We start from the raw sequence: 284,159 nt of genomic DNA, 5'->3' as shown, positions 1-284,159 counted from the left end.
AGGAAGAAGAAGAGGAGGCAAGGTGTGTCAGCGCCACAGTCTGCATGCAGACTTCCACTGTCATCTCCACGAACTTGCACTTAAGTCGGATTAATCAGGGGGAGCGGACATCTCTGCGTTGATCTGGGATGGGAATTTGACGCAAGGGTTTAAAAAAACAAAAGTCCACACTTGTTTGCTTTAAAGCTATTTTTGCACCAAAGTGGTTGTGCATCACTTAGAAGGATTATTTCTTTAAATTTTTTTGGAAAGGCAGAGCACAAATTGCCAGCAGTTAGATGAAAACAATCAGCCTCTATAGAAAATACAATAAAAACTGCAGAGGGGAAAAAAAAGTTAAATAAAAAATAAAAACCATGTTATAAAACGGGCCTTCTGTAAAATATTTATCGTTACAAGGTTGTTGGACTGTATTTGGTGTTCTCTTGTTAACAATTACATAACTGCAAGCTTCGCATAAGAAGACGAAGGTTTACTTTTTAATTTTTTTGTGTTTTTTTGGAGCAGTTCTCAGAAAGAACCAGTGGAGGATGAGACTACACGGCACAAAAAACAATGATTTCAAAAGGTCAACACCTCATTATTAAACCAGGGAGTAATTAAATGAAGAAATGAGAAATTTATGAGCAGTGCAGACTCATCTTCTCCTCAAAATAAAACCGCCGTTTCATATTTTACTCACGTCCAGCGGTGTGTGAGCCACTCTCACTGCGTCTACTGTCAAACAGGTGTAGTATCTTTCTCTACCGAAGGGGTCGCTATTGTTTCTGCTAGCTTAAACAGACTTTCTGTTTATAGCCTAAAAAAACGAGGCTTGTCGATGTAGCAAGATGGCGCCGTCCACAAACAACTTGGTCAAAGTTGTATCTCTCCTTTGTCGCGCTGTCTGCTAAAGAAAAAGAACGATTTATTTCACTGAGAAAACACGCAAGGATGGACTGGCCGAATAGAGTTTGTGTTTTAGTCGTTAGCCTAGCACAGGCGTGCCCCGGTCTCTCACATGGCTTCCTCGCTCAACAATTACCCCGGCCTCCCTACGTCTGCGACAGCGGGGTGATAAAGCCCGGCTCCCCGCAACAAACACACACCCTGCAGCGTATCCAGCATCGTACTATATTGTCGTTGGATAGTTTCTACACTATACATAAACACCTGCAGCTCCGATACTTCTTCTTCATCTGTTGTTGGAGTTACGGTGGCAGACACCATATTGGCTCCATAGACCACCTGGTGGTACAAAGTGGCATTACATGAGGGGGCCAGCTAGCTGGTTAACATGAAAACTTCAGAAACACAGCAGTCTACATAGAAGTCTGACACATAACAACACAGATGTCACTCATTTAAAGTTTTATTAAATTAAATGTATTTAAAATCACACTTTCACATACATTTTCTGTGCAGATTGTATCATGAGGCTCCACGGATGACACTTACATAATTTTACAAATATGATTTATTTTTTAAAAAAATGGTATAAGACGACGGTTCACATTATTCCAAGAACATCAGCTGAACTAAATGCACTTTTTCATTTGCTTTCCACTTATTTTTCCACATACTTTGCAAAATAATACAGTTTTAAGTTAGGATAAAACAGGTGTTCACAGGTGGTGACGTTGCAGAACAACACGTAGGTCACACTCACTCTTGACGTAATCGCCAAGAATATACTTATATTTGTTTTAACACTCAAGCACTGTTTCAACCCCACTTTGGTTTCATAGTGATAAATAATGATGTCACTCCAGCCCTGCTTCCCTGCATGTGCTAAGTGATTTTTTGTTTTGTTTTGTTTTTTTTGCAGGATTTCTTAAGGTTCTCCCAAGAATAGAAGAAAATAATTACCTCCATTTATCATAACTGGCCTGAAAGACAAATGAGAGGGGTCCTCCTCTTTGTATTTTCGCTGTTATTGTTCTTTCAGATGACACACAGACATTTAGGTGCAGTGTACGTGAGCCTTCAGGAATTACCCGGTGTTCTGCCTCTGCATTACAGCACGTGCTGATCCTCATCAAAGTCTAAAAAAATGTAATCACTGGGCTATTACTGGCTATTATACCCCCCCCCCCCCAATAATCACTGGGCTGCACAAAAAAGTGGACTTCTCAGTCTGAAGCAGTACTGTAGCCCCAATTCATGATGTTCTCTCCATAGCGCTGCATGTTCTTTCTGAACACTTGAACCTTGGCTTTACTAGTCCATAAAACATTTTTCCAGCTGTGTTGTGGCATACCAAACACTTCCTCTCGGATGTTCTGCAAGAGAAGGTTTATGTGTTTCTCCGGTAAAGTTGCTTTTGAGTAATTTGAGCAAAGACACATTTCATTTCTTTTTCAGCAGCTCAGTTTCTGTTTCTGGATGTTCTCCTCAGGGTGCTAATGCCACTGCAGCCTCAGCCTGCCTCCTCTGCATTTGTTTGGCTGATTATTCAACCAACAGGTGACAAAATTTGTTTATGTTTTGAACCCATATCCAGATGTAAATTCTGCTGTTTGGAAATGTGTCCTACACTACATCAAATATGTGACATGAGGTTGAAAACTGACCTGAATGATGCACCAACATTCCATTCTATTAAATTATTCACAACTGTAAGCATAAAACTGAAGAGTTCACTACACATAGCTTTTTTTTGCACAAATTAATTTATTTAGCTGCACAGTAAGATGTAAAACAACTTCCAGCTGTGCATGCCTATTCATTCATGCTCAACGAGATGAGACTGGCCTTTGCCTTACAGCAGCTATCAATAGATGAGGCGACACGCAGACTGAACGGAGTGCAGTTCCTGGATGTCTCACACACACACAAACACACACACACACCATCCAGCACGGTGGGTTTAATGAAACAAAAAGGAGATATCTATGAATCCACTTTAAGGGTGTATCTTTAGAAACAGACCGTCACGCACACACTCAAACACACACACCCACATTCCGTGGTCGGCCATGTCATTATGTCAATCACTTCCTGCTTGAGTGGTACCATCTGCCCTCTCATAAAGCCACACACCATGTGGAGCACTGTGCAAAGCCTCTGCTTAGCCCTGTTACGTCGCACATTGCCCAGAGTTAAGACTCCCTGGTCAAAATGACATTTGTTTCTTTTTATACATGCCTCTCTCTTCCTGTTTGTCCTCACACCCTTAGCCTTTTTAGTCACAAGAAGGGACTGAAATAGAGATTTATATTCCATGCATGTGTGTGGCTATTGTTTTCGTGGCTATTTTTATGCCTGTATAATGATGACTTCCTCCACACATGTAATACAGAACAACCATAATTCACATCTCTCAGATTTCAATAGAGTCTTTTCCTCGATTCTCTCAGCTTGTTGAACCAACTAGATTGAAAAATTATACAGCTGTGCATTCAGCCCCTGAGCTGATGAGCTCATTCTATACAATTCATTTAGAAGGAGGTTCCCGCACTGCAGACGTGCATGTATTTTTTCAACGTAAATCATTTCAAGATAGATGCAGAAAATGATGGTAGATGTGTGTCTTGTGCTCTGTTAATGAATATAGTGTTTTTCTTTGTTTCTGCATGTTAATGGATCCATCTAATCAATAAATGCAAATAAAAACAAATGAGTTTCAGTCAATAAAAGCACTGTTTTTAATTTTAATCACATTTTGTAGCGTTAGTTGATAACAGTAAACAAATGATTATACTAGACTAGAACTTTTAGGACCATACAGGCTGACGAACCTGCTGAGAAACTGTTGTTATTAAAGAACCAGTCACTCATGGGTTTCTGGGGAGCGGTTTTGAGTCTCTGTGGGATGCTCAGACCAGCATCACAGTCTGCCTAAACTCCAAATACAGGCAAAGAGGTGGAGCATGAGTGGTGCTGATGTGTGTGGGCATAACTATGTGTAATTTTAAGCCCTAAAATCAGTGAATTTGAAAAGAAACCACCTTCATACAGTCACAAAAGCAGAACTTATCATCAGAGACCAAAACGGCTTTTGTACCAGGTGGTAAACATGTTTATTTCCACTGTAAAACTGGCCATTTTAACAAGAGAGTCTTTGGGAATTGACTCGCTTTTGGAGCCGGCCCCTAGAGGCTGCAGCTAGTTTACACTGGGACTTTTAAAAGTCTTCAAGTTTACTAATTATCAGTGATGATAAAACATTAGATTATTTATTTTGATTTATTTAAACATCCTGGGCACATTATTCATCAGCTAACTGTCATCAGCTTTTAGGGTAATCAATAACTTCAGATGTGACACTTGAACTCAACAATGGATGGATTAGAATGGAGGGGGTGATTAAGGGTCAAAGGTCACTGTGACCTTACATATGTTACATGTTCAAATGTTGAGACAAGAAAACTCTTCAATTTCTTAAGTCTTTACAACATAAGATAAACTTGTAATTTACAGTAAAGGTTTCATACTACTGTACATATTTGGGTCCACTGTGAACAAAATAAGTACTTTATACCTGAATATGTCACTGCTCCGAACCTCCAGAGAAACCACTTACAGTCGTGCTTCCCTGTGTTTTCTAATGCTTTGAACGTTGTATTGATTTTTTGTCATTTTCTCTCAGTTTATCTTTTGCCTTCCCAACCTCGTGAAGCACAACAACAACAACAACAACAACAACAACAACCCCAGAGAGGTTTAGATGACAATTTGCAGACTTTATAGGTTTAAACAGGAAACATCTGCCACTAAAGACCATTTTGTGTCTGTCAGTTTGAGATGTAAGATTCCCTTTCAGCTTGTAAATTCAAGTTTATTCGATTTTTTCCAGACTATACAGACTATATAATTTTGTCTTTTTTTCTTTTCTTTTTGTTTGCTTGAGGCAGATGTACGTCTCTCTTTCTCTATACTTCGGTTCTGTGTGCTTCTGTGTGTACAATTATATTACAAACTCAAGAGACTGAAGGAACAGATGGTCTGTTTAATGTATATCTGCTTTTTAACCAAAACATACTGCAGGGTGTGACCAGGAATAGCTCAAAGAGTGTGGTTCATGTGTCCCAGTGCTACACAGCAATCTGTCAATGAATAATAATAATAAAAAAAATAGCTAGTCCATTTTAAAATTGTGAACACAGGCTTATGAAATCATAGGAAATGATGAATATAAGGAAGTATTTTAGAAACAAAATGAGCCAAATTACAATAATTTCTTACATGTTGTGCTTCAGTTTCATGCAGAACACTTGAATCTGTGCTTTTGTTCATGTTTCCATGGTGAACATGTGGAAAAAAAGTGTATTATGCGTAGGTTGCTTTATGACAGAATAAAACCAAAACAAAACCATGAAATAAGCTCAGTTTGATAAGTGGTAAGAAATGTTCTTGATATGAAATGCAACCAAACAAACTAAAGTCCAGAATCAGTGGGGAAATTGGCAAAGCGCTGTGCTTCCGCTGCAGTAAACAAAGCTTTCACAGAGACCATTGTGCAGGGAAATAACTCTTTTTAAGAGTTCCATTTCTTAAAATGAAGTCATCCTAGAAGCCACCGTCCTCCCTGAAAATCACACTTTTTCCATGACAATGGAGCACCTGATTTAAGTGATCTTTCCCGTGTCATACAAGAAATACAATTTTAGTCAAACAGGTGAAGCAGGCAAGGGTGAAGGCTTTCTAAAGCCCTGTGCTTGATGCTCAGAAACTGCTGTCTTTGCTGCTTGTGTAGCAGTGCTGAGACGCTAGTAATGAAGTGGGCAGTGCAGGCAGAATGGTGATAAAAAAAATGAGAGGATCTGGATGTATGTGAGACAAGGACAGGGGTTTCCTACTGGCAGCGATGCAAAGAGTTCCCTTTGATGTGATCCACAATGTAAAATCAGTGCTGATCCCCACCACCCCCCACCCTCATAGCTGCCGGGTGGGTCTGTGAAAGATCAGTGGGCCAGAGTGAGGCAGGAACTCCGCCGGGAGATTTCATGCAAAATCTCTCACTTGAAAAGAAAACACCCACTCTTTGTTGGCAGTGAGATCGTCTCGTAACCAACAAATTGAGCACAGCTAAAAGGGTCAGCGCTGCCGAGCCAAAGACAGAGGGCCTGAAAAGAGCTGAGGGGCGAAGCCACACATGGAAATGTGCACTTTGTCAAGGTCATCGGGCAAAATCATTACAGTTTCCACTTTCTTTCTTGATTTTCAGCTCCATAACAGACTGTCGAGGACGATAACAGAAGCTTATGGTGGCAGCCCCATAATGCTTGTGGGTGGTATGCAAAGGCTTACAGCGTTTCTGAAGTGAAGTCTTTCATCCAAACCATGTCGCATTTTACTGTACTCCCCCTGACATCCACCCAAAACTCTAGAAATGTTTTTTTTTTCACATTTGCTGCCAGTATTATTATGTATAATTGTATCATATTTCTGCACAAAAAAGGGTGCACAGAGTGAGCACTCACTCTCCACATCTTTGCCTGTGTTTGGCTTACCCAGGAGTACTACCAATATGGTGACCACTGGAGCCTCCCAACCTGTCCAGGGTGTATCCCGCCTCTCACCCGAAGTTAGCTGGGATAGGCTCCAGCCCCACATCTCTCTGCACTCCAGGACGAAGCGGGTTAATAGATGATGGATGGAGCCTCCCATTGGGACTCAAATCATTCATCTATCTATTTTCTTAATGGCTTTGTCCTGTTCTACAGGGTCACAGGGTGGATGGAGCCTATCCCAGAGACGGGTGGGGCACACCCTTGGAAAGATCACCAATTTATCACAGCGCTAAGAGGGAGACGAAAAACCAGCCACACCACTCACACCTTTTACAGTCTTACAAGTTACAAGTCTACAAGCAAAGAGAAGCCACATATGAAACTAAGGAGACCAAGACAGGAAGTAAAACACACAGGAAGGAGTGTACAGGAAGAAGCCGACACCAGAAGCACAAGAAAAGACCTTTTCAAAATAAAACTGGAAAAACCTATGTATATTGTTCATTATGGCTGATCTCAACAAATGAGCTGTGAATGAGTCTCTAAACATGACTAAACTGTCAGTATAACAGCTGCAACATTACAATAAATCAGAAACATAACATGAGTCCTTGCATGGGACACACCCGAGCCAGGTATGAGGCCTGAGACCCAGGCAGCCATTTGCACATTAAAAAAAAAACATTTCCTCCACAACCTTCCAAAGAAACGTGTGAAGGAGCCTTTGTAGTGCTTATTAGCCTCCTTCAAAGCATTCCTCTACAAATTCAAAAGCAATAGTCTGAGCAAGAACTGTGAAATTTAAAAATCTCTGATGTAAATGCAGGAAGGAAAGCTTTTACTGCGCCCCCCCCCCCCTCCCTGATGATAAAGGTGCTTGTCTGGCTTCCTTCAAATCATCCTCAAGCACAACAAGCACAATATGGCCAGATACATTACTGTCCACACAACACTGTTTTGACCTATTAGAGGTTTACTACATAACTGCATCAGGGGTCGAAATTTTCTTTCCAAAATTCCAGCCGAGCACAATAATAGGCTCCATAGGAGTGGCAAACAATTTTAAAATTCATAATCTTTAAGTACGAGGATGAGCCCAGCGGTGCTATTGATCTCTGGAACTTTAAATTAGTTTTGTGAAAACGTCTTCCAAATAAGCATGAATTCTGTTTTGTGTCTCAAACAATTGATAGCAAACAAACATAATGGCTCCTGTACGTGTGTGAACATGTTGGGGAAACAACAACAACAACATTTGATTTATTTTTGAGCCAGTTATTATGTGAATGTCTGATATTATCATTACTTTCTGAATCCTATTTCTTTCTGGCATGACTTTTATATTCTTACAATATCCTGGTGCTTGAAGAAGGCTCTCAGCCATGGCCCCATATTTCTGTCTTAATGTAGACGATTATATTTAAAGGCTGCTTTTATGTGCCTCTGTGTATTTTAGCATGTGCTATTTCCCGATGTAGAAAGGTCAACGTTGTTATTAGCCATGAGGAAGATCTGTGTGTTGTAGAACCAAAGCCTTTTCCATTGTTTTCATGTGCCTCCTTTACCTACACACTATCTTTATTATTGATTTAGATCATCTTCTTCTTCCTTTCAGCTGTTCCCTTTAGGGGTCGCCACAGCGGATCACCCATTTCCGTTTAACTCCACCCTCTGCATCCACTAACTATCTTCATGTCCTCCACTATTGAATTAGATACAGTGCTTTATATGAGATTTCAAGAAAAGTGGTTTTTAAAGCCTGATCCTACGACTTTGTAGTCCTGCTGGTTTCCGCTCGAGCCGTCTCGGCGGGGACTCGTGTATACACAAGGTGAACAGAAGGTGAATCCAAATAACTGCAATTTACTGTAATTAACTGTAATTAAGTGTGTGGTAGGATAGAAAACCGGCATTAATCAGGGGGATTGGATCGGAGCCGCTGGTTTCCACTCTTTGAATTCCAGCAACAATGGCGCAGCTAATCCAAAACAAAGGAAAACACGTTCGAAATGCTGTCACAGGATTTTGTTGTACTGCTGTGCTAATCTGAGGACATGTCAATATTGTTGCCCCTTAATTTTTGCACACAGAGACAAAAGGTCCAAGCACAGAAAACAGAGATATAACCAGGAAGTGTTAGACTTTTATACACACTATCTACTTTACACTTCTTTATCCAATCAGAAATAAAAGCACAGATGAAAGCTTTGGGTTTAGAAATAATTTGCACCTGTTTCGCCATAAAAATCATTGGAGCCATCAGCCATCGGTGGTCTGGGAGCAAATGGTTGTTTAGTTGTTAATGTCAATATTAAGTTGGGAGTCCGCACAGACAGGGAGGTAGTTTCAGCTTTTTCTTTTATGTCCACTGATTTGCATTCCTCCTCTGAAGTCTGAAATTACTGATTGTATCCAACAGGGAGGCTCATGGGCCAAAACACACCTCCAGCTGGCACAGTTTGTAGTGGTGTGATTGCCACGTTCCTTTCAGGGTCCCTGTTTCTGACCGAGGTGAACTAGCTGTGATCCGTATGAAACCCGCAAACATTTGATTAAAGAGTTACTGGAGGGATTGAACTGATGACGATAAGGGTGAAGTTTTGGACTTTTTGCATGCTTTGATGGGCTTTTATTGTCCTTCATCTCCCAAACAGTGGTTTCAGGAGTCAATAGGAGTCCACCGCTTCTATCATTTAGAACTGCTAGCATGATGGAAAAGTACCTTTCCCCAAGCTGCTACAATAATATTTGTTGTAGAAAAACACACCTTTGGCTAAAGGTAATGTGAATATTTGTTAATAATTTGACACAGCAATTAAAGGCTCACTAAAATATATTTACTAAAGCAAAACACACATTCAAGTGAGACAAGTTGTCACACGATCGGATGCTACAGCTTAGCTGTGCTGAAAAACAGAAAAAGGTACATCTTTAACTTGCCTTTGCACATACGTTTGCATGTTGTTTTCAAGGTAGCGCCAAAGGCAAAAATTCCTGCATGTTGACACCTGGAAAAATTGGTTCAACCTGCCAGGAACAGGTTAAATAAGGGGCACAAAAAGAGCTGTAGCTAACTCCCCACCTTGTTTTTAATGCCTAACATTTAATTTAAAGGTAGGGTAGGAGATTTTAAAAACTCAGTGGGAGTCAGCCAGATTTGGAAAGTAAACACACGGCCCTTTCTCTCGGAGCTCACCCCGAAGCAACGCCTCCCAATCACATGGACGCGCATTACCTGAAGACGAGCTGCGGTCTGTGACTTCGGCCATCATGCACGTACCTCTCTGGTGCGCACAGAGCAGGAAGAGAGTGACAACCAGCCAATACTCCGTGCAGGGTCCACCCGGGGGATTGGCTGATGTTTTTAGCGTTTTATAGCTTCCACAGATGATTAATATTCTTCGTTTTAATGCGAAATTGCCGAACTAATCGGGTGCTATCGGATTGTAAAGAGAAGTTATACTAATTTAACAAAAAGTGCATTAGAATGAAATCTCCTACCCTACCTTTAAGCCAAATTAATTAGGGCCCGAGCACCGAATGGTGCAAGAGCCCTATTGAAACCCTTAGGATTATTAGGGCCCGAGCACCGAATGGTGCAAGAGCCCTATTGAAACCCTTAGGATTATTATTAGGGCCCGAGCACCGAATGGTGCAAGAGCCCTATTGAAACCCTTAGGATTATTATTTTTTTTTTTTTTCCCCCTCCGAGATCGCATTTTTGGAGGCCTTAACATGCCCAAAAACTCACCAAACTTGGTAGAAAAATTCATTCGCCCGAAAAATTTTGAAATTTGCTGACTTTTGAAATGCACATATAAAAATGGCTCTATAGCGCCCCCAACGCGTAGCCCCTCTGGCCGGTTTGACACAGGATTATGAAAATTGGCACACATATGTATCACCTCAAGACGCACAAAAAAGTCTCTTGGACCCCCCCTCCAAACCCAACAGGAAGTCCGCCATTTGAAGGTTTGTGGCCATTTTTGGCGATGTGTGACCCTGCTGCCAAACTTTTCACGCCTCGCATACTTAAACGGATTGAGCTGAAATTCGCCGTGTCCACTCAGGACACCATAGGGAATAGACGCATTCCAAAACTCTTACAAAAGTCTGACGGTGTGGCCGGGGCGTGGCCTCAAAGTTTGACCATTTCTGAGGACACAGAAAGTCTCTATAACTTCTTCGTTTTCTGTCCGATCTGTACGAAATGTCACATGTATGATCAGAGTCTGACCCTAAACACATCTATACAACAATATTGAGGCTTTGACAGAGCGCCACCTACTGGCTACACAAAATGTTGTGTTTTCATAGGTTTTTCTGCCTGCCCCCCTGGCCTGTTTTGAGTAGGATCATGAAAATTGGTACACATGTGTGTCACCCCAAGATGCACAAAAAAGTCTCTTGGACCCCCCCTCCAAACCCAACAGGAAGTCCGCAATTTTGAAATTTCTGTTAATTTTTGGCGATTTGTGACCCTCCTACAAAACTTTTCACGCCTCGCATACTTCATCCAAATGAGCTAAAACTCACTGTGTCCACTCAGGACACCATAGGGAATAGACGCATTCAAAAACTCTTACAAAAGTCTGACGGTGTGGCGGGGGCGTGGCCTCAAAGTTGACCATTCGCCATTACAAAGGAACTCACTGTATTTTTTGCCCTAATGCGTAGCCCCGCTGGCCAGTTTGACACAGGATCATGAGAATTAGCACACATGTGTATCACCCCAAGACGCACAAAAAAGTCTCTTGGACCCCCCCTCCAAACCCAACAGGAAGTCCGCCATTTTGACTTTTGTGGCAATTGTTTGCCTATTTTTGACCCTGCTTCAAAACTTTTCACGCCTCACATACTTCATGCGATTGAGCTGAAATTCACTGTGTCTACTCAGGACACCATAGGGAATAGATGCATTCCAAAACTCTTTCAAAAGTATTACCGTGTGGCGGGGGAGTGGCCTCAAAGTTGACCGTTCGCCATTACAAAGGAACTCGCTCTATTCTATGTAGTACTACCCATATACTTCATGCAATGTGGACAAAATCTTACAGTACTGCTATGGACCCGAGTCTGAACAAATATATATGCTAATGGGATGATACGGTCATAGCGCCACCTACTGGTAGCAGGAAAGTTTGGTTGTAAACATGTGTTTGTTGTATATCCGTGGAAATGAGAGGAGGAGAGCATAGGACAGGAGAGTATAAGAGACGAGAGCATAGGAGAGAAGACTGCGATGACCCCGCGGATCGCAAGGTGCGCGAGGGCCCGCAATGCTGCTTGCAGCTTTAATTAGGGCCCGAGCACCGAATGGTGCAAGAGCCCTATTGAAACCCTTAGGATTATTATTTTTTTTCCTTCCCCCCCTAAGATCGCATTTTTGGGGGCCTTAACATGCCCAAAAACTCACCAAACTTGGTAGAAAAATTCATTCGCCCGAAAAATTTTGAAATTTGCTGACTTTTGAAATGCACATATAAAAATGGCTCTATAGCGCCCCCAACGCGTAGCCCCTCTGGCCGGTTTGACACAGGATTATGAAAATTGGCACACATATGTATCACCTCAAGACGCACAAAAAAGTCTCTTGGACCCCCCCTCCAAACCCAACAGGAAGTCCGCCATTTGAAGGTTTGTGGCCATTTTTGGCGATGTGTGACCCTGCTGCCAAACTTTTCACGCCTCGCATACGTCATCGGATTGAGCTGAAAGTCGCCGTGTCCACTCAGGACACCATAGGGAATAGACGCATTCCAAAACTCTTACAAAAGTCTGACGGTGTGGCCGGGGCATGGCCTCAAAGTTTGACCATTTCAGAGGAAACAGGAAGTCGCTATAACTTCTTCGTTTTCTGTCCGATCTGTACGAAATGTCACATGTATGATCAGAGTCTGACCCTAAACACATCTATACAACAATATTGAGGCTTTGACAGAGCGCCACCTACTGGCTACACAAAATGTTGTGTTTTCATAGGTTTTTCTGCCTGCCCCTCTGGCCTGTTTTGAGTAGGGTCATGAAAATTGGCACACGTGTGTATCACCCCAAGATGCACAAAAAAGTCTCTTGGACCCCCCCTCCAAACCCAACAGGAAGTCCACCATTTTGAAATTTCTGTTAATTTTTGGCGATTTGTGACCCTGCTGCAAAACTTTTCACGCCTCGCATACTTCATCCAATCAAGCTGAAAATCACTGTGTCCACTCAGGACACCATAGGGAATAGACGCATTCCAAAACTCTTACAAAAGTCTGAAGGTGTGGTGGGGGCGTGGCCTCAAAGTTGACCATTCGCCATTACAAATGAACTCCCTGTATTCTTGCCCTAACGCATAGCCCCGCTTACCAGTTTGACACAGGATCATGAAAATTAGCACACATGTGTATCACCCCAAGACGCACAAAAAAGTCTCTTGGACCCCCGCTCCAAACCCAACAGGAAGTCCGCCATTTTGACTTTTGTGGCCATTTTTTGCCTATTTGTGACCCTGCTTCAAAACTTTTCACGCCTCACATACTTCATGCAATTGAGCTGAAATTCACTGTGTCCACTCAGGACACCACAGGGAATAGACGCATTCCAAAACTCTTTCAAAAGTATTACCATGTGGTGGGGGAGTGGCCTCAAAGTTGACCATTCGCCATTACAAAGGAACTCGTGTTTTATGCAGTACTACCCATGTACTTTATGCAATGTGGACAAAATCTTACAGTACTGCTATGGACCCGAGTCTGAACAAATATATATGCTACTAGGATGATACGGTCATAGCGCCACCTACTGGTAGCAGGAAAGTTTGGTTGTAAACATGTGTTTGTTGTATATCTGTGGAAATGAGAGGAGGAGAGCATAGGACAGGAGAGTATAGGAGACGAGAGCATAGGAGAGGAGACTGCGATGACCCCGCGGATCGCAAGGTGCGCGAGGGCCCGCAATGCTGCTTGCAGCTTTAATTTTTTTTTTTTTTTTTTTTTTTTTTTTTTTTTTCCCTCCGAGATCGCATTTTTGGAGGCCTTAACATGCCCAAAACTCACCAAACTTGGTAGAAAAATTCATTCGCTCGAAAAATTTTGAAATTTGCTGACTTTTGAAATGCACATATAAAAATGGCTCTATAGCGCCCCCAACGCGTAGCCCCTCTGGCCGGTTTGACACAGGATTATGAAAATTGGCACACATATGTATCACCTCAAGACGCACAAAAAAGTCTCTTGGACCCCCCCTCCAAACCCAACAGGAAGTCCGCCATTTGAAGGTTTGTGGCCATTTTTGGCGATGTGTGACCCTGCTGCCAAACTTTTCACGCCTCGCATACTTCAACGGATTGAGCTGAAATTCGCCGTGTCCACTCAGGACACCATAGGGAATAGACGCATTCCAAAACTCTTACAAAAGTCTTACGGTGTGGCCGGGGCGTGGCCTCAAAGTTTGACCATTTCTGAGGACACAGAAAGTCTCTATAACTTCTTCGTTTTCTGTCCGATCTGTACGAAATGTCACATGTATGATCAGAGTCTGACCCTAAACACATCTATACAACAATATTGAGGCTTTGACAGAGCGCCACCTACTGGCTACACAAAATGTTGTGTTTTCATAGGTTTTTCTGCCTGCCCCCCTGGCCTGTTTTGAGTAGGGTCATGAAAATTGGTACACATGTGTATCACCCCAAGATGCACAAAAAAGTCTCTTGGACCCCCCCTCCAAACCCAACAGGAAGTCCGCAATTTTGAAATTTCTGTTAATTTTTGGCGATTTGTGACCCTCCTACAAAACTTTTCACGCCTCGCATACTTCCTCCAAATGAGCTAAAACTCACTGTGTCCACTCAGGACACCATAGGGAATAGACGCATTCAAAAACTCTTACAAAAGTCTGACGGTGTGGCGGGGGCGTGGCCTCAAACTTGACCATTCGCCATTACAAAGGAACTCACTGTATTTATTGCCCTAATGCGTAGCCCCGCTGGCCAGTTTGACACAGGATCATGAGAATTAGCACACATGTGTATCACCCCAAGACGCACAAAAAACTCTCTTGGACCCCCCCTCCAAACCCAACAGGAAGTCCACCATTTTGACTTTTGTGGCCATTTTTTGCCTATTTGTGACCCTGCTTCAAAACTTTTCACGCCTCACATACTTCATGCAATTGAGCTGAAATTCACTGTGTCCACTCAGGACACCATAGGGAATAGACGCATTCCAAAACTCTTTCAAAAGTATTACCGTGTGGCGGGGAGTGGCCTCAAAGTTGACCATTCGCCATTACAAAGGAACTCGCTGTGTTTTATGCAGTACTACCCATATACTTTATGCAATGTGGACAAAATCTTACAGTACTGCCATGGAGCCGAGTCTAAACAGATATATATGCTAATAGAATGATACGGTCATAGCGCCACCTACTGGTAGCAGGAAAGTTTGGTTGTAAACATGTGTTTGTTGTATATCTGTGGAAATGAGAGGAGGAGAGCATAGCACAGGAGAGTATAGGAGACGAGAGCATAGGAGAGAAGACTGCGATGACCCCACGGATCGCAAGGTGCGCGAGGGCCCGCAATGCTGCTTGCAGCTTTAATTTTTTTTTTTTTTTTTTTTTAGGGCCCGAGCACCGAATGGTGCAAGAGCCCTATTGAAACCCTTAGGATTATTATTAGGGCCCGAGCACCGAATGGTGCAAGAGCCCTATTGAAACCCTTAGGATTATTATTTTTTTTTTTCCCCCCCTTTGATCGCCTTTTTGGGGGCCTTAACAAGCCCAAAAACTCACCAAACTTGGTAGAAAAATTCATTCGCCCGAAAAATTTTGAAATTTGCTGACTTTTGAAACGCACATAGAAAAATGGCTCTATAGCGCCCCCAACGCGTAGCCCCTCTGGCCGGTTTGACACAGGATTATGAAAATTGGCACACATGTGTATCACCTCAAGACGCACAAAAAAGTCTCTTGGACCCCCCCTCCAAACCCAACAGGAAGCCCGCCATTTTACCTTTTGTGGCCATTTTTGGCGATGTGTGACCCTACTGCAAAACTTTTCACGCCTCGCATACTTTATCGGATTGAGCTGAAAGTCGCTGTGTCCACTCAGGACACCATAGGGAATAGACGCATTCCAAAACTCTTACAAAACTCTGATGGTGTGGCCGGGGCGTGGCCTCAAAGTTTGACCATTTCAGAGGAAACAGGAAGTCTCTATAACTTCTTCGTTTTCTGTCCGATCTGTACGAAATGTCACATGTATGATCAGAGTCTGACCCTAAACACATCTATACAACAATATTGAGGCTTTGACAGAGCGCCACCTACTGGCTACACAAAATGTTGTGTTTTCATAGGTTTTTCTGCCTGCCCCTGTGGCCTGTTTTGAGTAGGGTCATGAAAATTGGCACACATGTGTATCACCCCAAGATGCACAAAAAAGTCTCTTGGACCCCCCCTCCAAACCCAACAGGAAGTCCGCCATTTTTAAATTTCTGTTAATTTTTGGCAATTTGTGACTCTGCTACAAAACTTTTCACGCCTCACATACTTCATCCAATCAAGCTGAAAATCACTGTGTCCACTCAGGACACCTTAGGGAATAGACGCATTCCAAAACTCTTGCAAAAGTCTGACGGTGTGGTGGGGGCGTGGCCTCAAAGTTGACCATTCGCCATTACAAAGGAACTCCCTGTATTTTTTGCCCTAACGCGTAGCCCTGCTGGCCAGTTTGACACAGGATCATGAAAATTAGCACACATGTGTATCACCCCAAGACGCACAAAAAAGTCTCTTGGACCCCCCCTCCAAACCCAACAGGAAGTCCGCCATTTTGACTTTTGTGGCCATTTTTTGCCTATTTGTGACCCTGCTTCAAAACTTTTCAATCCTCACATACTTCATGCAATTGAGCTGAAATTCACTGCGTCCACTCAGGACACCATAGGGAACAAACGCATTCCAAAACTCTTTCAAAAGTATTACCGTGTGGCGGGGGATTTGCCTCAAAGTTGACCATTCGCCATTACAAAGGAACTCGCTGTGTTTTATGCAGTACCACCCATATACTTTATGCAATGTGGCCAAAATCTTACACTACTGCTATGGACCCGAGTCTGAACAGTTATATATACTAATAGGATGATACAGTCATAGCGCCACCTACTGCTAACAGGAAAGATTGTTTGTAAATATGTGTTTGTTGTACACCTCTGCAAATGAGAGTAGAGGAGAGCATAGCACAGGAGAGTATGGGAGACAAGAGCATAGGAGAGAAGACAGCGATAGCCCTGCGGATCGCAAGGTGCACGAGGGCCCGCAATGCTGCTTGCAGCTTTAATTTTTTTTTTTTTTCCCCCTCCGAGATCGCATTTTTGGAGGCCTTAACATGCCCAAAAACTCACCAAACTTGGTAGAAAAATTCATTCGCCCGAAAAATTTTGAAATTTGCTGACTTTTGAAATGCACATATAAAAATGGCTCTATAGCGCCCCCAACGCGTAGCCCCTCTGGCCGGTTTGACACAGGATTATGAAAATTGGCACACATATGTATCACCTCAAGACGCACAAAAAAGTCTCTTGGACCCCCCCTCCAAACCCAACAGGAAGTCCGCCATTTGAAGGTTTGTGGCCATTTTTGGCGATGTGTGACCCTGCTGCCAAACTTTTCACGCCTCGCATACTTCAACGGATTGAGCTGAAATTCGCCGTGTCCACTCAGGACACCATAGGGAATAGACGCATTCCAAAACTCTTACAAAAGTCTTACGGTGTGGCCGGGGCGTGGCCTCAAAGTTTGACCATTTCTGAGGACACAGAAAGTCTCTATAACTTCTTCGTTTTCTGTCCGATCTGTACGAAATGTCACATGTATGATCAGAGTCTGACCCTAAACACATCTATACAACAATATTGAGGCTTTGACAGAGCGCCACCTACTGGCTACACAAAATGTTGTGTTTTCATAGGTTTTTCTGCCTGCCCCCCTGGCCTGTTTTGAGTAGGGTCATGAAAATTGGTACACATGTGTATCACCCCAAGATGCACAAAAAAGTCTCTTGGACCCCCCCTCCAAACCCAACAGGAAGTCCGCAATTTTGAAATTCCTGTTAATTTTTGGCGATTTGTGACCCTCCTACAAAACTTTTCACGCCTCGCATACTTCCTCCAAATGAGCTAAAACTCACTGTGTCCACTCAGGACACCATAGGGAATAGACGCATTCAAAAACTCTTACAAAAGTCTGACGGTGTGGCGGGGGCGTGGCCTCAAACTTGACCATTCGCCATTACAAAGGAACTCACTGTATTTATTGCCCTAATGCGTAGCCCCGCTGGCCAGTTTGACACAGGTTCATGAAAATTAGCACACATGTGTATCACCCCAAGACGCACAAAAAAGTCTCTTGGACCCCGCCTCCAAACCCAACAGGAAGTCCGCCATTTTGACTTTTGTGGCAATTTTTTGCCTATTTTTGACCCTGCTTCAAAACTTTTCACGCCTCACATACTTCATGCAATTGAGCTGAAATTCACTGTGTCTACTCAGGACACCATAGGGAATAGATGCATTCCAAAACTCTTTCAAAAGTATTACCGTGTGGCAGGGGAGTGGCCTCAAAGTTGACCGTTCGCCATTACAAAGGAACTCGCTGTGTTTTATGCAGTACTACCCATATACTTTATGCAATGTGGACAAAATCTTACAGTACTGCTATGGACCTGAGTCTGAACAGATATATATGCTAATAGGATGATACGGTCATAGCGCCACCTACTGGTAGCAGGAAAGTTTGGTTGTAAACATGTGTTCGTTGTATCTTTGTGGAAATAAGAGGAGAGCATAGGACAGGAGAGTATAGGAGACAAGAGCATAGGAGAGAAGACTGCGATGACCCCGCGGATCGCAAGGTGCGCGAGGGCCCGCAATGCTGCTTGCAGCTTTAATTTTTTTTTTTTTTTTTTTTTTTTTTTTTTCCCCCTCCGAGATCGCATTTTTGGAGGCCTTAACATGCCCAAAAACTCACCAAACTTGGTAGAAAAATTCATTCGCCCGAAAAATTTTGAAATTTGCTGACTTTTGAAATGCACATATAAAAATGGCTCTATAGCGCCCCCAACGCGTAGCCCCTCTGGCCGGTTTGACACAGGATTATGAAAATTGGCACACATATGTATTACCTCAAGACGCACAAAAAAGTCTCTTGGACCCCCCCTCCAAACCCAACAGGAAGTCCGCCATTTGAAGGTTTGTGGCCATTTTTGGCGATGTGTGACCCTGCTGCCAAACTTTTCACGCCTCGCATACTTCAACGGATTGAGCTGAAATTCGCCGTGTCCACTCAGGACACCATAGGGAATAGACGCATTCCAAAACTCTTACAAAAGTCTTACGGTGTGGCCGGGGCGTGGCCTCAAAGTTTGACCATTTCTGAGGACACAGAAAGTCTCTATAACTTCTTCGTTTTCTGTCCGATCTGTACGAAATGTCACATGTATGATCAGAGTCTGACCCTAAACACATCTATACAACAATATTGAGGCTTTGACAGAGCGCCACCTACTGGCTACACAAAATGTTGTGTTTTCATAGGTTTTTCTGCCTGCCCCCCTGGCCTGTTTTGAGTAGGGTCATGAAAATTGGTACACATGTGTATCACCCCAAGATGCACAAAAAAGTCTCTTGGACCCCCCCTCCAAACCCAACAGGAAGTCCGCAATTTTGAAATTTCTGTTAATTTTTGGCGATTTGTGACCCTCCTACAAAACTTTTCACGCCTCGCATACTTCCTCCAAATGAGCTAAAACTCACTGTGTCCACTCAGGACACCATAGGGAATAGACGCATTCAAAAACTCTTACAAAAGTCTGACGGTGTGGCGGGGGCGTGGCCTCAAACTTGACCATTCGCCATTACAAAGGAACTCACTGTATTTATTGCCCTAATGCGTAGCCCCGCTGGCCAGTTTGACACAGGTTCATGAAAATTAGCACACATGTGTATCACCCCAAGACGCACAAAAAAGTCTCTTGGACCCCGCCTCCAAACCCAACAGGAAGTCCGCCATTTTGACTTTTGTGGCAATTTTTTGCCTATTTTTGACCCTGCTTCAAAACTTTTCACGCCTCACATACTTCATGCAATTGAGCTGAAATTCACTGTGTCTACTCAGGACACCATAGGGAATAGATGCATTCCAAAACTCTTTCAAAAGTATTACCGTGTGGCAGGGGAGTGGCCTCAAAGTTGACCATTCGCCATTACAAAGGAACTCGCTGTGTTTTATGCAGTACTACCCATATACTTTATGCAATGTGGACAAAATCTTACAGTACTGCCAAGGAGCCGAGTCTAAACAGATATATATGCTAATAGGATGATACGGTCATAGCGCCACCTACTGGTAGCAGGAAAGTTTGGTTGTAAACATGTGTTTGTTGTATATCTGTGGAAATGAGAGAAGGACAGCATAGCACAGGAGAGTATAGGAGACGAGAGCATAGGAGAGAAGACTGCGATGACCCCGCGGATCGCAAGGTGCGCGAGGGCCCGCAATGCTGCTTGCAGCTTTATTAGGGCCCGAGCACCGAATGGTGCAAGAGCCCTATTGAAACCCTTAGGATTATTATTTTTTTTTTTTTTCCCCCTCCGAGATCGCATTTTTGGAGGCCTTAACATGCCCAAAAACTCACCAAACTTGGTAGAAAAATTCATTCGCCCGAAAAATTTTGAAATTTGCTGACTTTTGAAATGCACATATAAAAATGGCTCTATAGCGCCCCCAACGCGTAGCCCCTCTGGCCGGTTTGACACAGGATTATGAAAATTGGCACACATATGTATCACCTCAAGACGCACAAAAAAGTCTCTTGGACCCCCCCTCCAAACCCAACAGGAAGTCCGCCATTTGAAGGTTTGTGGCCATTTTTGGCGATGTGTGACCCTGCTGCCAAACTTTTCACGCCTCGCATACTTCAACGGATTGAGCTGAAATTCGCCGTGTCCACTCAGGACACCATAGGGAATAGACGTATTCCAAAACTCTTACAAAAGTCTGACGGTGTGGCCGGGGCGTGGCCTCAAAGTTTGACCATTTCTGAGGACACAGAAAGTCTCTATAACTTCTTCGTTTTCTGTCCGATCTGTACGAAATGTCACATGTATGATCAGAGTCTGACCCTAAACACATCTATACAACAATATTGAGGCTTTGACAGAGCGCCACCTACTGGCTACACAAAATGTTGTGTTTTCATAGGTTTTTCTGCCTGCCCCCCTGGCCTGTTTTGAGTAGGGTCATGAAAATTGGTACACATGTGTATCACCCCAAGATGCACAAAAAAGTCTCTTGGACCCCCCCTCCAAACCCAACAGGAAGTCCGCAATTTTGAAATTTCTGTTAATTTTTGGCGATTTGTGACCCTGCTGCAAAACTTTTCACGCCTCGCATACTTCATCCAAATGAGCTAAAACTCACTGTGTCCACTCAGGACACCATAGGGAATAGACGCATTCAAAAACTCTTACAAAAGTCTGAAGGTGTGGCGGGGGCGTGGCCTCAAAGTTGACCATTCGCCATTACAAAGGAACTCCCTGTATTTTTTGCCCTAACGCGTAGCCCCGCTGGCCAGTTTGACACAGGATCATGAGAATTAGCACACATGTGTATCACCCCAAGACGCACAAAAAAGTCTCTTGGACCCCCCCTCCAAACCCAACAGGAAGTCCACCATTTTTACTTTTTTTTTGTAATTTTTACCGTTTTCTGACCCTGCTATAAAACTTTTCATGCCTCGCATACTTCATGCAATTGAGCTGAAATTCACTGTGTCCACTCAGGACACCACAGGGAATAGACGCATTCCAAAACTCTTACAAAAGTCTTACGGTGTGGTGGGGGTGTGGCCTCAAAGTTGACCATTCGCCATTACAAAGGAACTCCCTGTATTTTTTGCCCTAATGTGTAGCCCCGCTGGCCAGTTTGACACAGGTTCATGAAAATTAGCACACATGTGTATCACCCCAAGACGCACAAAAAAGTCTCTTGGACCCCGCCTCCAAACCCAACAGGAAGTCCGCCAATTTGACTTTTGTGGCAATTGTTTGCCTATTTTTGACCCTGCTTCAAAACTTTTCACGCCTCACATACTTCATGCAATTGAGCTGAAATTCACTGTGTCTACTCAGGACACCATAGGGAATAGATGCATTCCAAAACTCTTTCAAAAGTATTACCGTGTGGCGGGGGAGTGGCCTCAAAGTTGACCGTTCGCCATTACAAAGGAACTCGCTGTGTTTTATGCAGTACTACCCATATACTTTATGCAATGTGGACAAAATCTTACAGTACTGCTATGGACCCGAGTCTGAACAGATATATATGCTAATAGGATGATACGGTCATAGCGCCACCTACTGGTAGCAGGAAAGTTTGGTTGTAAACATGTGTTCGTTGTATCTCTGTGGAAATAAGAGGAGAGCATAGGACAGGAGAGTATAGGAGACAAGAGCATAGGAGAGAAGACTGCGATGACCCCGCGGATCGCAAGGTGCGCGAGGGCCCGCAATGCTGCTTGCAGCTTTAATTATTTTTTTTTTTTTTTTTTTTTTTTTTTTTTTTTTTTTTTCCCCCTCCGAGATCGCATTTTTGGAGGCCTTAACATGCCCAAAAACTCACCAAACTTGGTAGAAAAATTCATTCGCCCGAAAAATTTTGAAATTTGCTGACTTTTGAAATGCGCATATAAAAATGGCTCTATAGCGCCCCCAACGCGTAGCCCCTCTGGCCGGTTTGACACAGGATTATGAAAATTGGCACACATATGTATCACCTCAAGACGCACAAAAAAGTCTCTTGGACCCCCCCTCCAAACCCAACAGGAAGTCCGCCATTTGAAGGTTTGTGGCCATTTTTGGCGATGTGTGACCCTGCTGCCAAACTTTTCACGCCTCGCATACTTCAACGGATTGAGCTGAAATTCGCCGTGTCCACTCAGGACACCATAGGGAATAGACGTATTCCAAAACTCTTACAAAAGTCTGACGGTGTGGCCGGGGCGTGGCCTCAAAGTTTGACCATTTCTGAGGACACAGAAAGTCTCTATAACTTCTTCGTTTTCTGTCCGATCTGTACGAAATGTCACATGTATGATCAGAGTCTGACCCTAAACACATCTATACAACAATATTGAGGCTTTGACAGAGCGCCACCTACTGGCTACACAAAATGTTGTGTTTTCATAGGTTTTTCTGCCTGCCCCCCTGGCCTGTTTTGAGTAGGGTCATGAAAATTGGTACACATGTGTATCACCCCAAGATGCACAAAAAAGTCTCTTGGACCCCCCCTCCAAACCCAACAGGAAGTCCGCAATTTTGAAATTTCTGTTAATTTTTGGCGATTTGTGACCCTGCTGCAAAACTTTTCACGCCTCGCATACTTCATCCAAATGAGCTAAAACTCACTGTGTCCACTCAGGACACCATAGGGAATAGACGCATTCAAAAACTCTTACAAAAGTCTGAAGGTGTGGCGGGGGCGTGGCCTCAAAGTTGACCATTCGCCATTACAAAGGAACTCCCTGTATTTTTTGCCCTAACGCGTAGCCCCGCTGGCCAGTTTGACACAGGATCATGAGAATTAGCACACATGTGTATCACCCCAAGACGCACAAAAAAGTCTCTTGGACCCCCCCTCCAAACCCAACAGGAAGTCCACCATTTTTACTTTTTTTTTGTAATTTTTACCGTTTTCTGACCCTGCTATAAAACTTTTCATGCCTCGCATACTTCATGCAATTGAGCTGAAATTCACTGTGTCCACTCAGGACACCACAGGGAATAGACGCATTCCAAAACTCTTACAAAAGTCTTACGGTGTGGTGGGGGTGTGGCCTCAAAGTTGACCATTCGCCATTACAAAGGAACTCCCTGTATTTTTTGCCCTAATGTGTAGCCCCGCTGGCCAGTTTGACACAGGTTCATGAAAATTAGCACACATGTGTATCACCCCAAGACGCACAAAAAAGTCTCTTGGACCCCGCCTCCAAACCCAACAGGAAGTCCGCCAATTTGACTTTTGTGGCAATTGTTTGCCTATTTTTGACCCTGCTTCAAAACTTTTCACGCCTCACATACTTCATGCAATTGAGCTGAAATTCACTGTGTCTACTCAGGACACCATAGGGAATAGATGCATTCCAAAACTCTTTCAAAAGTATTACCGTGTGGCGGGGGAGTGGCCTCAAAGTTGACCGTTCGCCATTACAAAGGAACTCGCTGTGTTTTATGCAGTACTACCCATATACTTTATGCAATGTGGACAAAATCTTACAGTACTGCTATGGACCCGAGTCTGAACAGATATATATGCTAATAGGATGATACGGTCATAGCGCCACCTACTGGTAGCAGGAAAGTTTGGTTGTAAACATGTGTTCGTTGTATCTCTGTGGAAATAAGAGGAGAGCATAGGACAGGAGAGTATAGGAGACAAGAGCATAGGAGAGAAGACTGCGATGACCCCGCGGATCGCAAGGTGCGCGAGGGCCCGCAATGCTGCTTGCAGCTTTAATTATTTTTTTTTTTTTTTTTTTTTTTTTTTTTTTTTTTTTTTTTCCCCCTCCGAGATCGCATTTTTGGAGGCCTTAACATGCCCAAAAACTCACCAAACTTGGTAGAAAAATTCATTCGCCCGAAAAATTTTGAAATTTGCTGACTTTTGAAATGCGCATATAAAAATGGCTCTATAGCGCCCCCAACGCGTAGCCCCTCTGGCCGGTTTGACACAGGATTATGAAAATTGGCACACATATGTATCACCTCAAGACGCACAAAAAAGTCTCTTGGACCCCCCCTCCAAACCCAACAGGAAGTCCGCCATTTGAAGGTTTGTGGCCATTTTTGGCGATGTGTGACCCTGCTGCCAAACTTTTCACGCCTCGCATACTTCAACGGATTGAGCTGAAATTCGCCGTGTCCACTCAGGACACCATAGGGAATAGACGCATTCCAAAACTCTTACAAAAGTCTTACGGTGTGGCCGGGGCGTGGCCTCAAAGTTTGACCATTTCTGAGGACACAGAAAGTCTCTATAACTTCTTCGTTTTCTGTCCGATCTGTACGAAATGTCACATGTATGATCAGAGTCTGACCCTAAACACATCTATACAACAATATTGAGGCTTTGACAGAGCGCCACCTACTGGCTACACAAAATGTTGTGTTTTCATAGGTTTTTCTGCCTGCCCCCCTGGCCTGTTTTGAGTAGGGTCATGAAAATTGGTACACATGTGTATCACCCCAAGATGCACAAAAAAGTCTCTTGGACCCCCCCTCCAAACCCAACAGGAAGTCCGCAATTTTGAAATTTCTGTTAATTTTTGGCGATTTGTGACCCTCCTACAAAACTTTTCACGCCTCGCATACTTCCTCCAAATGAGCTAAAACTCACTGTGTCCACTCAGGACACCATAGGTAATAGAAGCATTCAAAAATTCTTACAAAAGTCTGACGGTGTGGCGGGGGCGTGGCCTCAAACTTGACCATTCGCCATTACAAAGGAACTCACTGTATTTTTTGCCCTAACGCGTAGCCCCTCTGGCCAGTTTGACACAGGATCATGAAAATTGGCACACATGTGTATCATCCCAAGACGCACAAAAAAGTCTCTTGGACCCCCCCTCCAAACCCAACAGGAAGTCCGCCATTTTGACTTTTGTGGCCATTTTTTGCCTATTTTTGACCCTGCTTCAAAACTTTTCACGCCTCACACACTTCATGCAATTGAGCTGAAATTCACTGTGTCCACTCAGGACACCACAGGGAATAGAAGCATTCCAAAACTCTTACAAAAGTCTTACGGTGTGGTGGGGGCGTGGCCTCAAAGTTGACCATTCGCCATTACAAAGGAACTCCCTGTATTTTTTGCCCTAATGTGTAGCCCCGCTGGCCAGTTTGACACAGGTTCATGAAAATTAGCACACATGTGTATCACCCCAAGACGCACAAAAAAGTCTCTTGGACCCCGCCTCCAAACCCAACAGGAAGTCCGCCATTTTGACTTTTGTGGCAATTTTTTGCCTTTTTTTGACCCTGCTTCAAAACTTTTCACGCCTCACATACTTCATGCAATTGAGCTGAAATTCACTGTGTCTACTCAGGACACCATAGGGAATAGATGCATTCCAAAACTCTTTCAAAAGTATTACCGTGTGGCGGGGGAGTGGCCTCAAAGTTGACCGTTCGCCATTACAAAGGAACTTGCTCTATTCTATGTAGTACTACCCATATACTTCATGCAATGTGGACAAAATCTTACACTACTGCTATGGACCCGAGTCTGAACAGATATATATGCTAATAGGATGATACGGTCATAGCGCCACCTACTGGTAGCAGGAAAGTTTGGTTGTAAACATGTGTTTGTTGTACATCTCTGCAAATGGGAGGAAAACAGAGCATAGAACAGGAAAGTATAGGAGACAAGAGCATAGGAGAGAAGACAGCAATAGCCCCGTGGATCGCAAGGTCTGCGAGGGCCCGCAATGCTGCTTGCAGCTTTAATTTGTAATTTAAAACCAAAAGTTGACCCTAAGTGTAAATAAATCTTAATGAGTGAGTGAAAACAAAACAGCTTGTGGTGTCAGGGGGTCAGATGGCAGACTTTTAAAAACTTCAAGCATGTCTGTCACCTTTTTAGTGTCCCTGGAAACACTTGCTCTGTGTTCTGAATACATGAATCAAGCATGATAATTGCTTGTTTGTTTAACTGGTGACTGGAATGACGAGTTGACTCTCTGCCTCAAATGTCTGGGTCTTTTGTAAACATTTAATCTCATCTGATCCACAAACATTCCAAAGATATACACAAAAAGAAGGTTTTAACTTAAAAGAGTTTAATCAATGATTAATAAGTGCAAATATCAATGGATCAATGTGTGTGCGTGTGTGAGTTATCCTTCAAATTACTGCCACGAGCTATAATAAAACAGCATCCAATGAGTTCAGTTGGCCTTCCCTGGTCAATATCAAGAGAATAATAAATTAGCTTTCTAAATTTAATGTCAAGGCAACAGAAGCTGCATTAATAGCAACTTTAATGATGTCCTGGGGCATAATGTGAGTCATGCTGTTTACTTTTTTTTAAATATTATTCACACGTCAGTCTCGTCTCAAAAACAACAAAGTCCTGTGTCTGAGGTGAAGTCATCCCAGTGTGTCTCTTACAAACCTCACACAGACGGCACAAACGTATCACTTAAAGTTTTTATTGATATTTTTTTTGTTTATATCTCTTCTGGACAGTAGAACAAACCCAAATGTTGCACAAAAAACACAAACTTTATAACAAGGCCTGCAAATTTGTAATTCATTGACATTCAGTTGAACAGCAGAAACTAAATCATTTCTGGAAGGGTAGAAAACTTTTTTTATAAACTTTACTGTACAAATTATACAAATGAAGATCCATTACAAGCTTGGATGATAGATGCTCTTTTTTTAAAGTGAGGACATGAGCATCGTGTGTAGTTTGCTGATAATCATGACGGTGATGAGGTTGTAGATGCGATCTGTCGTCAGGGGGTCGGTGGAGGAGAAAGAAGCGTTGCAGTGTCGCAGCAAAGCATTTTAGACGCATAACAAAGGAGCAGGGGTGGAGAAGTGATGCGCTTTACAGAGGGATGAGCCCCGGACAAAAATAATTCAGCCAACAGTATGAGTTGAAAAGGATGAAAGCAGATTCAGAGCACATTTGAATCAGCGATATGAGCGGCTGTCATCAAAAAGGAGGTTAAACTGTAGATTCAGGCTAATCTGTTCATATTGGATCAGCTCTTCCCTTTTAGAAAAGCTGCTTGTATTTGACATCATCCTGTACATTCTCAAGTTTGTCTTTGATTCCATGACAAGGAGATACTTAGAGGGGTAAAAAAAAGGTTGATTTATTTAAACATTAGAAGCCCTTTCAGCCCCAACAGTCAAATGATTTCTCATCAGAATACATATATGAATTCATATCTTTGCTCCGGTGCATCCTGCAGCCTGTCACATGTGTTTGTTGTTTACATTTGTCATTAAAAAGCTGGTTTGCCACCAATGCCTTGTGAAGATATTCAGTTCAGAAAACACCTCATTTTGTTGTCTAATGCCACCTTTCTTCTGCCTGTTTTCTTTTTTTTGATGTCCTGCCACTGTGTTTGATCTCCACAGGGCTTTATTAGCCAAGTGCACGTAGGAAGGTTAAGAGGAACTGGCAGAGAAATATGTCTAATGTCCTCTGCCCACTCTGTGCGTACAGCTCCATTGTATAATAAAGAGGGCTGCCAGCAGGGCCTTGTTAGGACGATTTAGAAAATTTTGACCAGTGTGGTTCAATTTAAATGTATGTTGTGATGTAAAAGGGGGGGTTGAGTTAAAACAAGTGGCAGCGCAGTAGAAGGAGAGATGCAGGCAACGTGAGGGCACACTGAAACAAAGCTGCTCCACCTCTCACGTTACAGCCGTCATTTCATTCTGACGGTCGGCCGTTCTGTCACACTGAGAATAATTACATCTCCTGTGAAAACTCTGGTTTTAATTGAAGGGTGTTGCCACAGTATGAAACCATGTCAAAGGCTTAATCAGACTTCAGCTTTGCTCACATTATTTATAATAATAACAGTATTGTTGTGTTGGAACAAACAAATGCAAGGCAGCGACAAAGCCCAGCCTTTCTAACTCATTCTGTTCAAACACTGCCATGATAGCATGGGGTTAGTAATCAATTAAGGGCGATTTAAAGGTTTATGGCCTAGAAGCAGTCAAGTTCCGTCTCCTAAAGCCCTTGAAAACAACTTTTTGAGTCATTAGCCTGGTTTCCATCAAGGTCTGGGTGCAGAACTTTGATTTGGTTGCACTTTATTTTACAACGTATCAACAACCTGTGTATTCATATGTAATATCATGTGAGTGTTGTAATTACATAATGTATTTTTGTCTACCTACATACTGTTGTTACAGTGTAATATAAAGTGCAACAAAGAGGACAATGCTCCAGCCCTTAGGTCCCTTTAGACCCTTTTCACTCTGGGGAAGTCAATGGGGAAATCAATCCGGCTAGAGCAGGATTTGGGCCATATCTGGATAGTTTTTTTTCTGAGTCTAAACAATGCGAATCCGGATAAATCCGGATTGATTTCAATCCATCTCTCAGAGGTGGATCTAGCCAGATTGGCTTACATCTGGCTCAGGTTTGAACTCAAATGCGGTTAGCGATGTGATACTTCCGGTTCACAGGGACAGTGTCCGGGTCGCGTACAAAGGCCGCATGTAAACAACCGTTGAACTACGACAGCTTTGCCCCGAGTTTGTTTTCCATAGGGCTACAAAGGAATAAACTGCTTTTTGAACCGAAAAAATTCGGGCATGCGGTCCTACCACTGCCTGAACGGACTCTGTATATCATGAGGCGCCACCTAGCAGTTTGGAGGACAACAAACAAGCCAGATTAAGCTGGATTGAGCGCGTGTGGGATTGACTTTCTCCAGTGTGAATTTAGCGGTAATGACTGCCATCCAGGATTTTGGTTTTGAACTCATCCATCACCCACCAGGATCACATGATCAGAGTGGGTGTTAATGGACCAACCAAAGTGGTCTCCTCCTGTTTAAGGCCACAAACTTATCAATCACCCCAATGTACATTGATAGTGAGTTCCAGGCCTAAGGTGGATGTGGATTTGCAATGTTCAGGAGGGTCATTAAAAATTCACATCTTAATTAGCTTATCAGAGTAATTACATGTGTTTCCCCTTCAACAGTTTCCAGGATGTGGAGTGTGTCAACAAATCACATTAAACGTATGCAAAAGACCAAAAGACAGAGCAGGCTTGTAGGATTATCGTAAATGCAATCTGTCAAGGATGATTAATGTGTATTAAATCAGCACTTTAGTAAAATAGTTTCCTTCTTTAAATAACACTGAACTGTATATTGGTTGTCATTGCATAGCCTTTGTGTGTGTTTGTGTGCATTTCTTGGGGAAGCATATATATTTATATTATATAATCTCACAAACGTAGATATTATGTCCAATTTTTGTGCCTGTGTAATGTCCTCAAACTGCACTCACTAACTCCTCTGAGAGAAAGAGAAAACTCACATTCATTCTGCTGGATGCAAATAACAGCGGAGTCATTCTAACATTCGTCTGGTGGGTACAGAGTTTTTTTTTTTTTTTGGAATTCATTCCTTTCTTCTCCACTCACTTAGAGAAAATATTAATTTGTCACTCCAGACAAATGGATGTGCTGATTTCTAAGTCAGTAGACCATGTAATAGAATCAGTAAAACACAGATATTCTCAATGGAAGGTTTGATTCCCTCCACCAGCACTGGGACCCTCTGTTCTCACAACTTCCCCAGTTAAAAAAAAACCAACAACACAATGTTCAGTATGTAGAGAAATGCTGCTTTTTGTGCACCACATGTGTTTTAAGAGTCAAATGGGAACAATCTGTGTGTTTCTCATTGCTGCTGAGATGCCCTAAACCAAGGCACTAAACCTCCCGACTGCACACGTGCAGCTTCTTAGTGGCATTTGTGGATAAATGTCTGTGCAGCTGTGTAGCATTCACACAGCTGCACAATGTTCAAACAGTTCATGTCACGCATCACGTTAACCCGGCCTCTTAGAAATTACACTTATTTTCCCACAATGCTTTCTGTTTCTGAAAATAGCTAGCTAGCCCTGGCCTGTGTTACTGTAAGTAAAAGTAGCATCTAGAAGGTCAAAAATAATGTCGACAATTGAATCTAAGCAGGCTGAGTTTGTGTAGCCAGCAGGTTATAATTTGATGTTTTGTTTTTCCAAATTTTAAAATTAATAAATTGAAATGTTGAAATGTTGGGACACTAATTTTTCCTCATATATATGTAACTTTGTGTAATTTCTAAAGGCCAGGTTTGCATCTTCAGGTGTGGGACAGGTTTTGGTTATAAGCACAGTAGAAATAAAACCAAACCAAAGACCTTGGTTTAAAAAATGCAAACATGCCGTGGACAATATCAACAAAAACACACAGTTCAGCACATTGGTCGTGTTTCTTTTGCTGCTGCTTAGGCTAACAAACCTCCAAACAAAGGTAGATCATGTCAACCCTAAAAAAAATTAATTGTGCATGAATTGATTCAAAATTCACGTTATGGGATGACACTGTTTTGTCAGTGAACATGTAACATTTTCAAAAATTGGTCAAAATAACTAGAAAGAGATGTTGGAAGGATGAATTGTTGTGTCCCAGGGGCTAAGCTAATTATGCTAAGAATGGTACGGTGCACAAACATTAAAACGTGTTTGCAGCTGAAGATGAGTTGCAACATAGCATGAATGGTGTTGGTTTGTGTGCATGTTGAAATTCCTCAACAGAAACACGATGGTGGTGCTTGTTAGGGACGGGCTTCAGGCATAGAGCGGAGAAAGGCCTCTCTGTTTGAAAGTCTGCGGCGCGTTTGGTCACCCACTCTGGCAGAGTGGGCCAATACTGACCGCTAAAGGGTCCGATCAGGCATGAGGGGAAACATGTATGTGTCAGAGCTGCAGCGAGGAAGAGGAGGAGGAGCAGGAGTGGTGGTGGTGGTAGTGGTGGTAGTTGAGTTGCGGAAGCAGGGGTGGGGCAAGAGGTGGAGGGGTGGTGGGGAGGGTGGTGCGGGGTGGCAGGCGGGCGGGCAGGCGGTGGAGCAGATGTGAGCAGAGCTGAGGACGAGCTTCACGCAAAGACACAGTCCCATCGATGCCTCCGTTACAGCCTGGAGCAGGAAGGGGGAGGAAGGAAAACAGAAACAGCGTTAACACTGGAAGCTGGTTTAACACACAGTCCTGCAGGACTGTAAGCAGACACTCGTAACATAAACACACATATCCAGGTTTAACTTTTATGGTTTCATTTTCGCCGAAAAGAAGAGAAAAGCATAGAAATGAATGCATGAATATATAATTTCTGTCATTGTTTGGGCAGATATTGTTAATTTTGTTATTTCTGTATGTTTCTAGCACTGTTAGGGTTAGGGTTTGCACAGCGACTTCTTTTTACTGCCTTGGAAACTCAGTAGTGGTAAACAAGACAGGAAGGAGCTGTGGAGTCCAAACTATCCAAACATATGTTTAGAATCCGAGACCAAAACTGTTTTGTACCAAGCGTAAACATCTTCTCCAGGGCTGTAAAGTTGGACTTTTGTTATCATGGATGTCTACGAGGATCGACTCACTTCGGTGTCAGCATCAAGTGGCCACTTGAGGAACTGCAGTTTGTTACACTGGTTTAATTTTTTTAAGGATGTAAGCTGCCGCTTCATTGCAACTAATTATAAGACATTGACACGCCTCAGCTAAGTTAAGCTAACTGTTATGTATGTTATGTATCACTCTGCTGTATCTACACAGTCATACAAGAAACAAAGCCATGCAGGAATTATATTTTAAGCTGTGAACATTTATAGAATTTGTCACGAGCATCCCGACCCAAACTTTACATCCAGGGAAAACCACAATGGCTCCTACAGAGTATGAGTGGCACTGTGTCGTTGCACATTATCTGCCAGATGGGCCAGCATAGGGCCTGCTGGAGGGGAAGACAGGGTCACATCCTCCATCCTCTTGCATTATGTAAGATTTTATTTTTGGGATGTACAGTTCAAACTAGTGTGGGTTTGCCGAGTGGTTGTCAGACAGTCAGCCACTCTCAGGCTCTCCAGCACGATGTGAAATCACCCCACAGATATGAGCGCCAAAAACTTCCTCCCCATATCTGTCAGACAGAGCGCCTCTCTGGTTGTAATTATTCAGTCAAGTCAGTAAGACGTTTCCATCTGATTGGACGGGAAGAATGTTTCTGGCACAAGTGCTACATTTATTTGCTCGCTGAATGAGGCAACAGCTGCGTGGGATTTATTGTGATGTACATACAGGTGTTGCCAACATGTTTCTTAGCTCCGAGGCTTTAGAAGAGCATCCTAACTGGCACGACTTTGGGTTTGGTGAAGCCGAACCTTTAGGACATCCCTCTTTGTAAGCGCTTCTGCTCTCTCTCCCTCTCTCTCTCTCTCTGCCTTCCAAACCCTTGGTCTTAATGAAATACATCTCCAGCATAAAAACCCACGTGGGTGTCTTTAAATGAATAAAACGGATCCCACGGTCCTCGGAGAGAGCGTGGCAGAGCTGCTGATCTGTGCCTCGAAATTTGCTGTTTTCAAACGAGTGCACTGTTTTTTAATGTTTGTGAAGGTGAAGCACACGGATGATATAATTAGCCTCATTAATCCAATCAAATGTCAACAAGACAACGGAGAGACTCTGTTTTAGATCAGGTGTATTCACAGCCCCGTCCAGGAGTACTGACGCAACCAGTCCTTGTCTGTTTATATGTTTAGGCCCTGACATCATTTTTAGCTGGATTCATTATTGAAGTGGCACAATCCTAAAAATGTAAACACGCCTGAAACACCTGGTTTTCACACAGCTAAATCTACTGGTTATTGGTTTTTGATGAGTCAACCACCTGTCGATTCTTTTCCTCTGTCATTTTAAATGCTCTCCCCTCTTGATTGACATTTAAAGACCAGATTATGAGCTTTCTTTGTGCTCTAATTATCTTTCAAGAAACAGAACAGCCGATCAATAACAATTAGGCCGTTTCCAGCAGTTGCAGTCTGATCAGTGGGTCCTGGAAATCCCTGTCAAATCCGGTGATGTAGAGCGCTTTTATTATTGACATATCCTTGAAACATCTATCGATTGAAAAGTATTCACATCACATATCATCAATTCTGTTGTCGATTGATGATGTGTGAGGAAGTGTTGTCATCAGGAGGAGGTCGGGCCAAACTTACACACAGTAATTGATTCTCTGTGATGAAATAAAAACTGAACGTATGACTGCATTTAAACTGCACTGATGTTCTGCCAGGAATATATTTATACATTTATATCTCCTCTAATTGTGTTTACTCAATTCTACTTATTAGACGATCGGCATTTAGCAATTAAGTTTAATTCCCTCCAGCTTTGTCGCTCTTTGAAAGTTTATATTCCTTTTTTATGATAATGAATGTAGGCGACACATCATTTCCATAAAGTCAAACAACAAGAGAAATAAATAAAATGTGACAAATAAAAAAAAAATCAAACAGGTGTATACAAACATCAATTAATATCCAGGCGTTTCTTTTGATATTTCTGCAAATATTATTCACAACAAACAGTTAATTAGCTAATTCAGCTAACTTAACTTAATTTGCTGATTTTTTTTTTTAGGGAGTTGATTTTATTGTCCATTGGTTTAATGTCCATTGTAAACTCAGCAAAGTATGTAATTTAATTAATTGAATGACCCACTCACTGTGTGTGTGTGTACAAGTGCTGTAACAAGAAAATGCAGTGAAGCTTATCAGGTTTTAACACTTTTAAGAATGTCGACAGAAACCAAACATTCATGCTCTGATGGGCTTCAGCCTTCCTGAGATTGGGTGATGTGGATTTTTTACGCTTCAGTGGCCGAGGTTGGACTTTAGAAGTGGAGGTAGAGAAGAAGGTGGAGAGGGAGGAGGAGGAGGAGGAGGAGGGGTGAAGCTCTCATCTATCTATTTATCTATTGTTCCATTTTCCTGCTTCATGCCCTCACAAACTCCGTCTCTCATTTTTTCAACCAGTTACAGGTCTGACACACACACACACACACAGCATGCTATCATTTGTATGCCAGCTCTTTCTCAGCACAGTTGAAACAAATGAAAGGCAAACATCCTGAATCTCATGTTTGAGCAGCTTCACTGATGTTAATTCCAACCCACATTCAGTCATTTTAAACTGTCTTAAAAAGAAACTAGTTTAGTTTGTGTACTCACAGTAAATTTGTGCCAAACACACAATGTTGCAATAATCACACAATGCTGTGAAGACATTTGGAAGCAGCTTTGTTGCTTATTTCCACAAAAAAAACAAAAAAAAAAACAAAAACAAAACAGATGAACAGCTTGGAAAGTTCTCGTCTCTGTACAAGCTGCATTTTATGATATTGAAAACTACGGGGCATGTGACCTGGGATTATAGACAGTATGGCATTGTTAAAGGAGCAGTTTTACTACAGTTTTCTGTAGGCTTTAATGGCCTAGTAGTAAGGTTGTAGTCTGCAAGTGACAACGTCCAACACAAGAACAACACAGAAGTGTCAAAAGCTGCAGTACCTAAAATGGCCACTTGAAGCTGGCTGCCACATCACAGCTCTACTCTTCCTCAAACACTTCACCCGTATTTGGAGTAATCATGAGTTAAGTAGACAAAATTATGATTATAATTGTGTAATTCCAACTTGTACACAAACACACCGATTTAGTTTCAGTGTATCTGAGTTGGCACCTGAAAGCATTTATACCTGATGAGTCATTGTAGCCTGGCCAGTAATGCTAATACTATATTCTATATTATATTCTATACAAAGAATCAGTCTGGTCTCTGTGGATTCAAGGTGTATTTCCAGGGGCAGCACCAACAATTGCAGTATAAACTTTGTCCGGATGGATTTAAATAGACAAGAAACCAATCAGAGAAACGAAGCATGTGATGTAGGCAGAGAGAGAGAGACAGCTAGACCAGCATCAACAACAGATGTCCAAAACAACACACAAGGAGTAGGAACAGCGCTGACCTATTGTTGTCGGTTTTGCAATAAAAACCTGAAATTCTAAGGTGTTGTTAGTAATTCTTTAAATATTTTTAATAAGGCAAGCAGCAGGTCATCACATAAAGCCTGAAGTTAGATACATTGGTAAGTATAGGTATGGCAGGGTTTGTACAGAGTGGAGGACGGATTTCAGTCCCATTTCATGGAGACAATTTTCACCAAGTGAATGGGATACGGCTGGCCAGGCTGGTGTCATTGTATATTTTTATCTCTTTTTTTTTATCCAATTTTGCAGTCACACAACAGTCCTGACTTGTCAGACAACACGCATGAGTCGTTCCCATCGCCACCATCCATTGCAAGTTCTGACCTAGTGTCAGGTGTAACGGGGCAGTTAGAGGTCCTTCTCATCCAGAGAAACAAATGGCAGCGCAGTTTTTATAATACCATGAGGCTCCAAGTACAGGCAGTAGAGGCAGTTATATTCCCTGAATCTTTGTGATGTTGCTGCATGCCAGTTTGAAGCATTTCTAAACGATGAACCTCGTTAAGCTCGGTTCATGGATGTCATGGAAACGGGGTCGCTCTGAAAGGAGGAGCAGATATAAACCTGTAAACTTCAATAGACATCTTTAACCTCAACGTTAAAATAACCACTCAGGTTGTAGGGTTTGCCAAGGTTGTTTTTGTTTTAACATTTTCTTGTTTCTTGCTGTTTATTTTTAGCATAATTGTTTTGTGTTTGTTGCTGCAGGAGGACGTATATTGATACAGTCTATGCAAGGTTATTTCACAGAGTGGACAGCTGGGAATAATCTTCAGCTAACAGAGAGTACATTTATCTGTGGAGGCCACTGTTAGGTCACCGTTTGCAGAGACCTGCAGAGTGGCTGCTTGGGCTGACATTGGCTCTCTATAGAACAACCTATAAATAATAGAAAAGCTGCATGTTAGAAGCTACATTTCCTCTATGTGTTTTTTTTACTTTTTGTATTTTTCTGCCATGGAAACATCGCTTCTGCTTCTTCTCTGTGAAAAACAATCCTAGCGACATTAATAGAATTAATGACTTGTATGTGGATGGTATGTTTCAGTCATTTGAAGGAAAAGAAATGAAAATTTAATCTGGAGAAAACAGACTTTTGGAAGTATTTGCACCTGAGGAGCTGCATAGTGAGTTTGAAGGTTCCACCTGATAGTACGAATGAGTTGACCTGCTATTTCAAGGTGCCTGGACATGCATCCGTTTTTTTATAGAAACATGGCGGATAGCAGGTATGGTAACTGTCAATAAACAAATTCTTAATATTGTGGGAGAATGGTTAGATAGACCTTTGCCAGAATCTCCCTAGTTGTGTTTGCTTGGAGACAGGTCACTCTTACCAACACAGCTGTCGAAAGCAGAGTCTGCCCTGGCTTTTGCTGGGTTTATTCCTGCAGTGAGGATAATCCTTAGACATTGGAAAGTGAGACCTGGTTATATGGAATGGTTGAACTTGATGACAGATAAAGCCTCCTTTGAGGATCTCATTGCAAGATTGAATGATGGTAGAGGTACATTTTATAAGGTTCGGTCTCATTTCTTACATTACATTGAACTAACTATTTTTAAATAAAATAAAAGTAAAAACAAAGATTTTAAAGATCAATTTAAAATGATGAAACTGAAGTTTTTGTGTTGAGCTGATGCCAGGAACATACAGGAGTAACAAAAGCTGTGTGATGTTAAAATAAAACACCTGGTGGAGCATCTTACTGCTAATTAGGCTAATTGAGAGCAGCTGGTCACTGTGCAGAGTCTCTCAGAAGTAACAGTGGGGAGGGATTCAGCATTGTGTCAAAGGAAGAGAGTTAAACTACACACAACAAAAATATAAACGCAACACTTTTGTTTTTGCTCCCATGTTTCATGAGATGGACTTGAAGATCTAAACTTCATTCCAGATACACAATATTACCATTCCTCTCAAACATTGTTCACAAATCTGTCTAAATGTGTGATAGTGAGCACTTCTGCTTTGCTGAGATAATCCATCCCACCTCACAGGTGTGCCACATCAAGATGCTGATCTGACATCATGATTAGTGCACAGGTGTACCTTAAACTGCCCACAATAAAAGGCCACCCTGAAATGTGCATTTTGTTTCTGCTTTATTGGCGGTCTGGGGACTCAGAACCAGTCAGTATCTGGTGTGACCACCATTTGCCTCATGCAGTGCAACACATCTTCTTCGCATAGAGTTTATCAGATTGTCTATTGTGGCCTGTGGAATGTTGGTCCACTCCTCTTCAATGGCTGTGCGAAGTTGCTGGATATTAGTGGGAACTGGTGCACGCTGTCGTATACGCCGGTCAAGCACATCCCAAACATGTTCAATGGGTGACATGTCCGGTGAGTATGCTGGCCATGCAAGAACTGGGACATTTTCAGCTTCCAAGAATTGTGTACAGATCCTTGCAACATGGGGCCGTGCATTATCTTGCTGAAACATGAGGTGATGTTCATGGATGTATGGCACAACAATGGGCCTCAGGATCTCATCACGGTATCTCTGTGCATTCAAAATGCCATCAATAAAATGCACCTGTGTTCTTCGTCCATAACAGATGCCTGCCCATACCATGACCCCACCACCACCATGGGCCACTCGATCCACAACATTGACATCAGCAAAGCGCTCACCCACACGACGCCACACACGCTGTCTGCCATCTGCCCTGAACAATGTAAACCGAGATTCATCCGTGAAGAGAACACCTCTCCAACGTGCTAGACGCCATCGAATGTGAGCATTTGCCCACTCAAGTCTGTTACGGCGACGATCTGGAGTCAGGTTAAGACCCCGATGAGGATGACGAGCATGCAGTTGAGCTTCCCTGAGACGGTTTCTGACAGTTTGTGCAGAAATTGTTTGGTTATGCAAACCAATTGTTTCAGCAGCTGTCTGAGTGGCTGGTCTCAGACGATCTCGGAGGTGAACCTGCTGGATGTGGAGGTCCTGGGCTGGTGTGGTTACTCGTGGTCTGCAGTTGTGAGGCCGGTTGGATGTACTGCCATATTCTCTGAAACACCTTTGGAGATGGCTTATGGTGGAGAAATGAACATTCAATGCACGAGCAACAGATCTGGTTGACATTCCTGCTGTCAGCATGCCAATTGCACGCTCCCTCAATGCTTGTGGCATCTGTGGCATTTTGCTGTGAGACAAAACTGCACATTTCAGGGTGGCCTTTTATTGTGGGCAGTTTGAGGTACACCTGTGCACTAATCATGATGTCAGATCAGCATCTTGATGTGGCACACCTGTGAGGTGGGATGGATTATCTCAGCAAAGCAGAAGTGCTCACTATCACACATTTAGACAGATTTGTGAACAATGTTTGAGAGGAATGGCAATATTGTGTATCTGGAATGAAGTTTAGATCTTCAAGTCCATCTCATGAAACATGGGAGCAAAAACAAAAGTGTAGCGTTTATATTTTTGTTGAGTGTATGTTCTCTATGTGGTCACGCCAGACAAACGTCGTCATCCAATATGTATCAGGAGTTCCAATACACATCAGATTCCAGTACACTTCAAACCCAGCTCCACCCGGAGACATAAAGAACAGGTTCATCCCAAGGACGGAGCGCCCGGGGACAGACAGAGCGGTGTAATCTATGCAGCCCAGTGCAGCGAGGAATGCTCTGATCTTTATAGTGGTGAAACCAAACAACCACTACACAACAGGATGTCACAGCGCCTCAGGTCAGGACTCAGCTCATTCATTTACACCTTAAAGACAGCGGTCACTCCTTTGAGGACAAGAACGTCTGCATTCTAGACAGAGAGGACAGACAGAGGACAAGATGGGGATCAAAGAAACCATCTATGTGAAATTGGAAAAACCCTCTCTGACCAGACGAGGAGGGCTGAGACACCAGCTCTGATCTGTTTACAACTCGGTCCTTTCATCCCTGCCCAGCAGGTTTCACCCCCATTCAAGCCCTAATGATGGACCGTTAAGTAGTCCTGCACAGGGCCCGGACACATGTTCTGGCTGTTAACTGACCATTAACCAACAAGAAGGATCTTAGTCATGTGAGTCCTTGCCAGATCCACCCACAGAGCTCCTGAGCCCATAAACTTCAAAAACAATCCTTGAGTCCTCTTGGACATATGGCTCATAATATCATTAAAGTTGCATCCACAAAACAAATTAAAGTGCTACTAAAGTTAAAAACATAATTTCCTGCCACCTGTTCTGGACCTAAGGCTAATTTAGGATCTTGAAATCTGACCAATCAAAGCCGTAGCAGTTTTTTGGAAGTCATGGAGACTGCAGCATCAGTGCGGAGCAGTGTGGATTTTACATTTACACCCTGCGCCCGCTCGAGTTTTCTCCCACACATGCATGTTAGAAGTGTTTGTATCTGTGTGGCCTGACAGCACAGTGGCAGCCTGTCAAGTGTGTACCTAGCTGACAGCCCGGTTTACACTGTGCGATTTTGGGCTGTCGCAGACGAAAGACGAGCGTTGTAGGAGAATCGTGGCGATATCTTTGGTCATGGCTCTAAATCGGTGGTCTTACGTCGCACTGTGAGACAGGTTCCACGATGGCCATGGTCAGCGTCTTGTGACCAAAGACAAGCTGAGATTAAATTCTAGCGGTGTCAGAAATTTAGGATGACTGTCTCACAGTGTGACAGCTGCTACGACCTGTCACCCCGCATCCTCCTCCTCCTTGCATGTTGATGTACGTTGTAACCTGCGATCGCCTGCGATTCAGTAGCCTAAATGGTCATCGTACAATCTGCACGCATCAAACTGGACGTCGCACCGAAGTTTATTACATTCACGTCGCATAGTGTCATGCAATGGTCTTATAAGATCGCTAACAATCGCACAGTGTAGCCTATACCGGGCATTAGAGATCCAGCTTGTTATAAGTAGCATATAGTTCAAAAGCTAGCTTCTATAGCTTCTATAATTGTGTTGGGTTGTATTTGTTCACATCAATAATCAATAATCCCGACAATCCCTATTATTATAACAGTGGTGCCAACTGTTACTTCTTAAACAAAGCCATTAAAAAAATCCCAGTTTCAACACATTGTCATACATTATCTCTTTACTATTATGTCTTTGTACTGTTTTGATTAATTAATTTTTTTAATTTTACATTTTAGAGAAATTAAAATATTTTGACTACATAAGAGCTGCACTTTTTTTAAAATGATTAAAAAAAATGACATTACTTTAGGTAGTGAGTGGACCAAATAGGTTCTTAGAAGACATGCTGAACAGTTTACCAAAAATAAACATGGATAAAGGGTCGACTAAGATATAAAAGATGACATAAAGGAAACAGAAAACATCCAAAATGAAAACATCTTTTTATTGTCATACACTTTGTAAAGGATGAGTGCAAATAAAAGAGCTTGTGATCAAAAAAATCTACTCATCACTAAGCCATGGAACCATAAGGCATCATTAAATACAAGCTTTCTGGAGCTATCATCTACAATACAATAAGGACGGAATAAAAAAAAAAAAAAAAAAAAAACAACACAGCATCAATGCTAATGCAAGTAGAAGGAGGGGAAAAATGGAGGAACTTAAAGGAACAGAAAACAAAAGGCAACAAAAAAAACAACACAATTTTGTACATTCAAAAGAAAAAAAAAAGGTCAAAAAATCCACAGGGAATATTGATATTACGGCAAGTGACGATAAAACATAGTCTACAATCTGTTATGTACACTTGGCACTAATGTCGTATCTTTGATTGTTGTCCGGTCAGATTGTTGTCAGCTCTAACAATGTTCACAGGTCTTCTTATATATTTAAACGCTAGCCTAATCATTTAATTAATTTATTTATAATCTATAAATATTCATGAAACAATCATTCTCTCAAACAAAGCTGTTGAAAAATTTTGCAAAGCCCGGCGTAAAATCTGAGATCAAACCGCTTAAAACGGGACAACAGTTCATCAGAAAAATGCTCACATACTTTTTATATATATCTATATATATTATATATATAGTGTTGAAGGATAATTTTTTTTTCAAAACAAGAATCAATCTCTTGATAGTCCATCTCATGCACTTGAAAGTTGTAAACAGTACAAATATAAATGATCCACTTACAATATTTGAATCCCAGCAATTCCAAAATAGACAGACAGACTCAGAAACAGCAGCAGATTGTTTGTATGCATGTTCCATCACTGGCAGATGTGTTTGTAATGAGGTGGAGGATGGTTTGTTCAACATGATCGGAGTGTCTCTATCTATTCCACGTGGCTATAGAGAGAGTATCAAAAGCAGTATACAGCTCGGGTGATGCCGCAGCTTCCAGTTCATGATGATATGGTTCAGGTTCAAATCTCTAAAACACACATTTAAAATATATTTTCATTTACAAGTATGACGTAGTAAAAAATGGCCTGGGGTGTTCTCCTGATATGTCTTTTCTGATATGTTAAAGGGAAAAGTTCAACCGGATTTACTTTGAAAAAGATTTCACACACACTGGAGGTTTGTTTAAAGTAAATATTTTAGGATTAAAAGTTAAGATTATTTTTAAAAATGGCTGTCTTTATAGCAGTGTTGTAGTAACTCTGTAAAGAAAAGGCAGAAATCAGGTCAATTATCAGAGTGATATTAACCTGTGGAGGAGGGCTCATCATTATACACACTTCAGGGAGTGTGAAGTGTGAGTTACAGGGTGACACTAGTCCACATAAAGGTGCTTTTTAAAGGTGCTATTTGTAAGAAGAAATTTGAAAATTTAGTCACCGCAAACCAGCTCACACACCACGTCAGATACACGTGGTGCTGTTCCTCAAGTACTGAGGCTGACTGAGTAGAGAGACAGCTGGAGGGTCACCACAACATCCACATGTTCAGGAGCTCACTGAACTAAGGCTGCCGTTAGTGAATTCTGATTTTTTTTTTACACATCTAGATGGTGGACGTTCATCAGGATTTTTGTGTCCATACAGACCTGAAAAAAATCTTTTAGATTTTAGATACACCACCAGAAAACATAAGATTTGAGTCACTTCACCTTGGGAGTGTGAATGTGGCCTAAAACACTTACACTTAGCAGCTTTAAGTGTCTTAAAGTGAAACCAGTTATTAGCAATTTAACAAACCCTCTGTCAGGTTCAGCACTGTGTCGCTGCTGCAGTCTTACTTTCTGTAGTGTAAGTGTCACTGAGGATGGCTAAAGTTCTGACTTTTACACTACTGTTACTAATGCTCTGCATTTTAGCTGCATGCTAAAGCTAATAGCAGCAGCATCACGTAGTCTTACAATAAGTCTTACTTTAATTAGACCATCGGTTTGCTTCCTCTACCAATGTGTAAAAGTCGACTGCCCTGTACCAATTGATAAATTGCACCCATAATTAATTCTGGGTGCAATTTATCAATTGATCTGCGTTTTCCAAAATAATAATAAAAGGAAAAAATGAAAGTGACTACAACACTGCTAAAGTAATACTGTAAAAATTATTAGAGTTTTTTTATGCATCCATCACATTATCGGACTTTTAACAGCACAGTAAAAGGTTTATATTTTTATTTGCCTTCACCTTTTCAAACTTAAATAATATACATCTATTTGTGGGAAATGGGCTCAGTGGTAGCATATCTGAAAGGTAATTAGTTCCGCGGGTTACATTTCAAGTGTCAGCGATTTCACAGAACAGCGTCAGGTGACGGGGAGGGTGGTGGTGGTGGTGGTGGTGGAGGTTGAATCCTAGTCTGACCAGTGCCTTTTTTTTCTCCCCAAAGGCTGTTATTGTTCAAACATTTAGCTCATGTTCACAGGCAATATTCAAAGCACAGTCTGATCAGAGAACAGTCATCCCAACCGGGCCTAACACATCCCAGCGCAAAACACAGGGACGACCGGCTCCTTCACATTCAAATGGTACGGTGTAGAGGAGGAGAGGACATCCACACATGAGAGACCCATGACGTAACACTGACAGAATGATGGTCTACACAGCTGACAGACATAAGAAATGGCAGGACAATGTTATGAAAATATACAATATGTGATGTACAACATACATTACATCCATTCAAAACAAAAAGACATGAGAAAAAATATACATTTGTTCTCAAACATCTCAAACAAGTCCAGGATGATGTGATCTGTTACAAGCAAGATACATCCAAGAAATATAAATCATATATAATGAAGAAGAAGGTAAAGGAAAGATATCCAGTATGATTCAAATCAAAGCAAAGAAAACGTGAGTCCCAACTGCTCCGAGAAGCCGGACAGTCAACTTATCTGTACACACACATGCCAACATTCCAATGAAGATACACACAACACGGGCAGTTTTCATCACTGGGCTGGCTTTTGGATTCAGTGCATTCGTTAAGGAGGTGGGTTATTTATGTGGAGTTATGGCGGCTGCTTTGTTTTTTTGTTCTTTTTGTTGTTTTGTTTTTATAGTTTTTTTTTTATTTGACATACTCAGCTGACTTCCAGAAGTGCCCTGGGTGGGAAAGGCGACGGTTCCTTTTTGGCAACTTTTCCAGTAAGTCTACCAGCTTGGAGAAGCTGGGCCGCTCTTCCGGCTTGTACGCCCAGCAGAGGAGCAGGATGTCCTGGAGAAAAAAAAACAAAAAAAACACAGATACACGGAAAACGTTTCATTTCAGAGTCTTTTAAATGTAGCTGAGGGACTGAATGAAACCATGTCATGCAAATTATAGTCCCTGGAATTACTCAGCCGGGCAAAAAATAGACTTTTATCAAATATTTATTCAGGCTAAAACAAAGTTTTAAGACTCCACTGTGACGCACAGAGGTAGAAATGGAGGCGCAGGGGGGAGACATGAGGAGGAAACAAGTGTGGTAAAAGACTGTGTCATAGACTGTAAACAAAGATGGACGAAAGGGACACCTTGATTGCACCCTGGTGGCTGGTTGTAGTATAGCTTATAAACACCACCTCCCCAGTATCCGTGGATGGGACACAGAAATGCCAAGTGTCTAACCAAATGAGTGGACAGACCAGTATTGTACTTTCACCTCTTGACCTCTACTGTGCAGACTCTGCCATCTTTTTCTAAGGTGAGGTTGGAGGTGTTTCAGGAGGGGTGGGGATCGAGGTGAAGGCCATGCTGCAGGTCAACACCACCAGGGCAGAGTCGCAGCTGCCACCGTTTCCCCTCAGAGCAGACCCACGGTGTCAGACTTTGATTAGCACGACTTTAACTCAACAGCTGTGTAAAACCTAATTTAATCTAAAAAAAAACAAACAAATTCTCTCATGTTGCTCATCTTAAAATCTACTTCTAGGGAAATTGCTTATTGTCGTTATCATGTAACGTTTGTAGAACGTGTCAGAGCTAAATGAATCTTTCGAGTGTTTAAACATGAGAATTGTGCAGCAATTAATTATGAAAGACTTACTGTTATCTCCTTCCCCATGCCCGTCTGAGCGAGGTTGGGCTTCATCCCACTGCCGATCTGCCATATGATCACCTCTGCTGGCTGACTCTTGTAAGGCCACTCACGTGCGTGTAACTCGTACCAGATGGTGCTGTGAAGACAGAGGAGCAGCACGGGTCAGCGCTCTGGACTGACTGGACATTGGGACATCCACCTGTACAGAGGGTTCCTGTGCAGCAGTAACGCTTTTCTGGATGAATTCTTGAACATTTTCATTCAGAAGTTAAAAAAAAAACACTTAAAATTGCTACTTAAGCAAAATGAGCACACGCCACCTTCCCCATGCAAATATGCTGTTTTCATTCTGCTCCTGCACATCAAGTCTGGAGGAGACTATAAATAGCTCTCTTTGCCAGGAGTAAGGGAAAAAAACTGACGGCTGATTGTTGATGAATATGCAAAGCAGCCACAGGGGTCACCTCCAGGTAACACGGTGGCTAACAGAGCAGCTGGACACTGTGCACTCTCTCTTCTTCCTTTTAGAATAATATAGTGATAACACCTCGACATGGGGGGCCGTCTGAAAATGTGATTGTGTTCGGAGTCAACAGACCAGGGCCCACCCCCGCAAATGACGCAGTAATGACAGCAGAGGAAGAACAGGATCCGTGGTGACGTTTAATTCAATTTAAAGCTAGGCGTCAGAAGAGACGGAGGACATCTTGGTTTCAGAAACATGAAAGTCTCTGTATCTAATAACTGAGGGAATTATGGAGATGAATAGGTCACACACCTAATCTGGGTGCAACAATATATTAGCATCAAGAGTAACTGCATTGAAAGTTGAATCATAAATCAATACATTCATAGTTTTAGGTTAGTGACAGCACAAACAACAGCTGACAAACTGTGTTAATCACGATCACTTGGAAGAAGCTGTTTGGGAAGGAGGAACCTGTTCAGACCCTATGACTGTCAAAGCCACTGTCCATCCATCCATCCATCCATCCATCCAGCCAGCCAGCCATCCATCCATCCATCCATCCATCCATCCATCCATCCAGCCAGCCAGCCATCCATCCATCCATCCATCCATCCATCCATCCATCCATCCAACCATCCATCCAACCATCCATCCATCCATCCAACCAACCATCCATCCATCCATCCATCCATCCATCCATCCATCTTCAACCGCTTATCCAGGGCCGGGTCGTGGGGGCAGCAGTCTAAGGAGGGTCACCCAGACTTCCTTCTCACCGGACACTTCCTCCAGCACTTCCGGGGGAATCCCTAGGCCTTCCCAGGCCAGCCGAGACACATAGTCTCTCCATTGCGTCCTGGGTCTTCCCCAGGGTCTCCTCCTAGTGGGACATGCCCGGAACACCTCACCAGGGAGGCGTGATGCTGGCTCCTCATGATGTGGAGGAGCAACGGCTCTACTCTGAGCTCCTCTTGGGTGACCAAGCTCCTCACCCTATCTCGAAGGGAGCGCCCAGCCAACCTTCGAGGAAAGCTAATTTCAGATGCTTGTATTTACTGGCTTCATTCAGTGAAACCAAAAAGCCACTAAGGAAAAAACAACAAGCAGCACATAGCTGACATAACCTCCCCACAGAATGCTAAGACAAGCTTACACTCCGTACGGACAAAAGTATGTGGACAGCCAGCCACCATCTGTGTTCACTTGAGCTTTCTTGAGCCAACAAACACACAACGTTGTAAATGTAAATCATGTAAACTCTGATTTTATGCTCTAAACATCAATAAATGGATGTTTGTATGTCTTGGTTTGGAAACAACAACCCTCTGTAGGACATTTCTACTGGGTTTGTCCATGAAATGTCTAAAAATACATTTAAAATACATTGATTGTTTATTCATGGATTATGAATCAATAATGCAAACAAACATCAGCTGCAGATGTAATAGTCTACAGCACTGAGAGTTAAAAACAGACCAGCAGGATGCTGGAATTGCATGTGGCGTCCATTTACTTTTGGTCATACTGTGGAGCTTGAAGCCTGGCATCCACAGTTTGTGATCAGGGTTAAGGAGATTTTTGGATTGATATGGATCAATAGTTTTGTTCCAACCAGAAAAAACATGCATTTGCTGTCTTTCATCCAGTTCTCCTGCTTACACGCCTTCTCTCAAAGCCGCCATTAATTAGGACGTTCTTTACAGTTTCTGCACCAATCAGCTTCCACCTCTGTCTCCCTGTTGCCATTTCTTCTTGGTGCACTATTTATTATGCATAATAAGATCTGAAAACCTGTGAATGAGAGTTGTGAAGATGCTACAGCTTTATCTAAGTTATATTGTTGTTATAACTTGGTCCACAGTGTGATACAGGTCATCATCCAGGACAAACGAACCGGAAGGTAAGAGGACGCTCACCCAAAAGCGAAGACATCTGACTGTTTGGAGAAGGGAAGCTTGTCCTCCTCGGTGTCCGGGGAGAGCTGCTGGATGATTTCTGGGGCCAGGTGACACAGCCAGCCATTGGGGATCCTCAGTTTGTCTTCTCTTCGGCTGCAGACGGAGAAAACGTGCAGATGGAGGCTTGTCAGGGTGTATTGATCTGCTGTATGGTGTTGCCAGGCCATTACACTGATGCTTTTTCATTACAGTTCACTGTCTGTCACTGCAGTTAAGATGGGTCTGTGGTGCTTCTCGGTTTTTTGTTGTAACTTCCAACCAATTTCAGAATAACAATCCATTATATTTGAGGTTTTGACCAACAAAAGCCTGTTGAAGCATAGCACTACAATGGAAACAGCCAATAAAGATATGTCATCATCTCATCTATAAAGATGTTTGGTAGTTTTTGTCCCCATCAGATGTAGGCAGGCTATGATTATTTTTCTCATATTTATTTCTGCTACATGCTTAGCTACAGAGCTACAGATAAGGTTCTTATGATCTTGTGCTGCATGGCTGTGTGTTACCCGCCTTTATGCAAAGCTACAAGCTAAGCTAAAAGAGCTACGGAAAAGGTCCATATGCTACATGGTTGTTTTATTATCTTCTGTTTGGATGCAAGCAGTCTGGTGTCTTGCCTGCTTTTCAGCTAAGCTATAAGCTAAACAAAGCAGCTGCACATCAGGACACTGCAGGGTACACATTATTTATTAAAATACATAGACTCATAGAGTCGTAGGGAGTCGGTTGGTTGAATTGGTTGATGTGTTGTGAGACTGTAATTTCAGTGCTTAGATCCTTACAGATTAAAGTGTAGCATCAACCTTCTCCACAATTTGTTAAAATCTTGAACTGTTCCTTTAAAACAAGGGTCACACACACATCCTTTTACTACAGCCTAATAACATCTTAGTTTTAATTTTCGACAATTCAGTGTCGTAGTCTACGTGTGTGTGTGTGTGTGTATTCAGTGCTGCCGTCTCGTCTATTTCCAGAAGGCCTTCACTGCCTCCACAGTTTCTGGGAGCCTGATGAAAGCTGAGTCAATCTTGAGCGAACACACAGTGTGATAACTGGTGTGCTCAGCCATGACACGGCAAATTACAGCAAATGAACTCTATTTGTTAGCATACTGAGGGCTAATTTATAGCATTTTGATCATTACCTGTGACTCACGCTGTATTATTTGTACCACATTTGTGTCTGTACTGTCTGTAGCGACACATTTATCCAACCACCATTGAATTTCTCTGCTCATCCTTGACCCGATCACTCTTTTATCTCCTCTCTGTTTGCTCTTGGACACCTTCTGCTGTTTCCTGAGTGTGTGTGTGTGTATGAGCGGGGATTTCTTCCATGGCAACATTTAAGAGCAAAAAGAAGATGTTTTCAAATAATTTCTATCAATTTAGGCAGTTAAAGCTTAAACCCACAGCCCCTTCAAATGAATAAAAACCTCCACTTCAAGGTTTCGTTGACCCTGCGCCACCATCTGTCAATACTGCTATAATAACAGTCTGCCTGTCTCGCTGTGAAAAGCACTCCAGTCTCTGATGTGTACTGAACATAATTACCTGCCAGCCTGCAGAACCCCAGATATGGTGAAGAGTCCGAAGTCGGTGATGACGACTTTACCGTTGTCATAAAACACATTCTTGGACTTCATGTCTTTGTGTACGATCCCCTTGGCGTGGAGGTAGCCCATCCCCTGAGGACAGAGGGAGACACACAGGGATGTGACTGTGTCTGTGACATGACGTGCATCGCTGAAGTGTTCCGGGGAATCAGCGCTGAGCTGTTTTACCTTGACCATCTCTTGTGCGATCTGTCGGGTCTTGTTAACGTCTAGGACGACCTTGGCATCCCGCACCACGGAATAAAGGGTCCTGCCTTTACACAAGCTGGAAGACAGAAGGAGATGCTGTTCATTAAATCCAAGGCAAGACACGTTGAAAACACCGTGATGAACATGCTTCATTTCTCTAAGATGTGACATGTTTTCTGAACACATTCCTAAGGAAGGAAAGGAGCTCGCTGAACACAATAGGCCGGAGCTCGAAAGTGAAAATGAAGCAACCCTCTGCCATTAATCTCCTTCAAAAAATGTATTGAAGCTCAGTTTTAACGTTGCTCGTCAGTCATCCTGCTAATTAGCTCCACATATGAATAAAGGTACAGAAGATGAATGGAAGACTTGCTAAATTTAGCCACTTTTGTTGGGTTATTGCTTTGTCAACAAAAAAAGCAGACACCCGGGACTCACAGGTGACTTACTGCTGCTTTTCCAGTTGCTGAATCAAAGGTTTTAGAGGCTGGCGTGGTTATGAGTCACTCAGTATTATTCAAAAACCAAATATGCGCAAATATGTGAGAAATGTGCTGTACAACAGAAGCATTATCACTGCTGATGTTCAGCTTCACACCGATACAGTGTGGACAACTATAATTCTGTTTCAACAGAGACCGAGGCTGCAGCTGCATTCAGGCCACATCCGAACGGAGACGAAGGTGTTTTTGTTTCAAAAATGTTTTCCGTAAAGACGGCATGTGTGTGTGTCCACCAGAGATGGGGATTCCAGTCAGAGACTCGGACTCGAGTCGCACAAAGACTTGAGACTTGACTTGGACTGGGGTGACTCGTGAACAACATTCATTTCATGGAATTATTCAATATTTCATTCATTTCAGTTTTAACTGTTGTTACGTGCAATGTAATGCATGTGTGCTGCCACAGGTTTTAAATCCACACAGACCATGGCGACGGCAGATTCTTCTGTAGCTGTGCCATTTGATAACATTTAGATATGACGCCTTCGAACAGGCGGCTAACGAGTGAACGGCAACCTGCAGAGGATAGACAAGGCCAGCTCAACAACGTTCAACAAGGCACCTCAAAAAGCACAGGGACTGTCTATCACTTGGTTAGGTTAAAGGGAAACTTGGTCTGCATGGACAGATAACCGCTGACGAACGAATCAAAGCACAGCTGTAGGCTTTACAGGCTTTATTGTTCACTATCTGATGCTACAGTTTAATTTGATTGATTAGTAGTCAATTATGAGTCCCGCACTTGTCTCAGGTGGACAGGGTCTAGGTTTGCAAGAGAACAGGGCAGCTGGTGACTATCATGAAACTGAGCTGCTGTCCAGTACAGGAGGTGTTTTGGAGATCTCCTTCAAAATGCCACATATAAAAACCGACACATGTTCCATTTATACACCTTTTTTTCACTCTACACACATCACTCTGCTCTCACTTGTAAGCGAAACACAGGCTTAGGTTCACAGGTGTGAGCGTGTCAGCGAGGGAGCGCAGGTTAAGACGTCATTAGAGCATGAAATGTCATTATTCTGAACTGGAACTGGGTGAAGCCGTTACACTGCATTTCAATGAGGTGGTGTCATATTCCTAGAAGGGGTGCCATCACAACTGCATTTTAATAGACAGCTCTACAACCCACCCCCACCCTGCCTAACACTTGAAGCCCTCATCCCCCCCGACTGTGCCACACAGGTGACCAACAAAGAACCCGGAGCCAAAAGTTCATACATATTCATTCCCAGCAACACGCTGGCAGCAGCCAGCAGCCAGCTCTTTCTCTCTGTCCTCTTTTTTAACCACAGAAATGTAGCATTTAGGTTCAGTGTTAAAAACATCAGGTGTGATGACGATAGACAGTTGTATGCTAAGAAAGAAGAAAAGATATTAAAGATATTAAAACTCTACACCGAGAAAGACAACAACATGCCAAGTGTCACCTCTGTGCTTTGAAATAAGGTACTGATGGCCTTTACATGTTTAAAAGAGCCAGCTGTTCTGTACGCTCTGCAAAAATCAATCCACTGTCAGTCGTGACAAAGGAAACAGTTAAAGAAAAAAGAGGCAATAAATATTAATGCTTCCACTAATGCAACCTGAAGCCCCTCATCCTTTAAAGCTACAGTGTGCACCTCATTCTAATGTGTCATGCTGCACTTCAGGCAGCAAGACTGTGATCAAGACTGTGTTCTGTGTGCGTCAGGAGAAGCGGAGTATCTGTGCATAACAAAGGCACCTGTTGTGATGATATTTGCGATTATTTTCAGCAATCAGCAGGTACGCTTTCTGAGAAGCAGCCAGCTCATCTGTCAGCTTCCCTGCACTCACAAATCACACAATCAGACGATCAGACGACAGGACAGGACAGGAGTGGAGTCCTTTCTGTGCACGTAGCTTTGTTTCCTGGAGCATTTTTAACGCTATGAATCCACGTCTGTCTCAAAACAAGACAATAAAAAAGGTAATTCATTAGCGAGGCTTCCCTTTCTGTGCACAGCTTGTGCAGATAAAAGTGGGCAAATATCCAAACACTTTCCTTTTGAACATTATTAGCTCTGCTAATTAATTAAATGTGCATATTCCTTGTGATGTTCTCTAACAAGAACTCATCCCCATCGTCCCCAGAACACACTAAATGCTGCGAAAAAAAAACGAGGCCACTAATCCGTGAAAGAATTAAAGGTGTTCACTACGTGAGAGAATTCTCCCACCGCGCGGCGTATTATCTGCTGTCAGACTGTCAAGACAGAAATCCAGCATTGCTGTGAGGAGTGGGCGGTTCATCTATTCAGCAACAGCTGCAGCCTGTTCTAATCATAACCTCTGCCCGTTTCATTGTCAGCCACTCTAAACTCATTGTCCCACGGGGGTGCAGATCTGCCGCTGAGCTAAAATGAGTGCGCGGGGACGAGGGGCCGGCCGTGGAGGAGGCCGCACAGCTGCCCGATCCACTCAGAGGTTTGAGGATTTTCACAGCAGAGGTGTCAACCTTCAGCAGGATTAGCAGTCAGCAAGAAGCAAGTGATGAACATGTACCCATGATGCAATGCAACAACTTTCCCTTTCTTTTACAGTAATTAAATGAAACTTTTGCAGGTTTCATCCACACATACAGCACCATGTTTCCTTTCTTCTGGTTTATGAATTTCATTCAATTTATATAGGGTTATTTTAAGAATTATAAATTATACACAGATTTTTGAGATTACATCGCACGGACTATAGAGACACAATATAAACATACTAGGGCTGCAACGATTATTCCAGTCCTCGAGTAATATTCGAGGTCAAAATGCAGCGACAACTAATTCAGTATTCGATGACTCGTTAGTAACGTCATTGAGAATGATTCTCTGGCTCGTGGTGCAGCGGGATGATCAGTGTTTGAAACCCAGGTGAGCCATTTGTAGGACAGTGTGACTCACTCACACACTTTTGGCTCCGGTCATGGATTGAAGCAATGAGAAAGCAGCGGGTCAAAGTAGGCGCCCACCATTGACATAGCTATTAGCTGCGGCCGCATTTATGGGAGAATTAAGACATTCATGTGTGATCCGATTACCCGAATTAATCGCAAAAATAATCGGCAAGTATTCGAGTATCAAAATAGTCGTTTGTTGAAGCCCTAAAAGACATGCAAATAATAACATTTTTACAAATAAATCTATGCCCCATCATTAAGATGGATATTTTATAGAATATTTAGGGATGCATGATTATTATATTACACATATACAAAACATCACTTCCTGCAGATAGTGGCATTCAACGCTGAATATGGTGGAGATCTGAATCTTTTTTTTACATTTTTCACTGCCTACTTTCTCGTGTCCTAAACTCTCCATGAGGATTAGTAAAATATCCTGATTTTAAATAATGACATCATATAAAAGGGACGAGTACGTCTGCAGTAAATGTCAGAGATGCTGCTAGCACAGATGCTAGCTCAGTTTAATTGGTCAATTTAATACGTTCATTTCACAAAGGATATGTTTAATGCTTTATGTAATTAGGTGGTAAAACACCACTTAACATGTTGGTATCAGTATAAGCAGACCCATGACCTCTCTCTCTCTCTTCTTCTCTTCCTGTTTTGAAGGTAAAACCTCCTGACAGCGCTCTAGAGACAACAATAGCAACAAGCTGAAATTAATTAGCAGAGATGTAATTTATCTTTTGAGGAAACAAATGTTGTGGTGAATTGTCATCAAGAAGGAGGAATGAGTGCAGTCGAGCGAGCAGAAATATGTGGCACTTCCTGATGAAGAGCGGTTATTATTCAAACAATGACATCTGATGAGCGTTCGGATTTACATTCAACTTCTTTTTGATGTTGCTGCTGCATTAATTCTGTGATTTTAATATTTAAACATCCATTATTACAGGCTTCACTTCTGAGAAGGAAAAAAGCAATTAAGCATGATTAATCACAGTAAATTGTAATTAATTAGGTAATTTGTTTTTATCGATTGACAGCTCCAACATATCCTTCCTCCTAATGAATCCCTGCCGCATGGCTCCTCCTCTGTTCTAACTAGATCCTCCATGTGCTGAGATGTGGATATGCATAACTGCATCACAATAAACCACTTTTTATAATTGCAATGCAGTTTTTTCTTTTGTTTTGCACTCAGGTTTGTTGTTTTATTGCCTCCTCCTCTTATCATATTGGCAGAAAGCAGAAAAATGATGCGTACTTAAACAGGCTTCAGTCTCAGTGTGCTGTTGATAAACACCGTTGTAAGTGCAATTATTAAGAGACATGCAGCGGTGCGCTAAAAAACAGACCGCAGCAGAGGTAGTCTGTGAAACAATTCCTGACAGACACAGAGTCAAACAGCACCTGCTGCATATTCTGTGTTCCTGATTAGTCATAAAGGTCCAGATATGAGTCAATCACAGCATCTGAGTTTTGTTGAGGAGCAGATCGTTTTTATTTTATGCTGCGTTTTGTTACGGCCTCAGGCCTTTAGGTTATTTTGAGGGTATGTTTTAGTTTGTGTGGACCCTTCCCCCCTTACGTCGGCATCATGACGACGAGCGTCCCCTGTGCCCACTGACTGAATGAACAAGAGGGCGGGAGCTTTTGAAGATGACGCCGGCGTCCCTTCGAGGTGGCTGTATTGTCGCATGGTCTCTGCCTGAGTGCCTTCGTCCTGTGTGCGCCGACTGGGTGCTGTGTTTGTGTGCCTGCGAGGCCAGTCGGATTCGTTTGCATGTGGCTAGCGCGATGCTGAGGCTTCGTTCAGTTTCTGTTAGTTCCCATGCACCCTGTTGTTTTTGTTTCTGGCAATCGTTCACCTTGCTGAACCAACACCAAAACCATGGTTTATGTTACTTCCCCTTACTTTCCCTAGCCGAGCTGGGACGTAACAGTTTTCTTTACCTGGTGATGATGGCCAGATGTGGTGGACTCATGCAGGCCCCCATAAAGAGCACCACGTTCTCATGGCGAGTGTTCCGGTACGCCATCACCTCGCGCTTAAAGGCCTTTAGCTGGTCTTCATTGTCGCGCTCGATGTCGATCAAGCGGATGGCGACCTCGCCGTGCCATCGGCCGTGGAAAACCTTGCCGAAGCGACCCTTGCCGATCATCTCTCCGATCTCCAGCTGCTCAAAGGGGATGTCCCACTCCTGCAGGAAGATGCTGGTCTGGCTCGCCTTTCGAGGGAAGTTACGCGCCGACAGGAGCGACAGGTTCATCTCCTCGAACTCGTCACCAGAGTCCTCGTCATTCCCGTCCTCATTCTGTAATAAATAATGACGTACATTTACAGCTTCGCATGTTGAAACACTCTCATCCACAACAGGGATATGGTGCTAAAACATTCCACCAAGATGTCAAATGCATATATTTTGACAAATGCCATTCAGCAGCTGGATAATTACAATCTGCTAAAACCTCCTCCACATGACATTAAGAAGGAGTTTCAGAGAGGACAAAAGCTCTTTGTGTGGAGGAATATAGTGTGTTTTTAATAAATATTCTTTTTTTTTTTGCATCCAAAGGCGCCTTTCAGCAACACCACAGCAAAAAAACATAAGAAGTGCCTGGTATATGAACGATATATGTTCTGTATGTGAGAAGAACTCTTTAATCATACGTGCTCTGACATGAAAAATACACACTTCTTTAAATACATACAATTTGCCTGTGGCTGTGTGCACTCCAAACACTGACTGCTGTTTAAGCTGTTAGCCATGAGAGTTATTAGAAAGGGAAAACATCCAGAAGGAAAAACTGGCTGATTTGATTTTAAATATAAAGAGTGAAAACGACCTATTCGACGGCGCCTGCTGGAATATCAATTCAAAGCAATCTGCATGGCATTTTCTCTCTGAATATATAATTGTTATAGAAACGGCGATGAAGATGCGCCCAGCTTACCTGGAGGCTCCACAGAGAGCTAATACAAATGATGCTAAATGAGAGAACAACACAAATGACTGCGACACTGTGGAAACTGCATATTTTCTTCATTTCGGGGTGACAAGTAATCACAGCGGAAACGGTGTGTATGGAGCTTTTATCACAAAGGTCACATGCAGGGATCAGGAGAAGGACTCACGTCTGACGTAGGTTCGACTTCGATTTGAAGTAAAGGGTTTCCCTCATTCCTGAAAGCAAAACAAAACGGAGAGATTTATAATGTAAACACACAATAAAAAGTTGTTCTGGTAGAAGAGACTGTGAAAGAAAGATATTTCATAATTGAACGTTGGCTGGGATCACATGGTCGACACAGATCTATTCTTTAAAAAGGCCTGCAGGTCAGGTTTTAACTGCCTCCCAGGTTGGGGGCTGAATCCTGTCAAGGACTCGGACAGCACGGCCTTCGCGTCCTTCGTGGGGCCGCGAAGGTCACACATCAACAGTTGTTAAATGAAGCCGGAGGATCTCCTGTTCATCACAAATCCCAGCTCCTGTCGCCTAGCAACCTTGACAACTGCAGGTGATTTGAGGTTGTGTGTGGGAGGCTGTTTCCCAGCGTAGACCGACAGACAACAGGACTGTCCCGTTTCAGAAACATTTCCCTGGTGGATCCTTCATCATCACTTTCCTTGTGCTGGTTGTTTTTTAGGGTTGATATGTACACTCCCAGGAAAGTCAATATCAACTGCAGGTTGCTAGGCAACAGAGCCAGCAAGGTAATTATGAACAGGAGGTTAACAGACTAGAGGGCACCGTCTCCGGAGCACACACCTCTGCAGAACACGTCTTCTGAAGGACGCGTGCATTCAGTTGAGGGTCTCGAGCGCAGCTCATCAACTGAGACTGATGGAAGTTCTAACATCTGCCAACCTTAGCATGCTAACGAGCGTCACCCTCAGGGGCCTACGTTTGCTTGGCAACATCATCAGCTGCTTCATCTTGTTGTCTCTCTTTCTGGCAATTGTAAAAGTCCTGAAGGAAGGTGTTGGGAGTGGTTAGTTTGTTCAACAGACACTTCGTTAATGAGCGCCATGCTGTCGTTGCCACTATAGTAATACTGGTATTACTACAACTTTCCAATCATCAGAGTTTCAGTATGTTTAAAATCGCTCCTGCTCAACTGGCCTGTTTGCTCATTCATTGCCTGATTTATTTAAGCGATCTGAAACCCTGACTCCACCAGCAGCCTGGTTTTAAAGATGCCTTTATGCGCTTTGACTCAGCGTAATACGTGCTCCAAAGATGTTAGCTCTGTGTGTGTGTGCATCGCAGCTACCTGCCATCCTATTCTGTGAGCGAGTAACCTCTTTGGTCTGCTTTTACCAAGACACCAAAGACGAGACATCTAGTTGATGCCAAATCCTTTTTTCTTTCTTTTTTTTTACATGTGAGGTCCTTTATTGAGGCCATTTCAATGACTGAGATAATCATTTTCAGGGAATAGCTTTTTTTGTATTGCTTTTAGTTTAATCACACCAAGCCACTGTCCTTTCTACTGCTACAAAATGAAGACGGACAGTCATATTTCTCCTTATTTGATTATGTTTAAACCTTTTTGTGGCATCTTTTCCTTCTTTTTCATGTATTTTACTTTTTAAAAGTAATTATTTCATCACCTAGCAAGACCTTTTAAGTGCATTTGCACCCTGCGCCCCCATTAATTCTTGACTCCAACATGTACATTCTCACCGCCAGTGACGCCACATAAATGAACCCACTTCCCTTCATCAACCCGTCCACATATAACTGGCTGTGTATCATCACGCACCACCCCCTCTGTGGTATATTAACACCGGTTTGCAAAGCGACCCTGGACTCTGGGTGCAGACCACACACAGGTGAGGCGGCGGCGGCGGTGTATAAAATAATGTGATTCCTGTGGCGCAACGGACCCGACCGGCGGTTCGGTCTCTGCTCTAATGAGGGAATCCTGCGGGGTGTTGGGGTCTGACACAGGCCCTCATTAACCCTGGGATGAGGCCATTAAGGCCAGAGAAATCTGCACAGCTGCCACTGTGAGAGCATACAAAGATGTGAGTGAGGAGGGACAATGGCATTAATTAAATCAGAGGAATACGAGGTTTTATAACCGTGCTAATGTATTCACATTTAAAAAAAAACACAGAAGAAGAAAGGAAGAAGAAAACGTGAAGAAAAAGGAGAAACTGTCTACTGTGAAAGCGGTGATTTAATTACCTGCTTCAAAATCAAAATCTTAAATATATTGACTATAATTTTAAATCCTTTTATATACTCTTTTTTATTATATTGTATATTTTATAGGAGATTTATTTTATTTTATTATGTACATAGCTTTTCTTATCTTATCTTTTGCTTTCTGTATCTGCTGTATTTGTCCCACATTTCCCCAATGTGGGACAAATACAGGTTTTCTTAATCTTAAAGGTTCATTCTGATGCACTTTTTGTTAAATTAGTGTAACTTCTCTTTACAATCCGATAGCAACCAATTAGTTCGGCAGTTTTGCTTTAAAACAAAGAATATGAATCATCTGCGGAAGCTATAAAACGCTAAAAACATCAGCCAATCCTCCGGGTGGACCCTGCGCGGAGTATTGGCTGGTTGTCACTCTCTTCCTGCTCTGCGTGCACCAGAGAGGTACGTGCATGATGGCCGAAGTCACAGACCGCAGCTCGTCTTCAGGTAATGCACGTCCATGTGATTAGGAGGCGTGGCTTCATGGTGAGCTCCGAGAGAAAGGGGCGTGTGTTTACTTTCCAAATCTGGCTGACTCTCACTGAGTTTTCAAAATCTCCTACCCTACCTATTTGATTAATCCTTTGCTCACTGAGGTCAACGTGAGGTAAAATATTTAACAGGAATTTAGCCCTGAACCCCTGAAGTAATGAATCCAAATAATGTAATTAAACAATATTCAGAGTATCCCTGTATATCCTTGAATAAAGAATTTAAAAAGGTAGAGTCTGTCTGGGTCTGTCTCTCTCATTAAGGTCGTGGTTTGACACTGTTTAACCTCACATAGATGAAATGAAAAATGAAGACTGTCGTCTATTCACACACTCGGCATGGTGTGTGTGTGTGTTTTCTGTCTCGTGTGTGGACAAAATTTAAGAATTGAACATTCACCTCCCCTGCTGATAGGTCCCTGTATCATTCGTTCATTTGATATTTTAATTTAGAATTTAAAATCAAACAAATGAAAAAATGACCTATTAAAAAACAAACAGTCCATTGATCAACATGCTGCAGTTCATTTTCTGACAAATGTATTTACTGCCTCTCCACAGAGAGACATGTGCACACATGTGGCACCGAGGTCAGACAGGATCTAACAGGAGTGGGATCGTTGTTCAAAAAAATGCAGTATTTTGATTTACTTGACTTCATTTCACTAAAAAAAGAATCTCCCAAAATCAACACACAAAAGGGTCAATAAATAACTTGCAGGTCACACAAAGTGGACAGCGACCTGACCCCCTGCCTCCACACCTCCACACCTCCGCCCCACAGATCTCATGTGGTGCAGCCTGTCCTGCCTCGTCCTGACCATCTCTGCTTTAAAAGCAGCATGAATGTGTCACACCTCAGAATAATGCCTTTGTGTTGCATCATAATGATTATGGAAATGACTCCAAACCCCCTGCTGTGATGCATGCATCCCATTCTGCTTCAGTCCTATATTTTCTGCTGATTCTTATTATTTTCTTGCTTTGTTATCTCAAAGCCAGCAGCTGAACATTCAAGCATAAAATGCCACTTATTTATAAATATGTATAGCTCCATATCTGCATTAAAAAAACAGCCATATCATTTGCCTTTTACTCTGTCCGGGCCACCATGTTGATATTTCCAAAACTGGATTATCTCCATTATTTGCTATTGATTATTCCATTACAATCTATGGGCACGGACCATACTTCATCACAACTGACCATCCGTCTACAGACGGAGGTCCTCTTGCCCCGCTTCTTGTGATAGATTGAGATCCTAATCTAATTAACATCTGGGTCGAAAGGCATCTCATCACTAATCCTCCTCTTCCGGTTGTTTTGCCATGACCACTGGCTTCCTCAAAGAGCCAGTGAGAATCCACTTGGCATCCCAAGTGTACCGTGAACTAAAGGCCATGTTAACATTAGTCTCTGAGTAATCGTCATGTCGTCCCTCACATTGAAATTGTCACCCAAATATCTGTGCTCCAATAAGTTTGACTTGGCCTCTGACCAGAGAGAGAGAGAGAGAGAGAGAGAGGGAGAGAGAGAGAGCCACAGACAGGGAGGAAGAGCTGGATGAAGATCAGTTCTTACTTCCACTAACATGTAGTTGTATGTTTTTTTTTTAATCCCCTCTGTAGTAGATTACACTTACCCCGGTTCAGACAGGACAGGGTGCAGGATGACCTGTGGTGCTCTGCTAGGAGGAGCCTCTGGGGCCACATCTACACACAAACACACACACATTAGATCAAAATACTATCATATTCAATCATGTTTATACAGTTTGGATGTTTTTTAAATATATATATATATATATTAGAAAAATATTTTACCCAATTTCCCTATGAGGATTAATAAGGTAAAGTAATTCCTAATCTTAATCTTAATCTTAATCTTAAAAGACGCAGAAGTCAATGTGTTTTTTAAAAAAAGGAAAAAACACAGCAACACAGTCTCCATATCAAACCATCAGCTTGTCACTTATCTCTCTAACACAATGAAAAATTAATTAACACGCTGTTAAACACATTGTTTATTGTTGAGTGCTTTAATTGTGAACGGATCCCTTGCAGCCAGTATAAACCACAGTCTGTATGTATAAGATCATACAGGTTTCTGAGGTTGGCGCCATCTTTTTAGACTCCTCTGGGCAAAGAGGTAAAGTGAAGCCGAGTTGGGCGAGTGGTCTAAACCAGCACTGGCCTGTGAGTGGTCATGGTGTTTATTCTTTGCAATGTATTATAAATAAATTATTAGAAATAAAACAAGTGCCAAAAATCACTTCTAGCATCATAAACATGTCAATATTTTGTAATATTTGTATATATGTGTTACTTTTTAACATTGAGGTCTATGGAGAGTGTTTCACATTTGGATTCAGGCCCCCAAGAGGCAGAGGAGGGGAACTGCAGATTTTGAGACTTGGCTTTAAACAGGTACCACTGCCCTCATTATCAACTTCTGCCCTGAACATGAAATGATGGGACAAACTTTTCCACAATGTTCCTGCTACCATGGCAACGATACACAACCTGAATGGCACAGCTACAGCAGTTGACTCACAAATGTAAGCACTACTGTCTTTGTTTTTCCTGGTAAAGAGGGGCTGGAGTATCATGTAGATTAGAAACATCATGTTGAAATTCAACACCATCTTTTATATGTATGCTTCTATTCTCCTGGTGGGCATTAGACAACACTTGGCTGTGAGCTGTAAAAAGAAAAGCTCGTCACATTCTCACGGTGCATGTGTGTTCAAAGCCGAAAAAAGGACATTTCATTTGATTTTCATATACACATTTTTATTCTTTGGAAACGCTAATCTTCAACATGTAAGACGCAGTTAGGTCAGCTGTTGTGTTTTATCTACCTACAGGAGGATTAGCTGCCGTGCTTGTGTTGGCACGCTTTGACAATCTGTGCCACAAAGTGCGAGCCGCTGAGAACATTCCCCCTTTTTTTGTTGTTGCACGGTGCATTACAGGCTGGCAACCAGCACCTCGCAGCGAGAAGGACCTGCTTTTGTTTCCTGCATGGATGTTTTTTTTTCATGGATTTACACCAAAGACCTGTAAAGCCGGGAGGACTGGAAGCATAAGAAACACCCAGCGGTGTGAATCTGAGCCAGTCAAACTGAATGTAAAAGCGTGCGATCCATGTGACAGTTTGTGCAGACAGTGATGACCTTTGGAAGTGCTTTTAATCAAAGGAAGCGGCCATTTTAACATGGCATGATGACACCATTATGGGTTTAGAGTATCGGCTGGGTTTGACCATTTGTTAATGAGCTCATAAAGGTAGCACTGACATAATTTAACCACCACAACCATTAGAATATGCTGCTGCATGCATCTCCAAATGATGTCTCCCCACATCCCAGTTACACCTCGCTCTCTCTTTCCTCACACCACTCCAGGTTGTCTTGACTCTAATAACCTGCCAAATGAGCAAAGCCTGTGTGGGCAAAAAGCTGTAAAAAAGCTGTAGAGCCCGGGCATTGACAAATCATTAGGAGGCCCAAATGAGACAGGCATGAGTGGGTGTGGAGTGTCTGTGTGTGTGTGTGTGTCCTAAAGCAGGCCAAGGTGAGGGGATGAAAACCAACAACATCAAAAGAGCCCTACTCCTTACTCATGCCTGGCTGGTTGCAGCGTATTATAGATAGGGGAAATGATCAATTATGAGGCACTTACCCGGGAAGATGAACTGTTGTTTGTACTTGAAATAACTGGAGGCTGTGTAAGGAGACAAAAAAAGTTGCTGTAATTTGATCGATTACCTGCCGATTAATAATTTGAATTTAAGGCTTCATGTTTTTTTTTTTTACATGCTCAGCGTTACCTGTCAGGTTAAACTGTTTCTGTTGCCGTGCCGACTGTGGAGATGGGTGTAGTGGCGATGGGGGTGTGGCGCTGCTGGGCAAAGGAGGAGCCGGAGAAGAAGGGGTGGAGGAGGTGGTGGACGAGGGATTGCTGCTGGAGTCTGGTTGATATGGAACTGGGATGTGATCCTGAGAAGGCAGAAAGGGAATCAAAAGCTCAGCACTGTCTTGTTAATCGCTCTCACTCTGCTTCATCGTTGGCCTGAACCCACCACACAGTTTTTAGATTGATTTTCTCCCTCCCAGGCAGAACTTGGTTTTCATTAATTTCACTACAATATGAAAATCAACGCGCAGAGATTTGAAACTTGCCCGACAGAGGTAATCCATCACAAAGAGCAATATGCTGGCTTTTCCTTCTCTGGCTGAATTTATGCTATCAGTGTGTGTAAGGCCTGCACTGGTAAAAAGCAGCTTTATAAGTGGTGCATTCAAGGACGCTCCAACATCCCAATGCCAAGATAAAACTAACAAAATCAAATCAAGAAAAGTACTTTACATTCACACTCATTATATGTGTTCCATGTTTCTTTTAAACAGCAGTTTTATCTGGTTTTCATTTAAAATACTCAGAATTTATTAGAGCCAATCATCTGATCCTTGTCAGAATGTAAAGCTCTTTGATTTCAGGGTACGTTTGCCACCTCCTGCAACAGCCCCAGTCAAAGTCCAGTCCCGTTCTTCACTCATGCGACTCAACATTTACAAAACAGACAGTGACTTTCCTCCAATAGCTCAACATAATAATACCAAAATGTCGTAAGATCACTCGAAGTCGGCCAAGTTTTCAAAAATAATTGCTGTCTTTCTGACTTTAGTCAAAAAGTCAAACAATAAACTGATAAAAATTGATCTTCATCTTATCTTCTTCAAACAAGTTTTAAGTCTCTGCTGGTGGATCTCCCAAGCTCACTGAAATGAATCAATGGCTGCTTGGAAGAGGTGGGAAATCAATCCGGAGAGGTAGTGAATGGTTTGGAAAACAGCCTGTAATGATGTAAAGAGTATGCACTGTGTGATGAACTGACTGAAGCTGATGTCACCTTTTGATATTTTTATCCCAAAAACTTAAATATGGAGCTTGATCTTTATCATGTTATTATGAATTCACTGGCAAAAAACACTGCAAAATAATAAAAATTAGTATAAAAATATGTTAAACGTATCACCTTGACATTGACAAGTATGAATAAAGCCAAAGACTTATAACATATATTCTTGCCTCACTATCAAAACTACAACAATTTGAGAGAAACCTCAAACTCAGCACGGACCTGCAGCTACCAGCACGTCAAGCAGCGTTCATACATCCATTTCTTCTTTGCAAACATATTTCCATGATGATATGGTTTCACTTTACCAATGTTTTTAAAGGTCATGGATGCAGGAAGCTGATCACACATGATATATTTTTAACATGCACATTCGCTTCTTAAGACTTTCCCATCAGCTACCACCATAGGAATCTTAATAATAAAGAGCAGGACTTGTTAGATGTTCTTGTTGCAAAACATTCAGCATCTGAAAACAAATTCATCTGTGTAAGCATCAACGCCGCTAAAGATTTCTGTACGCTTTCCTGATCCCCTGAGGAAACACACAATGACTCATAAACCAGACCCCCCCACACCCTCCCCCCAAAAAAGTGAGGGATATGTAGGCCGGGTTATGCGCTCAGTGTAAGGCAGGGTGTATTTTTCATGCTTACCTTGTTGATTTTGTTGGTTTTGGGGAGCGTCTGACTGATGTGCAGGTCTGTGTACCTGAGCGGGTTATTGATGTCACATGGCACTGATTCAGTCCGTACCAGACGAGCTACTACAAAAAAAAAAAAACATGCAGAGAAGGAACAATGAAGCCCTGCAGGAGGCCGACATTAAGCAACACTAGCTTTAGGAAAATTAGCACACAGAAAAAAAACTCTTTATCAGGCTGTGCTTTTAATGTGAAAAATGAACACCATCCATTTATTATCAAAGACACTATATAAAAAAAGTCTCCTTAAGCAAAATATGTCATTAACAAGCTGTCACTTTCTCTAACTAAAGCTGAGTGTAATTAGTGCTCCTTACCTTGAGTCGTTCCTTGGTGATCTTATTGGGGGAGAAAGGGAGCGGGGGAGGCAGAGGAGGGATAAAAGAATCTTAATTCTCATAGCAGATAATGAAAATTTTGCCACCGCTGTATAAACAGTACGTGACGCAATCACACTTGTAAAACGTACGTGGCTTAATTAATCAGCAGATGACCTTCTACCTTCTACCCGCCGAAACCAGCAGAAGTTGTTCGACTTTTTCAAACAGGGACTCTCGTATTTAAATATATGACAGCAGCAGCATAGAAATGAACTGTAGCTCCAATTCACTGACTTAACATCCCCCTTTTTAACACCAAGCCCATTAAGTACAGCACAAGCTGAGCCAATAATGGCTCTCAGTAGGGATGCACTATAATGATTTTTTTTAAATCTATCTAATATGCCAATATTGTTCAACTCCATACAGAAATAGGCATCATTCAGCCTTTCCTGTAGTGCACTGAACTTATTAAAGTGGAAAAATTAAAGTTCTAGATTTAAAGAAATGCTAATGCAGAGCAACTGTGCTAGCAGCTATGCTTTGTTCTTATTGGCTAATATTTTAGTTTAAGGCCAATATCTATTGATAACAATGTCTTACAATAATAATCTTGCTCATTTCAGGATCATTTTACAAACTGTTATTTAACGTTTTACACAGTACACCAGTTGAAAAACTTTGGCTAGCTTCCTAACACAACACGTAACTCCATCAGTTGCTCAACAGCTTCAGACTCTGCGCCATATAACTCGGCGGTTAATCTTAGAAGCAGCAATTTAGAGGAAGAAGGCACGCGTTGGCGATGGCTCAGCACGCCCGTGGTGGCACAAAGGTAAAAAGACGCATGCATCCATGCAAGCTGGAACATTTACAGCTTGCATGCATGGAAAAATGTGCCCGGGGCTTAACAGTATGAGTCTTTATTATAGAGTGGCAAAAATGAGGACAAAGAAAAGCAACCAGATATAAATGACATCTTATCTGCAATCAACAACACATTGTGCAACTGCAAACAGGCACATCTGTGCAAAAGTGATTGTTGTTTTCTAACCTTCAGATAACTTCAGGTTCTTGGCTGTTATTTACTATTCAAACACCAGCACAGACTGTAAAATGACTCCAATAATGGCGTCAAATTACAACCGTCAACACTGGAAATAACAACACACACACACACAAATCATCCCAATACTATTCAAAACATTGAAATGTATCATTCACACATTTATTAACACACGGCAGGAGAATATTACTTTAAATGATCACCATGAGTGACGATGGAAAGCAAATGTACCTTTGAGGGATTCTCGTCCGCCTCGCTGTATGATCAGTAAATGGCAAGGTGGGGCTTCTTTGGTGCATTTGTTATGGCACTTCAGCCTGAGTGCAAACAAAAGCAGATTAAAGGTAGTCGATGAAATGAGACGAAACAAAAATGGGTCATATAAACAAGCTAGAGACAAAGAACCATCTCGTGGGATCAGACGTACTTGCAGTTTTTACATTTGAGTCCAAACAACATTCCCTTTCCACACACTATGCAGGTCTGGGACATCCAATACTTTGTGGAAAACCTGCAGGCAGAAGAAGAAGATGACAGAGTGAGATAAATAAGAGAGGGCTTTGCTTTCATCTTGTTGCACATCTATATGACACATCGGAGCTGCGGATTATCATGAGGAGAACACAGGTTCTGACCTTTTGCCTTTCACTACGTTCTCTCATTCTGACAGATGGCTTTTGCCAGACGCATCACATTCGCTGCGTAACCTTTCTGCGCGGATAACAGATGCCTGAAGAAGCTTCTCCTCCACAAGTGTTTACCTTCCTAATCTCCCTCACCTGCTGATTTAATTTGGGCCCATTTCATTTTTCACCGTGCAAATGAACATCTTGCCCAGTCGCTCAGCAGGCGAGAAGACGGAGGCCGCGACATGTGCATCAATACAACAATCAGGCTGAGTGATGGGGGTTCTGTAGACCTGCGCCACCCTTAAAGCAATACAGTGGTAACAACCATCGCCTGACTGAGCCGTCCGGCGCGGCTGCATATTTACTGATGCAACGCATGGATGCCTGTAGCACGGCTGCCTGGCTAATGACAGGTGACTAATGTACTTTGACAGGATCCAAATGTCTTTATCAGGCTCTGCCTCCACTGAGAGGCACGACCAACTTCTGTCTGATTTCTTAGTGGACTGTCAGTTATGGGAGATTCTGCATAAAGAAATGAGCAAAGAAGAAAGCCAAAGTGGTGCATTATGAGGCGGCTACACAATGCATTCATCTTAAGAGGCCAACAATGTGATCAAGGACACACGTTTTAAATTTTGCATCACGGAGATAATGTCCCGTCTTAAAACCAACCTTAATCTTCAAATAACGGCTCTATAAATGATATTTGTGCTTGCTTTGGCGGCATATGATGCTTCTCTGACACCCACGTTCTGCAGGTTGCTGCGATCCCACAACTAATCTGCACTGTTTTCACTTTTTAGATGAGGAGGATGAGAGAGAAAGACAAAGAGGAAAGTGGGAACTGAGATGAGTTATGCAAGAGGCCTGTTGATGAAGATTCTCAGTCATCCAGGTCATAATATGTGGAGAAGTTTGAAGCAAGGCGTATGGACTTGTAGAGTTTTCTCGAAGATGTTTCCAAGCAGCTTGGAAAGCAGCATCAGTTCTGATGATCAGAACTGATGAAGCCGGTTGGATGAGTGCTTGGATGCGTTCTATCACAGATGAATGCACAAAGGCAAACGAAATCCACACACTTTGCTTTCAGGCCTACCTGTGTTTTATTGAGTTTCCCAGATCTCTTCGGGGAATCTGTGGGGACCAGCGAGGCACTGAGAGAGTGTCTGGAGAGGAAGAAGAAGAAGGGGTGACATTGTTAGTCGTCATTTTTATCAGTTAAAATGGTAAAATGGCAGATTTTAAAGCCGACTGATGGCCGACTATGATGTCTCACATGTTCAAAACAAAGAAGTTCAACTTCCTTGAAACCTGAATCACTAGGCCTGTTTTTAAGGTCTGAGAACAGGAAGTAAGCTGTATTCCCTGGCAATGGTGCTCACATTTTCAGTGTCATCCTCATTGTGTTGCAGGTTTTGTCCAGGTGTGATGGACAGGTAGAAAAACAAAACACGTGTGACGGTTATGTTTCCATATCTGATGAGTTCTGAAGGTGGTTTCTGAACACAAACTGGTTAAAACTTGAACCTCAGCCGTGGCTGGCTGAGCCACCACAGCAGTGTGAGGAACAACAAAACATGTTTACACACGCACATGTGACTACAAGGTATTACTTGAGGTCATGCTGCTGAGGATGGAAGATACCACAATGGAGCCGTACTGCATGCGGGTTCTTCCATCTTTAATTGCAATCTATGGCTCAATCAGTGTTATCGACTGAGGATGTAGTTGTTTGCAGGCAGAGGAATGACAATAAAAACAAAGGCCGTTCTATATAATGCGCTCTCTCAGACTTCAAACTGTCACGGTCTTATTGAAACCATCTCAACTGAACTGCATGCTTAAATGCAGTATGAGTCTGTGATGAAGCGACATCATGCTATCTGTAGTCCATTGTGAAGATCAACAACAAAAACCTTTCTCTTAGTCCATTAGTGCCTGCGACGACTGAGCAGCCAGGTACATTTACGTGCCATCTCTTAATGCCAGGTGAGAATGGCAGCCTACACACTGCTCCCTGTGAAGGCGGCTGGATGTGGTGGATGTGCATCGAGATGATAGCGTGGTATAATGACGAGCCGGCTGCCAACGATCCAATGACAAAAGAGCTATGCTGAAAAATTCTGACAGAGTCAGAGGTCGCACAGGAAAGTGCATCGCGTACAATCATTTTTAGTGTTCTGTTTCACCCCAAAAAAAAAAGGCATATAACAGGGATGTTTTGAACAATTTAGACATTTTTACCATCAATATCCCCCAAAAAATGAAACAAAGAGATGTTTCATAATCATTTTAGACATATTCTGTGGTGGTTGTCATGGCTGTACAGTGCTTATCTTTTGTTCTGTTAGAGGCAAGACTGCATGGAAGCTGAAATTAAGAGGAAGCTTTGCCTTGAAAATACCAAACCCTGATCTTTGGAGAGAAACATCTGTGTGTATGGGCCCATCCTAACACATCCTCTGATGTTCTGCATCTACTTATCCGTCACAGCGACTCAGACAATAAACATGCAGCTTGGAACTGATCAAGTAAAATGAAGTATCAGAGAAGGAGATCTAAAAAAAAGATGGTTTTCTGATGACATCTATGCAAAGTTATTCATGAGTATTATTTCTTCGAACTGAAAATGGGTCTGTGGCCGAGTTGTGTAATGAGATGGATCTAAATATGAGAGGTTCAACTCATTTAGGCCCAAATGTGAAAATCATTTGGGTTGTTTTCAGACCTTTTTTTGCTCCTAAAAGATTCTTGAACATTTACCTATTATGTATTGCATTTTCTAAAGGTGACAGTATCCTCACTGTATATTGTATATAATATGTACATAATAATTTGCACCCGTATTAGAAATAATAGATAGAAACCTGTGCGATTCTAATTTTTCATCTGCTGAGAGGCTCGGGCAGTAATCAGCAGCTGCTGACAGCACTAATGTCGTGGTCCTGGAGCCATGCAGCATTTCCTGGGCTCTCCTCCTCCCCCAGTCTCTCTTGAGGCTTGGTGTCTTCTCCGTGCACTCCGATGCATCGCTCAATTACACTCAATCAACCTGATAACTCAATATAAAGGGGAACTGGCATCATCTGCTTCTTGTCGGCCTTGTTGGCGACTGGCAGATGACTGGACTTGTCAGCAGAGTGGTTCGAGCTGTTTGTCATCCTGTGTGTGTGTGTGTGTGTGTGTGTTGACGTCTGTGTCTGTCTTCAACAGCAATTCCTACCTCTCTTTCTCTCTCTCTCTCTCTCTCTCTCTCTCTCTCGCGGATAGTGTAAATCATCCCGACAGCGCACATGAAAAAAAGTGACAAATGACAGAATTTTGCATGTTTCATGTTGAATGTCTGCAGTTATATTCCATGATTTTTGTGAAATCGGCCGTTTTGAGGATGCTTCCTGTCACCCAAACACAGGATATTCCCAGAATGCAAAAACCAGGGCTGCAGCAGCCTCTTGGAGTTTCAGGCTCCTGGCTGTCATAAACTATATACACTATAGACCCGTTTTAGGTGTGAAAACTGGAAGGATGCTTCAGTTGTACTCCTAGGTCAGGTCAGGTATTTACTGTCTCTGCAATTACTGTTACCACAGGTCAGCTAAAATATCTCATGTCAGCATCATCTTACATTTGAGTCTCATCTTTGTTGCCTGTTACATTTTTCTTCCAGGTGTGATGGCAAAACAACGTTCCCATTATGATATCTGAAGAGGCATGAAGGCAAACTGAAAAAATATTACATTGTACACAAATTTAATGAGAAAATCAAAAGCTGGAGTCTCGGAGGTGCCGCCGGAGCAAAAAAACAAAAGAGAAGAGTGCTTTGGTTCACACGTACAGGTGACAACTTGTCACAAGGTGAAAACACCAAAACTTTAGGACATTCAAAAACAACATGCAAATACAAACTTGGGTTGTTTTGTCGACGTGCATCTATGCATGTGTGCGCCTGTGTGTGTGTGTGTGACAGATGAGCCTGCAGGAGCTGAGAAACCCCAAGGCGCCAGACAACAGTGTCCTCCTCCATCTTCTCTGATTGGCCTCAGCCTAATTAAGCCAAGGCCTTTCTCAACCCACCCCTCCTCCTCTACTGGCTCGGCACATGACATATATATCAGACCATAGGGCTGAAAATGTGTTTTTTGGGGGGTTAAACAGAGAAATGTTACTACATTACTACATTGTTTGCATCTGTGTGTAGGTTCAACAAAGAGGAGAGGTAGTGCGCACAGAGACTACTCAAGTTTATGAGCCTATTTACAACCAAATACTGTTTATTGGATGTTCAGCTCAGATGCCTCTTCATCTGATTGACTATACACCGCTATTCGCCACATGCGAAGAAGCATGTCACAATTAAGACGTGAAATCTTACGCTATCAGGATCATTAAGGTACTCCCGCTCAAGGGAAAGCATGCAGCACTTTGGCAGAGAAGATGCAAGACGCAATCAAGTATAATCAGGAGGTAATCAATAGCTTCCTGTCTTGTACTGCCTTTGCTTTTTGTGTCTTAACAAAATAATTGTATTGTATCCATACAGCGGACTGAGCAGAGCAGCAGAAAAAAAAAAAAAAAAAAAAAAAAAAGTCAACAGTGTGGGCGTCTGCTGCACGATGTGCTGCATTATTCTATGCGTGTGTTATATGAGCGATGTGTTACAGGCTGTCGCGCAGCATATTCTCATCCGTGTGTTTTAATGAGGCTTTTCCACGAGGAGAAAGAACACCACTGAACAAGTATTTGTTTGGAGTGGCAGCAAGAAACCAACTAAGAGAGGAGTGGAAATAGACAAGGTTTTTTTTTTTCTATCAGTGTGAGGAAAAAAAAAAAACAACAAGAGACAAAGCCAGGTTGCACAGTTGCTATGGCAACAGCTACACGCTGATCAGCCTTTTTTTGCAGACTATAGTGTTGTCACACACATTTACAAATAACACACGTGCAAAAAATCCCTATGATAAACTGACAATAGCAATCACAGCGCTGGAAAAATAGCAATTATCTTGGATGAAACAAGGATCTCCACGCGGCCTTATAGATATAGCAGCAGTCTTTTTAAAGACTGGCGGTTTGGAGTGTGCCAGTGAGACAGAGGGAGGATGGATGAGAGAACAGATGATGCCCGGAGGCCTCATGGCTCGGTAGAGACTTCCTCAGTTGGAGAACTCAAACAGCTCGGAGCGTTCAGACGTGTAAAAATGACCAACGGACAGACACCCAAAAAAAAAAAAAAAAAGGATTTCAGGTGACATAACGCACCCTGTGGCGGCCATGTTAAAAGGACAACACTGACGCCAGATCTCATTTTAAACTTACACAAAACCAAACTTCATGAGCTGACTGGACGTGGACCTCTAAAGTGATCAAAACCATGTCCATAGCAACGGGCTGTTACACATAGCAACAGGGTGTTCTTCAGGAATAACAGATTTTGCCATCAAGGGTCATAGTTCAAGGGTGCCATCGGGTTAAAGACCACATCTGAGTCAGACATTTGCATTCACGCGTGCAGCTGCACTGGTCTGGATCAGATATCAGATCACAGTGGCTTCTGACACCAAAGCCTACTCAGTCCAAATAAACACATTATATTTGATGAAAGGGACAAAAACTCATGGACAATGTCCAAATTACGCACACTTCCTGACCACAAACTGTGGATGAATCCAGCTGTGAATAGGCTGCTGAAGGCCTGTGTTCCTGCTTTCCATAAAGGGAGATCATAAAAGGCCAAGAGGACAGCCAGGGTCACCCTTGGGGAAGACATCAGGGAAGTGAAGTGCTGCATGCTCCATCACAATATCCACTCAACACACAAAGCGAGCTCGTTCCTCTCAGACAATGTGAATGTGACCCAGTGAGGACACAGCAAGGACCCCTAACAACCTGGTGCCAGGTGAGATCGGCTCTGAACCACCAGAAGTAGGAGACGAACCTTCAGAAGTTTAAAGTCCTTCATCCATCGCCTCATCAATATCAATGGCCAGAGGGTGGAGGCTGAGCAGAGCTACCTCTGTGTTTGCATTAGCCTCAGTGATGGCTCCAAAGGCTTCACTGCCAGAGGTTGCTGCCAAAAGCACAACTTCCTGAACAGCTGCTGTTGAACTTTTACAGGTCGGCCATTGATTCTGTCGCCACCTGCTGCACATGTCTGCACCTCAGAAAGTCTTTCCATAACAACATTTGAGAGGGTGACCAGCTCCGAGCTTTTCAAACTAGAGAACATGTACAGGTCACCCTGCCCCAGAGAGGCCTAGCAGCCATTATCAGAGACCCTTCACACCCTGGTTACAGCATGTTTACCTCACCGCCAAGCAAAGCAAGACATGCACGTACAAACAACAAGACTCAACGAGTTTTTACCACAGAGCAGAGGCACTACAGAACTCCTGATCTATTCCTTTCCACTGTATTGCATAGTTCCATAAGGGAACATTGTATCTGTGTATGTATCATGACATTGATCATCCTAATGAGTGAGGAATAACCTGCAAAACACTGGCACCATTTTGATCAGGACAGCAGCCAGGTGGTTGAAGTCATCTCTTTTTATACTCATTTCAGTTGCATTTTTAATGTTATAAATATTTATTTTTACTTTTTTACTAGTTTAACAAAGGGCCCGATTTAATAGATGTATATCTAAATTATAGATACGTAGATGTACTTTAATAATCCCTGAGGGAAATTGTTAATATTTATAAGAGGCTATGAGCCTGTGAGTTTCTGCTGTGGGGGACTAATAAAGGATCTTATCTTTTCTTATCTTATCTTATGAGAGTGATGAGATTACAATTTACAACAGAATAGAATATATAGAATAGACCCCTCTGCCTTGTAACTTGTCAGCAACTTGGACTTATTGGTTATTGACCGTCTTAAACCTTATTTTGACTCTCTGACTTAAGCTTAATTGCGGGACCCTATATTTCTTTGCTTGACCACCTGCCCCCTCCAGCAGGTGGCGCCCTAGGCGACTGCATATGTCGCCTACGCCAAGAGCCGGCTCTGATTCAGCCAGTGTGTTTAGTTTGGCGGAGCTGTCAGTCAGATCACTGTGAAAGCAGTGAAGCTTCTCTTTTAAGAGACCAACATAGCACCTATTGACCAGTCCGCCTCTTAATTGACTGGTGTTTATGACCTCGTCTGCAGGGTTTCATTAGTTGGAGTGGGTGCTTTAAAGGAAGAGCTCTGAGCTACACACAGAGTAAATTAAGGCCTGCTTGAAAAACCTTTAACTTTACCTGGAAACCACTATTTTTTATTGATGAGGCAAGAGAAGATAATTAAATACAATTTTCACTAATCCGGGTCCTAATCGGTATTCTGTTAAGGAAAAATAAAATAAAATAAAATAAGATATTGTATCCTTTATATCACTTTGTTTTCATCTGCAGCAAAATATTGACTCAGAGGATTTCTGAGTTTTGTAACTGAAGTCAAAACAGACAAAAGTCAAAAGGTGAGATTTTTTTTTTAGTCCTGTCTGCTAGACACAAATACAAAAACAAAGCTGAATGTCCTCTCCAAGCATGAGTCAACATGCCAACATCCATCTCCTCTCTCATACCTATGGAGTGAAGGCCGATCCTCAGAGCTGCACGTCCTCACTGAAGCTATCCTGCTCAGTTAGCCATTTCTCCTCAGCCTGTTTCAATGTAGCCGTTATTTAAAGCCATTATTTATTTTGACGATTCTCAAAGGGACCTGATTCTGGTACCACGACTGGTTGCTAGGAGACCTGTGACGCAACTGCAGAGCATCTACGTGAGGTTAGGGAGAGCGGGTGATGTCATTAGAAGTTGTGCACAAAGCGTATGAAGAACATTTAAGCCATTTATATCCACGACAAGCACACACTCTCAAACTCCCACACACACACACACACACACACACACACACACACACACACACACACGCACACACACACACACACACACACACACACACACACACACACACACACACACTCACTTCAGTTTTGCAGCAGGTGTCTGTGTTGGTTGACTGCCAAGGCTGGTACTGGATCTTTAAGTGGACACAAGGCAGCATAGCAAGCTGGGGTCTGCTGTCTGCTCCAACTTTCTGAGCTCAAACAGCCTGAAGGTGCTAGAGGTGAGCGGACTATTTAACATGTCCCTCTGTGACCACCGTAACTTTTCACACCAGACAAACAAGGACTTATAACACCCGAAGCAAGCGCCAAAACACAAAAAAACTGTAACAAAACAAACTATTTTTGCTTGCAAAAAGTTTTTTTTTCCTGCCTAAACTTTAAAAGCACTGTGGGTATACCATGTTTGAAGCTCACCAACCTCCATTTGTTGGCAAATGTTCATAGTCTGCGTGTCTTTGTCATGAGCTGTTGCTTTCGTTGTCGTCCAGGATGGACTGCCAAGTCTTACTGCACCAATGTATACACAAACAAAACTCAAGTAATCAGTGAATTCTTGTATATTGTTTACAACATGGAGATGAGCTAAACATTGTCCAGAGGATAAATCGAGGCAACTGGTCTCTAAAAAGGTGAAGCATGTCTGTCAGGCTTAAAGAACTAATGAAAGTCGACGGCTCTTGCCCTTGTGTATCTTTTATAAACTCTCTGTGAGACAGTTACTTGTTGTCCAGTTCTCCTGTAACATCCACCCTGTCAGAGCAGCCACTGCAGTGTGAAAATCTGCTCTCAGAGGAGAGCAGGCCTCATAAAAACCATGTGGAGATGCTGACTTCCTTACACTTGAACTGTGACTGATACATTGTGGCAACTTGCAAAAAGTTCTGTGGACAAAACAATGGATCTGAGGGGGTGCCCAGGACACACACACACTGCAGCTGGTGGGGGCTAATCGCCAAAAATATGCCTTCAATGATCAGCCTCATGATCACAGCCTCACCTGCAAACCTCACTATCTGTACCTTGTTCCAGCCCCTGGTCGCTGAACCTAAGAGAATTCCTTTAGACGTTTACTATTCTGAGCTGCAGCCTGAATTATTTTTGTAATCCATCATATCAACACCAGACTATAGCACATCTCTGGATGGAAAGCCAAACAAACTCCCAGGAAAGCACTGACGTCTCAGTGTTGACTGGCCACTGACTCATCCCCGGCAGACAGCATTTTGGTCTTGGTCACCTCAGCCCAGTCTTGTGGATCCTCCGCGTGTTTTTGATTCAGACGACTTGAGAGAAAATGCTGCCGGCCCCGAGGGGGCCCTGACGTATGAGATGGCAGTGATACCATAATCCCAAACATAGAACCCAGGAAGGATGTTTAGCCTGCCTGACCTGGCACACACACACACGCTCACGCAAGCGTTCAAACACACACACACACGTACGCAATCCTTAAAATAACTGAAGGCAGAAACATTTCCTTTTCTTCCTTTACTCGGTTATTTACAATGAAGCACAATGAACACTGTGTGGTTAGATATTTTGCTCTTTTCACCATCTGGTTAATGAGAAAATTGAAAGTAAATATATTTAAAAATAAGTTCATTTAATCAGCTCAAAATGGAGACACTTAATGTACAGCTTAAAAAGGCAAAGATAGAGGAAACCGTTACTTATCCTGCCGGGGTCATTTTCTGCTGTGGCAAATATAAACAGACACAAACAGATCAGTTACTCTGTAGGAATACTCCAATCTTACAAAAACACACAGCACATAAGCCCGAACATAAACACACATGGCTCGCATGTCGCCCTCAGCATTTACTGTAATCGACACCAGCACAGTCTTCAAAGCAGTCAAACCTGCGCTTAGGAAAACTGCAACGTGTGTGAAGAAGGAAGAAGGGTCCAAAGACTCCTCCCAGAGAGCCCTGAAGGAGTGACTGAAGCAACCTTCAGAGCTATTTTGGATTGTTGGAATACAGGCAGGTCTCCAAACCAAGCTGCGATACCCACCGTGTCTAATAATGATCTCTGGTACAATAGGATAAAAAAAGCAGAGTGCACTTCCTCCAACTCCCAAAAACGTTGACGTAGGAATTCATTCTAAGAGCTTGTCTACACTTTCACACCTGACAGTAAGAGTTTAGTCAAAGACGAAGCAGGTGATAGATGCATCAAAGCGTCAGGTTAAACGTGGCAGCGACTGTTACTGTATGTTAGGGCAGCTCCGTTGACTTTGAAAGAAATAATAGAACAAGATATTTCCTATTAAGAGTTCATAAAATGCCACCTTTTATAATGAAATAATACAATGAATATATAACTTAGCAATTTGCATATTAATTACAACTAAATTTCCCTTCAGGGATTAAAAAGTCTAAAATCTAATTTTGTCTTAACTTTAATAATAAAATAAAACATAAAAAATAAAATAAATAAATTACATTTAAAAAATAATCAATCATTTATGAATAAAAATAAAATAAAATAAAATAAAAATTCCTGTAACACACATCCATGTGAAACTATATCAGTACATAGACATTTGTGATCCTGTCATCCTGTTTTCTCTCTTTCTCGCTCCTCTCATGCATATAATGTGTAATTATTCCATGTCACGCCTCCAACAACAAATATGCACGGTTGTGCCCCACATTCCGTTTTAGTCGAGGTCCTCAGCTATTCCCAACACCAAGTGACGGCCGTTCATCACTCCATTCATTGACAAGACCTCCATTACTTTCTATTTCTCTGCCTTTCCCCATCTCCTCCTCAGTTTAATGGCTTCCGCTGCATGCCCATAATGTATCAGCCAATAAGGCTGCCAATGTGCAGCAACACACACAACCTCCGGTCATTATTGCACGGCCCGGTTCTTCACTTGTTGCATTTTCCACCAGCACTCTACTAAAAAAAATACAAAGAAGTGTGGTGGCAAGAACAATTACAGGCGTGAACGGTTCGTATTAACCTGACAAAAGGCCGAACGTGGAGGAAAACAAGAAAAACACTGCAATGCATCACAGGTCAGACTGAGTGAACTGAGTGAACTACACACTGTCACTTGACCTAAGAGAAGAATAACATTCAGAGAAATGAAACTAAGCAGATATGAAAAGGCTATATTAAAAAAAAAATCTCATTTCATAAAAGCCTTGGTGTGAGCTGATTAAAAAAAGATGAGTTCACTTACTTGCAGAGGGTGTTTCAGCGTGGACAGGAGGCGTGGAGGGGATGAACGAGGGGAAGAAGAAGGATCGCAGAGATCGTTCGGTGTGGAGGGGTGAGCGCTGCGTGGGCAGATTCTCACAGCTGCCCACACTGCTGTGGATCTTAAGGTTCAAGGGCTTGGTTTTCTTCTTGGCTCTGAGCAGAGAGAAAAACAAGAAAAAAACACAAAACCTATAAGGTTGATATACACAGCAAACATGTCCTCATACACAGAAAAGGTCAACATGGCACCAAAACGGCTCGGTTAGGTCGAGGAAAAGAACTGATCGGCACAAAGTAAACTTCTCCCATCTGCAGTTATATTTTTGGCTTATTATGGTGATGAGTCCTGCTTCAGACAGAGTTTACATGCATGTATTCACACAACTACAGTAGGGGAGATAGCTTCAAATGCACCTGTCATTTCACTGCCTATAAATGAACTTTAAAGCTGCTTTTTTTGCCCATATACATAGAATAAAATGGACTTCTGCTGCTGTTGAGACTGTTGTTTTTTTACATGCTGTATAAACTCATTCTCTGCTCCTACCATCATTATTTTCTCCACCTACACACACACACACTGCATACCCCACAGCTCAATACAACAGGTTCACACCAGCTCTTAGAGGGAAATGAAATTCAATCTGGTGGTGGATAAGGCAGAGAAAGTGAGAAAAGTCCATCAAGAAAAACAGATTAAAGTGGCATCATGGAAGCACCCAACAACACAGACTGATGATAAGTAGTTAATCTCATGATTATCTTTGTTTCTACTTGTCTGTCTAATAACTGTCCACTTTTGTGCAAAAAAAACCCAACATTTTCTGCACAGCCACACAATGAAAAGGTGTGAGAGCACCCTAAGCCGCAGTAAGTGTGGTGTACTGAACCAACATAATTATGGGATTAAGTTATCATGACACAGTGAGCGAGGCTGGGTGTCATGTTGGTAAGATGACTACAAAGCCGCTGGCATCGGGCCAGAGAGAGACAACAAGCCGCTGATGGGAAGCGTGCAGGAGGATGGAGGGATGGATGACTGACAGAAGCTCACACACAGATATATGCCCCCATGGCAAGTTGCAGTTCCACGCTCGTGTAATACGAATATGCAGAAAAACGTGCAACAAATATTATGACTTTATCATACATGGAAAGATCCGACGGGTGCCTGCCCACTCAAAGCCATTAATTCCATCAATAAGTCTCAAGCACCATCCTGGTGGGGCCTAAAAAATTACTTGAATCAAAAGAATGGCATGCAGTCCTCCAGGTAAAGAGGTGGAGAGTGAGCACCATATGGGCAGTGGCCTTGAAGTCAAACCAGGACCCAATGGAAGGACTACGTCTCCTGGCTAGTGTTGGAGCGTCGTGGGATCCACCTCGGAAAGAGCTGGAGGACTATGCTGACCCTGATGGACTAAGCACCTTGCCACCCCTTATGTTAGCATATATTGCCAAAGGCTTAACTGAGGGCATCAGCTTCAGAGCAGATGGATGATGGATGAGTGTGCAAAGTGAGACGGTTTATTTGTACTTTCTCATGCTCGTCTCATTAACATGTCTGGGGGGTTTTCCTTTATATGTTAGCATCATGCTAACGTCCTTGCACTATACACCTTTACACCAACTATGCTAGTGGTGTTTATGTTTATTAAAGGTAGGAGATTTCATTCTGATGCACTTTATGTTAAATTAGTGTAACTTCTCTTTACAGTCCGATAGCAGCCAATTAGTTTGGCAGTTTCGCATTAAAACAAAGAATATGAATCATCTGTGGAAGCTATAAAACACTAAAAACATCAGCCAATCCAGCCGACCCTGCGCGGAGTATTGGCTGGTTGTCACTCTCTTCCTGCTCTGCACGCACCAGAGAGGTACGTGCATGATGGCTGAAGTCACAGACCGCAGCTCGTCTTCAGGTGATGCACGTCCATGTGATCGGGACACGTGGCTTCGGGGTGAGCTCCGAGAGAAAGGGGATTCAAGTAGTAATGTTGCTTCACCCACACAGTCCTGCATCAGCACCACCTTTACTTATATGAAGAGAATAGATATAAATAAATGTTGATTATGAAACTCATTTTCATTCAATCATTTATTTAGTGACAGCATTGATACACTAAATGAATTTGCTCTTTATAGTGAGCCATGTGGAGGTGGCACTACACACACACACACACACACACCAGCTGTGTGGAGCTGTTTTTTTCCACAGAAGCGTGTAAATGATGGAGAAACAGCTTTTAAAATGAGTTTTTCGTGTCAAATCGCAAGTCACCAATAATTTCCCATAATCACTGGCTTCTGTTTGTCAGCTCGCTTCCTTTTAGGGGACCTGTCATTGCAGAATTGGATTGTGGATAATTAAAGTTGCGGTGCAATTTGTCTTTGTCAGCTTGTCACACGAGTTTGTTCCAGTAGAACTTTTGTGGGTTTTAGTCAGATAATACCTGTAAGTACTCAGGCCCTCATGCGACAGTGAGTGACACAATCTGCACACTGTGGGCTCATTGTAAGCAAAATATGCAATATGATGGAGACATATGTACAATGACACACAATGCAGACCATTCCAATTACTTAATTAGCATCTTTTTGGCTAAAAAAAAAAGTCACCGTATCCCTTTAATTCAGGGAGATATTACAGTATGTATCACATTCACTGTCCTGCAGCCAATCACGCAGTATTGATTGTGCACATTCTGGGAAATCAATGCAACGAGAACATAAACAGCAGCAACAGCATACAGTCAGGTGCGCCCTTCAGAGAATCCCCCCCCCCCTCCATTGACACGTGCACATATGTGAACAGCAGTCGGCTGTGGTTAAAAAAGAACTGCATCTCCATCACGACTGCTCAGGATGAGGTGACTTTGTGGGGATAATAGGGAATAAAACGGACACCCTTGGTTGTCCTTCATTAGAAAAATAATCCACATGCTGTTAATTAGCTCCCAGATAATTATAAATGCAAACGTTCTGTTAGATAGATCTTATCGTCTGACTTTCCTTCTCCTCTTTCTACTACTTTCTGTTTGTTTTCAGTATTTAACAAAATGCGTGTGCAGCTCTGAGTGTTTTAACTGTTTAACATCAAAAAGTGTTTTCAACAAAAAGTGACTCAGGAACTCTGTCTTCCCCTCCGCCATCAGACTCCTCAACAGCTGACAGGAGTCTGTAAAAATTGTTTACCTGTTTACCTCCTTCATTCTCTGCTCAATTCGCACAACAGCTGATGTAGCACACATGCACATTTATGCACATTTATATGTATATAGCTTCATTTACTTCCACAGTTTATATTTAGTGTACTTACTCTTCAAATTGCTCTTTTGCAAATTATTCTATTTTGACTTCTTAAACCTTTATGGCATTCAGTGTGAGCAGCAAAGTAAGAATGTCATTGTACAGGGAAACCAGTTTCTATACTTTGCATATGACAATAAACTTTGAATCTTGAAAAAGCAAAAAAAGTTAATACGTATAACCAGCTCATCTTCGTCACACTTAAGCCAAAAGAAAGAAGAAAATGTGACAAAACGCCTGTTATATCTGGCTCTATGTTTTATTTTTTTAAGAGGAGGTGAGGTAATTCTAACAATCAGTGTCTTCACTAATAATTACTACTGCAATTACCCACTCTTTTCCACTGTATTTAAAAGCTGCTGCACGACATTCATCTTTAAAGCAGATTTCCATTTAGATTTTCTTCCATTTAATTCAAGTGCAATATGCCAAAGTAGCAGCTAGCATTTCACATGGACAGACATAGAAAAGAATTAAATTCACTTTGTGTCACATCCTCTTCAGTTTTCCTACGACCCATGTGGAGGCAACCTTTGTCATTCTTTTCCTACAAAACATAATATAATAAATTATGGACCACGTCTGCTAAATTAACAACGGATTGGAGCGATGAGATCCCTAGTTATGTTAATCTTTTTCCAATGTTTAGTACACTTGGTAGATAAAACAGATGTAAACAGGCACAACTAACCGCTTCCTGCAAAGACACCAAAATAAACTTCATTGTATCCTGAGTGGAAATGACGTCTGTGTGACGACAGCCGTGATTGAGCTCTTAAGTTAAGCCTCAGTCGATGTCTGAGTGATCGCATCCTGTATAAAACAGGTGAGGCAGAAAGGAAGGAAACAGAAATCTTTAGAGACGATCCAGAAGCAACAAACAGACCAAAGGGATGAGAAGAGATTGTTCGTCTACAAGCAGACACAATCCTGAAAAGAGACAGGTGGAGGGAGCATGAAAGGGGACAGAAAGGGAGAGTTTATCTCTTTTTAAACTGACTTTAAAGTGACTGTGAATCCTGAGTTATCATGCAAAGTAACAGTCATTAAGAGTTAAATCCCACAGGAATGTTTCTTCCCATGTCAGTCTCCCACTCCCTACACTGAGTCATGCAATTAGACCTGTAAGCCAGCCCAGCACTTCACTCCCATCTCCTGCAATAAGGAAGCAGCCTGCAGGTTATCACTTCTCCGTCATAGAGCTTTTGTCAGCTATTCCGATTAGCCCACTTTATGCAATTTGAATCTAAATTAAACCATTCATCTCCCTGCATGCATGCCTTTATCCTCTCCCCCGAATGATTTGTAGATGTTCAGTGAGGGAAAAGTGAGAATGAATGCAGATAGAGAAGGGAGAGGATTCCCAATTTTGGTGTTGCTGTCAGTAAAGGCAGTCGGGCGGGCTGGTGGGCGGGCGGAGCGTCAGGGAGGAGGACTTTCAACCCTGCGGTTGTTAAAGCAGCTATTCAGATGTCTCTTTCTACTCATAGCATCTAAAAAGTTCAAGAAAACTTAAAGAATACATGAAACACAGAAGAAGAGGGCGGTGCCTGGCTCGTTAAGATGAATGAAAAACAGCGAAGGTGTGAAAAAGCTGGGATGGAGTTATGATGCAGGCTCCGTGCAGAGTGAGCCCTGTGAGCCCATATTTGCTCAATGGCAGCTGGGATAGGCTCCAAAGGAGGGAACAGGTCAACATACTGGGGCTCCAACAGTACTGCCTTCTATCACAGTCCTGTATAGTTCTATACAGTCTGTGGTAAACACAAGGAAGAAGCAGGAGACTGGAAGGAGCAGACTGGGGATTTAACGAACCGTCAATAAATCACCGTCAATCAGGAGCTCCAGTCAATCCAATTAATAAATCACCAGAGAATAATCACAAGCTTCTGAGCAGCTGTAGATGTACCTAATCCAAATACTATACAGTCATAGGCCACAAGCACATGGCTCAAAGTCTGGCAAGATGGTTTGTAGCTAAAAGCTACTTGGTTGGTTCTAGGGCTGCAACGATTACTCGAGGGCAAAATGCCTCGACAACTAATTTAGTACTCGATGACTCATTTAGTGACGTCATCGGGGACGATTCTGTCGTGGCGCAGCAGGATGATCAGCGTTTTGGGTGCAAGAGGTCCTGGGTTTGAGACGCGGGTGACACACACACACACACGCCGGGCATGGAGGTGGTCGCGCGCCGAAGCAATGACACTGCAGCAGGCCCAAAGCAGGCATCCACCAGCTGCTAGATGCAGCCGTATCTATGGGAAAACTATGACATTTACGCCTGATCCGAGTACTCGAGTAATCGCAAAAATAGTATCCGAGTATCAAAAATACTCGTTTGTTGCAGCCCTATGTGGTTCAATATTAAATTCAGGAGCGTGGTTCTAACATCCACTCCTAGCTTCTCTCTTGACCGGGCCAGCCACAGGAGGGCTACACAGTCATTTCAAACACCAACAAATCTAACCTCCAGAGTCATTTATATGTTCATGATGAACCGGAGGGGGAAAAGTAAAATCATCAAATAAATAACATGTCAGCACCAACCGTTCCAATTCTACGTGCCTTTACAAGCCCACAAGGTGGGTTCAAAGCTTGATTATTCATATTCTCCATGTTTACACTTTTCAAAGATGAGATTTGCACTTCACAATATTCAAGCAAGGAGCCTGACATTCATGCACACACACATTCATCCACCCACTCCCTCCACTTCCCTCCACTTGCAGAGACGCTAATTACAGAGACACCTTCAAGTAAAAGTTCCATTTGATCAAGGACAGAGGTGAGAGCAGGAGAGCGGTGATCCATCAAATGACACATTTCCTTCACATTCTGGCATATCAAGAGGATTTCAAAAAGGCAGGGTCATGAATATTACCGAGCTGTCTGACAAACCAGCTCGCAGGAGCTCACTATCCAAATGACACATCTTAACAATGATGCCGCGATGCTGCAATCCATCTGTCTAATTAACACTTGTGTCCATCTAAGCGAGCCAATTACAAGCACGATTCCATCGGCGTGCCTCTGCGCCTTACATCAGAAATATGCAGGAGAGCTCTGCTGAGGACCCGTACGTGGAGAAAGGCACCCTGTTGCTCTTTATGCAAATGGAACTGAGTAATATCTCTGGCAGCCGCTGCTCTTTGCCGCTTTAATAAAGTTGGAGGAAAATGAAATAAAGGTGGCTGGAATAATGATTACAACAGAGAATCACTGTGAGCCCTTTGAGCGGCGTCTTCCAAAGCAGGGTGTCTTTGCTTTCTGAAGTCAGAGGCTGTGTTTGAATAAAAGCTGGCGGTCTCGCAGGTAGGCTTTTTATGTTCCTTTCCTGAGGCGGTGCAGCAAAGCCAACGTCAAACTTCATCTAAAAGGAGTTATTTCATAATAAGTGTAACTATTCAGACAAACATTTGCCTTTTGTTACTCAGAAAACTTGCTGTGATTTTTATGTTGTGTATACAAAGGTTATTCAGATTTCTGAGGGCGCAAACCACCTCACATGGTTCACTGTATCTGTGCTTCAACCACTATAAACTGGGCACCAACATATTTATCTTTGCAACAATAGGCCTAAACTCTTCAACCAAACAACATCATGAATTGTGAGGCCATTTTACTGAGGCCAAATATTTTGTGAGTACATTAGAACCAGCCGAATACCAAATTGAATCATCGCTGTGCACGATACACCGAGCACCAAAGCTTTCCCCATCTCACACACACACTTAATGTCAACTTTATGTAGTTATTTTCACACATTCCTACTTGAATGTGTTTTGAGCCTTGAGGTTTTGATGTGCACAGGCAGAGGATGCATGGATGCACTGTGGTCTAAGTGGAGGTGAAGCAAAGGAGAATCCCAAGGCGTTCCCAGGCAAGCCGAGAAACATAGGGGTCTCCCCCAGGGTCCCCTCATGGTGGGACATGCCCAGAACTCCTCCCCAGGGAGGCGTCCAGGGGCCACCTCAGCTGGCTCATCTCGGTGTGGAGGAGTAGCGGCTTGTGACCATAAGTGAGAGCAGGGAACATAGATTGACCGGTAAATTGAGAGCTTTGCCTTTCACCTCAGCTCCCTCTTCACCACAACGGTCCGATCCATCGATCCTATTACTGCAGAAGCTGCAGCAATTCACCTATCAATCTCCCCTCACTCATGAACGAGACCCTGAGATCCTCCCTGAAGTCCTCCACGATGGGCAGGAGCTCTCCTCTAACCCAGACAACAAGCCATCGGTTTCTGGTCGAGAACCATTGGCCTCAGAGTGTGAGGTGCTGATTCTCATCCCCGCTGCTTCACACTCAAGAAAATAATTCAAGAATTCCTTCAGATTATTGTAAAAAAAAAAAAAAACTCCTGCATTTACCTACATTTTCTACTCTCTCTCTGCGTTTACAGTTTGTACGCCGTCAACCCCCCAGGGAAGGTGAACTTCACTTGTAAAACCACGGCTGTATGTGATATGATGATTACAGAAAAGCTGCAGACACATGAAAAGTTTTACTTTCCCCAGCAATCTGAAGCCTGTATGTGCAGCACTGATATAATATTCTGACAATATTTTGCATCTTCCTCTGGGACGAGGTGGCAGCATGTATTGCTGTCTCCCACAGTTTATTATTTCATATCACAGGAGTTCCCTGTGAGTGTAAGCTTCCCCCCTAATCCAACAACATCGCTAAAAATAAGTCAAACAGGGCAAAATGACAAGCTGTCAAACGATCAAAACGTGTGGTAAATAACATCCCCAGGTCAGCCAAACGTGTGTGGAAGAGTAAACAAAGGTGACATTTTTACAGCAGCTATACGCTGTGCAGCGCTGTGCTATACTCGTCATTCCTGCAACTAATCATTTCAGATGAACTTCGCCTTTGAATGAAGTTCTGCTTAAACTATTTTAAAGCCTTTAAGACTATTATTTTATATGCTATTAACTATAAAATAGACCCTGCAATTAACATTGTTTAGAGCATAAAAGATAAAGGTAGTGGATTTTATTTTAATTAAACAGTGCAGGGGAGGTGTGTGTCTGTCAGTGTGAGTGTGGGTGTAGGTGTTTGCCCCCACAGATCTGCTGATCACCTGTGGATGACAATGAAAAAGTGCCTGCTTCCCTCTCTTGTTATCTCCTCTTTAACTGTCAGCATCTCCTACTGGGACATGGGTGGGTGTCAGTGCGCTGTCAGAGGCCAGGGGAGGCACAGCGCTCTCAAGAGGGGAATTAAAATGAGCCATGGATAGAAAAGTGAACATGAAGCAGAGGAGACGGCAGGACACACAAGGCGAATGAGAGGGGTTGAAATAAATAAATAAACAAATAAATAAAAGAGCAAAGGTCGGTGTGAAGGAGAGAAAATGAGCAGGAGAGGGGAGAGGACTGATGACCAAATGTGAGACCAGTGGTTTTGGTTTGGGACTGGAGGAGCAGGAGCAGGAGCAGAGGAGTGAGCAGCTGACAGCAAGGTGGACTGTGATATGTTGGCTTTTCTGTATCTTCTCAGGGATGTGTGCTGCTGTAAACTGACAGAGCCTGTGTGGCTAAAATAAAGTTTACCTCTACATGTTGTTGTCATGGGTGCGATGGAAGGATTGTTATGTGCTGTAAACAAGTAAAAAAAATGATCGTCATGAATCGTCTATAACAGATAAAGAGTGCATTTTTAGGCTATGTTTGCTCATTGGTGTCACTGTAGGTTCACAGACTGTGAATAAATATGGACAAACCTTCACTAAGCAGCAACCTCTGAAGTTAAAAACTGCACTTCACCCTATGGCCTCTAGGGGCTGGCTCACAAAGCAAGTCAACCCCCATAGACTGTCATGTAAAAATGTAAAAAGTTGTCTGTATTCGGAGTTTAGGCGGACTGTGAGCCTGCCCAGTCCAGTCTGTATGGGAGGCTCAGAGCTCCGCCATGTTGGCAGCGTGTTAAGCAATTAATCCAAATACAGGCAAAGAACAGGAAGCTCTCAGTCTGAACACGACAATAACAAATGTCAATGTTGAGCATTTAAATATAGCGCCTGGAGTTTTAAATTCTGTGAGCTGAACAGTGTAAAATAAACTCTGCACAAAGCCTCCGGCTGCCAGGTGTATTCCATTGATGGTAGACTCAAGCTTTCAAGCCAATGACCAACAAAGCTGTCTATGTGCTTCAAAGTAAACTGTAAGTTTGCTTCTGACCCAACATATATTTGTGAGGACACTAAAGTACAGTATCTGATCTCCTGTGGACATACCATCTGTACTTCACTGGAGATTTTAGGCCTGTGGGTCCTGCAAGTGCCATTACATCTCAGTACCAACAGCAAAAAGGCACTTACTCTTACTGAACGCCCATTTTGCTCTTTGTCAAATGTAGGAACCAAAAGTGGAGGCATGTAAGAGTGGTGTTGTCATGGAGACAGAGGGCAGCATCCCTGACTTCAGATTGTGTTTGAGTTTTCATGTACTGTTTGTGAATCTATGGAATGAAATGTCTCAAAACACTTTTTGTGTTATGTAGCAGAGCAAAGGGAAATTCTTCCATGTAGCAGCGACTCTTTCTGTGCACCAGGCGTGTCCACCACCTGAGGAGGGCTCTCATTGGTTCCAAAAAAGCCTCTGATAGCACAGCTAAGGACAACAGAACAGCGATTAGTGCTTCCTCAGTACTGAAATTCCCTGAAAGCCTAAAGTCGCCATGGTCAGCAGATGAAATACACCTGGTTTTCTCACTAATGGACTCAAAATCCATCTTCATGCTGTTTCTGTATTCAGACTCTCTCCAAATGCACCTCGTTTGCCGCTAAATTGTTTGGAATGAATATGAATAAAGAACCATGCATCTCCAAGGCTTTAAAACACAAACAGGTGTTGTGAGATCCTTTTGGATTGGATGAACAACCACCCCCACTCCGCTAAAAGTAATCACAATTTTCTGGCACATTTTCTTCTTAAAATTTACATGAACTTTTATCAGTGTTGTTGTCTTGGCCTTGGATTCCACTGGAAAATTCGCTTGAGCTCTTTTAATTCTTTCTCAGAGGCCATGAAGGTCAGTCGAATAAAATATATCTCGGTTTATTGTACAGCTGTGGAAACTGGTAAAAACAATGTCATCATAACCACGTAGTGACGTTTTGCTTGTTGGAACCACAACCTATTCAGGAAACACAACCAGCATCTGGCGCCCCCCTGTGGTTGTGTATATATTATGTTGTCCGGACTCAACCTAGTGTTCGAAACTGATGGAAAGACGTTAAGCTCTCCCTCTCTGTTGGGATGACAATGTTTCAAAAACACTATTTTCACTGGTTATGTGTTTGGAAACCTTGTAATAGCTGTGGTGCTGTACAGCGGCTGCATCCTCTGAGGGATGATTGAGTCTTTGTGGAGCATCAAGGCCGTCCCATTCTGAAGGCTCGTACGTGGCTCCCTGCTATGAAGGATGCATCAGGTGGATCCTTCACGGGTCGCCAGTGGTTAATTAAACAATACAGTGGACAAGTTTGTAAACTTTGAAAGGGCAGCATCCACTGAAGGTTGCTAAGCCACAGAAACAGGAAGTCTCCTACACACAGAAACAGTAACATTCAACAATTTGGGGTATATGAAGGCTACGCAGTGTTTCCTCTTAGGGGGGCAGATCATAACACAAGATATTTAAGATATTTATTTATCGACTGATATTGTTTTTTCTACAACCAATGCCGATGTTTAGAAGTCAGGGTCAGCCGATGACCAATAAGTGCTGCCGATTTTTTGGCTGTTTTTTTAGTGCCGATATGTTTTCCCTTCATTTGCTGCTAAAATGTCACAGTAATAATAAGTGGATGCACCACACCTTTAAACTTAACACCATCATCTATTTATCATCAGAACCTAAACGTATGTTATTTGTCTTATTTCTGCCTCTGCATGGCCGCACGTTTACAGTTCACTGCTGCTGTCTGAACACAGCGCCTGATGCGCATATACACGTGCACACACACACCGAGACACATGCGCACACAAATATGTGTGCACAGACACAGGTGAGCACACTCCCCCTGCTAGTTACATAGACTGAACTCCAGCTAAGCTAAGCTAACGGCAGTGATGCAGGTTCTATGCTATTTGTTTTTTTCTTTCACTAAGTGAAGCAACTCTTTATAGTTTACTAGTAACATACAGTAAACATATGGCCATAGGACTTTGATACCTTTATCTCCCAGGACTGTTATTGAATGTTCCAAAACTTTTGGCTTTGGGTCCTTCACAGCAGATATTTGCTGATGCCGATATATTAAAAAATAGCAAATATCGGCCCGATAGATCACCCGACCGATAAATCTGATTGAGCTAAATTAATATCACTGCTTTCTGTGTGTGTTTGTACATATTGAGGACATTTTTGTAAAGAAAGGACATTCCGGCGAATTCTCATTTAAGACTTGGTTTAAGAGTAAAGAAGGTAAAAAAAAAATAGGTTGAGGGTCATGATTGTGTTGGTTCAGGTAAGAGGCATCGATAGCTGTATAAGGTTGAGTGTGTGTGTGTGTGTACTTCAAATCAAATCAGTTGTGTCAAAATTGAAACCATAGCTCAAACCTTAAACTCTGTAATACCAGTATTGAAGCAACAGCACTGGATAGGAGAACAGCTTTCTGCCCCACAGCTGGGGAGGTTAAGTGGTAGTTTCAAAGCACAGGCTGAGCAGTAAGTGACAGCGAGCCTTAAAAAAAAAAAAAAAAAAATCAAAAAAAGATCAGAGACAATATGGAACCTGGAGCAGATATTATCTGTCTGGACTTGAACATCAGAGAGGAGCACTGAGATGAAAGCCTTCACTTGATAGCTGGAATGATAAATGATGGTAATAACTCCCTTTATGGTTGTTGGGCAGTGAAAGAGTCGTACTCGGCAGCAGCTGTCAGTTCAATCTCCACTCGTGTGCTTGGCCTCTGACATCACACGTCCACAGCTACAGATTCAGCGTTTGATTTTTCCATAAGATGAATTGCAGTGAAAATTTAACGATCATGTCAGGAAACTTCATATAATAATTAAATCAGAAGCAAAACAAGATTTCCACTAAATTAACTAAATGCCTGGAGCACAGTGTAAATGCAATAAATCTTTCTTGTGTACAACTTCCTCACATCCGTTTTTTTTTTTTTTCCCCCTCAGAAAAGAACTTTGAAAAGATAACTTCTAATCACTAACTCAAATCCTGTCTTCCACCACAACAAGCTCCCACTCCTTCACAAATCACCATCAGACTAATAAATCCATCCTCCACCAGCAACACTGGCATTTGGGCTAACCTCCACTCCTAAACACTCATATAAATTCATAATCATGACTCCAATTTCTGGGCCGACGGGGGAGGCCGGGATGAGCGCTCATTATGGCCGATGGATGGGTGAATGGATGGAAGGGAAGGGCGACGGCATCTGGTGGTTAACGGCCTGGTGTTGACATCCCCTCTCACCTGAATTATCATTAATGACAAAGGGGGCCAAAGCTCTGATTAACATGGATGAGACACACTAACACACACACACACACATACATATACATATATTATTTCACAGCATGGCTTTGTGGAGCACACTCAGCTCCAGTAAACATATGGGATCAATAATCCTTCAGGGTCAGAGGTTGCCAGCTAAAGTGACAACGCGTGTGGTATCTCAGTGGACCGTCTGGTCAGCATCAGTTAGATGTCGGCTCACTTTATCAGATTTTTCCCGCAAGATAACCGATTGGCCCATGAAGCGAAGCTCAGCAGCTTCCTAAAGAGGAAGATCAGGGTTTCTGTGAGATGTTAACAACTGAATCCAAAAACTTTTACCACAGACGGCAGAGTCACACCACATCCCCGGCCAACCCTCACTGTCAGAAGTCTTTTCTAATCCCATATTGGACAGCTCAAGCAAAGTGCAGTCAACGGTGTAATCCCTAAGGTGTATTAAACTACAAGTAACCACAGAAACGGTGCTTCAATCTGTCCCCAGATGAGACTGGTTCCAGGCCTCTGGACTGTCACCCCACACACACACACATACCTCTGGCTCATTCATTCAGCAGCTCTGACCCCATGACCAAAGACCTGTTGGCCATTCCAGGCAGATGGCAAAGCAACAGGCTGACCACAAGTTAGCAAACAACCTTATCCAGAACGGATGAGGTTTCAGCCAGGAAGACATCGGATGCAGCTGGTTTATGTTTCTGGGGCCCTCTTGTGCAGTTTAGACTGAACCATAACTGTGAGTATTGATCAGCTGCACTGGTTTGTTCAGTTACAGTATAAATGTCAATAGATGTTAAGTGGACTGTTGGGTCTTGGTAGTCAACATGTGGGATGTTTGAGCCCTGCTTTAGCAGAGATAGACAGCAAGGTGGACTGGAGGAGGGCCCAAAGACCAGCGTGTCCACCTGGACTTCATGTTTACATCATGTGACTTGAAGGATCTGCTACGGGTAGCTCCTACCTGTAGGGACTTATCTCTGTAATGTTCAACACTCGATCCTCACAAATCCATCGCAGAATCCAGAGAAAATTAAATCCAATGAAAAAAATGTTCTTTCTGATTGAATTGGTAGACGTTATGGATGACTCTGAAGTAACACTTTGACGGGTCGTCAAAAGAGATGCATACTGAGAGGGGGTGAGGAGAGAAAGAAAAGGAAAGAGAGAGCGAAAGGGGAAGGAGAAATATATGATGTGTACACCAGCTCAGTGAAAGCAAACAGCTAAATTAGTCATGGAAGGGATGCAAATTTGCTTCCCCTGAGTGTTGCATGGTAGAATTACCCCGAGAGAAGCAGAGGGTGAATCATGCCAACCCCCGGCACCATGTGATTTATTAGCAAACATCCAATTCAATAAGAAAGCGCTTAACATTCAAAAAGCTGTGAAAGTCTCATAAGGTGGCATTATTAGCTATATGATATCACCGTTTCTACTGGCAAGACAAGAGGCGGCGGAAAAACAAACACGCCCACTTTCCAGAACCATCTTGGTGTGACGTTGCCAAGTGGGACTGTGACAGACGGAAAACTCACTTGGCCTTTTGCACGCACGCATGTTACTACTCATTAACATAGACAACGAGGTTCATTAATTGACACTCCAGCCCAAAGAGCCTCTCGCTTTGAAAAGGGCAACACAGACAGACAGGGATAGAGAGAGAGAGAGAGAGACGCTGAAATATAGAGAGCAACATAAGCAAAATGGAACTATTAAAGTTCAAGTGGAGCTGGGTGTCCGGCACACAAATGTTTTCTCACTTCCACACTGTTACTTGTGATGATTGTGCTCATAAACATCTGGCATTCAAGAAAAAAAAATGCTTCGCTTTTTGCCCAAAAAATCACAAAACCTTTCTGCAGCTGCAGTTCATTTTCTCAAGACTACCATTACTCCAAAAACCTTTTTCACTGCATCAATCAAAGCAGCTTCACACAATCTCAGTTCATTCTCTGGTTTTTCCTGCAGACGAGGAACTAAACAGCCCTAAAAGTCACTGACATCGCACAGTGGGCACTTTGTGTAGACATTTTTCCAACACTAATTGAAAAAGACATGAGTAAAAAAAAGGGAGTAATGTGAAGGAGCAGTGACCTGCACTCTGTTGCTCATATCAAGTCGGACAATCACTTTGTTTCACTTTTTTTTTTTAACTTACTGAGCAGAGCCGTTCGACAGAGAGCCACGTTCTCGAAATAATCACCTAAAATGGGCCCACATTTATTTTGTTTCCTTTTTCTAACAGCAGAAGGTAATCTATTCCACAACGCACTAGGATTATGCTAATGCGGGCTAATTGGTGAGTTCGGATTACAATTGCAAAAAGAGATCCTTACTCGATGGCCACCAGAGTCCTCAGATATGTGAAAAAAGGGTCAAAACATATTTACAAAAATATGATCAATAATATATGTGTGTGTATTTATATATATATATATAGAGCAGAAAAGTGCAATATAAGACCAATGCATTATTATTATTATATGAGGGGGGTATATATATATATATATATGTGTATATATATATATATATATAGCATATATATTATATGAGGGGGGTATATATATATATATATGTGTGTATATATATATATATATATAGCACCCCCCTCATATAATAATAATAATGCATTGGTCTTATATTGCGCTTTTCTGCTCTGTTGGGCAGGCACTCAAAGCGCTTACATTGAGATGCATTATTCTTTCACACCACATTCACACAGTGGCAGTGGTAAGCTACCAGTGGTAGCTACCAGTGGTAGCTTACCACCGACCACCGCCGATTCATTCGTACGCATTCATACACCAGTGAGTGCACTGGAGGCAATGTGGGTAAAGTGCCTTGCCCAAGGGCACACAACAATGACTAGGGAGGAGCTGGGGTCGAACCGCCGACCTTCCGGTTATTGGACAACCCTGCTCACCACTGAGCCACTGCTGCCCAAATATATATATATATAATATATAGGAATATATAGGAATCTCTAGATTGATTTACTTTTAAAGCCTCAAGTGGCCATTTGTAGAACTGCACCTCTCGGCTGGTTTATTTTTTGAGACCTGATCACATGAACCACATCTCTCCTATAGAAAAACACGTCATTTTCTTGGTTACCATGGTGACAAAGCCCATCCCAACCAGCATCCACATGACAGTAGGGAGGATAGGAACCATATGTAAACACAAAGTTTCCCACTACTGTCTTTTATTGGGCTTCTAATGTAACTGTTCTTGTAGGTTTCTGCAGATGGTTGCTTTTATCATGAAGGAAGTGCATTGTTGTAATTAACTCAGAGGCGTGAGGGTGGAGGATCAGCGGTGCTCTCTGCAGCAGCGACAGCGGGATCAGCGTTCAAAGACACATTAAAGAGTGATTAGCAAATCTCTTGAGTGTGTCAAAAAAGGGCACAGTGGGTTTTGATTGATTTACTGATTGTGTGAGGGATTCTGTTTGCAGGTGCTCAGTGGGGTGGGTAGAAATTGATTGACTGTAGAAAGCAGTTCTCACATTTCAAAGTGAAATTAGTAAATGAGGAGGGAAAGGATGGAGTCATTAAAGAAGCCTTCACCTTACTGATGGGTTAAAGACAGAAAACAAAACAATACGTGATCACAACAAAGCAGATCCAATTAAAGCTGATTCATACTGGACATAATCAATCATACCCACATAACAGTGATTTGATGGTATTTCCACAGAATCACTGGCTTCAGTCATCACCACAAAACAAACAGTAATGCTGGCTCCATCCCTCTCAGTGGCAAATCCCTTCTGGGGTGAGCAGCGTGCCAAGATATACTGTATGTTGACAGAAAGGATGCATCATCTGACAAATGACCAACAGCTGATCAGTCCTTTTTTAGCAGCAGCAGATTAATAACGCCATTCTTTTTAAATGAGTCGGGTTTATATCTGATGTATCAATACAGCACGTCAAATGATCCTTTCTGTCCTATAACGCTGCATGAATGTGAAGTAAAAATAACAATAATGCTTTCAACGTTAGAAGAGCGAAGTGTTGAGAAGAAAAATTAATTAATCAGATTAGATGCTTGGTAACGAAATAATGTACTTAACTCAACAGAAGTCAATAAAGTTGTGTTAGCAGTGATTTTTTTTGTGCCATTAAGTTGCCCCGAGTTGGTGAGAAGAGAGAGAAAATGTTCTTCCTGATTATTATTGTAATTATGTTGAGATTGTAGGAATGTTAGTGCCCACTTGCTGTTGGATGCAGCGTTACAAGCCTACCATAAGGCCCCATTCGCTTAATTAATAAACCTCCTAGCTGTCTGGGATGATGGAAGTAAAAGGGGGTTATGAGGGGGCTGCAGCACCCCCTACTGGAAGGAGGATGCAATTGCAAATTATTAATTGTATAGTAACGTTATGATTTATTAGCTAAACAACATGGTTGTTCATTAATTAGCAAAAATACAACATTATCACTGTTTATATAATGTTTTACAGTTTAAAATGCAGATGAAGTGATGGAAAATGTGTGCTTGATTTCTCTTATGTTACCAAAGTCAAAAAAACAACAACAACACACGAACACAGTGGGCTGTATGCTAACACGCACACAGTGTCTGACTTTGTTTAAATATGCATTAAAAGTGTTAGTGACACCTATGCATGCAATTAAACAAATGATTTGTACCAAAACTGTAAACGTGATTATCTGGTGAATATTTTAACATGGAGGTCAATGGAGAGTGGCTCACTGTTAGAGCTGCCCTCAAGTGGCCCCACATGGAACTGCAGCTTATTTATTTATTTATTGGAGCTTTGTGATTTTTGTATTTCTATATATTAGCAATGTACTGATCAGGTTCTTTTGCCCTCGAGTCCAAGTCCGAGTCCGAGTTATTTGATTTGGAGTACCTGTCGATACCGATCCGATCATATACTTTTAGAGTTTCTCTGCAAATGCAAATAGCAAGGTACTCGTGATCTTGGCACTGTCACGTGGCATATAAAAGTTATTGCAAGCAAAACTCTGTGTGTGTGTTCTGCTGCACAGAAGGAGTTAACTTTGACAGTCCTAATATATCCTCCAGTCCTGATCGGGAGGTAACGCCCGATTCCGATCGAGTCTGAAACCACTTAATCCGGCCCGATTTCCGATCGCGTGATCGGATCGGGACATCCCTACTATGTATGTATTTGAGGCATAATTCCAAATGAATGATGATAAACAAGCAAATGTGATCAGTGTCTCTTATTGTTTATGCATGTATTGTATTGTTAGTGTAGACTGTAGTGACTCAGCCGAATTTAAAGCTAATTACTTCTCTAAACTCAGCATATTTTTTTCTTTATGTTGGGATAGGCTCATTAATTATAGGACGGGGAATGTGTTCAGCTGCTTTGTAGTCATCACAAATTGATACAGGAAGGTACACACAGGTAAACAGGAGTAAGAACCTGCTCCTGATATGGACTAAAACTTTTTGTAAGTGGAGTTTTAACATAAAAAGAAGAAGAAGTAACAAAAAGTGTTTTGAAGCATCAGAAAAAGCTGAAATTTGTTTTAGGATATTAGATAGATAACACGTGTTCAATGGCTTCCCTGATAAGAAAATTTGTCACTTGCAAATAATTTCACATGCTACTAATTGGCAAGTTAATGCTACTTGTTAAAGTTATGCCAGAAGATCTATTTTTACATTACATCTATTAAACAGAGCCTGAGTCATTACCATAGGAACAAGACAAATCTGCTCAGTCCTGTATCTGCTAAGATCTACTGAAGCCGTGCGTGTAGTTACATCCAGTGAACACACAGATCTGTACTTTCTACTAAAGTCTAGTGAACAAAAAACAGATCGATATAAATACACAAAATATTGTATTTATTATGAGTAAAACTGCAGTGTAACTACATCTTTCTTGACCTCCTTTAATTTAATTTAATTTATTTTAATTTTTTTATATAAATAAAAAACATATTTTGATGTATTTTTTCTAATTTTGCATATAAAAGCTCAATAAACACAACTTTACTTACAGATTAAACTTATTTTCCCAGTTACGATATTGCAGTATTATTATTTGTGTAGTAAAATCCTCATACTGCAGATGCGTTAATAATCTGCTAATCTGATCATTTAAAAACTGACCGAACCCAGAAAAACAGCCCAGACCATCAGGAGAGAGCCGACTAAATCGCTTCTAAAACACACCTGAATATATTTGGACTGTCTTTTGACAGGTGGTGAGTAAGAACCCTCCCGCTTCCCATCACACAGGCGAAACTTTGCCCCCTCATCCGCTGGAGTGAGACTTTTCCTGGATTCATAGATAATACTGAACACATCGGCGAGAAGGTAATTTGCTGTTTATTTCTGCGGAGGGATGGGAACCGTTCTGTGGCTCGCTTCTAACTGAAAGGAAAACACATTATCACACAGACAAACACATTAAGCCAAGAAGCACAAAGCTATAAAGCAGAAGATGAGGGTTCGCAGTATTCGCCGAGTTTTTGCAATCAAAAAAAAGCAACCGGAATCAATTTTCAGACCATGATTGCAAAAACACCACTATCTGAGTCACATCTTGCGCAAAAAAACATTGAGATAGAAGCTATTATACTTTAAAAAGGACATTAAGATGCTCTGAAAGCCAACTTTTAAGAATTACAAATGATTTTAATCGGCTCAAACAAAACATGTTTATGCTTTGTTGTTTATCGTGGCAATTATTACACTGTTTTACAAAAACTTGCTGCTACTCTTCACAACAATGTGTGCTGGGCAGTCTTGCACATTCAGCTGTGCTTTATTATGCAGTGATAATGAGATATTAAGGCCATATCTCATTAAGATAAAGGGAGAAAAATGTCTCCTGAGGTCAGAGGGTAATCCCTGGTTATTGTGTCCTGGCCACAGTGCCAGGCAATTAAGCACAAGAAAATGAGGACCCAAGGAGCACTGCAAGCTTATTAAAATACCAAGTTTAGTAACTTAATAATAAGAGGGCGATATAGGTAGAGTGGAAGGAACGTTGTATTTTTCAAAAAAAGCAGCCGTTTATGTAAGAATGGGAGATTTGATGGAGACAATCTGAATTCATGGTTTAAAAGAAACTGACAGATTTTCCATGTTTAGGTATTTACCATTGCATCAAGAGGAAAACAGATGCCAATCCACTTGCTCTATAGACACACACACTCTCTCACACACACGCTGCTCATGCCAGAACTGAACAACCAACCTGATGCTCGCCAGCATCGTCCTCCAACCAATTATATGATGAATTATAAGGCCTGCTTCTATCAGAGAAGCCAGCAGATCTGCCCTGTCTCAATGAGTTGCAACATTTCCAGGCACACACACACACGCACACACAGGCCATTGATTAGAGCGGCTCAACTCACAGCCTGCAGTCTATCAGCGCTCAGGGACCGGTAATCAATTCTCTAATGCCGTTTGAGCCTATTCACTGCAGCTATGATCCACTCGTCACTGTGCAGACGCACACACACACACACTCAGGCGTGGTCGTGTGTGTGTGTGCAGCCCTGTCCGCAACCAGGCACACGCTCCGAATATAACCCAGATGGCCATCGTAAAAGCAGAGGACAACTCCCAAATATTAACTTACCAAGTTTAGCAGTGATAGGGCACTGTCATCTAATGGCATTATCAAAATGAGTGCAGCTCTCCTGAGGCGGACTCTGGTTCCTGATTACCTAGCAGTGCTGGACCCCAAATCTGATCAGCATAGCACCAGACGTATGGACGGCCAGTCAGGAACTCAGCCCGAAGGCTCCTTATCGCTACCGACAGGCTGTTTGGTTCTTTATGGGCAATGATGTCCTCCTAGGAATTAATCTGATTGGTGTCTGGTGGACTGTGTTCTGGTAAAACTGCTGAAAGGAAAGGTGGGGTCCGGACTTCCTTTCTGCGTAACTTGGGTCAGACTTTTGTACATGAGCAGGGCGGCCCGAAGTTCAGAATGTTTGCTTCAGGCAACCAAAAAACTGAAAGGAATGACCACTGCTAACTGGGTTTATTGTCCTGTGATGCAATAAGAACCAGACAGTTGTTAGGACAGGTTTCTAGCGAGTAGCAGTTAGCATAACTTTTTTTTTGTCTTTGAAAGGAGACTGCGACTCAGTAAAACAGCATGAAGGTGATCTATAGACTGTAAAGATGGCTCCGTCTCTGCTCAGGGAGGCCAAATGCCCAGCAGACACCCACCCACTTCCACACCACACCCCTCCCTCAGCCTTTTATGTAGCCTGGCGGCTCCACTGGCTGCTGAGAGCAACATTACGTCCAGCCTTAGAAAGCACTAACATTTTTTTTTTCATTAAAAATCCAGAGGAGTACAGCACTTACTTTGGTGTCTGCGTGTCATCCAAGCGGTTCCCCAGCTGGAACTCGTGGGATTTGCTGCGGTGCAGCGCCGTGAAGCCCGGCAGCAGATGGATGAGCTTGCGGCTTGGCGGAGGTGGCGTTCCCGGGGCCTTCACTTTGTTCCTACGACGCATTGGGGGGGTGCCAGGCGGGGTCATGGTGTTGACCACCAAGGGAGTCCGAGGAGGCGTGTGGCCAAAATGCCTCTGGCGGGGTGAAGGGGGCAGGGAGCGATGACCAGAGTCTAAAGGAGGGAAGAGCCCCGTGGCGGGGCTGTCGACTGTGAGCCGATCGGCGTACAAAGGGGGGGCCAGGGCCTGAGGGCTGTGGCACATGTGCTGGTTGTACTTGGACTGGACTTTGGGGCTTTGGGAAAGCTGGAACCGAATCCACTGACTGGCCTCGGGCTGACACACCGGAGTGTTCTCTTTGCCAGATTCAGAGGTGGGCCACTGGATGGACCAGTCCTGCTTCGCCTGGCTCCCTGTTGGAAGACAAACACCTGGTTGTGATACACTGCATAAAATCCACATTCAAACACTCTGCCCATGCAAAACACTTTGGTTCAACAGGTTTTCCCTCTACTTCCAATCATTCCTCAAAGATAAATGGAATATGTGTGGCTTTTTAAACATGGAAAACCTGAACAGCTGATACAAAGATCATTTCAGTGCTAATGGAGGATCCTTCTTTTCTAAAACTACCTGAATTTAAAACAGGCTACCACTGTCTGTGCATGTCAAGATACCACTTAGGTTAAGTGGGAAAAATGTGTTTTTCCCTTCAATAGTTGATGTATCAAGTTAAACTAAATCGGTTTTTATGCTGCATTAAATACGAAAGCATCCATTAGCACTGTTTCTTGATTGCAGTAATAAGAATAATCCTGACAGCAGGCGGACATTTACAACAAGCTAATGAAGAATTAAGTTTGCCGTTATCTGATGTGAACGTATTAGCAGTGCGGCGGTGTTCCAATGTGTTGATGTGGAGCAGATTAAGCATCGGCGAGCGATGGAGCACGAGGATGAGAGAAAAATGAAGAAGAGTGCAAAAAAAAAAGAAAGAAAAACTTTCTGTTTGAATGAGAAAGCATGAAAAGTGCAGCCAGAAATGAGCGTTTCTGAACTCGGACGATGATACTTTACCTCCGTTACTGTGCAATTTATCCTCCTCAAGTTGTTCTTCAGAAAGAAACAAAACAAAAAAAGAATGTGTTTATTATTGATCTGGAAGACAAACATCTGAAATAGTCTGCCTGTCTTTCCATCTGCAGTTATGCATAGCCGAAAGGCTGCTTAGCGAAACACAACATCATGTTGGTGGTGATTGATCCTGCTATAAGTGTGTGCTGTGTCTCATGCACGGCTGAGTGTGGGCAAATATTGACCTCACAGACTTCAAAAACTAGCTATTGACCGTCATAGCACCATTAATGCAAATTTCCTGTCAACAAGCCGATACGCTTTCTGTTGTTTTTTTTGTTTTTTTTTCCCCTCGCTGTGACACCGTCTCTGAGGAGCGATAGAAAGAAAAACTTCAAAAAGAAAATCAACACCACATGAATCACGACAAGACAAGTATCTGCGGTAAAAGAAAGAGGAAAAGGTCCCCGGGGGTGATTGGGAAAAAAAAAAACATTGCCAGCAGCCATTTCTATTCTGCAATGTTATGAAGAAGAAGAGGCCACAGAGAGGAGGAGACATCTGGAAGAGACACAAGGGACTGAATAGGCAGGACTTTCAAGGGTTTTATTTTTTTATTTTTAAGTACTTTTAGTCGTCTTGATGGTGGATTTTAAAGCTGCAGGTTTTTGTTTGCTAGAGGTCATGATTAATGCTTCAGAAACAAACAGTGCTTTTTATGTCCTGCAGAACAGAACATCAACGAGTGTCCACTTATGGTTTTAGAAAAGACACATTTATGTTTCATATAACAAAACAAATGAGGCTTCTAATGTCACGTTTTTAAATGCCGAGCGTCCTTGCGTCAGAAGATTCATTCCAGTTTGAGGCACTTTAGCTCCTCTACATGATTGATACAAAGGTCTGCAACTTAAGACGGCACATGCACGTATAGAAATGGAAACGTTTGCAGGGGACCCTAATAAATGACGGACCACTTGAGCTGCTTCTCATTTCAGGGGCTGCACCCTTCAACGACAGGGCTGTCCCGATTTCAAAGGTTGCTTCAAATCCACGTCCTTTATGTGGTGATGACGGATGCATCATCATATTCATGTGTATCATTCCCCACCCGACATATCCCAAGATTCATTGTGCGCCGGTGATATTTTAACTACTGGTTGCTAGGCGACAGGAGCAATGCTTCGTGATAAACAGGAAGTCTTCCACACAGCAGAGCGTCTCATTGGTGTAACGTTTGATATATATACACAGAACTAACACAACACAAACGTGAACTTTGACCCCCTCGCTCACATGATATATCCGAGCTGAGATATCCAAGATGTTCTTAATCTTAATCTTAATCTTAATCTTAATCTTAATCTTAATCTTAATCTTGTGTCATATGTATCCATCTGTCTTTCTGTAGCATCTTGTGGTCCTGAGGATTGTGGATCATGTGGGTCATACTATGAAATGCAGCTGAATCCAACAGATCATCATGGTACTTTTTTTGTTGTATGGACATTTGGAGGCAGGCTGTTTGAAGATTTTGAACATGTTCACTACCTGTCAGATGAAATTAATAGAAATTTATGATTTTTTTTTAATTTATTTTAACATTCCAGTTGCATCACTTAAAGGTAGGGTAGGAGATTTCCTTCTGATGCACTTTTTGCTAAATTAGTGTAACTTCTCTTTTTACAATCCGATAGCAACCGATTAGTTTCGGCAGTTTCGCATTAAAACGAAGAATATGAATCATCTGTGGAAGCTATAAAACGCTAAAAACATCAGCCAATGCACGGATTATTGGCTGGTTGTCACTCTCTTCCTGCTCTGCGCGCACCAGAGAGGTACGTGCATGATGGCCGAAGTCACAGACCGCAGCTCGTCTTCAGGTAATGCGCATCCATGTGATTGGGAGGCGTGGCTTCGGGGTGAGCTCCGAGAGAAAGGGGCGTGTGTTTACTTTCGAAATCTGGCTGACTCACTGAGTTTTCAAAATCTCCTACCCTACCTTTAATACCCATGAACCTATTATTAGCCTAAAGTAATCTCACATACATTATATTTTAGGATCTGCTTCTGTTTGGTTCTTTATGGGCAATGATGTCCTCCTAGGAATTAATCTGATTGGTGTCTGGTGGGAGACCAGACACCAGGTGGGGTCCGGACTTCCATTCTGAGTAACTTGGGTCAGACTTTGGTACAGAGCAGGGCGGCCCGAAGTTCAGAAGGTTTGCTTCAGGCAAGCCCAAAACTAAAACTAATGACCACCGCTAACTGGGTTAGTGATGCAATGAGAACTAGACCCTTGTTACGGTTTCTAGCAAGTAGCAGTTAGCATAACTTTTTGTGTTTGAAAGGAGAATGTGACTCAGTAAAACAGCATGAAGGTGATGTATAAGTTGGAAATAAATGTATTTTAACATCCCACTTAATAACCATAAACCTATTATTAGCCTAAAGTAATCTCACATACATTATATTTTAGGATCCACTTCCGTCACTTTGTGCGCGACTTGCAGTGCTTTTATGTGTTCGGTAGGCTAAATTAACATCCAACCTGTGAACACATACAGGTGCATTTAGCAGCTTTTAGCACTCCGTATTCGGAAACTGACAGGAGACTAAAACACCAAGGTGAATATTGGAATGAACAGCTGTTATGTCAAATCAGTGTCTCCTCACGCTTCATTAAATATATATAACCCAGCAGAGAGGAGCAAACGTGTCAAAGACTGTGAAAAATGTTAAACAAACATAAGAGTGAAGCAGGCAATGCCGCTGATTAGTTCCTGCTCTCCGGCTGACAATCCTAATCAGTGAACCTGGTGTTGTCTCGGTAGTCATGGAAACCTGTTGGTTTGCAGCACTGCCAGGCGCATGGTTTGCGAATCCTCTGCACAGAATATACAGTGTGTGAAAAATGTGAAAATGGAAAAAAACTTTTGAAGATGTGGAGGTTGCAGAAATCTGATATTTGACCACCCTGTAATTCACACCTCGTGCAAGGACCTCTCGAGTGAAGCTGTCACTACCGCTTTATACCCTTGATGTGACTCGCCGCAGCACCGCAGCACTTCCACTTGTGTCTGAACCCACATCTCACCCCTTTTTGCAGAAACCCTTCAGGAAGACTCGAGATGTAGAAAGGACGAGTGGGCACCGAAGAGCGCTCATGCACAAACGTAGGAAAAGATGCCTCCTTCATTAGCAGAAATATAACCACAACAGGCCACTCGGAAAAGTGAAAAGTTCAGATTAACCCCGACACGAACATTAATCAACGACCACTGAAGACTTCACAGCACTGAGGCTGGCACATCGCAGACGGACGGCAACACAGAGCCAAAAGCTTCTGGGAAGGTTGAAAGGTGTTTAATAGCCCAGCAGACACATCAGGTGCTAATTACCATCCATTTAGAAATGCACACCGATCACCTTTGATTCAAATGATAAACCTCCCTTTGCTAATTATTACACACTTGCATGAAAGCTGCCTCCTTTTTTTTTCCTGACAGCACTTATCAGGAGGATTCCCAGGTGACTTTCAGTCTGCGAGAGGAGCGATGAACTTGAATCGCAGTCATGAAACTGTTGCTTCAAGTAATGAGTCAATTCATGAAGCAGACTAGTATCTTAGCAACGGCTTCAGGAAAATAGTAACAGGACCTGACTTATGAATTTCCTGTTTCACAAACCCCCTCACCTAAAAAAGAGCCAGAGGCAAACGGCTCACATGCGAAATGAGACGCAGAACACAGACCGAGCACAAACCCTCTGAGAAATGGATTTTGACTTAATTGCTTTGCCTTATCGTGCTTGTTAACCAGGACGTTTCTTTTCTTTGGGAGTTCTACAATCCAAAAATGGAAAAGTATAAATCCAGGCTCTAAACTCATCCCAACTTCTCAACTCGATCTGTTCCTGCAAAAGAATATCCTCCTAGGAGCCTGAATCTATATTACTCACCCTTAATTGCACTTTATTGCTCATGTTCCATGCATTAAGGGACATTTAATCGCAGCAGAACATGACCCAAAATACATTCCACTCCACTTTTTTATTTTTCTAAAACGGGTGAGGGTGCTATGAGTAAGCCATCAATGTCCCATTCTCCAGCCAAGTTATGTGAAGGCATTAATGCAAATCTTGACAAGAGATTTCTGCTCTAATTAGCTGCATCAGAATTACATTTTATTTGAAGCAGCTGTGTAGTGAGATCTGAAGCTATCCTGGTTACAAATTAACATTAAAAATCTTTGATTCCTTTTTTTTGTTTTTTTTTTATTTTAGGTTGCCTCTGAGATTAGCAGAAGATGAGACAAAGTAGTGTTTTTTAGGATTTATTAGGTCATATTTGCCTTTAATATAGCACACAGTGGAGGCCATCGAACGTGCAGTAAGGATAATAGTCTCAGTTTATGAGGCAGGTGCTCAATCAAGTGAATTATTTGGGCTCCATAAATGTCAAAAAATGGCGGTTTTATGTATACAAAAATGCATCAAATTAAAACATGTTCTTAAATTGATTGTTTGGGTTTACTCCTCACACATCTTGTTGTAAACAAGCTGTAAACGTCAACAAAAAACACACAGGCTAAGCAGCAATTTTGGGAATATATGACATATTCTACATGAACATGTGGGTAATGTTGCTCTGTGACGGGTTGCTAAGCTGCTAGCTGCCCCCCCCCCCCCCCCCATCAGTGTTAATTTTGTTGATGAATCATTTTTGTCGTAGTTTTCGTTTACGACCTTTTTTTGCTGATAAAAATGAGACGATAACTAAATAAAAACTAACGCACGGTGCCAAAGACGAAGACGGAATGTATTGACACTTTCGTCAACGAATAAAAACGAGACAAAATTATTGGTGGAGACGAGATCCAATCAGAGCAAATTTTGTTTGTGGAAAGAAGGGACGAATCAGGAGACGGCGGCAGAGAGCCAATCAGAAGTGATCTCTCTGCGTAAGGACGTTACCCCGCGATGCTGGAAGAAGGCGTCCTCATGCATGGTAACACAACACAGGAGAAGAACAGACACACGGACACGTTTGATGTCAAGACAAACAAGACGGTTTGCAAACCGTGCGGAGCGACTATCAGCGGTAAAAACACAACAAACCTGAAGTGACATTTGTAGACGAGTCGTCTTAACTTCCGTTCAAAGATACACGTGACAAAATCTATAAATGAAGACACCGCTGCTGATGGTTTTACAGCGCACCGTTTCTAAGTTGTCACTGAAGTGTTTTGCTGTAGTTATGGAGGATTCATGAAGAAGGTCATGACTGAACAGTGTATTCAGGGAGAGCAGCTCACTGTTCACTGGTTCTTTTGTGAAAAGGTCATAGCAATTAAATAAAGAGGTGTTTGTTTCAAATAACACAAGTTAAAGCTGAGCCTGTTTTTATTGCACTTCAAACCTTAATTATTTCATGAAAAAATATAAATCATAGAATTTTAGTCGACTAAATCCACGGCAGATTTAGTCGACTAAAATTCTTCGATATTTAGTCGACTAAAACTAGACCAAAAGTTAAAAAATGTTGATGACTAAAATCAAATACATTTTAGTCACACAGACTAAAATAAAAACTAAATCAGAAATTGCTGCCAAATTATTGATGGAGACGAGATCCAATCAGAGCAAATTTTGTTTGTGGAAAGAAGGGACCCCCCCCTTTATGCTAACCTAACTAACGGAGCTCAGACAACATCAGCCTCAAGCCTTTAAACTAATGTCTGGTTTAAACCCTGAAAGTTGCGACACAAAACGACACAAAACTGGATGACAGTTTGCTTTTAGCCGCTTCTCCCTGATGTAAATTTTGGAGCCACGTCATCATCGTCACCATCAATCTTCCGTTCTCCCTCTCTCTCTCACCAGAATAACACCAGCATCTCCACATCAACTGTCGCACCGAACAATGCACCTGAAGCTTTTACAACTGCTTCTCCTCTGCAGTAATTAATGCAAACCCCAAACAACCCCTTAATGGGGCAATCTTAACATGCAGCGAGGCTTTGAGAAAGGCAGATAACAGCCTCATAATTGGACTAATTACCTCTAGAGGTGTTGCCTCTTTAGGCTAAATGGCAGGGAAATGCCACCGGGACAGTGGCTGGTCTATCTTGCTGCCACTGTAAACAGGATTTGACGAAAAGGGCAACGTCTGCGTTCAATAGATGCAGCGTAGCTTGTTTTTTTTTTTTTTTTACTCTTTTGAGGTGAGGTTTATTTTTGCAGTGTAAATCAGTGGGACTCAAAGTTAGACTCTGCTAATTAGTTAATAGCCAATAAGGACCACCCAGAGGCGTCCAGGAAGACGGGTGTTGGGGGGTTCGGTCAATGCTTCTTCTTCTTCTTCTGCTCTTTTTTCCCTCCTCCCTGTCACACCGGCTTTTTTCTTCTCAACATGAGGACGTTTCTTCTTTCACCTCCTGTTGTCATCACCTCGAATTTTCTCCCTCCCCTCCCTCCTTCCCTCCCTCCCCTTACATACCTCTTCACTTTTCTCCGTCCCCCCCCATTTTTTTTCTCGCCTCCCTCTCCTCTCTGCCTTTTTCTTGTATTCCTCTCCTTGCTGATGGCATTTGAAGCCAATTAGGTGTTTATATGCATGCAAAGCTGTCTAAAGGCAGGGCATGGGGACATTCCTTTCAGCTGTCAAATATTACAGAGGAACAGCACAGAGGAGACCTGTCACGCTCGACACTATTACCCTGATCAACAGTAGGACTCATACTGAAGACATTCTCTGTGTGAAAATGTTTGTATAAGTGTGTGTGTGTGTGTGTCTAGAGGGGCGGGCTGGATAATGTGTGTATATTGCGGCACAAAGGACCGACCGGCTGCCTCCGAATTGTATGACTCATACTCCTCATCGCAACTCGTGGACTGCAATCCCAAGAGCCTGTAGTGAAAAATTCTATTAACTTGCATTAGTTTCCTTCCTCCACCATTACACCGCCGAGCCACAAACATTCACTTATTATGTTATGTGATACATAAACTGCCAAGCTTGTTATATGAATGTCCACGTCTGCCAATTTCAACATAAATCCAGATGACTCATAAACTGGATCATGTTATTTTTCTTCAGAACAACATGTGCATAAATGTGCAAATCCTTCTTTCTGCTCTCATTCATGATGGATGAATATCCATATGCACTTTTTTTTTTTTTAAAAGAGAACATCCTCTGCTTCTTGCCTGTCACGGCCCGGGGTTTGTTTAAACCATCTTAAAATCATCCATCTTTCACTCTTGTAATGTAAACGTGCTGACACACAGGTACTTGTGTTGGTAAATGTGTCAGTGTTTGGAAGCTATGACACATCTCCCTCTCCATCTGGGTGAGAATATGAAGGACGCACACAGCTAAACCCTGTATTCCTCTCAGCTGAAAGTGCCTCTCACTGCTCTGTGTGGTGGTGCATTCACACGTCTGTAGCGAGCCCCCCCCCCCTGTTAGAGAGCCCATTAGTGGCTCTGCTGTGTGGCCAGACCCCATCTTTGGAGAGCCAGAGAGAGAGGAGGTGGAAGGTTGAAGGCATGAGCGACGAAGAAAGGCAGAGAATAAGTGTAATAATATACTATATAATAAAAAAAACAGAGAGAAATGCATGGTTGTAGTTCTTTGGGCTTATTATCCTTAGATAATAGACAGTTTGGTCATAAAGTGGCTAAAGGGAGTCGGCCTCCAGAGACGCTTCAAGCTCTGAACCCAGCTGGACTGAGGCAAAGCAGACTGGAACTGCCTGACAGGTTCTGTCTGGACAGCACAGCCTCTGCCCAAACCAACTGGAGAGAGTAAAAGAAGGGAAGCACGCGCAGGAAGGCGAGCAACTCCGGCACAAAGCCTGACATACGAGCATGAAGTATTTTCAAAAGGGACACCTGAGCACCAGGCGCCTCACAAAGAGCCGTTCTGCGCGGAAGAAACAAACAAAAAGTTAAACCTCTCCTGGTTAAAACCCTCTTTTAATAAAGTGCAGTTTGGTTGAGGGCACGCTGAAGAAAAACTACTCATCAAGTCAATTTGCTTAATTATTCAGCAGAGTCTTCCGTCTGAAAGGACATCTGCTAGAGAACAGAGTGTGTCTGCGTTTGCTGTTGGTCTGTGTGTGCGTGTGTGTGTGTGTGTGGGAGCAGAAGAGAAACAGATATGCTATCAAACAGGCTTACAAAAAGGTTGTTACCAAACCCACCAACACAGTTTTTGTGATGCTCTACTGCCCCCTTATGGTCCCGCAGCGTCATTGCAAAAGTTGCCTTTGTGACGCTAAAAATAAAACATGGTCTTTTAATGCCACCTTGTGGCCAAACATGGAACAACAAATGCACCAAGTGAGATGTGAAAAGGGGTCAAAAGTATGAGAAAAGATTCCTATTTTTTAATTTTAATAATTAGGAATGTTAAAAAATATTTGAAGTAGAGCAGCCACAGAGGTGCATGTTGTAATATTTGCCTGAGTAATGCTACAAAAAAGCAGCATATGAAACCTGTGCACTTGTAAAATGATCACAGCACACACAGTTAGTGAAACCTCCCACGATGCTACTGTGATGATTCACAGCAGTGTTGACTGTGCACTTTAAAAGAACCCAAACACGCACTGTCTGAAGCGGTTTTTACTCCTTTGTGTGGAGTTGTGCCATAAAATGATTCAGCGGGGAAACAGCACCACCTACAGAAGCTTCAACAGGTTTCACACACTGCTTAAAACATGAACAGTTGATTTCAGATGTAAAAACTCAAACAGGTTTCTGAACTATTTTATCAAAAATGAGCTTACAGCTTAACAGACTGTAAAATCTTGTCATAAAGCATAATTCTTGAGTTATGTCCACTGTGACCTTTGACCTCCAATTTCTACTCATTTCCCTTGATTTTTTTTAACCAGATATGAAAACATTTCAGAGTTGTTGCATTAATAAGTTGACTTATGGCCATAAATCTGACAGATATTTCTGAGTCCAAGTGACAGCTGAGACTTTATCTTCAGCAGAGCACTGGAAACAAGAAAAAAAAACTTATTTAAAGTGACAGAAACCAAAGCAGAGGTCCTGCAGTCAGCTCTCAAGCCACTTAAAACAGCCGCTGTTGACTGAATGCTGTAACTTTGGTGATTTGTTTTAAGCTCCAAAGTCTTTTAAAAGCCCCTTTTTTAAGGATGTGTGTGTGTGTGTGTGTGTGTTTGACCCCTCACCAAGCTGGTGGGCCTTTCTGAGGCAGGAGAGGGAGGCGTTGAGTCGGGCACACTCCTCTTCATTGGCACCAAACTTCTGCAGCAGCTCACACACCTGCTCCTCGCTCAACTCCAGCAGGCCCTCCAGGGTCACCTCACCCGGGCTCATCTCCTGCACGACACACACAGACACACACAGATGCATGGTCAATGCCAACGCACACTAGAAGATGAGATTTTAACATTTTTTTACTGACAGAGTCATGGTTATCTTCCGTGCATCTGATCCTGGTTTGGAGAAACATGGATATGCTAACTGAAGCTGTGCAAGGTGTCTGTGAAGACCCCCCCCCCCCTGAATTCCTGATCTGAGTGTTCAGCAGAAATGATGAAGAAACTTGGAAATGATCCAGGAAATGATCCAAACCAAGATAACCTGGACACTGATGTGTGTGTGTGAACACAGTCTCCATCCTCTCCCCTAAAATTTAGGGCTAGGTCTGGTAGATGCAATGGTATATTTGTAAGTCATGCATTCATGACAAACTTTACTAAAGCGAACTGAAATAAAAAAAATATGGCCTTTTATCTGCTTCTTCAGGGGCTTCAGCACTTCAGCAGTGACCCTTCTTCTGTTCTGTATTGAAACCAGGTGTTAATGTTTCTCTTTTTACAGACAGTGAATGTGCTTCTGCTCACATTAGTATTCATGCTGGTTGTATAAAATGATTATCTGTTAACAAAACATTTGGAATTTGGAATGCCTAAAAAAACACACTGTGTGTATGGTTGAGGGTTCAATATTCACCTGTGAATATCTATACAATTTACACTGTGTGGGGAGAAGCTAACACTGTGACAGTGGTGGTTCAGTATCTGTTCATGTTGAAGTGTTTTTAATGGCTCACCTCTGTGACTTCTTTCCTCAGGTTGACGATGCGGAACCAGTGCCCAAGGCGAGGGAAGTCCTCCAGCTCGGCACTGCGCTCCTCTAAGGCCACTTTGCACTTACAGGACAGCTGGCGGCTGAAGTACTTCACCAACTTCCCCTGTGAGGCACAAATATACATTCACACTTTGAATCCGCTACAAATGTAGACAGTGAATTACATTTTACTCCACTGGAGCCCCTCTACAGATACATGTGAGAGGGGTTAACAGTGTCAACATGTCAGCAGTCAGGACAGAAAAAGACACACACTGCACTTGTTGCTGTTATGAGGCAGACGCCTGATTTTATGTGGATTTGAATGAACCTCTAAGGTGTCATGAAGTGTTAATACTAAAAAAAACTAATCGATCACAGAGGAGAGAGCAGCGACCTACACGAGAAAAGACCGAGGAGGACAGGGACACTGAGACAATAGTTCACTGGAGGGTCACATCACACTGTTTAGTTCAGCGACATGAATGTACTGCAACTACACAAACTAATCTCAAGTTATGAAGCCTCTCTGTGCACATCACTGCAATATAGACCTACAATATATCTAATGTAGCAAAAAATACACTTATCCTCAGTTTGCATTTAACGATAAGACATGTAATATAATGTACAGTAAGTAATAAAAGCCATAATCAGTCCCTATATTTACATATTTTAATGATTTATCATTTATTTGTGTGCGATTGTAACCTAATATCTCCATAAAAATGATTCTATGTTTGCGTTTTATTAAATTATTGTGGTTTTATTTGAAGACCAGGAATAAACTGACCCCTAAATGAGGTGGCGAGGTTGTCTCATCTATCACATGTTGAGGAGGAGGGCAAATCTGGCACTCAGTTTAAAGCAAAGGACATACAGCTGCACAGACATGCAGGGAATTAAAAATAAGAACGTTAATGACATTACATTTTAATGCACAAACACCCAAAAAGTTTATCATGTAGTTTTAAAAATTAAAGACTTTATTAATGACGCAAAAATCACCCTTGCATCACTTAAAAGGAGACATTGGAACTACAAGACAAATACAGGATTTTAAGGTGCGCTCTCAGTGACAGCATCTTTGTAAGTAAGCAGATTTTCAGCTGAAACAGTTAGTCTAACAGAATAATAATAATAATAATAATATAAATAATAAAAAAGGCCCCCAGTGGGTGACGTGATGCCAGAAGGATGATGCATGTGTGGATGGCCCCGTTCCAAAACACACACCTACAAAATGACTGCTAGAGATTAGACAGCGTTGGCCTACATCAGTGCGCACCAAAGTAGAAACCAGTGGAGGAGGGACCAGCAAGTCACCTCTGAATGCAGAAAAACCCCACAGCTGCTGCCCACGGCTGCTAACACTCTGCCTGCCAGGGCGACTGCTCGGTCCACACCTCCAGAGAGAGACACGCACACATTCACTGCACCAATGTGTGGAGGTCCTGGTATATACTCACATTCTAAAGCTGTCCTGGTATCCAGCATCAAGATAGAGTCAGGTATTCTAGTAATTGTTAGGGAGTTATGCCCTGTTCACACTGGAGAAAGTCAAACCAGCTAGAGTAGGATTGAATCCAGATAGCCTTTAAGCTGGATACGTTCAGACCTATTTTCAAATCTGGCTATCACACATGTGTGTCCGCACTCAATCCGGCTTAATCCGGCTTGTTTGTTGTCCTCCAAACCACTAGGTGGGGCCTCGTAATATACAGAGTCCGTTCAGGCTGTGGTAGGACTGCGTGTGCGCATGCGTCGTGCGTTTTCACTGTCCCCATGGACCGGAAGTAGCACATCGCTAGCCGGATTCGCTAGCTGCATATGTGTTCAGACCTGAGCCACATTTAAGCCAATCCAGCAAGATCCAACTCCGAGAGGTGGATTGAAATCAAGCTGGATATAGCCGGATTCGTGGTGTTCACACAAAAAATCAGGATATATCCAGATACGGGCCAAATCCCGCTCTAGCCGGATTGATTTCCCCAGTGTGAACAGGGCTAAGTCAACAAATATGGATACGGACCTCAAGAAGCAGCTTAAAATTCAGGATCAACAAAAAGTAAACAAACAATATAAGAAGAACACAAACCAGGAAGAAGCAAAAAAACACAGGCTGGAAACTCAGAGCAACAGACAAAACAAAGCACTAAACATGCACAGGTGACACTAGTGAGAGCAGAAAACAGAGACAGGAAGTAGAACTGTATGTGCACAAATAAATGTGCCTGAGTAGTTTAGAGTGACAAATCACACAAGTGTTTAATATGAAAACAGGTGTTCAGTCAAGTTATCTAGCACAGCCATCTTTAGGCCTATCAGCTGATTATGTGTTTTCATATTGACAGACAGGGGCATGTTTTTTTAACCTATGAAACCTCATGAAATATTTAAGATCAAAAATGTTCATTTTATCCCACAGATGTCTTTCTTATCCTAAAAATCTGCCTTGAGATATGGGGAGCTACTTTTAAGTCCCCTTATGTGCAGAATAATGTGGCCACAGGTTCCTGCAATAATGCTCCTGATTAAATGTGTAAAAGAAACAACAACAAACAAACAAAACTCCAAAGTGGCATCCTAAAGACTCCAGACTGAGCCGATCCAGCAGACTGAGGAGCAGACTGCACTGCAGGAGTACAAGCATAAGCTGCAAGAGCTAGCAGGCTAACAATAGCATGGCATGAGCTGGAAAAATGTGATCCCAGGTTTTAACACTTGTTATCTTTACCTTCTGTCTCTCTCCTCCACATACTGTGAGACACTACACACACACACACACACACACACAAACTGCTACTGTGTACTGTGGCAAAGTTGAAGACAAACCAACAAACCACAAAGGAAGTACTTTTATAGTTTCTTTTTTATATAAGCAGCCTCTATAAGCTCCTATGTCTATCACCATTTAGCCACACAGACCTCTTTATAACTACTGTGCATATTAGTAAATCTTATATTAGTCTGTTTTCCAGCAAAGATAGGTAAAGGTGAACCAGTAGTACCCAGATTTATCTGCTGCAAACACGAGAAATTAATAATTACCATCCAAAAAAAGACAACTGGACTCAGCACTTCACCAAAAGAAAGTTTAGAGCAGTAAATTACCATACAACTTCAAATAATAGCCGAGTCCCGAACTGACGCCGGTCCCGTTTACAGGCCCGGTCCGATTATGGATTTGGACATATAAAGGCCAGCCTCAATTTTAAGCTGGGTCTGATTTCTCATAAGGTAAGGAGCAAATATATAACCATAAATATAACATAAACAACAACAACAACAATTTATGCCAACGTGTAGGATAGAATAGAATAGAATAGAATAGAATAGAATAGAATATACTTTATTAATCCCTTTGGGAAGGTCCCTCAGGGAAGTGTGACGTTGTCATGGAGACACATAAACAAGGCTAAAGAAATGTAGGATGAAATTAATGATGGAAGGGATGTGGACAACTTTTCAGCTTGTTCCGCCAGAATAATTAAAGGCCTGTCCCAAATATAAGCAGGGACAATTTTGCAATTTAGGCAAATAAAGGCCCGGGCTCTTATTTGAAGTTTTACCGTAGTTCTGTGGTCAGATCTTGTCAGCCAGATCCCCTCATGTGCCGTTTAGGCATAAACATAACCACAAATCATCTCTAGGGCAGGTGACTGTTTGTGTTGTCATCTCTGAGGATGTGTAGGGTTAAAGAACAACCGTTAGGCACAGTGAGTGACACACAGGTGGCCCAAATCTGGCTCACTTCAGCGCTCTTATCTGGCCCACTTATGGCGTGGAATGACCGGCACTCAAGTGATCCACATCTGAGCCACAAGCGGGTCAGACCACATCCACCAAAACATGAACCATATATATCACGTGGGCCACTTTAGGGCCACATACAGAACACAGTGTAAAGGAAAACACAGCTCAGCCAAAGGAGGCCCAGAGTAAATTTGGGGAATTTTGAGCCACATTTGTTATTTTACACGTTTGGCCACTAGAGGCCTCACATCCATTAATTTCCTCAGGGCCAGATGAAGGCCACCAGGGCTGTATCAATGCCAGAAGTGGGCCACATTTGCTTGCTATCTGGATAGGATGAACCCAGTGGAACATCGAGCAGCTAAAGAGACAAATATTTAGCTTCTGAAGTTGATGGAGACCAAATAATGAGCTAAAAATAACATGAAGTTGTACAAGATGGACCGAAACACTGGCTGTTTGCCAGCAGACGATGGGACAGTCACGCTCATGCTACACAGCGAGGTGTGCAGAGGTGTAACAGTGGGACATGGTTCACCCTCCACACTTGAATATGAATGCACAACATTTGTTTTGACCTGTCCTGAAACCAATGTCTGCATCTATATGAAACCCTCCCAGTGTTTCCAGGGGACACCACCCAACAATACATAATCACATCAATGGGAGCCAGGTACAAGCTGCTGATCTTAGCAACGGGTTTGGCTAAAATACGACCAATGGCTTGAACAGATTGTGTCTGAGGCCCAACCTGGGTTTTTTAGGGTTAATAACTGAGAAGATGTCGTAGAGGAATCTCCAACACGCACTCAGAAAGGACGAGGACTGAGGTTAATGAGGAGGGCTTTACGTATGACTGACGTCGCTGTGATCCTGATCAAACTCATTTGTGGTCGAGGCGATAAAGGGCCCGTCATCCTGAAAGTCTTCTCATCAGAGGTTAGACGCTTCTCTGGAGTAACTCCTTTGTTGCACTGTGTGTTACTGTTCATACTATTTTCCTTCACCAAATCTCCATACTGATCCCAAAAATAACTTTTTTTGGTCAGATGCTCAACATCAAGTACAGTTCCAGCTTCATTTAAATCATTAAGACGTCTGTGGCCTTCTATGCAGATATAAAGGGAAAGAGAGAGAGAGAGGAGGCAAACATCCTCTCCATTCAAATTAGACCAGGTCTAAAGCTTCCATACTAAGGACTGAGAGTATAATGAGATGATGATCAGAAAGTAAGTCAGAGTTAGACAGGGCTCAAATAGCTTAGCTCAGGAGTTATGGGAATAGAGGAAGGTTTGCTAACTCAGAGGACTCATGGGGACACTGTTTTGAGGACAATGATGGACAGAGAGCACAGGTGGACTGAATGAGGCGTCCGTCTATGTTAAGCTGGAAAAACCTTCCCTTAACAGAGGTGGTGGACTCAGACATCATCTTTCTAACACATACAAGGCAGCTTCCATCCATTCACAGGAAGTTCCACTCCACGTCACATGTGACCCACTGAGCTCCTCCACCACATATAAACCATGTTTCCCCACCAAACACTTAGAACTGATGAAGCTGCTGAGGAGCAGAGACGCTCTACAGGTCCAGACGCCTAAACCTCCTGAGTGAAGACGACCTGGATGGCTGAGAATCTTCATCGACTTCAGTGATCCTGACATTAAAAGTCATGCAACAGTGGTGTAGTTTATCAATAACCTTTCATTAGCTGCTATCTTCATGTCATAAAAGTGGAGCTCATTCGTGAACAATCTAAAAGCCAGTTGAACAGGCTTATTGATAACTTCCAGGTTAGGCTAAAAACACTGATTCCAGACAGCAGAATGCAGCAGCTAGCATTAGCTTGACAGCTCTGTAGAGAACGAGTTATGAATAATCGACTACATCACAAGAAGTTTCCAGGACGCTCTGCTCGTCTTTTGTCATCATCACTATCACAACATTGGAAAATAAAAGTGGAGTATAATGACCACACAGCTTTGGCCACAGGTAGAGTCAGGCCTTCCTCACTCCTCCTCCTCCTCCTCAGTCCCTCACATATGATCCATTTTCTAATTTGAGTTTGCACAAACTGAAAGCCACTCAAACTTCTGCTGTAACACATAAAAAAAAGAACATACTCCTGTAATGCTCAAATAATCCAGTACCCACAATGCTTTGCAGGGCATCCAGGGAACACAGTGAACATTTCTCTTCCACACTGAAGCCTGCTCACTGCTGGCAGCACTTTTGTACTTTTTATATTAGGATTACATTCCTGCAGCACTTACAAACTTCACTTACCAGCCCAGAGACCAGCATGTGTATGTCTTTTATAACATACTTATTTTGGATTAAAGTGTGTGTGTGTGTGTGTGTGTGTATTCCCACTGGGAGTGTGCTGATGGCACACACAGACACTCAGTGATGAGTTTATGGAGACCCTATCGCACTTAATGGTGTTTGCATTAATCTCCTGAGACATCACCATAACATTCTTCCAGGCCGTGGTGCGTCTGCAGCGCCACACTCCTGAGTTTTCACTGACCTTATCGCACACTTTAAGGCTCCTTTTTTTTGTTTGTTTAAGTGGTCTCAAAAACGGACAGTCTGACATCTCAAACGCAAAACACCCAGTAGGGGATTATGGGCATTACGTAACGCAATTTACGGAAAACCCCACGGGCCAATTAACGGATAACCATATATTTTGTAACAATTTCCAGTAATCTGGCCGCCTTGCATAACGCCATGCGGGGCCTGCTGGAGATGCGCACGGCGAGGAGCAGATGCGCATGCAGGCTGGCGTTATTGGTAATGGATTGTAAACACGGGCTGCCTCTATATAGGCCTCGGCTGCCTCCGATATTATTCTGATGGAGAAGAGCCACCTTCTCTCTCATCCCCGCCACCTGCAGAATGCGCAAGTCTATAACAGCCCACTGCAGCCCCGTGGCCTCTTGATTTATTGCACTGCACAAAAACAAGATAGCAGTGGTGCTTTAGCACAAATCTTTTGCACACATATGTATGCACTGACAGCACTTTGTGTGTGGGTATATATATTTATATATAAAAAACAGAGAGAGGCACGTAAGAATATATGCAGAGTGGCCTGTAGGCTGAAATCACACAGCAGAGATGAAGATGCACAGCAGAGAAGGTGCTTACCTCCAGCGTTCGGATCTCTTTCTGTGTCAAGTCGTTGGATGTGGCACATTTGGTCCGTAAACCCTCCAAACTAGAAATGCTTATGTCTATCATATTTTGCACCAACTCGCACTGCTGCAAGGCTTTCTGCAAACTAAGATGCTGCTCCTCGCTTTTTGTCATCTCCTCGTTCATAGTTTAGCCAGCAGTGGATGTTATATTTCCCTTTGCAAATAAAAATAAAATAAAAATAAAAAAAACAAGAGGAAAAAATACTGAATAAGAATTCAGAAAAGAAACGTGGAGAAGCCCACGGAGCAGAGCGACCTGCAAAACGCCATTAAAACGAGATGTTGTGGGTTTTTAGAGACGAGCTTTGAGCCGTGAGAGAGTCGACTCCATTGCAACAACACTCCTCGTAGTTCCTGCTGTTTCATCAAGGTGTCTCTGGTTGGAGGCTAAATCAAACACAATATGAAGATATACCGAGCGGGACTACACGGTTTGCCACAGCATCCATTGGGTGCCCCCCCTCCCTTCGTTTCAAATGGATGTGTTAAAAAAAAGAGAAGCGCATCCTGACGCGGACGGATCGGTGGGGGGAAGCCTGCTGCTGCTGTTTTTTTTTTTTTTTTTTTTTTTTTTTAAAGGTGCTGATGTGTGGATTGGATGCAGGTACTCCCTGTCTCCCTTGGCAGCAGCTGCATCCCGGTCCGCTCCCACCACACCGACATGTTTCCTGTCAATCAAACCCACAGCAACAGCATCGCATCGCCCAGGCAGGCAGGCAGGCACCGCCGTGAGGGGCCGCTCTCGCGAGATTACAGGCGAGTGCAGTGGGCTTCAGGTCTCTCTCTGGGCCTGGATGAGGAGAACACCCCCCACACACCACCCCACAAGTTTGTAGTGATGGATGGGGGGGGGGGGGGGGCTCTGTACAATTATCAGTCCCATTATTTACCTCACACACAGAAACAAAGAGTTCATCTTAGTTTTTAACAAAAATATGTAAAAGTAGTCTCATTATATTAGTGCTCTGGTAATTTGTGACCTTTCAGACCAAATGCAATTCTGACTGAAAAGTGTAAAAGAAGAAAAGAGTTTATTTAGCTTCCTTTAGGCTACTTTAGTGGATGCATTCTGTAATTCTGTCTTTATTTGTGGCAATAACTAAAGCGTATTAACTGCTGATGTGAGCAATATTGGGTGAAATAAGTGGAGCCTAATTGTGTTCTCTAAATTAATATGCATGTACAATGCAATGCACACATACAGAGAGAGAGAGAGCTAAAATTCTATGCAATATCATATGCCAGATCAATAATCTTGGATGATTTGTATTAGGTCACAATCAATAAAACAGCTCGTAGAGGCAAATAAATCGATACTGAGCTGAATCATTTTACTTTACTCAAAGTGCATCATTGATACATGCATGTTTGACTGTTTATATGTATTTTTGACCATTTCTGATCATTCTTTGTGCCATTTTTTGCAGTGTGCTACATGATCACCGAGACCCCGCCCATTGTAGACGAGAACGTGATCCGATTGGTTGTACGCGGTGACGTTTGACGCACGTTTTGTAGTGGAGCGCGGCAATCAACGCCATCAACAGTGCCTGAAACTTTGATAATATTTAACCCAGACAGGCGCTAAATTCACAGTTAACAGGACACATGGCGTCCACAAGTAAAGCAGCGTTACAGAGCAGAAACTTACCATGGTGAGATTAAAGTCCTTCTTTGATTACACATAGTTTAATACGCTTAATGCTAGCTTGGCTAACGTACTTGCTGTGGATTTAAGCTAGCTGCTCTCAGTGCTGTGTTGTTGTCATATGTCTCTGTGCACGGATTTTAGCTGTCCACGTATTTACAAAGACACATAACCGTATTATGAACATTTATTTATTTGTTATAAGGGCTTGTTTTGTTTTCGGGATACTTAAGACCTAATTAATCCATACCTTGTGCTACTTACCCGTCTGTCTCATTGGCACTGCAGCGTCTGACTGCTGTCCTACACGAACTGGACGCCACTGGAAGAAGAAATAAAAAAAAAACGATGCCGAATTCAAGTGACGCAGATTCACTTTAAAGTTGGTCATGTTAGTGTGTAGTTTATACAAAGTTAATTGTTAAGCCCTGTACTCACACTGCAGTGTCAGAAAGCATAAATCTTTTTGTAATTAGAATTATTTATGTATTAAGTGTGTTTTTGGCTTTGTATTCCAGGGTTGAAAAGTACAGACCACAGAAACTTGATGATCTGATCTCACACAAAGATATTCTGAGCACCAGTAAGTATGCGGACTGCTAGACACAGGTACCTGATGTTGTTGCTTTTTCTTCTTTGTTTACTACAGCCAGTGTGTCAGGGCTTTTTAATAATTCATGATTTTGACAACCAGCTTTCAAAGTTGCCCGCATGTGTTGTTTTTCATCTCTTCAGTCCAGAGGTTCATCACTGAGGACAAGCTTCCTCATCTGTTGTTCTACGGCCCCCCTGGCACAGGAAAAACCTCCACCATCCTCGCCTGTGCCAGGCAGCTATACAAGGACAAAGAGTTCAACTCGATGGTGTTGGAGGTACACCACCACTCCATCATTAGATTTTGGTTTGTTATGGTTTTATGGTTTTGGGATGAGACCTCATGATTTGATATTGAATTTTGACTAATCTTGTTTTGTAGCTGAATGCATCAGATGACAGAGGCATTGATGTTGTTCGAGGTCCCATTCTGAGTTTTGCCAGCACCAGGACCATCTTCAAGTAAGACAGAAAATCTGTCACTTCTTTGCAGTAATGAATGGTTTCTTATACTCATTTAATGCCTGTATACATTATGTGTGATTGCTAAAATAATCTGCTGCATTTTCCCTGTTCTCTAGGAAGGGCTTCAAGTTGGTGATACTGGACGAGGCCGATGCCATGACCCAGGATGCCCAGAATGCACTTCGGCGAGGTGAGCCATCTGTTCGCCCAGGCGTTGCCCGCTGTGAGGTGCACGGCTCAATGAGCAGCCAGACAATCGGTGAATGAGAGTGTATCTGCTTGTGAGCCTGGATATTCATTTAAAACACCACTACGGCTACCAAGGTTTAACTGGAACGCTTTCATTTTTGTTTTTTATTTTGGCTTCTGCAGGCACACTCTCTGGCCGTTTCTTACACATTATTTCTGACAGCAAGCAAGAAATATTACTCTGTTATATTAAATGTAAACTTGTCTTAGTTAATTTTTTTATTTTACTTTTTTCTCTTTCATCCCACTCCCTTGCTCGGCATCAGTGATTGAGAAGTTCACGGAGAACACTCGATTCTGTCTCATCTGCAATTACCTCTCTAAGATCATTCCTGCCCTGCAGTCTCGATGCACCAGGTTCCGCTTCGGCCCACTGTCCCCAGACCAGATGATCCCTCGGCTAGAGCACGTTATCGAACAGGAGAGGTGAGAATAATTTACCAGACCTACTGTGATAATGCGAGACATATAAACATGATTGAAAGAGTGTGTTGTTATTTTGCAGTGTTGACATAACTCCAGATGGAATGAAGGCCATTGTGACCTTATCACTGGGCGATATGAGGAGATCACTCAACATATTGCAGGTACGATCCAAACTCGCTGTAATCAATGCGCTCAGCCTGAAGAATGATGTGTTCAAGTACCCTGAGTGTTCTCCGTCTTCTGTGATTACAGAGCACCAGCATGGCGTACTCGAAGGTCACAGAGGAGACGGTATACACCTGCACAGGCCACCCCCTCCGCTCCGACATAGCCAACATCCTTGACTGGTGCCTCAACAAAGACTTCACCGCAGCCTACAAACGTATCCTTCACTTCACAATGTGAAACAAAACGCACGTTAAAGGTAGTTACATCTGTATGTCTGCTGTTTCTTTAACGCCTCCATCACAGAAATCCTTCAGCTGAAGACTTTGAAGGGTTTGGCTCTGCATGATATCCTCACTGAGGTTCATCTGCTCGTACACAGAGGTACCAAAAAGTTCTTTTTTTTAGCCTTTAGAAGGAGTTTAGCTATTGATTAACTGAATTTGTCTTTTTTTATTTTAAAGTGGACTTTCCTCCTGCTATCCGGATTAGTCTGCTCATCAAGTTAGCCGACATAGAGTAAGTATTTTAGACAAAAGTATATTGCAAATAGTCTCTTGTTTATAACACAAAGGGCTTTTGCATCATCTCTGCAGACACCGACTCGCATCAGGAACCAACGAGAGGATCCAGCTGAGCTCCATGGTCGCAGCTTTCCAGGCTGTGAGGGACATCGTGGTCAGCGAGGCCTCCTAGATACCGTAACTGAGAAATATCATCACCTAATGATACCACAATTAAAAATCCTTCTTTGTAGGATTCATCCATTTGTAAGAAACATTCTTGACCATGTCTGCGTTTCATCTGTTTAATAAATCTATTTCCTATACATCCAGTTTTTATTATCTTATTAACATGTGCAAGTACAGTAGTGCATGTTTGTAGAATGATAAACAGAGGAATTAGAAATAGACACATTTGATATGTACAGAATAAATAATTAGCGGTAAAAATGGTGGTATTCAAGTCAATCATGTGAACATGAAGTTTATGCATCGTGTTACAGAAGTAGTGCAAAAAAATTTAATCCTTAGTGTAGGAATGTTGCATCTAAAGTTTATATTAAGAGATGCTTCTGAAAGAATCCTATCAGAAAACAAAAAGGCATTTTAGTCTATTACTGTATAACTTGCTCACTATGTTTATGTGCACAGAATATTCCTGTTTTTGCAGGAAAAAGACAAAGAAGACCGAAGATGTTGTAGTGGCCGCATTAATATTTCACTAGTCAAGTGTTTCATGCTGCTTAAAGGCGTGTTTCAACCAAAAGTTTGAGCTTTTCTCTTGGGAATGCATCTCTACTCCAACCATGATGACTGTAAACAGACATCCCAGATTCAGAATTTGCCGTTTGCACATGTCCCCACATGTCACTTGGAATATTAGTGTGCATGTAAACATACCGATCCATCATCAGTGTGTTAAGTCTCCCACTCCTCTTCGTCTGAAGAGCAGCAGGTCTTGAGGCGTTCGGGAATGTTTCTGTAAGTGAGGTACTCGAGGATTCTCTTGGGGAGGGGCAGCGCCTCGATCTGGTGCGTGGACACAGAGTGGCGCAGGATAGATCGGCACAGGTGGCACAAGCTGGGCACCATCCTGGGCGCCCTCCAGAACCTCACGTGGCCGTCTCTCGTCCTGCCAGGAGCGTGACAGAGACGTCCACACAGTTAGCGGTACAGCCAAGAAGGAACAGCGAGAGCTTCATTAAAATGTGATGATTTTTTATGTACCCTGTGGCGACAACTCCCCCTTCTGGATGGTAGTTGCAGCACAGCCCATTAGACTCTCTGTCTCTTTTGGTCTGCATCACCATCCCTCTCTCTCCTGGCTCCCAGATCCTAAGAGCTCTGCGAACACGTCACACCTGCTTGAAACCACCCGTCCAGAGTGAGAATTAATAACCTCCTGATAAAGTAAAACTCACCTGTCGTCTGTCACGATCGTCAAGTGCAAACCGCTGGGAGAGAACTGTATTGCTGATATTTGGTTTTGCCCGTAATCTTCAAAGTAGTCACTGTGGATTCAAAATTCAACATTATATGCTGAGATGAAAAAAAAACAAAAAACAGGCTGCACAGGATATAAGACACCAGGACATGCTGTCCTTTCAGACTTTCACTTCCTTTCACTTACACCAGTGTGGCCAGCCTCTCTGCTGTGTACGGGTCCCAGAGGTCGATCCACCAGCTGGAGCCGCTGAAGGCCGCGGTGGCGAGCACCGCCCCGTCGGGTGAGAAGTCGCAGGAGGACAGGAGGTACAAGGTCTTCTGGGTGCCTCCTGTCAGGTTCCTGATGAACTTATAAGAGCGGAGGCTCCACAGACACACCATCTAATGGAAGCACAGTCATGTAGGGGTTAATAGCTCACAGTGGGCTTCACTCAACCGCTGTTCCTCAAACAAAAAACATCAACATCACACATGCTGCCCTTTTCAAGTCAAGACAATAAAGAGAAATGGAAGTGATGAGCTTCAGTGGAACTTTTGTAATGAAGATTTATGTGCTCACTCTGTCAAATCTGCCAACAGACGCAATCATGCTGCAGTCAGAGGATACGGAGCAGCAGCTGATCCAGTCTTTATGGCCAGAGAGCACCTGGACCTTTTTACCTGAAACAGAAAAGAAGTCATGAGACCATTTTTTACAGTTTTTTGTTCCGACAGTGCTTAATTAGTTCCTGAAGTGAACGAAAACATGGCTGCTAAACAACAATTAAAGGCTTTTCAGGTTTGAGCAGGAAGCTTGAGGTGCATTCAGGGATGCTCTGACATTTAACATTCCAACAGCTGCAATTCTAAAAAAAAAAGGGTGCAGCTGAAAATATGTAATGTGCCATTAGTAGCTTCATGCAAAGAGACTGGAAAGGATCTGTAATAATCTCCACCCTGAAGGTAAATAACTCCGTCTTCTCTTCTAACTCTTCACCTACAAAACATTATGTCTGCAATGCACTGTGATAAACACTTGACTCTCATTTCAGCGAGGACACAGCTTACAACAAAAAGTGTAAAAACCTTTATGAGCCAGGTCCCAGATCCTCAAAGTTTTGTCCCGAGAAGATGATATGAGGGTGAGTGTCCCGTTCTGAGGGAAGACCAGGTGCCTCACGATGCCTTCATGCCCATGGAGGTCAAAGACTGCGTCCCCTGAAGTTGGGATGAAAGGCAGTTTATGGAGCGTGAGCTCACCACTCAGCCCACATCATCATCCTCATCAGAAATCCAGAGCTCACCTGTCAACACGTTCCAGATTTTGATCACCCCGTTCTCCAGGCCCGTGGCGAGGAGCAGGCTGTTGTTCCCTTTTGACTTGGTTTTGGCTGGACGTGCAGCAGCAGCAGCAGCAGCAGCAGATGATGATTTTGGAGGCCTGGGCCCGAAGGCGAGTCCCCACACAGGGTGACCGCAGCTGAAGCTCTTGTCTCCTCTGTCGGTCTCTGCGTTCTGTGTGTCTCTGTGGAGGCAGCAGCAGGATTTAGCAGATGGCATAAAAGACTCAAATGTGAAGATGGAGCTGGTGATTCAATGATGCTGTGTTTAAGTGCAGTGGGATATTTAGGATCAGAATGACAGTAAATCTAAAACCAAACTGCATATAAAGCAACATGTGCATTACATGTTTTTTTGTGCAGGTGAGGCTTATCTTGATTATTCTCACTCATATATTTGATTTATGACTACACCCTAAAGTCTCTATTGTCTCTGTGTCTATATTGACCCGAAGACCTGAAAAAAACAGGCCTAAGTGACATCACAGGAAAAACAGTCAATATGTAATATATCAAAACAAACACAACATTTCTGCATATTTATTTAATATCTTTTTTATTACATACATGCCAATTTAATGTTTTTGTTTTAATTGATTAGTGTAACATCAACACTTTGAATTTTATTGTAAAAATTAAGATTTAATAAAAACGAAAAATAAAAGTTTTTTTCGTGTCATAAACTGCGCTGTGTGTGTGTGTGTGTGTGTGTGTGTGCGCGTGTGTTCGTCCACCTACTCAGAATCCAAAGGCCAGGCGACCACCCACACGATCCCGTGTCCCATCGACCAGGCGAACCAGGCTCCATCCGGGGAGAAGTCCACGCTCCAGGTCTCACATCCCGCACGCTCCAGCAGGGACGGAGGCCGCCTGGTCTTCAGCTCCAGGAGGAGCGCCGGGTCTGAGGCTGGAGAGGGAGACACGGAATCAATGTTTGACAGATTCATCTTCCTCCCGTGTGTGTGTGTGTGTGTGTGTGTGTGTGTGTGTGTGTGTGTGTGTGTGTGTGTGTGTGTGTGTGTGTGACGGAGCGTTGCGATGACAACACGGCGGAGCTCCGGATAGAATTCCCAGACTTCAGGACTTACATGTCGCCTGCAGCTCCGCGCTGTTTTCCATGGAGCACATCGTTCCCTTCTTCACATTCTCCGCTGACTTCCGGCTTTCTTCTCGGCTGTTTGACCGCCGCCGTCCATCTACACGCACCTCGGAGACACACACGTCCGTCCGTCCCTGAGATAAAGCCGTCCAACGTCCAGCTGACTTCCTGTTGTCTGTCTGCGTGCAGTGTGTTGCTCAACGTGATCACGTTTTCCACTTATTACCTAACGTCTGCGGGCCACGCCCCCTCCGTGGGATTATCGGTCCTGGTCACGTGTCTAATGTCACACCCTAGAGGTGATGTTATTAAAAATAAAATACCGATGACGTCACAGAGGATTTTTATATTCCTGTCTTTTTTTTTACATCTAATTTTATACTGAGGCAGCAACAAAGACCTATCATATCCTAAAAACAAGCTCGTTACCCATAGAAAAGGATGAAGGCCACTGAAAAGTACATTATAAAAAATGGCTTTTTTTCTTAGAACTACCTTGAATAAAATAGTAAATAAATATTTTTCCGTACCCATTTGACTTTAAATTTCTCACATATTTTCCTCATTGATTTGGCCCTGATCAGTTTTTTGTCCATAATTTGTGTCCATCAAACAAATAATAAAGTCTTCAGTGCTGTTTTAAACAGCATCAATTATTCACAGCTGAACATATGCTTTAGGTTCTATGTTGGTCCATGAATTATTCATGCTTTGGAACTTTTACTAAATAATTTACTATTAATCAGAATTCTGTCAAAAAAACATTTATTCTGTTAAAGTCTTTTTCATCTTCAAATTAAATTGTTTGTTTGTCTGATCAACAGTTAAAAACTGAGAATATTTAATTTACTGTAACACAAGCATCAAAGTGTGGATTGGATAATAGCCTGTATGCTATAGAAACAACCTGACATCTTATGTAATGTTCCAGGTTTTAACCTGGTTTCACATGTGTGAGTCTGACTCCTTCTATCCTGGGACATTCAGAGGAAAGATATGTACTGTAAGCCAATAATTACATCACTTTAAACAGCATTTACTGCATGAAACACATCGAAAGTCTGTACAAACAAATTATAGAAATAAACTTACAAAAATTAAAAAAACAACAACAAAAAAAAAACAAATGGACAGATACAGATTTTTTTACATTTTTCTTCCACCGATTCTGTTCACATTCTCATTGGGAGTATCTAAAATGACATTTATCTAAAAATACCCAGCACCTAAAACGAGACAAGATCCTCTGGCTCGTCTGTCTGTACAGTGTCCTCCTGCTGCTGCGCGCTGCTGTCAGCAGTTTCGGCCTCCTCGTGATCACCTGGATGAAAAAAGGGCAGTTTGTTTTAAAGCGCTGTTCAATCAGTGAACAGTGAACTCCATGTAAATGAGCATGATGAGGTCATACTTGATGGGATCCGGTGTATCTGGACGAGTGTTGTGTGGTGACCGTTGGTTATCGGAGGCAGCTGTGGCACGGCGTCCTGAAAGATCTGTTCATCGTCTGACTCCACCAGGCTCAGCACGTCTCCTCTGTCGTCCTCCAATTGCCTGAAGAGCAGAAATATTATAACAGGCAGACAGGCAAGATGTGGTCCTTGACCACTAGTGGAGCTATGTTGCTGAGTTTTATTACTGAATCTCCATCTGTATAATCTCCATTTTGGATTTTATAGCCAGACGGGTTGGCTGCAGTTCCTCCAGTGGCCACTTGAGGGTGGCTCCAAAAGCGGGTATATATTTGATGACTTTTTAAGGTTCAAAGTTTTCAATATTTAAACAGGTGAAAATTTAGGTGAAAGATGGCTGCCATCACAAATCGCTAGCTATCTGCCTCAGCCTAGAACTGGGTGGGGAGCCCCCTGCTGGACATTAGAAAGAATGCAATAGCTTTACATGCACCACAAATCCTCACAACAAAACAGAAACGTTCACAGGGACCTCGACGTGCTAACAATGATCAAACACCTAAAGACTTAAAGGTGCAAGCGATGATGATTGGGTTCTTGCACCCCTTGTGGTCCGCGGGAGCCACTGCAGTCTCAAGTACAAACGGTAGAGGGTGCTGTTGAGATGCCTTTCACTATATAAATAATTACATCATTGTGTTAAGAGCTTATGCTTATTATTAACCACGTGAGGTCTGGTCAGGGTTGCACAAACTATAAAGGATTTACAACAGTTTGTGGTGATAAATGACACACCTTAGGTAAAGTCACAAGATGTTAATAAAAAATAAAAGTGTGTCCTTGCAGGTCCATCACCCTTTAATGTCCACTGGACACAGAGTATTTGCATGTCTGTATTTTGCATGCACTGTCAAGCTGATTTGTTTTATTTGCATGCAAAAGTAGCAGTGAGGTGAGCAGTGAAGATAAATATTAACATGGATTTACATAAACAAATTTTCAAATTAATGCATTTTAACTTTTGACCAAATCACGGTGCGCTACTCCTGTATACTAAGAGCTAATAGACTGATTGAGTTGCAGGGATACTGATAAAATAAAAATGTAATAAACTACAAAACATTTAGAACTTGCAGCAATTGGGTGAATTGGGTGTGAGCGTGCAGTGTGTATTATATAAGTAAATATGAGATACTCACCCAAATCCTCCTGAAACAGAAATAAACACAAATGTTGAAATCAGTTGGTGCATTTTAATAATTAAGCTGTGAAAATGTGCATTATGTGAAGTAAAGAATAAACACCCACCCAGGCAAATGCGGTGCCGGTTGGAGTAAATGGTTTTAGCTACGATCACAGCCGATCCCACGATCAGCGCGGCTATAAAGATGCCGATGATGGCTCCCGTGTACGCAGAGGAGGCTGCTGCTGAAGACATGGAGCAGAATGGTGAAGCAGAAGAGAAAAAGGGTGGAGCAGCAGGTTGATCAGCATTCCAGAGGTGAAGTCGACACCTGTGGTGACTGGTTTACAACTGCAGCAAGCAAGAACTTCCATGCTCTGATGTCAACTGAAAAAATGCACCAACTCACTCTTCACGGTGAGGTAGACCTCCAGCTCACTGACAGCCAGCGGGTTCTCGCTGCGGCAGAAGTAGACGCCTTCGTCGTCCTTGCTGACGTTGACGATGGTCAGCTTGAGGACGGGGCCTTCCACGGACAGGATGTACTTTGATCCGGGCACGATGGCGTCCTGCTGCAGCCCTTTTCTCCACGTGGTGTTGGCGGGGGGGGTGGACGCGGCCTCGGTGCAGCTTAGAGTTACATCGGTCGCCACCAGAGCTGCGGTCAGCGGCTCGCCTTCAGGGAACGGAGGCTCTGAGAGAGAGAGAGAGAGAGAGAGAGAGAGACACCAAAAGTCACTAGTCTGAAAATATGATGATGTGCATTCCATCGACTGATATGCTGAAGGAAGTGATGCGGTGTCAGCTGAGAACTAACTAATAAAATGAAGAAAGAAAAGCGTGATAACTTCATTTATCTGGGTTTAAAGTGCTTATTTTTACAAAAACTACACATGAAACAAGATTAAGAAAAAATTGAAATACCAACAAATATGAGTCGTATAAAAACATGTTCGGAGTCTGTCAGACAACCGCCAAAAGAAGAGCGATAATAAGACTTTTGCGTCATCTCATTGTTTGACCAGGGCTTTTATGCAATGGTTACCTTTGCACCACAGCATGACTCACTAACTGTGTAACCACCAACCCTGTCTCTCTGACCGTGTGTGTGTATTCGTGGATTTAAACGAGTACATGACAAACACATTAACCTGAAAATTACAATGAAGTTTATACAGACAAACACTACAGAGGAAGGACGGCAGTGAGAGCTTTGTACATTACTCATTCAGCCCTCATCTGCCTATGACACATGTTTTCTCACATACCTCACATGGTTTCAGTTTGCATCAGTTTCACTGGGATGCGAACAAGCTAACCTTCCTCGGTAACCAAACTCTGACCTGAATTTTTAAAATATTTTCAGTCATGTTTCCTGGAAAGAAATTGTGTAATGTGTCCCTGATTTTGGCTTTAAGTCAAGACAAGAAATTTTTTGACCATATCTGACATGTGACTACAAATGATAGATTATTTTTTGATTGTTTAAGGGGGTGACCGAGCCTGACATGGGGTGAAATGACCCTTTAAATTACTGTGAGGTCAGTTCTATTAGAGCAGGCTAACATCATGAACTCCTTCCACAGCAAGCATAAAAAATTCAGCGGCTGCAGGTCTCAGGATTGTGTTGTCATCACAACGAGCTTACTGAGCGTAAAGGAACACGACTTCTCTTTCCCGGGGTCAAGCAGCTGGTGCTGCGCCATGCACTTCACCGTCTGCCCGTCGGACAGCAGGGAGCGGTTCAGCGTCATCGACAGGCTGTCCGTCACCTGGAACAGACCGTGGTCCCCCCAGCGCAGCCCCGGCATGGGGTACACTCCATGCCAGGTGCAGGTGAACTGAACGTGAGTGGAGTCCGACACAGGCGCCCACATACAATCAGGGTGTCGGTCTGGAACATCTAAAGAGAACAAAAACAATATGAACATAATGAAAATTAAACGGACTTTACTACATCCGCAGATACTCACAGTAGACCAGCAGCTCTGTGCTCTTATTGGCCGTCTCATGAGAGACGGTGTTTTCAGCCCTGCAGCTGTAAACTCCTTGATCCCCAGGCTGAACGTTCTCTATCCTGAAGTCCAGCCAGGATCCAGAGGCGGACACCAGTGAGTCGTTGCTGGATGAGGCACCTCTGAAGGCCCAGGTCAGCCGCTGAGACGGGTAGGAGGAGGCAGAGCAGTTAAAGGAGACCAAGGAGCCTTTCTTTGTGTAAAGCGTCCCGTTGGAGAGTGTGGTGGTTGAAGTAATGGATGTAGACACACTTTCTGGTCCACCTGAAACAAAAACATGCAGCACACCTTAATTATTATGTAACAGAAGACTATTTATTTTGCCTTTTTAAGGAAAAGAGAAATCCAACATGGAAGTGCCAAAAACTGCAGCTCAACAGGTGGCCACTGGAGGCTTCCTCCAAAAGTGAGTCAATCCCCTAAACCTCCACATTAAACACTCATCTTTATTATACTAACAATCACATTTCCCCCTGACCTATGATTGAACTAGGGTTTTGCTGGATACAGGCTCAGCTAAGAACTTTCTATGTTTCTGTGACATCATGGAAGGTTCGTCCTCCATCTTTATTTATAATATGGCAACTTTTGGGCATGTGCAGTCTTGTTATTTAAGTAGCTTGTGTGCATCAGTGGCTCGAATTTCGAAATCACTATATATGGCCCTATACAGTGCCTCCACCATTTTGTAGTGCTGTCCGAAAACTTATAGACCCCATATAGGGCCCTCAATGTATCCCACAATGCATCTTGAAAAGTAGTGTCCATCCGATGGTCACTACTTTTACCGATTTGTCCCATCATGCATTACGCAGACCAGCAAAAAAAAAAAACAGAAACGGAAGTTACGTCACCTGTCTTATAAATATAACAATGGTTTAAAGAATGTAGCATGACTGGTTGTGTTTGTTTTATTCATGTTTTGCCATAAAACATTTATTGAGCTATAACGGCACAAATTATAACTGCTAGTTTGTTTAGCCGGCAGAGATCGGCTCGTTTAATTCACGACAGCAATGACGTCATTAACGGCAACAGAAAATGATGGAGGTAGTGTCCGTAATGTCTAAAAATGCTTTCACAATGAGTTCACTGTATGGCGCCCTACACTGAACTCCCTATATGGTGAGTAGGGAGTGATGTTTGTTTATCATTATATCAAAATAGTTTAATTTTTTTTAGTCATCATGTGACCTTTGTGTTGGGTTGAAGAACCAGTTTGTGTCTTATGGGAAAAATGTTTCCAGGAATTCCCCCATTAACCTCCATCAGCCACCATCAGCCTCCATCAGCCCGGACATGCCAGATTCCACTTACTGGTCACTTGAAGCAGCACACGTGCCTGGAAGGTGTGGTTGCCTGGCAGCGTGGCGTTGCACAGGTAGCTGCCCTCATCTCCAGGCATCACCCCTCTGATGTTCAGACTCCCGTCATGCAGCACGGCGAGGCGCCGTTCGGCGGGAGCGGGGCCGCCGCGGCCGCCGCCTCCAACAACGACCTCTCGTTCATTTTTCATCCATGTCGTTAAGGACGGTGTTACATTACCGGCTGTGTAACACGGAAGTAGAGCGATGTCGCCCGGTGCGGCTTTCAGGGTCGTTTCGGTGGAGCCATCAGTCGAAACTGCCGCTTTAACAAGAAATGGACAAAAAAAAAATAATCATAAATCACCTGACTCACCTGTCTGTCCGCCATGTTTAAACGTTACTTTAACTCACCTGTCGCACATAAACACAGGTGAAGAAGCGCTGCCACAATCCTCATGATAACTTTCCTACATCGCCTTCAGAAGTGAGTGAACAAAAGGGCTACCGGTCCAAACCTGTCTGACGAGTCCACCTGTGGGAGCCTGTCTGTGACACGCAGCGACACACTGCGGGGCGGCAGTCCGCCCATTATAGCCCCACAGTCAGTAAACACGCTACTGTGACAGCGCAGGTATGCAGCGTGACATTTTCAGGTGGAATATTCTTATGCTGCTGCTGCACATTTGACAACTTGCTTTGTTTACAACAGCGTGCGGGGCCCGGAAACCTGGATACGAGTTAACCACACCCTGAACTCACCTCCTTAAAGAGACAGTACCACATTTTTCTCACCCTGGAAGTGCAATCAGCTGATAAATGATCAGTTTGTTTGACTTCTACATGGTTAGCTTAGTTATAAACAATAAATAAGCACATATATTGATTGATGACTATATTGGTTATCACCTTTAATGAGTATATCTGTGGATGCTCTCATTCATCCAGGTCATAGTCATTTCCAAGAGTTTAAATCGAGGCAACTGGACTCAAGGATCCTGCAAGATCCATCCACAGAGGTCCTGAACACACAAAACTCAGATTCCCAACCAGAAAAGTAACAGAACTGAAGAAGCCACTTGGGGGAGTGGTGCAACGTCTTCAAAAAACAACCCTTGAGTCCAGTTGCCTCGATTTAAACTCTTGGAAATCACCTTCAATGAGGGATTTTTACCCAGTTGTCAAACATTTGCCATTACCGTGCATCACCGTGTGGTACGGCAACTCTACCGCCATGCACCACAAATGCCTGCAGAGAGTGGTTAAGACTGTGTCTAAGATCACCAGGACACCACCTCTGCCCTCTCTGCAGAGCATCTACCAGTGTAGAGTCCACAGGAGAGCTGCCTCCATCATCAAGGACCCCACCCACCCCCCAACAAGGTCTGTTCACTCTCCTCCCCTCAGGCCGGAGGTACAGGAGTGTGAAGTGCTGGACCAGCAGACTCAGGAACTCTGTCTTCCCCTCCGCCATCGGACTCCTCAACAGCTGACAGGAGTCAGCAACAATTTAACAATGGACTGTACCCTGCACATACACCCTGACATGTTTACATGCAGTAACAGTAACTGCAATATTGTTTATCTATTTATTTCTTTATGCACCTTAATATCCAATCCAATAACTGCACATGTACAATTGTTTACCTGTTTACCTCCTTCATTCTCTGCTCAATTTGCACAGCAGCTGATGTAGCACACATGCACATTTATATGTATATAGCTTCATTCACTTTCATAGTTTATATTTTGTGTACTTATTTGCATCTTTTTGCTCTTGAAATTGCTCTTTTGCAAATTATTCTATTATTCTATTTTATTCAGTGTGAGCAGCAAAGTAAGAATTTCATTGCACAGGGAAACCAGTTTCTATACTGTGCATATGACAATAAAGGCTTTGAATTTAAATTTGAATTTGAATGCACGAAGAGTCTTTTAATACATCTTAATACAAAGAGGAATAAAACAGGCGTCCATTGTTTCAGGGCTCAGTAATGGGTTCTAAAACAGGCCTGTCTGAAAACAGAAAGTGTGTTAATGGAGCATGTGAGCTGGAGGAGGGACGAGCTGGGGACGGATGGTGTGATTGACACATATTTTGACGAACCACAGCCCATGTTTCAGTGTGCATGCATCGCCCCCTGGTGGTGGTTTGCAGGTAGCGCTGTTTGTGCCATTCATGTGTAGTCAGACGACTGGGAAAAACCGCTTTCAACACAGCGCGTACATATATACAAGGGCTAATCTGTAAATTAATTTAGCTCACAAGTGGCGTGGTGTGTAAACTAATAAAGGACTATCACTGTGTAGCACAACTCGTTCCCTAGCATTATGTAAAACGGGTTTCAAATTAAGCATCACCATTGACTATTAACGAAAGCTCACATATTTATATAAAAACCACCAGACGTGAAAAATTGACAGGTTACAAAAACTTTAAACACATATCGCTACTTTAGTTTGTCTAAATCGTATTAAAATGTACATATTTTGAACTAAGATGATTCACCTTCTCCGTTAAAGTTGTAGGACCTTAACTAGTTCCCATATTTTCCGGTGGTGCCTGAACGCATCACTTTTGGTAGTGTGTCTGCAAGCAACGGTTCAGACAGCAGCGCATGCAGATAGACTGTAGCGTAAAATGCCCGTGGATCTGAGTCAGTGGACCGGGGCTCTCGCCCTGCAAGAGGTCGAGGAGAAGCCCACACAGCCTCTGACTATTAAATACGGCTCCGTGGAAATCGACGAGCTCGGCAAAGTGCTCACTCCCACACAGGTTGGTCAGCTAAGCTAACAACTCAGCTAACTGCAGCGTCGTCTGTGGGTGTTAGCTTAAAAAGCTACACTTTACGCGCCCCGTTAGAAACTATTTCTCCACATAAGCGTGTTATTTTAATTGAATATGTTGCAGCAGCGTGTTAGAAATGTTTGCCAACAATGAATTGGGTTACATAATACCTCCTCCAGCATGTCTGCAGCTGTATTAGATGGAGAACAGCGCCTCCAAAATTTAGTGCGTCAACTTTGAATGGCTGTGTGCCCTGCAGCTCCAGCGGCCAGCTGGAGCTGCAGGGCACACAGCCATTCAAAGTTGACGCACTAAATTTTGATTTTGTTTTAACATTGATTCGCAGGTGCAGAATCGACCCACCTGCATTGAGTGGGATGGATGTGACTCCAGTAAACTGTACACCTTGGCTCTGACTGACCCCGACGCCCCCAGCAGGAAGGACCCCAAATTCAGGTACAAGGAGCTTTTGTGCCTGAAATCAGTGGAAGAATCTCTTTAATTTTCCCCAGATTAAATTTAGAATTCCAATGAAAACATTTGCGTCTTCTGTCTCTGAAGGGAGTGGCACCACTTTCTGGTGGTCAATATGAAAGGCAATGATGTGTCCTCTGGTTGCGTCATGTCAGACTACGTGGGATCTGGTCCCCCCAAAGGAACAGGTAAGACACAAGAGATGCACCATAAGGGGGATGAGATGTTTTTTTGCAAACTACCCTCACCTTCCTCCCCTTTTCTCAGGTCTCCACAGGTACGTGTGGCTGGTGTATGAGCAGCCCGGCAGCATCTCCTGCTCCGAGTCCGTACTCACCAACCGGTCCGGAGATGGCCGTGGCAAGTTCAAGATCCAGAGCTTTAGGCAGAAATACAAACTGGGAGCCCCGGAGGCAGGAACCTGCTACCAGGCTGAGTGGGACGACTACGTCCCCAAACTCTATGAGCAGCTGGCTGGAAAGTAAAAAAAGAGACTTTGAGTGTAGAGCATTCAGCACTATGAATTCCCATTGATTACTATAGGGATTTCCTGCACTAACAAAGAAACCCCAACAGTATAAAGCACTATGAGGTGTGCCACCGAAAAGTATTTTGTTTTCCCACTGTTGCCTTCCCAAAATAACATCACCTGTAAATTGATCTGCAATAAATCCTTTGAACATGGTCATGTCCCTTTTCATCATACAGCTCTCATGATTGAGCCAGAAGGATGAGATATATTTAACAACTCATTTACAGAAAGTAGAGCAGCTACGATGAACTTTACTCTTTTTTTTTATATCCAACAGACCCGCACTGACCTTTGTTCTTACTTACAACTTTCATTTTTGTAGCGTGGCCACACTTTGGTTTCACCACTTCTGCAATATTAAATTGAGAATGTGTCACACACAGTAGAGCAGGCTGGAGTGTGACTACAAACAATATTTAAAAAATCAGTGATTATAACACAATATTTGTTTGTGTGATGAGCACTTTATTTACAAATATAATTAAAAGCTCTGACAGATTCATGCTTTCTTTTAACCTGGAAAAAAAAATTAAAGTGCATGCAATAATAAAGCATCATACTGGTCTGGTTTATAAGAAAACACACAGCTCGAGAGCTGTGTAAAGCAAAAGGGAAAGAACAAAAAAAAAAAAAAATCAAATGAAAGTCCCATTGATAGATGACTTAACCTCAAATACTATCTGAGGAGGAAGGGAGGGGGGGGTAAGAAAAAAAAGCGCCTTTTAAAAATTCTTCTTTTGATTTCAGTGACAGTTAAAATACAATACGAAAATAAGTAAAAGCTCTCCATAAATCCTTCTATACACAAAGTACAAGTCCCCCTTTGCCCTCCCCCCCCAATGAAGCCCTTTTGTGCTAGCTGGGAGTTCACATCTCACATGTATTATTTTTCACATTGGCTGCACAGTGCAGAGAAATCAGTACGATACACACATGTCGAGTACCATGAATCACCCACCCTTCAGTAATTCACCTGAAGGAATCACCTTTACAATTATATTATATAAGCGTACTTGTAGGTACGTTGTGATATTTGTGTCACAAAGTTATCAAATTTTGTCCTAAAAATGTCCAGATGAATAAATACCAAGATGAACAGCTGCAGGAGGATCAGTCGTTTGATTTATCGCTTTGAGAATTGTTTTTTTTTCTTCTTTTTTTTTGTTTTGCATTGAAGCTAACAAAGAAACTAAATCATCTCTGGTAAAGTGTGGAGCGATTTGCGCTCATCAAAGTGCCCTCATTTTTCTCTCCCCTCCTTCTCTCGGCTTCCACTTTTAGTCACACCGAAGGTGTCGTCATTGCACGAGAAACAAGAAACACTGTGACTATGTTATCATTATTCTTACAAAAACATGACAACTACAGGGAGTTATCCAGCATATTTTTTTGTCATCTTGTGTGACACCACGAGAGGCGAGGAGGGGGGGGGGGGGGGGGGGGGGGGGGGGGTTAAGTTGTTTTTTTTAGATGGGGACAGGAGGGGGAGGGGGGGATGGGGGGGGGGGGCACTCAAACCTGCCATGGAACCTGTCTGACCAGCCCGGGTAAACACACCAGACCTGATACTGGATTATTTTAATGCGTCTGTGTGTTTTTGGGCGTCGGCGGCAGTGTACGCCTGCACGACTGTCAGATCAGGTCAGGCCAAAGGAGAGGAGGGGTGTTCTGAGGCAGACGGATGCCTGCGGTGGGGTGGGGACTACAAGAGAGACGGCGGCGACGGCGTTATCGACGGCGGTCCCCCTCATCTGTAGTCATCCTTGGGAAAGTCCAAGGTCCCCAGGTTGCCGAAGCCCAACCGCAAGCTTTCCATGTCGAACGTGTCGATCTCCCGCTCCTGGCGCTCCAGCAGGTGTTTGATCCGGTCGGTTCGCTCCTTCTGAAGGGAAACCAGCTCCTCTTCAATCTGCAAGAGACACAGATGAACAGTTGTAGATCAGCTCTCATTACAGGCTGATTTCAGTGTTTAGAGATTGCTCCATTATGCATGTTCCAGTAAAGACATGACAGTGAAGTTGGATGTGCAGCTGACACAATAGGCATTATTTTCCCATTTAAGAAAAGCAGAGCAGATGATGAAGCAGGTAAAAGATCAATTACACTGCAGTCACACTCTAAACCCAGAGGACTGCAGCAACATTATCATTTATTTCCATCACCATCCCTGAGAATGTATTACTGGGTTTAATGTCACATCACTTGTCTCTCAACGTGATTGATAAGAAGAGGAGTTATGCAGCTCGTGGAGTTCAGATCTCAGTATATATGCAGAAAGTTTGAAGTCAATAACGTTTGTGTGGTTCCCTACAGACCACTACCTCCTCCACAGGAAGAAGTGTGATGTCAACACTTGTTTCTGGACGTCCAAGACGATGTCTACAAAGCATGTGTCCCAAGACTGTGGAACTATGTGTGTCAATAGCCTCCATATTTCTTTTAAATACACCCCAACAAAAAACATATGCTTTCTTCTGTAAATGTCGGTGTGAAGCTTTCTTTCATCACTAACAGAGTCATGCTGTCGCCCTTAGAAATGCTGTGTTACTGCAGAGCTGTTAAATCCTCACTGAATACAATTAATGACAGACACACACCTCAGTCTGCATTGTTTTGCAGAGTGTGATAAGTTACAGCAGTGGCAGGCGTTGCGTCTCGTGCATTTTTCAGCCACACACACACACACACACACACACACCCACACACATCCACAGGTGCAGACAAAGCACTGCATGGCGCAATACGGCAATCTGGTCGACTACTGAGCATGCACAGAAAACTCTTCACTCTGACCATGAACCAAACCGGAGGACAATAGTGCTTCAGAAACTATGACATCATTCTGGTAACCAGCTTGCAGATCTGGATGCGGCCAGAAGATGGCAACAGACCACCATAGCTTGATGCAAGCTGCACTGGACCCGGCAGAACTGGATCAGGGCGGCATTTCAAATGTTTCCTTTGTTGTCGGAATGCTGTCTACTAGACTGTAGCGATGACGTCGGTCACTTTGGAAGGAGGAGGAGTACCGATCCGATCACATGTCCCTGGTGGACTAAATAGTCACACTAAAAGTGACACGTCTCCATCAGGAATATCTTGTAACCAAAGACTGATAAAACTGTCCCCCTTATGTTGAATAACAACAAAGCCGAGCAGCTGCTGCAGGTGTTTCATTACATTAGAGAAGCTGTGAGCATTATAGACTGGACTTATTCAATAACAGAGAAACAGGCCACGCTGTATTAATAAATTAAAAAATGATGATGAAAATTTTGTAATAAGAGAACAAGAGTGATGTCTACGGATTTCAGCAGCGTTAGCAGCATGTGGGAGAGAAATGGTTGTCTGCACCCTGCAGGAAGGCATGCCACTGTCATCCCCACCTGTGGTGAAGGAAATCTGTGTGTGTGTGTCTGTGTGAACTTGTGATTGTCTGCGTGCGTGAGTCGCCTTTCATGCCGGCGCTGCCTGCTGACGACACGGATGCTAATGTGAACCCACTTAAGCGGGCTAGTTGTATTTCAACATGTTAGCGCTGCTTGTTTGTGTTTGTGCACATACGTCAGATGTTGAAGCTCATTGTATAATACGCTGCAGGAGTTGGATGTTGAAATGTTATTCTGAACCGTAAAGTTTATCTGACAATGACACACACAAGACTCCTGGCGTTTATAGGATTTCTGGTGCCATTATTCAGACTTCACCCTTTCACCGGAGTCCTGTGTTTCAGGAGTTTTTATGTAATCAGGCCCTGAAATGTTCATCAATAATTTTTTTTAGATTAGATTTAAATTGTGCTGATGTGATGGCAAAAAAGTTTTATTTGTGTAGTAGACATTAAATTATCTTTTAAATATTTGAGTAAGTTATGGTACAGCTGAAGTGGGTCCAAAAGATTTTTCTACATATTCAAGATCACAAAGTTTTGGGGGAAACTGCCTGCTGCAAAGACATGTACACATCAAATAGTCTTTCCCAAAGGAGTTTAGTGTTGCGAAACAAAAAAAGGTTAGGTTGCCTCTCAAGTTGGCTCAACAACGGGTACACCAGGTAACCTTTGAATAATACATTTAACAAATAGTTTATATATATATATTTTCCTCTCCGTAGCAGCTGCTAACTGTCAGAAATGCATTTTTTCCTTTGTACTCTTTCTTATGTTCTGAAAGCATGCTGAAAAAAAACAGCTGTCTTTGAAGTAAAAGCAAATTTAACTAGGTGAATTTAACATATTGTAAATTATTGAGGGAATTTTTAGTTTGTTTTTACACCTTAATCCTCCCTGAAAATACAGACAAATGAGGAAATAAAATGTTCTACAGGGGAGTAAATCAGCCGCTTGTACGGCTGCTTTTAAAAAAAAAAGTAAAATGCTTCTTTCACTACACCTTTTGTTCCAGGTGAGCCCGGCGCAGCGACACCTTCTGCTCCAGCTTCTGCTGCTCGCGCTCGTGCTGCGCCTCGGTCTGCATCTTGATCTTGCTCTGGTAGGCATTGAGCAGCTCCATCTCCTGCTGCAGCTGCTGCCTCAGGGCCTGGCACTCGGCTTCCTGGGCCTCGTCCAGACGCAGCTGACACGACCGACCATGGACCGCAACAGGGGGAGAGGGAGGTACAAAAGAGACAGGGAGATGTTGAAGGGGGGGTACACAGACAAGAAACATAGAAGGAGAGAAAGGAGGAGGAGGAGGGGATGGGAATGGAAGGAAGGGCAACAGGGACAGACAGGACACGCAAAGACAGTTGAAAGGAAGGGGAGGAGTAAAGGTTGACATGAAGGGAGACAGTAAAACAGGATGAGACGAGGGAAAAATGTGAAAGCATGAGCAACAAGTGATGGGAAAGGCCTCTTAATCTGAATAATTATTGCCTAGATAAAAATGTCTCTTTATTTACCGCCTGTGAGGCCATCATCTCGTTGATGCTCTGCTCATATTGCTCAGCCAGGATGGCCAGCTTGCGTGTCTGCTCATCCTTCAAGGCCTTGAGCACCGTCTTGTGCTCAGCCTTGGGCGTAACTTCCATCTGGTGGTGGCGAAGGGCCTTGTACTGCTTGGTCTGCACCTTGCATGTGTCCTGGAACTGCTTCTTGATCTGAAGCTCCAAAGCCTGTCAGCGAAATAGACAGAAAAACAGCAACACTGAGAAGAGGCAGTTATTAAATCTATTGTTCTTAACATTATGGCAGATTGAAGGTCTAACCCGGGCACGGGCAATAATCAGTTCCAATCTCAAAAAAAAAGAAGGAACATTCAGATGTGACATATTTTGTATTCTTACGCCATTTTTTCAAATTAATTTGTTACATTCGTGTTGCATCACGAGACGTTGCTCATTTCTTGCGCCATCTCAGAGGTGGATCCCAGATGTCTTTTCAAAGGCAGCCCCATTTTTTTTTAAATGACAGAAACAAAAGGGCTTGCTGCATTTCAAGCACCTGTACTCTCACAACGCGTTATGCCAACTCACTTTCAGATTCTTGGGCTGCTGCCGGAGCTCAAGCACATGCTTGCGGTGGAGTTCGCGCTCTCGTCTGTTGTTGTACTCGATCTGGTTCTCTAGCTCGGTCTGGTGCTGCAGGCGGATTAGGTCCATGCGCAGCTTCTGTAGGGTCTTCAGTTGCCTCTGCTCCAGCTCCTGCGTGGACTCATCGTGGCGGATCAACATGGCGTGCTCCATCTCTTTCTGGGTCTTCTTTTTGTTCAGCTCCTGGGTGACATTCACATCGGTCACTTGTACAAATCAATTTTCCTGCTTGTTTGTTTTGTTTTGAGTGCAGTTATCAATGTCATGTTTATATAAAAAAAAATCAATAAACATGACAAATTCAATCTTTAGACATTTCCTAAGTGGTGTGTTTTCCCACAGAAAGAATGTGGACAAACTAATACCAGATTTACAGCTTTTCAGATTACGGCTTGTTTTGCTCTGTAATAATCTTCTTATAGTTCATAAGAAACATCTCACAGATCTAAAGAACAATGGGTGTAATTATTACAGACTCATGTTGGGCCTTAATGAAAAAAAAACCAACAACAGGTAAAAACAGGGCCTTTCCTTTACATTCAAAATCACAATGCTTATATCTCCCACACCTCTCTGATCTGTTCCTGCTCCAGGTCGTGCCTCTTAATCATGACTTTGCGCTTGAAGGCGCGGCAGTTCCTGTCGTAGAAGACCCTCTGCTGGGCCAGGAGGTGGGCCTCCTCCTCGGCCTGGGAATGTTGCATGTTTTCCTTGTGCTTGGAAAGACGCTCCTGCTTCTCCTTCTTAGGTGTGCTGTGGTCTTCATTCATCTCCTGTAATGTGTGGAGAGGAATAAAATAAGAAAACTGTGGTTGCAGGAACAGGACAGAGAGATAGATACAGGGGTTTTGTATTGGGGTGTGTGTGTAAAAAGAACAGGGTGTATTATAAATGTTTTGAAATATGGAGTAAAAGCTATAGATTTCTTTTTAATGGGTGGAAGCTTTTGCAAAACTCCAGTCGACCTTTCCTTTTTATTTTTGAACTGAAAATGACTTTTATAGCCAGAGAAAGGCTGAAAAATCAGCCAAATCTGTGCCTTCTCAGTTCTCTTTCTTTTCACAGGCTTTGAGGTAATCTACAATTTGCACTAATGCACTTAACACATGAGCCTGATCCCCACTCTCTGTGGTGTCTAATTCCGTTATAGCCCTCAGTTGGTGGGAAATATCTCTCCCTGCCAGCGATGCTTTCTTTTAACTGTGCTGACCTAATTTTGGTCACTTATCTAGTAACTGAAAACACAGTGTATCACACTCCCAGCCCACAAGAGTATTCTTTGGACTCCATTTCAAGGTTGTGGAGGCACACAAATGCTCCACTGTGCGTATGGACTCATGACTGTTTTGTTGTTGTTAGTGTGTGTATACATGTGTAGGTACATAGTCAGTAGGCTGTGTGACTTAACACAACTTCCAAAGAAGCACTTTGGAGGTACTGAATGTGCATGTGTGTGTGTGTAGGAGAGGTGATTCAACAGTAAACAGCATACAGGACAGTGTGTCACACAGGAGAGAGGCGTACAAAAGGCGCTCGCCTGAGGATGGAAAAAGAAAACCAACAAACCCGGCGCACCTCCTTAATCTTCTCCTTGCAGAGTTTGTACTGCCTTTTTTGATTATCTAGAAAAGTGGTCAGCTCTTTCTTCTGCTGGGCCACGATCTGCTGCTGGAACTTCTTCTCATCAGTCAGCGCCGTCTTCATCTGGTGGACGGATGAAACGGGAGCGAAACAAAACACAAGCTGTTAGGCCTCGACCAAGGACAAATGACCCACCGAGAACTGTGAACAAACAGTCGCGTACTGACAATCCAAATAAATATGCTATTCATTGTTTGTAACGTTCAAGCTGCTCAGTAAGAGTTTTAGGACATTTGTACACATGGGAGAAAAAATGTTTTTTCTGGTTAGATTAACTTTAGTTAGAAATCAAACTTTGTATACAAGTATAACAAACAAACAAAACATTCTAAATATACTATGTGACTCATAAAATCCTAAGCAAACGCCTCAAAACCTCTGGGTCTACCCGACCCATCCTTGTGATACTGTGCGTTTATGTTGTTGCTAAGGTATACATGCCCGTCTATATAAACGATATATTATCTCCCTGACTGCACCAGCATGCTGCGTGCTAATCACAGAGATATGCAGCATGTTTTTCAGAGCGTGACATTCTGTGACCCACTTCTGGCCTTGTGTTTCATCATATGTATCATTGGGTGGCAGCAGTGTGTAAAGTTTTTACAAAATGTTCTGATGTAAGTGTGATGGTTCATAACAGTAATACTTTTGAGTAGCGATGAACTTTTCAACGAGCTTTCCTCCTGCAGCTTTGGAGTCATAATAATGTCAATGTATGTCAATATATCCTCTCTTGTTTTTACAAAGCAGTCAGACTCCCCCCCCTCACCCCGGCCAGCTGCTGCAGGGTACATGTAGGCCGACGTGATTATTTGTGAAATAACTAAGGAGTTACTGTACTTATGCCTCCACTTGTGCCCTATAACCCTTACCCCTCAGTAATCCCACCTCTTTCTCAGTTTGCACGCTGTGGCGTTTTGCCAGCTTCTCCAGCTCGATGTAGGCGTTGTTGGCCTGCGTCTCCACCTCCTTCTGCAGCTTCAGCCGATGCTCGTCCATCTCGGCCTTCAGCTTGTTCTCCAGGGCGATCAGCTGCTTCTGGTGCTGCCGCCGCATGCGCTTGTACCCAGACATCTGCTCTCGCAGCTCACTCTCCTGCTCATGTTCATGGATCTGTTTGGTCACCTGCGGAGAAGGAGTTAGGAGATGTGAGCGCTGCAGTGTGGGGATTATGAACCGTTTGAAGCATACACAACACACAGACGGGTAATAACGTATAAAGTGATTACAAACGTACCCATTATTAAATCAATTTTAAATTATTTCCAGGAAGAGCTGACTGACTCATTCAGTTATGTGAAGTATTACTGCTGCAATCAGACGGCAACCGACCAGATTTACAAGGGGAAAGCTTCAACAGTTGATGGAAAAAAATAAGACATTAGGAAAAAATTACTGAGAAACTCCCCAACAAAAGCTCTTTCATCTGACCATCACGCACATCGTCTCTTTATAAACCAGCCAAATGCAAAGCATCTCCAACATGTTCTAAGCTCCAAAAACATCAAGAAATAAGTTATAAAAACAACAACAAAGCCGCTACAGAGCTAAAAGGGGGGCACACCGCCATGTCTTAGCACTGTTTTTTTAGCTAAAACTTCCACCTGACACACCAACCTGAGGACAGAAAGGGTTCTCCACATCTAGGTAGTACTCGCTCCGCATCTTCTCATAACTTCCACCTGAACTCCTCAGGCCAAACATGATGGCGACTTTAGCCAAGTGCACCAGCATCCAGGAACCTTGTGCAGCATCCTATGCCCAACAGAACCCTGCCTGCGCTCTGATGCCTCCCTGAGACCCCCGCCCTTTCTGAATGATGAACCCCCCCACTCTTTCTTCTCTTTGGTTCGCGCCCTGGGCATGCAGCGGCCGTGGCAGACGTGTGAACTGTGAATGAGGCAGGCCGACTCCACGGGCCAACAAGAGCACAGAGCCGCTCTTTAGTCAGGCTAACGCTAAGCAGTGGACAGCAGGTGGGTCACATGAATACCTCATTTAGAAAGAGTGGGAGAAGTTGGAGAGGGGGGGGGGTTAGAGAGAAGGAGGCCGAGAGATGAGGGGAGGGAGGGTGTTTGCAAAGCAGATGGAGAGTGACTGGGAGAGAGTTAAACTGGAAAAAACAGAAATAATGAGAAGTATAATAAGAGCATCTAGAGGGTGGTAGAAGTAGCTGAAGGTTGACCTCTCCTTTCTCCCTGATCTGCGCTGAATCAATACCCCTACTGTAATAGAGCCTCCCAATCCTAGTCACTTGCTTCCCTGCCACCCTGCACGCTGCCACAAAGGGCCAAGTCACGTCATGTGACAACCTCTTTCACACAAGGCTGTGGGACTGGAAAGGAGATCATATTCAGAGAGGGGGGGGGGGTGGCATGCAGGGTAAAGGTGAATGCTCCAATGAGATCAGTTTAAATTGAGCTTCATTTGCTTATATTACAGTTTGAGGTGGTCTGACTTCAAGAAATTTAACAGTGTACTGAAAGGATGTGATTTATTGAACAGATACTGACGTGACTCATCTGAGACAACATAAGTAGGGCAACTGTCTTCTCTTCAGATGCATTTTTGTTTGTATTAAATTAACAGCAACACTAGCTCTGCTCACGACTGTGAGTTTGAGACAGATATATTTGGGCTTCTGCTATGTAATTGTTTGGGAAAATGAAGATTTTTATTCTGCATAACTGCATATTTTAAGCCAGATATACAAATTATTTCATGGTAAATAGAAAAACAGTGTTTCCTCCTATTCAGGAACGGGATAAAAGAAGAATACGTGAATGTTACCACAGATGCATGGCAACATATGGTGAAGTCATCTGTCTGAAAAGGGGGAAGCTAAAGGCCTCTACAGACTCTTGTTTAGTGTCTTGTTTTCCTGTACGTGCACCAGTGTGGGGAGCTCTGTGGTCTCATGTTTCTCTCTGGACCACACATGCAAAATAGGTGCACCTGGTTGACTACAGACTCAAGTTTTGAGCGAATCCTTTGCTTTACGTATTGCCAAAAAGAGCAAAGTTATAAGTACGATGCACGTTTTGATGTGTTGTGTGCTTGGCTTTAATCTGCCGTTGGCTCTGCAAACTGTCGGTTTACAACCAGCTACTTAGCAGCGAGAGATGAGCAGAGCGGCAGATGAGGTGAAACATTTTACAACGCTGTTGTCTCTCACTTCCTTATGTGTCTGTGACTTCATGTAACCTATAATAACCCCCTGCTCTGCATCTCAGTGCCTACTTAAAGTATGTCTCACATTTGTTCTCCATCTCACTTTGCATCCCTCCTCATCCTTTTCCCTTTTCCATACATCTCTCCAGATAGTTTTACATCCTCTCTTTATCTGTCCAGCTCTTCAGTTTTTCTTTAGTGTTTTCATTACATCACACGCTACACTTCATGCCACCAAAGAGTACGACAGGGGTCTTGTTTCCTCCCTGCTGTCCTATTTTTGTCAGTGCAGATTTCAATCAGCTCTGCTCTTTGTCTCACCTCTGCCTATTTATCCATCCTTTTCTCTATCTGTCCTTCTTATCGCCCAGATAACTGCCATCTGTGTCCTCTGCTATGTCTTTACCTTCTCCTGTATCAGTGCCCTTTTTCTTACTCATCCCTCTATCACCATCATAGGAAAAAAATAGTATATCTCATGCGACAAATTTGCCATTGAGGAACTTTTGTTTCATGTTTTGTCTCTTCCTCTCTCTCCTTACTCTAGTGATGCACCCCCCCACTACTTAACCATCTGGACCCCCTATTCTCTCTCTTTTTCTTTGTGTACCTGCTGATTCCAGCCACAGTGAGTCGGGGCCAATCTGAGGACGCCTAAGCTCAGCAGAAAAGGATGATGTCATCTCTTTCAGCGCTGGCGGGCAAGACTGGCTCTATCACACCACAGAGATACTGTGGTTTACACAATGCTGCCTCAGAGTATTGCCACCTCGGCTGCCTACATCTAAAGTCTTTTACTTTAGGGTCTAATCGACTTCTAAATATAAAATAGGAGGAGCTTTGTAATAAAATAAATAGATAAATGATAAGAAAAGTGTTTGAGAGAAAAAAGAAAAGAACACAGGATACATAACCCCTCTTCTGTGCTCGTATTTGTTCTTCCTGTAACCCTCATTCTCCGATAACACAAGGAAACATCTCATCTACTTGTAAAAACTGAAGAAGAGGCAGGCGTGTTGTCACCATACACAAATGTGCGTATGCCTCTATATCTTGCTGCGATTTATTTTTATATAAAACATAAAAATACAATCACTCTTTGTTAAAAATAGTGGCAAACGTTTCTGATAATATAGGAGGTGTTGATGACTTTATGCCCTGAGGTACAAGGAAATGAGATAAAAAAAAAGCTCATCCCACATTTACATAACAAACTTCATTGTTCAGTTCAGATTTGTTTTTCATGTAACAGATTTGCCCTCTTTTTTCTAGGAGACTGCTTTACTTTGTAGTGTGTCTTTATTTCCAACGTTAATGGTGCACCCTGGAAATGCAGCTGAACTCATACATACAGATCCCATTATGCTGCTGCAAGTCAACGATGTGGGAAAACAGATGAAGGACAATGGTGGTGCACATAAAACAAACGCAGCCCTGGACTATCGGTGGTTCGTGCTCTGGTCAAGGACACATACACACACACATGCGCGTCTCCTTGCTCTTTATGTGTCTGGTTTAAGACCTGACAGCAGACGGGACTCACAATTGAAACCAGTGGGTCATGGCTGGGTAAACACACATACACACTCACATACAACATCACAACTACTTTCTAGTTACTAGAGATGGTTTCCATGACAACAGACAGGGAGGGAGAGAGAGAGAGAGAGAGAGAGGAAGAGAGACATGGAAAGAAAAGAGAAAGAGAGAGAGCATTCCACCCCCTTCAACTCAGAATATTGAGTCACATCTGAGAATGATGTATTATCCAATGCAGGAATGGAGAAAATAAAGGAATGGGTGGAGGGAGGGGAGTGGCAATGCGAAGTGTAGTACAAGAGCAGAAGACAACAGGGGTGAGGTGAATGAGAGGAACGACAGTGGAGAAATCCGTGTCTGGGAATGAGTTGAAGGTCTGGGACGACAACAAACATGATCCAGAAATAAGTCGAAGACTAAAAGATGGGCTGATGGAAAAAAGAATAAAGACCTTCTAAACATATCAGCTGGTCTGAACGGGAATGTGCCTCATGTTTCTTCAGCATGGAGACGTTTAGATCATTATGCCCAGACTGAGTCGCCCACCACATTCGACAAGTTTTCACAGAGACAAATAAAAGATGCACCTTCTGTGCCTTCATATGCTGCTGCAGTGTAAACATAACACACACAGAGAAATTTTGGCTTCTGCAAAAGGAAGTCTTTCCATGCTTTGGTTTGAAACTCCCAAGGTTAATGTTCCACAATTTAATGATCCGGAAAAGCTTACAGCACAAACAGGATTTAGGATTTTTGGAAATAATTCTTACCAGAGAGGCTGATTTGATGGTGGCAAAGCGGCCCTGGTTTTTGTAGTTTTGGGCTTGGCTGCACTTGTCAGAGGAGATGGGTCTCAGCTCCGGTCGATGGTCCCTGTGGATCCCATCATCCCAATTGTATTGATGGTCCTGTGTGAAATAAATGATGCAACTCAGTTATGACTTTTAATACTTAAACTGACACCTGAAAACATTTTTAGTTTCAGTGATGTGAACTGAGCAAAAACTAAAAAATCACAGAAAGTAAAGTAACAAAATTCCTCAATCATACATTTGCTAAAACAAATGTACCAACTGTAGTCTTGCAAAAACATAATGAAATGTTAACGTCCCCTATTAAAACCTGATCGAACACGTTCAGGAGTTTAGAGACTAAAGGGTCGATTCATGTGAGGAGGGAACTTCACCAGCGTCTGAAAACAATATGTGTCACTTTCAATTGTTCTTGGCTCAGCCCCTAAACTTGAAACAACACAGTGGCTGTCTGGTTGTGGAGTGACAACCTTATTCATGTGCTGTCAAAACACAAAGAGCACATGGAAAAGGAGGATGACAGAGAACTGACAGCGCTCTCTTCAGTGATTTTTTTTTTTTAAAGTTGTATGAGATATTCTGTGAACATGTCAGACACTGTGGTGACCTGTGTGTTCTGATTGTGTGCATGCTAGATGACAGATGTTAGATGTATTGCGTGTGTGTGTGTGTGTTCTGCTTGTGTACACAGCCTGTTCTCAAAGTGTGAATGGTGTCAGTGATGAACTTGAAGCAATCTGGTTTCCATGGTTTCAGGGGGGGGGGGGGGGTTGTATAAAGCCATGTTTCCTTTAGAGTTGTGCAGTGTACAGGTATTACATTTGGAAGTAAGCAGTTGTTTTGGTATTCATTAAATTATGTAAGGTGGTATGGAGGGACTCATCCACCCCATCTTCACCCTCTGACCTTTACCTTCTTGGTGTGTGGAGAGGAGTCCAGGGTGCTGCTGTAATCTTGGGGATGCATCATGGTCATGTCAGAGCAGCTGTCATCCAGCACCTCCTGCATGCTGTTCACGCTGCTGCTCTGGCTGCCCGTGCTGACTGAGGTGCTGGGGATAGAGTGGTTGCTGCCCAGGCTGTTCATCTTACAGCTGGCTGCCTCGCTGTCCTGCAACACACATAAACACATGCTTACACTCAAGAGCTAAACCCATGTCACTAAAATAATAACACACACACACACACACACCAACTGTGGTGTCCTTCAGCCAATTATACACAGGCATCTCCAAATTGTCTCTTTGCTTCAGTGAAATTCACTGATGCCCTCTAGATTGCATTAGTGTCAAAGTCATGGCAAATTGCCTATTAACCTCTAATTGTTAAGATGTGTGTGTGTTTGTATCATTCACCTGTGTCAGTGCTCATGATAATGGACACTGGTTAGGCTAAGATTAGGAGTCAACTTGAGTGTGTACATGACAGATAAAGGGCTTTAAGAGGTAGTCTTGTAGAGTAGGATGTTTAATCAGTTTTTCCACATGGAACCAGAAAACACAGTAAGGTACAGGGTTTTCTCAGTAAAGCCTTTTGGGGGTGTCTTGTTGCAGTATGGTCTGGTGGCTGCTCTGAATTGCGTCACGTGGTGTAGGATGACAGTACTGTTGCTACAGGCTGTCCATGCCTGTTCAGTTTACCTCAGGCCAGGTCAGCTAAGGGACATTTTAGCTCAATGTCAGGCTGTGGCAGGAAGGCTCCTGTTGGTCATGATGTCAAAGAGCTAGACAGCTCTATTTTTGTAATTGTTGCATGGTATTAGTGCTGAGACACTTCAGCATTTTTTTCTAGCTGATTTCATGATTTATCAGCCATTGTCTGAGCTGTCAATACATCAAGGCAGGCTTTCCTTTTGTGCCTATTAAATTCAGTCCAGAGTTTCTTTCTATGATTCACAAACTAACCTAAATCTGGATTTACACAAAATACTTATGAACAAATGGGTTGTTACTCTTACAAATCAATTCAACCTCACATTTGACTTTAAGCCTTCCCCTCCCTCTCCACACCCACCTCCTCCTCCTCCTGGCTCTCTCCCATGGGGCCATTGTGTTTCTCCTGGTAAAGGATCTTTTTCATCTTGCGGTACTGCAAGTTGTCCAGCTCACGCACGGCATCCTTGGTCCTCTGGATTAGGTCAATGAGAATGCGCGGCGAGCGTTCTCGACGCACAAAATCATGCTGGGCAAAGAGAAAGGAGACAGAAAGTTAGATAAGTAAGAAGTAACATCCTTTCTTATATAGTATTATGTCTTCATAACTCTAATTTATGGATTTCAAATGGTACATTTTTGGTAATGATGATGCCTTAATTTTATATTTTTTATATATATGGCAAATATATATATATATTTATATATTGGTTTGCCCTTTTGCCCTTATTTAACATAATGTTTGTTTGGTAAATAATGTTCAAATAAAGACAGCCGATTTTTTAGGAGTGCACTGTCATCATTTATCCAGTGCAGTTTAAGACACAACCACAGCTATATCTGTCACTAGAGGGCGCTTGTAGGTTGCTTATCCCGAGAGTCCCAGCGCTCTACATCAGTCTAGTTCATGCTCATTATATGGGATCTGAGAAAGATTGGAGCATAAAAATCAATTTTTATAAATGCGGTTAATCCTTTACATTTCAATAAATGTTTGTAGTGTACTTGCCTTCAATTAAATCAAATGAAGAAACATTAACAGTCATTGAAAAATGATCTAATAATTAATTTAAAGATTTTTCTTCATTGAAAATAACCCTCCTTTAAAAAAAACGTTAATGGAAGCCTGACACTTTACAAATGCCATTTGAAATAGGACAAAAATAAAGTCCTATATTAGAAAGGCAAAATTCCTAGAGCATTAAAATTACTAAAATTTCCTTATAAAAACATGATTACCAAGTTAGATCTTAATACATATTACCACTTAAGTGCTTTGTGAAACTCTCGTAGGTGTTCAGCCTAAGCAGGTCTGTAAGGGACTGAAATTCAATGGAGGAAGTTCAAGGCATTATGCATTTATGTAATTATTTATTTTAGATTACACAACCAGCAGGTCAGGTGTGTGGGTGGGTGGGGCCTGTGGGTGAGAATGGTTAAGTGTGTTAATGGCTATTTTTATCTTTTACTGTGCTGACATCATGACGTTTAATCAAAACAAAACAAAAAGACAGAAAAAAAAATCTCCAGTGCTTCCTCCCACTACACCACACACACACATTCACACCTCCTCTTAGTCACTCCATTCATAAAATATTGAATGCATGCAACCTAAGGGTACCTGACTAAAAATACACATACATATACATACACACACACACACAGTATGAAAACTGTATTTCAGGTCTATTTTTAGCCCCCCTCTCTCTCTGTACACCTTCCTTCTCCATGTGACAGATGCTGGTGTAATGGGTTAGTAAGGACACAGGGGAATGACATCACACTCTGAAAATAGAGATCAGAGAGATTTGTCCCGTTTCCTGACGGACCTACACCAGAATGCCAAAATGTGGGTGGTTTGCTACCCCCATTCGCTCCATCAGTGAAAAGTTCTCTCCAGGATTCCTTCTCATTATGAGGTCAGTGTTAAGAAGTGACAGCATTTCCACATGCCTAAAGTCCCTCTTGGGGATGTATACTGTGGCATCACTAGCTTCTTTTATCAGAGGCACTGATCCACTTCAAGAGATTTACAGTTAGTTATCATTTTGGTGTACTATTTGTTCTTTAGGGAACAACATTAGTGATAAGCCTCAATGTATGGAAGGTATTAAAATTCAACAATTTTGGGGCAATGACAATGTTCATATCTCACATTTGACTGCATCCATCTCTGTATTAATGTAGTCGAAACCAGAATCTGGAAATTTCTGTTTAGCCTGCAGACCAGAAACAAGCAATGCACCCGAAAACGGGGTTAGCAAACAGTAGAAGAAGGCTAGTGACATGTTACAGTGTCACGCTTGTTTTCCTTTTACTTCAGTTTCTTGAAACCCAATAGTTACGGTTAAGGTTACTTTACAAAGGATTTGGCTTCTTCATCGAGGGGATACAACTTTTCTGTTTTAAACTACGGTAAACTGAACTATGTTTAGGTTGTGTGTAATTCAATTCAAACACACCATTATCCTCTGGGAAACTGCTGCTGCAGTGGAAATATCTGAGGTTAGCTTGTTAATTTATGGGATTTAACCAAAAGAAATGCACCCAAAGCCAAACAACACTAAGAGCTATTTTTAACCATTCAAGAGGGTATTTCTGCTTAAGAGGAGGGTACTTATGGGAGGAGGTCACAGAGCGGTTATTGTTTTATTGTTTATATAATTAATTTTACTCTAAAGGAGGTATACAGGGAGTGAGCACAGTTAACCTGAAGCCAGAACACTGATAGCTCAAGGCCCACAGATTAGTGACCTGATTTTTCCCTTTAAAGAGCTTGAGGGGCGTGTGCCTGTGTGTGTGCACTCAAAGGAAGGGTGAATTTGTGTGTGTGTGTCTGAGAAGCGAAAGTGGGGTATTAATCATAAACTAACACCCCAACCCCCTCAAGCTTCTCACTATAAAACAGGCCCTTCGACACTGATCCAAAGTCTGTTGGTACTTATCCCTCTTTAATGGTTTTTTCAGCCAGGATTTGGGTCAGGGGTGTTGGAAGAGTGAATTCCAGTCAAAACCTCCATTCTATCCAAATGGCTCATCCACAGCCCCACATTTAACCATTAACTAACCTAAAACATTCATCCTCATCCTCTGGAAAGTGATGCAGGTGTCAAAAGTCCTGCTTGTGCTCCCACTATTGAGCGAGATCGCCAAGAACATAAAACTCTTAGTGGGTCAATAGGATTACCTGCTGCTCACACAAACAAAAAGATCAACTTCTGAATTCAAGAGGACACAGTGGACATACATGGATTTATATCATGAATGTTCATTGTGTTTTTTAGGTTACATATCTGTGTGTCAGAGGACAGAATGGCAATGACAAAATAATGATATCCAGTTGTTTCCTAGTTTAATAAGAATAAAATTAAATAATCATGAATGCATCCAGTTTAAAACAAAAACATGGCATGCAAAAAAAAAAAGAACGATAAATGAATTACGTACATAAGGACAGCAACTCTATTTTAAACCCCACTGTATCCTGATCAAAGGAATGTGGCAGCAGTAAACACACATGGGCTCTATGGAGCTCTTAATGACCATGGCTACAAGGCACAACACAGGAAGAGCTGGGACAAAGAAAAAGATGGAGAGACAAGAGAATTAGCTACTCTCAGCGGGGTGCTCGATTCCTGTGCTGTGTATACTGTATGCTTGCGTATTAGGGAGCTGTGGGTGGGTGGGAGTGACTCATCCTTGTGTTTCAGGGACTGCCTGAGACAGGAAGTGAGGTCAGAGCTGGTAAAGTGTAAAAGAGGAATCCCACTCACTCGTAGCAGCTCCCCTGACGAGGGTCTGTCCTGAGGAATTTTCAGTAGGCAGTAGTCAACAAAGCTCCGGAAGGTGTCAGACCTGGGTGAAGAGAAAAGAATGATGGAGGTCGATGACTCCACTTTACAGTCAAACATATTTAAATCTAAAGATAAGCCGACTTTTAGCAACATCCACTGTAACTTGCTTGATGTGTAAGGATGTGTAATCTCTTCTGTTGTGCTGTGTTTATCATATCACTGACTTAAACCTGAACACTCCTGTGTAATAGGGCCAAAATACAAACCATGTATGAATTATGTAAATCAGTGGCAGAATACAAATATAGGCAGCAAGAGCTGTGTAAACCTTACCTAAAAATACAGCAACGAAAAACACAGTACACTGTATTCAACCCCATGTGTTAGGGTTGCCAAGTAGCCAAGAATGCTGTATAGGGTTTTAAACTCAGCATGTACATTCAGGGTCAAGGTAGGTTCAATAGGCAAACCACCCTCTTCCGTCTCAACCTCCACCTTTCCTCTTTTTTTGTGGTAAGCAAAGGTCCACAAGTGCACTTGCCAGCGTGTACAGAGCGTGGTCCTATGTTTGTATGCTGAACACTATGAAGTAAAAAGTCTCCACTAGTCTCATCTGGCAGAATGTTGCCAATGCCTTGGGCTGCTGGACCTCCTCCAAAAATACCACAACCTTGTGCTGTCCCACACAATCGCTCGTCTCAGTGCGATGCTAGAAACCAATGCTAATTTTACAACAGGCGTGTTCTGTCCACAGTCACCGGCCTCATGTTTCTGATGCTCAAAAAAGAATATAGTTATTCGGTTGAGAATTTTGGTGGAAGACACAGAAGGTCACTGATGCGTACATGCTGCTCAGCAAAACAGCAACATTCAACTACTTCTGAAGAGCAGAGTCTGGAAAACAAGCTGTAATCTGCACGACTCTGCATGCCCACGACCTTGGACACATCACCTTCATTCCACGGCAGTGATAGCATGACACAAGTAAATTACAGGGAAACAGTCAAACATACACCTAATACTTGATGAGTGCTGTTTGCCCCAGTCACGCTCATACTTCACATTCTGAGGTTACAGCAGCTCAGAGGAGTGGTGGAATATTTGTTGCCTCAGTAAAATTCCTCGTAGTCACATGCCACTTCAGGTTATCAACCTGTCTGTGCATATTGTACATACTGCTGACTGTCCTCTTTTCTACTGCGCCCAAGTTTACATATCGAATTCCCTTCATGTTTACCTCTGAGTTTATGACAGCCAACGCTGGAGGGTAACTGCTAGATAATAATGTGCATAAAAATATAAAAATATTAGGGTCTCATTGCAGTGCTGATCTTGACTGAATAAAGCTGCTTTTTCGAACAATGTGAGGTAACATGGTGTTGCAAAAAGGACAGCAAAGGGCTGTTTAAAACCTGCTGCCCTTAATTTAATTGCTTTTGATGTCTGGAAGATGATCTATTAGCATCCAAGTCATGAGCTGTGAGGCTGAAAACTATATAAAGTTATGCATAAGGCAGTCTGTTTTCCCACATTACATTTGGAACACCTCATCTGTGTATGATGTTAGTTGGCAGTAGGGAGCAAAAAAAAAATGTAACCACTAGAATAATATTAGAATAATCATAGTGGTTTGTTATAAGCTTGACCAATATTAAAGGAGTGTTGCAGTCCAGCAGAAATGATCTGGGTAGTTACTAAGTATTTCTTTGGTAGAGGTTTCCCAGGTAATTACATAAGAGACTTGAGAGTGTGACCTTGCACAAGGCCTGTCGCAGGGATCACAGGTCATGCAGATTAGCACAGGGATGTCTTACACAGACTGAACGCAGGCTGGATTGGGCTTTAATATTCACAGCTGACTGGAGGCTTTGTGTGACTGGATTTCTTTTTTAAATCCCTGAATCATTATAAAATAATATATTAGCAAATTGCACAGTGTTGTGCAAATACTTACTAAATAAAAAAAAAACAAAGTTAAAAATAACAAAAATATATTCTGTATTGAACTCACCACTCATTGGACTGCAGCGTGGGAGAGTCGTTCTGGGCGATGTGATATAAGGCACTCATGGCATTCATGTTAAACAAGGGTGGCTTACGCTCCGCTATGATAAAAAAAAAAAGGGGCAAACTTAGTTTTCACAATGAACAAACAGCTTTTAAACTGCAAGAGGCAGGCATGGAACTAATTCCATGTCATTAAATGAAGGTATTGGTTGATCAGTGGCTGGTAGTATGCTCACCCAATTCAATACAGGTGATCCCGAGGGACCAGATGTCCACTTTCCCCTCGTACTGACCCTCATCCATGGCTAGGATCACTTCTGGGGCCATCCTAAGGACAGAAAGACGTGCACATTAAAATGTGCACACATGCACACACACACACACAAAGACTTCATTAAGTATGGAGAAAAATCCATGAAAATGTTATAATCTGCTAAGCTTCTCAAAGCTTTTAAAGACTCTGGTATGCCGTGATAGAAGTTTTTTTAGTTTTTGGAATTTACTGTACAGTATGAGTTACCATAAACTTAGTGTGTGACTGTTCCTCTCGCTATTTGTGTGATAATTTCAGTCGCCATCCAAGCTTCTATGAGTGTGTGAGAGTGAGTCTTTGGAGCTGATGTGAGACAGTAGATTACTGTAGATTCAGCGTGTGACCTTTACAGACATTTAATATTTAATGTTGTTACCTTGTCAAGCTCATGCTTCCCTTTTTGTCATTGAGACAGACAATTCAAGAGATGTGCGAGAGGGAGTGATGTCACTGCTGGTGAACAGTTGAAATGTGGATGAATCTACTCTACTTATTACCTTTCTTACGACTCACAAGAGTATTGAGAGTTTTAGGGGAAAATGACTTGTATGATTATGCAAAATCTGCCAAATGCTTGTGTGTACTGACCAGTAAGGGGTTCCTACAAAGGAGTTGGCGGGTGAGGCAATGGAGGCAGAGCCAAAGTCGGCCAGTTTGACTTGACCAAGCTCAGTCAGCAGGATGTTACCAGCTTTCACATCTCTGGATAGGGAGAGGGGTACAAGAAGAATAACCATTACACACATGTAGCGATCAATTAAAGGTAATGACATCATCAAAATCAATGTCTGTTTCCAGTTGGGGACAAACAGATTTTCTGTTCATTGTGATGCCATTTTAAAATCCCTGTAATAAAACCTGCAATGGCACCAGAACAGCAACAAATGATTCATATGGCAGCAGCGTTGAATATCACATCCTTCCCCCATAAAGTATACAACTGAAGACAACAGTGAGACAAGAGCCATGTAAAACAGTTTTGTTTTGATTTTTTTTATAGTTTAATTAGCACAAAATGCAATAAAGACACATCACAGGTCTCTTGCCAAATCTTATCCAGTTTTTGCTAAATGCCCTGTATGTTCCTGTGCGAATCGAACACATAAAGGGACTCACCTGTGTATCATATTATGGGAATGTAGGTAAGCCAGTCCTTGCAAGGCACCGTGGGTAATGGCAGCAATTTCCACCTCTTGGAGTGGTTTCTTATGAACTTTGGGAGAAATAAGGATAAATGAATTGAGTGGGAGTGCTCTAATGATAAAATAATAAACAGAAAACTTATCCAGCTATGCAGGTGTTCAGAACACCACAGAACAATTTGCAACAATTTACTGGCACCACGCAGCAATAAACTGGCATTCCTTTGGCGTCTACCATGTTGATAAAATGTAAACTCTCACAGGCTCCTGGACTGCCTCCCTGTGGAATGTCGTAACGACAGTGAGACTATGTGCCAAGGCAAAAGGTCAAGGCAGAGCTGTGACCGAGAAATTTCATAAAAAGGCTAAAGTCCCAAAAACAGGGTGAGCCCAACTGTCATGAGTGTGTATTCTACGTCAGTCTAAGTACACACTTAGGTGCTTAAAATAACACATTAGTTTCAGGTCAGGAGTGGTTAGAGGGTTGAACGGTTCAGGAAGCGTTGGGAAGTAAGATGTAAATGATGCATCTGAGGAGTAGGCAGTTCCCCGTGTCCTCATGGAGGCCTCAGGTTCATGGTTAGCTACCGCACTATATAAAGGGTAAATTAGCTCAAGAAAAATAGTTTAGAAACGACTTTTTTGGAAAAATGTTTATTAACATACTGATGCTCCCCATAAAAACAGATCATAAAATGTCCGAATGTGTGCACACATTAAATATTAATAAACATACTCACCCTCTAGTAAATCTGATGCGGAGCCCAGGCAGTACTCCATCACCAGCTGAAATAGAACACAGTCACAGCTGAATGAAACAGTACCACTGTTTGTCACATGGTGCATTTGTAAAATATTCTAAAAAAAGTTAAGCTGTCCTCTGCTGTAAACTGATTACAATATATTTATAGGGACACAGTGCTAGGCAGAGGCAGTGCAAAACTTATATAAGATATGGAAAGGAATTAAGACAAAGAGGGAAACAATCAGAGGAAGAGAAGGGGAGGAAGTAACAATGAAGGGGACTAGAATGAACAAAAGGTGATGTGGAGAAGGATCCACTAACCCAGGCAGTGTTGTCTTTCAAGTAGCAGCCTTTGTACTCGATCGTGTTTGGGTGTCGCAGCTGTCCCAAAAACTTGACTTCCTTGATGATGTCCTGCCACTTCTGCCGAAACACAGTCAGGCACACAGATGGTTACACGCTAAAGGTCCTATCACATTCTTACATTATTACAGTGGGCTTTGCTCTGACTTTGATTATAGTGGAACAGCTGTTGTCTCTGTGGTAACCACTCACACAGGTATTCTGGTTTTTTACACCTCTCACTCTATTGTAAAGTGACAGACAGTCGAAGTTTTTATGTCTGACTACAGCATAATAAATAATAAACAAATTGAAAGCTGACTGCTTCAGTGAGTTAGGAACAATCTGACAATGTCATGTAAATGTCCTCACACAAAGCATCACTCAAGGTTTATGAAAATTTTACAAAATCAGAGAGGTGGGTTCGAGTTCAGCTTTAGAATAATAACATCGACCGCCTTCTAAAGTATACTTGAGCCAAAACATTTTCAACAGTCTCTTTGAGGTAGATGCTGATTCTAAGCTTTGCATTCGGTGGTGAACATTTATTTTTTGATTATTTTCACATCACTTATGAGTCAGTTCATGTGAGTATGTGCAGATTATGACATATTGTGGACCCTCACTCCTACACCAGAGAGATACCAATCTGCTTGACCTTGAACTTTGTTGAGAATTAGTTCAAAGGTGTGGTGATGCATTCACATGGGATGTATCATGGCTATGTGCTCCTGTGTGTGGTACACTTACTTCAGTAGTCTGCTTGCCATTATAGGACATCTTTTTAATGGCCACCACCTCGTTGGAGTAGGAGTTGCGAGCCTGAAAGCAAAAATAAAAGAGATCAGAATGTATTGCATTTTTGCTAAGATTTCACAAACACAGAAACATTTATCTTCCTACAACAGGAACACATGACTGCTTCATGTTTTTTTTTGGCTCCCATGGCCATAAAGTTCTATAAAAAGACCTCAACATCAATAAATTAGAATCTCAGGCACATTGGTACAACTCACCCTTAAAAGAGGAGAAGAAGAAACATACTGCGTAAAAAGTAAATTCACAGGATAACATGGGCAGTGGGGTGACAAATTCTATTAAAATGGATGCCACCATGACTAACAAAGAGCAATAATAAATAAAAATACAGTGTACAGTATTGCATAACAGTACACCAGTGTAATAGAACAGCAAACAAAATTTTATAAGTGAAAAGGACTTCTCTTTTCACTGATCAGTAACTTATGTTGCCTTAAAGGATATCCAGATGTGAACCAGATAAATCTGAAACATGTAAAACATCAACAACATCCCAAAGTCAATCTGCATTAACAGACTGTCTTATTTGAATCGCAAATGTTCAGATGATCAGGCACTCAATGTGTAATTTTGAGAAGAGTAGAGGTACAGTAAGTGCCTACATGGTTTATCTCCAGCTACTGTAAGTGTTTGAGTTGCCCATCCACATCCACATGCCCATGTTAAACCCGTGGTGTTAACCTTGGAGGCATTTGGCCTCAGGGACAGCTACGCTGCAGCTCAGCATAAGCCCTTATCTCTGCTTCATCCCACTTAAAAATGAATGGGAATTTCATGTTGAGATTCAAATGGAATTACAGTAACAGCAGGCAACAGAGTATTCCCATTTGACTTTTTTCAGATTAATTTGATCCCTATGATTGCCTGTCAGTTCATGCGTAATAGCCGTTTCACTCTCTGGTAGGGTATTCTGTAGCTAGATGGATATTGAGAAGAGCAAACCAAAATCATGTAATACTAAAATATTGAAATGCATTCAGGCTAATTTTCACTAGAAAAAAAGGGTGGGGGTGTATCAGTAATTGCGATCGTCTAATTCAATGTACATTGCAGTCGTTTGTGTTAAAAGCCCTTGGTGATAGGTCTGCATACTCAGCAGGGGATTTCCCCTTGTTCTATTCCATAATGGAGGCCCTCATTAGTCTTACATGCATAAACTACAAATGCCTATTCAGATGCAAGAATTTATTTGACTGTGCAAGCACATACAGTAATAAGTTAGAGAATATGCATGCACACACTGGTAGCTACATACCTTTCCCTTCTATCTAGCATTTTATCTGTAGTTATTCAATACAGAATTGTTTTCCAGCTAATATTCCTGTGTCCTGTAACCATCCCACTGTGCACAGGGGAAAAAGGAGCTTTGTTTTATGCAAATATTGATCTGAATCCCAATAAGTTTTTAGCACTAAACTTTGCATTTTGTATGTAGCTTCCATTTGTTAGCAGGCTTCAGATAAATCAATAAACATAGATGGATTTATCTGGCAAAAAAAAAAAAAAAACTATGGACTACATCCACGAAAGCTGCTCTGGCTAACAGCTAGCGGTGTACCAGTTATAATGCAGACAGCATAAGTGTGTCAGTGAGCACAGCACTGGCGTCAGGGCAGGATTTAGAGACACACTGGAGCCTGTTAGCCAGACGGACATGGGCACCAGGGCTACTAGTGATGTATTGGGGCAGTGTGTATGTGTGTGTAAATGACATAGGATAGAAGGGGTTAGTAAAGCCCTGGCAGCCAAGAAAATCCTGCCCCTGTATCGACAGCTCCTCTGTTTTTCAATACAAATAGAACAGCTGTCTTGCGAGGCAGGGAGGAGGCTTATCGCCCACAGCCCTACATCTGGAGGAGAAGAAGGAACAGAAGAGGAGAGGAGAGGTGGAACGAGTAGAGAGATACAGCATGCTTTCATGCCCCCCCCTCTGCCATGCAGCTTTAGAATCAAAGGCTTGATGAGTAATTAGTGATGATGAGATTAATAAGAAAGGCTACAGAGTGCTGAGAGGGAATCTGTCTCTACTTAATTGCATTCAAAGAGCCATCATGTAGTATACTACATTTACAGCATGCAGAAAACATTGAATCAAAAAACAAATATGTTGGGTATTGATAATAAATTAAATTCATGCTTTAATAATCATCATGTTATGATGGTGTAAAAGTGTGTTTTTTTAAGTGAGGAACAGAAATGAGTTCAACAGAGGACATTTGCAGAGTACCGGTAGTTAAAAATCTAGTTTAGATCCATACATGTGGGTTCAGACCCTGTTGCACTTACAAAGTAGACAGCCCCAAAGCTGCCATGCCCGATCTCATGCAGGTCACAGAAGACATCTTCCGGATCATCTTTGAAGAAGAGGTCGGCCAGCTCGGGGTCCTTCGGCACTCCTTTCCGTGTGGACGACGGCATTATGGGCTGGACATGGGCTAAGCGCCGGGGACCACGCTCACATACACGCGACTGCTTCTACTACCGCCACCAGATGTCCACGATGGGCCCGGCATTGGCCAGCTAGACCTGGGAGGGGAACAAACGGTCAACAGCAGGCCGTGAACTGATCATATGTTATTGAGCATGCTGCACGGGATAAGACTGTGACATTTGTTTCCTTGCATGCATGCTAAAGCATTAAATTACACACATACAACTTAGATGGTCATTGATACCTTGGAACATCTAGACATTGTTTGATATAATGTTACTTCACAGTCCCTTCTAAGAATATCCACATATCATTTGTGTGCGTGTGTGTGTATCTTTCTTTGGATGTTTGCATTTGTGCGTCTCATTGACAGCTGATAGGTGACATAAGACAGGCAAAAAAGACACTCATCTGATGACGACTAGCCGTCTAGTCCTGCTGCTCATCCAAGTCACAGTTACACTAACGTACTCATACACAACACACACACACACGCTGGACAGCTAAAGTTGAGTCACTGATGCATCATTTCCACACATTCAACAGTGTAACAGTTGCCCGTGTGCATGCAGACACACATGAATGCTGAATGTTCTGTATCATAAGGCTGCATCCTGGACACCCTGCTCCAGTTAGCTTCGCTGCACATGCAACACACATATTCACGCAGTCTCACAACATCTCTCTGATTCCAGTGTCTCTCTTTCCTTCTCTCTCTCTTTTTTTCTGTCTAGCATGAAATCTGTGTGCACATCGGCCAGATGCAGCAAGCAAATCTGGCTCCAAAGGCCTGCCCCACACAGAGGAAGCTGACATACAGGCAGAAGCAGTAAGACACACAAGCACACAGGCCAAGACACTAAGCATCAGCATCATCCTAATCCCCTGCTCTTAAAGGGATCTAAGCCATCACACCCACTCCAAAAATATCATTCTTAAAGGCAAAGTCCTGCACCCTCTGTTCCAAGGAACCAGATGCACGAGACTTCATGCATCTGGAGGCAAGAGGTGTTATATGTGACGGTGCAGAATGGGAATCTAAGGTCACAATGATTCAATGAAACAACTCTTTTCTTTCCATTTCCATGCAGTACTTGCATAGTCATTCTGCTCCACCTAATCACAGCCTTTCTTTTGCTATTTTAGAGCAAAATTACAAACAAAGAAATTATAAAATATGTGAAGTGCACAATGCCTGTGCACAAAGAGCTCAATTGTGGCTTTGAGGTTCAACATCATTGTTCTCTATACAACAGCACAAGCCTCAAGGCACCTTAAAGCATTTCTGCAATCCTCATGAGTAAAAGAATCAAGAGATGCTTAGTTATTTAAGTTGGATAAAAGGTCGGTGATTATTTATTATTAGTAATTAAACTGGCCACTACCTGCAAGTGTGTCCTCTAAAATCAACAGATCAATAGATCTTAGATCAATCTTTTTGTTTTTTCCTATTGTGCATTTTTCGCACTTTCCATTTTAAAATCCTACTACTATGAACCACAAGGTCTCTGGCCTAAATACATCTCTGTATGTTGTCTGTATGTTATGAAGCATCCAGACCCCTCGGGTCATCGAGGGCAGGCTTAGTCAGTGTTCCCAGGATTAAAACCAAGCAATGTAAAGCAGCTTTTGGTTTCTACAACAAGCTTCCTGAATACCTGAGGCTGGCTAAAACTAACAGCAAATTTAATTTTGGGCTTAGAATAAAATAGTTTTCTGTGACACTGGATTGAATATACAACATCTGTCTTCTTTTGTCTTCTAAATGCCAATGAATGGTGGCGCTATATAAATAAACTTGCTATGCCCTGTTGAGCATTCATGTTGTCACTGTATAACAACCTTTTCACATTAATATGCCAATACGAGGTGATGAGAATGGTGTGTACATGTCAAGAAAACCACAACAGTGAGGCACATGCTCCTTCTTGTAATCTCCTGAATACAGGAACATTTCCTAAAGCACTGCTTGAGGCTATTTACAAAGCTCCTATATGATCTAAGCCTTAGGAAAGTCAGCCTGAATAAAATCCATTTCATGGCATTTAGATTCAATTTCTCTCTAGGAATTCTGCTTGGAAAAACACACAAAGTTTAAACATACACAAGAGACACAGTTTCATCTACCTGCTTACATAATTCTGCTTGGAAAAACACACAAAGTTTAAACATACACAAGAGACACAGTTTCATCTTTACCTGCTTACATAATGTGAAAAGATCGTATATTGCATAGGCTCACAAGCTTACTACCCTAAGACATCTGTAGGTCTTAATTAGATCAATACACACTCAATACACACATAACAGATGATGAATGAAGTGAACTATGTACACTACAGCAATGCAATGCATACAACTTGGCTGCATATTTTTTGTTTATGTTCCTCATGGTAATCAGAACTTGGTTAGTCTTTTATTACATCTGCTGTGATTTAATCAATTAACTTTAGAAATACTAAAGGTTGTAAATGAACCATTAGCACAGTGCTGTTTTATTAATGTGCATTTTAAATGAATTCCAGCATAAATTAATAAAACAACAACAAAATCTTGTGCTTATTCACAAAATAAGGCCTCAAAAGACATTTGTTGGATTTCATTAGGTTTTCAGTGAGTGTTTTTACTATTGACCTATAATATGAACCCGTGTGTGTCCATGTGTGACTGTTTTGTCTTGTCTGTGTGTCTCCTAGTTGCATCAGCCCTGTCTTTCTCTCATCTCTCCGGCTTAAGCTTGAAATAAAGCTTGACACAACCTCCATCTCAACTTTCTCCCCTTCCCCTTCAAAGACACACCACACACACACATACACAGACGCCCATTATGATGCTCCCATGAAAAAGGCTATAAGAAAAACAGAAAAAAAACTAAAATTGGGGAAAGGCAGAGTAACACAATTAGACACAAAAGAAAGGTTTGCCAGACCTACTGCAAGTGAGTGAGCTTCACCCCATGTGACAGAGCTTTGAAAGTGGATCTAAACCACAATGATGGAAAGAGTCAGTAGATGGGTAAAAGACAGATATGAATGGATGTGATCACTCAGGAGACTGCACACCTCCCTCTCATACTCTTTTCCACTCTTCTTCCTCCTCCTCGTCTTCTTTTCTAAGATGTGTGATGTGATGCAACGTGGCAACAACAGGTTGTAACACAGGGGGCTTGGTAAAGCTGTTACTAGCCCAGCAAAGCCCAGTTTACTGTCAGTGTATGTGTGTGTGCGCATGCCTGTGCGCGTTTGTGTCTGCATGTGAGGCTACAGTGGATCTATGAAAGGTATTGTTCAGAGAGAGCTGATTAGGCAAATGGCTTAGACAGATTAAATGCTTGGTGTGTGAATTCTTTACAACATGTGCACTGCCATACACCACTGTACATACAGTCTGTGTAGGTGTGAATTAGTGTCCACAGTGGACACAGCACTGAGTAAATGAGATGTTTTAGTGGTGAGTTACCATGAGGGTGGGTAATTATGGATTTGCCATGTACAATAAACTGTACATCATGAAACAATTTATGTGTTCAAAGGATTATATGATTTATGCTAATCTGACCTGGTCTGTAGACACACACACACACACACACAAATTCAAAAAGAATCTTACATTAAATGTCTTTTAGCTCATATCTATGCAGTCTGACATGATGTTTTGTTCAAGAATCAAAATATGTGTATGTTGTCCCATAACCATAGCAAAGCAATAGATGTGTTGCATGTACACAGACACATATACATTTTAAATGTGGGCCAAAGTTTAACATGGTCCCAACTGAAACGCAAGCAGACACACACACACACAGTCATAGCAACCCCCAGGCTCCCTGTTGGTGTTGCCATGATTAATTTATGTGCCAACATGTTGTTACAGAACCATCAAGCTGGCGAATATGACTCTATATCATGTGCTACAACAGACATATTCCAATCAAAGACAATTCTTGTACCATATAGTCTAGTCTAGCACTGAATGTGCCTGATGTGTGAATATTTTTAATATTTTGATGCAAAACTTTTAAAAAAACATTGAAGATACTAGTAAATACTGCAAAGTTTGTGTTAATTCTTTGTGCAAGGGCATGCCCAGAGGACTTTCTTTAATATCGCCTATGTTTTGCAGTTAAACTCAAAAACAAGTCTTAACACAGTTGAGAGATAAACTGAAAATATTCTAAAGATATGAAACAAAAAAAAGCTTAAAACTTGTCTTGCATTTTAGGTTTTGTCATTTTCTTGGCCCGTATTCTACCTATATAGATACAGAAAAAAGTACAAATATACATCAGTGCAAGTACACAAGTGTCCATATGTGCATGTGTGTTTATGTGTGTTCATATGTTGGTGTGTGTAGTCAGAAGGTTTAGCAGCTTACTGGCCCCCTCCCAGCTCTAGACAGGAACAGGAATTAGACAGACTGTGGGAATTCTTAGTGGGATTCAAATCACCAGCTCTAATCGGAAACGGAAAAAAAAAGAAGTGCTAAATCCACAAAATTGTTCGTTGACACATAATGTGAAGGTGGTGTGTGTGTAAGTGCGTGTGAGTAAGAGAGAGAGAGAGAGAGAGAGAGAGAGAGAGAGAGAGAGAGAGAAAGAATAAATATTACTTAATAATCCCCTTCCCTCAGCTCCTATCTTGACATTTATAGAGAGCAGGCTTAGAGCTTTGGAGCTGTGTGGTTCTGCGTAAAAGGAACACATGTATGTATGAGTGAGCAAGAAACGCTAGATGACACAGACTGAAAGAAACGAACATCGCTGCATTTCAGTAATACTGTTAAAAAAAAACAAAAAAAACCTGTGTGCATAAATCTTCACATCTCGTCAGAGCACAAGGTCCCCTGAGAACAGTGCATACGTATGGGTGCATGAGCCCCCCGCATTACATTAAATGGGTCAACCCTGTTACTGAATGAATAATATAGGAGCATATTAATTTGCATGATGTGGAGTTGTGTGGTGATGACTAGCCAGTTTGGAGGACCAATTCAAGAGAAATTCTGAGCATGGCTTTTACTCTGTGAAGTACACGCTCTGAATCAATACACATGGCCGTCAGTATAAGGGTATACATGCATATACACTGACACAAACTCAACAGCCCAGTTGCTTTATAAAATATACTGACCGATGTGTTGCAAATGGTATTATGGAGAGTAAAAGCCTCCATGTTGTGAAGCTTGCAGACTAAGCCCTGCTGTACTCATTGTGATATTATGTGACATTTGCGTTCTCGCATTCAGCTCCACCAAGCAATGGCTGAATAATTTCAAGAGTTTATTTTTATGTGTAAAAGTGAGTCTGGACATCTTTGGCCAGTCACAGATCCTCTCCCCTCAAGTTCACAAGTGTGCAAGTGAGGGGGAAGTCCAGACATTTGAAATCAGTCCTTGTCCTGCCTGGGGAGACTTTTCTGTAACCCAAATCATTCCCCTCTACCGCACCCAATCGCCACAAGCTGTTTTACCCAATCACAGTGTGACTCAGCAGCGAGCATTGCCCACAGCACTGCATGTACACACACACACTTACATTTTTGACTTTCCACTCAATCCAATGATTGCTGTTGGCTCCTTTGCAATGACGACAAGTTGAGAGATTTACATTATTGCCCAATTCATAGAAGACTCCAAACCACAGACAAACCTCAGGCACTCACTGAAATTTTGCCAATGCCATAACAATAACATTCTTATTAAAAATTAAAGAAAAATATTTTTTAAACTGCCATTACTCATAATATATATATATATATATATATATATATATATATATATATATATATATATATATATATATATATATATATATATATATATATATATATATATATATATATCATGACCACAGATGACGCAACAGGTTCCAACAAAACAACAGACCAAAAAGTATTAATCAGTCAAATATAAAAAGCATACCTGTAGAAAATGTGTAAAGGGGATGGGTAGCCTCTGTCTCCTTAGCTTTCTTCCTTTCTCTTTCCTTAGTTTATGTCCAAAGTTGCCTTTTTGCAGCTTTCCCTCATGACTGGAATAATGCTGTACCTAAGGTAAGGACAAGAAACAAAAAATCGGATTAAATAAATACATTTTTATGTGGCTTAAGGTGAAACAAAAGTGGATTTTTATTGATTCACTTTTTGACATTTAATCCAGTCATTTAAGAAAATGTATATAATATATATATATATATTATAATAGTTGCAGCTCCGTAATAAAGTCCTTTATTTAAACATCGTAGTTTCTCTTGTGGCTTGAGCTGTTTACAGCTGAGTGTAGCTTCTGCACACAAATGGCAAAAAAGGTGACGTTCAAACAGAGGTGAAAGCCTTCAATTTCTTCATAATAGCAGATGGTGGAATGACTCAACAGCCTTTGATGATTGTCAGATTATCCTCCTAACAGCTCCAGGACCCTTAGCAATGATCCCGTATTTCATCAGCTTTAGGAAAGAGGGCAAGATACCCTGAACAACAGAAACAGAACATTCACACTATATGTGCTCTCAATAGGATAAATTAGATCAGCTTTCTGAATGAGGCAGTAATAAAAAACACTGTCTCTGCTGATGTCCTAACTTTATACACCTGCTTGTCTGCATTCAGCAACACAAGGAGCCTGATGTCTATTCCAATATGCACCGCATTTCCAGCTAAATGTCTTGGCATTTTATACAAGGGAGGTCTTTGCTATTACAGCTGAGCACATCCTCTTTCTTCTCCTTTCAGATACATGAGTTCAAGGACACTACACACACCCTGGACAAACACAAGTATTCACACACTTACCCACAAGCGAGCACAAACACAGTATTTTGCCTTCTCTCTCTCTCACACACACACACACACAGTTTTCATCACGTCTGAGAGAGTTGTTCTGACAGCCAAGCGCTGTCAGCTACTGAGCTGTGTTGCAGGTGGTGTAGCATCAACGACCTGACCCTCAACTAGACACAATGCTATTTGGAATAAAAAATAACTATTGTCTGCAAGTAACCTTAATAATCTAGTAGGATCATTATTTGGTGCAAAAAAAACACTAAATTCCAGCAGGAATGACTCCTTTCTGCTTCTCCTGCAAAGCGTTCTCTTCTTTCTTTTTTATTACATTGAATGGCAGATTGGGTGCTCAAAAAAATGCCACATTCAATAATAAAACAGTGAGACAGAAAGGGGGGGGGGGGTGAGAGAAGAGGATAAAAATGTGTTGTGCCCCTTCTGAGTTTCCCTGAATGATTTATAACACAAACTGACGCTTGAGCCTCTGGGAAAGTTGTGGCTGTACTTCTCCTCCTCGCTCACCCCACCCTGCTTGGCATTTATGACCAACCAACAGGAGAAGAATAAAGATAGATGGACCTGTTGTCCGTCGAAAAAGGATATTTCATTTATAATCGATTTGGCTGTATGCCCCTTAACATATTCAATGAATTGCTTCCAGTCAGTCAGAAAACAATGCTGATTTTAAAAATGTTAAAATGCACAGAAAAAGAGAAGTACGGGTAAATATCAGAATATAAGGACAAAGCAACTTAATTTGGAGGAGAAGCACGAATATACTAGCGCTAAATGAAGGAAAAAAAATTGCAAAATTACTTGCAGTTGCTAAACAATTATTGCTGTAGGGTTTGTTTGAGTTATTATTGCTATATTGTTCTATTAATAGTGTTATTTTTAACACATTTGATGCGAGTTGGCCAAGAGCAGCAAGGCCACATTAAATGAATAAAAAGAGGTCAACTGAGGTATCTGGTGGCTTAGTGGTTAAGAGCCATACCACGTACTGTCAGTGCAATGTCAGATGTGTATTTCTGAGACCATGAATTTGTGTGTTTGCGTAGGTGGGCTCGAAGCAGGGATGGGTGTTTGCATGAGTTTTTGTGATGGGAGAGAAAGGTCAGGGGGCCAGCTGAAGCATGACATGGCGAAAGGAAAAAGAAACGAGAAAAAAAATGGAGACAGAGGCACAGGGAATATGGCAGGGCAGTGACTTTAAGTGACACCACCCCTGACGTACTGTGCCACAGGTTTTCTGACAAAATTTGTCGGCACACTGGCTGATAATCAAAATCCTGATATCCACCTCTTCCTTTCTATTCCTCCTGTTGTATGACACGCACTGAGATATGAATCATAAATTCTGAGTCATAGGCCGTCAATTTTCGAGGCAAAACTTGGCAGAGCAAACCGTTTCAACAGCATTTCTGTTCTTGGGCGAAACAAACCAATTGAACAGCTTTCAGAGGGACTGGCCGAACGATTCATCAAGATGGATGTGATATCGTGTATCAAACGTGGACTCTGTCCAAGTTTAGGCCACTTTTGGTTTAGTTTTTCTGCGCATCACCTTTCAAAAGTTTCAAAAAAATGTCATAAAACTGGCTGCAGCAGGCATACACAAAGGAAACCTGGGAAAGTCTGTGCCGTCAAAGCCACATTGACCCTGTCATAGAATTTAAAAAAAAACATCCTTCAGCCATGGTTACAATTCTTTCTTTGTCCTTCTTTTAACTTCGGGCCTAAATTTACTCAATGATATTGACACTCAGTGATTCTGTGCGTGGCTAATGATGACTGAGGTGGGCTTTTGATGAGTCACGCTGGAGGATGGTGGGTTTTAAATCACATCCCATAGTGACACACTGCTTTAAATAAAGCTGAGGCAACCAAATACAAGGCGATTTCCACAATGTGCAAAAATTCTCCCCGGATGAAAATAAACTAATCCAGGGAGATAGAAAGAAACTAAACATTATGTTCTGATTATGCTGCCAGAGCGGCATAGTGTGGATTTTTATAGCAGTGACTCATTTTCACAAGAGTGGAGAATACACACACACACACACACACATATACTCTGTGCTGTAAAGCGGGATTTGGAGACTTTGGGGCAGCTCTCATCTCAGGAGCTTAGTGACACCACTGAGACATGCATGCATACAAACGCACACACACCAAGAACTGTTACCTTCTCAGATTTGTTTTGATCCTAATGCAATGGAAGCGTTGGTTGAGTAGGGACAAACAGGAGACAAATAAGTGGCCTATCCAAAAGGCCAATACTTGTTTATTTGAAGTGATTTCCTCTTGTGGCCTTAAAGCAACAAGAGCTCAAAACCTCACAGTGGCCACTTCATGTGTGTTGTGGATTCCAAGTTTAACTTAGCACAAATTACTTTCACAGACCTTTACATTTCCATCTAGCTTGAGCACTCTAGGGATGAGCTCGCAAGTCTTTCAATCTGGACTATAACGACAGCAAAGAACATACATGTAATCAGCTGTAATAGCAACATGTTAGGTAGGTCTAGGTAGGACAAAACAAAATCATATACTATATCTAAGAGCTGCTTGTAAGGAAGTCAACTTTAAGCCACAATTCAGACAATGTCAGAAGAGCATGGTAAAACAACCCTCTACTATGTCCAATAAAATAGATTAGATCTCAACAGTGGAAAGACACATCATTCACACTGAATAATCAGCGAAGTGTGGCTTCGCTTTTGCCCTGAAGCTTTAGGTCAATATCAATCTTAATCTCCATACTGAAGTAGAAAAGCCACTTGTGGTGATAAAGACTTAAAGGGTATTATATAATGGGAATGGCACAAGCACGGCAGATGAAATCCTTCACACATGAGAAAGATTTTCACACCACTACTCCCTTCACACGTGTCCATATATAGAGCCTGTGTGTAATATGGCAGCTATGCAATATTAAGCTGGCCTGGGGCCTTTGTAACATGTTTGGGAGTAGCCAAGAGCTGTTGGAGAAAGATAATCTGTCTCCATTATGAAGAGCTAGCCTGTGGTGGGCTACATCTACACCATAACACTCTTTATCACTCAAACATACATGAGGCAGGACCAACTCCCCATACAATGCTTGTAAAGATTTACAGATAAAAAAAAGGGATAAGAGAAAAAAACATAGTATTTTAATATCCATCATTACTTTAGACTTAAATATTGTTATTACAGAGTTAGGGCCTGAGTAACATAATGTGGGAGGTACGTTATTTTTCACCTGGTCATGTTATGAATGAGGTGATAATTTTTCCAACCGAGGCCTCTTAAAACTCAGCCCCAACTGAATGCAGCTATAATGACAATTTTAGAAAAGACCAAGAACTTATTAAAATAACTGCAGGTGAGCTTAGTAAATGTGATTGTACGTTTTTATCCAAACCTAAAAAGAAAGCCAACATACAGGGCTGATAGGGCTGAGTGGGCTTGCTCTGTTCAAAATAAACAAAATCTTACAGATTGTTCTCAGTGCTGAATTTAACAAAATCAAATCTCTAAAATAATCCAACATCAGTGACAGTGGGAAAATGTTCCTTCCACCAACAAATGAAATAAGCAATCTAAGACCACTAGACTAAACATTATAATTATTTTCACTTTCCATCCAAGCAGCTATAAAAAAAAAAAACTTTCCAATTTTTGTTAAATAAACCTCACAGTTGCTGAACCTCCCCATATGTTGAGACAACACTGAGGGATCTTTATCTGTATTGAGGGCAAACCTGTGTGGCATTTATTAAGGCATCGCCAGTGTAACCTCCGCATTGGACACATCAGTCCTTGTCTGAAAAGGTAATAAAACATATACTCACACGTATGCAAGTACACACACATATGCACAGCATTGGTCTCACTCATTCTGCCACACAAAGACTATCCCTTATCCAGTGTGAAAGCTTTTCACAGAAAAGCCATGAATCCAGAGGGGTGATGTGTGTGTGTCTGTCCCTTTGGAGTGAAGCCTAGAGTTTTCTCTATTAAAGCCATTCATCCTTTCTGGCAACTATCAGTGCTAGCGCCTTTTTAGCTGAGCTTTTTTTTTTTTTTTCCCCAACCGGGTCAATAGTGTGTGTGGTCTACTGTCTTGCTTTTTCCAAAACCGCGGTCTTTCTCACACACACATCCAATCTCTGATCTGTCCTTTAAATAAACACAAACACACATTCACACACACATTGAATAAAACAAGCAAACACACTAAGTGCAGTGTCACAGAGCACCGTCACCCTGCTGGTAAATTATTCAACAGTCCCTCACAGACAATTTTGCACATCAGAGAAAGTAAGGGATGAAGAGAGGGAGGGGGCTGTTCATTGGTATCACTAGAAGGGGGTTGAGTGTTATAAGGATCAACAGGTTACATACAGAGATGAAGAGCGGGAAAAGGGTGTATTTTGCTGCAGAAGATGGTAGTAAGATCACCTCTGATGAGAGTGAGAAGGCAGATTGTGTATCCTCTGGCCACCACAAATTGTTATTAACCATACACTGTGGTTAAGGGCCTTGGATGACAAATCTCAAGCAGCACATGAAGTTGGCCATCGCTGTCTTGTCTGAAATCTAAAGTACACTCAGGTGTTACATTTATATTTAACATGCATTCCAAATAGTAAACATAACTGCTTTAATAAATGTTTAACTTTGGTTATATGGAAGATTGGCAGTAAAGAAAAGATCAAAGAAGAGGCCTTGAAGCACCAACAACCTGGACAATTCAATATAAACCAGGCAGTAAATGTGCTAAACTTTGAAACACACACCTTTGCTCCACTTTTAAACAGATGAAATATCTGGATTTTATTGCTCTTGGACTTTGGACAATGAGAGGATGGAGACAGCATGCATGTGTTTTTTTAGCGGAAATTAACAAACCAAACAAGTATCAAAACCTTCCGAGTCCTCTCCAGTTTAGTAATATTTTCATTACTCCATTTAGAGAGCACTCTTTGCTTTAACGTGACAGCCTTCAGAGTCCTTCACCTGTCCTGATATGTCTGCAGTAAAACATGTCTAAATGTGGGAGTTTTAGGTTTATGTAATTTCTTTTCTCCCAGGCAATCCTTTTGGTCAAACCTTGCACAGTACCAGTTCATTATTTTAAAAGCACGACTCCACCAGCGCCACCTCCTCTAAGCTGACTCACCGAACACCAACATGCACATGTTGGATTTTATGCAAATTATGTCCCAAAAAATCATTCAATCAATCTGAAGCGATTTGCAGAGACTGTAAATACAACAATACCTGAGTCACAGTCCCCAGAAGAATTTGATATAAATAAAAATATATACAAATATAAAAATATACTCGAATCACCCCAGGGCTCACTCTAACCTAGATCTTCTCTTTCTAACTTGAACAAAAATGATCCCACATTAGTTCAGCTTCTGGCTGTGTGTCAGTAAGAGTATGTACAGTATGATACAAAAACTCTCTTTCCTGTATGAATACATACTATGCAGCCTGTGTGCCGTCTTTTTATCGCATCTTTAGACTTAAATAAGAGCCTTTCAAATGAAATAATATCCTCACATTCAAACTAAACTGTACTAGCATCATCTATTCTTCTATAAGATGAGGTCCACCTGGGAAGAACAACTGAGTTTGCTTTAACAAGCGACCCATGTCAAAATATGTTCGTCTGAACTGACAAAGCAGCAGCACATTGCGTGTTTGAGCAATATTGAGACGTCCCACATGCTATGCAGATGCAATTCCTGTTACTATTGAGAAGTCAGAAGCTCAAACACATTCACATGCCCAGAAAATCCTGACCCGTTACCTTCAAGACTTTTTCTGTGGCCTGCTCATGTGGTGATCCTACTACCTAATGAGCCTGTATCAGGGGTTAATGAGAGGGTAGGCTGGCTGGATCAGAGATCAGAGGGTTAACAGGGTGTAATCTGCAAAGCACTGGCCCACACACACAGGCCAAATTTAATCCAAAACTAACCCAAGGTCACAGCATTCAACAGAGATTCTCTCAGAATCCATCTACACCAGCTCATGACACCAACTTCCACCTTCAAAACTAACACACTCCATGCTCACATTGTTATGTACATTTTATTCTACAATTGCTCTCCTTGTAACGTTAAGATTTAAAGCAGAGGAAAACTGGGTTAAGTACAATTTTCAGTACAAAACAGAAGCTACAGATCAAAGAATAATTAAAAGTTTAAACTGCATGCCAAAAGCTTAATTTGTAGATATCCATTATATAAATACTCCCCAAGTAAGATAAATCTAGCCTTGCAAAATGTATACTATTAGTAATCTAGTTTTGATATTTTAAGACTACTCCAGGGAAAAGAAAAATGAAAACAATCTAAAACTATACACACTAACACATAATTATACAACTTTTAGACTCTTTCCCCCCACTGGGCCATTTCCCCAGTTCTTGCATGCTTAAACGATTACAGCATAATCAGAAATAGCACTATAGTCACATGAACAGGGCAAATTATTGTCTCAGCTGGAATAATACCTGAAGAAAATGTTATATGAACAGAATCCTTGGCCACATCTACACCAGCTCAGCTGGGACTTGGGTGACTAGATGGACCATATCGACTAGGCGATAACCCCAGGCCTGTTTATAACACTATCAATTCCCAGCTGTATTGATTTTTATTGTGGCTGCAAAATTCCACAGTTCTGCACCCAAACAAATAACAGCTGTAAGATCAAAAGGCAAACAAACAAACAATGTAAAAACACACTAAGGAACATGTGTACACTGTGACTGATGACCTATATTTTGTGCAACTATAAACACATATTCAGATGCGTACACACATATATGATGCCAGGCAGAATAACAGTGAAAGCAAAGTGTCTGGAGCTGCCTGACATAAAGTCTGCATGACAGCTGATATAGATTACCCATTATAGTAACACGGCTGAAGATTTTTGCATATCCACTATTCTGCCTCATCAAAGACTTAGACTTTGCATGCGTGTCTTAGAGAAACCTCATGCTGAGAGAATCGTAGCTGTTTATCTCTGACACCACAGTAACAAGTGCCGGTGGTCAAATGCCTCTCCCCGCCTTCATGTGAAACATCCTGCTGCTATAGCCCCATTCTGCTTTCCCAAAAGGCAATGTAAAATGCATGAGAGCCGGAACATATGAGAGAAAATGTGCAAATGCACATAAGCTTGGCACATATACAAGCCCCCCCCAGCCCACGCACACACACACACAAACACACACAATGCATGTAATCATTACATGAAGTGCTATAGTCATTTAATCAGCAGGGTGCACGGGCACACACACACAGATGGAGAGACTTGAACTTGTGGAAGTACACACCAGCTGATCTAGTTTCAGCTCCAAGTGTGTGTGTGTGTGTGTGTGTGTACAGGGGGGGGGGGGCTGTGGGTTGAGTGAAGTGCTACTCTAAAGCCCAACAGGATTTTCCAATCAAGAGCAGCAGAAAGATTAATAGAGGCCTATTGCATGCCTCATAGTGGAAGCAAAGGAGAAAAAAATATTACAGTGAGTAGGACACGCAGTCGCCACTTTCTGGGTTTTTAATCATAATGAAATATTAAAAACACTGACATTTAACAGATACATTGAGATGCCATTAGCTTGGAGTGACTGGTACTACAGTCAAGCTACTGTCCTTCCATGTGTCCACCTGTCCCAGATTGGGTGAGTGACTCAGGTTTCCCTGGTGATCTTGTAAAGACACTGAGAACAGAGAATCACAACCTAAGGAAGTATTTTAATCTTTTCTAAAGCTTTCTTTTCTTAACCTGCCTACCAAGGTGCTGAATTTGGAGTGACTGCCCCTCCAAAAAAAAAAAAAAACCAATGCAATCATCTCTAAATCTCCCAGCTCACTGACTGGTTTCCATGTAAAACCTCTATGCTGGGGTTGATGAGACGTTCTCTTTGACTTTCTTGAAGGCCACGTTCTTGGACCGAAAACGATGATGTCATGCAGTCGTTGGCCGAGGCCTCATGGGACAACGGGGGATGTTGTGATTCATGGTTATTCATTTATGGCTAGGACTCCCAGAGCTGTCAGCGTTATACTGCACTGAATAAAAAAATCCCATAGTGTATCACAGGGAGCCATTTTCTGAAGGAGCCTGTGGCTTTCAATTGACCGTGAAGAAGCAATACAAAACAAAAACAAAAATGGGATGAGATGTGTGTGTGTGAGTGTTTGAGTTTGCCCACGATTCCTGTGAAATACTCAACTTTGTCGTAATTACATGACACAGTGCCCTGATTGTTTTCATCTAATCTTGAAAAAGTTGCAGCTAGTATTAGATGTAATGCAGGAGGGGAACCCGTAGCATGCTAAACTTTATTCCTTCTCTGCATTTTTAAAGAGAAATAAAGAATGATCAGCCAAAATGAAAGAGAAAAAACAGAGGGAGGAAATTAAGCAGAGGAAACCCCAAAAAGGAAACATGCATCTAGGCCACTGAGTCATTTCCCTTGTGTTTTGCCTCTTCCTCTTCTACTTTTTCAAATATATACTGACAGTATAAATTATGTACATCATCACTGGGGTTTACACAGAGTGGGAGAGGGCCCATGGGTTTTAAGCTTCAGGATTTCAGCTTTTATCCCCCTGTAAAGTCTGCCCGCAATTAGTTTGGGAATTAATTCAGGCTCAGAAGTTGGCCTCCCCCTTCCTCTTTTAGATCTGTACTGATTCATCCAAACCTCTTTTTACTCACTCATACACATAAAAAAAAGGGACTAGGAAAAAAAACTAAAATTAAATAAATTACCTGCTCTGGGGAGGACAGATTTCATGCGTACAAATAACTAAAAGGTTACACCACACAACAGTAGTGTGGTTCACTACAATGTTAATGCTACAGTGTAATGCAGAGGGCGGAGCCATAAATGTAATCAATGAGCATCAATATGCGACTGTAAAGTGGCAGGTCTTTAACCTCAGGCACTTCTGTATGGATGGGTTTGGTTAAATGATCATTTGACTGTCAGACCTGACCACAGGGTCCTTTTTTTCCATTAGATTTACCTCCCATTACAAATGTGTTTATCAGCGTGACGTGTTTTGTCAGTACAATATAATAATGAAGTATTATTTTTCCAATTAAACAGTGAATTTATTATTGCGCAGCCAAAACAATCTATAAATGGCCTGTTTTGTTCTAAAGAATATTCTGAACACAAAAATACAAAATACATTTTTAGACATGAAACTAATGATTCACATTATGATGATGATGATTATCATTAATAAAAAAACGTTTTTTTAGTTTCACTGATTTAATTTTTCTGTTGACTAAACATGAACTTCTAGTTACTGCTTTACTGAATTACTACTAGTTCCAAATGTAGGACGTCTACACAAGTCTGTATTGGACAAAATATTCATGACCTTAAGGTTGCGTTTGGCCAAACTCTTTCTATACAACAGTGTCACTCCATGCCTTTTTTCCTAATTTAGTAATTTAGTTTAGTGTTGGTCCAAACTTGCCGTTTCGGTTGGGATGTATTGGGATTAAAGAGGGATCTCTTTATCCTTCCGATAGTCTCACTATCTTTACATCTTCCAGTTCACCAGTACACACAGATCAGAGTTAATGACCCCTGGACTCCACAAAACACAGCAGCCTTTTGTGTGCTGCCAATCAATAATTAATCAGGCAAACATTGCAAATATTTGTTGGGGAAAAAAAGAAGGGACATAAATTAATAACAGGAACCTTTTATATCTATATATATATACACACACGCATATCCCAATACATAAGAGTGAGAGGAAGCATGTTTGAGAGGGAATAAGGACAAGCAATAAAAAGACAAAAGCTCTTAGATGAATGCCTAGGAGCATCAGATGTGGTACCTGTACTTCTCCACTATGCCCTTAATCCTTGTTTAGTACTTGAACAGTCATCAAGTGTCGTAAGTTTCAATATAAAGAGGCCTTTTGGTTTTCCTATAAAATACAAGTTCATTTTAGACTTTAGACAAAACAACTTTCACACATGAATGAGGGCTTTAAAGTAAGCACAACAAGCAACTTGAAATCAGAAACTCAATCCAATCCAGCACTATTGACCCATTTTATATTTTATAATATACAATGGGTTTCCGTATCCAAAATGGCCCCTGTGTCAAACCCAGGAAACAATAGCTTGACATGTGTCTGGCAGGTTAGAGTGTATAAAAACCTCACAGGAAGGGTGTGAGCGGCGTCTAATTCTTTGATGCCCTCATGTCCTGACAATTTAACTCTTTCCTCATTAGCCCTCTGGGACGATATCAACCCTGCAATTGTTCTAAGGTTAGCAACCTTCTGGCTCTGCAGTGCTGCACATCTGGTTTATTTTTGTATGATGAGGCCTTGTGCGTCTATGTGTGAGTTAGAGAGGAAACAAGAATGAGTGAGGGAAGCAGTGGGGCGGAACGTTGACTGGCAGAGTTCCCTTTGAGTTACAGTTTAATTGGACAATTGTTCAATTTAACCTCAGGCTTCCTAGGTTCACAAAGGCATGCAAAGCCATCCTAGTATGGACTATTAAGCAAGAAAAGGGTGGCAGAATTACTTACTTTGGCTTGCACTGCATGTTTTTTTCCTCATGAAAAACTCATCTGTTCCCTCATGCAAAATGACAGACCCATTCACATCCAGTCTGATGACGATGGCAGAATATGGAACAAGACTGACACGAGAGAAAATGTCTGTGATGTCCAGTTGCTCAGCAGAAATAAACAACCACTAGTGTTACTTAAAAATCAAAAATAAAAGTCACATTGGTCCTGATACACTGCTGTCTGGCGAGAACGCAACACACAATCTCTCCCAGATTCATCACAGGCAAATCTCCACTTGACCCAATGGAGGCTGTCCAGTCACAGCATTAGAGCTGTATGAAGCTTGGGCAGAGGCCTAGATTCACTTGAAATTGGGGGTGGGTGGGTTTGGCACACACTCTGGTAGCCCAGCAGGTGAGGAGTTATCAAGCATTAACATCAGGTTAGGAGGCAGTGGGACCAATAGGTTCACTGCTCTTGCCAAACCACATTACCATTAAAATCTCTATATTATGTGGAGACATTACGGAACCAAAGATTGTCAACAGTCACTGAAAAATGCTACTGTCACACCATGAAAGACAAGTCTAGACCCATATTTGAAAATGTGCTGAGTAAAAATTATGATGTATAACTGTGAGACACAAAAGTGCTTTGGGCAGGCAAAGGAAGATCCCAAAATAGACTAGCGTAGTGCAGTATATTACCTCACCCCCACTCACATCAGCAATCGTGTCCATCACATTCATGCTTCCTAAGCCTTACTGACATGCCCCACTCTGCTAAGCTAGCACTGCATGCTGGAGTTTTCCCAGTCGGTTGCATTCTGGTGAAACTCAGTAGAACAGATGCAAATTGTAGCGCCTATGACATGACAATTTGAATTTTTAAAGACCCCTATTACAGCGAACCATGTAGTTCTAAAAATACTCTCGTCTGAGCCTTTTCCTCTATTCTGCCAAGCTAAATTAAGCCATAGACCCAAGAGGGGTGGTGGGCAAAGATAAGACACGTCAGCCATCAGCAATGGAGATGTCTCTTTGGGTGATGATGATGGCGGCTCATAATTCCCGGCACTCCAACTTAGCCTAGTCATGGAAGTGCAGATAGAGGCTTGCAGATTTCACCGGAGAACTGGAGACAGATGTAGCCGGACATAATGGGGGTTGAAAAAAGGGTGGGTGGAGGGGCCAACTCATGGTCACAGCTGCAACCTCGCCAGAGGATTGGAGGCGCGCTTCTAATGAAGGGCTGTAATCAAGTCACTCGTGCTAACCTTCCACACCCACTGAGGCTGACTTGCCAAAATGCCTCTCTTATGACACAGGCTTGAGGCAAACAATTGAGAAGAAGAATGGGAGATGTAATGCACAAGAAAGAATGACGTATTTAACAACCAATCTGTTCTGTATTATGGTATATAACATATTGATACTGCATGCAGTAAACAAGTGAAGCCAGATGTCATGCTAATGGAGATGTGAATAACGGCTATCGTGCCTCCAGACAGGCTTCCATTTAAAATGTTGCAATAAATGCCTTTTAATGTGTGTAACATTTTTATTGTAAAATCTTCAATGGATGACAGCTGGATCTCACCAAAGATCTAAGGCGCTTGGTCAGACTGAGACAGTTTTTTTATCTGTGCAAGGTGGCGAGTGAACAGCAGAAGTGGCACACTCACTAGGGAGGCATTTGTTGATGAGACATCTGTTGGGCCATGACTTCCTCCCCTCTGAGACAGCTTTCAGTAGACCAAGGCCATGACTCAGGTCTGCACCAGCTGCTGGGCCATGACTAGATCCATTTCACATGTTCCTTGTGACTCCTATCATTGTCAGTGGTCTAAAATACACTGTCAAATCTAAAAAGGAACTCTAAATTTGTTCAAAACAGACTATATTAATTAATAAGACACGATGGGTTGGGTGCAAACACTGATGCACAGTATGAGCATTTAAGCCCATACCAAATAAAATGTTGTGCAGATTAATCCCGAGATAAATTATCGGTACTGGTACTCTCTCTTGCTGGCCTCACAAGACCCTGATCTTGGAGAGTGTTGCGCTGTCTTTTAAAATCATCATTAAAAGCACATGAACATGAACACATCTGCTAGTAGAAGAGATGTAGGGGTAGAGAGGGCATAATTCTCCTTGTCATATGAGACAGCATTCCTGTATTAGACTTGCTAAACCAGATCAGTGCAGAACATTAAGCCTGACAGCAGCACTTTAATATTGATGCGCTCTGCCACTGTAGCATAAACCACCAAACTGCTGTGGCAGTGACTAAACTGACAGCCCTCTGATATCATTTTTTTTTTTCAAAAGCCAGCCTTTTCGTCGCACAAGGCTTTTCACCTCAACAGGTTGCCCTAGATGCAAAACAATGAATGGGTGTCAAGGGTTTAAAACTTTTGGAAAACATCTAATGGCTGTCTTACTAGGAAATGGAGCGGATCTAGGACATTGCCAGTATTACAGAATTGCTGCCAAGTCATAAGACATATACAGGCCCACCTACGATGGTGGTTAGGGATGTCCCACTCTGGTAGATCACTTTCTGGGTTATGGCAGAAACTGTGCAGTCTAAAAAAGATCGTATTAGACACATAGAGGTCATGATAATTATAACTACTTGTAGCCTTAGTTATGCAGACAGTCTGCAGTAACCTTTAGCAGATCTGCATTTGGACATGTGCCCAGAAGAAACGAGCATTGTCTGTGATCAAGGAGTGGGAATTGAGACTTCCTTTATGCTGAGTCCACTTCCTCTTTGTGAAGTTACTGTTATAATTTAAAGCTCCCATAAGGATATTTTTTATTAGGACCTGGGGTTTAGAATACAACAGACTTAGATCACACAAAGACAGTTCTCAAACAGCAGCAATATGAGGGTTAGAATTTGTACAATAAGTATGAGGATGTCCTGTCTGATGTGCATGCACTTTTGTCCTCTCTTCTTGAAGAAAGGAGGGCTTTATGGTGGTGAGAAAATAGGTTTAAATCTGACATATTAACCAAATAATGTGACATAATAGTCAGAAAAATAATAACGACACTAAATATGTATTATGTTGCCGTCTAGCCCTAAAAATGTGCATTTGATTTAACTCATAAACCAGATTTAAACCAGTTCCATGTGTTAATAGGAGACTGCCTTCAGTATGAACTGGTCTAACTGTGAGCGTGTCTGGCTCAAACACACCCCCCACCCCACCCCACGCCATGTCTGACAGCGACATCAGCCAATTGTCAAGTGCAGCTGATGTGTCCTTCCCAGTAGATCCATCACATACACAACACTGGCACTGAAAGGGATTTGTGCAAATTCATGAGAAGACCCCATGGCTACCGTCTCAATAATCTCTCACACAGCTCTATAAAAAGACACGACTGTTAGCAATATGCAGTTTCAAAAGGAAGCTTGATGTCGCATTACATATAGAAACCTGTGTCAGCCAGTTCACCGTTGCACTGCTGAAAGCAGAGGAGCACAACACTATTTCAGTTCTTTCGAATGTCTCAATTTGCACAATAAAAAAAAATGCATCTACCTCACCAGATGTGGTTAACTTTGCTGAGCTCTAACCCTACAGGAAACAAGCTTTTAGCATGTCATAACCTGCAACCTATCCAGCCGCCATTCTGTGGAAAATACTGAACTGCCCTAGATACCACCGGTAATAAGGAAGTGTGTCACTTTCTGTTCCATCTCTCAGTCGCACGGTCAAAAGGTGGCCGAGAAGCCTGCTATAAGACATGAAGATTGCACAACAGTGGCGTGCCATTTGAACAAAAAAATGAAGTAGGGCACTAAAGGTGTTGACAAAAATGACATAACACAACAAAACTACAAAACAGAGGCAGCAGAGAGATTATACTTTCTTTAACTGACGTGTAATCTATCACACAAATGTGTGTAAAGTAACTTTAAACATGTTCCTCCCTTCCTCCAGACACTGCTATCTTTTCTTTGCAGCTCTAGAGAGATAAAGTCATAAAAGACTGTAAATTGATTTGAGTGACATGCAGGTGCATGTGTCATAATATGGGATTTAAAATTTTGGTGGATCCGTGGCTGATATTGCGTGGGCATGCTTCTTAAAATAAATCTTTACAAATGACACAGTTAAGCAGTCAAACACAGGTCTGCTGCCTATCTCACACACACACACACACACACACACACTCATGCGCTCTACACACAAGAGATGACATCATGTTGGGTCAGCTTGGGTTTTAGTGCTCAGCTCACTATCTACATCTGCCATTACGAACGCGTCATGTTAGCCTACATTTACTTTTTAAAACAAACAAAACATAAACGTTGCTTTGTTAAGCAGGGACTGTCCTGTGTGCAGGTGATGGTAGCACTGCAACTAGGAGGGACTTCAAATAGATCAAATATAAAAAATGAATGGCGTCCGGTTGTTGTCGTCTTTAATGAATGCACGCTTTTTTTAAAAAGAAGGAGAGCGCAGTGCAGAGAAACGTAGTAAAAAAAGGGGTTCGGGACATGTGTAGTGGACGTTGCACCGTCGACAGCCATTGTGACGGTGCCTTGATAGTAAAATCTTACTCACAACAATGTAAGATGCATTGGACGGTACCACAATCATTCAGGATGTGACACACTCACACATACAGACCGCCACGCTGCGTGACAATGCTAAAAACAACCACCTAAGACAACTTGACAACCTATTCGTATTGTGTCGTATTTAAAAAAAAAAAAAAGAAAACACACACACACACAATAAAAAACCCACAAACTGTTCACTTCACTACAACCTGTCAGCCGGTTTGCTCAGCGTACTCACCCCCCCAGCAGGAACGAACCAAACACGTCGGTGCAGCTCCTTCGCAGCAGCGTAAATATTACACCGTAGATATGGAGCAGGTGCACGGACACAATAATCAAGAAATACCGTTAAATTAGCAAACCTACGCACTTAACCTTCAGTCGGAGCTGATGCTAGTCTCTCCTCTCCTTCCTCCCCTCGTACTCACCACCACCTCCGAGGAGAGTGGCGTTGATAAAACAACAACAACAACAACAACAACAACGACGACGTCGAAACCAGTCGATGGTGGTGGTCATTTCCAACTTCACCTGCAACCATTTAGAAAGACTTTTTTTTTTTAGGAAAACTACTCTGACGTGTAGCACACGTTAGCTTAGCCGTTGAGACAAGAGGAAGTGTTTGAGGACGCGAGGCTCGTAGCTGTTAAAGAGAGAGAGAGAGGGGGGGGGGGGGGCAGTGACAGTGATGGGATGGGGGGGGGGGGGGGGGGGCTGCTCACCTTTAATAAAAGTCGTTGGAAAAGCTTCACGCCGCTTCACGGAGTGTTTAGTCCGACACTCTGTGGAGGAGACTTCTCCAAGTGCTGTCAGTTGTGTCTGGACTTCCTGAATGACGGAGCAGCACGAGCACAGCCCTGCGCGCCTCGCGCGTGTTTGACAGCTACTTTGACAGGCGGTACGGAAATAAAAGTTGTCTCGTGCGGCGGCGGATGGAGCCGCTGCAGGATGTGAATGTGTAGGACCCGCGTGTTTCTGTCTGTGTGTGTGTGTGTGTGTGTGTGTGTGTGTGTGTGTGTGTGCAAAAAAACAAAAAAAACAAATAACTGCTCGTTCTGCTCAACGCTCTCAATTAGTTTACGCAAATCTAACGCATGCAAAAATGAAGCTTTTAAAAATGAAATAAACAAGTGTTAATATAAAAGAAGAGCAACAATCCTAAAGCTTATTTCCTTTGCAAATCATTAAAGATGCATGCACTGAGTCATTCCGATTCTGTTGCAACTTCAGTGATAGTGAGCCAGCTCAACTCTTAAATATACCCGGTATACTGCTGCCACCTGCTGGTGGACTGCAGAAGTTTCATGAGCTGACAGGAACTGATCAAGGACCTGCGTTTTTCTGTATTTTCACTCATAGAATAGAATAGAATAGAATAGAATAGAATATACTTTATTAATCCCTTTGGGAGGGTCCCTCGGGGAAATTTGGGTACCAGCAGCACTACAACACCGACAGTCAGAGCAAGATAAAATAGAATAAAATGGAATATAGTGCAGTAAAAAAATAAAAGATAAAAATAAAAGATAACAGGAATTATGTACAAAATTTGCACAGCAGCATAAATGGTAATGTGACATGTGCATTCATTCAATAATAATAATAATAGTTAAAGTTCCAAGCAGTGTCACAGGGCCCTCGCCCCAAAGCAGTTTGGGCTTGTCTGATTTCCAGAAATGTGCACTTAAAGACATGTATACAAGAGACATTTCCTGTTGACAGTAGGTGGCGCTATGACTGTATCATCCATCTGTTGGGATTCAGATCCACAGCAGTACTGTAAGTTTTAGCTGCTGGTGCATTGCAAGAGGTTTCCTCCTGTTCAAAGGAGCCACTGTGCTATATAAATACATTAACTAGAATTGGATTGAATCCACTATCTTGTGCCACATTTTTGTACAGATGTAAATTTGTACATCAAAATGTACAAAAAAATGAGAGCAATACATTGACAGTAATTACTGTATATAATGAAAATGTATAGTACATACAAGTACATCATTTCTTTACAACTATTCCTTACGACTACAATGTACTTGCACTGAGTAATCCTAATTTCCCTAATTTCCTTCTGTTTATTGTCAGCCAATAGGCTTTAACAGCCTATAAAAGCACAATCGAATTTTTACCAGGAATAAATAAAAAATAAATGCTAATAAACACAAAGCAATTTATAAAATCACTGAATAAAAACTTTCTTGCAGAAGGACTTCCTCTTGGAAGGTGCACAGGGCCTGATGTCGATGTCCTTAGAAGCAACTGACAAAATTTCAGGTGTATCAGATGATTTCTCTAGGAGGAGTTCTTTCAAATGCAACATGCAAAGCAGGGTAAATCTGCCAAAACACAATTCATACTGTCTACTACAGCAGGTGGCGCTATGAGTGGGATAGGTATTTATCACTAGACATACTGTACTTACAGAAGAAACTCTGCAATGAAACAATAATGTCATTCATAATGTTTTTTTTTATTAATCAGACAAAAACATTTAAATAAAAGAAAAGCTGCAGGGCCTTCTTTGGTGCCTCCTACAGAACAGGGTGGCGCATGAAGCAGCTCCACCATGTGGAGGGAGGTTTGGAGGAGGCTTCATGAGCCTGTCAGGTCCACGTTCCTAACAGAGGTTCAACGTCTGTCACCATAAGCCAGAGTACAAAGAAAGCGCGACGAGGCCACAACGCCGGTTACAGCTGTAGTATATAGTGCCGCGCATGTGTACGCGGCATGCATTAGGTGTGACGTGTGGAGCGTTGGTTGTTGCCGTAGTTTGCTCGTATCACAGGAAGTTATTTTCCTGTAGTTCTGGTGTTTTGTTTCCCTGGGTTTGTGTTTAGTTGTCTAGTCTTGTCTTGTGTTTCCTGTTTTACTTTGGTAGTGTCTTGTGTTTTACTTCCTGTGTTTTCCCTCCTTGTGTGATCACCTGCCCTGCCCTAATGTGTGTCACCTGTGCCTCGTTGTCTTCCCTGGTCCCTTTGTATATAGTCTGTGTCTTCCCCTCTGTCCTTGCTAGTTCATCTCGTCTGGTGTAGGGTTTGTTTCTGTCCATGTCTCGTCCATGCCATGCCTTGCCATGCCATGCCATGCCTTGATTCTTGCCTTCCATGCCATGTACTTCTGCCTGACCTCAGCGTGCTCCAGGTAGAAGCCTTGTTCTTGCCTTGTTTTTTGTTCTTGCCTTTTTATGCCATGTGCCTGTTTTTCTTAATCTAGTTTTGCCAAGCAAAGTGTGATTTTTTTTAGTTAGTTATTTTGGACTCTTCTATTTGACCACGCTGAGAGAGATTTTTGTCTGTTTTTGTATTGTTTTGCCCTCCTGGCTTTAAATAAAAGACTTTTTGGAATTTTTAACCGCTCTGCGTTCTGCACCTGTGTCCGCTCCTCAAATCCTTGACATCATGTCTGTTCCTGACAGGGTCGTCTCTCCATTGAAGCCTCCTCCAAACCTCCCTCCACATGGTGGTGCATCAGCTGCTTCATGAGCTACACTGTCCTGCAGGAGGCACCAAAGAAGGCCCTGCAGTTTTTTTTTTCTTTTATTTAAATATTTGTTCTTTGATTAGTTAAGAAAATAAACATTATAAATAAAATATTGTTGTATTACAGTTTTTCTTTATGGATGTAATTCTTATGGTGAGGAAGTGACAAACGTACTGAATAGTTCAATGGATGTTCAATGGTCTTAATAATACACTAACCACTTCTGTTTGGTGAAACTTGGTGAAAGACAAACTCTGCCCTGAATCTTTAGAGTCCTGATCACCCAACATCTTCCTGGGGTCAAAGGTCAGGACTGCATCAAAATATCTCTGGAAGAAATCTGCACATTGTTGTCCTTAAATGAGTCACTGGTCTTTAACATTTAGATGCTAATTATTAGGGATGTCCCGATCCGATCACATGATCGGAAATCGGGCCCGATTACGTGATTTCAGACTCGATCGGAATCGGACATTACCTCCCGATCAGGACTCGGATATATACTTATTAGGGCTCTCAAAGTTAACGCCTTCTGTGCAGGGGTATGACAGCTGCTTTTGGTGCGACAGGTCCTGGTTCGAGACCTCGATGTGCTGCGTGTGTGAAATCTCCCAGTGTGGCGGCACACACACACACAGGCCTGTCGCTAAACAATAAATCAATTATTTGCACGATAACTTTAAATGGGCTCGATAAGTTTTTCGGCCACGATAAATTACATTTGCACGCTTGTTTGTTTTCCTCTCTCTCTCTCTCTCTCCCTCTCGCTACCAAAGAGGCTGGATGACAAAAGGCGTCACTCCGGTGCGTCGTAGGGTATAAAGTGTGCAAAGTCCGGCCGTCAGATTTAATATGTCCCGCGGTTTCTGTCTTAAAATGTGTCAAACCAACAGGTAGTTCTTATTTTTTGAACTCATTGTGTGACGTTTACGGGATGTTCTGAGCAAACCACAGTCAGCTCGCTGTCTGCGTCGCCACGGTGCGTCACAGTGCTGCAGGGCTTGGACGCTGGTTACAGCAACACAGAGAGCTGTAAAGCTGCACAACACCGGTTCAACACTTCGACACAATTCACCACAAGACTAAACATGCTTATGAATAACGTGCCATCAGAGAGAGTCCGCGTTGTACGAGTGTTCTCTGCCTTCTTACTGGCGGCACTCGCGGCAGCGCCACCCAGTCTAGTCCTCTTGCCCAGTCCTCTTGTGCCATCTCTGCTATTTTATGTGTTTCTGTCTACATGGTGGCGTTTTTAAAATTCGCTGATGCGCATCTACACACGCAAAGGCGTGCGCACACAAACACATGTGCGCACAGGTGAGCCCACTCCCAGCAGCAGGTAGAGTGCGTGTTGTTTGGCTCTCTGTTGCTCATGACGTGCTAGTTGGTTTGACTTAACTCCATTGACTATGCTCAGATAAGCCATGGTAATAGGCCTACCACTACTCATAATAATAATATTAATATCATTAATAATAACAATAATAATAGTGTTGATAATTGAGGGCCTTTCCATTGTTAAATGTTCTTTAGAAATTAAAGTTTATTGATCTTTGAAAGGGTGTACTTGCATTATATGTCATTATCATTATGTTAGTTGAACATTGATTTGACAATATTATCGCTTATCGCAATAATTTCTCTTGGCAATTAATCGCCCAGCAAAATCTGTTATCGTGACAGGCCTACACACACACGGGTTTTGCCGCAATGAGTGCCTTTACAGAAAGTATCGGATTGGGACTCGGTATCGGCAGATACTCAAAATCAAATGACTCAGACTCGGACTCGAGGGCAAAAAAACCTGATCGGGACATCCCTACTAATTATATGTACTGGTTGGACCCATTTTGTCCAGCAGCTTTCCCCGTCAGTGAAACACACTTGACTCTCGTCAGGTCAGGAAATGTTCTAGAAGCTCTCAGTGAGACGTCTCTGTTTTGGTCATTTGTCTCATTACATACAGTAAAGTGTTCAGGCTGCAGAAACAGAAGAACAAACTGTGAAGACTTACTGCTCTTCATCACCCTGTGCAGCCAGCAGTGATGTATAAAGGTGTCAGAAAGCAGAGATGTGATGTTGAGCGTTAGGAATGATCAGACTGTGAACAAACCTCTGTCACACAGTCCTGCTGTTGTGTTGAAACAATAAATATTCAGAGAAAGAAGACTTCAGTCATCTACAAACTCTCAGTGCTCCTTCAGTCAGGCTGTCTCTACAAGACTTCACTGCTAACTGCTAATAGTGAATATATTTCTGTGTTTACCGACTTTACAAAAGCAAAAGTTAACTGACGACAAATGTTACATTTACCTGATCTAAACTAACAGCTGGAGACATCATTGTGTTGAATGGTTTGTGTTTTATGTGGTGATTTGTCAGTGAAAGACCCCGGAAACATCCTTTATATACTACATCTCCTTTACTGACACAAACCATTCTGATGATTTAATTACACGTCATGTGAAGCAGAGGATGTTTCAAAGTAAAGTTTATTCAAGAAGAATGTTCACGTCAGTTTACAGGAGCACTGTGAGAATGAAGCACTCAACATCAATGAAATGACACAAAAACACTCAGAACAAAGAAACAGATCCAAAACTGGAATCATCCAAAGATCCAAGAACATCAGGATCAGAATGATGAACAGACTGAAATCCTCTCAGTCTTTGTTTCAGTAAATATGTTCTACTTTACAGTGTGGTCTGACTACAACAAGTAGAATCAGTGCACAACTGTGCAGCACCACACACTGCTGAACTACCTGCACACACTCAGCATGTTTGTCTAATAAATTATTTACAAGTCATCTCCTGCTAACCAGGCTAATGAGCAAATGAAGTGATTATTTTAACCAAAAGTTGAACACAGTTTTTAGGTCTGATGATGACCTGAGGATAAACCTTAACTTTATCATCATGTATCTGAACATCTCAGAGAAACCTCAGACTGACACACTTTGATATCAGTGGTTGTTGAACCAGCAGACTCTCCAATGTTAAAATATGGGAGGAGTTTCTCAGTGAAAGTGTCTCTGTGAGTGCAGATGTGAGTCATGTCTTCAGAGTTGTAGAAGGACACCTCCCCCTTGTCATAGTCCAGCTGGACTCTGATCCTCTGGAGACTCTTCTGAACTGTGACAGTCTCACCCACAACATCAATGTATTCTGCATCATCATACCCTAAACACCAGATTCCATATTTTGGTAAAGCAAACGCTGCATTCTTGTCAGCTGACTCTTTAGCTAAACCCACATTCCAGTCAGGATGATCTCCCACCTCCACCTCCCAGCTGTGTTTCCCTGAGCTGAAGCCCTCAGAGCCTAAAACAATAGGATATTCAGTGTGTCTCTCTGGATTATCAGGAAGTTTCTGCTCTGTGTCTCCACGTCTCACACTGGTCAGATCATCAGACAGATAGAGCCACCTGTTAGCAGTGTTTGGGTCCAGAATGACAGGACTGAAGTGGACCTTGTCCTTCATCTTCTCCCAGACTCTGAAGGACAGGTTGCCCAGGTGTTTGGCCACATCTATCAGTGCTCCTGAGACCAGCTGTGGATCTGACAGTGAGCTCTGGGCTCTGGCTCTGCTCTGAGTGTCTTTATAACTGCTGAGGAATGACACCTGCTGTTTCTGCAGCTCTTCTTCAACAGCAGAGATGCCGTCTGACAGAGAGGACATCTGCTGCTGAATCCTCTTCATCTCTCTGCTCAGAGTCTTCCCCTTCTGCTCCTCTTCCTCCCTCAGAGCTGCCAGTCTGGACTCCTCTTCCTCTTTCAGGAACTGGTGGAGCTTGTTGAACTCTGCTCTGATCTGCGTCTCTGTGGACAACAGCTGCTTCTTGACGTGTTGAGACATTTCATTGTATGTGTCCTCCACTTGTTTGTATTTGTCCCTCTTGTCCTGCAGAGACTTTAAGTCAGATCTCAGCTGCTCCTTCAGGTCTCTGACTGCTTGTTCTACAGGAACCACTTTGTGAGTCTGGTGCAGAGAAAACTCACAGACGGTACACACAGCTCTCTGCTCGTCCTCACAGAACAGTTTAGGTTCTTCTTGGTGTTTATCACAGACCATCATTAACACCTCCTTTTTCTTCTCTGATGATTCAGATTTCTGTCTCCCAGCAAAGGAGTCAGCCAGTTCCTTCAGTCCAAAGTTCAGTGGTGGATTTTCCTTTGATGATTTTCTTTTACAGATGGGACAGTTTTTGTTTTTAGTTTGTTCCCAGAATTTCTGCAGGCAGCTTGAACAGAAGTTGTGGCTGCAGCTCAGACTCACAGGATCTTTGAAAGTCTCTGAGCACACATGGCAGCTCAGGTAGTTTTCAAAAAGTCTCTCAGCCATTTGTTAGTAAAGTAACAAACTCACCAGTGTTACCGTGTCTTTAATTTTGTCAGTAGAATCTTCCGCACATATATTTTCAGCAGAGATTTTACACCCTTTAGTGGCGTCTTGCTCTATGCAGCAGTGTGAATTTTACTTTCACTTTGTCTGGTTCTGGTACGTGCAGCTGGTCACCAGCAGATGGCGACAAACACACACCAACCTCGTGTTTCCAGTCAGACTGTAATATCCTGCAAACCAAAAGCCAAAAACCATGTTCATGTATTGGTCACATAGAAATCCAGACTCTGGGCCTCTCACACCGGATGGGTTAATACTTTAGTGCCTCTCAGGGGGGCGCTGTTCTGTGTGGTGCTGGGGTGTGATGAAAAAGAAACTATATGGTTTGAATTTCATTTGGATATCTGTTTATTGTTATTCTATGAATCATTTCAAATGAAGGAGCCTTGCTACAGTCAAACAGTTTAATGTTTTCATACCAATGTGCAGATTAACAACAGATTCACATCACTGTCTGTACAGGCTGCACCGTCTCCCTCTGTGTTGACACTTATCCATCCCTGTATCAGTCACCTGGTCGGCTTTACATCACCGTCTGACTAAAATGAGCAGCTTTGATTTGTAAAAGGCTGAAACACTTTAAATCGTCATCTTGTTTTTTTAACTGTTAAGAAGAGGATCATCTCAAAAGAGAAAACATGGACCAAATACACCTGGTGTGTGTGATTACCAAAATAAAACAGGAAGTACAAGAAGGAACAAAGAAACAAAGAAAGAAGACTCTGAATGATTTGTTTGTAAAGACTGATGATGAGGAGCTCAGAGTGTAAAAAGTGAATTTATCATTGTAGTGACTATTTGTCCAAAAGTATTTGAAACTTTAACTAAACAAAAACGATCAACTTAATCAAACATCAAACAGTCACTTCTGTGCACCGTGGGTATTTGGTTTACGCAGGTAGGAAAAACTCAATGTCCATTCTTAAAATCATTTTGATGGCAGGTTTATTTTGTCCATGTTCAGGCAGACAACCAGACAAACTTTTTTCCCTGCTGTCTCTCCTGTGCTGGTAAAAAACCATTTGCCCACCCAAGTGCATGCTGGTCTACCTGTGTCTAGTGCCTACCTAAATAACCTTGGTGCCCCCTAGTGACGCTAAATAACAATAATAATTAAACAAAGTAAACTAATCAATAACAAATTTACAATAAATAAACATGTTAATTAATACCCAAAACTAACCCAAAAATAAAGAAATTATTCAAATAAACAAATTGGCAAAAATAGCTCCTACAATCATCACATATCTGAACATCTCAGAGAAACCTCAGACTGACACACTTTGATATCAGTGGTTGTTGAACCAGCAAAGTCTCCAACACTAAAATATGGGAGGAGTTTCTCAGTGAAAGTGTCTCTGTGAGTGCAGATGTGAGTCATGTCTTCAGAGTAGAAGGACACCTCCCCCCTGTCATAGTCCAGCTGGACTCTGATCCTCTGGAGACTCTTCTGAACTGTGACAGTCTTACCATCAACATCAGTGTATTCTCCATCAATATACAATAAACACCAGATTCCATATTTTGCAGAAGCAAGACACTCCCCCCTACTGTAAACTGACTCTTTAGCTAAACCCACAGCCCAGACTGGATGATCTCCCACCTCCACCTCCCAGCTGTGTTTCCCTGAGCTGAAGCCCTCAGAGCCTAAAACATTAGCATATTCAGTGTTTCTCTCTGGATTATCAGGAAGTTTCTGCCATGTGTCTTCACGTCTCACACTGGTCAGATCGTCAGACAGATAGAGCCATCCGTTAGCAGTGTTTGGGTCCAGAATGACAGGACTGAAGTGGACCTTGTCCTTCATCTTCTCCCAGACTCTGAAGGACAGGTTGCCCAGGTGTTTGGCCACATCTATCAGTGCTCCTGAGACCAGCTGTGGATCTGACAGTGAGCTCTGGGCTCTGGCTCTGCTCTGAGTGTCTTTATAACTGCTGAGGAATGACACCTGCTGTTTCTGCAGCTCTTCTTCAACAGCAGAGATGCCGTCTGACAGAGAGGACATCTGCTGCTGAATCCTCTTCATCTCTCTGCTCAGAGTCTTCCTCTTCTGCTCCTCTTCCTCCCTCAGAGCTGCCAGTCTGGACTCCTCTTCCTCTTTCAGGAACTGGTGGAGCTTGTTGAACTCTGCTCTGATCTGCGTCTCTGTGGACAACAGCTGCTTCTTGACGTGTTGAGACATTTCATTGTATGTGTCCTCCACTTGTTTGTATTTGTCCCTCTTGTCCTGCAGAGACTTTAAGTCAGATCTCAGCTGCTCCTTCAGGTCTCTGACTGCTTGTTCTACAGGAACCACTTTGTGAGTCTGGTGCAGAGAAAACTCACAGACAGGACACACAGCTCTCTGCTCGTCCTCACAGAACCAGTAAGGCACTGCTTGATGAGTTCTACATACCACGTCGTCCGTCTTCTTCCTCACTTCTGGCTTCACTTTCTTCCTTCTTTTCTTCTCCGTCTGACCTGAACTTCTTCTCTTCCTCTGAGCAAAGGAGTCAGACAGCTCTTTCAGAGAAAGGTTAATAGATGGATCTTCCTTTGATGCTCTTTTTTTACAGATGGGACAGATTTCGTTTTTAGTTTGTTCCCAGAATTTCTGCAGGCAGTTTAAACAGAAGTTGTGGCTGCAGCTCAGAGTCACAGGATCCCTAAAAGTCTCCGAACACACATGGCAGCTCAGGAAACTTATAATCAACCTCTCTGCCATTTCTGCTGCTTTCCAGATGTATTAGAATACAGCTTCAGATCCTTCTTCACGGTTTCACTGTTTCAGTTCTGATCAGTTCAAACCTTCTGGTTTTGTTTCCTCATGTGATGGGTGGAGCTCATTTGCATGAAACTGCCATTGGATGAAGTCCATAGTAGTTGTTGCATTTCTGTGTGAGCTGAATGTGAAAAAAGGAGACAAGTTCACAGTCTCTGAACACTCTCTAGAACTGTTTGTAATGTGGCTGCATTGTTGTTGAGAATAAGACAGTCTTGTCTCTGTAGGAGCAAATTTTAGGTCACTACCTTCTGTTTTACTGATACACAGCGCTATAGGGAGTAGTGAAGGGATTGTTTCCCTAAATTTGGTTAGAGTATAATTAGATAGAAATCTGCTGTAGTAGTGCTTTTTTGCATGTAAAATCAGAAAGGGTACATTCAAATGTTATTAAGGAGTGGTCACATAGGAGAGGGTTCTGAGGGAAAACTAGCAGGTGCTCCATTTCTAGGCCATAGGTGAGAATAAGATGAAGGGTGTGATTACTACTTAAGTTTAAGTTTAAGTCTAAAAGTGAGTTAAAGGCTGTCTTAAGACTGTCAGAGTCAACGTCTATGTCAAAGGTCGATGTCGCCACAAATCAATTAACAGAACTGGCTCCAATCACCAGGGTCTGCTTTTCAGTGGGTGTGCGTCGCTGAGTGGGGAAACATGGTTTGATACATGAAGTGAAAGGGGCCTGCCTTTGCTTATGGCTATGCTACTGTCAACTTTTAACAGAGCAGAGCTGAAAATCAACAGCCAAACAATTACAGTTTAAGAATAAATATTGCATTTTAGGTCAGAACATAAAACTAAACAATTTCTCCACAGAAGAATGGCTCAGCACAGGAGAGCCACCTCCTCAGGACAAGACTCGGCTGTTCACCTCCACCCCAAAGAGACAGGACACTCCTTTAATAATAATAATAATAATTGAAACCGTTACTAGGGAGGAGTTGGGATCGAACCACCAACCTTCCGGTTACGGGACAACCCTGCTATACCATTGAGCCCAGTGTGAAATTTACTTTCACTTTGTTTTTCCTCAGTCACGTGATGTTACCAGCAGGAAATGTTGTCATGTTATTTGTGACCACTAGGTGATGCTAAGAGATGCTATCAAACATGTATTTTGCTGTATCTTACACAAAGACACAAAATAAAAAACATAAAAATGAGTTCTTCTGTTCTTCTCTCTCTCTTTTATTCATTTATCCAAAGTTTCAAAAATCTTCTGAAGTAATAAACATTAAGCTCTTGAGCTGTTGTTGGAAGCCTTTGTGTGAAGATAGATCACTGATCAGTTCAAACCTGGTTTTGTTTCCTCATGTGATGGATGGAGCTCAGAAGTTAGCATCATTGCAGAACATACACAGAAGCTGCAGGTTTTGTTCAGCTAAAAATAAATCTTCACCAATGAACACCACTTTAATAAGTGATTAAGAAGCTAATCTTATAGGAACTACACCATGGTCATGTGACTTTAGTGTCACCACCACCAAGTTCAAGTTCGACCCCCTTAATGATGTAAATGACCCCGACATCATCTGTATCAACTGTGGTTGTACTGAATAATACACAAATGTCTCATGACCTTGTGTTATAATCACAGACCTGATTTCACACATTAAACACCACAGACATTAGGTAAAGGAAGCCAAGTGTTTATTGTTATTCTATGAATCATTTCAAATGAAGGAGCCTTGCTACAGTCAAACAGTTTAATGTTTTCATACCAATGTGCAGATTAACAACAGATTCACACTGTCTGTACAGGCTGCACCGCCTCCCTCTGTGTTGACACTTATCCATCCCTGTATCAGTCACCTGGTCGGCTTTACATCACCGTCTGACTGAAATGAGCAGCTTTGATTTGTAAAAGGCTGAAACACTTTAAATCCTCATCTTCTCTTTGTTAACTGTTAAGAAGAGGATCAACTCAAAACAGAACACATGGACTAAACACACCTGGTGTGGGTGATGAGACACAGATTACCAAAATAACACAGGAAGTACAAGAAGGAACAAAGAAACAAAGAAAGAAGACTCAGAATGAAGATTTGTTTGTAAAGACTGATGATGAGGAGCTCAGAGTGTAAAAAAGTGAATTTATCATCACATCTCTGAACATCTCAGAGAAATCTCAGACTGACACACTTTGATATCAGTAGTTGTTGAACCAGCAGACGGTCCAATGTTAAAATATGGGAGGAGTTTCTTAGTGAAAGTGTCTCTGTGAGTGTAGATGTGAGTCATGTCTTCAGAGTTGTAGAAGGACACCTCCCCCCTGTCATAGTCCAGCTGGACTCTGATCCTCTGGAGACTCTTCTGCACTGTTAGATTCTTACCATCACCATTAGTGTATTTTCCATCTCTGTGCCATAAACACCAGATTCCATACTTTGGTGAGGAAAACTTTGCGTCCTTGTCAACTGACTCTTTAGCTAAACCCACAATCCAGTCAGGATGATCTCCCACCTCCACCACCCAGCTGTGTTTCCCTGAGCTGAAGCCCTCAGAGCCTAAAACATTAGCATATTCACTGTATCTCTCTGGATTATCAGGAAGTTTCTGCCATGTGTCTCCACGTCTCACACTGGTCAGATCGTCAGACAGATAGAGCCATCGGTTAGCAGTGTTTGGGTCCAGAATGACAGGACTGAAGTGGACCTTGTCCTTCATCTTCTCCCAGACTCTGAAGGACAGGTTGCCCAGGTGTTTGGCCACATCTATCAGTGCTCCTGAGACCAGCTGTGGATCTGACAGTGAGCTCTGGGCTCTGGCTCTGCTCTGAGTGTCTTTATAACTGCTGAGGAATGACACCTGCTGTTTCTGCAGCTCTTCTTCAACAGCAGAGATGCTGTCTGACAGAGAGGACATCTGCTGCTGAATCCTCTTCATCTCTCTGCTCATAGTCTTCCTCTTCTGCTCCTCTTCCTCCCTCAGAGCTGCCAGTCTGGACTCCTCTTCCTCTTTCAGGAACTGGTGGAGCTTGTTGAACTCTGCTCTGATCTGCGTCTCTGTGGACAACAGCTGCTTCTTGACGTGTTGAGACATTTCATTGTATGTGTCCTCCACTTGTTTGTATTTGTCCCTCTTGTCCTGCAGAGACTTTAAGTCAGATCTCAGCTGCTCCTTCAGGTCTCTGACTGCTTGTTCTACAGGAACCACTTTGTGAGTCTGGTGCCGAGAAAACTCACAGACAGGACACACAGCTCTCTGCTCGTCCTCACAGAACAGTTTAGGTTCTTCTTGGTGTTTATCACAGACCATCATTAACACCTCCTTTTTCTTCTCTGATGATTCAGATTTCTGTCTCCCAGCAAAGGAGTCAGCCAGTTCCTTCAGTCCAAAGTTCACTATTGGTTCTTCCTTTGATGATTTCCTTTTACAGATGGGACAGTTTTTGTTTTTAGTTTGTTCCCAGAATTTCTGCAGGCAGCTTGAACAGAAGTTGTGGCTGCAGCTCAGACTCACAGGATCTTTGAAAGTCTCTGAGCACACATGGCAGCTCAGGTAGTTTTCAAAAAGTCTCTCAGCCATTTGTTAGTAAAGTAACAAACTCACCAGTGTTACCGTGTCTTTAATTTTGTCAGTAGAATCTTCTTTCACTTTGTCTGGTTCTGGTACGTGCAGCTGGTCACCAGCAGATGGCGACAAACACACACCAACCTCGTGTTTCCAGTCAGACTGTAATATCCTGCAAACCAAAAGCCAAAAACCATGTTCATGTGTTTGTCACATAAAAATCCAGACTCTGGGCCTCTCACACCGGATGGGTTAATACTTTAGTGCCTCTCAGGGGGGCGCTGTTCTGTGTGGTGCTGGGGTGTGATGAAAAAGAAACTATATGGTTTGAATTTCATTTGGATATCTGTTTATTGTTATTCTATGAATCATTTCAAATGAAGGAGCCTTGCTACAGTCAAACAGTTTAATGTTTTCATACCAATGTGCAGATTAACAACAGATTCACACTGTCTGTACAGGCTGCACCGTCTCCCTCTGTGTTGACACTTATCCATCCCTGTATCAGTCACCTGGTCGGCTTTACATCACCGTCTGACTGAAATGAGTAGCTTTGATTTGTAAAAGGCTGAAACACTTTAAATCGTCATCTTGTTTTTTTAACTGTTAAGAAGAGGATCATCTCAAAAGAGAAAACATGGACCAAATACACCTGGTGTGTGTGATTACCAAAATAAAACAGGAAGTACAAGAAGGAACAAAGAAACAAAGAAAGAAGACTCTGAATGATTTGTTTGTAAAGACTGATGATGAGGAGCTCAGAGTGTGAAAAGTGAATTTATCATTGTAGTGACTATTTGTCCAAAAGTATTTGAAACTTTAACTAAACAAAACGATCAACTTAATCAAACATCAAACAGTCACTTCTGTGCACCGTGGGTATTTGGTTTACGCAGGTAGGAAAAACTCAATGTCCATTCTTAAAATCATTTTGATGGCAGGTTTATTTTGTCCATGTTCAGGCAGACAACCAGACAAACTTTTTTCCCTGCTGTCTCTCCTGTGCTGGTAAAAAACCATTTGCCCACCCAGGTGCATGCTGGTCTACCTGTGTCTAGTGCCTACCTAAATAACCTTGGTGCCCCCTAGTGACGCTAAATAACAATAATAATTAAACAAAGTAAACTAATCAATAACAAATTTACAATAAATAAACATGTTAATTAATACCCAAAACTAACCCAAAAAATAACCAAATTCAAATAAGCAAATTGGCAAAAATAGCTCCTACAATCATCACTTATCTGAAAATCTCAGAGAAACCTCAGACTGACACACTTTGATATCAGTGGTTGTTGAACCAGCAAAGTCTCCAACACTAAAATATGGGAGGAGTTTCTCAGTGAAAGTGTCTCTGTGAGTGCAGATGTGAGTCATGTCTTCAGAGTAGAAGGACACCTCCCCCCTGTCATAGTCCAGCTGGACTCTGATCCTCTGGAGACTCTTCTGAACTGTGACAGTCTTACCATCAACATCAGTGTATTCTCCATCAATATACAATAAACACCAGATTCCATATTTTGCAGAAGCAAGACACTCCCCCCTACTGTAAACTGACTCTTTAGCTAAACCCACAGCCCAGACTGGATGATCTCCCACCTCCACCTCCCAGCTGTGTTTCCCTGAGCTGAAGCCCTCAGAGCCTAAAACATTAGCATATTCAGTGTTTCTCTCTGGATTATCAGGAAGTTTCTGCCATGTGTCTTCACGTCTCACACTGGTCAGATCATCAGACAGATAGAGTCTTCTGTGTGCAGTGTTTGGGTCCAGAATGACAGGACTGAAGTGGACCTTGTCCTTCATCTTCTCCCAGACTCTGAAGGACAGGTTGCCCAGGTGTTTGGCCACATCTATCAGTGCTCCTGAGACCAGCTGTGGATCTGACAGTGAGCTCTGGGCTCTGGCTCTGCTCTGAGTGTCTTTATAACTGCTGAGGAATGACACCTGCTGTTTGTGCAGCTCTTCTTCAACAGCAGAGATGCTGTCTGACAGAGAGGACATCTGCTGCTGGATCCTCTTCATCTCTCTGCTCAGAGTCTTCGTCTTCTGCTCCTCTTCCTCCCTCAGAGCTGCCAGTCTGGACTCCTCTTCCTCTTTCAGGAACTGGTGGAGCTTGTTGAACTCTGCTCTGATCTGCGTCTCTGTGGACAACAGCTGCTTCTTGACGTGTTGAGACATTTTATTGTATGTGTCCTCCACTTGTTTGTATTTGTCCCTCTTGTCCTGCAGAGACTTTAAGTCAGATCTCAGCTGCTCCTTCAGGTCTCTGACTGCTTGTTCTACAGGAACCACTTTGTGAGTCTGGTGCCGAGAAAACTCACAGACAGGACACACAGCTCTCTGCTCGTCCTCACAGAACAGTTTAGGTTCTTCTTGGTGTTTATGACAGACCACCATTAACACCTCCTTTTTCACCTCTGATGATTCAGGTTTCTGTCTCCCAGTGAATGAGTCAGCCAGTTCCTTCAGTCCAAAATTAACATGTATAAAATCCTTTGATGATCTTCTTTTACAGATGGGACAGTTTTTGTTTTTAGTTTGTTTCCAGAATTTCTGCAGGCAGCTTGAACAGAAGTTGTGGCTGCAGCTCAGACTCACAGGATCTTTGAAAGTCTCTGAGCAAACATGGCAGCTCAGGTAGTTTTCAAGAAGTTTCTCAGCCATTTGTTAGTTAAATAACAAACTCACCAGTGTTACCGCCTCTTTAATTTTGTCAGTAGAATCTTCCGCACATATATTTTCAGCAGAGATCTCACACCCTTTAATGGCGTCTTGCTCTATGCAGCAGTGTGAATTTTACTTTCACTTTGTTTTTCCTCAGTCACGTGATGTTACCAGCAGGAAATGTTGTCATGTTATTTGGGACCACTAGGTGATGCTATCAAGATGCTGTCAAACTTGTATTTTGCTGTATCTTACACAGGCAGAAAATAAAAAACATAAATAAACATAAAAATGAGTATTTAGACATGAATCTGTTCTTCTCTCTCTCTTTTATTCATTCATTCAAAGTTTCAAAAATCTTCTGAAGTAATAAACATTAAGCTCTTGAGCTGTTGTTGGAAGCCTTTGTGTGAAGATAGATCACTGATCAGTTCAAACCTGGTTTTGTTTCCTCATGTGATGGATGGAGCTCAGAAGTTAGCATCATTGCAGAACATACACAGAAGCTGCAGGTTTTGTTCAGCTAAAAATAAATCTTCACCAATGAACACCACTTTAATAAGTGATTAAGAAGCTAATCTTATAGGAACTACACCATGGTCATGTGACTTTAGTGTCACCACCACCAAGTTCAAGTTCGACCTCCTTAATGATGTAAATGACCCCGACATCATCTGTATCAACTGTGGTTGTACTGAATAATACACAAATGTCTCATGACTTTGTGTTAATCACAGACCTGATTTCACACATTAAACACCACAGATATTAGGTAAAGGAAGCCAACGTGCTAAAATGCTAACAGAGTTCTGACTTTTAGCTCATTCCTGCTTCTCTCTTTGAGTTTATCTTGTACTCTAATGCACACTTTGGTGTGAAGCTAACCATCCATTTATTTTCTGAAGGACAATGAGTGATGTTACGTTTACACCCTGAGGGAGGATGGTGTGTTTGGAGCTCACTGGCAGGTGGAGGGACATAGCCCAGACAGCAAAATTGGTGTGGCCCCAATCTGGCTCACTTCAGCAGTTTTACCTGGCCCACAAATGGCGTGTAATGACAACACTCGAGTGATCTACATCCACTAGAATAAAAAAAACGAACCAAACATGTCATATGGACCACTTTTGGGCCACACACAGAACACAGTGTAAAGGAAAACACAGCTTAGCCAAAAGAGAGACCTGAAGTTAGTGTGTGTAAGAGAAGAGGATGCTGAGGATAGATTTATGTGGAAACAGATGATTCACTGTGGCAACCCCTGATGGGAACAGCTGAAAGTAGAAGAAGAGGATTGCATAAATAAGATCCTGCACTTTGTCTGGTTCTGGTACGTGCAGCTGGCCACCAGCAGATGGCGACATACACACACCAACCTCGTGTTTCCAGTCAGACTGTAATATCCTGCAAACCAAAATCCAAAAACCAACATGTTCATGTATTGGTCACATAGAAATCCAGACTCTGGGCCTCTCACACCTGACGGGTTAATACTTTGGTGCCTCTCAGGGGGGCGCTGTTCTGTGTGGTGCTGGTATATGATGAAAAAGAAACTACATGGTTTGAATTTCATTTGGATATCTGTTTATTGTTTTTCTGTGAATCATTTCAAATGAAGGAGCCTTGCTACAGTCAAACAGTTTAATGTTTTCATACCAATGTGCAGATTAACAACAGATTCACACACTGTCTGTACAGGCTGCACCGCCGCCCTCTGTGTTGACACTTATCCATCCCTGTATCAGTCACCTGGTCGGCTTTACATCACCGTCTGACTAATATGAGCAGCTTTGATTTGTAAAAGGCTGAATCACTTTAAATCCTCATCTTCTCTTTGTTAACTGTTAAGAAGAGGATCATCTCAAAACAGAACACATGGACTAAATAAATACACCTGGTGTGGGTGATGAGACACAGATTACCAAAATAACACAGGAAGCACAAGAAGGAACAAAGAAACAAAGAAAGAAGATTCAGAATGAAGATTTGTTTGTAAAGACTGATGATGAGGAGCTCAGAGGGTAAAAAGGTGAATTTATCATCACATCTCTGAACATCTCAGAGAAACCTCAGACTGACACACTTTGATATCAGTGGTTGTTGAACCAGCAGACGGTCCAATGTTAAAAAATGGGAGGAGTTTCTTAGTGAAAGTGTCTCTGTGAGTGCAGATGTGAGTCATGTCTTTAGAGTTGTAGAAGGACACCTCCCCCCTGTCATAGTCCAGCTGGACTCTGATCCTCTGGAGACTCTTCTGAACTGTGAAAGTCTTATCATCACCATTAGTGTATTTTCCATCTCTGTGCCATAAACACCAGATTCCATATTTTGGTGAAACAAACTTTGCGTACTTGTCAGCTGACTCTTTAGCTAAACCCACAATCCAGTCAGGATGATCTCCCACCTCCACCTCCCAGCTGTGTTTCCCTGAGCTGAAGCCCTCAGAGCCTAAAACATTAGCATATTCAGTGTGTCTCTCTGGATTATCAAGAAGTTTCTGCCATGTGTCTTCACGTCTCACACTGGTCAGATCATCAGACAGATAGAGCCATCGGTTAGCAGTGTTTGGGTCCAGAATGACAGGACTGAAGTGGACCTTGTCCTTCATCTTCTCCCAGACTCTGAAGGACAGGTTGCCCAGGTGTTTGGCCACATCTATCAGTGCTCCTGAGACCAGCTGTGGATCTGACAGTGAGCTCTGGGCTCTGGCTCTGCTCTGAGTGTCTTTATAACTGCTGAGGAATGACACCTGCTGTTTCTGCAGCTCTTCTTCAACAGCAGAGATGCTGTCTGACAGAGAGGACATCTGCTGCTGAATCCTCTTCATCTCTCTGCTCATAGTCTTCATCTTCTGCTCCTCTTCCTCCCTCAGAGCTGCCAGTCTGGACTCCTCTTCCTCTTTCAGGAACTGGTGGAGCTTGTTGAACTCTGCTCTGATCTGCGTCTCTGTGGACAACAGCTGCTTCTTGACGTGTTGAGACATTTCATTGTATGTGTCCTCCACTTGTTTGTATTTGTCCCTCTTGTCCTGCAGAGACTTTAAGTCAGATCTCAGCTGCTCCTTCAGGTCTCTGACTGCTTGTTCTACAGGAACCACTTTGTGAGTCTGGTGCAGAGAAAACTCACAGACAGGACACACAGCTCTCTGCTCGTCCTCACAGAACCAGTAAGGTACTGCTTGATGAGTTCTACATACCACGTCTTCCGTCTTCTTCCTCACTTCTGGCTTCACTTTCTTCCTTCTTTTCTTCTCCGTCTGACCTGAACTTCTTCTCTTCCTCTGAGCAAAGGAGTCAGACAGCTCTTTCAGAGAAAGGTTAATAGATGGATCTTCCTTTGATGCTCTTTTTTTACAGATGGGACAGATTTCGTTTTTAGTTTGTTCCCAGAATTTCTGCAGGCAGTTTAAACAGAAGTTGTGGCTGCAGCTCAGAGTCACAGGATCCCTAAAAGTCTCCGAACACACATGGCAGCTCAGGAAACTTATAATCAACCTCTCTGCCATTTCTGCTGCTTTCCAGATGTATTAGAATACAGCTTCAGATCCTTCTTCACGGTTTCACTGTTTCAGTTCTGATCAGTTCAAACCTTCTGGTTTTGTTTCCTCATGTGATGGGTGGAGCTCATTTGCATGAAACTGCCATTGGATGAAGTCCATAGTAGTTGTTGCATTTCTGTGTGAGCTGAATGTGAAAAAAGGAGACAAGTTCACAGTCTCTGAACACTCTCTAGAACTGTTTGTAATGTGGCTGCATTGTTGTTGAGAATAAGACAGTCTTGTCTCTGTAGGAGCAAATTTTAGGTCACTACCTTCTGTTTTACTGATACACAGCGCTATAGGGAGTAGTGAAGGGATTGTTTCCCTAAATTTGGTTAGAGTATAATTAGATAGAAATCTGCTGTAGTAGTGCTTTTTTGCATGTAAAATCAGAAAGGGTACATTCAAATGTTATTAAGGAGTGGTCACATAGGAGAGGGTTCTGAGGGAAAACTAGCAAGTGCTCCATTTCTAGGCCATAGGTGAGAATAAGATGAAGGGTGTGATTACAACTTAAGTTTAAGTTTAAGTCTAAAAGTGAGTTAAAGGCTGTCTTAAGACTGTCAGAGTCAACGTCCATGTCAAAGGTCGATGTCGCCACAAATCAATTAACAGAACTGGCTCCAATCACCAGGGTCTGCTTTTCAGTGGGTGTGCGTCGCTGAGTGGGGAAACATGGTTTGATACATAAAGTGAAAGGGGCCTGCCTTTGCTTATGGCTATGCTACTGTCAACTTTTAACAGAGCAGAGCTGAAAATCAACAGTCAAAAAAATTACAGTTTAAGAATAAATATTACATTTTAGGTCAGAACATAAAACTAAACAATTACTCCACAGAAGAATGGCTCAGCACAGGAGAGCCACCTCCTCAGGACAAGACTCAGCTGTTCACCTCCACCCCAAAGAGACAGGACACTCCTTTGAGGACAACAATGTCCACATCCTAGACAGAGAGGAAAGGTGGTTTAAAAGAGGAGTCAAGGAAGCCATCTATGTTAAGCTGGAAGAACCTTTGCTTAACAGAGGTGGTGGCCTCAGACATCATCTTTCTACCACAAACAATGCAGTGATTCCATCCATTCCCAGGAAGTTTGCACATACTCACAGTCCAGCTCCGGCAGTTTCGTTAGCCAGTCGTTAGGCACACCTGGCCCAGTCAGCCAGATCATCACAGGTATCTATGGAAACATTTAGTGCTATTGTTTTTAAGTTTTACCCAGACCCACCCAACTGAGGTCTGCAACCACATATAAACCATGTTTCCCCACCAAACAGTTAGAACTGATGAAGCTGCTTGGATGAGCAGCGAAACTTCTTCAAGAAAACTCTACAAGTCCAGACGCCTTGCTTCAATCTTCTCTACATATGATGACCTGGACTGAGAATCTTCATCAACATGTTAACTGTGTCACGTCCTCAATGAGCAGTGCTGTGACATGAGAGTTTCCTTGGTAGCACCAATTGTTGGACTGTCAGTGGAGTCCAAGGTCTAATGCAAAGTGAGACCTATTATCAAACATAAGACTCAGAATCAGCTCATATTTGAAATAAGGTTGTTCCTGGAAAATATGTACAGTTTCATATTCACCAGTTTTCCCATCATCTTTCTGATAGTTTCTCCATCTCAATGATTATATGAGCACATTTGTGAGTCGAACAATAAAACTGACTGTGTGACTGAAGGTCAGTGATTTCAAAGGTTTCAGATCTGTTCAGTCCAACAATAATAAAAGCTGATAGCAGGATGTTTTCACCATAATTAACCAATGAAAAAAATGGAAGAATCTGAAAGCAAACTCTGAACATTGCTGAAGACGGCTGCCACAGATTGTAGAAGTAAACCGAGGATTATTGACTTTGGTGAGTCTTTTACTAAAGAACGATTTAAAAACAAATATGGCAGAAAAAGACACACTTCTTGAAAGTTTTCTGAGCTGCCATGTTTGTTCAGAGACTTCCAAAGATCCTGTGAGTCTGAGCTACAGCCACAGCTTCTGTTCAAGCTGCCTGCAGAAATTCTGGGAAGAAACTGAAAACAAAAACTGTCCCATCTGTAAAAGAAGATCATCAAAGGAAGATATTGGGTTAAACTTTGCACTGAACGAACTGGCTGAATCGTTTTCTGGTAAGAATAAATCTGAATTATCTGAGGAAGTAAAAAAAGCAAAGGAGGGGGTGGTCTGTGATAAACACCAAGAAGAGCCTAGACTGTTCTGTGAGGACGAGCAGAGAGCTGTGTGTACCGTCTGTGAGTTTTCTCTGCACCAGGCTCACAAAGTGGTTCCTGTAGAACAAGCAGTCAGAGACCTGAAGGAGCAGCTGAGATCTGACTTAAAGTCTCTGCAGGACAAGAGGGACAAATACAAACAAGTGGAGGACACATACAATGAAATGTCTCAACACGTCAAGAAGCAGCTGTTGTCCACAGAGACGCAGATCAGAGCAGAGTTCAACAAGCTCCACCAGTTCCTGAAAGAGGAAGAGGAGTCCAGACTGGCAGCTCTGAGGGAGGAAGAGGAGCAGAAGATGAAGACTCTGAGCAGAGAGATGAAGAGGATTCAGCAGCAGATGTCCTCTCTGTCAGACAGCATCTCTGCTGTTGAAGAAGAGCTGCAGAAACAGCAGGTGTCATTCCTCAGCAGTTATAAAGACACTCAGAGCAGAGCCAGAGCCCAGAGCTCACTGTCAGATCCACAGCTGGTCTCAGGAGCACTGATAGATGTGGCCAAACACCTGGGCAACCTGTCCTTCAGAGTCTGGGAGAAGATGAAGGACAAGGTCCACTTCAGTCCTGTCATTCTGGACCCAAACACTGCTAATCCAGAGAGAAACAATAAATATATTGATGTTTTAGGCTCTGAGGGCTTCAGCTCAGGGAAACACAGCTGGGAGGTGGAGGTGGGAGATCATCCTGACTGGAATGTGGGTTTAGCTAAAGAGTCAGTTGATAGAAAAGGTGAAAGATTTTTTTCACCAAAATATGGAATCTGGTGTTTGGTGCATCACAGTGGAAAATACACTGATGGTGCTGGTAAGACTGTCACAGTTCAGAAGAGTCTCCAGAGGATCAGAGTCCAGCTGGACTATGACAGGGGGGAGGTGTCCTTCTACAACTCTGAAGACATGACTCACATCTACACTCACAGAGACACTTTCACTGAGCAACTCCTCCCATTTTTCAGTGTAGGGAAAACCACTGATATCAAAGTGTGTCCGTCTGAGGTTTCTCTGAAATACTCAGAGATGTGGGATAATTCTCATAATTCTTACACTTTAAATCTTTCCAAAAGGATATCAGGTTTATTTACTTGATGTTTTAATCTTTACAATCAAACCTCCATTGTTTTGTTGTATTTTGTATCATTTAGTTTTTAAGACTGTGATTCTTCTTTTGAGCATGTTTTAATTTGTTTTTGTTTTATTTTGTTGCTCAGCAGAATTGATTTGTTGTTCGTGGTCACTGAAACATTTGATCTAACTGTCAGGACTGTGTGAAATGGTTTCATGGACACTTGTTGTCATAATATGAACATCTATAAAAAGCTGTTTCCTCCTGGAAACACACTGATGAAGACTGAGCAGCCAAAAACACATGAAGAATAAAAAGGACGAGATGAGGAGTTTGTTCTGAGGAGTCACTGACACACTGCTCATCAGGGTGTCGTCTCTACATTACAAACAGCTCCAGAAATGGGTAAAATGTTAAACTTTTCCAACTCCCCTGGATGATTTGCTCAAAAAGACTATTAGCAGTTAGCAGTGAAGTCTTCTAGAGACTGCCTGAGGTCAGTGAGTTTGTAGCACAGAGCTGCACAGATGTCTGAAGTCTTCTTTCTCAGAATTCTTTTTTTCAACACAACAGCAGGACTGTGTGATGCTGACACAGAGCATGAAGGTTTGGATCTGGATCCTGTCCTCCACTCTGTGCAGTGTGCATTCAGTGTGTGTGGACGTTTGTTTCTTCCTGTGAACACCACAAGATGGAGACAGAGGTTTGTTCACAGTCTGATCATTCTGAACGCTCAGCATCACATCTCTGCTTTCTGACACCTTTATACATCACTGCTGGGTGCACAGGGTGATGAAGAGCAGCAAGTCTTCACAGTTTGTTCTTCTGTTTCTGCAGCCTGAACACCTGAACACACACTGTATGCAATGAGACAAATGACCAAAACAGAGACGTCTCACTGAGAGCTTCTAGAACATTTCCTGATCTGACAAGAGTCGAGTGTGTTTCACTGATGGGGAAAGCTGCTGGACAAAATGGGTCCAACCAGTACATATAATTAGCATCTACATGTTAAAGACCAGTGACTCATTTAAGGACAACAATGTGCAGATTGGGTGTCCACATTGACCACAAACTGGACTGGTCCACAAACGCAGAGGCAATATACAAGAAGGGACAGAGTCACCTGTATCTCTTAAGGAGACTCAGGTCCTTTAACGTCTGCCAGACCATGCTGCAGATGTTTTACCACTCGGTGGTCTCCAGGGTCATCTTTTACACTGTAGTGTTCTGGGGCAGCAGGATGAAGACGGCCGACACCAACAGACTCAACAAGCTCATTAGGAAGGCTGGCTCGGTACTGGGAGAGGAGCTGGAGTCTGTGGTGGAGGTGACGGAGAGGAGGATATATGAGGAAACTCCTCAGTATTCGTAACAACACGTCTCACCCCCTGCACGACACACTGCTGTCCTACAGGAGCACATTCAGCGGTAGACTGAGACTACCGAGGAGCAGCACAGAAAGCCACAGGAGGTCCTTCCTGCCCGTGGCCATCAGACTGTATAACTCCTCCCCTTTCTGTAGGGAGAAGAGCTAGATAATCATGTCAGGCATCACTGTCATTCCCTCCACTGGTCTATATTTATGTTTACTTAGCACATTATATCTCCATATTTGTATCCATGTATCATATATTGTGCTCATACTGCGTACTGTACGCTTATTTGGACTCTATTTGCACTCTTACTCTGTACTTAACTGCATTTAATGTAACTTGATACCTCTGGCACAAGAATTTCCTTCAGGATTAATAAAGTTTTATCTTATCTTATCTTATCTTAGATTTCTTCCAGAGATGGTTTGATGCAGTCCTGACCTCTGACCCCAGGAAGATGTTGGGTGATCAGGACTCTAAAGATTCAGGGCAGAGTTTGTCTTTCACCCAAGTTTCACCAAACAGAAGTGGTTAGTGTATTATTAAGACCATTGAACATCCATTGAACTATTCAGTACGTTTGTCACTTCCTCACCATAAGAATTACATCCATAAAGAAAAACTGTGCAATACAACAATATTTTATTTATAATGTTTATTTTCTTAACTAATCAAAGAACACATATTTAAATAAAAGAAAAAAAACTGCAGGGCCTTCTTTGGTGCCTCCTGCAGGACAGTGTGGCGCATGAAGCAGCTGCTGCACTATCATGTGGAGGGAGGTTTGGAGGAGGCTTCACTGGAGAGACGACCCTGTCAGGAACAGACATGATTTAGATTTCAAAGCATCTGGAGACAGATTTATGTGGCAAAAACAGACCAATGCTTACCCTGGTTATGCTTCAGCTGGTGAGAAGGAGTTTGGAGGTGGAGGAGGAGGTGGAGGAGGCTACGACCATGCTCACAGGAACATAGTAGGTAGTCCTCGAAATTCTTTAAGACTGTAAGGAGGTCATGGTGGGCTGAAGGATGCAAGTGGAGAGAGAGAGGCTTGAGTGAGATCTGGATCTGGAGAGCCCAGGTGTGGATTCCCTTGAGACACTTCAGGATTTCATTTGGGAAAGGTGCATGGGGCTTTGGAGGAGGCTTGGAGTAAGAGATGATCCAATCAGAAACATCTTCAGTGGATTCAGTGCACTCAGATGGATGAAGAGGAGGCTACATTTGGTGGAAGATGGAGAGGCAGGGGAGCCTGAGCACCTTCATGTGTTTTCAGTGTCACTGTGTGTATCTTTGTGACTTGTTGGTGTGTATGACTGTTTGTGCTCTTTCCATGCAACAAATAATGGCCAAATCTGCAGCCACTGAGAGCCTCACTGCACAGAGCTGCCTACAAGAAGACCTTTATTTTCTGGTTCCTGATACGGATAAATTCAGGATGACATTGCAGGCTGAGGATTTTTAAAGTACGGTTTTACACAAAAATCTCTGAGAGCGCTGCAGTCAGCATTATTTCACATGAAGCTCTCACAAACAGCCCCATCTAGTGGTGAAGTTTTATGAGGGCAGTTTTGTGCCAATCAGCTCCACTCAACAAACAAGGAAACGAAACTTAAAGGATCAGAGAGGACACGGTGCTGTAGTGAAGCCCGAGATCTGAACAGAACAACACGCTAAACAGAGACTTTATTTGTGGTGAGTCTGTTTTTAAAACATCTAAAAATAGAGAAAATGGCCAAGAAGCTTGTTTTTGTTGAAAACTACCTGAGCTGCCATATTTGTTCAGAGACTTTCAGAGATACTGTGACTATGAGCTGCAGCCACAGCTTCTGTTCAAGCTGCCTGCAGAAATTCTGGGAAGAAACTAAAAACAAAAACTGTCCTATCTGTAAAAAAAGATCCTCAAAGGAAGATCCATCTATTAACCTTTCTCTGAGAGAGTTGGTTGACTCTGTTGCTAAGAGGAAGTGTAACAGCTCAGAGATGGAGACAAAAAAAGGGAAGAAAGTAAAGCAGGAAGAGAAGAAGGAGGAGGAGGTCTGTGATAAACACCCAGAGGTACCTTACTGGTTCTGTGAGGACGAGCAGAGAGCTGTGTGTCCTGTCTGTGAGTTTTCTCTGCACCAGACTCACAAAGTGGTTCCTGTAGAACAAGCAGTCAGAGACCTGAAGGAGCAGCTGAGATCTGACTTAAAGTCTCTGCAGGACAAGAGGGACAAATACAAACAAGTGGAGGACACATACAATGAAATGTCTCAACACGTCAAGAAGCAGCTGTTGTCCACAGAGACGCAGATCAGAGCAGAGTTCAACAAGCTCCACCAGTTCCTGAAAGAGGAAGAGGAGTCCCGACTGGCAGCTCTGAGGGAGGAAGAGGAGCAGAAGACGAAGACTCTGAGCAGAGAGATGAAGAGGATTCAGCAGCAGATGTCCTCTCTGTCAGACAGCATCTCTGCTGTTGAAGAAGAGCTGCAGAAACAGCAGGTGTCATTCCTCAGCAGTTATAAAGACACTCAGAGCAGAGCCAGAGCCCAGAGCTCACTGTCAGATCCACAGCTGGTCTCAGGAGCACTGATAGATGTGGCCAAACACCTGGGCAACCTGTCCTTCAGAGTCTGGGAGAAGATGAAGGACAAGGTCCACTTCAGTCCTGTCATTCTGGACCCAAACACTGCACACAGAAAGCTCTATCTGTCTGATGATCTGACCAGTGTGAGACGTGGAGACACAGAGCAGAAACTTCCTGATAATCCAGAGAGAAACAATAAATATATTGATGTTTTAGGCTCTGAGGGCTTCAGCTCAGGGAAACACAGCTGGGAGGTGGAGGTGAGAGATCATCCTGACTGGATCGTGGGTTTAGCTAAAGAGTCAGTTGATAGAAAAGGTGAAAGATTTGTTTCACCAAAATATGGAATCTGGTGTTTGGTGCATCACAGAGGAAAATACACTGATGGTGCTGGTAAGACTCTCACAGTTCAGAAGAGTCTCCAGAGGATCAGAGTCCAGCTGGACTATGACAGGGGGGAGGTGTCTTTCTACAACTCTGAAGACATGACTCACATCTACACTCACAGAGACACTTTCACTGAGCAACTCCTCCCATTTTTCAGTGTAGGGAAAACCACTGATATCAAAGTGTGTCAGTCTGAGGTTTCTCTGAAATACTCAGAGATGTGGGATAATTCTCATAATTCTTACACTTTATATCTTTCCAAAAGGATATCAGGTTTATTTACTTGATGTTTTAATCTTTACAATCAAAGCTCCATTCTTGGTTTTGTTGTATTTTGTATCATTTAGTTTTTAAGACTGTGATTCTTCTTTTGAGCATGTTTTAATTTGTTTTTGTTTTATTTTGTTGCACGGCAGAATTGATTTGTTGTTCTTTGTCACTGAAACATTTGATCTAAGTGTCAGTACTGTGTGAAATGGTTTCATGGACACTTGTCATAATATGAACATCTATAAAAAGCTGCTTCCTCCTGGAAACACACTGATGAAGACTGAGCAGCCAAAAACACATGAAGAATAAAAAGGACGAGATGAGGAGTTTGTTCTGAGGAGTCACTGACACTTTCGTCTCTGACTCAAAGAAACAAACAGATCCAGAAATGGGTAAAATGTTACACTTCCCCATCTCCCCTGATTCGCTCAAACAGACTATTATCAGTAAACAGTGAACTCTTCTAGAGACCGCCCGAGGAGAGGAGCACTGAGCACTGAGGTCAGTGAGTTTGTAACACAGAGCTGCACAGATGTCTGAAGTCTTCTTTCTCTGAATATTTGCTTATTTGAACACAACAGCAGCACAGTGTGATGCTGACACAGATCATGGAAGGTGTGGAAAATGTCAAAACATTCACAAAAAGGCAACAATGAAGGTTTTATTTTCAATCCAACTTTATTCACTGTTTGAGGGACAAAGCATCTGGATCCTGTCCTCCACTCTGTGCAGTGTGTATTTAGTGTGTATTTAGTGTGTGTGTGTGTGTGAACATTTGTTTCTTCCTGTGAACACAAGATGGAGACAGAGGTTTGTTCACAGTCTGATCATTATGAACGCTCAGCATCACATCTCTGCTTTCTGACACATTTACACATCACTGCTGGCTGCACTGGGTGATGAAGAGCAACAAGTCTTCACAGTTCCTGCTTTGTGTGTTTGGCTCTTTGGGAAAAAAAAAATCAAATCATCAAAATGTGACCACAGCCAGAACACTTTACTGTATTTAATGAAGCCAATGACCAAACAGAGACAGTACATCAACAATAAAAAACATGTGTGCTTCTTTAACTCTGAAGACGTGGCTCACATCTCTACTCACAGAGACACTTTCACTGAGAAACTTCTCCAATATTTTAGAGGCAACTGGACTCATTGATTGTTTTTTGAAGACATTCTATCTTTTTATTTATATCACAACAATGCTGATCAAACAAACAAACAAATAAAATGCTGAATAACTTAAGGAATGCTCTGCTCATTACTAATCTAAAATTTGTCAGTGAAGTGAAAAGTGGCAATATTAAACTTCCATTGTTCTGTGCTCGACCATGCATATCCACTGGTTAGTGTAGTAAAACTGAATGTATTGAGGGGCCAACAATGGAGCCAAAGCGGAGCGAACACAACTTCTGCTGTTCGGAAATATGCCTGTTTATTTCTACCGCATTGTTCATTTTGTATATACATAATGTGATGGATATTTATTGGTGTTAATTGTTCAACATGTTTTTAATGATAAACAAATTAATTAAATAGATTAAATATATATAGACCTTTAATATTATAGACATTCTCTACAGGCATGTGATCAGGCAGCTTCATAATCAGAGGTCCTGCCAGTTGTAGGCGCTGTTCTAAGCAGGCTGCAAAACACAAATCGATTGTTTATTCTGTGTTTGTTTACGTTTTTCCAATCGAACAAATGGCTTCGACTTTGTTATCGCCCATGGTGGATTACTACAACGACGAGGAAGAACTTGATAGCGTGGATGACGACGATGATCGAAGTTTTAGGGGGAGAGATTCGGAAGAAGGTAAACGTTAAACGATCCCATCGAAAGCTCCATGTCGGGCTCGGTCTACTTATTGGAAAGAAAACGGAAACGCGCGGGGAGTGCGTGTAAATAGCGATTTATTTATGTAGCATATAAATAAATTTATGGACGCCGTTTTAAAAGATATGGTGCGATGATTGGTTTTATGGTGTTTTAAGTTCAAATAAATTACAATAAGTTGTAAAGCTAGAGGCTAATTGAATGCAAGCTTTCAGTCACACGTAGTTAGCTTGAGAGTTACATTAAAATAGCCACAAAACTACCGCCAGCCAGGACTTTGCCCAATTAAATAAACGATTCAGAATCTGATGATGAGAGTCAGACCCACATTTGACGCTGGCGAACGTTTCCGATGCTTAAGCGATCACCTCACAAACAGACTCGTGTTTGTTTACATGCTAACGTGCTAGCTTTCCAATTCTACCGTAAAGTGAGGAAATTGTCTCTAAAGTCTTTACGCTGTAATAAATCACTGTTCCCTTAGTAAGAACAGCAAACGCAGTTAAGTTTAGCGTTTACGTGTTTATGACCACACCGGCTATATACAGCTTTAATAAAGGAAACTCCAAATGTAGCAAACGACGCTAATTAGCCGAGGAGCTACGTAACGTTAGCTGCTAGCACTGACAGGTCGGCAGGCAGGCGAATCCCTGCGTGCTGTGCTGTGTCCACTGCACTGCCCTTTTCACACTATTCAGTGAGACGGGACGGATTGCGGTGAAAGAGACAGAAAGAGAAGAAGAGATCGAGGCGATGACAACACTACAAGGTTAGTTAGTTCCATTTGCGTTGATTACCCAAGCGAATAACCGGACTCGTTTTTCGCTCCTCTGGATATTTTTTTTTTTACGGATCTGATATGCCTAACTACCGCGATGAACGATCGGGTTACTCTTTAAAAAAAGAGCAGACGAAGCTAACTTAAGCTAACATATAAATGCTAACCGAAAATGAAAGCTGCTGTGTCAGCTTAACCCGACTGGGCCTTGCTCTTTGCTCGTCTTGGGTGTTTTTAAAGATAAAGTAGCCTGACCTTGATCAGCCGGTAAAGTTGATATCCGAGTTTTCTGCACGGCACCGGTTGCGGTCAAACATGTTAGCTTCGTCCCGAGAGAGAGAGAGTTGCCATCGGGGTTGACACCAGCACCAAGTTAGCCAGGCGCACCGGGCTGGTTAAATCAGACCATGCGGCAAATGCTTGTCATTCGGCATGTTAATGTCATTTGGATTGATCATTATTCCCAGATATCAAAACATACCCACCTTGGATTTGTCTAGATTAACTTTTTTTCCTGATGTCAGTCCGAGATTATGTAAATCGTGGCAAACGTGGATCGCCCCTCTGGTTTCCCCACACCACCCGGAGGGCATTCCCAAGCAGGGTGTTCACCATTACCTTACCAGTGCCACGCACGTCACCTGATCTGCTGTGTGTGTGTGTGTGTGTCTGTCTGTCTGTGGAGTGGAATGCATCAAGGTTGTTTTAGAAAATCTGAACAAGGCAGCGATATGATCAGTTTCAACATTTAGTTTAAAAGCTGTCTGCTGATGTCACTTCCTTTACCTGTCCTATCCTGTTCCAGACACTGAGGATGCCAGTGAAACAGACCTTGCCAAGCATGACGAGGATGACTATGTTGAAATCAAAGAGCAGTAAGTGCCAACAATGCGTTAAGCTTTTGAATGTCCTAATATTGCACTTCGTAAAGGGACCGTGAGATCATCAGCTCTGCTTTATTTCATTGCAGAATGTACCAGGACAAACTGGCCTCTCTGAAAAGACAGCTGCAGCAATTACAAGAAGGTAATCTCCTAAGATTTTCTCCAAATATGAATGAGTAGTTCACTTTATCTAGAGGGATTTGTGTGCGGCACAGCCAAATCCTTCCCTGTTACTCATGGAAGCCGGTGTTTAAGAATGACATCATCACCCCAGATAGGAAGAAGGGTAAAAGTGCTGCCATTGTTACTGACTTAAAAGAGAAATCAGCTGAGGAACAGATGATGATAAACAGCTCTCTGTTGTGAATGCTTTATGTTAAATAGTCAAGACTGTATAGAGACTGTTTCTGACCTGTGACTGTGCTGTTTGAATGCACTGAATGCACCACCAGCTGTCCCACAAGGCCCTTACTGCTCAGACTGTTGAGTGTGAAAATTGCAGGGTGATAAGTTGTATTTTGTAAACCCAAGCGTTGGTGCAATATCAGTGTAATCTGGTCTAGACTGTGGGTGGGAGTTGAAGGTGAAGTCTAAAAATGTCTGTTGAAGTAGCACTGGTGATGACGATGACACCTTGTTTTGGAGACTTAACACCTTCACCAGACACACACATTTCAAGTCACACTTTCGTCTTTACAGGTACGCTGCAGGAGTATCAGAAGAGGATGAAAAAGCTGGACCAGCAGTATAAAGAGAGACTTCGAAATGCAGGCAAGGACATACATTCACACCAAACATGTTGGCAGTATATTATTCTAACTCTGTAGTGTGATCTGCTTTAGTTTGGCGTGTTTAAGAAGGTGAGAGCATTGACAGTAACAGCAGCGCTGTAAAAACAATAGGTGAGAACCGGGGAAAGGGAAAACAAAGAAGTGTGAATGTTTCACAGCCGTGAAATTACAGTGTTCACAGTAAAGTGACTTAAAGAATAATGGAAACCTACATTGTCTATTCAGATAAACATATAGTAATAATAATAATGCATTTTATTTATAGGCAGGGCGTTCAAGGACACTTTAAAAATGAACACTTACTTTTGATAGAGGACAGATGGGCAGGTGGAGTGGAGAGAAGCGGGCTGAGATCAGAAATACTTTATTAATCTCATTGCTTAAAGGTAGGGTAGGAGATTTTATTCTGATGCACTTTTTGTTAAATTAGTGTAACTTCTCTTTACAATCCGATAGCAACCAATTAGTTTGTCAGTTTCGCATTAAAACAAAGAATCTGAATCATCTGTGGAAGCTATAAAACGCTAAAAACATCAGCCAATCCTCCGGGTGGACCCTGCGCGTAGTATTGGCTGGTTGTCACTCTCTTCCTGCTCTGCGCGCACCAGAGAGGTACGTGCATGATGGCCGAAGTCACAGACCGCAGCTCGTCTTCAGGTAATGCGCGTCCATGTGACTGGGAGGCGTGGCTTCGGGGTGAGCTCCGAGAAAAAGGGGCGTGTGTTTACTTTCCAAATCTGGCTGACTCTCACTGAGTTTTCAAAACATCCTACCCTACCTTTAAGTAAACCAACAATAAGAGGATTCCAGTACATTGGATCATGAGTCAGATGTCTTCTTCTTTTTTCTCTCTGCTCCCGTTCTGTCCATCTGTCACCGTTTCACTGTTTTAGTCATATTGGACACTTTATTTTTGTTGCCTCTGTCACTAGTTTTGTTGGGGATCAACTTTTTCTTGGCTGGAATTTTATTTACTCAGTTTTTTTCCACAGTAAAAGCTGATCGTTTAAAGAGATAAATTAAAACGTGAACTGAAGTTTCTATTTTATTTTCCCATTACAGATCTTTTTCTCCAGCTGGAGGTAAGCAACAGTTAAATATCTCTAATTGTATTATTTACATAAAACTTTTTAGGTATTATTTTACTATCCTCTCTGTCCCTTCTGCAGACGGAGCAGGTGGAGCGGAACTACATCAAGGAGAAGAAGGCAGCGGTGAAGGAGTTTGACGATAAAAAGGTTGAACTGAAAGAAAACCTCATCGCTGAGCTGGAGGAGAAAAAGAAGATGATTGAGAATGAGAAATTAACGATGGAGCTGACAGGTGGTAAGAGAACCAGGACAGAATAATTAATGAGGAGCTTAGTCAGCAGATAAAGAGACAAATGGTGTAAAAATGATTTGAAGTAAGACTTCATGCAGCTGTCTGCCTTTTTAAACGGCTCGTATGGGATGTTGTTGGATTGTAAACTCTCTGTCTTTATGTCATCTGTAGATTCAATGGAGGTAAAACCTATTATGACTCGGAAGCTGAGGAGACGGCCCAATGATCCAGTCCCCATACCAGACAAACGAAGGAAACCTGCACCAGATATCCTTCTCATAACCCTGCATTCTGATTGGCTGTAAAATAGCAGCCAATTTAAATTCACATGTTAAATGTATACTTTTTAGAGAGGATTTGTTTTGTTCGCTTTTATTTCCTGTGTAAAAATGACTCCTTGACTCTCCATACCTCAGCTAAATTATTTATTAACAGATGAGCAGATAATGGAAGATCTTAGAACACTTAATAAGGTGGGCGCCTCTCTGTGTCTTCATAACATTGACCGTCTCTTTTTCATGTCTTTCTAAATTGTTCTAACAGTTTCACGCCTTTTCTTCACAGCTCAAGTCGCCGAAACGACCAGGTATGTCCACGCTCATCGTATGTAGTTTATTTCATTGTGAACACTGAGTCCTGGTTTGTCTTTTAGCAAACAGACTACAGAGAGTCTGCGTATGCTGTAGTAAAAGTCAGTCTGTCTACATTTAGATCCATGGAGTGAGGGCATATGAGGTCAATGTTTACAGTCTGACTAGTAATCTGAGAGTGGAGTTCTACTTCGGGGTGACATTTTTAGCTGTGCAGTTTACTCCACGCCTGCTTTGTTGTAAAACATCTGCCTCCTCAGTGCGACATTAGCTTAACGTTAGCCTAGTTTTTTGTGTTTTTAAAGCCACAACCTAACCTAATCACATCTTTTTCTGTCTTCAGTGTCTCCCTCGTCTCCAGAGCACGTCCCCTCTGCTCCCATGGAGAACCCCTCCCAGCGTTATGAAGCCCGGATCGAGGAGGGGAAACTTTACTATGACAAAAGATGGTGAATTTCCTGTTTTATCATTATTATGCCTCTCTCAGATGGTACCATTTCTTATACAGGCTGACTACAGCGTGTATCACCACTAGATGGCCACGTTGCCCTGGGTTTGAATTTGAAAAGGCATTGGTCTGCAGGCTGTGTGTGTGTGAGAGCTACAGAACAGATATGACTAAAGAGCCTCTGAGTACATGCTGGCGCTCCAGACGCCATTATTCTCAGAATATGTCTGCATTAGAACCAGCGCTGCATTTTATTATGATGCAAAAATAAAAATCCTTGACCAGACAAAGCTCTGGTGCGCATCTCTGTAGAGCTGAGCTCTACATGGATAAAGTCATTGGAAGAGGGTTAGAAAGATACCAGAATCCTGGCCTGTTGGCTGCTGAGCTTTGCTTTTTAAGGCACAGTCCCATTTTTTTGTAGCTAAATAAGACTCTACCACTGAACAACTTGCCACAGGGAGACACATGCGTCATTATTCTTCAGTGGGGCCTTAATGATCAAATGCATTGACTGTCACTCTCCTCCCCTGGCTTGGTTCTGTCCTCTGACAGTTTGGAGCCATTAAAAAAAATAACAAGAGTTTTTGTTGTTGACTTTTCAGTCCAATTATCTGCTTCTCGGGAGGATTGTGGTTTATTCAGCTGTGTGAAATTACGTATCATGAACCCCTCTCCTGTGTATACTTAAGCATATCTTTCATTATTTACTGTGAAAGCTAAATTTATCCCGTATATATGTGTGTTTATGCTAACAGGTACCACAAGAGCCAGGCAATCTACCTGGAGTCAAAGGACAACACAAAGATTAGCTGTGTCATCAGCACAGTGGGGACCAATGAGGTGAGGTTCATGCTGAGCTCACAGGTCTGTGGCGTCCTCCTCTGCAGGCTCACATCTGCCCCGTTACAGATGTGTGTGCTTAAGAAAATATGGATATGAAAAGATGAGCGCCCTTTGACTGCATTATCTCTAAATTCACACTTAAAAGTGCGATATCTCATTACAGTGTTTTCTTTCTGCACATCTTTAAAAACTTCTCACTGCAACTAGGAAGCCATGATGGACTCCGTGAAGTCATGTGACAAACATTTAGGGAGTATTTGGCTGATCTGCAAGCTTTCCAAATTTGATGTGTGGACTAGATTGAAAAAAAAAAACATGCCGTAAAATATGACAGCTATAGGACCTTAGTTCTAATTCGTATGTAAGCCCTGGTGTGACGGTATTAAAATACTTCAGTCTGTAACATTTTGCCTTTGTTGTCTAGATTTGGGTGAGGAAGACGAGCGACAGCACAAAGATGAGGATTTACCTGGGACAGCTGCAGAGGGGGGCGTTTGTCATCCGCCGGCGGTCGGCTGCATGAAACATCGCCCCTCCTCTCCCCACCCAGCCCCATCTGTTCATTTATCCATCCATCCGTTTAACATGTGGCCTCTTATTTGGATCTCATATTCTCATACACACTACTCTTTACTTCACAAACACACACAGACACACACAGTCTTCCATCGCCAAGGAGTTAAGAATAGAAACCAAACGACAGTACAGTGAACCCGATGGCTTTCCAGCATTATTTGTCACTGTGTGGCATAAGTGTGAAAGCGGTCAACGGTCAAAAGAAGAGCCCACTGATCTTTGCTACGTGCTGTCAGTAGGATCCTTTGTTGCACCATGCGGTCTTACTCTCATTTATCATTAACTTATTTTCTTCTCAGATGGCCTCGTGTTGACCCTTCCAGGTCATGTCTCATGTCTCAAAGCAAGCACTGAAAGGTCCGCTTCAGGTTAACTCCTCCACCTGAACACCTTTACTTCTACACAGAGTCATGCCATTTCTTAAGAATATGCCTTTTTGCACTGTCATCAAGAAATGGAGACTGCTTGCTGGGCTGTTATTGTTTATAAATAACATGTTTAAATGTCCTAAATCTTTAATTTCGTTTTTTGAAAATATGCGTTCTGATTTGTCATGTGATCATCTCCATATGATCTGGATATGTTGAACTGTATGTGCATGGGGAGCACTGCTGTTTATTTGTACTGTTGTTCCATTTTATTAAAATGTTTTCTGCCTTTTAATAATTTGGAAAAACCTTTTTTTTTTTTTTTTTTTTTTTAATGACAGGTGATCTGATGCAATCCCAGTTTGAATACCAATGTCAAAATAGTGATTTCTGAGGTCACCAAGACAGTGTGGTGCGGCAGAGTCAGAGCTGGTGTTCAAAATGTGACTGGGTAAAGTAAGACAGTTTATGGTTTAATAATAATAGCACACACAGGGTGTTTTTAGCAGAAAATAGCCAAGTACATGTGGTAAAGAACTGAACCACCTGGTCAGTCTCAAGGTCACCATTCACCGCGTCCCTGGATCATCGTCTGTCCTGTGTCTTTACGGATGTAGCATTTAAATGACTGTTTGTGTATCATGTTTCTAAAACCGTCTGTGTGGGGATATTTTTGTACATCACATCGACCTGCCAGTGTCACCTCACAGCCATCTCTCTGCTTTGTAAACAGCCGAGTTATTTGGCATTCAGCGCAGGTCTCCCTGCTGGCTCTGACCAGTCTGCCATTTTTTTTTCCCCTCGCCTGCGTCCCATCGCTTTAACTGGAAGGCGTGTTTCACTTAATGACACTGCCTGACAAGGAGGGCAATTACTGCTTTTTGCCACGCTGCACAAAACGCAAGGCTCATCTGAATAGGGCTGTTGTCCAGAAGCTGTCAAGGTGTGATTGCCGAGTCTCTGGCGAGGGTGTAAAATGAGCTGCTGGTTAATGTGACGCCTGTCTGCTGCCTTTATTGCACTGCGTATCTGTCGTTCGGTGGAGGCACGACAAACGTACGCTGAGGCAGATCTACAGGCACCACAGGAGCTGAGACACAAATGTACCTGAATGTTTTCTCCTAACATCTCTTAATTTCAGAATCAGAATCAGAATTACTTTATTTATCCCCAAGGGGAAATTCCTTTTTGTTACAGGCAATAGAAATCAAAGATAAATTGAAATATATAATATCTAATATCTAGGTAGCATTTAAATCCCTGAGGTGTATCTAAAGAAGAAGAACATATTTACTATTGTATAAAAATCTTTGCATAGTAAAGAGCCTGACATGAATGTACAGTGTCTGAGTGACTGTTACAGTTCAGAGTTCAGTAGTTTGATTGAGACAGGCAGGAATGACTTCCTGTGTCTCTCAGTGGTGCATCGTGGGAGTCGGAGTCTGTTGCTGAACGAGCTCCTGTAGCTGGTCAGCACAGTGTGGAGCGGGTGAGAGGGACAGTCCAGTATGGTCTTTATTTTGGACCACATCCTCCTCTGACACACCTCTGTCAGAGAGTCCAGGTCCTCTCCCACAACATGGCCGCCTTCCTGATGATTCTGTTGAGTCTTGATGTCCCTCACCCTCAGACTGCTGCCCCAGCAGACAACAGCATACATGATGGCACTGGCCACCACAGACTCATAGAACATCCTCAGCGTTGTCCTGCAGATGTTGAAGGACCTCAGCTGCCTCAGAAAGTAGAGGCGACTCTGGCCCTTCCTGTAAACAGTGTCCACGTCCTTACTCCAGTCCAGTTTGTGGCCCAAGTACATTCCCAGGTATTTGTACCTGTGTAATATATCAGAGTTCTCCCACTTTAGTGCTGTTCTCATACAGATCTGTGATGTTAATGACCCCTTTCTAATCTTCAGATGTAACCAAGCAGCAGCCCTGCCCCTTCTTTTGTCCATGCTTTTTTGAATGACACATTTCTTGCTCTCTACTTGTATCAGTCTTACTACAAGTGGCTGTTTACACTGCATTAAATCAATATGCTGAGTAAGCAAAGGGACATGTAGACAGTTCTCTGGTGATGAATCAATTTTCCTCGTGCACCCCGTCTCCTCACCAGTGTGTGTTAAAATACCTGCTCATACCATGTGCACGAAACAAAAAAAGACCTGCCTGCCATGACCAGAAGTCATTACAGCTCTCTGGCTGTGGTTTGGGTTTGTTGCTCAGTCTCTCTGGAGCTGTTAGACTCTTTGGTGGTTTTTGCTTATGTGCATAAAAAGTCACCTAAGGCATCAATAAAAAAAAAAAATCCTCACAATCTCCCACCAGCCTCAGTTCCAGCACCCAATTCCCTCTTTCATCCTCTTGCCTCTAATTTGAGCATTCGCTCCACTGCATGTTAGCAGTGCGATACATGGCCACAGGGCAGAGAGCTGGATTTTGCTCTGTACTATCTGGTGGGAACCAAGTGGGATCCAGGCGGACTTAGATTTTGCCTCCGGTGGTCTGAGAAGACGCTGGGTATAGGTCCTTGACAGCCCTCCTGGGCCCTGCGTGCATGAGTGTGTGTGTGTGTGTGTGTGTGTTCCTTCCAGTTTATCACTCTGCAGCAGGTCTGCACTGGCAGAGGAATTCATTTACAGGAAGAGCTCCTCATTTGACTGCAGATATTTGACCCCAGGTTATGGAATAAAGCTGCTGCCTCACCGGACTCATTTGGCCATATTGATCATTTTAAACAAGAGATGATTTTAAAATCAGATATTGATATGCTCAGTGCTATTCTCTTATGATGATAAACAACACATTTAACACATGATCCGTCTCAGAGGCCGCCGTGTGAGTTTTGGATGTGGGTTTATTTCCCTTTTAAAAAAACAAGTTTGTGTAATTGGAGGCTGCTGAGCTCAGATTTCTGCTGTTATTTGCCTCGAAGAATGTGATCCAACACATTATTACACCCCATTAAAACTACAAGTTGGAAGTAGTTTCTCCACTGAGTGCAGCCAGGAAAGTTTTTACAAACTCTGACTCTGTGTGTGTTTCCTTTCCTTCAAACTGAACCCTGTTTATCGTTGTCTATGTTTAGCTCTTTTAGCACATGAGGCGTGTCATGCAGCCTGCCCTCCAGGATTAAGAGATGCAGCGTTATCACAGCTCAATTCTACTTTTGAAGGTTGAGAATTTATTCGATTGCTTCAGCGGTGGCTTTCTAACAGTATTAATTTCATCACCTTTTGAATGAACAGCATGAGAGCAGACACAGAATTATACACAACACAGAGTCATAACTGGTTCAGTGAGGAGGATGGGAAGGGTGGAAGGAGATGAGTTAAACAAAGAGAGTCAGGGAGGTGATCAATATTATCAGCAAGACACTGACATCAGCCTTAAAATGATATAACCATTAGCCAATAAGGAGATTTTGGGAGAAGCAGTAGATGCATTGAAAAGGATGCCATTACATCAGTGAGTTGATAGCATTGTGGCTATGCTAATAAGCTAATTTCACTGTAGGAGATGCTCAGCCAAATATGCCATAATATGACCATACATTTCCACAGACGTTGTCAGGCACTCCAGACATCCAAGGTGTCAGCTCTCCAGGGCCTGAACCTCCTCAGGCCTGATGGGAAGTGATGCCTCACATGTCTCACTTTGTCTGTCTCCCGATAGACATAGTCTGCTTTCCTGCATCGTAGAGCTGTATTTCACTACACGTCCTTTGCAGTGTCGCTGTTTTCACTTAAACATCTGAATATTTATCCTACTTTATGAAAATTTCACCGGGGTTGTTTTCCTCATGACCTGCTCTGCCAGAGCCTTGTCGTCCATGCATAGTCATGAATACCATGCAGACCTGGATGAGACATGACAGCAGCCAAGGCCAGCCTGTCCTCAACATATAAAGCAGGTGATTTGTGTGAGGAAAAGTGAAAGCATGACAGGCAGACAATTTCAAAGCAAAAATCCCCCAAAAGGGAGTGATTCCAATGCCATTACTGGCACTACTGCTGGAACTACAAGGTGTAGACAAGTGCCAGAGTGGCTATAATCACTTTAAACAACTTCCTCTCAGGCATTATTTTTTTCATGTGCTGTGTGTGTGTGTGTGTGTGTGTGGGTGGGGGAGGACTAGTCTGTGTAGACATGCTTTCAATTGTGTGGGAATTATAAGCATGTCTCTGACCAATCAGCTTTCCCGTCTCTGTAACAATATGAAAGAGGAAGACGCGTGACTCACACCATCATCTTGATATGAATAATTCAACAGGTGAAAAGGTCACAAAGAGTTTAGGAATCGAAAAGTAAAAAGCAGGAAGAGAATTGAAACTATGAATGTATGTTTAGATGGATAGCAGCGCTAATGCTTGTGTGTCGTGATACTCTGACTAAGACGTGCAGCTGGAGACAACACGATGCTTTTAAGTCCATCTGAGGTGACCTTGTCTTTTTGTTGTGCATGTTTAAAGGTACGTCTGGATGTACGTCTGGATTCGTATTTCTCACAGTTTTCACAACCTTAGGGAAGATTTGCACTAATTTCCCCACAGCAACAACCTTCACTTTGACTTTGGTGTCCAGTCGGAAACAGGGAGATCACTCTTCCACTGATAAGATTGGCTTTGATAAAAGTGAGATATCTAGTGAGCCCCTCTCCCAGGAGGAATCTAAACCTTGCCTCCCCTGTAACCTCTCGGGAGACGTCACATCTTCCTGCATATTTTATTCAGAAGACTTCGGAGATAAACGGAAACATGGCGGGATTTTATAGATTGAGAGATGGACCGTGCAGTCATCTGTAAACAGCCGTTCAGGATAAGTCTTTCATGCAGTTTCTGCATTCACAGGGCCCCTCTCGGTGCTCCATCACCTCAGGAGAGGTCCTTACCTTGAAAAGACAGATCATGTCTTGCCTTGCGGGATGCTGGTGTGTGGAGGACGCCACATAATTCATCTGTTTTGACTGCTGCAGTGTGAAACAAGGCTCCTTCTTTTCCTGTACTTTATCAGCTGTTATGGGAAACAGCCATGAGAACAATATGTTGCTGCTGATGCTTATAACTGCAATGATTTTTTTGCCCTTACATTTTCCTCCAGCTTTGCATAATAGATGGCAGATGCAACACAACATTATTGGGTGCTGTTCTCACCAAATTAAAGGTGCAAATGGCCTCAAAGAAACGGCACAGTTCAGACTGCTGCGGCAGCACTGAAAGGTTAATGTACTGCAGGTTAAAATATGCTGCATGGTGGGAAAACACTATTAAAGCCAGAAGATGACAACAGCTAAAAAACATACACTGTCAGATAGTCAGTAACTTCATGTCACCATAGCAACAATGTCCCAGGGATCCATTTTTATCGCAGTCGGCTGCTTATTCCTACATAAATATGTGCAACGGGCCACTGGGGTGAACACGTCTGCATGCTAGAAATTCTAAGAGATTAGCAATCATCCAGCAAATAAAGAGTGCAGATGAAAAAAGACCAAGATGAATGTAACATTTTGAAGTTTGCATGCCGTTTTTAAATCAATTAAATCGTCTTGAGCTATTTACACCCTTCCCATCTGTCCTACTAACTATATTTCAATTTATCCATATTCAGGTTAAGGAAATCTTAGTGCCATGGGAAAATCGCAGCATGTTGTGAGGCTCATTCAACAAACCCTGTCCATTGGATACTGCTATAAAATACAGTAACATGCTATAGTTACTAGTTAGTTATGATTATTAAGGCATTTCCATGCTGTAATAATGTGACTAAGATCGGCCTACTCCTCATGTCTTAAAGGTAGGGTAGGAGATTTTGAAAACTCAGTGAGAGTCTGCCAGATTTCAAAAGTAAACACACGCCCCTTTCTCTCGGAGCTCACCCCGAAGCCACGCCTCCCAATCACATGGACGCGCATTACCTGAAGACGAGCTGTGGTCTGTGACTTCGGCCATCATGCACGTGCCTCTCTGGTGCACGCAGAGCAGGAAGAGGGTGACAACCAGCCAATACTCCGCGCAGGGTGCACCCGGAGGATTGGCTGATGTTTTTAGAGTTTTATAGCTTCCACAGATGATTAATATTCTTCGTTTTAAAGCGAAACTGCCAAACTAATTGGTTGCTATCGGATTGTAAAGAGAAGTTACACTAATTTAACAAAAAGTGCATCAGAATGAAATCTCCTACCCTACCTTTAAATGGATTATGGCTTAGAATACGACCTTAATCTGGTATCTATGGTCGTCCATGGCCCAAAAGAAAAGGTTGTTTTGATAGAATAAAATAATTCCTACCTGTGAAGCATGGTGGTGGTAGTATCATGGTTTGGGCCTGTTTTATCAGAGTCAGGACTAATTGCTATAATTCACAGCACTGAATGATAGCTAAAATTCAAGTTGTAATGGATGACTGATCAGCAGTGACTATAAACCATTTGCTGCTGTTACTGCTGTACAATGAGGTCACACTTGTTGTTGTTTTTGGTCATATTGATGCAGGAATTAAATGCAGATCCTTTTAGAACACACTTTGCGAGGCACATTTATTACATCTGAAAGAAGCACTCCTGCCTTTTGACAGAACCAAAAACACAGATTAGCTTGTTTACATCCAAAAATAAATCCATCATATCTATAGGAGGACAGGCTGCATCAGTGCAAACACTATTCTGCAGCTGTGTAGCGCCTTTGAGCCTCTTTTAGCTTCTTTTGGTTTACAAAGATTTTGGAGTGTGCAGAAAAGCTATTTCTGTCAGACTGGGCTGAATCATCAGGTGACCAATGAGTGGTTGCTCCTTGTCTTGTTGTAATGAGAACATTGTGGATAATTGCAGTATGATGAACTTATGACCCTCTCCCTCTCTTCCCCAGATGCTGCCTGCCCACGCTCATGAACATCTTGAACATCAGTGTTATTAGCGGTGATTGTGCTTGAGACATTTTCTCCTCTTTATTGAGGGGGTAAAAAGAGGGAAAATGGATGTGATTAAAGCCCATTGATTGTGAGATGTCTTCACAAGGCATTGAGGAGAGCACTGAGTGCTTGCCGATGCCTCGTTTGGAGCAGAGAGGAGGGGATAATGGATTCCATCTTGCTTGTTTCTGCCTTCTTTATGGTTCACAGACAGAGTTGGGGTGTTGTCACTTTGATTGCACTGTCATCGGTCAGTTTTAACTCCATCCCGCTGCAGCTATGAACGCCTTTTCTTGTGCTGCACAAAGACACACCCTGCTTCCGCAGATTTAAGCTAATTAAAAGAAATTTTTTTCCAGACCATGATATGATACTTCTGTTTCCATTAGCTTTATTAGGACTGAGTACAAAATGACTTCCAATTAGAGTTTCCTAGACAACACACTGCCTATGCATAACAATGTTCTTTGTCTCCCAACCTCTGCTTTTACACCCACTATTTTGGCACTTGTCAGGAAATTGTTTCGCCTCTCCCCTGGCCTTTCAGGGTAATTATACATGCAGCTACATCTGGGCTATCAAGAAAGGCAATCTGCGTCTTTCTCTGGTGCTGCATGTGCAGAGCAAAGAAAAAAACAATCAAAAAAATCAAAGAAAAATCAGTTTATGTGTAATAGGATGTATTTGAGAACCCTTTCTTGTATGCACTTTGCCTCAGTTAGTGAGGGGGGGTTGTTATCTACAACATTTATTCCCAAAAGATTATTTCTGATGCGAAGGAAGTGTGGAGATGAAAAGCAGCAAGATGTCTCTTGTGAACCGAGCGCCTGGCAGCCAGCATGCTGTGCTAGAGATGCCATGTCCCATGGAACACAACATCTGTTTCCATTAGGTCCGATTATAGCAACATCCCGCCTCAGAATACATCAAGCACAAGCTCAGGCTGTTGTTGTACGCGTCGCATGCTGATGACTTCACTTCCCATCTGCCACAGTTTGAGTTATGGCAATGGAAAAAAAAATGTCCAATTCATTGGAGAGTGAAATGCAATCACATAATCTCTCACAGTGGAAGCACATAAAGCTGCAGCGCTTAATCGAAGAGTTTTCCCAGGATTGCCATAGAAGCAACTCACACCACTTCAAGCTCTCTGAAGAGGCTTCACAGTCTGACTTTGGAGTTTGAAAACAATAAATAAACACTTTTACATGATGTGCTGTAAGAACCATTAAATGTAGGGTAGGAGATTTTAAATACTCAGTGAGAGTCAGCCAGATTTCAACAGTAAACACACGCCCCTTTCTCTCGGAGCTCACCCCGAAGCCACGCCTCCAAACACATGGACGCGCATTACCTGAAGACGAGAAGAAGACGAGTCTGTGACTTCGGCCATCATGCACGTACCTCTCTGGTGCGCGCAGAGCGGGAAGAGAGTGACAACCAGCCAATACTCCGCGCAGGGTCCACCCGGAGGATTTGCTGATGTTTTTAGCATTTATAGCTTCCACAGACAATTAATATTCTTCGTTTTAATGCGAAACTGCCGAACGGTTGCTATCGGATTGTAAAGAGAAGTTACACTAATTTAACAAAAAGTGCATCAGAATGAAATCTCCTACCCTACCTTTAATTATTCTATACTAACCGCCTGGAGCAGCCATTTTTGAGGCGGGTATATCTCCATATGGGACAGCATATTGTTTCAAACGGACTGGAATGAAAAACATACTGTTTATTAATACATGATAAGCATACTAAAATGGTGAATATGTAAATAATAAGAATAACAAAGAGGCTCTAATCTGTATCCCAACTTCTCACCTGGGTCAACCAATATGCTGCACATTTCATTTACCTCTGCCACCTCTGAGTAAGATAATATTATTGTTTTTTTTAAATAAACACTGTCCGGTTGCCTATTAAAATATAATAAGCTGCAAGGACAAAAATATCCTCCACCAGACACACCTCTGACAGCTGCAGGCCTGAGAGTGTAACCGCTGTGGCATTACAGTCCTTGGCCAGAGGCTCTCTGTGGAGATTGACTGAGCCCATGTTTAATGATGCTGGTGTGTAATGATGGTTGGCATGAAATGATGCTATTTATATGCAGAGGAAGCACCTACCTTGTGTTTACGGCATGAAATATCAGGGGTGCTTCTCTCCTCGACATTTTGTCCGCTGCAGCTCGGAGGAACACGATGACTTGGTGGCATTTGTGGAGTGTCTTCAAAGTTAGTAGAACCTGGAAATGTTGACTTAAAGGTTCATCAGTTCGTTCATTCATGAGAAATAAACTCATGAGTCATTAGTGTTAGAAGGGTACTATATTTACTGTGCAATGTGTTGTTGTGACAGAACCCTCTGGTGGCCATTATAATATATAACAAGAAGCAAAGGAGGAAGTCATTCATTATGAAAGAGGGTGAGGTAGATAGATGCTCATTTTGGATGTATTCAGATGGTTAAAAAGCAAATGTAACACACAAGCAGTTCCTCCAATGACCACAGGATGCTGGTTCCAAATGGTGAGCCCCAGTGATGAGGGACCTCCCATCCAGGCTGTGAGTGGTGCGACAGCATGTCCCAATACAGAACTCCCACAGCTGGGTGTAGGTTGGTGTGTAAACCACCATGCTGATGAGTTGGGCGTACACATTGCCTCCTTATTCCACGAGGAGTTCCAAAGTACTCTTCCATGCTCTTCAATCCCTGTTGTGATAGTTACTGGTACTTGTGGACTGAGTGGATGATTCAATCCCTGGAGGACGCCATAGACTGCACACGGGTCCCAGAACCATCCTGCTTTAGCAATAGGAATTCCACACCTGCTGCACCAAGCATCCTCCACCCAATTGGATGATGCAGTTGCTGGCACAGTCCAATTTTCTGCATTGCAGGTAGAAGGTGTCGTTCTCGCCTTTAGTCCTTGGTCATTCAAAAGTCAAAGTCCACTTGTGGGTCCGATCAGCTTGATGGAGCCACTTCAGAAGGAGGATAATCTCTCCTACCGTAGGAGGAGCTCCAACTCTTCCTTGGTCAGGGGCGCGGCCTTTCCTCTCAGCCCCCTTTGGCAGAGTCTCTTGACTCCCGTCTTGATACGTCCTCATAGGAGCGGTGCTAAGATCAAACCTGCCAAACTGGGAACAGCTTGTGGCTTGAAGGACTTTGATGAAGACCTTATTGACCCTTTGTATGCAAGTTCCTAAAAAGAAGTCAGTAAACATCTTAATAGCCAAATAAATTTATACTATTTAAACGTTTGGCCCTTCTGAATGACAGGTATGACATCCTTTCCCACTCCCTGCCGATCCTCATCATTGCACATGCTCTCGCCAGCAAACAGCACTTTTTATTATTAGTTCATATATGGTAGACAGCTGAGCTATAAAGGCAGGGACGCTCAGACAGCAGGTACGACTAAATTAGCTCCTAGAATTTATACGTTTGAATTGATTACAGATAAACACTTAATTAATTTCAAGAGGAAAGGCGGGCATGCCAGCTCAGTACTTCACCTTGTCTGTGAGGATGCTGTCATTATCACAAGCTGCAGAGCGCTCTCAGCATCTGCAATCAAAAACACACTACTACTAACAAGTTTTTAAAGAAGAAAAGTACCTGCTTTATAATCTTTTCTCAAGTGCAGAAATAAAAGGTTACTTTGAAATATGGTTAATTACGAAGGAGGAATAGATCAAGGCCGGCTTTTCTCAAGAAGAGGTCGAACACTTTTTCAAAGTAACCACGACGTGCAGCCTGTACACAGAGAGATGTTAATTATAAAGGGGGAGCGGGGGACTGACGGATTATTTTGCTGCTTAAAGGAATGAGATCGTAAAGACAGTAAGAGGATGCCAAGAAAAAAGTGTAATGAAGTGGATCTGTTCATCTTTACTGTGGAAGCATGCTGATGTTAGCTTGTAGCTCAGACCAGTACCGGATAATCGGGCACACTGGACACCCGTGGGAGTTAAACGATGAGGCACAGCTGAGATACATCAGGTAATCACGCCATGTTAAGTGGTCCACAGTGCATCAGTGTTTCATCCACTGACTGCGCCTGAATCTGCCTGCTCAGCCCACAGTCTTACAGGTGCCATCTACGAGGCCAAGGCAGAAGTTTTAGCAGTTCTTTCAATGGCCACTTGAGGGCTTTAAAAGTGAGTCGGTCAGCTTCTCAGCAGGGAGTTGGTGTTGTCACAGATCACTAGTTTTATTTAGCACCACCTCAGCTCCACTAATGCTTCATCTCTGCTTGTTGGATTAACCTGAATGTGAAGTTCAGCACCTCCTATGGACATTAGAATACCTCTGGTTTCAGGTGTGTCTGTCTCTGAGATTAGAATGTGGCTGATGCCAATAAATACTGTTGGTATTGGACTAAACTAAGTTCCCAAACAAATTTTTAATCCTTTCACTGACAGACTCATTATACTTACACAGACTGCACTGGCATTGCCTGAGTCAGGTGCTCGGTACCTGCAGAGAGTGCATACATTCAAAGGTTAAAAACAGCCTGTAATCAGGTTCAAGCCTGGTTGTGATGCAGTGACTAAAATGATCATACTTAAAAAAAATGCTCTTATTTATCAAAATGACAGCAACAAATTAAAACATTTGCCTGTTTCTTCATGAACACTGCATAAAAAAAGTGGCAGAATGAGGGCAAGACATTGATATTCGGCCTTCAGAGAGGTAAACACAGCTACACTGTTAACTCCTTGCAGGCAATGAAAGGATAATGGATGTAACAGTAAACACGCTGCCTCACTAACGACATGCATTACTACTCTGATTGGGTCAGTGGTGCTGCAGGGAAGGTCTGTAAATGGTGGCCTTACATTATAAAGCATCTGAGTCCAACTGCAGAAAGGTATGTGGCCTGTCTGTGTGAGCTCACCTTAAAGAAGACGTGTGTGTGTGTGTGTGTGTTTGTGTTTACACTGAAGGTCACGCAGCTTCGACAATTTAAAAAAAAAATCAAAAAATGTAAAAACAAGAAGCCAAGGTAGCCATCAGACTGTAAACATTACATGTTATTGGAAGGCACAAGGTATAATTTCACCCTGCATAAGCAAGCTTTACACCAACAATGCATCCACCCATCTCTCTCTCTCTCTCTCTCTCTCTCTCACACACACACACACACACACACATAATCACCATCTCCTACCTTTAAAGCCTCACAGTGTTTGTTTTCTTCCTACCAGAAGTCCCAGCACTGGATCTTTAGCAGGACTGATGGCATCACTGAGACCTCTGCAAGGGACTCACTAATCACAGCTGCTGCATTATTAGAACATTTCTCACCCACATGTGAAAAGAAAATCCTTCGTCAGCACTACATCTTTTGTCCGTGCTTACAGATTAGGCCTGAAGTTTTATATTTTTTGTCTCGTTGCAGTATAGATTGTATTTAAATCACCTAAACGTCTAATGATCTCAGGAAATACCTCCTAAATCTATGATTTTATTAGTACACAGCCAGCTGTGACTCTCCCTGCATATGGTAATTCCGGTGAAATTATGCCATTATGAGTTACATAATTAGAGCAAATAACTTTCCGTGTTTGATAAGGACAATTAGCACTCTGAAGCCCACCTACTACGCAGCCCAGAGGGAATGAATACTTCTGGAATACATTATGTGATGAATCAGATTAGTCCTTTCTTGTCTCTGGGAGAGGAAAAACAGATATATGAAATGTGCTGCTTGACATTTTCTGGAAGAAACATGACCCAATCGCCTCTCTGGCTGCTGATAAACTGTGTAATGCAATGCCTGTTCTTTGGTCTGCAGAATATTTCATTGAATTGTTAATGAATACGGCTTCTTCTTCTTTTTCTTCTTCTTCTTCTTCTGCAGCAGCAGCAGCAGCCGGATTGACCAGTCATCTGACAGAAAGCCGCTCGGTGCCTCCGGCTTTGTTGTGCTGCATATACAGCTTCAGGCTATGGTCGTTTCCATATGTGAATTATTGAGAAATAATTTGTCACTGTAGCGTTATGATCTGTGATTGTTCCAATCGCCTCTGCTGAGGGAAATATGATGCTGGGTCACGTTGTCTCAAATTTGCACTGAGTCAGACTCCAGGAGGAATGAGTCATAAAGATAAGGCTACGTGCTGGGTTCAGGCTACGTGCTGGGTTCAGGTCTCATTTCCGTGCCCATGAAGATCTCCACTCTGCAGCTGCTATGCTGTAAAAATGTGTTTCACCTCTCCAAGTTTCATAAAGTTGCAATTTATGAAGACTTCATGCAAAATAGTGACCTGATACTCACAGCCAATGATCCAGGAAATGATGTATTTTATATTGCCAGCTCAGCTGTAGGCAGGGAGATCCTCATGTGAACTGTAGATATCTGTATTGTATCAAGGTTATATTGGCCAAAATCGCTTGCTTGCAAAATACTGACTGAATAAGAGATAAAGGCAAAATGCAGCATCCACAGCAGTACAGTGGGATGTTGTATTGTTAGAGTGATACATGTTCTAAAAATAAAAGTTGATGGCACATCAGCTCAGAACAGTATGAAATGTCCCTCTTCTATAGCTTGAGTGGGTCCACAGGGCCTGTACAGGTGCTATGTAACTGTGTTTTAGGTAAAAACACACAGAAAATACATGTGAACTTACAGTGTACATCAGTCATATGTCATTTTTGCTATTGAGCTATGAAGCTTGTTATTCTACAAGTGGGCATCATGGCAGAGCCAGTAAAGAAACCAAAGAGGATGTTGTCTGAAGAAGCAAAGAAAAAACTGAGCAAGAGTCAATATTGGACTGGTGTTCATCCCATGGTGTGCTGCTGACTGTCTGTGCTGCTTCCTTAAAAGGTTTCCTGCTCCGCCCTCCTGCAGAGATTGGACCTTGACTGGGGTTGCCGCCCATCTCCAGCCTCTGGGAGCTACTTAAAGGCTCGGGATCCAGCCATCATGGCCACTTGGTCCCTGAGAGTTTGGAGTGCTTTCTGTGTGTTTGGAGTTTTGTAGTGTTCATTTCAGTAGCCTGACTGAAGCCAGTGGAACTGGTAGCCCTCCCTGAAGTTTTGGTTACCTGGTTTGTTTTGCCCTGGCTGAATTAAAAACCTTTCTACTGGGCAACTGGTCTCCTGCAATATTCTACTTCCCAGTGCTGTGTTACTCCCCTTTCCCCTAGACCAGCTTGGGGACATAACAACTGGCTTCAAGGGGAACGCAGAGGGATGGAAGACCGATGGTGGTGTTGTCTTGTGGCTGTTGCTTTAGCTGCTTTTGAGTTGATGACATTTTCCACTCCTCAGTTTAAGTTTACATTAGTCACATGATTAGTCAAGTGATGAAGCTGTTTAGCTGGAATAAAAGCCTGTGGACATTGTTGATTCCAAGATACCCTGGTTCCTTTTCCATCAGTGTCTGTTCTGGATCGAGGCTCTTACTGCAACTGGAATATACCACAGTGGCGCCCAAGAGCAATTTACCTATTAAACTCCATTGTGTTGCTATAAGTTGAGCTTCTCTGAGCTCTGATGTGCAGGTGATAAAGGTCTCGTCTCCTTTTCCTCAGAGCCTTGTGAAGCATGAGCTTTTTTTCTGTGTTGTTGCTGACCTTCATTCATATATGCAACAGCTAGTCTATTATTACATAAATATAGGTCGGCATTCATTCCACCATGTTTTTCACATTCAGAGCTACATGTTGTATTAATATATTAAAAATATTGCCGCGCTGCAGTTAAGTCTGTTCATGGTAATTTCATCATCAGCCGTTGCTTTGAGCTCATTTCTCTGTCATTATCCACCAGGTGATTTGTATTCATGACATGTTGAAGTGAAGTAACACGTGTCGTTATTACTGCTCTGCAGACCTGATGAGCACGGAGCCGGTCGTCATGATGTACACATGCTCATTTGTCAAGCAAGCCACCAGGGTATGCTAAGCATCTAGCATCTTCTTTAATAAAATACTATGTATTATAAACTATAATAAATCAAAAGATGGATTCAACTACAGTGTAGGTTTTATTAGAATAATAACCATTTTCAATTCTCCTTACTGGAATAACGTTTTATAATTTAACTGAGCTGTAAAGTCCTTCCTCATAAAATTAAAAATTGCCATTCAGCATTTTGGCATCTGATCTCTTTTCTTCCAACTGTACCTCTGGGGTCAAAATTCATTGTCTATATCAGTACCTGATGCCTCCCTCCCTCTCTCGGTCCTGCACCCAGCAGCAACAAAGAGCTCTCATAGATGCTGTCAGCTGTCCCTGTTTGGGGGAGTGTGTGGTTTGACCTTCTCAGTCAGCCAGCAGGAAGAGCAGCACACAGTTTTATAAACCATAAGACTGGAGCTGAAGGCAAATGTGGAAGCAGGAAGTGGTCACTTTAAGTGGTCCAAAAGCTGGTGGATAGGCTTTGAGTCAGTAAACACACAAGTTAAAATGCTTTTTAGTTAAATGTCCAAAACAAAAAGTCCAAAATCCTTCTACTGCTAATGCTGCATTTAAAGCTCTCACACAGACAGGTTCTTTTTTTTTAAATTGGGACAACTTGGACAGGATTTCGTCAGCGAAGCATCCACCTGAAGCTTCATTACTTGAGCCGGTGCCTAAAAGGATCATCGATTTGCTCGTGCAGCAGACTGACGCTGACCTGAAGCCTCTGATCACTGAGTGGGATCAGCAGCGCTCATCATTTATCGCGTGGCATCCTGCTTGCACTGCACTGCACTTCTGTTCCTGCAGTCCTTCTCAGCCTGTGCTGAGGCAGAGACGGGCTGTTGTCCTCCACAAGTGTCTCTCATCTCAATAAAGCTGATGGGATTCTGTTTATATATAGCTGTAAATAAAACTCAGAGGGCGAAACATTCTGCTTTCTAAACTATGTGGTGCCTATGTTGCCTTTCTTGTTGCAGGCAGGTTTTTCACCTATAGGCCAAGATCATTTTATGTAAGTACCAAGAAATATTTCATATACATGATGGTCTCTGCTTAGATTGAAAACCATGTAAATGGAACATGAAAAAAATAAGCTGATGGTGGACCGTATCCTCTGCATCACTGCCCCGCCAAGTGTGTGTGTATGTGTGTGCTGGGTAAACTAATCTGAAAACATTTGAGCTTTCAGACCTGAGATTCAGACCTCGCTCTGAACAGCCACTCTGAGCTGCTTCCATCTGCAGCACCTGCATGAAACGGCTGCTGGCTTTGCAGGAATTCCCAAACTGTCCTCCGATAAAGTCTTAAAAACGGACTAAAGTCTTAAAGTCCTGGTGCAACTGCTGAGTGCTCAGTTTGAGTTTAAGTTGTGTCCAAGCAGGTGAAAAGATTCAGGTGGGATAAACCTCCATTTTTCTTTCTTGCTGTATTATTTAGGAGGTAACATCATGACATAATCACACCTTCATTTACCTTCAGGGTCGAACACATCTACAGATTGTGACCTCTGCCGATGTGCTTGTTAATTGAGTCCGGGTTGGGCTCCAACGTACAGTTTGTGCAAAACATGATGCAAGCCAGAAATCTCGGTGTAATTCTCAGACCTGAATTTTAACACCCATGTAAAAGCCATTACTAAGTCTGCCTATTACCACCTGAAAAACAGTGCTAGGATCAAGGACTTTCTGTCTGGCAAAAAAAAAAATCAGTCAGGCAGCTGCAGCTGGTCCAAAATGCTGCTGCTAGAGTTCTGAGTAATACCAGGAAAATGGACCACATCACACCGGTCCTCAAATCACTGCACTGGCTTCCTGTGAGTCAAAGGATACATTTCAAAACTTTACTCCTGGTCTACAAAGTACTGAATGGTCTTGGACCAAAATACATCCTGGACTTATTGGTTCCCTATGAACCATCCAGACCTCTGAGGTCATCAGGGACAGGCCTGCTGTGTGGACCCAGGGTCAGGACCAAACAGAGTGAAGCAGGATTCAGTTACTCTGCCCCTCACCTGTGGAACAGCCTTCCTGAACACCTGAGGTCTGCTCAGACAGTCACTTTATTTAAGTCAGGTCCTAAATTCTCTAACTGCACTCTTCTCATTTAATTGTCCTGATTTTATTTGATGTTTTTTTATGCTTTTATTCCTTTTATGATTTTAATTTCCTTCTTAATTTAATGTTTTAAAATGTTTTTATTCTGTGATTTCATCATATGTAAAGCACTCTGAATTGCCTTGTGTATGACTGGTGCTATATAAATAAACCTTGCCTTGCTGCAAATGTGGAATGTTTACAGCATTAACTTAAAAAAAACTAATCAGGACGTAACAGCTGAACAAAATGGAGCCTTTATAATTAATGCACTGAGTAATATCTTTACTGTATGTCATTTTTTGTAGCACCTAGTCTGTCACCTAGTCTAGAGTTTGGATTTTTTTTTGTTTTGCTTCCTGCAGCTTTTGTCACATTATCAAATCAGATGCTTGTTTTTTTTTTGCTTTTTGCATCCAGCTCGTTGCCTTTAATTTGAAAAACAAACCCATTCTGAGCTAAACTTAACTCAGAGGAGAGGCTTGTAATTGCATAGCAACAATATAAATAATCAAAAGCCTGATGATCGTGTCAGAGGGGCCGACAGAAGCTAATTACTGAAGATCCAACTAAATTTCAGCTTTTAACAAGAAGCACATGGAGACTCAGTTTAACCATTTACACCTGGATTCATTTAAGGTTTGCCTCCATTAAGTTGTCTAAGTTTCAGCTGAGGCCATAAATAACTATTGTTCTTGTGTTGTGCTGAACGTGGCAGACAGATCGAGTTAGTTAGGAGTTGGTGAGCACACAAGCAAAAGAACAGGCCTTAATGCTCTGTCACTGTGTTGCAGATTTAATTTGCTTTTCTTCATTACTTTGTTTTGGTTTCTTTGATGCAGACCTGACTAACAAGGGAACACATTAGCACAATATCTGATGTCATAATATGCGAATATACACCAAGAGAAACTTGTCTTTGCTGCTGCCAATTAGACAGCTGTGCCTTCTGTTTAAATCCAGCAGCGTCATCATCTCTCTCTCTCTCTGAATCTGATGCAGAAAGCGTTAAGCACACACCAGTGTGTAAAAAAAAAAAAAAAAATGTTCCTGAAAAATTTGTGTCAGACATTTTCCTCACCAGCTCTCTCACATCCCTCTAATGGTTGCAGAGAGGCAGAGAAGCAGGTGAGGAACGGCAGCGGGTGTAAATGGAGCTCTAATGTGGTGAAGTGAGTGAGTTGCTGTGTTAAAGTCAAAACAGACCACTTACATTGTGTGAAACGCTATCGCCAGCGATTAGGAGCAGCAGACATCTCAAAGTCACTATTGAACATAATTATTATTTTAAAGTGTGTGAATTTGTTTGAGATCGTCAGCACTGCTGCTACTGAAGCAGAAATAACTCACTGTTGCTGTGAATGCTGTCTCAGCATACACACTGGTGATTGATAAGTTTCTCTCTCTTACAGAAAATAACGACCACTAGTCTTCTTCTTCTTCGTCTTCATAATGGGGAGGAGGGAGTTGTCTAATGGGACACATCAGGCAAACAGCTGTTGGATGATGGTGGACTTGTTGGCTGCAGCGTTCCTCCTTTTACTGAATCGTATTGATTTCTCCCTGTAGCTGTTTCTAAGATGTAACAGAGTGTCCTTATTCCAGATGGTCCACTAGCAGCACTCAGAAAGCAGACATTACTCTTATTGCTACAGTCCGTGTCTGTGCTGCAGCTCTCACATCTCTGACTATTTATGAACCGACTTTCATATGCTCACCAGTTTTGCTGTAGTTTATTTATAGTTTATTTTATCTCATTTTCCTGCAACTTCCTGATTCTCTTCCTGGTTCCTGTTTTTTGTGACTTTAAAGGTAGGGTAGGAGATTTTGAAAACTCAGTGAGAGTCAGCCAGATCTCGAAAGTAAACACACGCCCCTTTCTCTCGGAGCTCACCCCGAAGCCACGCCTCCCAATCACATGGACGCACATCACCTGAAGATGAGCTGTGGTCTGTGACTTCGAGCATCATGCACGTACCTCTCTGGTGCACGCAGAGCAGGAAGAGAGTGACAACCAGCCAATACTCCGCGCAGGGTCCACCCGGAGGATTGGCTGATGTTTTTAGCATTTTATAGCTTCCACAGATGATTCATATTCTTCGTTTTAATGCGAAACTGCTGAACTTATTGGTTGCTAATCGGATTGTAAAGAGAAGTTACACTAATTTAACAAAAAGTGCATCAGAATGAAATCTCCTACCCTACCTTTAACAGTGTGTGGCAGAGTTTGTCAGCTCTAAGAACAGAGTGGGTCAGGATCTGGAAGGTCAGGGAGGAAGAGGAGGAGCTCTCCAGCTTGGCTCAGTCACTCTGGTTGTTTGTCTGTCAGGAGATTGATCATTTGTTCTAGTTTTCATCACTTTTTAGGAGTTCTTATTGTTTGATTGCACAGTTTGAAAGCTTTGTTACTTGTTATTGCTCGTTTTTTCTGGTCTTTGAATGCATCATTGTTTTATCATTGATTGTGGTTTAGTGTGTACCTACCTGAACCCATTCAATGGGACCTATTCCATTTATCAGAGCTAATTTGCAGCTTTTAATTACAGAAAACGTGCGGGTTTACCTGCAGAGAAAGAGAAAGGTGGAGGCGGAGAAAGCTTGATTACTCTTCTCCAAAAAGTATTATTGATGTGTATTGTGTGCTTGAAAATTAAAAACACATATGCTTCATTCTGATTGAACAGTATTGGAGCATATTTAATTCTGTGAATTATGTTTTAGTAAATAATGAACCCGAAACAGTTCTACTTAGTGGAATATGTGTCCTTAACGGTGTGACCTCAGACAATCCTCCTGAGCTTGTAATGTATTGTTGGACAATAAAACAGATATGGCCATGCACAGTATAGTATTGACTAAGCATGAAGGACACTGCTGCAAACAGAGACAAGTTTGTAGAGTTTACCCACATTCAGCTTTTTATTAAGAGCCCTGCTAATACTGCTGTTGGACCTGGGAATAATAAAGCTCGTCTGGGTCCGCCCTCACATACACAAATAAATACAGGGTTTAGTTTAAGTTTGTCTTGTTGTGCGTGGTGTGTGAGTCAGAAAAAATGCTCATGTGCAAATGAATGAGTTCAATTTATTCGAGTTCCTACAAAACCCAGATTCCAGGACACATCTTCTTCTTTCAGTCAGACAGACTGTGTGTGTATTTCTACATGGACAATGGTTACTTAACAGGGAACGGTTTTCTATATATAATGTTTTTTTTGTTGTTATTTATATACTAAAGTTAACGAAAAACTCAACTTAACAGTGAGTGGAAGCAAAACAGCTCATGGTGTCAGGGGTAGACGAACCCCAGACTCCTGTGTGAAGGCCTGCCCCACTGCCAGTACTCCCACCCTCCCTCCGAACACTAAGACATGTGTCTCCTCCCTCCTTCTCCCCCTCCTGCCAAAAACTCTACAACTCTGCTTTTGGCAGGAGGGGGAGAAAGAGGGAGGAGTGCAGCCCGCCTGATACAACACACGTGCAATAATTTATTATTATAAAGTGCAATAACTTGTGCAATATCCCTGTGTATCAATAACTATGCTGGTGTGCAATGTTTGTATATAATTCCTCTTATCTTTTATTTTACTGTTCTATGTTCTATTTTATTCTATTTAACTCTTGCTCTGACTGTCAGTGTTGTATTGCTGCTGGTTCCCTGAGGGACCTTCCCAAAGGGATTAATAAAGTATATTCTATTCTATTCTATATGTTCGGCAGTAGGTAACTCCCACACAAAGTTTAGAGGAACCATGAACATGTTCTGTTTGTTATGCAGCACTCGTGTGCAGGTAATTTCGTTTTAATAAGACACCCAATCACTGACACCTCCCTTTGTTTATCCTTATAAAGCACCACAGCTGTCGTCCATGTCCTCAGTGTTCAATCAAACTGTAGGCCTCCAAATAAAACTCCAAAAAAACACTGACGCTGCCTGAGAAAAGTCCTGCATTCTCATCGCCTGATGCCACCAGAGAAAGAAGAAAAAAAAGTTTCACCTGAGTAATTAATGAAAAGGTGAATAAACAGGCTCATCAGCCTTTCATTTATTAGACCATGTTCTCAAAGCATGGATCAAGCAAAACACATCAGTCGCTTCCTGAGTCTTTTTAAGCTCTCAAGCCATAAGCGATGACACTTCCATTTAAAATGTTCTTTTTTCTTTTTCAAACACTTTATACATATCTTAAGGACATAATCATTAAATGCAGCTAAGCAGTTGATTTCCCTGGCTGCACAGTTTAAATACCTCGTGGTTCCTTTATGTAGGCGGTGTACATGTTGATTGAGCCCATAGAGCTGATGCCCTGAAGTTCACCCTTATCAAACTGAAAAAATAAAACCTCCTTTAATACGCTGACGGGTCTCATTTGCACATAAAAAAACTGATTTAATTTCCAGAGGAGGAAGCCTCTGAAAAGCAGGGAGTTTTTAAAGGTATCTCACCGTCACGTTAGGTAAAGGATTTATAAGAAAAAACTAAAACTAAAAATTCAGACAAAGGAAGAAAAAGCACGTAAAAGAGTCGGTTTATCTCCTCTTACTCTCTCTCTGTTTGGACTGTGATCATAACCAGCAGGTAGCAGAGCACATCATGTTCTGTAAGATGATAAGACAATCACAAAGGACACAAGAAAAACACTCACACTGTGAAGAACTAATGAGAACAAGTCAGAGAAACAGATTATTTCAGATGTGTGTACAATAAGGTCACATACAATACAATACAATAAGGTATAAGGAATACAATAAGGTCACATTATGCTTTTAGGTACTTGACTCATCATCATGCAGGAATACAATCAAATTAAGTGTAACAGGAGGATGGCAGGAGGATGTGCATCATTTAATGATTTAATCCTAATTTGAGAAGATCTGTTGATGGTAGAGACATAGATTTTTGGCTTATTTATAAGTGTCAGTGTAGGCGGTGTGTGTCTCTCAGCTGGATGCTCCTCCTCCTCCTGAGCACCCTGAAGTTAGCACACCTGCTCCAGTCATCATCTCCTGCAGCAGATCACCTCCACTCCTCACCAGATCGTCCTGTCACCTACAGTGGGACCTCTGGTCTAACTGCAGCCAGCTAAGCATACTCATGTTTGCCAAAGATTCACAAATGCTTTTCAACATGATTATCTAGGAAATGGTTATTGATTTTCTTGATTCTGATAAATGTCAAACATGAACCTTTGACAGTGACTGAAAGTCAAGCACAAACCCACCTCTGTAGTGTTTGTATTCATTTAACAGCAGGAGCAACGCCAACATGTCCTCATGAAGTTTAGGTCGATAACACACCTGCTAGGTTTAACACATGGTTACATGGATCATATTATTATATTGCCCAATGCCATCAAATCACTGGGCTGCAGCTGCAAAAGTGCATGTTAGGAAGTAGGAACGGTGGGAGTACATGCAATGCAGTGGACGTTCACTCTGGAGTCCCCGACACCCAAAAAGTTTTCATTCGCTGTTAAGTTTTATTTTTAAATTGTGGCTGAATTTAGCATAAAATAAACTACTGGTTAAGACGGCCTTAAAAACTGGGTAAGGAGCAGCTTAACACACACAAACCAGTTCCTCCTGTTACGTTTTCCTGGTGAGGAAGGCCGAGGCAGACATCCAGTGCCTCACTGCGTACATTTACTTAGTTATAAGTGTCTAAGATTATAGAAGATATTACAGAATTTATTTATTTTCATAAAAATAAAAGTCTTTTTGCATATGCATTCCCTGATTAAACATGAAGAAGTTTATGCTTGCATAAACTTTCTAATGTGTTTTTTTTATTCATCAGCACTCCGTAATAAGTAGTAAGGAGTAAGGAGTAAACGCACCTCTTTGGTCACACCAAAGTAAGCAAAGCAGAGGTTTAAAAATTGAAGCACGAAAAGGATTCCCAAACATCCCTCACAAACAAACGTCTCCCCTCCAGACCTGAGCCTCCACCCGGCTGTGAACCTGGTTAGAATGCAGACATTACCGGCCCGGCTGTGAACCTGTGATACACTAATTCATCATTTCACCTCAAACTGTGTGACCAGCAGAGACAGAAAGAAACACAGCCCTTCTGCTGAACACTGAGGTAAATATCTCACTTTGTTACTTTTAGTTTTAGAGGGAAAACACAGCAATAGATGGAGTGCACATCTGTGTAGACCTTCAGTAAAGACACACAGTTTGAGGTGCAGTGCCGCTCATTGTTGGTCAGGAGAGGTAGATAGTATGTCGCTTCCACATAGGAACACTCCCCTGTCAGTGGGGATGGCATAACAACCATCAACATCTGCCTTTGGTGCGGAATTATAACAAGCTGTCACGTTTGTCCTTTGTTATGTGTTTATTACATATATGTCTCTCTCTCTCTCTCTCCTTCATCCTTTCTGCCCTGTCTTCTTCTTCTTCTTCTTCTCCTCCTTCACCCGGCCGACTGTCAGCAGGATGGTTCTCCCTTGTGTGTCCTGCTCAAGGTTTTTTTTTTTTACACTGTCTGCTTGCTCAGGGGTTCAGGCTCTGGGTTTGTAAAAGGTGCTTTATAAATAAAATTGAATTCAACTTGTCAGTGATCCTCAAACATACCAAAGAAGCCGAAGTGCAGAAGTCTGTGAACACTGTGAACACTGTGAACACTGACTCGTTGCCAGCTCCAGACATTTATATGTACCTCATATGGGTGCTGGGAAAATACAGGAAGCAAAGCCTGAAGGCTACAGAAGCCTCAAACAAACATGGAGCAGATCTATCTATCTATCTATCTATCTATCTATCTATCTATCTATCTATCTATCTATCTATCTATCTATCTATCTATCTATCTATCTATCTATCTATCTATCTATCTATCTATCTATCTATCTATGGATGCTGTGCCCTCTGCACATCCTCAGTCTGTCAATCAGACTGTAGTTGACACATATTGTACGCACACTGCTGTGAAGACAATAGGTGTGTAATCAGGAAGATGACAGCAAGTAGTTGTAGGCTGTTCACTCATCAGACGTGACATCAGTATTGACGTCTTTTTAAATTCTGGGTCACTAATCTGCTGACTGTAATTTATAAAACTGCATCTGAGCAGGCTTTAACATGCACCTCCACACATAAGCGTTTATTTGGCAGCATGGAAGTGTCAGCCTCGGGAAATTGCGCTGTGTTTGCCCTTTGTGCCTGCAGGAAGCCGGGCCTCGAGTGTGTGTTGTCCCTCTCAGACAGGAGGTGACTGGTGTTCCTGCGGATTCCAAGATAAAGGTCAAACTGTTAATCCAAAGGAAAAAGTCCTACTACATGTTACTGTCCGTGGCCAGAGGCTCGTGCATGAATACAGATGCAGTCTGTGCAGAAGACAGCCACACAGTGCTGGCTGTAAATGTATTCTGAATAAAACCATGTTGACATAAGTCCCTGAAATGTTCAGTGGTGAAGTCTGCCAAGCAGCCCAGAGGGACTGAGTGAAGGTTAGACTGTCTGCTAACTGCAGAGCACACGGACGAGGAGGAAGGAGGAAACACTTGGCTGTGACCTGTTTTTGATCGACAGTTTTTGCCTCAAACTAAATGAAAATGTTTTTTGTTTTCTTTCTGGTGATGGATTAGGAGGAGGAACCTGAACCAGAACTGAGTTGATTCTGACTTTTTTCTTTTCCTTGAGGGAATTCCTGCAATTTATTCAACTACGTTACGCACACGTCTGCTGACTGTTGCATCCAAACACTTGCAATTAATTGAATAAATCATATTTTACGATCAAATGGTTGCTAGAACCAGCACCACACATTTACCATTCTACCATTGTATAATCCTACTTTTGAATCCTGCACACGTCTGAGAGGAGATTATATATTTGTCAGATTACACAACGTTCTTCTCAGGCTTCAAGCTACAAACTTAGCTATACACAGATGCTGTGCATATGATTCCCAAGACATGCTGATACTGGAACAGCTGTTCATGTGCATGCATATAACTGGTCCTTGTACTCCCTTCTCCCATTTAAAAGCTACCTGCTAGCTTCTTTCCAGTCTGTGGTTTATGTCCAGTGATTGTAGGACAAAGACAATAATATAATAAAAATGAAAATTAAATTTTTCTGCTTGTTTTTTTTTTTGTTATTTATGCTCAGTTTGTTTATTTTTGTATATGTTTTTATAAGTTTAGTCCTGCATTTCGATGTCCGTCCTCTTCTTGGTTTAGCTGTCTTCGTGTTTATCTTAACTTTCCACGTCTTCCTTGAACTTCCCATTTTATTTTGAAGTTTCCTTGTGTGTCTCTGTGTGTGTAACGTTACTTCCTCCACAGTGATTGCATGCCACGCCCTAATTCTTTCCACCCATGTCTCATCACCTGCTCTCAGTGTGTTTAAACCACGTGCTTCAGGTTGGTCTTTGTCAGTTTGTCTCTGACACTGTGTTCTTCTTCTGTGGTTAAGTTTTGTTTAGTTTTGGCTCCTTTGTTTGTTTCCCTGTTTCTGATAGTTTTATGTGATTTGCTGTTTGAACCTTTTGGATTGTATTTTAAATAAAGCTTACCTTTCGTTAGTTTGTTAGTCCCATTGCCTTTGTTGTCTGCATTTCAGTTAGATGATCAATCATCTGTAAAACCTTCAATTGTGACAACCTGCATGGAAAGCACTAAACAAATAGCATTTTTTATTGATTGATTGATACATTGAGAGCCAAAAATTTGTGTCAATAGGTCACAAAATACATAGTATTATGTCAAATAATCAGAAAACTAGAACACACACGTCTCACAGCTCCACACAACAATCACAGAGCAGTCTGTGGCGGTTTGTTTTAATATAGAACATTTGATCCATAAATTTAAGGGGTATCAAGAAAAAAAAGAGAGTGATTCTATTGATCTGGTGCCAAATGCTCAGCAGCAGCAACAGAGGGAGGCCACCTCCAAACAATAGACAATTCACTAAATTATTAAGAGCACTATTTGCTTCTGAACCATCAACAAATTAAAACATCAGTTATCAGTTAGTCCTCATGTCAGTGGCATCTCCTGCTTTTTGGAGCTGCTGAACCTTAAATCATCATCACAGAATGAAGCTATAGCAGGAAACAGTTTTCAATCAGTTTTTTCAAGTCAGCTTTTAAACCCGACCCAGTGAGGGTGCACAATACTCTCAGCACGTTTCATCACTTCTCTCTCTCCTGAAACTTTCATTCGACTGGATGAATAAACATTAGAAAGTGACAGACAGTCCATCTTTTTGAGGTAGTGGGGAAAAAAATCTGTCCATTCTATGTGTTTTTCCTGTCATGTCTCTGTGCTGCAGAGAGCTGCTGGAAATAATGACTGCAACTTTGAAATAATGGCGATCTGAAAGGACGTCAAACCATTAAAGGGGCTGTGGAGCGCCTGCAGCCTCGATGGGCTAAATGCCACACATTCAGTCGTTACATGACTGATAGTGAAACGCTGAGGCATCAATTTGTCAAAAGCAATTCACATAAACAAACATGTTTGTTTGGTTTCACTCTTATTGTCAAGCCAGAGCTGTCTAAGATAAAAATACTCAGCCAAGCAAACAGGAAATTATATATATATATATATATATATAAAATAATGTCTTTCACTCCATTGGTAGAAGGTCTGAGGTCCTCAAAGATTATCTGCATAACATTTTTTAAGGAATTCATCACCAAAGTTGCATCAATCAGATCTTTAGTTCAACCACTGGTTAGATTGCTCTTCAACCATAGCAAACACTGTGTTAAAAATATATATATATCCACAAAAAGTTTTGTCCGTAACACAGAGTAAACAGAGATCCTCTGATTCAAACCCCCTGCTGTCACTTACACACAAGTGCGCAGGCACTCCATGAAGAGTGAACATGTTTGTCCGATCCGACGATCGATCAGAGAAGGGGAAAAAGTTGATTGTGTGCCAGCTGGTTTTATTTGTCTAGGTAATTGGGTAGAAAAAAAATCAATGCTCTCCTCTTTCATTTACTCCTGAAGGTTCATACAAGTTTAATCCAGGAACGCAGACAATGACCCTAAAGGATTTGTTTGTCCTTTTTTGGCAGACGATCTGGCGCTGCAGGTGTTTCCTGGTTTGTACCTTCCTCGTACACACAAACAACTCAGCCAATCAGAGCTTTGCAGGCAGGATCAATGAAGACAAGTCTCGTTGTTCTGTGCCTGAAAACAGGAAATCTGATTTAGGATGTGTTCACACTGACATTTGTGACATTGTATTATGTGTTTAGTTTGTTTAGATCCATCTGCTCTGTGCCATTTTTATGTCACATGTGTCATTACGTTATCTCATATGGAAGCAAACCCGTGAGCATGGTGTCCAGCAATCAAACACCACGGTCTCAGGTGACACATGTGAGTCAGGTTTCAGTACGCGTGACAGTCGCCGGGACGTGTCAGTCACTTTCTATTGATAGTTTAGGGAGATGTGACCTTGCTGAACAGCTGACATTGTGTCACCATGCTTTTACGGGGCTGGACTCGGCAGAAAATGGTGGTAACAGAGACAATGCCTTTACCTAAACCTCCACCCCCAATCCTTTCTAGTGTTTTTAATGCCTAAACCCAACCACGAGATAAAAGAAACAGAAGGGATGTGGCCAATCATAAAGATTGTTGAAGAGTCCATGACGAAAGCCAGCTGAAGGGTTGGTGTCACCACCCAACCTACTTACTAGGACTCTTTTAAGCCATGATCAGCAAATTTAGGTCCATATGTTACCACTGGTTGGCCATAGCCATGTGTTATAAGATAAGATACAGATAGGTATGTATAAAGCTTCAACCACGAAGGGACTTGAACCCTCAATCTTCTGATCCGAAGTCAGCATGCATTCCTGCAGAGGCCACAGGTGGTCACTTTGGTGTAAGATCTGGAGACTGTGGAGCTCATAGCATATGATTCACATCCATCACATAATTCATCCCTGAATGGAAGCGTCTGCATTTGTGTCTCTCTTTACATTCTTGGTTTTAAACTGTCATCTTCCTGAGCATATTAATCATAATGTGGCTCCATCGAGCAAGCAGAAAAAAAGCAGAAATATCCCTCTCAGCTTTTATCGTGAGCACTAAGCGATGGTTTCCCTTCCTAGTAAACATCATCTCATCGTGAATCACTGCATCGCTCACTTTGATTTACAGGTTCAGATTCAGTGTTTTGCACACTTAGACGTTTCCTCTGCATCTGGTTTGTCTGAATTTCAAACAAGAGGAGATAATCCCATCGCTTAATCAAAAGTACTAAACGCCATATTCATTCTGAGCTGCTGTTCAGCAGTAAGAAGGCTTCCCCCTGCCAAAGCAGCTTTTACACACCAATGTCTCAACATCTTCTTGGCAATATATAAAGAGCTTATGAAAGGCGCCCTGTAGAGGCTGCAACACTAAATCAGGACTGAGAACACACATCAGCAGGGAACACAGTAACCTAATCAAGTGTAAATGTGTCACAGCAAAAGCACATTCCCCTGTTAGAACCGTTGCCAGACACAAGAGGAACCGTCCTCTCACCCGCTGCTGCGACTGACCGTGCACATCGTCTAAACGCTGCAAGTGGAGCTCCGAGGGCACAAACTGGATAAATCCTGCCTCTGTGCTTTGCTGTCGCTCCGGGCCAGTGGAGAGATTTTCTTGGGGGAGTGTTCAGGACTCGGCCACAATGCATTGTGGGGGTGCTGGTGAGTCACGCTTGTGTGGAAGTGGTGATAGAGACGGAGAAGCGCTTCCTTAATGTCAGCCGTAATACCCAGGCAGACATGTAGGGCCTAATCGAGTGTGGCACTTGTGCCAAAGCACCAAAAGGAACGGGGGAGCCCGCGTCTTTTCATCATTATGCATTTCTTTGGCCCACAATCAGGATTGAAAGCATCGCTTTTACTGACTGTGATCGTGAAATATTTTCTTTTCCAAGGTTAGAAACAAAACTTTGCTGCCCAAAGACAATACCTTGCTGAGCTAGAAGGACCCTTCCAATGTGATTCACAGCCCATGGGTATAACCCTCTGCCCTACTGAGTACGAGAGTGAAAACCTAACCAAGCATGAAGAGGCTGTCTTGTCCACTCACATACTGACACATTGCTGATTCATAGACAGCCATGTTTTTTTTTTCTTTTTATCTTCAGGTTTGAATGCTTGACACACCAACAAGCAGCGAGAAGACAGAAAAGGTCTTTTACTATTTCATGACAAGCAGCAGGAGAAAGTAGAGGAGATAAAACAGGGTGAGAACGTTTTTATTTATGTACTGGTCAGCTCTATTTCTTTTCTTCTTTCCGCAGCGATCCAAAGGCAAAGATTCTCTTTCATGGTGTAGTTTTTTTTTATGTCCATGTCAGAGGAAAATACATTTAGACAGAGAGAAGCTGCAAACTGGATTCTCAAGGAGGAAAAATCGAGTCTATTTCTGATGGTAACAGAAGAAACAAAATTTGAAATGGAGTGGTTCAAATTTTAAAGCAGAGTCCATCCACCACCTCACCAGTCAGAAGTAACTAGAAACTTACCACCACTTTGAGCCTGGCACTAAATACAAGAAGCCTGTTCATCTATCAGTAATGTAGCTCTTAGTGTAAGTTCAATCAGGAAGACTCTGTTTCCCATCATTCACCATTTATCCTGATCCGCTTCCTAATCTCTCTACTTCTAGCCCTCACTCCACTGCTCCCCCTCTCTTCCCCCCTCTTAGTCAGAGACTTAATAGAAAGCACCTCCCTCACCAATCAGCTGTCGCTTTCCGTCCCTCTCCTGACCAATCACAGCGTAGCATGAAATTTAAAAGGCCCCGTTCACACTGGGGAAAAAATGTGGCTTAAGCAGGATTTGGCCGCATCCAGATCAATCCAGATGTGTTTTTTTCCACCTCCAATCCAGCTGAATCCAGTTTGATTTCAAGCCGGCTAGATCCACCCTCGAGAGGTGGATCTAGCAGGATTGGCTCAAATGTGGCTCAGGTGTGAACGCAAATGTGGCCAGCAAATCCGGCTTGCCACATTATTAGCCATATTACGAGGCGCCACCTAGTGGTTTGGAGAACAGCAAACACGCTGGATGAAGCCAGATTGAGTGCGGACACAACTGTGTGCTAGCCAGATTTGAAAATAGGTCTGAACGCATCCAGCTTAAAGGCTGTCTGGGCTCAATCCTACTCTGGAATGACTTTCTCCAGTGTGAACGGGGCCAAAGTCTCCATCTCCTCTCCAGCTTTCTTCTGATCGAACCTGGCAACCCTTCTCCACCCCAAGCACCACCAGATCCACACCAGTTCAGGCCTCCTATCTCCTGCCCTCCAGCTCTCCACCACCATCACCAGGTCTAGACCCCAGGGGGGTTTTCTGATCAGCAGCCTCTCCACTTGCGTTTTCTCCCCCTTTTCGGATGTGGTCTTCACAACGAGGTCTAGGACGCCATTGCACATTCAAAATTTTGTACATAATAAATCTTTCTCATTCAGTTTGCTGAGTCTCTCATGATTGAAATGCCACCCACCACATCCTATCGCTCTGCCAATGGCAGTGGGTGACATCATGGACTGATGCCCTGATGCCCAAAAGGAAGAGAATAACAGGTCATCATGCTGGTTGGTTGTTGGATAACAAAATAGATGTTATGTTGACCCATATTGTAAGAGTATGGCTGCCTGACAAGCATGCTAAGTTCAGCAAGTAGCTGTTAACAGCTATGATTTGTTTACAGTTTGTGAGTTGTCTTTAATTCTAACTGATAAAAGTTGCCATGCACGCTTGTGTAAATCAAGCACTCAGCCTCACAGAGCAGCTAGCCTGGTTTAAGGCTATTAGGCTAGTTGTCACTCAGTGTTGACAGTCGATTTAAAGCGCATGTTCTAAATCCTAACCATGTGCTATTGAGCTGTCAAAACATCTCATTTACAGGACATTTCTTCCAATCATAAGGTTTTTTATTCTTTCAATCAGGATTATTACAGCAGGACCCTCATGTCACAGGAAAAAGGGAAGAACTGCTAAACTTTGACTGATGATCAAACTTAACAAAATCAATGCAGACAGATTATTGCAAGAAATGTACTCTACGATATAAATAATTCAGAAACTTCCTGATATTTAAGACAACAATTATTGAGATGTGAGAGAATGGATCCAGATGAAGGACTCTGTGATGTCAGTAATCTGCTCTAAATGTTGTTTCTAATCCTCTCCAGCTTTGAAGTAGCGGACATAAAAGCTCCGCTCACTGGCTGAGTGACTTTGTGTTTTAGCTTTAAGAATATAAGATTAGCAGAAGTTCAGAGCATCCACTTTATAAAATGGTTTTCCCCACAAGTGGATTACAATTCACCTCAGTAGCTGCTTTTTTTGTTTGTTGGGATTGTAAGGTCCCTTGAGATAAATTGAGATATTCTGTGGTGCATCTTTCTTATGTATAAAGCTTCAACCACGAAGGGACTCGAACCCTCAATCTTCTGATCCGAAGTCAGACGCCTTATCCATTAGGCCACGTGGTCACACATCACTTAAGGTATTTATCTGAATCTCCATGTACACAGCTGTGTCTTTACACAAATATGAAAACAAAGCATGTATTCCTGCAGAGGCCACAGGTGGTCACTTTGGTGTAAGATCTGGAGACTGTGAAGCTCACAGCGTACGATTCACATCCATCACATAATTCATCCCTGAACATCTGCATTCACGTCTCTCTTTACATTCTAGGTTTTAAACTGTCATCTCTCTGAGCATATTAATCATAATGTGGCTTGAGAGATGTCGTTCACTATAATCAGGCACTGTTGCCTCAGCATTTGTTTTGCACGATAATTAAATTCTCTTACATCAAAAGACGACCTAAACTGTGGGATTTGATGTCCGATGGGATGGATTTCAGAAACATGAGGCGTCATAGGTTCAATCATTTATCAAATTGTTGTTTTCAGCAGATTATTTTCCTGCAGAAATCAATGAGGGGCACTTCTGTAGTGAATTGAGGCGGTTGAGACGTGAAGTTCTCATCAAAGAGAAACATGTTAATTCCAAGTGTTTGTGCAAACACAAAATACTCAACCAGAAACTGGTGTTTACTGGTGTGCTGGATCCAAAGGGAAGCAGATGTGATCACACAGCACACCTTACATTTATACAAATAATGTACAAGAACAATTAATGCAGCCATGAAATATATTATGTGTATTTAAAAGGACTTTTATGTAAATCAGACCACACAGATGTTTATTTATACACTGGAAACTGATGCACAGAAGCTACAGGTGGATTCCAGAGTCACTCTGATCATGACGTGTTTGTAATCAAAGGAATGAAAGTGTGTACTAATGTAGTGGAGACAACTGCTTGTTCTATGTTGCTGTGTATTATCTTAATTATGTCAGTTGTCTTTTTTGCTAAACTGAATCTTGCACCTTTTGTGCATTTTCACTTTAGTGATGGTGCCCATGCTGAAACTGATGGCAGCAGAATCATTGTTTTTGATTGGCTGTTTGCTTCAGCAGCTCAGTTTATGGATGATCTCCACTGGCTGTATGGTTCTGTCTGCTGTAAATCAACCAAATCCAAACCATCCTCTGCACACAAATGTAAATTTCCAATATCCTTTTTTCCCCCCCAGCAAAACAGCTGTTGGTTCCTTTAAGACTCAGTGATGTCACTGGTTCTTAGAGTCATCTTTGCTCATCTTTGAGAGCATGCTGTTTTTTTTCCAGGTGGCAAAGCTGGTGACCCTGTGAATGAACTCCATTAATGAAGAAAAATATGTAATTATTCCACAGCCTGTGAAAAAAAATGTTTGCCAGTGTCAAGCTCTGTTTACACACATCATTGGCATCTGCTGCTAGCAAGGCAGGACAAAAAAAAAAAACGTGCATCATCTCCAACACATTATTCTGGCAGCCATGAAATGTTTGGTCAGGCATCAATCTTTCTTTTTCCTTAATGCCGAAAATAGAGGTCGTGGCTTCTGACGTAATATGCAGCCTGTCTGTGCCTCTAAGATGGAAGTCTAGCCCGATTTCAAGGTAGACTGCCCGGCTAAATTTAGGAGCTGTAATTCATTCATCACCCAGTTAGTGAATGCACCAGAGATGCCCATTCTTCTTCTGAGGTGTTAAATCTGTCCTTCAGGGGTTTCGCCCATGACTTTGAAACAGTCTGATGAACAAGGTTTCCTCCACAAATCTACCTGCCACGGAGTCCTCACCAGCAGCTGATCTGATATAAAGCTGGCAATTAGCAGGAAACGCAGGCAGTGTGTCTGTTAATCCCTCTTTTATGGCCCAGTATTAAAGTTGTTTTCCCTCTCTGCTGCAGTGCGTGTTATGATGCTACTTTGTAAATAACCAAAAAACTGCTTTTTAAAGCATCGATCAGGGATGAGTGAGCTTATTGCTGCTGTAAAGGGGGAAAAAAGCAAGGCTAAACCTCCTTGCATTGACCTTTCACTTAGTAAAAACCCTTTCATGTAAGAGACATGCTCCAAAGCTGCATTAAATTACAAACAATCACATGTCAGCTGTGAAAGAAGCATGAGGCGGCGATGAAGAATGACGGCAGTCAGTAGAGCGGAGGGTGACGATCGTGGGTCACAAATGGAGGCAGGTGGAGACCATCTGAGGAGAAAACATTCAACTGTCTGTCATAAGTTCTATTTCTCCGTCTGTCCATTTATCAAGCCTCAGAGGAAGAAAAACATAAAATGAAAATCAAAAACGCACTTGAGGGTTTAATTTCTTAACAAACTCATGAATGCAGAGAAAAAGGCCAAGGCTCTTCCAAATGTTTTAGACATTTGACGACGACTCTCAGCTCACCCACATGTTTAATTCAGCATGACTCTTCCGAGTGCTCTTTAAGCTCAGTGAAAAGCAGACTGTATTTCCAGCGGTGTGGCGTTTTGTCCGGCTACTGAATGTTTGGAGTTCACAGTTTCACATTCAAGGCCACTTTTCAATGGCAAATACTCGATGGTAAAGAAAGACGACTGCTTTCATGTGGCGCAGATTAATCGCTGTGGACAGGCAGGGACGGAAAACAGAACAGGGATGATTATGTAGTGTGTCAGTCAGTCATTTGTGAAGGTAGTAAGCTTGACTTTATCAACTGTGAGTATAGCTCAAAAAATGAATACACCCAAAATACACAGACGTGTGTGCATGCTGCATGTCAGCGTCACACATTAGCAGTCAGTTTTTATCATAATCATTACACCCTGTGCTGCTGCCATGGTTACCTGTGGTTCAGTTCTCCTTTTAAAATAATGTTATATTGACAAATTTTTTTTTTTTTAGTTGGTGCCCGCATGTTATCAGGACTGAATAACACGTTTTTGTCGTAAAGTTGTGGGGAATGACACTGACATGAGCATGAGTACAGGAGGCCTCAGCAGGTGCCATTTTTTCATCTTAGTTTCATTTTTCATTCCCTTCTTCTCTTAGTTTTCTCTATCTTTAGTTAGGTTTAGCAAGAACCCTTTGTTTTGGACTCGGTCACCTAAAAAGGAGCAAATGTCAAAGCTTCTTGGCATCTATTTCTGTCCACTACATCACATGCAGTCATGGACCATTAGCATAACGATGTATGTTGGGCAACTCGTCCATATAGTTTGTTAGCATAAACATAACCATGTGTGTGTCATATCTGGTGGATGTATTATTGACCAAATGTGGATTTGTTTTTGTTGTTGTTGTTTTTTTTTTTTTTTTTTTTGGGGGGGGGGGGGGGTGTCCGTTACACAGCAACCATTAACAGTAAAAACAATGGACAGAGCTTCTGTGACGTCACCCGTTTGTTTCTAAAGGCCCCGGGACGCTCCAACTGCCGCCATGTTGGCAGCATCGCAGTCCACCAAAACTCCAAATACGGACAAAGAGTGGGAGCATGAGGGGAGTTGAGGAGGTCAGGCGATTGCAGAAGCAGGAAACTGTGATATGGCAACCGCCTGTCACTCAACCTGAAGTGGCAACGCCCATAATTATGCATAATTTTAAGTCCGAATATATTTAAACAAGTGAGTTTGAAACAAGATTAGAACTTATCATTTAAGACCAGAATGGTTTTTTGTACCAGGCTGTAAACATGTTCATTTCTGCTGTGTAGTCGGCCATTTTAACATAGGAGTCTATGGGAAATGACTCGCTTCTGGAGCCAGCCCCCAGTGGTTGTGGCGTGAACTACAAGTTTTGACACTTCGGCATGGGCTTCAAGGTTACAGCACAACAAACTGATTTCCATGATTGATGCTATTATTATGATTATATGCTAAAATGTATTAGATTACATTAAAAAGGTGCTAAAATGGCAGCACACAACCCAACAGCAGTCCAGAAATTAGTTTTTTTGGTCTGTTTTTTTGTCATAATTCAAAATGTTACACCAAAGAGTCAGATATTAATTATGTGTTCCTAATTTCGGCTCCTGCTGAGCATGATTCTGTTGTCATTCTCTATTTCCAAGAAACAGAAATTAAGGCATTTATAAATACATACAGGAGTTCATTTTCCACTTAGAAATGCAAGGATTCCTGATTAAGATTTATGATGAGATCTACAGTTGCGAGCCCCTAATTGCACTGAAAATGAAAGCAGTATGCTTGGGCTGTGTTAGTGTAGCAGCAATCAATTATTGGGTTCTCCCTGAATAGCATTAATTGATGTGAAATTAGCAAACACGCCTTCAGCTCTGAGCCCATTATCCGGCGATTACGTTGCAGAAATAAAAACGAGAGTCAATTCATTTGAGCGATTTCACACTCCAAAAAACACACTCTCAGATTTGGAGGGGAAAGAATGATGGAATGAGCTGCTGAGTAATGATACACTTCTCAAGTATCCTGTTAATGAGACAGTTTGAGAAGTTAGTCACTGAATAAAAACATTTTTTTTTCTTTGACCGAGGCAAAAAGGGCTCAAATTAGTCAGTGTTGTGGCGTCACATGTTATTTATTTATCTAAAACAATTACCAATCAAAGTTAAGGTCGGACTGAACCATCAACCGATGAAACAAGTCCCAGAGGTGTCTTAATACACTCATGGTGCATGACAGCGAAACACCTCTTGGCAAGGAGAGCGCCGGCGGCGCTTCCTCACGTCCACTGGTTCAGGATTGGGCTAACAAGAGGGTCAGTGGCAGTGATGGAGGAGATGGGCGGCGGCAAGCCCTAGGGGGGTGCAGTGGGAGGTGGTGGGGGGCGGGGGCATTACTCACTGCTTTAATCGTTGCAATGATAATCGTCTGTGGCAGGACCTGCAGGGAGGCAGTTAGGGCCTATTTGCAGCTCAGTCAAAAGCGCACACACTCAGATTAATGATCTTCTGCTCTGTCTGGAGGAGAAGGAGGAGGAAGAGGAGGAGGAGGAGGTGAAGAAGCAGCAAGATCATAACTGCCATCTTGTGTCCTTGATGACAAGTTTGATGGACTCATTAGGCTTCAACTAAATTATAAATCAGTGTATGACAGCTGGAATTGACCTTCACTTTAAGAGACATTGTTTCTAATAAAAGTGTAAATTTGCAACGCACAGCTCTCAGAGTCAAATCTGGTTTAAGCTCCTCTTCGTCCGTATGAGACCATAATCAATCAATAGGAATTTATTAATGCTTACTTCTGGGAAAAGCCTCCTTGTTCTTTCCAAGTAATTACTCTAATAGAGGCCTCCATGGAATTTACTGCTCTTGCTAATCACCACCACGCTGCTTATCGAAACTGCTTCTATAGCCACTTTGCAGGCAGCAGAATAAAGCACCTGTTCACTTAGAAATACTGATACTTTATCTCAGTGTTTTTACTTTGTCTTCTTATTACATACGAGGTATAAATGTTCAGTAATTTAGTCACAAAAGGAATTCCAGCTAATAACATCATCTGAGTTTTGGGACGAGCAGGATCACTGTTGGACACTGACACGTCCAAAAGAGACAGAAATCTCTTCATCTCATCTCATGTAGAGATGTACACATGTTCTTTATTTAAGAACTAAAATATTGACCTTATGTTATGATGATGGGCTGATTTTACTGGTTTTTCTGGCTGAATGAGTTTCTTTCATTATTAAATAGGACGTTAGTTGACACAGTGGTGGAATGTAACTAAGTATTTGTACTTCGTTACTGTACTTAAGTAATTTTTTATGTATTTATACTTTTACTCAATTATATTTTGCAGCTATTATCTGTACTTTCTACTCCACTACATTTCTACAATGTCTGTAGTTACAAGTACATTTATACAGTTGTGTTCATACAGTTGTGCTGGACTGATGTGAGGTCAGACATGAAGATGGTGTCATGCTGCGAGCTGTGTTTCTATAATGTGCCTTAATCATGATGCTGGTGCACTGGCTCAGTTAGCTAACTAATTAGCTACTGTCTGCTAACACAAATCCATCCTTTAAAGGTAGGGGAGGAGATTTTGAAAACTCAGTGAGATTTCAAAAGTAATCACTTGCACTTTTCAGGTCACATAGTTTTATGACTGCTTCACTTTCCGTCAGTGTCATTCCTCCCTCACATATATGTACATATACTGTAGTTAAAGCATCAGTCTTGAACTTAAACCTTGACCTGTGTGACAAATGCTCCACTTTACCAATCCACACCACAATTACTGCAGACAGTGAGGCTGGATGTTCGCCCTCATGGTACTTACATTGCCTTTCTGGAATGTCTTCTCATACCCAGCCATAACCTCTTACAGATCTTATTAATGTTTTTTATAAATTGCATCGTCAGACTCAGAGGAATGCTGGAGGCGGCGTGCTTTGACTCATACCAAACATTTCAATCTGCTTCTACAATGGTAATACTGTGCGTGTGAAAGCTGTTAAAGCAAAGCAACTGATGGCTTCTAAATTAAAGTATTGTCGCCATTCTCCGATGCCAGTTAAGGCTGAGCACTCAGCTTTAGTTTCTGTTCGGGGCTCTTATAGGTGGAAACATATGGAGGTTATTACAGACTCTCAGCAGAGTGCACTTTGTAAGGATGGTCTCGGCTCCATAAAACAGCAATGGATTGAAAATGAAACAATATGTGTTAAAGCGCTGACTCCTCACTTTACAGTAAGTGTGTATGTCGGGGTGTTCATATCTATATTAGGCGAGCAAGAGAAACGTTTAATACAGCAAGACAGTGATATTAATAAAGATATAGAAGCAAATCAAGTTTTAAAGGCCAAATAAGGTTATTAAATATACCTGGTCACTACAAGAAAATGCTGCAAAAGTCCACAATATTCCACAAACAGGTCCTTCTGAGTGGCAAAGTTCTTTTTCTAGTATTCTGTTTCATCTCCTTTCATTTTTTTCAAGCTTTATGTGAAAGCATATTGTGTTTATAAAATGTGCTACATAATTCAATCTTGCCTTTTAATTTATAAATGTAAAAATCCACCCACAGCCTCCAGCCTCCTGTGTAATACGCCACACAGAAAGAATGGTAATGAAACAGTCAGTTAAAGTTTGATTAGGGAGCTGAAAGCTAAATAACAGTTTTTCTTTATCATCACAGACTCTTCAGTTGTTTTATGGAGAAGAGATATATCCATATATTCTCTGCTTTAAAATATAAGGATGGCTTCAAGATGGTGCCGGTTGGAGCTTCCCACAGAGATGGCTCTTGAGACCTCACGGACGCTAGATTGGGATTGGCTCCTATTTAGGTCCATCCTCAAGTGGTCGTTCAAGGAACTGCAGTTTTTTCGCCACTCATTTTATGGCTCCAGAAGTTGCTGCCCAGACCGAAATCCATATTCATTGTTGCAGCTTCATTAAAGAATATGAGCACTGAATTATTTCCCTACTGGCAGCAACATTTTGGCAGCTTTGTTTTCCCAAACTTCCAAAACTTTGTTTGTCTTCTAGCCTTGGTTTTCCAATAATAACCCCTTGATTTCTGATCTCTTCACCTTCATATAATGATCACACCTCCAGGCACCCACTTATCCACCACACAAACAACGAATCCCCAAATTTCAGCACAATCCGTGGGCAAGTTTTGGAAATATGTTGCGTAAACAACCCCTCCATCCAATTTGACTGGCAGAGGAGAAACGTGGCTCGGAGCTCGGATCATCAGCACATATGCAGGGTGCAGGAGAGCTCTACTTCTACATCCAAACTGTGTTTGAAGTGTGGTTTGGGGCGTCTGCCAAGCTCTGGCTGTAACCGGGAAACACAGCTGTCCTGTGGCTGATAGCTGCAGAGGAACACAGTGCGGTGACCGTTTGTGTCTGTAATCTGGAGGGGCAGGTGCAGGCAGGGTGCCAGCGGGCGTCACTGCTGAATCAGGCTACAGAATAGGAGCGAAAGGAGGGAAGAATCCGAAAGTTAAAGGTGGTAGATGGAGGTTCGGTTTAATGACCTAATAATTCATTAAGTCTTACTGCAGTGTCACATCGCAGAGCACAGATGGTGGTGAGCCAGGAACAGTGTCTTCCCTGCAGTTTTATGTTTTAATCTGGTAGGAAACCAATTATGCCTGACAGATTTAATATTACGAGATTGAGCCGGGTTGAGGCACAGTATAGCTGCTCCCTGAGCGCTCTGACATGCCATATTTGTCATCACATCCACACTGTTCCCTGCACAACAGTCAATATTTCCTGAGCTCTGGATATTAAAATTATTTTATTTTACTGAGGAACACAAATAGTTCAACTGGAAACAATACTACCTGTTTTATATGATGTATTGATACTTATTAAACACATATGATGTGATAGATTAGTATTGTTTTCTCACTAGGATGCTGTTTGTCCAGTTCATGTTGATTTCTTAATATATTTTATAATCAGTATTTCCTGCAGATTGTATTTGTTCACAGTATCCAAAACAGTATTTTGTGTGTTTACAGTGTCTCACTCTCCTCCGTCAGCTCTGCTCAGCAGTCGGCACTGTTTTCTAGCCTACTTTTGCAGGTAGAGAGCGGCGCCTATAGAAAAGGACACATTACAGACAGAGAACTTTAAACATGATGCAACAAATGTTCAAATGTTACAATACTGTTGATTATTTTTGTATAATATATTCCTTAAAAGCAATACTTCAAACCAGTGACAGACAAATGTTCTAATAGAAATTAATTGGAATGGATAAATGGAATCTGACCTGACCAGCCTGTCATTACTGAGAAAACAGCACACAAGGTCAATATTTTAGTCCTCGAAAAATGAGATGTTTGCGTATTGTTACTAAATTACCTTTGGTTTTCTGTTGTATTTCTAGTTATTTTAGGTTTTAGTTGTGATTTCCTGTTCCTCATCTGTTTTACTTCCTAGTGTTTTCACTCCTTTGTAACACGCTTGTATGTTCCATTAGCACAAACACAGCCACGTGTCGTATCTGGGGGGTCTACTTGTGTTTTGCATGAGGACATGTTGGACAGACTGACGACCAGTCAGAGTATCTAAGTGTTTAATTCAGCCATCTTGGTTGGTAATAAGAGTGTTCTTGATGGTGCTCCTCTGTATGGCCATCATGTTAATCCTATATTTGTGTGTACAATAAGAGCACCAAATCATTTTCATAGAATTCTCTCTGCTTTACAAAATCTTCTTGTTTACAATTTGCTTCGCAGCCTGAGAATTTTATTATTTTTTTGCCTTTGCTTATCTGACCGGGGGAGGAAAGCAAATTACCTCCTGCTTTCCCTTTTGCCCTTTGTCCATTTCCATTTCTCATCCTCGACCACAGACGTGTTTTTCTTGTCTGTGAGAGGATCGAGTGGGAGGATTGTACCTTTCACAAAGGACAGCGCCTCACAAACACACACACACACACAACCTGGTGACAACTGCATTCACCAAACATAAGTTGTCAGTAGCTGGACATGTGTTTTCGTGTCGCAGAGAGAAATAACATTCTGCCCGAGGCGTCTTGTTTTTGTTTTAAGATTTGATGGCTGGCAGGGAAGATACACGCTGATAAAGAAAATAGTGCTGCAGAAATGATCATGTGCTCATTCTGTTTTGTGGAAGTGGAAAAAAAATGAAGATATTTTTTCTCTATTCCTTCAATTTGGCGTGTGTTTGAGATGATGCTGGCACCCTGAAGGAGCAGATGCCTCTGATTAGCTGCCATTACTCCTCTGTGGCATCAGACAAACATATTCCTGCTTCCTCCCATGGGCGATCGCAGGTCCAATGTTATTTTCTGCCAGTGATGTGCGTGAGACAGAGAGTGATCAACAGGGAGATTACAGACAAAACAGGACAATGAGACATGGGTTGAGAGAAAGATAAAAAACAGAGACAAAGATGTCTATGTGAGGAGAGAGAGAGAGGAGTCATCCAACCACTCTGTGTCCGCAGGGACTCACATTCAGGCTGGATGACACCGTCAGGCCGGTCAGGCAGACAGGATCCTCGCAACACCGGTCCAGAAGATTAAAGCAAGACAGCTGGCTTTGATGCCAGCTCGGCTCTGTGGTGACTGGAGTGGAGCAGGATGGAGAGCTGGATTGTTGTTTTTGCCCAGCACTTGTCCTCTTTTCCCTGGATGCAGACACCATCTCTGCTATTGTTTCATAGCAGCAGTAATTTACACTTATATCTCTGCCACCACCAGAGCGACCCTAACAAAAGCTACCCTCTGTTAGATAACAAAAAAACAACAATAATTGATGTCACTGAAGACATTTTTTAATGTTGGGTAAATTCTTTTTGGCCTAGCTAGGAGTGCAGTTTGAGGGTTTATGCAGAAATGTAGGGTCAGGCAAATAAATATGTCTCACTCACAGCATTAAAATGCATTAAACATAGTGATGAGCATACTGAAAGTGGAATGAACTCAAGAAGGAGCCTGTAGCTGAGATAGGCGTGAAACTAGGGCAGTATTTGTTGTAAAGTTAGTAAAGTGTCCTTGAGCCACAAAGAGTCAAATATGTTGGAAAATTCTCAGAGGATATACGGTATAGGAAAAAGGACGTACCCAGCATGCATCAGGATTTCTGAAGAGAGCGCTTTTGAAGAACTGTGTGAAGGAATCGGCCTAGTTTGTCAGTGTCAGTGCTCCTTAAGTTTTACATAATCACGCAGCAAAAAAAACATGTGTTATCTCTGTAGTTTATCTCTTTAGATTTGACATTTGAACATGGAGGGCTATAGAGATTGACTCACATTTAGAGCCACCCTCAAGTGGTCACTAGAGGAACTGCAATATATTGTACATCAGTGTACAATAGGGGATTAAACACGTGTTAAGGGGGATGGTAAAGACAATCATAAAACACATGAATATATAACGTTAAACACATTTGTCGCCATTTTCAGCTGCTATCGCGGTGAGTTGTTGCCCCCATGAACACACAGAGATGCAGCCAGAGTAGCACACAGACATGTTCCATTTTTAAGCACTGAAATATTAACCTCATGTTATGTTTTCCTGGAAAGGACAGACAATTCAGTATTTAAGTAGATTTTGTAATTGCAAAAATACTAAAAATGGTTTTGCTCTGTTGTACTAAATAATCCAATGAATATCATTCATAACAGACCTCTGGGCAAACACAGTGTTCCAAAGTGAATGTATGCACACACTTTGTTTACAAGAAAACTCCATATGGCTCCTTTAAAGTCCCTAACATCTTAATTCTTAGTCTAGGCTGCCACTTAATAGCCACAAGGGTATGCCTGAGAGACTGCTGCACATCTGTAGCGACTGTATGAGGTGATTGAGACAAATTAGAAAAGCATGACACCTCATTTGTATATGATTACACCTGCATTATGCTGACAGATTTCCGAGATGCCTTTCATTACTGAACGGCAGGGAAAATGTTTCACAACACACAGAGGATTGTTTTTGTGCAGGGAAATTGATGAAAGAGGGGGGAAATGATGGAAATCAAGCAGGGGAGAGGAACAGGTGAGGGATGTTTCTCCAAGATCGTTTGCTTCATTAGTCTGTTTACACTGTTGTTTATTAAGTACATAATAAGCTTCTCAAGATGAGTAACTGCTTCCGCGCAAGCGTCAAGGATGAATGCTACTTCTAAAATATCAGTGCCTGATAGATTCCTTCTCTGTCCCCGTAGGACTGCATGAGTCATCACAAGTTATCTGCCGCAGACACATTAATGTTTGATGCTTTGAGAAGAAAATCACTCTGAAATGTGTCTTGATCCAGTCATGCCTTAGTGACAAAATCAACACGCTGTCTGTCATATCTGCAAAGATGGGGATGGAGAAATCAAGATGCGAAGGTCATGAGTCGGATTTGGTGGCCCCGCCGTACGCAGAGACTGAATCACCAGGACGTCAGCATACCACGACACTGGCAGGATTAATCACTCTCTCTTTGTTAGCTGTGTTTATTTGTGTGTCTCTTCGCTGTTGATGATCTTGAGGGGCATTCAAGTCTGAGAAAATTAAGGCCATCAACGCATGTGTCATGCAGAGTGGCTGATTGCAGAATTCCCACATCAGGGAGCAAAGTCCATTATCATTAGTTATCCACAGATATGTGCCACTGAGAGTCAAGGATGATGGAACGAGAGCCCGGGGAGGAGGAAAAGGAAGGAGAGGAGAGGGAGACAAGCAATGTAAGACACAGTAGAATGGAAAAAAAAAAGAGAGAGCTTGATAGAGAGGGTGAGATTGAAAAGTAGAAGCAGGGACACATACAGAGGCAGGGAGGACAGGGGTGAAGGGGAGAAAGTGAGAACAAGAGAGAGCTATTGATTGTTGCCTCTGCACCTGCCATATACTGAAAGAAAAAGCACTGTGCAAAATGAAATGTCATCATTTGGGAAGAGACTGGCGGCTACCCTGACTCATCTCACACAAGGACCACTCCGGCTGTCATCCACCATTCCCTCCAACATTCATCAACATTCATCACCGCTCGCCCAGAGTGAGTTTCATCTGAAGCAAACACATGCAGAAGAAATAATAGTGGGCTGGCATCAATCACTCGTACAGGGAGGAGAAGGCTTCATGGTGTCTGTTCAGTTATCTAAGTGATAAACAAAGAGGCTGACTGAAGCTTTCTCAGGAGGGGGATTATTATTTTTAGCACACTCACCAATTTTTAAAATTTCATTTTTATCCTAGCTGGCCATTTCATGAGAACTAAGCAGTGCACTGTGAGGCAGTAATGGATGTCTTTAGTTACTTATTGGTTTTATTGCTCTCTTGTTCTTCACCCTCTTTCTTCTTCTTCTTCTTTTTTATTCTCCTGTACGTTTTTTGGTGCAGCGTATCTTCAGCATACATTGACCGATTTCAGCCATTCAACTATCAAAATGTTCATCTCACAGAGGACATTCCGAGTCAACTTCAAGTTTTTTTTTCAAAAAATTATAGTTTTTCAAATATTAGGCAATTTCGGCGTCATCTGCCAATGTATCTCCTCCTACAAATTTCAAGCTACAGACTCCAGTTTAGTTTTAGATATGCTGCTCTATCAAACTTGTATTCAGAATTTTCTAATTCCAAATCCTTTCCGCTCGCCAGGCTCTCAAAGTTGGAGTGGTTTTTGAGGTCTCCTCTGAGTTTAACATGGCAGGCACCATAGTGACAGGCTGACACACAAAAAGCATACAAAGCAGCCATATTTGTAGTCTTTATCACATTTTAAGCAGTATATTCTTATAATCTTATGGTATTATTCCAGCCTTAGACCTCTCATATGGTATATTCACAGGCTATTCTTTAAGGTCATGACTTCATACTGTTCTTGTCTTCAGGTGTGTCTCTTTCATATCTTCATGATATTAGGATTTTCTACTTTTCAAAATAGGAGCTTCATCTTTTTAAATTCTTAACCGTGTTTCAGCAAAATTAAATTCAGATTGCAGATTCAGATTGCAAAGTTATTATTATTATTATTATTAGGGCCCGAGCACCGAATGGTGCAAGAGCCCTATTGAAACCCTTAGGATTATTATTTTTTTTTTTTTTTTTTTTTTTTTTTTTTTCCCCCCTCCGAGATCGCATTTTTGGAGGCCTTAACATGCCCAAAAACTCACCAAACTTGGTAGAAAAATTCATTCGCCCGAAAAATTTTGAAATTTGCTGACTTTTGAAATGCACATATAAAAATGGCTCTATAGCGCCCCCAACGCGTAGCCCCTCTGGCCGGTTTGACACAGGATTATAAAAATTGGCACACATATGTATCACCTCAAGACGCACAAAAAAGTCTCTTGGACCCCCCCTCCAAACCCAACAGGAAGTCCGCCATTTGAAGGTTTGTGGCCATTTTTGGCGATGTGTGACCCTGCTGCCAAACTTTTCACGCCTCGCATACTTCAACGGATTGAGCTGAAATTCGCCGTGTCCACTCAGGACACCATAGGGAATAGACGCATTCCAAAACTCTTACAAAAGTCTGACGGTGTGGCCGGGGCGTGGCCTCAAAGTTTGACCATTTCTGAGGACACAGAAAGTCTCTATAACTTCTTCGTTTTCTGTCCGATCTGTACGAAATGTCACATGTATGATCAGAGTCTGACCCTAAACACATCTATACAACAATATTGAGGCTTTGACAGAGCGCCACCTACTGGCTACACAAAATGTTGTGTTTTCATAGGTTTTTCTGCCTGCCCCCCTGGCCTGTTTGGAGTAGGGTCATGAAAATTGGTACACATGTGTATCACCCCAAGATGCACAAAAAAGTCTCTTGGACCCCCCCTCCAAACCCAACAGGAAGTCCGCCATTTTGAAATTTCTGTTAATTTTTGGCGATTTGTGACCCTCCTACAAAACTTTTCACGCCTCGCATACTTCATCCAAATGAGCTAAAACTCACTGTGTCCACTCAGGACACCATAGGGAATAGACGCATTCAAAAACTCTTACAAAAGTCTGGCGGTGTGGCGGGGGCGTGGCCTCAAAGTTGACCATTCGCCATTACAAAGGAACTCACTGTATTTATTGCCCTAATGCGTAGCCCCGCTGGCCAGTTTGACACAGGATCATGAGAATTAGCACACATGTGTATCACCCCAAGACGCACAAAAAAGTCTCTTGGACCCCCCCTCCAAACCCAACAGGAAGTCCACCATTTTGACTTTTGTGGCCATTTTTTGCCTATTTGTGACCCTGCTTCAAAACTTTTCACGCCTCACATACTTCATGCAATTGAGCTGAAATTCACTGTGTCCACTCAGGACACCACAGGGAATAGACGCATTCCAAAACTCTTACAAAAGTCTTACGGTGTGGTGGGGGCGTGGCCTCAAAGTTGACCATTCGCCATTACAAAGGAACTCCCTGTATTTTTTGCCCTAATGTGTAGCCCCGCTGGCCAGTTTGACACAGGTTCATGAAAATTAGCACACATGTGTATCACCCCAAGACGCACAAAAAAGTCTCTTGGACCCCGCCTCCAAACCCAACAGGAAGTCCGCCATTTTGACTTTTGTGGCAATTGTTTGCCTATTTTTGACCCTGCTTCAAAACTTTTCACGCCTCACATACTTCATGCAATTGAGGTGAAATTCACTGTGTCTACTCAGGACACCATAGGGAATAGATGCATTCCAAAACTCTTTCAAAAGTATTACCGTGTGGCGGGGGAGTGGCCTCAAAGTTGACCGTTCGCCATTACAAAGGAACTCGCTCTATTCTATGTAGTACTACCCATATACTTCATGCAATGTGGACAAAATCTTACAGTACTGCTATGGACCCGAGTCTGAACAAATATATATGCTAATGGGATGATACGGTCATAGCGCCACCTACTGGTAGCAGGAAAGTTTGGTTGTAAACATGTGTTTGTTGTATATCCGTGGAAATGAGAGGAGGAGAGCATAGGACAGGAGAGTATAAGAGACGAGAGCATAGGAGAGAAGACTGCGATGACCCCGCGGATCGCAAGGTGCGCGAGGGCCCGCAATGCTGCTTGCAGCTTTAATTATTATTATTATACAAATCTGAAGGACTTCTGAATGTATAAGCTATTGGACACTAATGGCCTAATGGTATTAATGGATATACCACCTCTTTGCAGTCTGTTTGTCACATTCACTTCTCTCCATAAAAAAAGCTTTGTGCTTCGATGGCTTGACTTTCAAGGACCTCTGTGCAATCTCACTGCAAAGAAAGTGGCGTTTCATTGTCAGGACCCATGCAAATGCCTCCTTGTAATCTCTGCAGGAATGAAACCGTTTTCTGGCTGTTCCTTGACCTCTTCGAGTTTTTGTTTCCACCTGCACGGCTTTTCTCTGGCGATGTCATGCTGGGATAGAGCGATAAGGAGATGGGAAGGTTGAGGGTAGGCGAAATCAAACGTCCTCCTCCCTGTCCGCTTGACTTGATTTCAATTTGGTATCCACTGGAAACAGGCTTCCTTCACTGGGTTCTGATAATGCTGTGTGCACTTTACTGATATCTTTAACGGAGGTCGGTGCTCTTCATCAGCACAGACTGATTTTCAGCCAATGTGTGATTTTTATTTTTAGAGAAAGGAAGAAGTCAAAGTGTTTCTCACCAACATTTGAAAATCTATGACCCGGCCCTCCTGTCAGTGCCACAGAGAGGCAGCTAGGCCATTTTTTAAATAACCGGTCACTACACCACATGTCTTTGTATGGCATGTGGAAGAAGGAGCTTGTTTTATTTCCAGTTTTCTGATCTTTTTCTAATTTTGATGAATTCCCTCTTGACCTTCCTCATGAGCGGGCTGTGCTGCTGCAGGTGACGGCTGTTGGCAGGAACAAGAAGTTACACTCTCATTAAAGCCTTCTTGACATCAAGGTGACAGGGTGCTTGAAACATTCTGCTGGTCAGCTTCCAGTTGATCTTTCAAGCAACCCATGTTTTCAACAAGGGTGTCACATAAAGGTTATTTCACACAGCCAGAGGATAAGCAAGATGGAGCGGGACGCTGCCTCCACAGATCTTGTTATATAACGTCAGTCGAGAATATGCAGCACAAACTCGGAGACCTTGCTTTTCTTTGTCTGTCTTTGGCAGTTATATAGATGTTAAACAGTGTTTCGCAGTCCGACATCAATCACTGGGACGTGTAGAAAAAGCGCTTTGTAGATTATAATGATAGTTTTATATCTAATGTTCAGGTCTGAAAATGAAATCCATATTTCTGTTTAGTCATATTTATGATTTCAGTGAGGATGGTAGCAGTTTTTCACTTTACCAGGCAGTCAGATAGACAGATTCCTGTCTCATCTCTGAGATGTTCCCCATTCAGAACTAGTACAATATTTATGATTATTTTAGGAGAGATTTTACTTTAAAAAGTTTAAAAAATTTCTCAATCTCTCTCCTTCTACCCCTCACTCCACTGCTCCCCCTCTCTTCCGCTCTCTTAGTCAGGTGCTTAATAGAAAGCACCTCTCTCACCAATCAGCTGTCACTTTCTGTCCGTGTCCTGACCAATCACAGCATAGCACGAAATGTAAAAGTCTCCATCTCCTCTCCGGCAACCCTCCTCCACCCCCAAGCACCACCCGATCCACGCCAGTTCAGGCCTCCTGTCTCCTGCCCTCCAGCTCTCCACCACCACCAGGTCTAGACCCTGGGGGGAATCTTCTGATCCAGCGGCCTCTCCTCTTGCATTGTCCCCCCTTTTCGGATGTGGTCTTCACGACAGGGTCTAGGACGCCAATGCATGGTTGAAATATATTTAACACTTTACAACGCACAACAAACACTATATCTGTAATATGAAGGTCATGTTTTTGATAATTGGACAATACTGTAGCACTGGATTGATGGTGTGTGTGCTAATTTAATTCATTTAAATATTGCAGGATGATAATTATTCTATAAAAAGGAAAAATGAACTTGCTGAGTGTTTTTCTCAGTCTAACTTCCTGGTTATCGTCTTGGTTTGAGGAGAGAAGTGCTGCCTTCTGACATGGGCTTTAGCAGCTGTATCAGCCCCATGATCAGATGACAATATAGGGAAATTCATTCCCATGTTCCGTTAGCATAAATGTAATCACATTTTGATTTGGCTCATCGTCTGAGCTTCATGTCTGAGCCCTGGAGGCTGCCGCTTGATTAGCACTTGTGGATCTGTTTCTGTGCTACTCAGAGGATAATGAACTGAGGGCAAAAGTTGAAGAGAGAATTAGGACAAAATCTCAAACCACAAAAATCCAGCACCTCATTTCCATCCCTCAGCCTCTCATACTGACTGTGTGTGTGTGTGTTTGTACAATCATCCACTGCACTCACTCTGGGGGCTGTGAAGGGTTAGGAGGTGGGGCGCTGGGCATCCATTGATAAGAAAAGGACCACATGCCACTTGTAGATAAAAAAAAAAAAGAAGGACAAAGAAAGACCGAGAGAAGGGTGCAAACACACTGATTTTGTAACTGCAGCGACTCTGTCTCATCCGAATTAAGGTTAAAGCGTGCAAGAGCAGACACATTTCCAGACACGTAACAGGATTAGTTTCACCTCAGAGTCTAATGCAGCTGTGTGTGTTTGAGGCTGCAACTGAGGACACAACCATGTCCCCAATGCTCACACAGGCACACTGGATGCACCGGCAGGCAGCTCTATTCCACTCACTTTATTTTTATTCTATCATTCTGATTTGATTCTAAAGTGCAGCTTTACAATTCACTGTCATAAAGTGTAGTGGTGGATTTAAATAAATATATATGTAAATGCCACATTCACTGCTGTGTAGTGATATTACTATTAGCCCCACTGGCTCTGCTGGGAACAATTCTGACCTGTGACAAAGAGCTAAATACATCTGCAGCTTCAGAGAGAGATTAGAACAGAAAAAATTAATCAAAACATACCTGGAAGAAGAAAAAAAAAGCAAGACTCTCTGTACGCACATGCAAATGTCCAGGTGTTAGTACCTTTTAAAAATAACACACTGTTTGTGTGTTCATGTATCTTCAAACACACAACACCTTCACACCTTACAGCTGGATGCCACATTTGGAACATGTGCGTTTCTGCTCAGCAGCGCCGAAGAGTTCATCTCTTAGTGTGTGTGATGCTGATGACATGCTCATGAAGCAGTGTCACACTGCAGATGTTTCAGCCTCATCACTGTATATATGTATGTATAAGATTTTTTTTTTAAATGACATTTTCAACATGAGTGCAGAGCATGTCAGAACACTTTTTACAGTGTTTTGTCTGATTACAAATGCAGTAGAGAGAGAGCAACCATGTGTTGTGTCTGCTGGATGCATAATCAGCCAAATGTGTGTTTTCATAAGGACGTCTGGTTTAAAGACCATATTTGGACGCACAGCAGAGATTCTGAAGCTGTGCTGAAACATGTTTTGAAGGTAATAAGAAGTGATAGAGATCAAATGAGAAAATTTTAAAGTGAGCATAATCCCGGTTAGGCTGTGATTTCCTCCTCCCCAGGTGTTTCCAGGCAGCCGGCGTGCCTGATTGAGATTTGACTCTGGTGATATGGAGGTCTCTGTCTGAGATGAGGCGCTATAGGAAGCAGCAGACGCTTATCTCCTCCGGACGGACTGAAGGTACAACTAGCTCCTTACACAGAAGCAGTGAGGCACCTCTGGAGTAATCAATGGCAATCACATTTTTTTTTCCACTCCTGTGGTGCTTGGGGAAAAAAAAATATCAATGACATTGTTAGGAAATCTTTTCTCCCTTGTTTGCAGTATCTCCTTAAGCATGGCAGCAGGAGGATGACAATCTGTGTCTGTGGGTGGAAATGTTTTGAAGTAGTAGTTTCAGGATTATTTCATCAAAATTCTAAATTAAAGATTCAAAGCATTTATTGTCCTAAGCAAAGTAAGGAAAAAGGTTTATTAGGAGTGTCAGATTACAACGTGCTTACACTGTCTATGCATCCACATCCAATCAGAATATGATACTGAGCTAATGCAGATGCACCTCTTATATAAATAAATGTCTTTCTTAAAGCCTAATTAGCTTTTCCTTTGTTTACATCCTGTAAATGTATGAGCTTTGGCAGTCAAATTGCAAAAAAAAAGAAAGAAAAGAAAACATAGTCAGCACTGATTAGGGCAGATATGTTAGTAAACTGGTCGCCATCTGGCACTTCTCATGAAAAATAAACTGTCTTCATGACGTCACTAATTATGACAGCAAAAAAGACAGGATGAGAAGGCCACAAATTACACTGGTGACGGTAGATCTATACTCCTGTATGAGTTACTGTGTCTGCAGAGGTGGGAGGAGCAGCGATCGATCCGTTTCTGCCCCGTGATTGATTTTAATGTTGACCAACCCTGTCAACTTCGCCCTTCGTGGGAACAAACTGAGTGCGAAGAGAGTGGACTCTCATGCTCTCTCTTCATGATTGAGCTGTGTGATTCATTTTTTAAGCTTGTGTCATCTGTGGTGAAAACAGGGGGTCTAATACCGATCAAAAAGGAAACACAAGCACCGATTGGTATCATCGTAGTTGGATGTCCAGCAGTCATAGAGGATTCAAATCACTTCCAGTGGTACCTTAGACATCCAGATAGGGGTCTACAGCATCTATGAGGTCAACATCACTGTTAACATGGCGTCCAATGATCTGCTTCTTCATCTTGTGGAAAAGGTGCTTGTCTAAATGTGCTGAATCAGAAGGCACAAAAACACAACATGGGGTCAATATTTCAGTCTTTTGTGTGTATTTCTCAAGCCACATATAGAACCAAAAAGAAGACAAAGACGTGTCTCCTACTGCCATTAAAACACCTTTTGGTAATATCTAACTGGCTTTAAGTTGTGGGCTGTCTTTTCTTGACTAATATGGCAACTGCTGGGAATCTTAAATGAAATAGCCTAGGTGAGACATAAGCCATGCAGTTTCTGAATCGGCCTCCATCTTATATAAATACTGTTTTAGCTGAGTTTGTGACTCACATTGCATGCAGACGATTTGCAAAAAGGAGCTGAGTGTTGTGACTATGTGTAGTATAGACTTCTTTTGAATTTATTTTGTGGAATTTTGTATTGCTGGTTTCTTCGCTGGGTGGCAGCTGACACATCTGTGGCTCATCCCCTCATCATCACACTCTGTGCATCCTCTTGTGAAAGAGGACACTTTCGTGCTGGTGATCGCTGTTTTTCGGATCTCGCCGTGGCTCCTGCCTGGCCATTCTCTCCTTCGTTGGAAACTCCACTTCACCTAAGCCTATAATAAAATTCTCTTTAACCCTTCCCCCTGATCTGTGGTCTGCTTCTGGGTCATAAACATACAAAGCAGCCCCATCTCTTCAAAACTAGGGGAACTAAATGTCCATCTGTTTACATTGAATGGAAAGTTCTGTGGATGTGGATGGATGGACAGATCCATGTAGCAAAAAAAACATGATATACTCATTTAGGCTGCAGACTTATCAATCACCATTTGTATGCGACATTGACTTTTCCACAGTATAAACAATTTCACAAAACAAAAGCGAAATTTTGAATTTCAGCCTGTTTTTCTTGTTAGTTGAAATCTGAACAGCTCTCAGAACGTTGAGTCCATTTGAATATTTATACCCTGAAGAAACAGGACGGTTACTTACTGGTGCTGGCTTTCCACCCCACCGAACAAAACACAAACAGCAGCGAAGGCTTTCCACTGTGAGCACATTCATTCATATTCTGTAGCCAGAGGAAAAACACACAGACATGCAAGCTTGTTTTTTTTATTAGAAAGAGGCTAATGGAAAGCACAGAGGGCTGTTTGGGTAAGTGACTCATGAGTATTGCTGAATTTTGTGAGGTTTCTTCAGTTAAAAGAATTTCTGACTGACATTGTTGGAAAAATTGAAAAAATAAGTGCTTAAGCAGGCTTGAATTGTAAATGTTCATTTCATGCCGCTGATGTAGAAAGTCATGACCCGTGTTACACCTTTTCATTAAAGTGAAAGCTTTGTAAGACTGAATTACCAAACAACCACGTCCCTCCCGTCGTACATCCAGGTCAAAGTTATTAACTTAGAAAGTTAGCAGAGAGCTGCAGCAATTTCATGAGAGTTAAAAACTCACTCAAGTATGTGAAATTCACCATCCTGTTATTTTAATTAAGGGCACAGAGACATCTTATCTGTGTTTTAATTAATGGGAAAGAACAGTTTCTGCACGGCTAAATGAATAGATGTGTGTGTGTGTCTGTGTGTGTGTGTGTGTGGGACAATTCATCCCTTCAGACCACTTATCTTCCGCTTTCCCTCTCAGACCCTGCAGCTGTTTGTAGTTAAACTCTCCTCATCATCATATACTGGACGTATATATTAGGAGTTTCACCCTCAAAATGTAAGTTACACATCCGGATTAAAGAGCTATAGGTGCGGTCTATAATAATTCTTTCCACCTACAGGATAAAATAAGTCCCCTTTGTCCTTGTCAGTTAGTGTCTGCTCTGCCTGCTTCAACATCTTCGATTTCCTTTCTTCCACTTGACGTTTTGTTTGCATTTTTGTTCAACTCGGATTTGTTCACTTGGAGGTTTTTTGCATTCTTGTGGGTTTTTTTCCTGTGGGTTAACTTGGTTTTAGGTATCAAAGCTCTCTCTCTGTTTTTGTTAAGTACTTTTGAAGTCTGTCAGTCGCCTTTTAGGGCACACCTAACATTGATTTAGTTTCTATAGGAGCCATGAATGTACAAATCAGATTGATATGGCTGTTAAAAATGTTCCCAGAATGCCAACAACAGAGAAACGGCTCACACAAGAGCAGAGTCTCTCTAGAGTGTGTCTGTGGAAAACTGAAAATACATGACGTTAATGCAAAGTTTGAATAAATCTCCTCAGCTGCAGCAAAAGTTTCAAGTCAGGTGAGTAAAAAATATTAATTTAACATAAAAAAACATGCATACTTCTCTGGTTCTGCCCCACCGAGGCTCAAAAATGTTTCCTAAAAGTCATTATTATTATTATTTATGTCTTCACTGACCTTTCAGTGACCATGAGAAATCCTCTGCCACAGATTGCGACAGAAGCATAGCCGTCACCCCTCTCTTTCCACAGCCTTAATTACAGGTGCATGCAGTAAATACTGCACCAATACACACACACCCACGGTATCTTATGACTCCTCGTATCAGGCAATCTTCTCATTTTGGAGAAACACTTCAAGACTGCCGAGAAATAATAGGGATGGCCTTGGTGTTAATTACATTTTGAGATTTGGAATTATACAGCAGTTGGAGTCTGAATTAAGTTATTTCCAAGCAGCCACAGTGAGGCTTTCCTGTGAATATTAAAAGGCGGAGTATGCGGGACACAAACGTGATGCATGGCACTGGCAAAGGTAAGAGAGGGGAGAGGAGTATGGTTAATATTGTGGATGTTAAATATTTAGTAAATCTCTGCAAAGGCTTTCTTAGAGAACGATTTTGGGAAACAGCTGAATGTGGTCAGTCATCTTATGTTCTCATTAAACAAAGCCAGAATCTCCAGAAGAATGGTGGCTGTTTATTTCACAAACAACAACACACACAGCAGAGGATTTCACAGTGTGCTTAAAAACACTCAGATTCAAAGCTTTCACCAAGTGTTTAAGGGCTGAGTCATCACTGTGTTTTATCAGTCACAGAACATACACATATATGTGTGTGTGTGTGTGAGAGAGAGAGAGAGAGAGAGAGAGAGAGAGTGAAAGCAGTGGAATGTGAATATGCAACAAAAACACTGTGAAATGTGGAATATAAAGCAGATGGGAATGGCAGGTCACCAAGAGGGTATTATGAACTACAAAGGCTTCAGTGCTGGTGGGTGCCGGTGTCAAAAATTAAAGAGGAGTCAAACCACCAACATCACCAAAATGAGCCCACATGACCAAGGGGAGGGGGTCCTGCAAGGCAAACTGGGAAACAAGAAGGGCTTCTGCAGTTGCCAAGTCACCTTATTTCTGAGAAATTATGGGGAGTAAAACAGGCTATGAGGTGTGAAATACAACAAATAATGCTGTACAATAAATTATTATGATTTATTTGACAGACATTCTTTGAAAACGATGGATATAAAAAATGAATTGAACTGAACATCTTGAGGTAACAGCTTATTTTTTGCTCTTTCAAGAAAAAAAGAAAAGGTTTTTCCTCATAATAATGGACAACAGTGTTATTATGTGGGAAGTCTCACCAGACAGCTTTTAATTCAGTATTCACCTGCCATCTTAATTGGCCTTATCTTAGCAGCAGCTGGCTCTTCTTTGGCCACTAAGAAAAACCAAATTCTCACTTCTAATGATAAAACTGTTGAAATTAGGTTTGATCAAACAGACCGTCATTTTCCCATAAGTCATTGTCATGGGAATAAATGAGCAATGTTATCTCCTGACAGAAGGAAATATTAACTTGGGAGCTTGAAGCAACTGCATTAAAAATGGACTGGCAAAAAAATCTCAGCTTCCATAGTTACGCCATCTGTTGAAGATTTTTCACATTAACAAAAACCCGAATGAGGCTCCGCTCTTCTCCTCAGCTCACCACCTACAAAGGAACCATCAAAACCATCGTGACCTACGCTACACCCTGACTTCCTGCACCACTGCATCCTCCATCATAAATGATCCTCACTGCTCTTCTCATGGCCTGTCCTCCCTTCTGCTGTAGATCCAGTTGTAACAAAAGCCATTACTGTCTCAAAACAAATGCTTGTCAAACTTCATTTAATTAACAATAAAAATAGCTCTGCATCTTTAATACTACTTCATAAATAACACTATAGTCGCAGCTAATCTATGTTGTCAATAAAGTTATTTGTAAACAGAATTGTGTTTGTTTATTTTTATTTGTTACAAGCATAGATATAGACTGCGCTTATGGTGAGTAAAAACCAATTGGCAAGAAAGCAGATATAGGACATCCAGCCTTATGGGTGAAACAGCGCCCCCTGTGGATGAGCGCGGTGGCTACAGGCCAATGATATCACAGGTGGAGGTGGAGATGGAGGTGGAGATGGCGTCATGCTGTTAAACGTTCCAACGATGGCTCTAGTGGACTCCGGGGATTTGAAAACGATGGAAACTATACATTTAAGCTATGTGCAATGTTGGCATCGCGACGTGAGTGTTTAATAAGGAAGAAGCTTTGCTAAAAAAAGAGCTAATGAGCTAGCTAGCTTGTTGCGTTAGCTTGCTGGAAACAAGTGCACCGCAAGGTGACGTGAAATGACACCTTTTTGGACAAAGGTAAGCACAAAGTCTTATATTTGTCTCTCTGTCGTTGATCTGTGACTTTATTATACTTCTACTATAACTGTTTATTTGCTGTGCTCAACTGTTGGGTGTAGTTTAGTTGTTTTTGTTTTGTTTTTAATAGTTTAGCTCGTTAGTTTGGCGTGCTGCAGATTGATTAAGATGGGGGGCGTTTTATTTTAGAGGTTTAAATACACTCTGAATTGATTTACCATGAGATGGAACAGTCAGTTACCGGCTTTATAACAGCTTCAATCAGTTCAATCAACTCTGAGTTTAGCGCCACGACTTTTAGAAAAAGACATCACCAATGGAGCCCCGATAGCATGATTCCGCCTACTTTTCCCCTGATTATTTATATATATGTATATAATATATATTATATGGCGAGCTACAAGGGGATTTTTTCATGGAAACGTTAGATATTTCTTGTTGTTGCACAGATTAGCTGTGGGAGTTAATGCCAGAGAAGGAATTTAACACAACACTAATAAATCATGGTGATTGTGCTGCTAGATAGAGGCATGATTTATCAGATTTCTTCCAAAAAAATGTGTTAATGTTATATAGGTGTAAGAATGTAAGCCATTTTTTTCTGTAGACAGGAAGTCACAAACCTAAAATTGAAATCTAAACATTTATTAAGGTATAAATTAACTTTAAAATTCTGGAAAAATGGATGCATCATCACTATTTGTGCATGTAGTACAGTTGAAAAGAAAACAAATTACAAATACATGTCACAGGTAGTTGTAGCAATTTAGTCATTTGTCATTAAAAAACATTATTTGTTATTATTTGTTTTGTTTTTTTTCCTGTGTATCTTTGATGAGAGCACAGTAGTTTTCTTGCAGCGTAGTCTTTTATTTCTGGAGGTCTGTAGAAAGTAAAAGGAGTGACTCATTAATTTCTGCCTTGCTGTGCAACGAGTGAAGCCAGAAACTAGTGTCATAAACAAGGTGTTTGATGAATAGCACACTATCTAGTATGAGTTCCTGTAGCGCTGCACACTTCCCAGGGCTTGATTCATAAGTTGCTGACGTCAAAAACAAGGCCACAGGATGCAGGCAAATTGTTATACTGAAGATCTTTAGAAACATTTGTGAGAAAAGTGAAGAGAAGGGAGCGTATATGGATGGCTTTCAAGGGAGAAATCTTTTGTTTTCTAAGTGTTTGCTTTGCTTCTCTGTGTGAAGCAGAGACAATTACTGAGACCAGAGCACTTCAAAACCATTTTGTGCGACGCAGTTGGAGGTTCACTTCAGGGAGGGCTATACACCACTACCTGTACTGCATATAATGCAGAGACCATTAAGGTTTCCAATAAAGAAGCTACACATTCTTCCACATCATTGAATGTGTATAAGGCCAAGTAGAAGAAAAACACAGCAGCTTTTATAGCTGCAGTGTGTGCATGTGGTTTTGTTAGAGTAACGATGTCGGGCCTCAGTACAGAAGCCTTGTTCTGCACTTCAACATGAAATAATAGCTGTGGATTGATGCTTAAACCATTATGTTGGCTCGGATGTAAATACTTAACAGGATTACATAAAGAGTTGTGGGGTTTGAGTGAATATATCCAACTTGTTTGAGTTGCACTGCGTGAAATAGAAACCAGTTTTCTTGGTGCTTGACCTAGTAGAGACCAGGAGTTTTTATATTTTTTAGAGCTGTTTCTTTAGACTTTAGATTTTATTGTTCCCTTGGGGGAAATTCTTCTTTCCAGCATCGTCTGACATGACAGACAAAACCGCAGTTAACGTAGTCCGCACTTCAGCAAAGTCTCTTGTTGAGGAAGAGATCAGGCTTTTCCCAAAGTGAGCCCTTCTGCACCTTCGTGCCCTGTATCTGCAAAGAGGCATTATTTTTCTGGGAACCAACCAACACACCATCACACATGAGCGGCACATTCATTTTCAATTTTCACATACCTCAGAAACAACAGATGATCACAGATACGAGAGAACGGCACATCTGGCTTTGGGGCTGATATACATGTGTATTATGGACCCCACAACTCCACATTTGCCTTTTTTTAATTTGCTGTTAGCCTTGGGCATTACATGGTTAGGTTTAGCTAAAGATCATAGTTTGGGTTTACAACAGTGAACGCATTTTACAGGGCAGAATATTGCAGAATTTATCTGCTGTATTCCCATGCCATGGTGATTAGTCCTGCCCTAAGCAACGCATTTAAAATACAATATATATACGTATATATATATATATATATATATATATATATATATATATATATATATATATATATATATATATGTATATATATATATATATATATATATATATATATGTATATATGTATATATGTGTATATATATATATATATTATATATATACATATATATATATATATATATATATATATATATATGTATATACATATATATATATATATATATATGTATATATGTATATATGTGTATATATATATATATATTATATATATATATATATATATATATATATATATATATATATATATATTGTATTTTAAATGCGTTACTTAGGGCAGGACTAATCACCATGGCATGGGAATACAGCAGATACAGCAGAACACAGCTGGAGCTGTGTGGACTCTTGAGTTTGAGCAGTTGGACAGTGAACAATATTGTTGTTGGTTTTGTCTCAGTTGTTCTCACCATAGTGAGCTTGCCCTGAATTATTTGCACTTTAAAAGTACAATTTGTTTACAATTTGTTATTTTTCTTGGTCTCCTAATTTTTTTTTTTACTTTTGTATTTTATTGAATTGTTAATAAATGGGTCTTAGATATATATATATAGATATATATCTATATATATAGATAGATATCTATATATATCTATCTATATATATATATATATATATATATCTATCTATCTATCTATCTATCTATCTATAGATAGATAGATATATACACTCAACAAAAATATAAACGCAACACTTTTGTTTTTGCTCCCATGTTTCATGAGATGGACTTGAAGATCTAAACTTCATTCCAGATACACAATATTACCATTCCTCTCAAACATTGTTCACAAATCTGTCTAAATGTGTGCTAGTGAGCACTTCTGCTTTGCTGAGATAATCCATCCCACCTCACAGGTGTGCCACATCAAGATGCTGATCTGACATCATGATTAGTGCACAGGTGTACCTCAAACTGCCCACAATAAAAGGCCACCCTGAAATGTGCAGTTTTGTCTCACAGCAAAATGCCACAGATGCCACAAGCATTGAGGGAGCGTGCAATTGGCATGCTGACAGCAGGAATGTCAACCAGATCTGTTGCTCGTGCATTGAATGTTCATTTCTCCACCATAAGCCGTCTCCAAAGGCGTTTCAGAGAATATGGCAGTACATCCAACCGGCCTCACAACCGCAGACCACGAGTAACCACACCAGCCCAGGACCTCCACATCCAGCAGGTTCACCTCCGAGATCGTCTGAGACCAGCCACTCAGACAGCTGCTGAAACAATTGGTTTGCATAACCAAACAATTTCTGCACAAACTGTCAGAAACCGTCTCAGGGAAGCTCAACTGCATGCTCGTCGTCCTCATCGGGGTCTTAACCTGACTCCAGATCGTCGCCGTAACAGACTTGAGTGGGCAAATGCTCACATTCGATGGCGTCTAGCACGTTGGAGAGGTGTTCTCTTCACGGATGAATCTCGGTTTACATTGTTCAGGGCAGATGGCAGACAGCGTGTGTGGCGTCGTGTGGGTGAGCGCTTTGCTGATGTCAATGTTGTGGATCGAGTGGCCCATGGTGGTGGTGGGGTCATGGTATGGGCAGGCATCTGTTATGGACGAAGAACACAGGTGCATTTTATTGATGGCATTTTGAATGCACAGAGATACCGTGATGAGATCCTGAGGCCCATTGTTGTGCCATACATCCATGAACATCACCTCATGTTTCAGCAAGATAATGCACGGCCCCATGTTGCAAGGATCTGTACACAATTCTTGGAAGCTGAAAATGTCCCAGTTCTTGCATGGCCAGCATACTCACCGGACATGTCACCCATTGAACATGTTTGGGATGTGCTTGACCGGCGTATACGACAGCGTGCACCAGTTCCCACTAATATCCAGCAACTTCGCACAGCCATTGAAGAGGAGTGGACCAACATTCCACAGGCCACAATAGACAATCTGATAAACTCTATGCGAAGAAGATGTGTTGCACTGCATGAGGCAAATGGTGGTCACACCAGATACTGACTGGTTCTGAGTCCCCAGACCGCCAATAAAGCAGAAACAAAATGCACATTTCAGGGTGGCCTTTTATTGTGGGCAGTTTAAGGTACACCTGTGCACTAATCATGATGTCAGATCAGCATCTTGATGTGGCACACCTGTGAGGTGGGATGGATTATCTCAGCAAAGCAGAAGTGCTCACTATCACACATTTAGACAGATTTGTGAACAATGTTTGAGAGGAATGGTAATATTGTGTATCTGGAATGAAGTTTAGATCTTCAAGTCCATCTCATGAAACATGGGAGCAAAAACAAAAGTGTTGCGTTTATATTTTTGTTGAGTGTATATAGATAGATAGATAGATAGATAGATAGATAGATAGATAGATAGATAGATAGATAGATAGATATAGATATCTATTTTTTTGCACTTTAAAAGTACAATTTGTTTACAATTTGTTATTTTTCTGGGTCTCCTAATTTTTTTTTTTACTTTACTTTACTTCTTTACTTTTTTTACTTTACTGTATTTTATTGAATTGTTAATAAATGGGTCTTATATATATAGATATATATCTATCTATATAGATATATATATCTATATACAAAGTAATAACAAAGTTGTTATTGTGGTTTTTAATGTGTCAACAAAAGGAGTTGAATTATTCATAAATGTTAAAACTAAATGGCTCATTAAGTCAGCGATAATCAGCAGACTTAAATCAAACCGACGGGACCTGGATTCAAACTGTCACCTTGGGAAGACACTAAACTAGTGAAAATTGAATGTATGTTTTGTATCTTTGCAGTGTACTATTGAACATTTTTCTAACAAAACACTAATAGCAGTCACCGACTGGTAATCATTGTGCCACTGTGATCTTGTGGCCGGTGTTGTCAGAGCCTAATTACCCAGGCCTTCAGAAGTGGCTGGTTTTACCTTGGTCCTCTTCCAAGTTTGGCAGAGGTCTGCTGGCAGTGTGGCACTTTTGGTTTTCAGCCAGACAAGGAGTCAAGCCTGCTGAGACAGAAAAGCTTTGAGACAGAGTTGTTCATGTTTATCAAAAACTGGTCAGATAGGCCTGAGGATGCAGTCTGACAAATTCAAATCTACGTTTGCTTTTTCTAGCTCTTTACCTTTTACCTCAAACCTTTATAGATCAATCTCTTCCAAAGATATCACAGTTAAATTTAACAAATAAAAAGATTATTATGTATGCTTATTTTTACCAATAATAATATTTACAATAAAAAGAACTTGCAGTTGTAGCACTGTCTCTTCTACAAATTGCACATAAACACAAGAGGAGTTGTGGATTACAGTAAATTCCACCATAGATATCTCCTTAGTTCTGTAACTGGCACAATTTACAACAATTTCCAGAGTCTGACTGCCTGGGACAAGAATACTTATATGCACACTATTATTATCTATGACATGAATAGACACCCTGCTAGACTTCTGTATCTATGTTTGGACCACAAGTTGTGCAATTATCTCTGTAGTTCGTTATCTGTGTAATTATCTGTGTAGATTCTTCCATTTTTAAGATATAGAGGGGGGGTGAAGGAAGTCATTTATGCATGCTGAAACTCTTTGACTCTGGACATTTAGATAAAAGGATCAATATCTCCCATTGGTTCCCAGTATTCGCTTATCAGTGACATGGCTCTGGTTCCACTAACAATGCCTTCAGGCTTTAATTGACATACCTGCATCCATCAAGTGCCTGAATGCAGGGAAGCCTCCAAATGGTGATTGTTAAGTCTCACTGCTTGCATGTGATCTGTAGTGAAAATGATAGACCTGCTGTTTTAATTATATTGAAAATTTGCCTGTTGTTTACGACAGCAGTGGGTTCCAAACACAACCCTTTATCTGTTGGAAAATGTGCGATGAGAATTTTTTTTTAATCCCAGGTACCAAATGAACACCAGGGTTCATGTATCTGGTACCCCTCTGTGGTTGTACAAATTGTGCAGTTAAAATTTGGGGCTGGACTTATTACCACCGAAGCCATTAATATGATTGAGGAGCTTTTTTGCAGTACCCCATGGTATTGGTGCTTTATTTTGTCAGGAACCCGACAGGACCATCAGTCCATTTTACTTTATAGTTTCCAGCCATGGTAATGTTTTCCTTGCCTCTCGCCATTTAGGGGAAAGATGGTGGTTTGTGTTAAAATGTCACAACATTAAACTCATTTTATGATTGTCCCATATCTTGCTACCATTTTGATTCAGACTTGACTCACTGGTTGTTTCACTGGAATCAAAAGACTGACCTCTTTTTACATCCTCTTGGCGAGGTTAGGCAGTCATTTGTGGAGATGTGCTATTTAAATCTGGTACTTGGTCAACAAAAGTATCACTCATTAAGTTTCTACACTAATAATCATTCTGGAAAATACCATATCATCTCTGTTGCTATCTGTAATATACTTTACATTTAAATTGACCCTCTCAGTTTGGTTAAACATGCATTGTCCATTAAATTTAATACAATCTTGGCTGTTTGTACCTCTGCTGATAACAAATATAGGGTTGTATAGAACAGAGTCTCCCATGAATATATGCTTTGACAAGCAATAGCCTTCCCTACGCGCTGTTCCCTGACTGTAATATGTTTTTACAGCACTGCAAGCTCAGCTACTCTGACAGTGTAGCATATCATGTGCCATAGTCTGCTCCCTGTGAGGGGTGGATGGATTGTGCTTGTTAATAATTCCTGTTATTACTTGGCTTTCTCATCATCTTCAGTCGTTTTTAAAATATATTTGTGACATTACACTGAGTGTTTACTGCCTGTGCTACACATAATATTTAAGAATTTATGTCATTGCTTTGAATTCAAACTGCATTAAAAGCAGTTCAACAGTGAAACTATTCATCAACAAGAAAGAAAAACAGCTCAGAAACACTCAAATTCATTCCTGCCCTCAGAGAACAGAAAGGCAATCTAAAGCTAATTATAATGAACGGCGTGCAACAATGGCATTAAAGATTTTTTTTGCCCTTCTTTCTTTTCCGGGAAGCTACAGCATATCATTAATCCCATGGCAACCAATGCAGTGTCAATGTGAAGCTCAGCAGGTCCCCACTTGCGTCTTTGATCCAGTCACCACACAGCAGCTGAAGAGACCACTTTATGGTACAAAGTTTTATTTCACATCTAGAAAGTACAGTAGTAACTGCAGCACAGAGAACCAATTTAACAAGTGGTTGCAAATGTATCTGTGCAGTAGGGTTGGGCGGTATCCAGATTTTGATACCGTCAAACGCCCTCCACATTTTACCCCGGTATACATGAATACCGTGCCATGCACTGTGCGATCCTTGATCCTTATTTTTTTATATAAGTACATTGCATTTTTTTTATTGACGGTATTAAAAATGATACCGTGGCTACCTGTGTGCCCCGCCGGTATACCCTTAATACCTTAATACCGCCTAACCCTACTGTGCAGGTCTGTTGTATAAACCTAGCACAACTGCCTTTCTGCTCATATTGCTGTTTGTAGGGGTATATATATATGGTTATGTTATACCCCTGGACATGTGCATATGTCGTTGTTGGTAGAGGAAAGTAAATATTCAGATTCATAACAGCAGATATACCAGTCTGTCCTCTTCACTCCAGCAACATCTCTGTGTTCATGGGGCTGGGACACCAAAAATAGCAACTGTGTTATGGAATAGTTTTTATAGTCCTTGTAAAATGTGTTTTAAGATGATCTTCACCTCATCCCTTACCCTGTTTTAATAGTTTTTTTGCCTTAAGTCCCAGTCAATAGACTTAGGACCGCCTGGGAAACTGGTGAAAACTATGTGACATCATTACAGTGACTGCTCAGTGTATTGTTCTGTTTCTGAACTGTTATATGAGTTTTGACAGACAAAAGGGTTCAAAAAAAGGAATAAATATCTGGAACTGAGCAAAGCTATTGTCTTTGCAACACATAGTTACTGTATGTTACACTTCAATTTAAAATCAGACCAGGAGACTGAAACCATCTCCATTTGTTTTCTCTCATTTTGTGATGGATCAATGTGGCTGCTCCCCAAACACAAATTCATTTCAAAGTGTCAGTTTGCTTGGTGTGTGTGTGTGGTGTCACAATGTATACCCAGGGGTGTTAAGGTAAAACTATGGTGGGGCAAATTAAATGTCTTTTTCCCTCTGACAAAAGTACCACTTGGAATTATAAACGGAATTTGTAAAATGTTTGGATTTGTTTATACGTCCTGCGTGTATTAAAGAAGAAAAAGCATTCAGGGTGAACAAAGACAATGGTTGCATATTGCTACTACATATTGCTTTCATCTATCATAGCACAGAAAAATCGTAGAGGGATTTGGTGCGGAAGGTGCAGAAACCTTTATGTTGCAGTGCCTTACTGAGCAGTGTCCTTCTTTAGCTTTATAATTTGTTAAAGAAGAAAAAATGTGTCTTAGAGTGAATTAGACCTAATGATATGACACAATCTGTGAGGACTGTCTGTGAGGAAGAGGGCAAACTGAAGACATTCATGAAAGTTTGATACAGTTATTCAGAGTGCTTAATTCAATGGCCAACGGACAAAATATTCAGGAAGAGTGCACCATTCCAGAAAGTATGTTAACACGAGTAATCTTTTAGAAACTCAATGTGAAGTACTCACATTTGTTATGTTAATAACACAAACTAGTTAGAGGTTTTAATCTGCTTCTAAATCTGACTGCCTCCTCTGTGGATGTAATAACCTATAAATAAAATTATATTGCGTGAATATGTAGGTGGCTATTAAAAAAAGTGTTGGAACTGGTACATGAGTAAGTGATATAGAAATAATCGAGCCACTGATGAGAGCTTTCATTGGTTTTGCTTTGCAAACATTATTCCAGGATCCTTTTTGATCAAGTGCAGGGTTTGTGTGTTGTGGAGTGTTGAAGCTCACCCTTGTGTTGTTTCGCTGTGATCATAAAAAAAGGACAATCAAAAGCATTCAGCATGTTTAGAAAGACTAGAATGCAGAATAGAAAGCACTTATTCTTCTTTCCCTTCTTCATGTAGACACGTTTTCCTCATCTTACAGTGTTTGTCATAAGTCCCTATTGTGTAGAGTAACCAACCTCTCAGCTCTGCTCAAGCTTGCCCACAGTACTCACACATTTTTTTCCATGTATGTGTTTCTGAAATCATTTTGCAGCTCAAGCAGAATTTGCATTTTATGCTCTATCCCTGCAGCATCTCTTGTATTTCAGTCTGTCAGGGAGCATTTTAAATGAAGGAAAATGCTCCTAAATTGGGGAAATGTTCACATTTATGCCTCACTTAAGTAACGTGGCTGTTGCTAATGGCTTTTACACTTTTCTTCTGTGGCTGTGGCAACACACTGATATGTCTCTTACACACCTGGAGAGACTTTTTTTTCCTACAAATTGAGACCAAGAATGCGCAGATACAATCAGGATGTTTGTTGAGTGAAACTCTGGAGATGAGTAAACTGTGGGGGACTTCATTTAGCACTGCTAAAAAAAGTAATATAATCTATTTGTAATGGCAAGAAATCACTCTGTCTCTCTGTTCTCTCTTTGTTCTTTGGCTCACCAGTCATCATAATTTGGTCGTTTTTTTCATACTTTATCTAAATATTAGGTTTTCTTTCTTAGTGGTGCTGTAGGAGGTTGTTTGGGTTTTTGCTGGAAACTGTAACACAACATATTGGACAAGTTACTTTCAAAATGTTATACACATTACTAGTTACTTTCATTTGAAAGTAATTAGTTATATTACAATATTACTGTCTCTGAATTGTTA

At 42.1% G+C, this 284,159-nt stretch overlaps 11 protein-coding genes and 1 non-coding gene across 20 annotated transcripts; 4 read left to right on the top strand and 8 right to left on the bottom strand.

Annotated features, from left to right (window-relative positions):
* Positions 1 to 43,440: 43,440 nt before the first annotated feature.
* Positions 43,441 to 116,132, bottom strand: ksr2 (kinase suppressor of ras 2). The gene is made up of 19 exons (XM_028414573.1): positions 115,959 to 116,132; positions 109,033 to 109,173; positions 108,139 to 108,296; positions 97,774 to 98,271; positions 76,601 to 76,773; positions 66,607 to 66,676; positions 65,306 to 65,389; positions 65,110 to 65,195; positions 63,446 to 63,552; positions 61,698 to 61,866; positions 61,550 to 61,591; positions 59,509 to 59,578; positions 55,295 to 55,343; positions 54,112 to 54,473; positions 48,712 to 48,808; positions 48,482 to 48,615; positions 46,884 to 47,018; positions 44,505 to 44,634; positions 43,441 to 43,693 (listed from the first exon to the last, which is right to left on the bottom strand). Exons 1-19 carry the CDS (start codon positions 116,130 to 116,132, stop codon positions 43,547 to 43,549), a joined length of 2,826 nt encoding a protein of 941 aa, XP_028270374.1. The 3' UTR covers positions 43,441 to 43,546.
* A 1,386-nt stretch (positions 116,133 to 117,518) lies between these two features.
* On the top strand, positions 117,519 to 120,384 carry rfc5 (replication factor C (activator 1) 5). Its single transcript, XM_028414992.1, has 11 exons — positions 117,519 to 117,663; positions 118,175 to 118,239; positions 118,392 to 118,528; positions 118,633 to 118,712; positions 118,832 to 118,905; positions 119,231 to 119,390; positions 119,470 to 119,551; positions 119,643 to 119,772; positions 119,862 to 119,939; positions 120,020 to 120,074; positions 120,152 to 120,384. The coding sequence occupies exons 1-11, from the start codon at positions 117,617 to 117,619 to the stop codon at positions 120,249 to 120,251; spliced, it is 1,008 nt and encodes a 335-aa protein (XP_028270793.1). The 5' UTR covers positions 117,519 to 117,616; the 3' UTR covers positions 120,252 to 120,384.
* On the bottom strand, positions 120,350 to 124,125 carry wsb2 (WD repeat and SOCS box containing 2). 2 transcript variants are annotated; one of them, XM_028414991.1, is made up of 10 exons: positions 123,912 to 124,125; positions 123,562 to 123,730; positions 122,788 to 123,008; positions 122,570 to 122,701; positions 122,064 to 122,164; positions 121,689 to 121,885; positions 121,480 to 121,569; positions 121,286 to 121,402; positions 120,959 to 121,190; positions 120,350 to 120,871 (listed from the first exon to the last, which is right to left on the bottom strand). In XM_028414991.1, exons 1-9 carry the CDS (start codon positions 123,949 to 123,951, stop codon positions 120,977 to 120,979), a joined length of 1,281 nt encoding a protein of 426 aa, XP_028270792.1. In that variant the 5' UTR covers positions 123,952 to 124,125; the 3' UTR covers positions 120,350 to 120,871; positions 120,959 to 120,976. The 2 variants fall into 2 exon arrangements, with proteins under 2 accessions (XP_028270792.1, XP_028270791.1); XM_028414990.1 differs by having other exon boundaries at positions 120,350 to 121,190.
* Positions 124,126 to 124,670: 545 nt separating this feature from the next.
* On the bottom strand, positions 124,671 to 130,543 carry vsig10 (V-set and immunoglobulin domain containing 10). 3 transcript variants are annotated; one of them, XM_028415260.1, is made up of 9 exons: positions 130,248 to 130,543; positions 129,847 to 130,158; positions 128,488 to 128,793; positions 128,163 to 128,417; positions 126,924 to 127,208; positions 126,640 to 126,759; positions 126,531 to 126,540; positions 125,331 to 125,473; positions 124,671 to 125,243 (listed from the first exon to the last, which is right to left on the bottom strand). In XM_028415260.1, the coding sequence occupies exons 1-9, from the start codon at positions 130,291 to 130,293 to the stop codon at positions 125,149 to 125,151; spliced, it is 1,572 nt and encodes a 523-aa protein (XP_028271061.1). In that variant the 5' UTR covers positions 130,294 to 130,543; the 3' UTR covers positions 124,671 to 125,148. The 3 variants fall into 3 exon arrangements, with proteins under 3 accessions (XP_028271061.1, XP_028271062.1, XP_028271063.1); XM_028415261.1 differs by having other exon boundaries at positions 126,640 to 126,756; XM_028415262.1 differs by having other exon boundaries at positions 126,531 to 126,542; positions 126,639 to 126,753.
* A 1,862-nt stretch (positions 130,544 to 132,405) lies between these two features.
* Positions 132,406 to 133,780, top strand: pebp1 (phosphatidylethanolamine binding protein 1). Its single transcript, XM_028413743.1, has 4 exons — positions 132,406 to 132,609; positions 132,968 to 133,077; positions 133,183 to 133,283; positions 133,363 to 133,780. The coding sequence occupies exons 1-4, from the start codon at positions 132,475 to 132,477 to the stop codon at positions 133,578 to 133,580; spliced, it is 564 nt and encodes a 187-aa protein (XP_028269544.1). The 5' UTR covers positions 132,406 to 132,474; the 3' UTR covers positions 133,581 to 133,780.
* Positions 133,781 to 134,168: 388 nt separating this feature from the next.
* taok3a (TAO kinase 3a) lies at positions 134,169 to 182,379 on the bottom strand. 5 transcript variants are annotated; one of them, XM_028413742.1, is made up of 22 exons: positions 182,225 to 182,379; positions 165,486 to 165,611; positions 165,100 to 165,225; positions 159,422 to 159,661; positions 157,067 to 157,138; positions 156,296 to 156,397; positions 155,970 to 156,015; positions 155,204 to 155,300; positions 154,676 to 154,789; positions 154,011 to 154,102; positions 153,779 to 153,872; positions 151,747 to 151,828; positions 148,335 to 148,502; positions 147,235 to 147,432; positions 146,281 to 146,418; positions 141,689 to 141,925; positions 140,732 to 140,860; positions 139,726 to 139,929; positions 139,100 to 139,339; positions 138,527 to 138,739; positions 138,019 to 138,201; positions 134,169 to 135,536 (listed from the first exon to the last, which is right to left on the bottom strand). In XM_028413742.1, exons 4-22 carry the CDS (start codon positions 159,551 to 159,553, stop codon positions 135,375 to 135,377), a joined length of 2,703 nt encoding a protein of 900 aa, XP_028269543.1. In that variant the 5' UTR covers positions 159,554 to 159,661; positions 165,100 to 165,225; positions 165,486 to 165,611; positions 182,225 to 182,379; the 3' UTR covers positions 134,169 to 135,374. The 5 variants fall into 5 exon arrangements, with proteins under 5 accessions (XP_028269543.1, XP_028269539.1, XP_028269541.1 ...); XM_028413738.1 differs by lacking the exon at positions 165,100 to 165,225; XM_028413740.1 differs by lacking the exons at positions 165,100 to 165,225; positions 182,225 to 182,379 and adding an exon at positions 181,873 to 182,133.
* Positions 182,380 to 187,898: 5,519 nt separating this feature from the next.
* On the bottom strand, positions 187,899 to 198,444 carry LOC114441201 (tripartite motif-containing protein 35-like). Its single transcript, XM_028414005.1, has 4 exons — positions 198,381 to 198,444; positions 194,437 to 195,731; positions 191,782 to 191,865; positions 187,899 to 189,326 (listed from the first exon to the last, which is right to left on the bottom strand). Exons 2-4 carry the CDS (start codon positions 195,670 to 195,672, stop codon positions 187,899 to 187,901), a joined length of 2,748 nt encoding a protein of 915 aa, XP_028269806.1. The 5' UTR covers positions 195,673 to 195,731; positions 198,381 to 198,444.
* Positions 196,139 to 198,444, bottom strand: LOC114441271 (zinc-binding protein A33-like). The gene has a single exon (XM_028414089.1). It carries the CDS (start codon positions 198,319 to 198,321, stop codon positions 196,894 to 196,896), a length of 1,428 nt encoding a protein of 475 aa, XP_028269890.1. The 5' UTR covers positions 198,322 to 198,444; the 3' UTR covers positions 196,139 to 196,893.
* Positions 198,445 to 200,228: 1,784 nt separating this feature from the next.
* LOC114441795 (tripartite motif-containing protein 35-like) lies at positions 200,229 to 201,871 on the bottom strand. Its single transcript, XM_028414884.1, has one exon. It carries the CDS (start codon positions 201,824 to 201,826, stop codon positions 200,363 to 200,365), a length of 1,464 nt encoding a protein of 487 aa, XP_028270685.1. The 5' UTR covers positions 201,827 to 201,871; the 3' UTR covers positions 200,229 to 200,362.
* Positions 201,872 to 208,131: 6,260 nt separating this feature from the next.
* LOC114441546 (zinc-binding protein A33-like) lies at positions 208,132 to 210,822 on the top strand. Its single transcript, XM_028414524.1, has one exon. The coding sequence runs from the start codon at positions 208,257 to 208,259 to the stop codon at positions 209,766 to 209,768; it is 1,512 nt and encodes a 503-aa protein (XP_028270325.1). The 5' UTR covers positions 208,132 to 208,256; the 3' UTR covers positions 209,769 to 210,822.
* A 526-nt stretch (positions 210,823 to 211,348) lies between these two features.
* On the top strand, positions 211,349 to 218,476 carry suds3 (SDS3 homolog, SIN3A corepressor complex component). 2 transcript variants are annotated; one of them, XM_028414525.1, is made up of 12 exons: positions 211,349 to 211,568; positions 213,173 to 213,242; positions 213,338 to 213,393; positions 213,951 to 214,022; positions 215,105 to 215,124; positions 215,212 to 215,368; positions 215,537 to 215,632; positions 215,777 to 215,838; positions 215,930 to 215,951; positions 216,299 to 216,404; positions 217,162 to 217,246; positions 217,674 to 218,476. In XM_028414525.1, the coding sequence occupies exons 1-12, from the start codon at positions 211,457 to 211,459 to the stop codon at positions 217,770 to 217,772; spliced, it is 957 nt and encodes a 318-aa protein (XP_028270326.1). In that variant the 5' UTR covers positions 211,349 to 211,456; the 3' UTR covers positions 217,773 to 218,476. The 2 variants fall into 2 exon arrangements, with proteins under 2 accessions (XP_028270326.1, XP_028270327.1); XM_028414526.1 differs by lacking the exon at positions 211,349 to 211,568 and adding an exon at positions 212,049 to 212,358.
* A 31,043-nt stretch (positions 218,477 to 249,519) lies between these two features.
* On the bottom strand, positions 249,520 to 249,592 carry trnar-ucg (transfer RNA arginine (anticodon UCG)). Its single transcript has one exon. It is a non-coding gene; the product is annotated as a tRNA-Arg (tRNA).
* Between the last annotated feature and the right edge of the window lie 34,567 nt (positions 249,593 to 284,159).

Source organism: Parambassis ranga, chromosome 9 (assembly GCF_900634625.1).
Source record: "Parambassis ranga chromosome 9, fParRan2.1, whole genome shotgun sequence".
In the NCBI taxonomy this organism is placed as follows: domain Eukaryota; kingdom Metazoa; phylum Chordata; class Actinopteri; family Ambassidae; genus Parambassis; species Parambassis ranga.
Note: the sequence above shows the minus strand (reverse complement) of the source record. Positions and strands in the feature narration are given on the sequence as shown.

Excerpts from the sequence above, each read along its gene's own strand:
- pebp1 (XM_028413743.1), top strand. The coding sequence starts at position 132,475 with ATGCCCGTGGATCTGAGTCAGTGGACCGGGGCTCTCGCCCTGCAAGAG. Across the intron at positions 133,078-133,182 it reads AGGAAGGACCCCAAATTCAG|GGAGTGGCACCACTTTCTGG; the intron begins GTACAAGGAGCT and ends CTGTCTCTGAAG. Across the intron at positions 133,284-133,362 it reads TGGTCCCCCCAAAGGAACAG|GTCTCCACAGGTACGTGTGG; the intron begins GTAAGACACAAG and ends CCCTTTTCTCAG.
- LOC114441546 (XM_028414524.1), top strand. The coding sequence starts at position 208,257 with ATGGCCAAGAAGCTTGTTTTTGTTGAAAACTACCTGAGCTGCCATATT.
- vsig10 (XM_028415260.1), bottom strand. The coding sequence starts at position 130,293 with ATGAGGATTGTGGCAGCGCTTCTTCACCTGTGTTTATGTGCGACAG. Across the intron at positions 130,159-130,247 it reads CCTGTGTTTATGTGCGACAG|CGGCAGTTTCGACTGATGGC; the intron begins GTGAGTTAAAGT and ends TTCTTGTTAAAG. Across the intron at positions 125,244-125,330 it reads GATACACCGGATCCCATCAA|GTGATCACGAGGAGGCCGAA; the intron begins GTATGACCTCAT and ends TTTTTCATCCAG.
- suds3 (XM_028414525.1), top strand. The coding sequence starts at position 211,457 with ATGGCTTCGACTTTGTTATCGCCCATGGTGGATTACTACAACGACGAG. Across the intron at positions 214,023-215,104 it reads AGAGAGACTTCGAAATGCAG|ATCTTTTTCTCCAGCTGGAG; the intron begins GCAAGGACATAC and ends TTCCCATTACAG. Across the intron at positions 215,839-215,929 it reads ATCTTAGAACACTTAATAAG|CTCAAGTCGCCGAAACGACC; the intron begins GTGGGCGCCTCT and ends TTTTCTTCACAG.
- ksr2 (XM_028414573.1), bottom strand. The coding sequence starts at position 116,132 with ATGAACGAGGAGATGACAAAAAGCGAGGAGCAGCATCTTAGTTTGCAG. Across the intron at positions 59,579-61,549 it reads ACAACAGTTCATCTTCCCGG|ATGTGGCCCCAGAGGCTCCT; the intron begins GTAAGTGCCTCA and ends GTTTGTGTGTAG. Across the intron at positions 55,344-59,508 it reads CCTGTCCTGTCTGAACCGGG|GAATGAGGGAAACCCTTTAC; the intron begins GTAAGTGTAATC and ends TTTTGCTTTCAG.
- taok3a (XM_028413742.1), bottom strand. The coding sequence starts at position 159,553 with ATGCCGTCGTCCACACGGAAAGGAGTGCCGAAGGACCCCGAGCTGGCC. Across the intron at positions 146,419-147,234 it reads CCTCTCCACACACCAAGAAG|GACCATCAATACAATTGGGA; the intron begins GTAAAGGTCAGA and ends TATTTCACACAG. Across the intron at positions 139,930-140,731 it reads GCAAGGAGAAGATTAAGGAG|GAGATGAATGAAGACCACAG; the intron begins GTGCGCCGGGTT and ends CACACATTACAG.
- wsb2 (XM_028414990.1), bottom strand. The coding sequence starts at position 123,951 with ATGTGCTCCATGGAAAACAGCGCGGAGCTGCAGGCGACAT. Across the intron at positions 123,009-123,561 it reads GCCTGGCCTTTGGATTCTGA|AGACACACAGAACGCAGAGA; the intron begins GTAGGTGGACGA and ends CTGCCTCCACAG. Across the intron at positions 121,403-121,479 it reads ACGATCGTGACAGACGACAG|AGCTCTTAGGATCTGGGAGC; the intron begins GTGAGTTTTACT and ends ACGTGTTCGCAG.
- rfc5 (XM_028414992.1), top strand. The coding sequence starts at position 117,617 with ATGGCGTCCACAAGTAAAGCAGCGTTACAGAGCAGAAACTTACCATG. Across the intron at positions 117,664-118,174 it reads CAGAGCAGAAACTTACCATG|GGTTGAAAAGTACAGACCAC; the intron begins GTGAGATTAAAG and ends TTTGTATTCCAG. Across the intron at positions 118,240-118,391 it reads CAAAGATATTCTGAGCACCA|TCCAGAGGTTCATCACTGAG; the intron begins GTAAGTATGCGG and ends TCATCTCTTCAG.
- LOC114441201 (XM_028414005.1), bottom strand. The coding sequence starts at position 195,672 with ATGGCTGAGAGACTTTTTGAAAACTACCTGAGCTGCCATGTGTGCTCA. Across the intron at positions 191,866-194,436 it reads AGAGTCTCCAGAGGATCAGA|AGGAAGAGAAGAAGTTCAGG; the intron begins GTCCAGCTGGAC and ends TCCTTTGCTCAG. Across the intron at positions 189,327-191,781 it reads GGAAGAAGACGGACGACGTG|ATGGCTGAGAGACTTTTTGA; the intron begins GTATGTAGAACT and ends CTTTACTAACAA.
- LOC114441795 (XM_028414884.1), bottom strand. The coding sequence starts at position 201,826 with ATGGCAGAGAGGTTGATTATAAGTTTCCTGAGCTGCCATGTGTGTTCG.
- LOC114441271 (XM_028414089.1), bottom strand. The coding sequence starts at position 198,321 with ATGGCTGAGAAACTTCTTGAAAACTACCTGAGCTGCCATGTTTGCTCA.